The following is a 269,865-nucleotide window of genomic DNA, read 5'->3' on the forward strand; positions in this document are numbered from 1 at the left end:
CAAAAACTTTAAAGCAGGGAGCCCAGTTGGGCCTTGAAATCTACAAGGCTGCAAATTTAAGTTCTTTGAATTTAAGTTCTTTAAAAAAGTTCCTAGCCTGTCTTTTCAAAAGCGTGAAAAAAGCTTGTATAGACAACATTATTTACAGAAACGTCTTCCAGCTTCACTGTTGTCGCTAACTTCCGCAGAGGAATTGTGAAAGCGAGACCAAAATAGGGAGAAGCTTAACGTTGTTTCAACAATTTTGGTCCTTCGCGGCCTTTGTAGTCGAGGGGCGGGGGTTGCGAGTAGGATGAATGTACCGTGTTTACGTAACTTTCGATCTTGGTGTGCAATCCCGGAAGACAGAGATGGCGGCAGCGATGACGGCGTCGATCGCCAGCTGGCCCTCCGGAGACCCTAATCTCGAATGGGGTAAAGCCGTGGGAGGGAAAAGCTCGGCGGCTACTTGGTCACCGCCGGCAGTAATTGGGTGGTGGGGGGAATTGCCTCACGTAGAAGAGATTTAGTGAGAGTTGCCATGTGGGGCTGGTTTGTTCATTTCTGTTTCTAGTTGTTTCCCCTTCTTAAGTCCCCATTCCCTCGCCTCTCTTTCGGCCTGTTTCCTTATTTTGCTATTACGATCGCTGTATGAAACAGAGATTCGTTTAAGAGAGGCACTTGGCTAAGTTTATCTAGGGATCTTCCCACCACAGGTTCAGCCGCCAGCTTTCCCTTATGAGTCTCCCCCTCGTATTTCCTATGACCTATGTGTTGTTTTATTCCTATGTTGAGGGGTTGGCGTTTATTCCTGGAGAGGAAGAACCTTGTTAAAAGCCATCAAGGAAATTTGTGGCAGAGGCTCATGGATTTCCTTTGGTTTTTTTAACAAAAGGTTCTGTATAAGCACTCGGTGAAACTTCAATTAAATAAGGTTGGAACCTGATTGAGGAAGAGCAAGGACTTCTAAAAATATATATATATTTATTAACTAGATTGATGGCTTTATACACTGTTCTCCAACTTGAAAAATTTCTGGAACAGTTTGTAGAATCATTAAAAGCCTTGACAATTTCTGCCTTCAGAATTATTTTCTTTAAAAAAATGCAGTCGAGGGGAGAAAGAGAAATTGGGGGGGGGGGGAGTATACAATACCTAAATCACCAAATGCTTGTATTATGGTTATTATAATGGCCAACTCTAATGGAAATGGGCTGCTCAGGAATGCCCAAATGACATTCTTGCCTCTAAAGCTGATGGCCTTGTTACCCTTTTTTGGGGGGTGGGAAGAAGATGCTTCAGATGGGGAAATGGCATGAGAGAAAAATGTTGACTGTCCTCCAGTATTGCACTCCTGTTATAATTGTCCACAGGTAGCTTATGACTCCATTTATAGATTGTGCAAAAATCTAATAATTTTGTTTAATTACAAATAATTTTGTTTAATTTCTGTGATGGTGCACACAAAATATCTTCTGTGTGGCTCCTGTCAGTGGTGGAAGGGATAAAACATTCCATGATATTTGAACCAGATCCTTCTCTAGCTTTTCCTTCCTGAGGATGCTAAGGATTAGATATCATCAATATATTATGGTTTTTGACTTTGATGTGTTAGCAGAGAAACAAAAAAAGAATTCCTAGACTTTGAGCTTCTGTAGTTTATTTACTTAGGCCTGTGGATGTATCCAAATGAAAATAATCATGCAAGTTGCAAGTTGCACTCCTGGCTCTCTCTGTCTGTCTCTGTCTCTGTCTCTCTCCCTCACATACACATACACGTACACGTACACATACACATACACATACACACAGACACATACACAGAAACCCTTCCTGCTTTCTCTTCCTTCTCACCCTTTCTGGCCTGGCAAAACAGAGCCACATGAGAAGCCCAGCAAAGTGGGGCATGGCCGGGCATGACGGGGTTAAGCTGGGAGGGGCGGGCTAAGGCAAATGAGCTGCTGCTGCACACCACCAGCCCCTGAGTGCTTGCTGTTTCCTGCACGTGCTCCAAGGCGCCCAGCTGGGTTGCGGTGGGCCAGAGCTGGGGCAGTGGGGGGGCGGGGGGCAGTCCCTTGCCATTTCTGGGACAGCCCCGGAGGGGGCAAATCTGGGCCCTTCCCGGCTGCATTCGGCCCGCGGGCCTTGTGTTTGACATGTCTGTCCTAGACCATCTTGCCTAGTGAGCAGAGCTGCTGGGTTCAGTTGGAACTACTAAAAGCCTAGTCTTAGCAAAATGAAAAACCTCATTCTGTTTTCCATTACTTCTTTCCCTGTCCTTCAAAACACAGCTACTTCCTGGAAGATACAAAACCACTGGAGAGAACTCAGCTTCAGATCATAAACATAGCAAGACTCTCTTTTGTAGCACTGGCTCTGTGCAGGAAGCATGGCTGAACAGTCTGCTGGTTCCTCTAGTGCCAAGTGAGAGTAGTACTCAAAAAATAGATCAAGTCAATGTCCAGACCCTAATCCTATAAAAATATTATAGAAAGACTTGAAACAGCGGTCCATGCAAGGAAGCCCACCAACATCCCTGAGTTGAAACTGTTCTAGAAGGAGGAATGGGCTAAAATTCCCCCAAGCTGACGTGTGGAACTGGTCAACATTACTGAAAATGTTTAGTTGCATTTATTGCCCAAAGAGAGCTCACCAATTCCTAAAAGAAAAGTTCATGTACTTTTGCCATGCACAGATATCTAGCTTTGGATCATTTCCTCAATAAATGAACTATGCTTTTTTTTAACTAATTGGTTTAACTGGGTTCTGTTTATTTAGCTTTAGGACTTGTGGAAAACAGATCACATTTTAGGTCATATTTATGCAGAAATACTGAAAATTTTAAAAGGGTTCAGAAACTTTTAACCACTACTGAATATGAAAGAACCAGAAGAGATCATCCATTGGGATGCTGATGATATGCCTTCTAATCTGCAAACTGAGCCCAGTGAGAGATGCAGCAGATGTCCTGTCCCAGGGCCTGGAGATTTTCAGGAACTGAATGGGGAAAGGCAGGCTGGAACTTGACTCAAACAAGACAGAGTGACTCTTAATTGAAGAACATTCTGATTCCAGAATTATACCATCTTTGATTCTTGAAAGGGTTGTGCTCCTCTGAGTTCATAGTTTCATTCATAGCTCTGGGAAACCATGTAAGCAGGAGGGCCATTGCCCAGCTGGGGCTAGTATGCCACTTGTGACCTTATCTGAAACAGGATGTTCCTAATTAGATTTCTGTAATTTGATCTCCTTAATGCTGTCCTTAAAGACTACCTGGAAACTTCAGCTGGTCCAGAATGCAAGAGCAAGCATGTTTGTTGACCAGTCTTGGTACTGTAATGATACACTATTGTTGTAATTGGTTGCCAGTGTGTTTGTGAATGCAATTCAGTATAATGGTTGTTGCTACCTTTAAAGCCCTCAGTGCTTGGTATCTAAGAGATCATCTTTCTCAGGTAGCCTCTAGCTATCTACCCCAGATGGCTAGAGAGTATCTATTAAGAGTTCTCATCTATCAGGAGGGGACCTAACATTGGATGTTTTGCTGACAACTGCCTTATAGAACAGTTTGCTTCCTGAGGTAAGGATGGCCTGGACGCTTGTAAATTTGCTTTTTCCAGAAGCCTTTGGGGGGCTGGGCTATGGGTAGGGTATAGAAATGTGTGTATATTCATGCCTATATATTTTGGTATTAATTGACATTAACTGTTGCAACTTTGTTATTGAAGCTTTAAAATGTAGGTTTATTATTTTAGTAAACCACCTAAAGTCCATGATGACTGAAGAGGTCATTTACATATATAATATGTAAATAAACTTGGCAAAGAGTCCGTTTCCTGAAAAGTGTGCATTTCTATATTTTAAACACTGAATCCTGGAATGAAAATTTGAAATGACATACAATAAAATTATGTCCTGCTACTTTGTTATCGCTGCAGAATTTGCCCAGTGGAATGGTCTGTTCCTTATTTCTAGGAAATGAGGAAAGCCTGAATTATTTTGTGTGACTTATATACCCTATGTACTTATTTAAATCCTAGAGTCTCTTCTCTTCAGTGAAATTGGTGATCTCTTAGGAGAAGATGAACTTCAGCTAGATGTAGAGAATGAAACCTATGTGAGTAAAAGGAAAGCATTCTTAACCTTAATTTTTTTATACTGGTTTTTATTCTTTTCAATCCAATAAAATGCTACAAAGAACTTTATGTCAAGGGATTTAGGATTTTGTTCAACTACAGAAAAGAAAATAGAACAGAAAATGGCCATATTTAATAGGTGGAGAGAAGTGATAGAAAGATCAGCTAGTGAAGTTTATCAGCCTTGGTGCTTTTATGATCTTCCTAATCACAAGAATAGTATAAAACATATTTTTTTCTGATTAGCAGCAGTTGGAACTTGCTGTAGCTTTAACACAAGAAATCTAAAACAATCCATCTATTTAAATAACAGAATAACAGAGTCTTCTAGTTCAACTCACTGTTCAAGCAGGAGATCCTGTACCGGTGATGGCAAACCTTTTCGAGACCGAGTGCCCAAACTGCAACCCAAAACCCACTTATTTATCGCAAAGCGCCAACACGGCAATTTAACCTGAATACTAAGGTTTTAGTTTAGAAAAAAGAACTCATACATTAACATCTTTTGTCTTAAAATAAAAACACAACAACAAAGCTTTCAGTGATACAAACAACTTTTTATTGAAAGGTAAAAGTTTGTATTTGGCATGCTTTTGAAGAATTAATGTGATTTTTGCTGTTGTATGCATGCTGATAATTTAACTAACCTTGGCTCATATTTTGTAAGTTTGAGAGCAACACATGCAGCACTCAGGTCATCTGTTAGTCTATTTCTGGTGTCAGATTTGATATAATTCAAAGCTGAAAACAGCTGCTCACAAGCATAAGATGATCCAAACAAAGTAAGGAAAGCAATCCCAAGTACTTTCATTGACTTAAAATTATTTGGAAGAGAATTCCACACTTTAAGGATTTCATTTTCAGAATGAACTGTGTTGTCTTTTGTCATCCTTGTTTTCACAGGATTGCTCTCAATAAGAGCAAGGTATGCTTTGGCTCCATTTTCACCAGAAAGGGGCCTGGGAAATGGCTTTTTCCTGGTGAAAACAAGCCTCAGGGCCCTCAAGCTCCGTATACCTGGAATGGGGCACTTGAGAAACAGAGCCTTCTGCCAGATATCCGTTGGGATAAAAAAGGTTTCCGCACCTATGGAGCGCTTACAAACACAGGGACTGGCTGCATTTGGAAGTGATCTATAGGAGCTAAAAGACTTTATCCCAATGGAGATCTGGCAGAGACTGCAAGTTTTTACAGGAAAAAGCCATTTCTCAAGCCCCTTCCTAGCAAAAACAAGCCTCCAGAGCAAACACGCCTCACTCTTCTTAAGAGCAATCCTGCGAAAACAAGTCTTCGGAGCGAGCACGCTCCGGAGGCTTGTTTTGGCTAGGAAGGGACTTGAGAAATGGCTTTTTCCTGCGAAAATGTAGCCAAAAAGACCAAGCGCATGTGCTCACAAAGAGGGCTTTGAGTGCCCCCTCTGGCATGCATGCCATAGGTTCTCCACCACTGCCCTATACCATTTCAGACAAATGGCTGTCTAATCTCTTCTTATTTAGCAAGCTGCACAGAGCAAAGGACGCAGGTTATAGAAGAGCCAATTAAATGTATTTACATCAGAAAACATAGTTACTATTTCTAAAATTGGCCTATGACTACTTTCATACTTGCACTTTTAACAGTTTGCTTTCAGTTCACAATACATGCAATTTTAGTTTTTGCAATTTGAATGTTTCATTTATTATGTGTATTTATATGTACAAGTAGCCCTTGACTTAAAACTACAGTTGGGACCAGAACTTCTGTTGCTAAGCATCATGGTGTCATGGTCATTAAGTGAGTTGCACCTGATTTTGTGACATTTTTTGCCTCAGTTATTAAATGAGTCATGTGGTTGTTAAGCAAATGGTTTCCCTCACTGACGTTATTGGAAGCCTACTGGGAAGGTTACAGATGGCAATCATATGAACCTGGGATGCTACAAGTATCATAAATACATGCTGGCTGCCAAGTATCCAAATTCTGTTCACAAGACCATGTGATGGTTGCAAGTGTGAGGATCGATTGCAAGTCACTTTTTTCAGTGTTATTGAATGGTCATTAAACTAATTGTTATAAGTCAAGGACAACCTGTATTAGCTATTTAAAAAGCCTTTCACTGTCTTTTTATCCTGCATTACTAATGTATGATGTTAAGTTTGTGTTTCATTGGAGAGTGACTAGTCAGACAAAACTGATTTTGATTCCTGAAATGTTGATTGTTTTCATGTTAAAATATGGATTTGGAATTGTTTAAGGCATCTGATTATTGGGAATTGGGAGAAAGTGAAATATTAATTTGTAAAATAGTGTTATATTGCTGTCATGGCTAAGATGATTTCTTCCCTATAAAACTTAAACTTGTTCTTAAAGTTAAAAAGCTTTATGAAAGTTTAATGTTCTTAAATTTTTAATTTTAGACAAGCTACATGAAAAGCATTGATATGTGAATTATACTTGTACTAACAAATATGTAATAGACAATGAGTAAAATAATAAAACATTTCTGTAGTTTAAGCAATAAATTACTGAGTCTGTTTAAATATTTATGTACCCATGACATAATAAATACCAGTGCTGTGGATTATTAAAGCAGTGTTTTATGCAATATTGCTGGTCCAAAGTTTCCCATTTGTAATACCTTATGCTGCTGAAAAATAAAAGAGAACATACGTACTGCCATAAAAGATTACAGTGTCAAATATTATCTGGGTAAACATTCTGTAGCTATTAGGTTGTGTCCTGTAAGGCATGGCTAGTTTGTGTTTGATATATAAAGCAAATTGTTTCAGAGTTATAATGGCAAGAAACAAAGGTGAGAAGGTAGTAAAATTGATCTCCTGATAGCAGCCTAGCATTTTTATCCTTTATTTTCAACCTATCTTCAAGGAACTTATTTGATAAAGGAAAGCAATACTGTAATTCTTTTGTAGCTAGCCACTATTCTTTTGTTGCATGTCTTCCTATAACCTTGCTTACTATCATTTATAGGAAAGCAGTCTTGGTGACCTTGACTTTGATTTAGACTTGATGTCTTGGGATTCAGATACATGGGATATTATGAAGCAGACCCCATCAGGTAATTTCTGATTTAGTTGTTTATGACAGTAAGCAGTTGTAAAATTGTATAACTCTTTAAAAGATATCCTTTTCCTCAGAGAACTTAAGCCAGGAGAGAGAAATCACTTGTCTGAGATGGTATAATCAGTGATGGCAAATCTTTTAGAGATCGAGTGCCCAAACTGCAACCCAACCCCACTTATGTATCGCTGGGTGCCGGGTGGGCGTGGCTGTGGTGGTAACGGCAGACTGAGTGGGACTAAAAAGTTCAATCAATCAATTCCAACTTTTTTTTTTCTTTTTTTCTCTGTGAGAAGTTGAAATTGATTGATTGATTGAACCTTTTTTTTTTTTGCGCACGGCGGCGGAGGCCTAAAGTGAAAAGGTTTTATGAAACCAGCTGAAGGCCTAGGACTGGGGCGACGGCACGCGTGCCCACAGAGAGGGCTCTGTGTGCCATTTGTGGCACGTGTGCCATAGGTTTGTCACCATGGGTATAAGTTCTCCTGCTTGAGTGGGGGGCTGGACTAGAAGACTCCAAGGTCCCTTCCAGATTCTATTCTATTCTATTCTATTCTATTCTATTCTATTCTATTCTATTCTATTCTATTCTTATATTATATTATATTATATTATATTATATTATGTAATATTATATATACTACTTATCAAGAGCAGTTAACCTAGGAAATAAGTGCAAGCCAGACACAGCAACTGTTGCAAGTGCAATCTGCTTCCCAAGTGCCCAGGTTGAGATCATGTGACTGCATGGATGCTGCATTGGTTGTAAGTCTGAGGACTGGTCATAAATAACTTTTTTCAGCACCATCATAACTTCGAACAGTTGCTAAACAAATCATCACTTAGCAAGACCTACTGTGTTGTTTGTGAAGTTGCAGAGTTCTCTCCTGGACATTGTACTATTCATTATTTTTGTTAATACAGAATTGAGAAAATAACTAATCAAAACAATATCAACAGACTAGGAAAATGAACTTAAAATAACAGCATAGAATTTAATTGCAAAAAATTCCTTTAGAAAAAAATCAAATGCTAGTTTGTTTATAGTAGAAGAATACCTTGAAATTGTATTTTATCAAATAAAGCAGTATGATATGTCTGCAAGAAATGCAGACATAATTTTAGTTTATACTTATAGAAGTATTGTTTTCAAATCTTGGAAAGTAATAATTTTGCTCCATATTGAATTCCTCAGACCCCACCTCAAGTACTATTTCCAATTTAGGACACCCTAAGGTGTCTGTTGTGGTGGAAGGAAGAGCAAACAAGCTATAAGAATGGTTAAGGAAGGGATTGGAAACTAAATTTAGGTTGAAAGGCTGAGAGACTGGGGTATTGTGTTACGACATGAAAAAGCTATAGAGAAGCATACATTTTAAAACTGTAAGTCACTCAGAATTACTTGGTTGAGTTGGGCAGTTATAGAGAATGAATGAATGAATAAATAAATATTCCTGATTATCTATGGAAGTATAACTGTTTAATCAACTTCAGATTTAAAAGAGTTAGAAAAAATTGAAATCCTCCAAGCTGAGGAAAAATGTCAGCTTGTTCAAAAAAGCTAGTGAAAGCAAAGGCTCAGAATGAACGAAGACTTGCAACAGAAATCAAGGATAATAAAAAAAGTTTATTTCAACATATTAATAACAAGAAAAAAATCAAACTTATTTTGTAATCTTAAAGTGTAGTTTTGTCTTTTCCATATCTAGAGTTTCTTGTAATTTTTTTCCATCTGGCTTAAGTCATATTTCCTTGTATTGTTAAATTCCATCTTGAAATCTCTCTCCTCTGTCTCGTAGTCAATTGTCTGTTTTTTCTGCTCACTCTCTATTTTTATTTTCTGAGAATTTTTATGTTGTAAAGTTAAATTGGAGATGTGTTCATTTATGTTTTCCTCGTGGTTTGAGATTATTGTTGTTTGAATTAATTGCAACATAGCATAGATCTCCTTCTGGAAAGTGTTTGTTTTTTCTGCAGATCTCTGGTTTTCCATGATAGCCCAAAATTAAAGTTTTTCTTTCTCTATAGACAGCTTTAGAGTCACAGTTGAGTTAGTATTTGTAATCCAGAAAGGTCAATTCTTTTTTTTTTTTTTAGAGTTTATAATTCTCACTTTGTAGAAAGCCCAAGATGTTTTCTTTCTCTCTTTTTTTGTTTTTGGTCACAGCTGTTCTTTGTTATTAAGACTTTGAAGGTCACCAAAATCAAATTTATCTTTTCCTGGGCCTTGCCAGTCTCTGTAGCAAAGCAGCTGTTGTTGTATATTTTCATCCACCACTAGATGTCAGCACCAGTTCTTTCAGTAATAGACAATTATTTACTTCTATTTTCATCATATAAAAGGAAAATCTTAACAGATTCCACCGATTTCAAACTTATCCAAATTAAGTCTTATAGTCTTTTCATTTCAATATATTTTTATTCCACCTGAAAAGTTTAATTCACCGCTTTCGTCTGCAGGAGGGTGGGGTAAAAGTCCCCCTCCTTCTCACTTTAAGAGGCTTTTTGCTTCTTGTGGTTTTTCTCCCCCCCCCCCCAGAAATCAATTTCCAAATACGAGAGAGAAAATCACTGTTCTTACCCAGTTCCAAACACATTGTTTACAGTCAGCTTGAAGTAGTACTTTCGGATTTCGGTTGCTTGTAGCTTGGGCTAGAAGGTTGCTTGTAGCTTGGGCTAGACTTGGAAGCTAGCCTCTTCTCCTGCCGGTTTCTGAAGGACTTTTCCCAAACCGATCAGATCGACCGCCATCTCTCCGCAGTCGGTGGGACTTCCCCCCTCTACGGGGCAACTTCAGGCCCATTTAGGGTCCGCTAGCAGGCAGAAATCAGCCGTAGGGAGCGGAGCCCTTTGATCTCTCAGCTGCTGTACTACTGTGCAAAACCGAAAGTCTTCTGCTCTACTCTACTCTACTCTACTCTACTCTATAATAACAACAACAACAACATAAAAAGTTGGAAGGGACCTTGGAGATCATCTAGTCCAACCCCCTGCTCAGGGAGGAAACACTATACCCTTTCAGACAAATGGCTGTTCCAGTCTCTTAAAAACTTCCAGTGTTGGAGCATTCACAGCTTCTGGAGGTAGGTTGTTCCACTGATTAATTGTTCTGTCAGAAAATGTCTTCTTAGTTCTAGGTTGCTTCTCTCTTTGGTTAGTTTCCATCCATTGCTTCTTGTCCTGTCTTCAGGTGTTTTGGAGAATAGCTTGACTCCCTCTTCTTTGTGGCAGCCCCTGAGATATTGGAACACTGCTATCATGTCATCCCTCATCCTTCTCTTGGTTAGACTAGACATACCCAATTCCAGCAACCGTTCCTTATATGTTTTAGCCTCCAGTCTCCTGATCATCTTTGTTGCTCTTCTCTGTATTCTTTCTAGAGTCTCAACATTTTTTTTACATCGTGGTGACCAAAACTGGATGCAGTATTCCAAGTGTGGCCTTACCAAGGCATTGTAAAGTGGTATTAACATTTCATGTGATCTTGATTCTTTCCCTCTATTAATACAGCCTAGCACTGTGTTGGCTTTTTTGGCAGCTGTAGCACACTGCTGGCTCATATTTAAGTGATTGTCCACTAGGACTCCAAGATCCCTCTCACAGTTGCTACTATTGAGCAAGGTACTCCCTATACTATACCTGTACATTTGGTTTTTCTTGTCTAAATGTAGAACCTTATTTTTTTCACCATTGAATTTCATTTTGTTAGATAGCGCCCAATGTTCAAGTCTGTCAAGATCCTTCTGTATCTTAAATCTATCTTCTGGAATGTTGGCTATTCCTGCCAGCTTGGTGTTGTCTGCAAATTTGATGAGTTTCCCATCTATCCCCTCATTCAAATCATTGATGAAGATGTTGAAGAGCACTGGGCCCAGAACATTGCCCTGGGGCACCCTACTATACACTCCCTCCATGTAGATGCTGTTCCATTGAAGACCACACGCTGAGTACGGCCGGTCAGCCAGCTACGAATCCATCTGGTGGTGATGCTGTCTAACCCACATTTTTCTATGTTATCAAGTAGTAGGTTGTGGTCTACTTTATCAAATGCCTTACTGAAGTCCAAGTAAATTATATCCACAGCATTCCTCTGGTTCACTAATTTTGTCACCTGGTCAAAGAATGCAATAAGATTTGTCTGGCATGATCTGTTTTTGACAAACCCATGTTGGTTTTTGGTAATGACTTTGTTTGCCTCTAGGTGTTCGCTGATTCGTTGCTTGATTATCTTTCCAAGATCTTCCCAGGTATTGAGGTCAGGTTGATAGGTCTGTAGTTTCCTGGATCCATTTTTCCCCCCTTTTTTGAAGATGGGAACTACTTCAGCTCTTTTCCAGTCCTCTGGTAGTTCCCAGTGTTCCAGGATCTTTGAAATATATAGTTCAGTGGTTCTGAGATCACATCTGCCAGTTCCTTCAGAACCTTGGCGTGTAATCCATCTGGTCCTGGTGATTTGAACTCATCTAGGGTGAACAGGTGCTCATTTACCATTTTCTTGCCTATCTTAACTTGTGTTTCTAATCTGTTTTTTACGGTACTGTTTTTGATAGGTTGGACTGTTTTTTCCCTTTGTGTAAATACGGATGCAAATTCTATTTGTAAATATGGATTCTGTTCTACTCTACTCTACTCTACTCTACTCTACTCTCTCAAGAAAGATCAGTCCAAATGCCCATGTAAAATAAAAAAGAATTCATTACTTTCATTTTATTGTTAATTCAGTGTTTTGTACAGCAAGTGCATTCACAGTGAAATTTGCAATTAGAGTAAAAAGATTCTGTAGGAGAAATAAATTCTGTATCCCCAGTACCCTCTTTATGAGGGGAAAGCAGAATGGAAGGCTAGAGCCAAACCATTCAAGCCCTATGTTTCAGTCTCCAATGTACTGAATGTGGAATGTATCTTTGGATGCAATCCTTTTTGAGAGGAATCTGTTAATTTTCTTTTAATTCTTTCTATTAAAGATATAGAGTACAAAGCAGAACCTCTCTCACCAACTGCTTCAACAGATTCAGTTCCTTCTCCTTTACCTGTGGACTCTCCAGTACAACATATACCTGTAAGTAATTTCTTTTGGCTAGTTAGATGCAATGAGGTAATATTTAACCAGATTAATATTCAAAATAATCTTTATTATCATCAACTAATCCAGATGCAAAGAAACAACTGCATTGCTGGTTAACTTTTCCTTTATTGCTGGCATGGGTTCTTTACAAGTATCTGGGAACCAATCAGCATTCAGAAGGAGTGATGCAAAGAGTTCTGAAATCCAAGGTTAGGAGACTCGCCAGAGTCAGTGAGTGAGATCTTGCTGTCTGAAGATAAATTTGCCAAATCTGAGAACTGAGACGATCTGTTAGATCTGCACGTTTGTGGCCTCAACATCATTCCACATCTCCTTTATTCTGTGTTTCCACCCTATCAACTTCTGTGGTAGTTGGAGGATTTGCAGAGTTTGGACTGAAATGCAAATAATTTCTTGGCCTAGTTTAGAATTTTTGAGGTCCCCTGTGTTATGCAAAAGTGTTTTAAATGCATTGTAACTAAAGTATAACTGGGAAAAATAGTTCTGCCAGTGTGTATTTGTCTTTTGCTTGTTTGTTGTAACAAGAAAAATTACAATATTTGTAATTTTTTTAAACATTCCCAGGAAGGTGTGGAGTTTGGCACTAATTCTCATTTATCCATTGCATCTTTATATGACAAACGCAGCTCCAGATCATCATTACCTAAAGAGCAAACTGAGAAGTCCCCACCTAAAATTATGCGTTGTTCAGGTATGATTTTTATTTGCCCATTTTCCAATATGGGAATTATAATAGTGGTCTAAATTAGTAAGAATAACTAAGAATTTTGTCTTTCACTCAGTTAAATATCATGTAGATGTTTTCATTGGTTTGCTTAGATCTAAGTACATTTGCACATGCACAAAGTAGTTCCTGAGAATCATGCTTTGTTTTTTGATTATGTATGCTTATATAATAGGTGGTATTATTATAGAAAAGATACTTCATCATAAAGACATAATCCCTATTGCTCACATTTTTTACAAATAATTGCATTAAATGGATTTAGAAACTTGCAGCCATATAAATTGGCACTTTTAAAAACTTTTAATTAGCTGAATTAAACAGTGCTGCCATACTGTTTTGTGAATTAAAATATAATGTAGAAGTAGTGTTAGTTGAGAATAATTAGGTTTTGCCACTTTTCTTTCTATAATGTCTTCCTTGTTTGTGATTTTTAAATGGAGGTGTGCAATAATATATCAGCATTTCCACACCTAAAACATAATAAGAAACAGTTACTGTAGTTAAGGCTATTCATTTATTTTCAAGTGTATAGAACCACTAGGCTGATTAGACTATAGTGTTATGCTAAGTACACAATCAATTGAACTTAATTCGCTATTCCTCTCTGGTTAGGCTTATCTTTCCATTTAAACTAGAGACTGTGCTTGAAAGCAAACTCTGTTTAATAAATGGTGTACCACTTATTTGAAGATGGCCAGATCACCTTTTCTAATTTATATTAAGAATAAGCCAGGATTTGAGCAACTTAAAAGCCAATACAGTTATTGCATTGAAGGAAGAAAAGGGAGTGTACAAATGCCAGGCTTTACTTGGTCTGATGCCAGCTGATATGTTTGAACCAGCCCATATATTATGAATAAGTAAAGTGTGTATTCTTTAAAGGCAGGTTTAATCCCTGGTTGTGTTGTACAGTTCCCTTCATTTAATGAAGTTCCTCTTCCTGCCCTCCTTGTTGTCAGTACTATTTCTATTGAACGTCAGACAATTGCATGAGGAGGAATATAACCTTTTTAAAAAAAGAAATCTACTTCAAATGCACATTCTCTTCTACAGCAAATGGATCATCGATGACCATTAATCGAAGTAATCCAGCAGCCTCAAAACCGTTAATTCAGCCCAAGCCTCCATTGCGTGCCTTTTGTGAGACTCAGCCTAATCTCCAGGCAAAAGCCATTGTCATTCCAGCTCTTCCCACTCTCCTGACGCTGCCCAAGCAGCAGCCAGTTGTAACTATCCAGCCAGCACCTCCAAAAGGTATATGAGTTAAGATTGCAATGGGATGCCTGCCAGGTCTGTTGACAAGATTCAGCAAGTGATGTGGAATGTGTGATATGCAGCCACTGCAGTTTCCTAAGAGAGGATTGCTAAGGATTTTGAAGGTAGAATTCCTTTAAATGGGTGCAGTTTTAATAGGTCCAACTTTTAAACTTACGTTAGTTTTTTGTCAGCATCTAGTGGCAAACATATCAAGTTCTGTGTCTAAAAGGGATTTTTGGAGCAAAATTGAAGTGAAAAGAGTAATTTAATTTCCAAGTAGCAGGATTCTTGACCTCTGATTACAGGTAGTCATTTTTTTAAATAATGTTTTATTGATTTTCTAATTTTACATTTAAATATTCAAAAAGCAACGTGGCGGCTGGGCCAATTAATACAATAACATACAAATATCTTCAGTACAAATCTCAAGCTATTACATCAAATTTTTTCTCTCTTTTCCCCTCAGTATTCACTGTCTCCTGTCTAAACTAATATAATTCTTATTAAATCGATTAAATAAAAATGACATTCAATTTATCAATACTTTTTGGCTTATACATCTCATTATTATTTTAACATTCAATCTTTATAGACAATCAATATTCTAATTTTCCCAATTTTTAATTTCCCGTTAATGTTTAACTTTGACATTTAGTATTTATAATTTTCAAGTTTTAAGTAACCAAAGTTCCCATTATCACAATTCATCACAAAATCTAATATTCAGAATACACATCTTATCTATTTGAATATATTCTATTTCTCACTATCTTACATCAACTAATTGATAATACAGTATAACATTCTTGAAGTTGCAGATGTCACAGTGCCCAGTGGTTATGTGATTGTGATTTGGACGCTTGGCAATTGGCAGGTATTTATATTGATAGCAGCATCCCATGGCCACATAATCACCATTTGCAACCCTTATAGCCAGCCTGCTGTAAGCAGAGTGGAAGAAGCTGGCAGGAACTTGCAAGTTACACTTAGGTGATGCTGCGCTTTAATGATCCATATGTGGTTTACGTAACAACCACAGCTGGAACTGTCAAACTGCCATCATAAAGTGAGCATGGTCATGTGATTTTTCACTTTACGATGGCGGATCCCAGTTATGTTGAGTAAGCGAGGACTACCTGTATGAGCAAGAAATTGAGGATTTTAATTAAAACATTGGGAAAGGATTTTTTTTTTTTATTTTACTGAAACATAGGAAGATGCGAATGCAATTCTTTAAAGCTTCTTTTACTTTCACAGTGAATCTTTCTCCGGTGCGTAAATTGTCAATGAACATGCAAACAACAAAGAAATATAATCATAAGATACCAATAATAGTAATAATAGAAGATTATAGGAAAGATGAGAGGATTCATTATATCTTATTATATTCATTATATCTTTCTGTTGTAAATATATCAGAATTAACATTAGTACATTAAAAGTGGAATGGCTGGCCATTAACCACTCCTGGGTGATCTGCATGATTTTGTCTCCTTTGGAAAATGAGGAGAAACTCACCTACATGATATAAATAAGCTATGTTCAAAAGCAGTATGTCTATGATTTTCAATTTTTGTTTATTTATAGTATGTTGGTTGATAAGCACCTCTGTCTAGATATGTTGCTTATGAACAATTTGTGGATAATTTATGTAGGCAGTATGTGAGTTGTTGGTAGTGGGTGATTTGGATTGACACTATATATGTGGCCCTAATCTGCTCTTTTAACCACAATTCATATGCCACACATAGCAACCATTTTAAAATTTAATCACAGCCTCAAAAGTAACAAGTGATATATGATAGGCTTTAGGCGGAGTATGGTATTTAAATGAAGGAATCTTCAGTGTGCAAGTGCAAGCCTTTAGGACTAAAAGCAACACCTCCAAATTCTTCAAAAATTACTGGATGCCTAGGATAGAAATGTTCTAGGCCTATATATGTTTAGCTTTATAAAGTAAAGCAATACTTTCTCATCTTTGTACAACTATCATGAGGCAAAACATAGCATGCATAGAATTTAACATTTTTGGTAAGTGCTAAATCAGTATACCAAAACTTTTTGTTTCTGTTTTAGGTCAGCCACTAATGATTTCTCAGCCTGCTGTGGTTCATCTTCAGACATCTGGAATCCTTCCTGCCTCAAATCCAGCCATTGCTGTTAATGGTGGAGTAAAACCATTAACAGGTCACACCATTAGGGTATTACCACAAACTGCAGGAAAAAGTTTGACCAGTGGGAACCTAGCAGAACCTATCACTGTCCTTCACGCCACTTCCTCAAATACAAACATGGATGTAAGTTCTTTCCAGCTTCTGTTTGTAATTAGCCCTTCCACCTGGAAAGCTTGGGGTCGCAAAAATGTTTTACCCACACGCCACTAGTGACATAATTGACAACATGCAATGTCCACAGTGGAATTTCAGCTCCCAACAATTTAAACTTTTCTATAAACTAGCAATCTTCTAGATTTTCTTACTAAAGAGAAGATTGGAAAATAAGTAGTACCTGCTAAAGGCATGAAAATACAAGTGGTGACATTTCAATTGGTGCTTCTTGGCCCTTTTTATTTCTGGTGGTGGAGATAGTTCCAGGCTTAGACTCTGAGAGTGTTTGTGTGCACCCACATACTTACATGTGGCTGACTATTCAGACAGGAGAAATTATGGTATGGCTTTTGGGGTAACAGCCTTTGGAACCCAGAGCCTACACCCAATTGACTGGTTGTTGTGTGTCCCTTTACCATGCCTTTGTTTGATATTACATTAGAATAAAAGCAGATCACTCATTTAAAAAAAAAATCTGGAGTTCTGTGTACATAAAGCATTGCAGGACATTTGTTTCTGGGCCATAGTGAAGTTACTGGATTGTGGGACAGAGAAATTATTATATTTCTTCTTGAGTCTTGCTCTGTCTGAATGAGTCTTGCTCTGTCTGCTCATCTTCATCATGGGAAACAGCTCCAGAATCACAGCCTTGAGTCTCTTTCCTGCTGTTTAAGGGCAGGAGTAGTTGGCAATGTATCTCTATTAATTTTTGTGAACTATCAATTGAGTAAAAGGTAAAGGAGTCCCTGCAGATTTTATTCTGCTAATCATTGCTGACTATAGGGGATGGTCCTCATCTTCATTTCAAGGCCATTGAATCAATGCTGTCTGAAGACATTTGCATGGTCATGTGGCCAGCATGATACAGTATCACAGAGCTCTGTTACCTTCCCACAAAAGTAGTACCTATTCATCTACTTGCATTTGCATGTTTTGGAACTGCTAGATTGGCAGGAGTTAGGGCGACGACGGGAGCTTACCCCATTGCATGGCGTTTGGGTCTCCAACCTGGGCTGCTGGCTTTCTAGCTGACAAGTCCAGCGTCTTAACTGCTGAGCTATCGCACCACCCTCAATAACAGTTGAGTAATGCAGTACAAAGTCATAAAGTTAATTGGACATCTGCCCTCCCGTTTAATATTGTCAGAGTGTTTGGCAAAAATTGAAAAATAATGTGATAGAATTGTGTTCATGTTTGTTTTACTTCACACTACTGTTAATTCATTTGCATCCCCAATCCAAGTCCAACAACCGTTGTACCATCCTGACTCCCTTAGGGGAGGAAACTACATGTGAAAGCTGCCAAACAGGACTGCAATGGGCTAGAATTCTTGTCACATTGGTTTTGTGTGTTGGAAAACCTTTATTTTTGTTATTGTACAGGGAATATTAAATCATATAGTCTGAAGGAATCAGATACCAGTTTGCTACTTTAACAGAAATTAAAGTACTGATCAGCTCTCCTTTGCAGCTTGGCATTTTTTTCAGTGTCAGATGGAGTGCTAATGAAATGCCTTGTCACACCATCTGGTGAGCATTGGGTCAGTGAGGGTGAAATGAGTATAATCTCTGCTTTATCCTCCCCCAACAGCTAAATCAACACTCTGCCTAACACATTATAAATACAAGCAAAATGAATGCAAATTATTCCTGTTAAACTGGGTAAAAACTCACTTCAATACATCATCAGTGTAGAGACCAAAAAGCTTTCTCAACTAATCCATGCGTGAAGCAAACAAATTGCATTTGATCTACTATGTGGCTGGAAGGGGAGCTTTTAGCAGCTGTGTAGAAGAGGAAGAGATGATAGAATAAATAGGTTTATTAAGTGAACTCAATGAGGCAGTGAGCTACTTATCAAGCCTTATCCTTTAATCTGTCCATTTCTGGGAGATGCAGGGATTATTCTGGCATCGCTACCACCATTTCATTACTCAGAATGGGGAAATACTGAAATAATTGGAGCTGAATTTTATTAGTGTGAGGTGTTGGCTCCTTTTAGGTATTTATTAACACTGGTCCAATAATAAAAATCTAATTTCTCCTGGTGCTATTGTGCAATGTCATATGGATATGAAAAATAGTTCGAAAATAATTTTAAAGATATTTAATTACTTGACGAGACAAGATTGTAAGTTTGTAATGTAATCTTAAATCTGTAAGTATATGGAAAGAGTAAAATACTCTTTACAAGTAGTCCTCAGCTTATGACCATTCATTTACTATTTGAAGTTATGACATCACTTTAAAAAGTGATTTACAACTGGTCTTCGCACTTAAGACTGTCACAGCATCTCTATGGTCATGTGGTCAAAATTCAGGAGCTTCGCAACCAGCATGTATTTGCAATAGTTTTAGCATCCTGGTGTCACATGATTGCCATTTGCTATCTTCCCAGCTGGCTTCTGACAAGCAAAATCAATGGGAGAAGTCACTTTTTTACTTAACAGCTTGTGATTCACTTAATGATCATGGTGATTAGCTTAGCAAAAAAGGTCATACAATTGGATGCAACTCGCTTAATTATTGCTTTACTTCTCAGTGGACATTCTGGTTGCAATTGTGGTCATAAACTGAGGACACCCTGACTATAGAATATCAGATTTAGAAAAAATTATATCAATTCAAGTAACAAGAAAAATGGGATCTTCTAGAATTCTTAGGAATGCTTATTTTTGTGCAGTATAATTACATCCTTCCCCTCTCCCCCCCCCCTTTTAAAGAAAAGCCTGTAGTGTTGTCAGTTGCCCTGTGTTGGCTCTGTTCCTTTGCAAATTTTCTGAGCTTTGAACAGTTTTTTTTATCATATGTGTTATTTCCAGATGAATGTTCTAAAACGGCAGCAACGCATGATAAAAAACCGGGAATCAGCTTGTCAGTCACGGAGGAAGAAAAAGGAATATATGCAGAGTTTAGAAGCTAGACTGAAGACTGCTTTGTTAGAAAATGATCATCTTAAAAGAGAGAATGGCTCACTGAAGAGACAGCTAGATGAACTGGGAGTGGAGGTAAGCACAGTAATTATGGAAAATTGCTTTCTGTGGAACTAAGTGTTGCCAAACATTGAAAATATGATATCGTAGATTGAAAAGACCATACAAAATCAAATGGAACAAATTCCACAGACAATATATCAAACAATATATGGCCAGGTCAACCAGACATACGACCTGTCTCCCAGAAGATGGATTGTCTATTGACCTGGCCTAATTCTTGCAGAAAAACTAGGACTTTGAAGCTTTTTAGAAGACTAATAGGATGGTGGCCATCCAAATCTGGGTAGAAAAGATCATTACATAGGTGGCACCATGCTCAATAGTAGTAACTGTGAGAGGGACCTCGGATTCCTAGTAGACAATCACCTAAATATGAGCCAGCAGTGTGCTGCAGCTGCCAAAAAGGCCAACACAGTGCTAGGCTGCATTAACAGAGGGATAGAATCGAGATCACGTGAAGTATTAATACCACTCTTCAATGCCTTGGTAAGGGCACACTTGGAATACTGCATCCAGTTTTGGTCACCACGATGTGAAAAAGATGTTGAGACTCTAGAAAGAGTACAGGGAAGAGCAACAAAGATGATTAGGGGACTGGAGGCTAAAACATCTAAGGAACGGTTGCTAGAATTGGGTATGTCTAGCTTAACGAAGAGAAGGGCAAGGGGGCACATGATAGCAGTATTCCAATATCTCAGGGGCTGCCATAAAGAAGAGGGAATTAAGCTATTTTCCAAAGCACCTGAAGGAAGGACAACAAGCAATGGGTGGAATCTAATCAAGGAGAGAAGCAACCTAGAACTAAGGAGAAACTTCCTGACAGTGAGAACAATTAATCAGTGGAACAGCCTGCCTCCAGAAGCAGTAAATGCTCCAACACTGGAAGTTTTTAAGAAGAGACTGGACAGCCATTTGTCTGAAATGGTGTAGGGTTTCCTGCCTGAGCAGGAGGTTGGACTAGATGACCTCCAAGGTCCCTTCCAACTTTACTACTATTACTATTACTGCCAAGGAAAGGAATACTTCCCATCAGGTGATATTTCCTCAGGAAAGGGATTTAGAACACGCTCTTCCAACTATGGCAGAAATAGAAACAACCCCACAGATAATCTGAGCATGAGTCATGCATGGCTTTATAGATGATAATGAGTACCTTGCATTGCATTTGGAAGTCTGTTGGGAGTTACTGCAGGTTGTGCAATAATGTTATGTGGATTACCAATGTCACTGCATCCTGGACTAATTTCAGTTCCTTGATGGCCTTTAAAGGCAGCCCCATGTTGTCCTCACTGTATTTGTCCAACCAGGATGGAACTAAGGTATGAGTGAGCATAAATGAGACCTCCCAATCCAGTAAGAGATGCAGTTGGCACAAAAGACAGAATCGTGCAAAGGCCCTGCTGGCCATGACTGCTGCCTGTTCTTCAAGCAGGAGCCATGAGTCCAGGAAATGCCCAAATTGCACACTGATCCTGTGAGTACCGTCTCTTCCAGAAAAAAACAGTGGAAAATTTCTAGATTCAGGTTCTGAAGAGATCCAAAATAAATAGCCTCTTGGACTTGCTATTTATTTAGAATGGTTAGAATAGACCCATGAGATACCCCGCAGAGCAAGTGTCTAGAACTAGACCTTTCTCCCTTGGAGGAAGGAGGAATACCATCACAACACTGTCTTAACCCTTACTTGTCCAAAAGGGTACCATGATTGATGCTATGAAAGATTGGTAAGTGTTCAAGAAGGGTCAGGATGGATGCCCTTCCCTTATTCCAAGTCTGTGATCATCAACAAATGAGACTAATAGTATCTTAGTACTACTGTATATGTCAGACTGAAAATGGCCAGATAATCTGTTTCCTTCAGAACTGCAAGCCAATCACCTTCCTCAAGAAAGTTGCTCATCATGGTAAATGCTGCCAAGGCTTAGGCACACACATTCATGAGAAGTGGGAACAATCAGCAACATCTCTTTGCATCTTTCCAGAGTTTTCCTATAGCATAATTCATGAGAACTGAATTAAAAGTGGGCAAGCTAAGTTAATTAGCTCATTTAGCAACCCCTTGGTACCAGCAACTTGGTCATTAAGTGAAGCAATTGCTAAGTGAAACATCGCAATTTCATCATTGTATTTCAACTTTCCTTTGCTTTACAGACTTGCAAGGATTATAAATGCGAGGACTGGTATCACCAGCGTAACTGCAAGCAGTCACTAAATGAATCAGTTACTAAACAGGAATTACCTATAGATCTTAATATTCATGAATAAAGTAATTTGAGCAATTCTGGCTACCCTTGTCATCCAATACATATACCTGATTCAGCAATCTATAGAACATTGATCAGGACGTGTACATTTTCTATCATACTGTCCCTATAAGATCATATAGGCATATAATTTTTACTGTTCATTGCGATCACAAATGACACTTGCAATAGTGGCAAAATCATGAGAAAAATGAGCAATAATAGCTAGTATTAGGCTGCTACCCCTTTATGGCCCTTTTAATGTTGAAAGTGAAGCAAGTTGATTATTTTTTTTTCCTTTACTTTTTCCTTTCCTGTCTAGAATCAGAATCTCAAAGGCTCCCCTCCAAAAAGAAGAGCATTCTGCGTGATGGTGTTGTTTGCTTTTGTAATGCTAAATTATGATCGGCTAAGGTAAGGCTCATAGGGAAGAATATACTTGGGGATAGTTGCAAAATAAGCACAAAATATGAGCTTATAATTTAATTCTCACTTCAGTGGTAGTTTCTTGGGGTTAGCTGGTAAAATTCTATTGATTTCATTGACTGCTTACTGAACATCCACTGGAAACTGCATCTGTAGGAAAGTGAAATGATACCGATCTCAAGAGAGCCTTCTCGATAACTCAACAGAATTTTCTACTACATACTGATTATATGATATATAGAGAATATTTGTCTCATTTTTCAAGTGTGTTTTGTTCCTGATCATTACAGTTGAAAATCACTGGTTTAGATTATGATAATACTGGGAATTGCAGGGTCTGAATCCAGCAAGGTTGGAAATAAAGTCTGAGACAAGAAACGATTGTTTTCAAAACACTGTACAGATACTCAACATCCAGGACTGAGAAATTGGCAGCAAAATATCTATTACTGTATAAGGATATGAGAAAGTAACACAGGGTTTAAACACTGGAGTCAGTGTTTAAGTATGGCTCTATTTCTGGATTCTGCAATAGCTGCTCTTCATCATTAATAACAGCTTATTTTACACCTGCAGTAAAAATAACTTATCTAAGTCTCATCCTTGAGCCTTCTGTTACATGTTTTTCTATTTCCACAGAGAGATTTATTGCTATGTCCAGGCTGAACTGTGACAGGAACAAACTTTTCTTATAAATTAGAACTTAACTATTTGTGAAAGACATAACAGTGGAATTGAGCATTGCAGAAGAAACGTAACATATTCAAAGAATAGGGAGAACATTTTGGGGGCATTCAAGAAATTCATATTTCCAGTGTCACCCCAAAAATTGACTAGAGCAGTGGTTCTCAACCTGTGGGTCGGGACCCCATTTGGGGTCGAACGACCATTTCACGGGGGTCGCCAAACAAGGCTGTCCGCCATTTTTTTCCCCTTTTCTTTGGCCACACCCGTGGCACCTGGTGATGTATAAGTGGTTGGGGGTCACCACAACATGGGGAACTGTATTATGGGGTCGCGGCATTAAAAAGATTGAGAACCACTGGACTAGAGTTTCCTCAGTGAAAGTTAAGATTATATGAGCAACATCACCAACATTTATTATGCAGAGGTTTTTTTTGTACTATCCCCTCTATCTTTAGCATTCTTTCATTGTTATTCTTTATATGTATATACTTTACTGAAAATCTTACAACTTCAAAGGCAACTGTAGGTAATTGTAGCACTTCGGCTAAAATTGTGCAATAAATTTTGAAAACTTCGAAGCTTTAGAATAATAGTGAAAAAATATAATTTATTTTTATAAGCAATTCAATTGTATGTGGTATTGTCCATTTCAAGGCTTTTGTAGAAGGTTTGTCTGGAAAGGGAAAGATCTTTCTCCTGATCTTTGCCTCAACAGTTTTTCATTTATGCTGCTTAAACTTCCCAGCCCCAATTTCAGGATTGTTTTGTCCTTAGAAAACTTTTATAACTAGCATGTATTTGGGATGATATCATTATTGGCAGGAGCAAAGCAGTTACTGTACAATTTAAATGAAAAAATATCTGATTTTTTTTTATTTGAACTGACCTTGTTTTTTAGCCAGATGTAGAAATCATATCCAGTTCAGCTTGCTGGAAAGTTAGCCTTCCAATTTGTCAACATAATACGTGGCCCAGAGAAGGAAGCGTAGAACTAAGTACTGAAGGATGTTGGGCAAACTTGCAGGTTGCTGATCAGGTTCTTTGTTGTGTGTTCTTTTTTCCCTCTATCAATCCACTTTCATTCCATTTTGTGGTAAGCATGTCTCAGTGAACTGTATAACTCAAAAAGAGCCTTGAAGGTGGTCCTTGATTTGCTCTAATTTGGCTTTCAGAAAGTCATTGTTACCTCTACTATATACAGTGGACCAAAAAAGTATTTAGATGAGAGAGGCCTGCAATTGTCATCATAGGTAGACCTCAACTATGAGAGACAAAATGAGAAAACAAATCCAGACAATCACATTGTCTGATTTGGAAAGAATTTATTTGCAAATTATGGTGGAAAATAAGTATGTGGTCACCTACAAACAAGGAAGATTTCTGGCTCTCACAGACCTGTAACTTCTTCTTTAAGAGGCTCCTCTGTCCACCACTCATTACCTGTATTAGTGGCACCTGTTTGAACTTGTTATCAGTATAAAAGACACCTGTCCACAACCTCAAACAGTCACACTCTAAACTCCACTATGGTGAAGACCAAAGAGCTGTCGAAGGACACCAGAAACAAAATTGCAGACCTACACCAGGCTGGGAAGACTGAATCTGTAATAGGCAAGCAGCTTGGTGTGAAGAAATCAACTGTGGGAGCAATAATTAGAAAATGAAAGACATACAAGACTACTGATAATTTCCCTCGATCTGGGGCTCCATGGAAGATCTCACCCCGTGGGGTCAACATGATCACAAGAACGGTGAGCAAAAATCCCAGAACCACACGGGGGGACCTAGTGAATGACCTGCAGAGAGCTGGGACCAATGTAACAAAGGCAACCATCAGTAACACACTATGCCACCAGGGACTCAGATTCTGCAGTGCCAGACATGTCCCCCTGCTTAAGCCAGTACATGTCCGGGCCTGTCTGAAGTTTGCTAGAGAGCATTTGGATGATCCAGAAGAGGATTGGGAGAATGTCCTATGATCAGATGAAACCAAAGTAGAACTGTTTGGTAGAAACACAACTCGTCGTGTTTGGAGGAGAGAGAATGCTGAGTTGCATCCAAAGAACACCATACCTACTGTGAAGCATGGGGGTGGCAACATCATGCTTTGGGGCTATTTCTCTGCAAAGGGACCAGGACGAGTGATCCGTGTACAGGAAAGAATGAACGGGGCCATGTATCATGAGATTTTGAGTGCAAACCTTCTTCCATCAGCAAGGGCATTGAAGATGAAACGTGGCTGGGTCTTTCAGCCTGACAATGATCCCAAACACACCGCCCAGGCAACGAAAGAGTGGCTTCGTAAGAAGCATTTCAAGGTCCTGGCCTAGCCAGTCTCCAGATCTCAACCCCACAGAAAACCTTTGGAGGGAGTTGAAAGTCCGTGTTGCCCAGTGACAGCCCCAAAACATCACTGCTCTAGAGGAGATCTGCATGGAGGAATGCGCCAACATACCAGCAACAGTGTGTGCCAACCTTGTGAAGACTTACAGAAAAAGTTTAACCTTTGTCATTGCCAACAAAAGATATATAACAAAGTATTGAGATGAACTTTTGATATTGACCAAATACTTATTTTCCACCATAATTTGCAAATAAATTCTTTCCAAATCAGACAATGTGATTGTCTGGATTTGTTTTCTCATTTTGTCTCTCATAGTTTAGGTCTACCTATAATGACAATTACAGGCCTCTCTCATCTTTTTAAGTGGGAGAACTTGCACAATTGGTGGCTGACTAAATACTTTTTTGCCCCACTACCAATGTCAGTAGCAGTACAGTTGAACATACTTTTTTATGTGCAGTATCTGGGGAAAAATTGTCTTTGCTGCTTCTTCAGGTTTGGCTCAAAGTTAACTTCCATGTTCAGTACAATAGAAAATTTCTTGCTGAAGAAAATACAACTCTTCTCAGGAACTCTCATGTGGTGAATGAAGTCATTGGCTAGGACTCTGGAAGCCTGTATGAGGCTCACACAAATGATTTATTCCATTTCAAGAGGGACAGCTAGGTTCTTGGCCATATAAGAAATTATTTGTGAATAGTTCCAACTGCATTTTCTTTAAAGAACAAGAATATTTTTATCAATCTACTGGATTATTACAATTAAGTGCAGGGGCTAATTAAAATTGAGGATAATGCATTGTCTGCACAATAATTAAGGACATGAATATTACCCTCATAGAATACAAGAACAATCGCTTGCTCTGTTAATACTTCACATTGGATATGAATTGTTGCCATACCATACCATACCACATATAGAAAATCAGTTTTGACACCTCCTAATTGTAAAAAAAAAAACCAAGCAAAACGGTGGAGTGTCCAGGGCCAGAAGTAGCAAGCGTGTTCAAGCCATGAACTGTATATTCAGTGCATTGAGAAGGTATTCAGACCGCCTTCACTTTTCTCAATTTTGTTATGCTGCAACCTGATTCTATAGTTGTTGAAATTCATTTTTCCCATTAATCTACATCATAATGACAAAGTAAATTTTAGAATTTTAAAATATTAGAATTTAAATTTAATTAAAATTCTAAAATTTTAGAAATGTCTGTAAATTTATTAAAAAGAGAAAATGAAATCTCACATTGGCATAAATATTCAGACCATTCATTGGATACTTTGTTGAAGCACCTTTGGCAGCAATTACAGCCTCGAGTCTTTTTGGGTATGACCTAACAAGCTTTGCACACCTGGACTGGGGGATTTTCTGCCATTTTTCTTTGCAAATCCTCTCAAGCTCAATCAGGTTGGATTGCAACCGTCGATGGACAGCCATGTTCAGGTGTCTCCATAGATGTTTATAGGGTTCAAGACAAGGCTCTGGTTGGGCCACTTTAGGACATTCACAGAGTTGTTTCTAAGGCATTTGTCAGAATCTAATTATATTTCATTTCTAGCTACCTACTCTGAAAAAAACCCATTTCTGCTCTCTCTCTGGATTCTGTCATACTACAAAGGGGGAGGGGGATGAGCAGGGGGGTTTTATGGCTCTCACTTTCTTCATTAAACTACAAAAGGACTGGATGTTGATTCTCATCAAGAGGACTGACCATCGCCTTTCATCTACTCGCTCTCTGAAGTCTCCCTTTTGACCATCGCCTTTCATCTACTCGCTCTCTGAAGTCTCCCTTTTGCCAGCAGTGAGGGAAAAGGGGGGGGGAACAATGGAACACCTGGGATCTGGGAAAAGAGAGGATGAGTGATCGTCGCCTGGAAGAACTGTGGGGTGGGGACTGCTTGGGAACACTTAAAACATTGAAGGATGGGAGAGAATTCTTCAGATCCTGTCTAGCATGCCTGCAATCATTTTCTCTTAATAAAGATGTCTGTTGGAAGAGATATTCCAAGAGTTCTGTCTTCTTAAGATGTAAAGTGAGGTGGGTCCTTATATTAGACAAGATCTGCAAAAATAGTCCACCTGGAAGGGAGAACCTTGCCGGGAGACTTTGCAAAAAATACCATGTCAGACGACGGAGCAGGGAAGAGAGAAAGCCCCCGGAGAGGGAGCCGCTGCCCCAACTGAAAACCTGCCAGGTGTCAGGATCTGAGAAGTCAGATTCCTCAGGAGAAGAGGTGGTTGAAGACACGCAGCCACAAACCTTGGTGGTCAATGGGCATTGGAAAGAAAGGCGAGTGGGAAAAGAAATCAAGAAAGGTGACCCTGAGACGGGGGCCCACTCAACCAGAATGGAAGCAGGAGATGGGGAAATCCCTGTACGCAAGTGAAGAGGAAGGAAGCTAGGCACCGCACTCAAGCTGAATCCTAGAGAAAGGTATCGACTTGATGAAGAGAACCCTCAGCTCCCTAGGAGAGGAGAATTCTGAGTCCTATGGCTGCACCAACTCCTGGAGCCACAACTGGAGAGACATCGAGGGGGAAGTGGAACCTGCAGCCCTGGGGACATCCGCTGATCCAGTAGTCCCCACTCCCTGCCGAAGAGGCACCGCCGAGGAAAACAATGGAGCTGCTCACCGCCTGAGTTGACACGTGAACCAGTGAAACCATCCTACGGCCAAGAAGCAAATGGGGTGTTTCAAGTGTGGGAGAGAGGGGTATCGGGCTGTAGAATGCCGCTCAAAAGCCCCCCAGCACAACCCAGACAGATCACCAGCCAGCAAATCCAGGAAGTCTCCAGCTAAGCCAAAAGAACCTGCCATGAGAGTGATGGAGGCCGTGGAATCCTCTACCTCTGCTCATCGGGGGGAAAGAACTCCAGCCTACACTGCAGGGCCGGTGGACGCCTCAGACGACAGCTCGGAGGGCGAACCCCTGGTAACTGGACCCATCGCACCCATCCTCAAGACAGTGACTATATTAATTACCCCCATGCCCGAAGCTGTCAAGGTGAAAACCTTAATAGACTCTGGCTGCACCCGCTGCCTCATTAGCCCAATGCTAGTGGGAAACCTGGGCATTCCGTCAAGGAGACTGGAACAACCAATCTCATTCGGCCAGTTAGATGGATCCATAGCGGGGGGGGGGTGCCAGCTACCCTAGCCACTTTACCAATCCACCTCTCCCTGGGTAAATATGAAGAAGACATAACATTTGTAGTGACCCCAGGCATGGAATGCCCGATGATCCTAGGAATGGAATGGTTAAAGAAATGGAACCCCTGGGTGAATTGGAGGACAGCAGAAATCAATTTCCCAAAAGGGGATCTTATGGACTTAAAAGGGGATCTACCAAAATTAAGAATGGAAAAAGCATCTATGGGAGAGGAAAAGGGGCTACCAGAAATACCAGAGGAATACAGAGATCTTGCTGAAGTTTTCAGTGAGGAGAGGGCGGATGAGCTTCCCCCCCACCGACCCACGGGCTGTACCATAGAATTCAAGCCTGGAGCAAAACTCCCAGAGCCCAGATTATACTCCATGAGCCCAAAGGAGAAGGAGGAAATGGAAAGATTCATAAAGAAAAACTTAGAAAGGGGGTTCATTGAACTTGCCAAGCCTAAAGTGGCCGCTCTGGTCCTCTTTAGAGAGAAGAAGGATGGCTCTTTACGCTTATGCATGGATTATAGGCTCCTAAATACAATCAGTGAAAGCAACCTATACCCCCTACCCCTCATGAAGGACATGTTATCACACCTCTAGAAAGATTTTTTTTTTACTAAACTAGATCTAAGGGAAGCGTACTATCGTGTGAGAATTAAGGAAGAGGATGAATGGAAGATCGCATTTAACTGCCCAGTAGGGTGCTACCAATTCAAAGTCTTGCCATTTGGATTACAAGGGGGGCCCGCAGTATTTATGCAATTAATCAATGACGTACTAAGGGAGCACCTATTTAAAGGGGTCCTGGTTTACTTAGACGACATTCTTATCTTCACCGAATCAAAAGACAAACATGTCAACCTAGTCAGAGCAGTTTTAAAGAAACTGCGAGACGCCCACCTATATGTCAAATTATCGAAATGCGAATTCCACCAGGAAAGAATAGACTACCTAGGTTATCGCATATCCCCACAGGCATTGAAATGGACCCAGAAAAGGTCAGAGCAGTATTAGAATGGGCACCACTTCACACAAGAAAGCAACTGCAAAGTTTCCTGGGTTTCACAAACTTTTACCGCCAATTCATCCCCTCATTTGCCCAGATAGCCCTGCCCTCATGAACTTACTAAAAACGAATGGAGCATTCTCAGTAAAACCTAGCCAGCCACTAAATGTACAATGGAATGCCAAGCGGCGTTTGAGAGATTAAAGAGACTTTTTTCTGCTGAACCAGTACTGAGGCACCCAGACATGGACAAGCCCTTCATAATACAGGCGGATGCAACTGATGTGGCAGTGGGAGCTGTACTATTGCAAGAAAACGATGAAGGGGTATTGCAACCTTGTGCGTATACATCCAAGAAACTCACCGAAACAGAGCAGCACTGGCCTGTGTGGGAGAAAGAGGCATACGGGATTCGGTGGTCATTACTCACGTGGCGCCAGTTCCTTGAAGGCAATAAAATCCCTTTCCAGGTGTGGACAGAAAACAAAAATTTGGAAGCCTTGAAAACACCCAGGAAGCTCAACCCCAAGCAAGCCTGCTGGTCCCAGCATTTTCACCAATTCCACTTTACGCTCAAGCATTTGCCGGGGGGGGGGGGAAGAACTTCCCCAATATAACAGCACGCGAGCCACCGACTCTAAACCGATGATGGTGGAATCACAACTGGCAGCACCAGTAACCAGCAGAGCTCAAGCTAAATTAAAACCACAGCTGGGTAGCCAAACTGGAATAGAATTCTGGAAAAATTTGGAAACAGATGAATGGTTCCAGAAAAATAGACACATGTGCACAATGAACGGCGGGCTGCCTTGGGTGAGGGAAAAGTTATATATACCAACAACCCAAAGAGTCACATTCATGCAGCTTTGCCACGACACAAAATCAGCAGGGCATTTTGGATTTGTAAAAACATTACACTTAATTAAACGGCAATTTTGGTGGCCATCCATGAAAAAGGACATAGAAAGTTACGTGGTCAGCTGCCCAAAGTGTGCAACTACCAAGAGGTTGCAAAGGAAATCGCCCAGACTGTTACAAACAGTGGCAAATCCCTCAGCCCCCTGGAGGGAAATAGCCATGGATTTTATAGTGGAATTACCAGAAAGCAATGGGAATACTGTTGTCTGAATGGTCACGGACTTGTTTTCCAAACAGGTGCACTTTATCCCTTGCCAAAAGATTCCCACCGTAAAAGCCTTAGCGAAACTTTTCGTGCAGCTTATTTACAGATTGCATGGGGCACCCCAACACATCATATCTGATAGGGGAGTGCAATTTACGTCTGCATTTTGGAAGGAATTTTTATCCCTCTTAGGGACCAGTCAGGGACTGACATCTAGCTATCACCCTCAAGGGAATGGACAAGCGGAACATTTGAACTCAGTACTTGAGCAATATTTAAGATGCTTTCTTAATTTCCAACAGTCTGATTGGACAGACCTACTCCCCTTCGCAGAAGTGGCCTACAATAATGCAGTCCACTCCAGCACAGGTTACACTCCTTTTCAAATAGCTACCGGTCAAAGTTTCAATCCCATGCCAGAACTAACCCCAAACAAACCGGCGATCCCATCACTGAAAGAATGGATGGAACAATTACAAAACACCTGGCCAATAGTTAGAAAAGCACTAGATCAGTGGTTCTCAACCTTTTTAATGCCGCGACCCCCAACCGGTCGTAAGTCGAGGACTACTCAACCGGTTGTAAGTCGAGGACTACTCAACTGGTGCAGCACCGTTTGCAGAATGGGACTTTTGGCGGGCTCAGCAGGGCAGAGACAGCCTGAACAATTCCTATTGGCTTTTGAAAGCCAATAGAATTAGAATCTATTCAAGAGAGTCTATTCTATTGGCTTTCAAAAGCCAATAGAATAAAAGGGAGTAGCACAGCTAAGGAAAAGGGGAAAAAAATGGCAGACTGCGTTGTTTGGCGACCCCTGTGAAATGGTCATTCGACCCCAAATGGGGTCCCGACCCACAGGTTGAGAACCACTGCACTAGATGAAGCTAGGCATGCATACAAAGCACAAGCCGATAAAAAAAGGGTTGCGCCTACATCATTCATTATAGGAGAAATGGTGTACTTATCTACAAAATACCTAAAATCCCTACAACCCTGTAGAAAACTTAGACCAAAATATATAGGGCCTTTTCCAATTAAAAGAATCATAAACCCAGTAACAGTTGAATTAGAATTATCCAAAAATCTTAGGCAAATATACCCAATTTTCCACTGTAGTTTCCTGAAAAGAGAACATCCACCCCCCACCTCCAATCATGATGGAAGGCAAACAACACTTTGAGATAACGGAAATCCTAGACTCTAGGAGATACCATGGGGCAACTCAATACCTAGTAGCATGGAAACACCTCCCCGCCTCACAAAACGAGTGGGTCCATAAACGTCATGTCAGAGCCCCGAAGCTATTAAAGAAGTTTCATACAGAGTATCCTAACAAGCCAGACTAACTTTTATACCCGTTTTGTTTTCTTTACACGTGGATCTCTCTTATTTTTAAGGGGGGCAGGATGTCAGAATCCAATTATATTTCATTTCTAGCTACCTACTCTGAAAAAAACCCATTTCTGCTCTCTCTGGATTCTGTCATACTACAAAAGGGAAGGGGGATGAGCAGGGGGGGTTATGGCTCTCACTTCCTTCATTAAACTATAAAAGGACTGGATGTTGATTCTCATCAAGAGGACTGACCATAACAATATGGCCATCGCCTTCCATCTACTCGCTCTCTGAAGTCTCCCTTTTGCCGGCAGTGAGGGAAAAGGGGGGGAACAATGCAACACTTGAGATTTGGGAAAAGAGAGGATGAGTGATCGTCACCTGGAAGAACTGTGGGATGGGGGCTTCTTGGGAACACTTAAAACATTGAAGGATGGGAGAGTATTCCTCAGATCCCTTCTAGCACGGCTGCAATTATTTTCTCTTAATAAAGATGTCTGTTGGAAGAGATATTCCAAGAGTTCTGTCTTCTTAAGATGTAAAGTGAGGTGGGTCCTTATAGCATTCCTGTGTTGTCTGGGCTGTGTGTTTTATGATCGTTGTCTTGTTGGAAAATGAACCTTCAGCCCAGTCTGAGTGTCAATGCTGCTAACATCGGATGTTCTTGCTTTGACAACATATGGAAATGCAGTCATTTTCCTTCTTATGTTTTACTCTTAGAATTAGAGTTAGAATTAGATGATACTGGGGGGGGGGAGGAGGAGGAATGTGCATGGGAGTTTAGTTGGACATAACAACACTGTAACTAGGATGAGAACCAAGGTTTTTTGAAATAAGAGATGATAAGAAATGGCGGGTTGAAGAACTGGAGGGAAAGCCAGCATTTCAAACTAATTGGAGAATGTGATTTATGATTTAGAGGAGGGAATTGTGCTTTGATACTATGTGCTCAGGGGAGGGGAATTCAGATTTTGGCTTTGCCTATGTATGTGCCGATGCTATGCTACTTGAATAAAGATTGTTTAAGGTAAACAATTCCTTGAAGTTCTTTGAAGAGTTTCATCTGTCGGAACCATGACATTAAGCCAAAATCTCCAACTTTCCTAACTATCTATGGGTCCTGAGCCCCAGTCGCTGTTCCTAGAATTGAGGGACAAGCTGACAAAGATTCGGGGAAGATTTCAGCATGAATAGAAAATGCCTGAAGCAAGCACCCCAGCAGCAGCTGCTACCCCAGTGGAGGAGCGACAGCCAGCATACCGGTGGAGAAGGAGCTTTTTCAGGCCTCCCAGCTGGGAGAAAAACCCAAGCTGCAAGGATAGCTGATCTGGTCGTTGGAATGGATCCAGCCCATTGGAGACTCCAGACACCTCGAGACGGCCTTACCACCCTCAAGTGCTTCAAAGGCAGACGAGGTTGAGCTACCATGAAGGGATTCCCACATGTCACGTTCCCCAGATTGGTGGAGAAATATCAAATTGTCTGCCACTGAGGACTCGGGTGAGTGGAAATAGCTGTCCGCAGCTCATAATCAGTCAGTGGAGAAGTTGGTGGAAAAGTTCAAGGAGCTAGAGATGAAAAGAGGAGAGCAACCTTCCCATTCCCCACACTCCAATGATCAGGATGATCAACCAGGCAGACACCAACTCCTGCCAAGAGGAACCCCCAGCCTCTCCTTCGCAGCTCAGGCAGCCTTTCTGCCCCTGAAGCCCCCTACCAGGGCCTCCAGCCCCACAGAGAGAGACAGCTTCAGTCGCCGCCCCGCCAGAAGCCCTGATTGCCACTGCCGAGATGAGGGTCTGGGCAGCTGCCGGGACAGCCAATCCCCAGACCGGTGTGCATATTGATCACCCAGCCTAGGCCCCCTGCAGCACTGGGGAATAAAGCAGCCCCTGCAGGTGGGAGGTCAGCAGTCTCTGCCAAGGCAACAGCAGTTGGGGTGGTCGCAGCCCCTGAATTTGCAGCAGCTAATAGAGGCCTTACAACAATTTGGGGTGATGCAGAGGCCGGGAGACCAGCAACCAGTGGGAGGATGGCTGCAGCAAGGGGGTTGGTTGCTGCCCCCAAATGTATAACAAGTGCTGAGGGGCCCACAAACGATGGGGATCCAGCAACAACCCTCTCTGAGGCCGCAGGGGGGCCTACAGCAATTGAGGATGCCACAGCTCCCTGCAGACCAGCAACAGGGAGGAATGGCAACAGCCCCCACCCAGACAGCAACCATTGGGGGGCCTACAGCAACTGATGATGCCACAGCTGCAGGTAGTGCAGGGGGTGGCAGCCCCCGAACGTACAACCACTGGGAATGCGGCGGCTGCCTCGGTGTGGCCAGCAGCAACAGTGGGGGGCCCAGCAGCCATTGATTGCTCCACCTTTCAGAGCAACCTTTGATGGGGACCCAGAGAAGCTGATTTTTTGTCTCAATCAAGTGCGCTCTCATTTGAACCGCTGTGCCTGTCTCTACCAGCCACTATGGTTGATGTAATTGCGTCCAGCTTAGAGGGAGAGGCATCCAAATGGCTGAATAATTTATATAACAAGCAAGCCCCTGAATTGGAGGACCCCCATGTCTTCCTCCTAGGACTGAGAGCAAGGTTTGAGCACTCACCCATTACCCTCAAAGCAGAAGAACAATCCATAAGATAAAGCAAGCCGGCAGGGCTGCTCTGGAGTACGTACAAGAGTTTTGCAAGATAGCTGGTCGGATAGAGAGATGGCCTGAGCAGTCCCTAGTCCATCACTTCAAAGAAGGATTAGACGATCACCTCTCTCAGGCCTGCATCTGTCGAGCAGTACCTGATCAGCTGCAAGAATGATACCAGACAGCGGTAAGGGTAGATGTTCAGCTCACCCGCTATAAGAAGCCTCCCCCAACTGAAGCCAAGTCAAGGCCAGAGCAACCCAAATGGCAACCACTACCCTGAAAACCTCCAACTGCTGCGGCTGCTGAAAGTCCCAGGCCATCTGCAGGCCCGCTGATCAAGTGCTTCCGATGCGGACAGCAGGGACATTGAGCAGCAAATTGCCCAGTCCCCTACCCCCAACAGCAGAGTAGACCGGGACCAACAGCGAGAAAGAAACCTGCTCAGCAGCCACTGAGAGAGAAATCCAACTGGATCACACAGGAACCTGTTGCCCAAGTCACATCCCCCACACAGGAGGATGCTGGGACTCAGGATGGACCCATCCCCGCGCTATCCTCTTTCGACAGTGACGACAAAGGAGAGAATGACCCAATGGTGAGTCGACATGTCTCACTTTTCTCTCTATCTGCCAAACTCGTAATCCCTAAGACGGGGGCACAGGTAGATTTAAAAGTGCTAGTCGATTCTGGATGCTCCCAGTGCATCATTAGCCTGCCATTTGCCATGGAAATGGGCAAACGAGCAAAGCTGCTCTCCAAACCCGTGAGGTTTGAGCAAGCCAATGGCTCCCTGATGGAAGGGACTTTAGTCACACAATTAACTGAGCCTCTACGCTTAGAAATAGGTGAGCACTGGGAGTTCATTTGTTTCCTGGTAGCTCCAAAATTGACTGGGGCTGTGATCCTAGGATTAGCCTGGCTGGACAAATGAAAGCCGTTTATCTGGTGGGAGAAGGGAATGAGGACTGTGAGACTACCTATAGGGCCAGAGCCCCCCATTGAGTCAACGGAGGTTGCAGGAAATTTTAGCCCACTCAACAAGTAAGTGCACGTGGCTGCCTCACCGCCACCCTAAAGATTGTTTAAGGTAAAAAAATACCTCGAAGTTCTTTAAAGAGTTTCATCTGTCGGAACCATGACACTGAGGTCTTGAGCGCCCTGGAACACGTTTTCATTGAGGATATTCCTGTACTTTGCTCCATCAGCTTTCCTTCAGCCCTGAACCAGTCTCCCAGTCCCTGCTGCTGAAAAACACCCACTGTTGGGATGATATTGGGCAAGTGATGAGCGTTGCCTGGTTTCCTCCAGACATAACATTTAGAACTGAGGCCAAACAGTTCAATCTTGGTTTCATCAGACCAGCGAATCTTGTTCCTCACAGTCTGAGAGTCCTTTAGGTGCTTTTTTTTTGCAAATTCCAAGTAGTCTTTCATGCATTTTGCACTGAGGAGAGGCTTCTGTTTAGCCACTCTGCCATAAAACCCAGATCGAGGGCTGCAGTGATGGTTATTCTTTTGGAATGCTGTTCCATCTGCACACAGGATCTCTGGAGCTCAGTCAGAGTGACCATCGAGTTCTTGGTCACCTCTCTTACTAAGGCTCTTCTCCCCTGATTGCTCAGTTTGACCAGGCGATCAGCTCTTGGAAGAGTCCTGGTTGTGCCAGACTTCTTTCATTTGAGAATTATGGAGGCACTGTGCTTTTAGGAACCTTCAGTGCTGCAGAAATTTTATTGTAGCCTTCCCCAGATCTGTGCCTTGCAATAAACCTGTCTCTGAGCTCTTCAGATACTTCCTGTGACCTCAGGGCTTTTACTGTGTTACAGTATGCATTGTCAGCTGTGAGGCTTCTATAGAGAGGTGTGTGCCTTTCCAAACCATGTCCAATCAGTTTAATTTACCACAGGTATAGAAATATGTCAGCAATGATCAAGAGAAATGGGAGGCACCCAAGCTAAATTTCAAGTGTTGTTGCAAAGGGTCTGAATACTTATGCCAATGTGATATTTCAGTGTTTTTCTTTTTAATAAATTTACAGAAATTTCTAAACTTCTGTTTTCACTTTGTCATTATGGGGTACTGAGTGTCGATTAATGAAGTTCAATAACAGTAGAATCAGGCTGCAGCATTGACAAAAGTGGAAGGGGTCTGAATATTTTCTGAATGCACTGTAATTCCTAAGTACTTTGCTCCTTTCCTTTCCTGTTTTTTTGCTGCAGTAGCCATGCTATCCTGGCAGCAGAGCCAGCTCCCTATTGACTTGCAGATAGATGATATGTTTGCACTGCCGTAAGTAACAGTGAACAGAGCAGGAAGGGACCTTGGAGGTCTTCTAGTCCAATGCCCTGCTCAAGCAGGAGACTCTACACCATTCCAGACAAGTCGCTGTCCAGTCTCTTTTTAAAAACCTTCAGTGAAGGAGTCCACAACTTCTGAAAGCAAACCATTCCATTGGCTAATTGTTCTCACTGTCATGCAATTTCTCCTTAATTCTAGGTTGCTTCTCTCCTTGCTTAGTTTCCGTCCATTGTTTCTTATCTTGCCTTCTGGTGCTTTGGAGAATAGATTGAGCCCCTCTTTGTGGCAGACTCTGAGATATTGGAAGACTTCTATAATGTCACCCCGGTCCTTTTTTTTCACTAGACCGGATAAACTCAATTCCTGCAACCATTCTTCATTTGTTTTAGCAGCCTCCAGCTCCCTACTGTAGTATTGGATTCTTATTCCTAGAAGATATCCAGCTCCAAGATCGTACTCATGGCTATAAATGTAAAGTCATTTGCTTTTAAATTTGGTTTTCCTATGTTTATAAGAGGAAATGAAGGATATGCTTGGTTTTGTATATGACAGATTTTTAAAGTAAGGTGTTTGCTGTTGTGAAATATCCTAGAAAGTTTATGGCCAAATACCAGCTTTGTCTTCCAAAAATAAAAAGGCCTCTCTTTGTCTTAAGTAATATGAGTCTCCCAAAGCTTTTATCTAGCTTTATGCCTTATTACCCTCAACTGTCTTTTTTTAAAAAAATAAAAATCACAAAATATTACCTATTTCTGAGCTACAAGACAGCTAACTGCATTTGGGGAGAATAGCCTGGGCTCAAAACATGACCTAGGTTCAACAATAGGAGGGAAGGAGAGCTCTCCTTGGGTCTCTTTTCATTCCAGTAGAAACTTTGGAAACAATAATGTTCTCCCTGAAGGACCAGATACACAGCATGGGGCTCTTTCTCAACTCACTGCAACTCTTTGAATAGGCAGATGGAGGCTATGGTGTATCAGTTGCATCCTTCCTGGAGAATTGGGCCCTGGCAACAGTGATGTACATGCTTGTTTACCCCAGGTTATATTATTGTTTACCCCAGGTTATATACACTACATAGGTCTGCCTATGAAAACTGCTTAGTTGGTCCAAAAATGCAGCAGCCCACTTGTTAACAGACAAGTGCCACTGTTCACACGTAAGTCCAGGGCTTTGAGTGACTACCAAAAGGCTTCTGAGTGGAATTAAGAGTCTAGGCTTTGAGTTTTAAAACATTATATGATTAGTACTCAGGTATCTTAAGGACTACCCACTTGAAGTGGATCTCATCTGACCAGTACATAAATCTCACGTTTTGGTTTTTTTATGTGCACCACCATGAATTTATGCAAGATGCGGAATGAAAATGTACTGAATTTAAACTATTTTGTCTCTTTCTTTCAGTGGATTTGAATGGGGACCTGATTCTGCTGAAAAGCTTGCCAGCACTAGCTACCAAAGTCGACATCTTCTTGAATTTTCTGCAAGCAGGCCTCAGGAAACAGATGGCAAAAATGAGGAGTAAGCATAAACCGTTATACTTTAGTGTTTTCCAGTTTGCAATATTCTACATATGCAAATGTAACAAATGGCTAACGTTCTACTTAAGGGTCCATAATTGGTTTTTTGAAAGATAGGTAACTATTTTGATTTGTTAACATTCCTCTCTGTCTCTGGTGCACATATTCTGTCAGAAATGTTGAAAAAGTAGCAAGACACGATTTCCCAAGTATTCCTGAGGCTATCAGTACTATGTGTCTTATCCCAAAATCTGATCTTACAAGTTGGGGCGTATTTGGGCTGCTGTGAAATTCCTGTTCTCACCAATTAACAGAAAAGTGCTATCTTTTCCAAGCAAAATTGATATCCTGCATAAAACTGATCTTGCCATAATTCTGTATGTATTTGTCAGATCTAAAGTATGTGTTAAGAAGCTTCAGCTGCTACAGAATGCAGCAGCAAGTTTTAACAGAAACTGCTCAATACATATTTTTAAAATAAAATAAAGTTGCATATTATTTGTTATTATGTTACTGATGTTTATTTTGAATGGTTTCACTGAGCATCTGACCTTGCTGCTATCTAGAGGAAAATATAAAAGGGGAGAGTGTAGTCCTTGACTTATGACCACAATTGAGCTCAAAATTTCTGTTGTTAAGTGAGACATTTGTTAAGTGACTTTTGCCCTATTTTACAATCTTTCTTGCCACAATTGTTAAGTGAATCACTGCAGTTGATAAGTTAGTAACCTGGTTGTTAAGTGAATCTGGCTTTACCATTGACTTTGCTTTCAGAAGGTTGCAAAAGGTGATCACATGACCTTTGGACATAGCAACGGTCATAAATATGAACCAGTTGCTAAGCATCTGAATTTTGATCACAGGATCATGGGAATGCTGCAAAAGTTGTAACTGTGAAAAATGGCCATAAGTCACATTTTTCAGTGCAGTTACTAAATGAACTATTGTAAGTTGTATTTTGTCTGGGGGATGAAAGCTAGTCTATAGGTATGAAAACTAACATTCATTTAGTGTAAAGTAGGAGTTTGGATTCTGTGCTTTTCCAGTTGTTGTTGGGCTACAATCATAGAAATGGTCAGTGTAAAAGAACTTGGAATCCAGCAGTACCAGGAAGGCCTCCTGTTCCTCCCTCTAATGCTTTGCTCTGCAAACGGACAAATATATTTCAGCAAAAATCTCTTCTAGGTTTAGTTTAGGTGTGTTTCTTACAAATGTTTGTATTCCAGCATTTTGCTGTCTCCCTTAATTTTTATGCAACAACTTTGTTTTTCCCAGTCTAGCAGTATTGGAAACTTTTGAAATCTTCTGATTTGTAGGCTGTTTCCATTCCAAATAGGCCTGTTCTGAAGCATTTTGTTCAGATAACCAAATCCAAAAAAGGGGCATTTAAACTGCTGGAACCTTTGTCTGGAAAATAAACTTATTATTTTCTTTGGATATAGCAGTCATTCTATGTAGAGAACTTGGAAAAACATTGGGAGTTTTCTTTCTGCTCTGAGACAGATTTTGTATCAATTTATAGCCTGGAAAACAGCTCATCCTTAGAGCCATGATCTAAGAAGACCTCAGGACAAGTCTGGGTTTACTGGCATATAATTTTGGAATGGGAATTTATTTTACTTTTATCTTAATATGATTTTTTTCTGTTAGTAGGACTAGCACAGAGTTTAAGCTGGATATGGACCAAAAGCCAGTGGAAAATCCTGCTCTTAGTTGCCAAGGGAATAAAGCAGGGTGAATATAGAGTGATTTTATTGTTTGTTTCCCCCAGAGCTTTCCCTTTCTCTGTCTGAGCACATTGTTCTAAGCCAATGGTTCTCAACCTTCCTAATGCCGCGACCCCTTAATACAGTTCCTCGTGTTGTGGTGACCCCCAACCCCCCATCCAGCTGGCCAGGGAGTATCAAAAACTTGACCCCCCCCAAAAAGGAAAAAATGAGAATACCAATTTTTAACGACTCAATTAATTAAATATAAAGTCAAGTTTCGTTGGTTAATACCTGAGGGCATACTTTTAACTTGGCAGGAGAAAAAATACAAGATAGATACACTTGAAAAAGCACAGGACTTTTATGAGAGTTATTTTTCACAAGGAGAAGAACAAGAAAGTAGGGAAGAGCCGGAGAGTAAAAGTTATGATGAAGATCTATTAGAGGAAGTTGATCGAGAGCGAGAAATACAAAAGTTACAAGAAAGAGAAAGGTTAGAAAGAGAAGCAAAAGGAAGACTTATAGAGACAAGAAGTATAAAACAGAATAAAAACAAAAAAATAGATCAAGTTAAAAATGGGAGACGTAATTAAGCTCTTTTCTATAAATATTAATGGATTAAATATATCAAGAAAAAGAGTTTAGACATTTAACAATTTAAGGAAATTGGATGTAGATGTGATGTATCTTTAGGAAGTTTACATAAAATAAGATTATAGAAAATTACTAGAGAAAGTAAAATTTAGAAACATTATACACAATATTAGCATAAAATAAGAAAGGAGGAATTATTATATATGTCAAAGAAAAATAAAATTAAATAAATATACTTGGATGAAAAGGGGTGAATTTTAATGCTGGAAATAGTATTAGAGTAAAAACAGTATATGCACTAAATAATATGAGAATATTTGTATGATCACCATGCTTAGATGGAATTCCAGTCGAGTCTTATAAAAAATATGAGTGTTACTATAATGAATAATGTTGGATTCCTAGTAAGTAGTAGAATATGAAAGAAGGGAAATGTAAAGAATAGAAGAGTACTGTTCTAAACTGCTGCTAACAAAAAAGGATATATTACGTGTGTATGTGTGTAATGTTTGTTGTGTTTTGTTTTGTTTTGTTGGTCTAAAATAATAATAATAATAAAAAAATACAGTTCCTCATGTTGTGGTGACCCCCAACCCCTCATCCAGCTGGCCAGGGAGTATCAAAAACTTGACCAAAAAAAAAAAAAAAAGCAAAAAATGGGGAAGTATAGGTAGTCCTCGACTTACAACAATTCGCTTAATGACTGTTTGAAGTTACAACAGCACTGAAAAAGCAAATTATGATCATTTTTCATTTGCAGCATCCCCAGGGTCATGTGATTTACATTTGGATGCTTGACAACTGATTCATACTTATGACGTTCACAGTTTCCCAGGGTCACGTCATCAATGACCAGGGAGCTTGGCCAGCTGATCACTCAGGTTGCAGAGTGCCTGTAGGGAGGAATCTGTGGGTCTCTGGGATGGGACTGAGGTGGGTGCCTGCCTTCCTTCCCTCCCTTCTCTCCCCTTGTCCTTTCCTTCCTTCTTTTCTTCCTTTCCTTCACTTCCCTCTTAGTCTCTTCCTCCTTCCCTCCCTCTCCCATTGTCCCTTCCTTCCTTCTTTTCTTCTTTCCTTCATCTCCCTTAGTCTCTTCTGCCTTCCCTCCCTCTTTCCCATTGTCCCTTCCTTCTTCCTTTCCTTCACCTCCTTCTTAGTCTCTTCCTCTCTCCCATTGTCCCTTCCTTCCTTCTTTCCTTCCTTTCCTTCACCTCCCTTAGTCTCTTCCTCCCTCCCTCCCTCTTTCCCATTGTCCCTTCCTTCTTTCCTTCCTTTCCTTCACTTCCTTCTTAGTCTCTTCCTCCTTCCCTCCCTCTTTTCCATTGTCCCTTCCTTCTTTCCTTCACCTCCTTCTTAGTCTCTTCCTCCTTCCCTCCCTCTCTCCCATTGTCCCTTCCTTCCTTCTTTCCTTCCTTTCCTTCACCTCCCTTAGTCTCTTCCTCCCTCCCTCCCTCTTTCCCATTATCCCTTCCTTCTTTCCTTCCTTTCCTTCACCTCCTTCTTAGTCTCTTCCTCCTTCCCTCCCTCTCTCCCATTGTCCCTTCCTTCTTTCCTTCCTTTCCTTCACCTCCCTTAGTCTCTTCCTCCTTCCCTCCCTCTTTCCCATTGTCCCTTCCTTCTTTCCTTCCTTTCCTTCACCTCCCTTAGTCTCTTCCTCCTTCCCTTCCTCTTTCCCATTGTCCCTTCTTTCCTTCCTTTCCTTCACCTCCTTCTTAGTCTCTTCCTCCTTCCTCCTCCTTCCTTCCTTCCTTCCTTCCTTTTCCTTCCCTTCTCCTTAGTCCCTTCCTTCCTTCCCTCCCTTCTATTGTTCCTTCCTTCCTTCCCTCTCTCATTGTCCCTTACTTCCCTCCCTCTTTGTCCCTTCCTTCCTCCCCCCCTCCGTGCCCAGGAAGGGACAAGGGGAGGGGGACAGGCTGCCAGAGGCAGAGGAGAGCTCCGCCCAGCTCACTTGCTCAGCTTCGCCAGAAAACATGCTTGCTAAGTTAGCAGAAGCCCCAGGATCAGTACCAGGCTACAGCTGATTTGCACTTCTGCTAAATTAGCAAGTGGCGTGTTTTCTAGCAAAGCTTGAGCAAGTTTGCTGGGCAGGAGCCAAGGAGAGCTGCTACAGCTGACCTGCTTCTTGGCTGCTCTGCAAAAGCGCAGATCAGCTGTAGAGGTTCACCCCGATCCTGGACAAGAGGGAAGGAAGGAAGGACGGAAGGGACAAGGGGAAAGAGGAAAGGAAGGAAGGAAGGGGAAGGGGGAGAGAGGGAGGGAAGGAGGGACAAAGAGGGAGGTGAAGGAAAGGAAGGAAGGAAGGAATGGGAGAGGGGAGGGAAGGAGGAAGAGACCAAGAGGGAGGGAAGGAAAGGAAGTTCCAGCCAGGAGAGGCTTGCCAGCCCGGCTGCCGAGAAACAGAAGAGCGCAAAGCCAAGGAGAAGAAGGTGGCAGTTTCCTCCCAAAGGGGGCTCCTTTTCTCCACCCCTTCCCTGGGTTTGTGGGGAATTTCTCATCACCAACACTGACAGGTGCTCCTTCGAGCCCGCCGCTGTAAAGATCCTAAGAAAAAGACTCAGGCATATCTTGAGTAGAGATTTGAAGCTGCTGCAGAACTGTTTCTCACAGCTTGAGACAGCTTGAGGGTCTCTGTGTGTTTATTGGTTTTTATATACTTTTTACATACATAGGGTTTTACATTAAATGCTGACATTTTACATTCATAAATTTAACCTTTAGATGCTGACATAAAGTTTCTTCATTGGAAAATTCCTTCGTATAAGCAACTATTTTCTAGTAACATATTACCTGTTCAGAGACCAGGTAAAAACAAATACAGGGAGATGAAAAGCAAAAGGAACTAACAAAGACAGGAAGAGATAAGAGGGAACTTAAGCATATTATTTATTTAGGTAGGTGAGATATTAAGTCAAAAGGGGATGACTTTCTGGCTGCTTCATTGGGACAAAGGGTATCAAAAGGTTATGAGGTTTATGGGGGGGGAAGCATGGCAGTTTGCTGCGCGTCCTTTTTCCCCCCACACGCCGCGATCTTTCTTGCCCCCTTTGCTTCTCCCCCCTGCTTTCATGAGGATTGTGGCGCCCTTGGGAAACCGATTGTGCTTTGAAGCTTATGAGAGGAGGAAGAGTCCCTTCCTCCTTCCCTCCCTCTTGCGTCAGCTGGCGCTAGTTCAGGGGTTGTCAGCTGACGGGTGCAGGAGTTGGGTGCTGCGGTGGCCTCCCCTTCGCTGACCTGCTTGCATGAGAAGAAGTCAGTCCAGTAGCTGCACAATGAGTCTCTTCATGCGCCCCCTGCAGGGCACATTTGGTAGAGTTTGCGCAGACTGCCGCCAGGCAGCATATTTTCCACAAACAAGTGAGGTGGAGCGGAGCGGGGGAGGGAGAGAAGGCGGTTGACAAGCTCTGCCTAAGACCATCGGAAATATGTGTTTTCCGATGGTCTTAGGTGACCCTGTGAAAGGCTCTTGAGACCCCGAAAAGGGTCGCGACCCACAGGTTGAGAACTGCTGTTCTAAGCAGTTCAGAAGACAAGGCCCCAGGCTGGGAGGACGATGAATTTTCTGTAACATTCTGCGGTAGAGAGAAACAGTATCATTTAGTTGTTTTAATTAAGTGACGAAAGAAATTCTCCTCTTGGAAAGTGAATCTGTGCTAAATTGCTAAGGAATGTTCATGGTTTGAAACAGAGGATTTTCTCTTCCTATAATATTACTTCACAGAGAGTAATAATCCAGTAGCATTAATGCTACAGAGGATCAACACTGTGCATAACAGTGGAGAAAACAAGATACAGTATATTCATAAGAATTTACATTTTATATGAATATGTGAAATGTTGGCTTCATATTTGCAACAATAAAGGAACCCAGCAAAACCTCTTGCAGGAGGAGCGCTCAGCTATTTGTAGGGTGAAAAGCTATATTTGAACTTTTAGTGACAATTTGGAAGCATACCTCAAAACATAGTCGGGCCAAGATGAAAACTAAATCATGTTTAATTTTAAGCAATATTTCAATAAAATTAAATTAATTAGTATATGTATGAAATCATTTTAATTTTATTATGTTGAAACATTTGAAAGTACTTTTTGGAAGGAAGTTGGTAGATTGGAAATTATGTATTATTTTATTATAGTATGGATAAAACAAATACAAAGGAAATGTGTCACATAAATACAAGGAGTATTTATCAGAGAAGGAATATATAAGGAAGTAGTAACATCACCTCATACTCTTTTGGAAAATGAAGAAGTGATTGAGGGGAAAGGAAAAACAATGAAAAAGCATGCAAAAATCTGTTTGAATGTTCCAAAAGGCTATCATCAAATATTTAATGTTGGTTAAGATCTAAATCCAACACTTTTTAAACTTTACATTTCCCTTCTGATGCCTCTCAGTGTTATGGAGAGAACACATATAGTTCAGGTTCTTGCCATTCTTTTAAGCTGGATTGTTTTGCAGATGTTTCATTATCTGTCAGTTCTTGTGATGATGATGTTACCTAGCCTGGTTATGGAATGACTGCAAGAAAGCAACCAAGCTCGGAGAGCATCAGGAACACAACAGCTTTGTTTGCTTCAGGCAATCCAGGTAGTCCTTGACTTACAACCATTCATTTAGTGAACATCTGAAGTTACAACAGCACTGAAAAAGGTGATTTATCATTTTTCACACTTATGCCTGTTGCAGTATCCCCATAGTTACATGATCAAAATTTGGACCCTTGGCAACTGGGTCATTTATGAATGTTGCAGTGTCCTATGGGTCATGTGATCACCTTTTGTGACCTTCTGATAAGCAAAGTCAATGAGGAAGCCAGATTCACTTAATAATCATGTTGCTAACTTAACAACTGTGGCAAGAAAGGTCGTAAAATAGGGCAAAACTCACTTAATAACTGTCTTGCTTAACAACAGGCATTTTGGGATCAATGGTTGTAAGTCGATGACTCCTGTATTACCCCAGACATGTCAGTGTGACATAAGAGTGCAAACTCCACTTGTGGCTCAGAAAATCCCTTCCTATGGGTGGCTATGTGAACATTTCTAGAAGAATAACTCTTCTGATCCTGACAATTTTTAGTGCGCCTGTGGTTGCTGTCTGGTCCCTCAATTCCCTACAATGATTTCCATCGATCATTTGCAAATGTTCTTGTTGGCTTCTTGCAGAAGTTTACTTTAGGTATTAAGTAAATATTCACTTAATCATCTTCTGATTGAAATTTGGCTTTTTCATCTAACAGGTGATTTAGACCTAACAGGGTTATTCATTTCCAAGATAGCCACAGATGTGCCAAAAGCATAAATAGCTGAAAATGTTTTGAAAACAGGCAGCAAGATGAGACTATTTGTAATGTCTTTACAATTAAAATTCTGTATCATAAACTGCACAGGCATGAGTCTTGAAAGAAAGCCAATATTGTTTATGTTTGAACTTGCTGAAACAGAAGCCTTTTGGGGTAGAAGGGCTTGGGGAATTTCTCATTCTATTTTCCTCAGACGTGTAATATTAGCATACTTCATTGCTGAATTTGTAATATTTTGGTTGAATTGATTTGACTATCTATACCTTGGCCTACATTTTAGATTCCAGGTGCTGGTGGAGATAAGAGTTAGTACTTCACCAACAGCTTCTCTTCTGTTTAGCATACCCAACACACTCTTCTGCTAGCTAGTGCATCTGTTTTGCATCTTTTTCTTCTTTTTTCTGTGCTTGATTCTGAGAGTTCATATTGCCATGCTGTGATGTATTTCTTTTATACCCACTGTCTCATTCTTTTCTTGACTATGTTCCACCTAATCCCAGCTCTGATTTCCCCATGTTCCATTTGACTGAGCCTGCCCTTCCTAAGATTCCAAGAATTCTTGTGTGGCCATACACGTGGCTGCTTCTTACTCCAAATTTGTAGCCAGGCATTGTCCATTTTTCTTCTTGCTCTCCCTTTTGAGTTTTTGTATCCCTCCAACTGCTTCTTGTTAATTCTCGGTTATTTCACACTTGTATACTGACTTCTCGTAAACTGTAGGAATTGCCCTTGCCTTGCTGTAACTCACACTTCTTTCTTCCAAACTTCTCGCTTTTCAGGTATCAGTGAAAAACATTTCCAAATCTATTTTTGGGGGGAGGGATTTGCCAGTTTTAAGTGCCAGAAAGGAGAGTAATAACTCTTCTGTAGGATTTTCAGCTGCAAGGGTTTGTGCAGTAAACATAGGCACATGCTTTGCATAATCATAGTGTTCGAAATGGGCTCAGATGTCATCTTCCCCCAAAATGTAGAATCCATTAGAACATCTCTGATAGACAGTCATTAAAGGTTCTGTTTGAAGATGTTCGGTGAAGAACTCTGCACTTTGTACAGCATTCTGTTCCACTGGATGATACCTCACATATTCACAAAGTTGTAACCTGAACCTACTTCCTTCGAGGTTTTTTAACCAATTGGTTCTGGGCGGTACCTCCTGCAGAAATAAAGAATAAGCCCACCCCTTCTGTGTGACTGTCCTTCAGGTATTTGAAGACTGCCATTCTATTTCCCTCTAATTTTCTATTCTATATAGGCTGAACATTCCCAGATGTTTTAAAGGTTCCTCACAGGGCCTGGTTTGAAATCCTCACTATCTTAGTAGCCTTCCTCTGAACTTGTCATGATCCTTTTCAAGTGATGGTGCCTCAAACTAGATACAGTGCCCTTAGTGGGGTTGACCAGGGCATGCTGGAACAATTGCTTCTTGTGTTCTGGATTTTGTGCTCCCGTTAATGTATCCCAAGATACCATTTACTTTTTTAACAGCTGTAATACATGGCTGCTTCATATTTAACTGGTGAGTACTCTCACAGAGTCTTTTCACATGTATGTACTGTTGCCAAGATAGACTTTCCCCATCCTTTACTATCTAGATGCAGAAGTATATCCTCCTCCTTGTTGAAATCCATCCTATTTTTTTTCAGGCTAATTCTTTATTTTATTTTTCTAAACTTTTGTCTTACGTCAACAGTGTTACTCCCATCCCAGTTTGTGTCATTTCCAAACTTGATACAAAATCTTTTAAGTCATTGGTAAAAATCCTAAACTCACTTAGTATTTCCAGCCAAGAGGGGCCATTAATGAACATTCTTTTCTTGTGGTAATTCAGTCAACTGTGAATCTATTTAACTGTGATATCAACTGCTTCATATCTTATCATTTTATGAAGGAAAATATTACAAGGCACTCAGTCATATGTTTTTACTGAATGAACAAAATACTGTATTTTGTTTCTTACTTGATGTTAATCTATTTTACCTTTACCTTTATCTCATTTGTCAAATCCTTTTATTAGTTTCATAGATACAAGTTTTTTTTTTTAATTTAGTGTTTGTCTGTATAATGCATTTATTTTAACATAGATGTACAATGTTAAATATTTTTAAAAATTATTTCCTAGATATAAGCCCTCGGTTTCGGATAACAAAGCACTTATGGTAGTTACTGAGGAACCAATAATATATGTTCCTCCCCCACCTTGCCAACCATTTATCAACCGGACAGAATCACTCAGGTAAGCTGCTTGCTTATAAATAGTAGAGATGTTAGTGCCAGATAGGCATTAGAAATGTTTGACTTCCTCAGTATACAGTTCCCCATACCTATCTGTCAACAGATGTCATATTGGATGTACAAATGAAACTGGTTGGTATCTTAACGATTAAAAGGGATATATAATTAACAAGCCAAAAGAGCAACCTGATAGTTTTCCTATATTGGATTTATTAAAACAGACTTGTTAAAGTTTTGAACAATTTTGTGACAAGAGACAAAGAAAAAAATGAAAAGAAATCTAATTCTAGGGCATTATTTAAAATATCAAGATAGTTAAAAGTAAAAGGAAAGAATATTAAGTTGGTTTATTGATCAAGGATTTAAAGCAGACATGTTATCTCTGATCATCCTTAATGGACTTTTGCTGATGAGGACTGAACAACAAGATCTTAAGGATTAAAAAGAAAAGGGATGAGATGTGGGAAGAAGAGATTAGTGTTGTATTTTAAGAGGAGAAGATAAGTTTCTAAAATTGTTTATACTGTACTGTGATGAACGGGGAAGTCATTTCTTTATTTCTTTTTCTTCAGTATATTCTTATTGTTTCTTTTCTATTTCTATTTCTTATTTTCTTTAGCATATTCTTATTGCTTCTTTTCTATTTTTACTTCTATTTTCTGAACTTTCTATTTTTTCTCTATTGTATCTTTCTTAGTTTTCATTTTTATCTTTTTAATTTTAATATTGAATAAAATTACTATATAAAAAGAGTGTCCTCTCATGCACATTATACATTTCAAATAAATTCTGTAACATTGAAAGAATATTAGTCAATACAGTGAGTTAGGATAACTATTTAATGGATTATTTGTTGATGAGTTTGCAACTCCCTGTCCATTTCAGTGCCATAGTTCAAAACAAAAGTGTTTTATAGACATCTGTACTGGAGTCATGTAATACATTCCCAATATCATTTAGGAATAAGCAAATCTACTTTTTTTATATCTTACCAATCTTCACTTTCTAAGCAGGCACAAACTGTTCAGGAGATCCAAATTCAAATATTGAAATCTGATGTAGATACACTGAGACATTATTTCCGAGATTCTTACTTAAGGGTATAAACAAGAGACTAAGCTGAATATGAGTTCAAAATCAATGCTTTTAAGTTCTTATGGAGAAGGTTGTCCTTGAATATATTTTTTTTTCATTCCTCTCATCATTCTGTCTAATTTCCATGTTATATGTACAGGTTAAGTCATGAACTAAGAGGTTGGGTACATAGACATGAAGCAGAAAGAACAAGATCAAGAAGGATGCCAAATAATCAGCAGCAAAAAGAGCAAACTGTCCAGGTAGGTTTGTGGAAGCATTTATATTTTGTGACAGCAGGGGGAAGAGAAGGAGGAAAAATAAGGTCCTCAGGGCCAGAAGATCAAAAGAGAGAATGCGTATACTGGGGAATGGACAAAATTCTGATACTGTATTGCAGGGTCCCTATCTCTGTTCCTTTGTTATTTAGGTAAGTCTAGAATATGAAAGTACTCTTTCTAAAAAAAAATCTGCATTTGTGGATATATATAATTAATATTAATATATATATATATATATATATATATATATATATACACACACACATACATACACGCACATACATACACTCACACACACACACACACACACACACACACACACACACATATATATATATATATATATATATATATACCTTGAATGAACACCCTGTCAGCCTAAATATGGGAGAAAGAAATCTTCTTTTTTTTCTTTTGCCTGTATCAGCTCAATCTAGAGCCATCCACAAGCAGCAGTCGCCAACTGCGACATCATTTTACATTTTTAGGTTGCTAACAAAGAATAAAGAGAGAATAGTATAGCTATTTCGAGTTCCTTTAACTCTCTTCAGCCAAACTTACTCTTCTGAGATTCAAACCTGGGCTATCTGCATGTTAGGCAGTTGTTATAACCTCTAAGCCACAGGCTCTCCTCACTTTGTCAGCTGTATCTGGAGAGAGACAGGGGGAGGAGATTTTTACCTTGAATGAACACCCTGTCAGCCCAAATATGGGAGAAAGAAATCTTCTTTCTTTTCGTTTCTCCTTCCCCTGTCTCTCTCCTGATAGTTCTCTTGCTTGATGTTTCTTATCGGTGAGCATCTGATAGACTGGCAACAACTCAATATGCCAATTAATGGAATACTGGTTGGATAGCCATGCCTTTTTTAATAACCAGCTGCTCTTAGTTGCATCATGAGCAATGACTCTGGCCTCTGTGAAATTAAAGGTGTGATTGTACTCCATGATATGAACCCATACCTGGGATCGTTTTTCTTGTCGTTTGATGGCCAGTTCATGTTCATGAAGCCTAGTTCGAAGGCATTTTGTGGTCTCACCCACATAATTGCATGCACAATTATTACAGTTAATTTGATAAATGACTGATGACATCTCGCTCATGGGTAAGGGTTCTTTGGGGTGCATTATTTGTGTGTGGAGGATTTGATTGGGTCTATGTGCCACCCTGGTATTGTATGCTGATAATATTCATGCCACTGTCTCTGACACACTGTGAATGTAGGGGAGTGTGGCCCAAGTGGTGGTAGTTGTTGTTCTATCATCTGCAGCACGTAGCAATCATTGCTGATGATGACGTTGAACGAAATCAATGGAGTATCCATTCTGTATGCATACTTGATACAGGTATGCATGCTCCTTAGCTTTTTCAGTTGCTGTGCTGCAGTGCATATTTATTTTATTGAACAGGGTACGTATACAACCAATTTTGTGGGCGGTGGGGTGATTACTGTCACTGTGAAGTATTCTATCCATGTGGGTGGATGTGCGATAAATGTTGGTGACTAGCATGCCGTTACACATGCAACGTATTAGTATGTCTAGGAAGGGTAGGATGTTATTCACTTCTTCCTCTGCCACAAATTGGATGTCGGAAAAGATGGCATTGAGCTTTTCCATAAAAGAAGCATTGCTGCGGTGCTTGATGACCACAAAAGTGTAATCCACATACCTGCCCCAAAATTTGGGTTTGTAATCCTTCATCACTGTTGAGTCTAGCTTCTGCAGCACAGCCTCGGTGATGATTCCCAAAATGGGAGACCCCAGGGGCGTGCCCTTGATTTGTTCGTATATAGAACCGTTGAATGTAAGTATGTTTTTAGGCAGAAGTTGAGGAGCTGTATATAATCTTTGGGATTCAGTGAACCAGATGTTTGTGGTTCCTTGTCCTGCAGTAATTCGTTCAATGCAGACCTGGCCAGATCCTGGGGAATGGATGTGAACAAGGATATGACGTCAAACGACACCATGATCTCGTCCTCCTCTATTGTCAGAGTCTTCAACTTTTGTAAAAAGCCCTTAGCCGATCTTACAGAGGTAGAAGTGTTTTCGACCAGGTGTTGAAATGTGTACTAAGCCACTTGGCCAGCCCAAATGTTGGGGTGCCTCTGAGTGATACAATCGGACGCAATGGGATATCTGTCTTGTGTATTTTAGGCAGCCCATAAATGCGTGCTATGGCTGAACTCTGGGATAAATGAATAAAACAGTTTGTTTTATTCATTTATCCTGGAGTTCAGTGATTCTGTTATAGTTTTGATATAAATAAACCTGGGATTCGAGTTTTTAAGAAAATTAGGAACACACACACACACACACACACATATATTGAGGAAAATAGTCAAACACCAGGATAAATATAAAAACAACTGTTTAATAAACTAACAACTGTTTGATAAACTTAGCTTTCGTCAGCTAACTGCCAACGTCATCAGAGTGGAATGCCGGAGGTTTGAAAGCCTGCTTATAAGAGCGGCAGTTTGTGCGCACTGTTCATAGAATGCATTACCGGTCTATCCGCCCTAGTTGACCGTATTGCTTCTAATAGACTCGCATCCGTTTGTATACTTGTAAGCTCAGGGATCATCGCCTCTCTTGTTGTCGCTCTCTTTGCCCACTTTGGATGTATCTGGGTACACGTTGCTTTAGGATGGTCCTAACAATGCTGTTGTTCCCACTTTCTTAGTGCCTGATAAGCAGGCAGTAACTCTATGTGGCGATTAATTGAGTGTTCATCCAACAGCCAAGCCTCCTTCAGTAACTGGCTGCCCTTGGTGACATCCTGGGCAATGGCCTCCGCCCCGGCAAGATCAAACGTGTGATTGTTGCTGGCCATATGGACCCGTATCTGTGAGTGTTGCACATGTTGTCTAATGGCCAGCTCGTGTTTCATGGATCCTAGTTCCAAGCCATTTGGTCGTCTCCCCAATGTAATTGCTGTGACAATCCAGATATATATGTATGTATGTATGAATGATGTGTGTGTGTGTGTGTCAGGAGAATATAGGTATAAAAATATACTTTACTCAAAACCACCGAACTTTTGTTGGGAGGCTCCCAACGAAAGCTTGGCGGTTTTTAGTAAAGTATATTTTTATACCTATATTCTCCTGGTGGTCGCATTTTATTTGTATTATAAATATGCCTAGGAGTCGTATTTTTATGGATATTATTCAACATATATATGTATGTTTGTATGTATGTATGTAAAACCAATAAAAATGTGAGCACTAGGAATATAATAAACTGAAAAAGTTTAATATCATCACCAATCACCAAGCTTTCGTCAGAGACTTCTGACATCGTCAGGGTTAATGCTGGTCTATGGGAGAGTACCTTTATAGGTGAGCCATCCTTTGCACACGGCTCCTAGCTCTTGTCATAGGTCCTAATTGATTTGGCTGCATTCTAATTATGGCTTCCATATTGATGTCTCCTCTTTTCTTGCTTCTACTGCTTGTGAGTGTGCCATTACTCACTTCTACCTCCCCCGGTCTTGGATTAGGAAGGTTCCCTCCCCCCTTTTTTGGTTGGTTAGATCGTCCGTATCTCTAAATTGCTCCCTTTTCTCGTACTCACATCTCCCACCTTCCTCCTTCTTCTGCCCCTTACTTACTCCCCCGTTGCCATCCCTTATCCTATATATAGGTTAGGAGCTTGGCTGTACTCTGATTGACACACCTCCATCCAATCAGAACACAGCCAAGTTCTCATCCAATCAGTTCATATCCCCACTGGCAGTTAAAAGGAAGAAACAGCTATGATCACACATTGCTCCTAGAAGCACGAAGCCGAAAACACCAGCCTGAAGAGTATGAATGAGACTTCGTCGAAACGTCGCCAAGACACTTCCAATTTGACGCGGGAGAAAACCCGAATAACCAAAGACCTACATACAAACACCCGCAAAAACCTCAGAATATATATGCTGGCAGAGAATATATATATATATATATTCTGAGGTTTTTGCGGGTGTTTGTATGTAGGTCTTTGGTTATTCGGGTTTTCTCCCGCGTCAAATTGGAAGTGTCTTGGCGACGGTCCTCTGCCAGCATCATCAGAGTAAGCATTGGAAGGTCTGCCTATATATATGTATGTATGTATGTATGTATGTATGTATGTATGTATGTATGTATTTTTAGAATACTTTTCTATCCCACATATACTCTTAATTATAGTTTTTCCTGCATATTTGTATATCTTCTATAGAACCTCAGTAATGCTAAATCACAGTTGTCTATAAGTGATAGTTTTTATATTTAATTTGGTGCTAAGTTATTTCCTTGTTCATTTTTTCCTATCCCCAGAGTGCTTCAGGAAAAAAATCTGAACTCATGACTCTTCCCTATACAGACAACAGTGTTGGGTAAGTCAAAATAGAATCTTCTCATCAGTATAATATTATATCAGTATAATATTATATTATATAAAATGTTACCTTTGTAGGAAATATTTAATTATTTTACTGAAAAGAGCCAGATATATTTATTGGCAAACTCATTAACCCAGTTTTCATTCAAGATCTTAAGGATTCATCTAGTCAAGCATTCCATTTCCTACAATGGCCAAATACATTTTTTTCTAGAAAATTCACAAATGTACACAAGAACATCAATATTTCCCTTTCATTAGTTCTGGTACACAGGATACAGAAAATGTTGAATATGTCTTAATACATGGGGCCTATCCTGTCAAGCATGCACATTTTTTCCCTACTTTTTCTACTCTGAAACAGTTATAAATACCATGTGGCAAACAATTTTCTTGTTGCCACCCCCATATAAATTTGTTGCTGCCTATCAGAACTAAACCTCATTCGTATTGTCATTACTTCAATATTATTCCTGCAATTCCACAGTTTGCAATCAGCAGAAAATAGCTTCTCCCACACTTCAAAGTAATTTCTTTCTGCATTTTCTCCTTATCTGTGCACTAACTATATTTTTAGATTCTTTTCTATAACACTAGTAGTGTGTATGTACTTTCATTAAAAGTAAAAGGTAAATATTATGATACTGTGTATTGATTTCTGGCTTTGTACAGTGATATCACAAATGCATTAAAGCATGCTGTTCCTGATAATTTGGAGGCCAAATGATGCTATTAGATGCTTGGTTTATTTTATGATACATTCAGATATTTTATGTGTGCTAGTTCCAATAGTATCTTCTCATGTATTTCAGTAGGAATTCAGGAAGTGAGCTACAGGTTTATTACGCTTCGCCACGAAATTATCAAGATTTTTTTGATGCAATTCACAGAAAGGGAGATACATTTTATGTGGTGTCCTTCCGTAGGGTAAGTATTTTGCAATGTTCAGCAATTACAAACATGGAAAGATTGTCCATTTTTATAACATTCTGTCCAAGAATTTTTGGGAATTGTTATTTTTGGATAAAAATAAGTATTTTCAACATACAATTCTTGAGCTTTCTTGAGAAAGAAATTATAAAATGTTGATTGTGAAATTATATTATAATCTGTTATAAAACTGTTCCAGTTTCCCTGTGAGGAAGCAAAAAAAAAAAAAAAATCCCCATGAATTTGATCAGAATTTATTGTTCCCCTAAGGAAAATGAGAATGAATATTGGGCATAAATGAAATTTATACCTGAAAAAATCAGTACATATCCAGAAAATGAAATCATACAGTTTTCTCTTGTGCAAATGGATCTGTTTTGGTCAGGTATTTTTTTTCATTGATGCTAAATAAATAAATTTATTCGCATCACATCTTCCAAATATTTGCAGGGGTTTTGCTTCAGGAATCTGGGATAGCAATTCTTTTTGCACAAAATACCATAATAGAATAGGGAGTGAAAATATAATCAAGATCTTGACACTTTATAGAAACCAATTTCTATGTGAGAGGACAGCCATGGGAAACATCTATTTTTATATAGTATCTTCCATCCCAATAATAATACTTCCCAGAATGGACAGAGAATTAGTTGTTTTTTAAGACTGGAATGTATGCATATCCATGCAGGTACTTACTTAGGAGTTTACTTAGTCTACATATACTTGGAATTTTAAAAGTAAGTATGTTTTGAGCACACTCAAAATGACTGATGAGGAGAGAACATACTCATTCAGAAAGCTTTGCCATGGCAGACATGTCCAGCTACAAAACATAACATTTATTAAAATATAAAATAAGGATTTTTTTGCCTGCTGTTTCTTCTCATTCCTCCAAGAATTTTCCTACCATATTCAATTTTAAGTTGGATAAAATCTCTTTCATCTTGAGCTTGATTTCTGATGATTTGAAAGATATATTTATGCGTCAAATCTTTATTAGGATCAAAGATTAGCATAAGGAGAATGGGTATATAGACAATTAAAAAGGATAAAAAATATATCAGAGTCTAAAAAAATTATAAAAAGCTAAAACTTATAAAACAAATAAATATGAAAAACAGAAGTCTAAAAGGAATCTAAAAAGGGGGGTAGGAATATTAGATGGCTGTAGGGAGAGCCTAAAGGTTAGTATATATGGCAGACTAAATCTATCACAATATTGCACACTCTAGAATGACAAACTAGATGCTCATTAAGAATAGCTTATGGAACAGGTCATCATCTGATGGATTTTAAGTGCCGTTGTGCAGAAACTGGCAACATGATAGGTTGTATCACAGCTAGGATCTGAAATCAGTAGGGACTGTAAAATTGTCCTGTGCGCCCTGGATATTTATTCGGTAATGATGAGATGAAGCTAGTTTTTATCCTACAGACACTGATGGAGTACATGCTCTGTTGTTTCTTATGACGGTGTCCAGAAGCATAGTCTCTCCCGGTAGGAAATCTTCCTGTATTGAAGGACAGCTGAGGGAGGGCATGGCATCAGAATAGAGGTCTACCAGAAGTATTACAAGATTAGTTAAGTATACCATAGAGGAGGCAGAGTATCTCTTGGATCCACTAACAATAAATGTTGGGGACCTGGCTAGGTCCAGTTGGTGCTATTGTATTTGCTATGCACTGTTGAATGAGTGTTTTTGGCCTAATCATATTCCATGCTGAGTAAAAGACCTGGCGAGAAGCCCAAGGGTGAGATTTTACTTGACATTGCCTTTTCCCATGTGAACTGAAAATCATCCTTCATAGTTATATTGTATTTATGCTATTTTATTGAAAACACTTAAGTGATTTACTATTGCCAGAAAAAAAGAGGGGGAGTGAGAAACTTTCCAATCTCCAGTCCTTTTGAGGATAAAAGGAGGACTTACATATGTTGCCTTTAATTCCCTGAAAGAATGGAATAATATTTCCTTATTGATCACATTTTATTGTGATCATTATATTTCAGTTTTGTTGTAAAAATCAAAGGAAGCGTATCAGGTTTTTTTGGGGGGGGGGAATTTATTTTTTCATTTATACTCTGCCTTTATTTTATTTTTATAAATAACTTAAGGCAGCAAGCTTATGTAATACTCCTTTCTCCTTCTATTTTCCCAACAACAACAATAACCCCTTGAGGTGGGTTGGGCTGAGAGAGAGTGTCTGGCCCAAAGTCACCCAGTTGTTTTTCATGCCTCAGGTAGGACTAGAACTCACAGTCTCCTGGTGTCTAGGCCAAAACCTTCATCACTGCAATTAAGGAAAGATCAGAATAGGTACTGCAAGGTTCATTTTTGCAATTCTGAATGGCTACCTGGAATCTACTTGGAATTAAAGAGCCCAAATATGTTACTTCAAAGAGTCCATCTTCTCTCTCTATCCAGTAAGAAGGGAAAAGACTTTTGCTTCTACTGTCTCTCATTGAGCCTTAATTTTGGTTTAAATAGAGTTGATAAAACTGGAATATGTGTTAATAATAATAAATAAAAAAGTTAATTCCTTTTCCAGATCTTAGTTCCAAAACTATGCCCTCATTATGAAATGGAGGTTGTTTAGTAGTTGCAGAACAGGAAGTTTATGCAGAAGGACAGAACATTTATGAAGAGTTACGCTGTTTTTCCGACAATGTAAGATTATTCTTTTCCTCCCAATCAGAAGCAAATCAGTCTCTTGAACTGACTTTCTGCCTTGAATGTATAAATCCACAATTGTACTTTGGGCCATTTCCAGCTGCATTTTATTTCTGTCCAAAGTGCGCAATTACAGTTACTGATTTTATTGTATTGGTGTTAAATGCCTTAATGCCAGGCAAGTTCCATTGATGCACTAGACTTCTCTTTCATATAACTGTTTTTTTCAGAGGTAATTCCATACAGATGAAGCCTTTTTCTCTCTTGGCTCTATGTGTTTAGCCAAGTTTGCAATTATGCAACATACAATGTCTAATGTGTTCTAAAGTCCAGGTGCAATAACAGTGAAATATTAGATGCCAATAGATCATAACACCACCTGTTAGTTAAGAATCATAATAGCTCTGCTGATATTTAGCTTTCCTGTATTGTAATTAGTTAGAAGGTTTTTCTTCTGTTATTTATGCAGAGGCCATAAAGCATATTCAGATTTATAAGAATATTTCTTGACTGGAAAGAAGATTGACTGCATGAGGAATAAAGTACCTTTGTACTTTGTGTCTTTGTAGTGAATTGTACCTAATTCTAAACATGTAAAGTAATAAGGATGGCATAAAATTCTTATAAGGATAAACAAAAGAATATACTCTTAGCATGTAAAATAGCAGTAGTAATTGTTCCCCTTGCTTTGCATGTGACAGATAGTAACTGCAAATAATAAAATATTACCTTTTCAGATTAAATATTCTGTGCTATTTTAAATGAATGTGAGCAGAAATCTCTTTTCTACCCAGAGGATTACTTTCTGGATAGTAATCCTCTGGCTTTCATATCCATGTTAGGGATTCTCCTTGATGGAAACACTATTATTCTTGACGGATTACTGAGCAGCATAGTCAATGCAATTTATTATTAGGTGCTTTAAAATTCTATGGCTACATATTTAAACATTTGCATACAGTGATCCCACATGTTTATTTTCTGTCCCTCTTTCTCTGGATATAGATACAGCGGGGCAAAAAAGTATTTAGTCAGCCACCAATTGTGCATGTTCTCCCACTTAAAAAGATGAGAGAGGCCTGCAATTGTCATCATAGGTAGACCTCAACTATGAGAGACAAAATGAGAAAACAAATCCAGACAATCACATTGTTTGATTTGGAAAGAATTTATTTGCAAATTATGGTGGAAAATAAGTATGTGGTCACCTACAAACAAGCAAGATTTCTGGCTCTCACAGACCTGTAACTTCTTCTTTAAGAGGCTCCTCTGTCGTCCACTCATTACCTGCATTAATGGCACCTGTTTGAACTTGTTATCAGTATAAAAGACACCTGTCCACAACCTCAAACAGTCACACTCTAAACTCCACTATGGTGAAGACCAAAGAGCTGTCAAAGGACACCAGAAACAAAATTGTAGACCTGCACCAGGCTGGGAAGACTGAATCTGCAATAGGCAAGCAGCTTGGTGTGAAGAAATCAACTGTAGGAGCAATAATTAGAAAATGGAAGACATACAAGACTACTGATAATCTCCCTCGATCTGGGGCTCCGCGCAAGATCTCATCCCGTGGGGCCAACATGATCACAAGAACGGTGAGCAAAAATCCCAGAACCATACAGGGGGACCTAGTGAATGACCTGCAGAGAGCTGGGACCAATGTAACAAAGGCAACCATCAGTAACACACTATGCCGCCAGGGACTCAGATCCTGCAGTGCCAGACGTGTCCCCCTGCTTAAGCCAGTACATGTCTGGGCCCGTCTGAAGTTTGCTAGAGAGCATTTGGATGATCCAGAAGAGGATTGGGAGAATGTCCTATGGTCAGATGAAACCAAAGTAGAACTGTTTGGTAGAAACACAACTCGTCGTGTTTGGAGGAGAGAGAATGCTGAGTTGCATCCAAAGAACACCATACCTACTGTGAAGCATGGGGGTGGCAACATCATGCTTTGGGGCTGTTTCTCTGAAAAGGGACCAGGAGGAGTGATCCGTGTACAGGAAAGAATGAATGGGGCCATGTATCGTGCAAACCTGCTTCCATCAGCAAGGGCATTGAAGATGAAACGTGGCTGGGTCTTTCAGCATGACAATGATCCCAAACACACTGCCCAGGCAATGAAGGAGTGGTTTCGTAAGAAGCATTTCAAGGTCCTGGAGTGGCCTAGCCAGTCTCCAGATCTCAACCCCATAGAAAACCTTTGGAGGGAGTTGAAAGTCCATATTGCCCAGTGACAGCCCCAAAACATCACTGCTCTAGAAGAGATCTGCATGGAGGAATGGGCCAACATACCAGCAACAGTGTGTGCCAACCTTGTGAAGATTTACCGAAAACTCTTGACCTTTGTCATTGCCAACAAAGGATATATAACAAAGTATTGAGATGAACTTTTGATATTGACCACATACTTATTTTCCACCATAATTTGCAAATAAATTCTTTCCAAATCAGACAACATGATTGTCTGGATTTGTTTTCTCATTTTGTCTCTCATAGTTGAGGTCTACCTATGATGACAATTACAGGCCTCTCCCATCTTTTTAAGTGGGAGAACTTGCACAATTGGTGGCTGACTAAATACCGTACTTTTTTGCCCCACTCTACATGCAAATTCTCATATCAGTGATAGCGAACATTTTGGGCTCAATATATCAGAAATCCAGAAGATGTTTTCCTTGATTCTGCTGTCACACCCCACCCCAGGCAAAAGAGACTTCTCCAGACTCTCCTTTCCTCCCGACTCTCCTCTCCAAACCCTCCAGAAGTTGCATGAGAGGGCCTTATTCTTGCATTTTCTGGAGCCTCAGAAAATTGCATGAGAATGCTCATGTGATGGGGGGGGAGCAGAGACTATACAAGAGCAAGACCTTTCTGTGCAACTTCCAGAATTTCTGGAAGGCTTGGCATATCACCAAAAATGACATGGTGTGTGCCTGTGACACACATGTCATAGGTTCACCATCACTGCTTTAGACATTTGGATATTTTCTTACCATATTCCAAGTAGAAAGTTGGTTTCATGACTTCAGGACTGTTATTTTCTTTATATTTTCCTTTTCCTGTGTCCTGTGTCTTTTATTTTTACAGAAAAATTAAAATGAGTGAGATGCCAGAATTGAAAATAAAGTGGTACTTTGATGTTGTAACTTTTTCCTCTTTTGCTACTTCCTGATCCATCCAAATTCCTGTTTCGGACTTTCAATTTGAAAGAAAAGTCACTTGCCACATGCTATGCTGCGCTTCAGTTTAAACTTGGGATCTGAATTCTGTATTGTAAATTCTTATCATAAGCCATAGTCAGAGTGAGCTCTCAAGAAATGTACAAAACAAATAGGAAAAAGGTTCACATAGTTTTGTCTAGGATTGTTAGAAAGAAGCAATCTAAAATATTACAGTGTAATTATGGACTGGGGCAATGTCTGCTACAATGCTTAAATAAGAAGGCTGTGTTTCTATTTCTTCATTGTTATAGAAACAAAGAGTAGAAAAACAGTGTAGATAGTTTACCTATGGAACTGGAACATTAGTACTGTAGAAATTAACACTTACAAAAAATTAAATGAACTTTCACCTGGGAAAATGTGAAACTTTTAATAGAAACTACATGTACTGTTCCAAATTCTGTAAGCAGTAAATTACCACATTGAGAACCTATTTTAAGAGTTTTTTTTAAAAAAGCATAAAAATGCTGAGACTTTGACTCTGTTTTGACTGATTATGTTATCAGAAAAATACAAATTAGATGCTTTAGACCAGTGGTTCTCAACCTATGGGTCGGGACCCCATTTGAGGTCGAATGACCATTTCACGGGGGTTGCCAAACAACGCAGTGCGCCATTTTTTCCCCTTTTCCTTAGCTGTGCTACTCCCTTTTATTCTATTGGCTTTTGAAAGCCAATAGAATAGACTCTCTTGAATAGAGTCTAATTCTGTTGGCTTTCAAAAGCCAATAGGAATTGTCCAGGCTATCTCTGCCCTGCTGAGCCCGCCAAAAGTCCCATTCTGCAAACGGTGCTGCACCAGTTGAGTAGTCCTCGACTTACGACCGGTTGAGTAGTCCTCGACTTACGACCGGTTGGGGGTCACGGCATTAAAAACGTTGAGAACCACTGCTTTAGACCAAGTAGAATGGATATGAGATTTCCCATGCCATGATTCTTGCTCTCTATTGACTTTTTATTTGCAAAAAAAAACCTGTAAAAAAATTTGGAGCCTATGACTATGAATAGATGTGCCAGGAAATTGCATGGATTGTCTATTCTGAAATTCTTTAGTTTAGGTTAATTTAGGTTCTATGTCAGAAGGTAGGTCATCAAAATCTCTTGTTTGGCATAAGTATTACCTAAGAGGTGAGCAGTTGTAGCTCCTTTGTGTGTTGGTGAAACTGCTATATGTAGGCTGTGGTTGAAATTCCCTACTTTACTGCTGTGGCAGATACAGTGGGGCAAAAAAAAGGATTTAGTCAGCCACCAATTATGCAAGTTCTCCCACTTAAAAAGATGAGAGAGGCCTGTAATTGTCATCATAGGTAGACCTCAACTATGAGAGATAAAATGAGAAAACCCGCTGGATTCAGGGTTTTCCCTTGATTGGGGACACGTGGCCTGATCCTGGCTGCAATGCAAATCCTTCTCTTAGCAGGGATTGGGAGGCTGAAGGCCTCTATTTTTGTGTTAAATGAAAATAAAATAGATTTCTCCTGTTTTGTTGCAAGAAATTCTTTGCTGTTTTCTGATTTGTTGTCACATAAGGGAGGCTGCAAATATAAAATGATGTAGATTAATTATGTATTTAGCTAGCCCCTTGGAAGCAGCTTGAATCACTCTGGAAATATAAACAGCCCTAGAATATATCATCATGAAAGCCTGGTCTCCTGGCTAGCCATAGATGCATTTTCAGAACATATGGAGCCTTCCAATTCTGACCTTGGGGTTGGGAGGTGATGTATATTTATTTGCTTTATATCTCACAAAGCTACTAGGAAATCAAAATAAAAAAATAGGGTATAAAGGGTGAAAAATATAAATTGAAATTAATAGTGATATTGTACACTAAAGTCACATAACAGTTAAAAGTTTGCTAAAAGAGATTATTTTATAAATTCTTTATAGATTTTCTATATGCCAATTGAGTGAAGGATGTTCTGTAGTGTGGGAGAAGGAAGTTACAGTATGTAAGCTTCTCCTGCATTTTGGATTGTGATCCAGGGCTGGGAAGAGAATTTCTGTCAAAATGATAATTGACCAGTGAGATTGTCGTAGGGATGGCTTTTCTCATTGTTGACATGTGGGAGTTGAATTTGTTTTGCTTTTGACTGGGTTAGTAAAATGATTGGTATCATTTGGAAAAAACAGGAAACAAAAAGTATCCTGGTTTAAGAAATAGAAGCCATACATTTATGCAAGCAGAAATGCTTAAAATGATTAAAGTCTTTATGAATCCCTCAATGTATGTGCTATGTTTATCCTTGATTGATGATCAATTATGTGCCATCAAGTCAATGTTGACTCTTAGTGACCACATAGTTTTTCTCCATGACAATCTGTCCCTAACCTGGTCTTTCAGATCTTCCAATGGTGCCCCTATTGACACTGTAACTGAGTACATTCCCTTTGTTGCTGATCATCCTTTGCTCTTTTTTCCCCCCTTTGCCATCGTTAAAGCCTTCTCCAGGGAGATAGATCTTCACATAATGTGTCTGAAGTAAGATAATTTGAGTGTCAGTTTGGTGTAGTGATTAAGGTGCTGGCCTAGAAGTCAGAAGACTGTTAGTCCTAGGCTTTCCTTCAGTACAAAAGCCAACTGGGTGACTTTGGGCCAGTCAGTCTCTTTCAGCCCTCCTCACAGGGTTGTTGTTGTAAGGGAAAATAAGAGGTAGGAATAGTAAGCATGTTCCCTGCCTTGAGTGGTCATTTTGTGCCTCAATTGAGAACTCTGGATTAATTTGTTTGATGATTAATTTTGATGATTAATTTGTTTGGTTTCTTTGCTGTCCAATGGTATTATAGCCATTCTAAATCTGGCATCCATCAGACAGGTTAAGAATATATTTCTCATAAATCGTATGAAACATTCAGTCCTGCTGATTGAGATTATGGGAGTTGATAGCTTCTATATATTTTAAAAAACTAAATTAGGGGATTAAAGTATCCCTACCCAAAATACAGAGCCTGGGAGGATTGTTTTTTAGTGAGGAGAAAATATTTGGATTAGAAGTACTTACCTCCAAAATTTTCAGATTCATTTAAAAAGTGAATAGACTTATATGGATTTTTTTTTTTTTACAAAAAATGAAAAAGTATTTGTGAATCTGCATTTAAATGATAACTGAGGAACAAAATAGTTAGCACAATAGGACTGTGCTAGGAATAATGGAGAGGCACAATACATGGAAACTGAATAATATGAAATATTGTTGAGCAATCTATGTAATGCAAAGAAAGTTGATTTCTTAAGTACTGGCACAGAAAGCTTTCACTTGGCTTCCTCATAATCTGCAAGAGAAAACATCTAACCTCTAGAGTGGGTAAATTCCTTGCTAATGAAGTCAAACTTCCTAACTAACTCCCTTTGTGCCCTCTTTTCATGCACAATTCTTCAAAACATATTTTTCACAAGACCTCATAGACAAGATGTAGATAACTTTGAAACTAAGCTGGAAATCTGAAATTCTGGGATTTTTTTTTTTTTTTTTTTTGTCTTCTCTGTCCATCTACACAAATGTGAAATGTGTTAATGCGACACAGTATTAATTTCCAACTTCAGTAAATAACAGGAAGTGGCCAGTAGAAGATTTGGAAAAGCTGCACTTAAACAGTTTGGCATTTTTCTCATACGTGCAGTTTTTACTGTGCCACTTCCTAATGCTAAAGGGAAATTATCGAGGGAAGCATCTGTCTTCCTAAATATTAAAGAGATGATTATGTGCCATCAAGTCATTTTCAACTTGACCCACATAGATAGATTTTTTTCCATGATGATTTACTTGGGAGAAAGTCGCTAAATACTTCGTGTGTCTTTATGGTTATTTTTACTAAGTGATTTTGAAAAAGTTGTATCAAGCAAGTTAAGAGTAGAGCAGGGGTGTCAAACTCGCAATGTCACGTGATGTGTCACGACATATCACAACTTTTTTTCCATTGCCGGCAATGGTTTCGCCATGACGCATCTGGCCCATGGGCCGGCAGTTTGACACCCCTAGAGTAGAGAAAGAAAGGATGTCATATCGCAGCTGTATTAATTTATACATAAACAGAGTCTTTATCTGTCAGGTTAAAGCAACAAACTCATTTAAGTAACTGAATTTGTCAAAATAAAATACATTACTGTCCCCATAATTTTGTGCATTTTGATGTGGCACATTTGATAATTAATGTGGCCTAATACATATGGGTGAATTTAATTATCTGTAAAAAAAATTGAATCCTTCCTTCATCCGTGGTTTTGAATTATAAGAAAAAAAGCTCATATTTCATTGAGCTTCTCAGTTACTGCCAAAATACTTTGAGAAAGAAAGCAAATCATTATTAATTGGCAGTTTAGTATTTGAGATACAAAATACCTACATTTATTGTTAATAATAGTAAGATATATATATATATTGTAAAAATTGAAATATGATCCTTAAAAATCTACCATTTGCTCTTTTCATGTGAAGTGTCATCTAAAGACAGAATAAATCAAAGTAAGTTAGACTCCAGAGCAGATGACTTTGTAGCTCTGAGCCAACACTTTTACTGTGATGGAATGACAATCCAAGAGAAATCCTAAAATTCAATACCTGGCATAATGGCTGGAAAACTATCTGACTGGAAATATGATGTTGCCAGATTAGACTGCTCCAGTTTTTGTCATGGCTATCCTCTGGTTCAGTAATCTTCTGAGCCCGATGCTCTATACATTCTAAACTCAGTCCAAGGCAGTATGTTTCTTTAATCAAGCTGAAATATAGATTTTGTTAGCTGCTGAAGAACAATAGCAAAGGCTACGTATTGTAGACCTATTTCTACAGCAGCATCTAAGCAAGGAAGAGCAACAGACAGTTCCTATTAAGCAAGGCTCTGTTAAACTTCATGCCACATTTGTTTTCAAGAGTGGCATTCCTTCCTTTGATCATTTAGCTTCAAAGATTCTTGAGGCTAAATAATCACTATTTTAAATAATCACTATTTTGTAGCGTGATTTCTTTGATTAGCTACATTTTTAGTTAAAATAACTCTTATATGCCATCTGGAAAACTTAAGATGGCTATTAATATAAATTAAATTATATTTATACAATTTATAGATTGATGCAAGTTGTAAGTTAAAATTAATGATTTAGAACATTATAATGTAACAGGGTGGCATGGTGGCTCAGCTGTTAAGATGCTGGGCTTGTTGGCTGGAAAGCCAGCAACCCAGGTTTAAGACTCAACTGCCATGCGATGGGATAAGTTCCCATCCTGCCCAGCTCCTGCCAGCCTAATAGTTTGAAAACATGCAAATGCAAGTAGGTAAATAGGTATCACTTCATTGGGAAGGTAACAGCACTCCATGATGTCATATTGGCCACATGACTGCGGAAATATCTTTGGACAGCACCGGCTCAATGGCCTTGAAATGGAGATGAGCACCACCCTCTGTAGTCAGCAACAACTAGCGGAATAAAATCCACAGGGACTCCTTTACTTTACCTTTTTATAATGTAAAAGTAAAAGAAGCAGGGAATAAAGAATATTGAATAAACTACAATTAATTTAAAAGTGAGAGGTAGTTAAAAATTAAATACTAAATTCTCACATCAACATGGAAGCCAGAAACAACTGGGCTATTGTTTCAATTAAAAACAAATAGAATTGTGAATTAATAGTAATGAGGGGTGAAGATCTGGTACATAAAAAGTAGACATTCAGAGTGTGAACTATTTGTGGTAAGAGTTTTGTTTTGTGATCCAAATAGGAATATGATACTCTTAATATTAGGGTTGGTTTAAAAAATACAAGAATATTTCACTAATACTATAATTCAAAAATATAATCCAAAGGAGGCAGAAATAAGCTAGTTCAATCTTTCCTGATGGCTATATTCAGCTATCATATTTTTATGGAAGCAGTTTGAATTCTTATTTCAAATGTAATTTACATGCTGAATTGGTGTGGAATTTATTCTTAATGTTAGATCTTGGAATCTATAAGGAGATACAGTAGTGTGTCAAAGGATAACAATAACAATAAGAAGTTGGAAGGGATCTTGGAGGTCATCAAGCGCAACCCCCTGCTCAGGCAGGAAACCCTATACCATTTCAGACAAATGGCTGTCTAGTCTCTTCTTAAAAACTTCTAATACTTGAGCATTCACAGCTTCTGGAGGCAGGTTGTTCCACTGATTAATTGTTCTAGCTGTCAGGAAATTTCTCCTTAGTTTTAGGTTGCTTCTCTCATTGGTTAATTTCCATCCATTGCTTTTTGTCCTGCCTTCAGGCTCTTTGGAAAATAGCTTGACTCCCTCTTGTTTGTGGCAGCCCCTGAGATATTGGAACACTGTTATCATGTCACCCCTCATCCTTCTCTTCATTAAACTAGACATACCCAATTTCAGCAATCGTTCCTTATATGTTTTAGCCTCCAGTCCCCTAATCATCTTTGTTGCTCTTCTCTGTACTCTTTCTAGAGTCTCAACATATTTTTTACATTGTGGTGACCAAAACTGAATGCAGTATTCCAAGTGTGGCCTTACCAAGGCATTGTAAAGTGATATTAACACTTCACGTAATCTTGATTCTATCCCTCTGTTAATGCAGCCTAGCACTGTGTTGGCTTTTTCGGCAGCTGCACCACACTGCTGGCTCATATTTAAGTGAGATCCCTCTCACAGTTACTACTACTGAGCAAGGTATCAGCTATACTGTACCTGTGCATTTGATTTTTCTTGTCTAAATGTAGAACCTTACTTTTTTCACTATTATATTTCATTTTGTTAGATAGTGCCCAATGTTCAAGTCTGTCAAGATCCCTCTGTATCTTAAGCCTGACTTCTGAAGTGTTGGCTATTCCTGCCAGCTTGGTGTTGTCTGCAAATTTGATGAGTTCTCCATCTATCCCCTCATCCATCTTTAGATAAGGAATTGTATTACTTTTAATTTTTCATTTTTTTCTACATAATTTTTCACAGTTTAAAAGTCACCAGTACAACCTAATATCTGTAATATATTTTTTTAGGATCACCTGTTGTTACCTGCCACCACGCATAATAAGACCAGGCGACCAAAGATGTCAATAGTGTTACCTGCAATAAACATTAGCGGTGAGTATGAAAGTTAACCTATTGTCAAAAAAGCTGCTGTTTTGTTACAGTCAAATTGTATGAATATTTCATGGACATTTTTAAAATTATATCTGTACAAGTTCAGATTCTTCTGGTGAGCTGTGGTTCAAATAGAAACATGGCAGTAATTTTGCATTTTATTTATTTTGTTTATACATCACCTAAATCATATGATTTGTGCCAGTTTACATTCATAAAGAATATTAAAACAAAAACAGTAAAAGCCAGTGCTGCTGATTATAGCAGAAATAGAAGGAAAGAAATAATCATCGTAACACATACCAGTAGCATCAGTCTAGCAATGGACAATGTGAGTTTTCAAAGACTCTGCAGAATGACTCCATTCTGGTAGCTTTCCCTCCCCCCAAAAAATCAGGGTTTCTGCTAATTTGACTTCTGATGGAAGACTGCTATACAGAGGAGAGGCCACCACAGGAAAGCACCATGTTGGAGCCTTCATGAGTTCTATAAGAACCTAGGAGCCAACACATTTTTGGCTATAAAAATAAAAAACATGCACTTTAAATTTTATACAGAAACATATTGGAAGCTAGCGTAGTGCCCCCACTATACTATAGGCCCCGTAGCAGTAGTTGCTCCCACTTACCACTGTGCAGGCAGCTGTGTTGGGCAACAATTGCAGATTCTGGGTAATCTTGAAATCGCAGTCCTATATATAATACATTGCAGTAATCTAATTGTGATCTTTCTATGAGTCACTATTGTAGGACCTTCCACTTCAGATAGAGCCACCTTTGTTGCACCAGCCAAAGCTAGGCGAAGTCTTCTTAACCACTCATGCAGCAGTAGCATGTGTCAATAAAGTCACTCTAGTCATAGACCAGATATTTCTGGGAGAATGGCATCCCATGTAGAGTAACATCTGGACAAACACAGCTTCATCTGGTTTGAGTTCAATTTAGTTTCTCTCTCCAGACCCTCAAACCCATGACAAATCCGGTTCAGTCCAAAGGTGACAATGAGCATATTGATGGTGCCTCACCCCAAACTGATTGATGCCTTTTTCAGTGGTCTCATATAGATACAGAGGAGAAGAGGATTTAACCCTTTAGGACCCCAAAAGGGGACCTCCTGGCAGCTGATTTCTTCTTCCCCACTTAATGGGTAGGAAAGAGCTGAGCAAATAATCTAAATTTGCTCTTTTGTTTTGCTCTAAATCAAACACAGAACGATACTGTGGTTGATAGTATCAAGAGCAACCAAGAGTTTGGGAGGACCGCGATATGTGCTCTTCCACATCCAGATCCTGGCAGAGGTTAGCTACCACAGTGAGTGATCATTCCTGTTTTAGGTGTCATACTTTGACCTCAAACCTAACTGAAAAAAGACTCAGTTCATTTTTTGCTAAAGCAACACCAACTTCTCAGCAGTAGGTAGGAACTATGCAATAGGTTGCCAGGTATAGCTGAGCCCTGGTGGCAGAGTGGTTTAAATGCAGCATTACAGGCAAGCTCTACCCATAGCTTGGAGTTTGATCCTGACGGGGCTTGAGGTTGAATCAGCCTAACGTCCTTCCAGGATTGGTAACGTCCTTCCATATTGGGGCAATATGCTGACATTGTAAACTGCTCAGAGAATGCTATAAAGCAGCAATCTCCAACCTTTCCAGCTCTGTGGACCAGCACCAGTGGGAGCAGAGGGGAGAGGGGATGGGTTTGCGCGCATGCACGCCACTTGCACAAATGCAACTTTGCATACTCGCCCATTCCCAATGGGTCACAGCCCGGCACAGGTCCGGTGGTTGGGGACCCCTGCTGTAAAGCACTATGGGGTGATATATAAATCTAAATGCTATTGCTATTGCTATAGTTGGGTCCAGGGAAAGTCCCTTCAAGAATGAAAATCACTTTATGCATTTATTTAAATCAATTCTTTTTCTAGATTAATTAACTTCAAGATACTGGTATGAGGAATCATATTATGGAATGCTTATAAAAACAAGCAAAGGAGGAGAAAATTTGGGAAAATCAATACTTTCTATTTTATTGAGAGGCTCATAAATGCATGCATGCACAAACTCAACAGTAGGGAAAATTTGGGTGCATTTAAAGTATTTTTAAATATCGGTATAGCATTGATTTCTTAGAATTTTTACTGATATTGCTCTTAATTTCTATTTTGATATGATTTAATTTGTTCTTGTATACTGTGTTAATTTTTTTATTCAGTAAAGCAGATGAAAAGTATTTTCTGATTAAAGATCTTGCGCAAAGAAAAAGACTAAAACTACAGTTTAACCATTTTAACTGTTGTATTTTTGTAAACAGCATGGAAAAATGGGTATAATATTAGCAGAAAGAGAAATGCCTAAGTAAACTGTCAGTTTAGAAGTCTTTATATTGATATTTAACAACATCCTGTATTTATAGATACCTTTTCCTTTATTATTCAAGGGTTTACTCTGTTAAATAAATCATAATTTGATTTTGGCATTTGTTTGCAAAATATGTGCAGTAGAAGCAATTTCTAAGCAGACATGGGCTTTCACACCTGTAGGCAAGTAACTTATCACTTGCTGTCTGTACATCTGTTCCTGAGACATGTAATGCTATGGAAGCTCTTACGTTTTCATTAGAAATGTGTTTTCTCTCCCTTTTATTCAAAAACAGTTTACCAGAAAGAAACAAATGAGGCTTTTGTTCCATATAAAATGCCTAAGAAGAAGGGAACCTGGTGAGCGTTCCCACAAGGCCTTATGATGGATCAAAAAGGGGTGTAAATTTGCTTTCTTTGCTAAAGTAAACAAGTATATTTATTGAAAAAATTAAATAAAATATGTTTTGCAAACTAAAGAGAAACCTTACAAGGACATAGGTGATTGTGGTTTTATTTGCTGAAATTTGATGGCTCACTAGTTCTCTACTTATTTTCATTTTTGAAATCCAGAGGCAGATTATATATCTTACGGTGTCACATATCCGGCTTCATGTTCTTTCATTCTTTATAAGTATCCACACATGTACCGTAACTCTTTACTCTAGTCAGTAGTTTGCAGTCTGGGGAATTATCTGTTCAAAGATAGCCTACCCAGCATAAGTCTGAAGTATTTGGAATGTTCCTGCACATGGAAACATTTATCTTATAAGGGGAAAAAAATATTTAATCTGCAAGAGAAGTTTAATAGATCTCTACACTAACTGAGATTGGGCATGAAAAGATACATGTGGTCCAACATAGGTCAGCTAGCATGAGCAATATCTGTAAATCTTTCTCTAATGTTGTTTAGGGTGTGGTATTATAGTTCTAAATAAGATTGTTTAAATCAGGAATGAGTGAACATCTCCTGAATCACCACTTCTAAATGCTATTTGATCTGAAAAACCTATTTGGATGGTTTCCAGAATTTTCAAAAGCAACTCTGGAAGCCTTTTCAGTATTATCTCTAAGTACTTGAAGTCTTTCTATAATTGTCATATGAATTAACTATTGTTTTCTCTATTCCTTTTGATAGTCTCTGTAGAATGGCATTGAAAACTTTGAAATATTTTTTTCTGTTGAATGTTGAAGTAGTTACTGAAGAACAGGGGGGTTTTTTTGCCACAAGTTTATCTTGCTTTATGCTATTACCAAGATATGGTTCCAGAAAGACTAATACTGATGCCATAAAAATACAGTATATGTTTCAGTAGTGTGGTATTAATGTGATCTTGATAATTGAAAGCATTGTTCTAAGATACCAATAAATTGAATCGCTGTCATTTTTAGTGGGAAACCTGATGTTCTGAGCTGTCTTGAGTTAATTCAGATCATTAATACAGACAGTCCCGGGGTTAAGAATGAGTTCTGTTCCTCTATCTGTCTAACTCAGATTTGTATGTAAGAATCAGAAGTTACAAATAGACTCTTTTTTCTGCATCAGTAGTTCATGAAAACACTGTGCACTGTGCAGCTTCCGCAGTTTGTTAGCTCAAGGAAATCTGCCATGTTTAGTAACAGGCAACCCATTCGTAAATATGAGTTGTCTAAAAGTCAGAAGTTCTTAATCCAAGGACTGCCTCTACTTAAGATTTGTGTGAGTCATTAATAATGATTTAGAAGTAATATGAAAGTACATTAATGAAATCACATTATCTGTTTGCTACAGTGATGCGTTAGCAATCATATATGGCAGAGGCGGTGAAATGTTCCTACGTTTCTCAGAAATCATGCTAATTGGTAAATATAACTTCTTGGCTCCTATTGTCAGAATATCTTTGTATTAAAAATATAAAATACAGATTGTCTCAACTTTTGGGACCAGAATTTCCATTGGAAGGTGGTTGTTAAGTGAATGAAATTCGATTTTATTATTATTATTATTATGGATCATCGCACAGTCAGCCAGATGTTCAGACTGGATTTGGCATTTTGTCTACCTATCGAGTCCTTACCCAGGACCTGGGATAGGCAGATGTGGATGTTTGATGGTATTACAGATATCGTCGCAGGATGGAAGCAGTTCCTAATAAGGCCGCCTTTTGCAATTGACTAATAGCGAATTTGTCAATGCCAATGGTGTTCAAGTGGTGCTCCAGTTGTTTTGGGATTGCACCCAAGGAGCCTATTACTATTGGTACTACCCTTGCTTGCTTTTGCCACAGTCTTTCTATTTCTATTTGTAGGTCTTTGTATTTTGTTATCTTCTCCAGTTCTTTCTCTTCTATTCTGCTATCTCCAGGCACTGCCACGTCCACTATCCAGACTTTTTTGTCTTTCTTATCGACAATTGTTAAGTCTGGGGTGTTATGTTGCAGGTGCTTGTCTGTTTGAATTCTGAAGTCCCAGAGCAGTTTAATTTTATCATTTTCTATGACTTTCTCTATTTTATGATCCCACCAGTTTTTGCTTACAGGCAAATGATATTTTTTGCAGATCTTCCAATGCACCATTGTTGCTACTTTGTCATGCCGCTGCTTGTAATCAGTCTGTGCAATCTTCTTGCAACAGCTTACCAAGTGGTCCACTGTTTCTTCAGCTTCTTTGCATAGGCGGCACTTACTGTCTGTTGCTGTCTTCTCAATTTTGACTTTGTATGCATTTGTCCTTAAGGCTTGGTCTTGTGCAGCCAGAATTAGTCCCTCGGTCTCTTTCTTCAATTTTCCTGCTCTTAGCCATTGCCAGGTTTTATTATTATCTGCTTTCCCAGCTATTTTTTTCATGTATTGGCCATGTAGTGCTTTGTCTTCCCATGCCTCTATTCTGTTCTTCATTTGGTCTTTCTTGTAGGCCAGTTTGGTCTCTCCAGTAGTTAGTAAGCCTTCCTGATATACTAATTTCAGTGCATCTTCATCATTGTTCTTCAGATATTCTTCCAAAGCCATTTTTTCTTCTTCAACCATCTGATGTACTTGTAGCATTCCACGCCCACCTATTTGCCTTGGTAGATAAAGTCTATCAATGTCACTGCGTGGATGAAGGGCATGATTCATTGTCATTATTTTTCTGGTCTGCCTATCCATTGCTTTTAGTTCTGCTTGAGTCCAGTCCACTATTCCAGCTGTGTACCTAATGACTGGGATTGCCCAGGTGTTGATTGCCTTTATGGTATTTCCTCCATTGAGTTTGGACTTTAAGATCTTCTTCACTCTCTTGATGTATTCACCTCTAATCTTTTTCTTGACTTCAGTGTGCTTGATGTTGTCAGCTTGAAGGATACCCAAGTATTTGTAGTACTCTTCCTCATCCAGACTCTTAATGTTATTTTCGTGGGGCATCTTGATTCCTTCAGTTTTCACTATTTTTCCTTGTTTGATAGTAAGTGTGGCACATTTGTCCAAGCCAAACTCCATTACAATATCTTGGCTATATATACGAACAGTGTTGAGCAGCGATTCTATTTCAGATGATGTTTTTCCATACAGCTTCAGATCATCCATGTAAAGGAGGTGGGATAGTCTGGCAGATGTTTTTGATGTTTGATAGCCATGTCCTGAGTTATTCAGTATTGTTGACAGAGGAAACAGTGCAATAACAAATAGTAATGGTGATAATGAATCTCCTTGAAATATTCCTCTCTTGATATTAACCTCTCCCAGCTTCTCACCATTGATCTGCAACTGTGTCTTCCATTGTGCCATCGATCTTTGCACAAATTTTCTGATGTTTCTACTGACTCCTGTTATTTCTAGGCACTTGATTATCCAATCATGTGGCAGAGAGTCAAATGCCTTTTTGTAGTCAATCCATGCCACATTCAGGTTGGTCTTCCTTCTCTTGCAGTTTTCCAAGATCATTTTGTCTATTAGGAGTTGATCTTTTGTTCCTCTGCTATTGGGGCGGTTTCCTTTCTGCTCAGGTGGAAAGAGATTGTTTTCAACTAGATGCTGTTGTACTGCATCAGCTACCACACCAGTTAGTAATTTGAAAGTTGTTGGTAAGCAGGTAATTGGCCTGTAGTTGCCTGGTGTTGCCCCTTTTGCTGGATTTTTCATTATTAGGTAGGTTTTCCCAGTTGTTAGCCACTTTTCAATTTCTCCTCCTTGTAGTATATTGTTGAACTGCTTGGCAATGAGTGGGTGTATAACAGTTAGATGTTTCAACCAAAACCCATGCAGTTCATCTTCACCTGGTGCTGACCAATTTTTGATTTTCTTTGCTCTTTTTTCTACCATTTTTGTTGTTATTACTAGTTCTTTCATTTCAACTTCTGTTTTATTTGCATCCACCTCTTTTAACCAAGCCGCATCCTTGTTGTATTTCTTTGGGTTATCCCATATCTGCTTCCAGAACTGCACTGTTTCTTCCTTGTCAGGTACTGACTGATTCCTTGCAGTTTCTCCATTGATGGATTGGTAGAAACGTTTCTGATTGGATTGAAATTGGAGGTTCTGCCTATAGTTTGCAATTCGAGCTTCATATCTACTGATTTTCCTGGCTATAGCTGTTATTTGTTGCTTTATTATTTCCAGTGCTTCCTTGATCTTCCTTGTTTCTAAGTGGTATTTCTTGATTAGGTATTCTTTGGTCTTCTTGTTCTTCAGCTTCTTTTCTTTCATCTGTTCTAGCTTGCTTGCATGTGATCTTAACTTGCTGATCTTATTTTCTAGTCTAACCTTCCATTTTTCTGGTGCACTGTTTGTTTGTTTTTCTTCTTTGTTGATTTTGCATCCCAGGTATTCTGTTATAACTGCAGCTGTGCTGTACATTAGTTGGTTTGTTTCTTGCAGTGAATTGGTGCTTATACTTGATATTGCAGTATTTGCATCTTTTAATGCTTGTGCTAGCTGTTTCTTTGGAACAAGCTTCAATGCAGGTAGCCTTATTCTGTTGTTTTTGTGCTGTTCTAGATGCTCAGTTATTCTTTGTTTCAATTCTTTTATTTCTTTAGTTAGAGGGTTTTGTTCTTCCTGAGGAAGAGGTGCCTGGTTTCCAAATGAGAACAGTTGTATATCTCTGCTGGATTCCTTCACTGCCAACTCCCCCTGGTTTGCCTCTACATTCTGAATTACTTCTGGTAAGGCTTTGATTTCTTTGCCCTGGGTAAACCTTTGCAGTTCGTCCAATTCTGTTTCTGTGAATATTTTATTTCATGTTATAAATCGGCGTTGATCTGCTAGTCTCTGTTCTGTTATTTCTGATTCTGGATGTTGTTCTTTCCAGAACTGGTGCATTCGTTTTAGATATCCTCTTCTTGTTGGACTTGATCTGTAGTAACAGATCATTATTTCTTTGTTTTCCATCACTGTGTATCTGCGACGGGTAAACACCTTTTCTTCCAGTAGTTCTGCAGCTGCTGGCCCTGGTTGCTCAGCCAACAGTCCTGAGTCCTGTAACCCATTTTTCACCAGATATCCAGGAACTCCAATATCTAGTGCGGACCTTGTTAACCCGGGCGACGTCCGAGCCGGTATGGCATTCTGCAATTTACGTCTCACCATATTTTTTATGGGAGAGACACTCTTTGTCTGACTCCTCTGATGAGACCTGTCCAGTATGGTTGAACCTCTGGCATAGCTCTCACCTTCCTCAGAGTACACAAGCCCCACAACCACATCAAGTTAGTGCCTCACTGGGGGTTATTATTATTATTATTATTATTATTATTATTATTATTATTATTATTGCAATGGTTGCTAAATGAATCACTGTGGTTGTTAAGTGAATCTGGCTTCCCATGTTGACTTTGCTGGTTAGAAGCCATCTGGGAAGGTCACAGATGGCGATCTTATGACCCCAGAACACTGCAGCCGTCATAAATATCTGTGCCTGAATTGGATCATGTGACCAATAAGACTACCTATAACTCATGTTACTTATATTGTGGAATATCATATTGAACCTGATCTCCAAAATCTAATCTCAAACATAAATGATTTCAGTCATAAAGATGTTCTTTAAAATGTCTGCTGAAATGTCCCCATTGGTCAAAAGGTATCAGTTACATACATCAGTCTGGCTGTTATTCATTTTTCATGGTTCCTGGACACAAACTCTTTCTTTTCTTTCATTGCCCGTAGCTTCTTGTTAACATAAGGATTCTTGCCTCCAAATCTCAATATCTGGAAAAGTATTCACAGAGAGCATCATGTTTGATTTGGAGAGTATTCATATTTTTACCTATATTTGGAGCAGTTGCACTGATTCAGATAACATATTTGAAAAGCAAAAATAAAAGAAAATGAAATTTAACTTTTAAATAAATCATTTTATAAATATCACTTTTATATTACTTTTATCATAAATAACATATTTACTCTCTTTAAAACTGTCTTATAAAATGAATTAATTGTTCTGACGTGTTTACAAATTAAGTTGCCATTAATGCACATTAATTTGATATGAGTTTCCCATAGGCAATTAATCTTCCTGTCTGCCACATTTTCCAGATTAACTTAAACATCTGCTGTCATCATTTCTTGCTCTGTAAAAAGTTTTATGATTTTAAAACCTTGCTTGTGGTGTAGTGACTGATATCTGCAGTTTAACATTTTTTGCAAATCGAATCAAACTAAAACCTGCGGCTCTTAAACTATTCAAGACAAAATACAGGTAGCCTTCAACCACAGTTGGGACTGGAAACTTCCATTGGTTAGCGAAGCAGTCCAATTAAGTGAGTTGTGCCCAATTTTACAACCTTTTCTGATGGGGGATATTAAGCAAATCACCCTGGTCACCACCCTGAAGCAAATGATGCAGTCGTTAAGCGGTTTGGCTCTTCCCATAGTCTTTGCTTGTCAGAAGTTTGCAAGTGGCTATCATGTGATCCCAGGACCTGCAACCATTGTAAATGCCTGCTGATTGCCAAGCACCTGATTTGCGATCATATGATTGTGGGGACAGTAGGATGATCATAAGTAAGGACTGGGCATAAGTAATTTTTTTCGGTGCTGTTGTAACTTTGAATGGTTGCTAAATGAATGGTTGTAAATTGAGGATTACTTGTAGTAGCCCTTCTAAGCTCTTAGAAATCTGTGAACGTATAGAAATGGCCTTTCTTTTATCAAATTGCAACTCCAATAACTTTTATATCTATCTATCTATCTATCTATCTATCTATCTATCTATCTATCTATCTATCTATCTATATCTAGAATGCTGTATGTTACACCCTGTTGACCCAAATATGGGAGAGAGAAATCTTTTGCCTTGTATCAGCTCAAACTAGAGCCATCCACAGGCAGCAGTTACAACTGTGACATCATATACATATTTGATCCATATTTGGGTCAACAGGGTGTAACATACAGCATTCTAGATAACTCCTCCCCTGTTTCTTCCCTCCCTAACACAGCTGGCAAAAGTGAGAAAGAGCCTGTGGCCTAGAAGTTTAATACAGCTGCCTAACATGCAGACAGTCCAGGTTCGAATCTCAGAAGGGTATGTCTGGTTGAAAAGAACTAAAGAGTTTGAAATAGCTATTCCAGTTCTCCCTTAATTCTTTGCTAGCAATCCAAATTTTAGAAATTTATATGATGTCACAGATGTGACTGCTGCCTGTGGATGGCTCTAGTTTGAGCTGATACAAAGCAAAAGATTTCTCTCTCCCATATTTGGGTCAACAGGGTGTAACATACAGCATTCTAGATAACTCCTCCCCTGTTTCTTCCCTCCCTAACACAGCTGGCAAAAGTGAGAAAGAGCCTGTGGCCTAGAGGTTTAATACATGCAGACAGCCCAGGTTCGAATCTCAGAAGGGTATGTCTGGTTGAAAAGAACTAAAGAGTTCGAAATAGCTATTCCAGTTCTCCCTTAATTCTTTGCTAGCAATCCAAATTTTAGAAATATATATACATATATATGTGTGTGTGTGTGTGTGTGTGTGTGTGTGTATGTGTCTTGTTTACAGGCAAATTCTTATAAAAAATAAATAGCTTTGAAAAGTTATTTCTGTTGCTCATATAAAATGTATTTAATATGCACTTTAGTGGCAAAATATTTTCAACAACAGTACTGCGTAGTGATTCCATTATACAGGTAAAGTGACAAAGGCACTTTACTTCCAATGAACAAATCATGACTAAATAAGAATGGCAGACAGACAGAGGGTGGGGGAGAGGGAGAGGGAGAAGGAGAGAGTTGTTCTAGAGTTGTTCTAAGGAATTAACAAAATGCCTAGAGAAATAAATGCAGATACCCAATACAACCCCCCCCCCTTTTTAAGTATTTTCTTAATGGTTGTATTTAATCAACTGTGGATCCATCTTAGAGGAATAGTCATGCCCACAAGTTAATATACATCAACAAAGCTATTGCAGAGATTTGTGGCAGAGTTTATCCTCATGGATTCTATTTTGGGTTCTTACTAAAACATTGAGGTCTACCAACTACTCCAGACAGAAAATGGTTGAATCTAAAGTCATAATCTGTGATATTGCATGAGCCATATCCTCAAGCAAATATATGTATGAATTATAAGGAAATAAGAATTCTTAGCAGATTAAACAAAGACATGTTTTATAGAGGAAAAACAATTAGAATGAGACACAATGAAAATTATGATATCCTCATTAAAAAAAACTACAAGACATATTCTAGACCAGAGGTGTCAAACTGCCAGCCTGCAAGCCGGACGCGTCATCCGGAAGCTGCACCCATCCCATTGCCGGCAATAGCAAAACTGTCCCAATATGTTGCACGACATCACGTGATTTCGCGGGTTTGACATGTCTGTTCTAGACATATAGGGCAAACCATTTAGAGACCTGTCAACTGATTCCAGTCTATTTTCAGTTCACAATATCATAGGAGACTTGGTACATGATGAAATCAAAGTATACTATAGAGAGAGCATTTGAACAATTTTTTAATGTTTGAGATACGGTTGGCTCAAAATGACTGATTCATAATGAAAGTATTGGTAATTCTTAATAGTATTTTTATAAATATTCAAAAACAGTTTAATCATCAATTCTAGGTGTTTTTTTTACAAAAATCTAGGATAGTGGTGGCGAACCTATGGCATGCGTGCCAGAGGCAGCACTCAGAGCCCTCTCTGTGGGCACTTCTCTGAACTGCTAGTGGCGGGCTGTGGAGCCCCAGAGTGCGCATTGGCTGCTGACAGACACTGTTGGCCCCCATGTGCGGGGGCTGATGGTGTCAGGCAGCAGCTGCCCAAGGCCCCTGCCTTGCCTTGCCCTGAGATAATGACACCCCCACCCTGCCTCGGCTCACCCCATAGTACGAACCTCCTACCCACCATCCCACCTGCCAGAGACCCCCTGGATCTCACCCAAACCTGCCCGGCACCCTCAGGCGTCCCTCCCCATGAACAGCATCGAGGTGACCATGCCCATCTTAGCCACACCACCCAGTCTGCCATGACCACCACAGCCATGCCCACCCAGTGGACCACGCCCACCTGGCACCCGGCAATAAATAAGTGGGTTTTGGGTCTCTAAAAGATTCGCCATCACTGATCTAGGACAATGCTTGCCAACATTCAGTTTCCTAGAATCTCACTTGTCAGACTCTTGAGCAGTTTACTCAAATTAAAAGTAATACTTTTTGCCAGACACAAATGTCACAGAGTTGTCTTTATAAGATTTATTAAAGCAAAAGGAATAGACTTTTAAGAATGTCAGCAGCTGAAATATTCTCTATAAGAACCTATTTAATTTCGAAGACATTAGGCAAAGCCTTTTTTCATTTCTTTCCAACAGCTTTAGTGAGAATTGGTGAGGAAATGGGATTTTTTAATTGTAAGAGGATAAGCTTGCAGTTGTCTGTTTACTCAATGATCTCCTGAATCCTTATCAATCTGATGGACCTTTACACTTGATTTCCAAGAATTTTCAAAATAGATCTTTTATTTTTTCATGCTTTTCTAAATCTTAAATTCTATCAATTTTATTCCAGGAATTTTAGAAGCTCATTTGTAATATTTTTATGTTAACCAGCAGCAGTCCTTTTACTACTGTAGTAAACTTGTCTGGCCAGAATTGGCTCACTTTGTCCCTGTATCTAACAAACATAGCCTTGTGATGGTGGTGAATATCGGATGTAGAATGAGAGTGGAGGTCTGTTCCCCAAGCTTGTGAATTGATTTCCAAATATTTCTTACCAGGCTAGGTAACATCTTCAGAGGAGTTTAGGGGATGTCAGTGTCAATGTTCTTCTGTTTATAAGGGCTTTGTGTGGTCTGTAGGTCTTGTGTTGGGGAGGTCACATCAGATGAGGGTCTTGTGATGGGTCAGGTGTGGGTTGCATCAAGTGACAGTCTTGTGATGGGTCAAGTGTGGGTCATGTCAGGGGAGGGTCTTGTGTTAGGTCTTGTGATCGGGAGATCATGTCTGGTGAGGGTCATTGGGAGGTGAAATGCTGGATGGGGGGGATTGCATGAGTTGATTGAGGGTTGGTGCCAACCTTACGAGAACGAAATCATGGAAAGCTTCTAGGTGACAAAGCTTGCCTGTTTTAAATAGTTACAACCATGCAAAGATTCCCCACCCCCAAAACAAGCTTGGAATAAAAAAGGAAAGCAAGACTCTTGTAGTCTTCAAAAGACTCAGAAGAAATAGGATACCTTCCCCCCCACACCCACCACATCCCTTAAACACAACAAGAAGTGAGACACCACAGTCTAAAACTAGGAAGGAAATAATACTAGTTGATTATATAAAACAATAAAAAATTACAGCATATTCATAACATGGAGCCTTCCTAATCTCTAGCTTTCTGTGTTTTTCTTTAGAATGTATACATTTTTAAATAAGCATTTCATTGTTGTTACATTAAATATATACTTCTTTACATTTTCAGCAACCCTATGCCATATGTTCATCCTGCATTCATGAGGATCAAAATTAGGCAGGGGTAAAGACCCAGTCTTCTTGGGCATGTAGGTATCCATTTTCTTTTTTAACAGTAATGTCTTGAGGGAGTTAGAAACCTGCTTCTTCCAAATCTCTCTTTGATTGGAAACCCTCTTTTTGAGGCTCTTGATGATGAGGAAGTTTTGGGTGCATATTTAGTCGAACACTCTTAACAAAACTATAGACTTGTATATTTACTTTGCATTTTTAATGACTTTTAACTTTTTTTACAGGTAGCCCTCAACTTACGACCCCAATTAAGCCCCAAACTTTTTTTTATTGAAATTTTTATAAACATTTTACAATAAAATCCCTCCCCACCTCTCTCCCTCCCCCCTCCCACTAACCCCCCCTTCCCAGAGCTGAATACAGAGCTAAAAACAACAAAAAACATAAAAAATTAAATAAACAATTGTACATAAATCCTAAAAAGTTTTTAAACCCCTTTAACTCCAGTACAATAAAATCAACAAATCTAAACATAACAACTTTATACAATAAGTTATTCAAAAGCTAAATAATACTTTCTAATCCCATATTTGTTCTGAACAAAATTTACCCATCTTTTCCATACAGAAGTGTATCTCTCTTGTGAATGGTCTTTCAGATAAGCCGATATTTTTGCCATTTCTGATAAATAAGAAACTTTAAGAAACCATTCCTCTAAGGTAGGCAAGGAGTCTTTTCTCCAATATTGCCCAATCAATAACCTTGCTGCCATAATAAAATTCAAGATTAAAATAATCTCTTTACCATCACAATCTTCAATAATACCTAACAAAAATAATTGTGGTGTGAATTTTATCTTTCTATTAAAAATTTTTTGAATATTCCACCAAATCTTGATCCAAAAAGCCTTTATATTTCTACAAGACCACCAAATATGATAATAAGTTGCATCCATACAACCACATCTCCAACATTTGGGCTGTAAATTAGAATACATACGAGACATCTTTTGTGGATCAAGGTGCCATCTATAAAACATTTTATAAAAATTTTCTCATAAATTTTGAGCTTGGGTAAACTTAACATTCCTAACCCAAATTATCTCCCATGTATCTAATAGAATCGGCTCTTCAAAATTTTGAGCCCACTTAACCATACAATCCTTAACTAATTCTGTTTCTGAATCCAATTCCACCAAAGCATTATAAACTCTTTTTATATGGGCTCGATTTTGATCTCTGATTTGTTTCACCAAATTGGCATCTTCCACAATAAAATCCATTTTTTGATCTATACTGCATCTTTCTAATAACTGCCTATACTGAAACCAAGAATAAATAATGTTTTCTTGCAATAAATCCTCCATCGATTTTAATTGCCACTTATTCCCTTCCCACTTAATCAATTGCTTATAAGAAATCCTATCCATTTTCCCGCCTTTCCTTATCCCTTCTATAGCGTGTCCAGGAATTCCCCACAATGGTATTCTAGAATTTACCCTATAATATTTCTTCCAGACACGCAATAGAGCAATTCTTAAAACATGGGACTTAAAGGTCCTATCCACCTTTTTATTATAAATTAAATACGCATGCCATCCAAATAATAAATCCCATCCTTCCAAAGAGAGTATATCTAAATTTGTTAAGTTAACCCAGTCACAAGTCAAAACCACCGCATCATAATACAATTTTAAATTCGGCACCTTGAGTCCACCTCTCTCTCGAACATCTTGAATAATTTTGAGTTTAACTCTTGGTTTTTTCCCAGCCCAAATGAATCTATTAATCCCCCTCTGCCACTCTTCTAAATTTACCTCTTTCTTTAAAATAGGTATCATTTGAAACAAAAAAAAGAAATTTAGGCAGAAGATTCATTTTCACTGCAGCAATTCTCCCTAATAAAGATAATTGCAATTTCTTCCAATCATTCAAATTCTTCTGCATTTTAAGCCATAATACTTCATAATTATTTTTATAAAGTTTTGCATTAGAAGCAGTTATATAAACCCCCAAGTATTTTACCTTTTTTACAATTTCAAAACCTGTCAAATTAACTAATATTTCCTTATCCAAATCAGACATATTTTTTGTTAAAATTTTAGTCTTATTGTTATTGACTTTAAAACCAGAAACTCGCCCATACTGGTTTATAATCTGCAACAATTCTACTACTGAGTCAACTGGTTGAGACAAAGTTACAACCAGATCATCTGCAAAAGCTTTTAATTTGTATTCTTCCTTATTAATCGTTATTCCCTTTATTTTAGATGATTCACAAATTTTAATCAGCAAAATCTCTAATGTTAAAACAAACAACAATGGAGACAGAGGACACCCCTGTCTTGTGCCCTTCTCAATTTGAAAAACCTCAGATAAGCCTCCATTAATTATAAGTTGGCTGATTGTTTTTGATAAATACTTCTAAAGGCTTGCAAAATTTTTCCCCCAAAATTCATTTCTTCAACCAATCTCAACATAAATTGCCAATTCAACTGATCAAAAGCTTTTTCCGCATCTAAAAAAATCAAACCCGTAGGGATCTGGTTGTTTTTGTCCAAATATTCAATTAAGTTAATAATTTGTCTAACATTATTCTTCATGTACCTCCCAGTTATAAAACCAGCCTGGTCTGTGTGTATAATTTGACTCAATACAACCATGAATCTATTCACCAAAATCTTTGAAAAAATTTTATAATCTGTATTCAAAGAGATATAGGTCTATAATTCTTAGTAAGATCTTGATCCTCTTTTGGAATCAAAGATATAAAAGCCCTTCTCCAAGATGGAGGTACCTCCGAACCTGATAAGATACTATTAAAAAGTTCCTTTAAGGGCTCAATCATCTCCTCATTTAAAGTTTTATAATAAATTGATGTCAATCCATCCATGCCAGGAGCTTTACCAACTTTTAATTGTTTAATTGCCTTAACAATTTCCTGTGAAGTGATTAGCCCATTAATCTCTTCTCTTTGATCATTTGTTAATCTAGGAAAATGAACGTCTTGTAAATATTTATCTATATCCAAACTCTGGACCTTCTGGCCCATATATAATTTTCTATAAAAATCTAAAAAAGATTTTTTTATCAGTTCTTTCTGAAAAACCACTTTACCATTATAATTTATTTTATCTATAATTCTCGACCTCTGTTTTTTCCTTAATTGATAAACTAACCATCTACCCAGTTTATTTGCATTACAAAATGTATTATGTTTCATAAAACTTAAGTCAGTTGCAACCTGGTCAGCCATTAACATATTAAATTGTGATTTAAGCAAATTTATAGATGCCTTAACATTCTTATCCAAAGGATTCATAATTAATATTTTTTCTTTTATTTTAATCTCCTCCTCTAATTCTTTACGTTTTTGCATTTGTTTTCGCCTATAAGAATTATTCATTTGAATCAAAAACCCCCGCATATAGGCCTTACTTGCATCCCAATCCATTGCCATTGAGGTTCCCTTAGACCAGGGGTAGGCAACCCAAAACACTCAAAGAGCCACTTGGACCGGTTTCCCACCAAAAACAAAACACCGGGAGCCGCAAAACCCTTTTGATATCTAAAATGAAGATAACACTGCATATATCCTTTTTTACCTTTATTATAGGTGTGTGTTTGTGTGTGTGTGTGTGTGTGTGTGTGTGTGTATGTATATATACACATTAAAAATAAAAGTAAAAATATGACTCTTGGGAATATCAATACTATTAAAACAATGATCACCAAGAGAATGCTTTAAGAGAATAAAATTACATACACACACAGGTAAAAAAAGGATATATGCAGTGTTATCTTCATTTTAGATGTCAAAAGGGTCTCTCTCTCCCTCCCTCTCTATCTGCCCTTGGTCTGCCACTCCTCTTCCCCCACTCTCTTTCTTTCTCTCTCTCTTTCCTCTCTCTCTCTCTCTCTCTCTCTCTTCTCCCCCCCCCATCTGCTGCTCACCTGGCAAGCTTCAAACTGTTGTCCAACAAGCTCAGGGGTAGGCAACCTCGTCTCTTTTATGACTCATGGACTTCAACTCCCAGAATTCCTGAGTCAGCCTAGCTGGGCTAGCTAGCTCTCTCCTGCCCTTCCTGCTTCCTGCAGAGACGCAGCAAAGGGAGGAGCTCCGCCCAGTAAGCTTTTCAGCTCCTCGGAGAACACTGTGAGTGCACTCTCTTTTACACATACACACACACACACACACAAACACACACACAGAGAGAGAGAGAGAGAGAGAGAGAGAAGCAGGGAAGCGCAATTGCCTCTCTCTGTCTCTGTCTCTCTCTGCAAAGGCAGAGGAGGCTGGGAGCCACAGGGGGAGGCTCAAAGAGCCGCATGCGGCTCTGGAGCCGCAGGTTGCCGACCTGTGCCTTAGACATATTTAAAATAAAAAATTCCTTTAAATATTCTCTAAGTTTCAGTACATTCACTTTATATCTAAATAGATTTTCATTCAATCTCCATGATCTCCTTTCCTCCTTTTCAGGAGTTAGTTCCAACCATACAGGGCTGTGGTCAGTAAGTGTCCTTGGAAATTTTTTTACATTTTTAACACTCAAATATAAATCCGTGGTAATCAAAAAAAATCAATTCTTGAAAACGATTGGTGTCTATCAGAAAAGAAAGTAAAGTCCCTATCATCTATGTTACGCTCCCGCCAAATATCTATCAATTCCAAATCTTCTTTCAGTTCAAAAAAAGACTTTAGTAATTTAGCTTGCTTGAGGAAAGTGGAAGATCCTTTCTTATCTTTATATGTATCCAAAACACCATTCCAATCTCCTATCAAAATCACAGATTTATAATCCAATAAAATCAATTTTTGATATAAAAACTTATAAAACTGTTCTTGTTGATGATTGGGGGCGTACAAACCCACTACAAGCAATTTCTTTCCATATAACATTACTTCAATCATAACATATCTTCCTTGAGAATCTGAATCTATTAATTTAGCTGACACGTTGTTCTTAACATACATAACAACACTCCCTTTTTTCTCTGGAGCAGAAGATGCAAAATGAGAGCCTAATCGGGCATTTATCAAATATTTTTGATCCTTCAAAGTAATATGAGTTTCCTGTAAACAAACAATGTCATTATTATGTTGCTTCAAATAATGAAATATTTTCTTCCTTTTCTGAGGAGAATTTAAGCCATTAACATTCCAGGTCAGGAGCTTTGCCATCTCCTCCAGCTGCAAGCCTGGAGAAGACTGCTTGAAGATCTAACATCGAGGATCGAATTGAAGATCTCTTAGGTCTTGCTCCTCCCACAGACTCAGAAACCAATTCTTTTGTATCCATCTCATGTTGCTCTTTTTCTCTTCGTCTGTGAGCTGCTCGGGTCATTCTCTGCTCTTTCACCTCAACAGACTGCTGCACAGCCTGTAATTTTCCAGCTTTCATTAAAGCAGCATTTTCAACCAGTTGTTCTCCCTCTTTCACTTCATGAACTTTGAAACGTAAGGATGGTGGTGAGCGTGCTCCCAGGACCGACATATAAAACTCTTTAGCCTTTGCAACTGTGTTAAGTCTATAACGTGTCCCCGCTTGGCTCACCACAATTCCAATTGGAATATCCCATCTGAATGGAATCTGCCGCTTTTTAAGCTCCTCTGATAAAAAGGCAAAGTCTTTCCTTCTTAAAATTTTAGATGGAATCTCCTTTAAAATGATCACATCCTGAGCAGCAATCTGAAATCTCTGATTATAAAATGCTTGTATCACTTCATTACGTAGAGATCTTTTTTCAAAATAAACTACCACATCTCTTGGTAAGTTTCTCTGCTTTGCAATCCAAGAATTGACTCTAAATATTTTCTCTATTTCCCTCAATATCTCCTCTGGTTCCCTCTCAAGTATCACAGCAATATCATTTGCCACCACCTCCCTCAAGTTCTCTTGCATGTTTTCCCTCAAGCCTCTGATTCTCAAAGCGAACTCCATCTCTCTATACTGAGACATAAGAATTTCATCCTGTGAAATCTCCACTGTTTTTTCGACATTTTCAACACGATCTTCTCATAAATCCACTTTATCAACAACATCCTCAATACGGTTATCCAGCTTTTCAACAACAGAGGCGAGTCCTTTCAAAGCCATTATTATGTCCTCCCTCATAACTCTATTTCTCTCTTCCAAAAGTTCCTTCATTTCTTGTCTAATTTGACAAACAACATTCCCCATAACATCTTGAATGTCTTTTACCGTAAGTGTTGGTATCGGCGGGGAGGGTGCAGGTGATTTAACTTTAGGTTGTTGCACTGTAAGTATTGCCGGAGAGGAAGCCACCTTAGGCAATGCAGAAGTTGCTTGACGCTTTGAAGCCATTTTAGAAAAAACTTTTCTCCCCAAAAAAAATAAAAAATCCAAAAGACCAGAAAAAAAAAGCAAAAAGAGAGGACAAAAAACCTCTTATAGTTAAATATATATAAAAAAGGAAGAAATAATATAATTACCCTTCTCATGTAGCCACTAAAAATCCAAGAGTTCAATCAAAAAGAGTTACATGAGAAGAAAAAGCAACTCATCGCCATTTTATTTCCCCCTTATAACAAGAACAAAAGAAAAACTCTTCTTCCAGGAGTTAAAGCTCAAATTAAGCTGTAAATCCGTTCCCCTGATCAGCTCTGTCCGCATTCAGGATTAACTCACCAATTAACATAAGTAGTGGAGGTGGGGGCTGCGTCTTGCTTCGTCCCCAAAGAAAAAAAGGGAACAAAGACATCTGAGTCGCGGAGTTTGCCTAGGACTCCGTGGGAGCTCACTCTTTGATCCCGAAAAAAACCCTCGGGATCTTACTGGCTCCACCACTATCCACAAGGCAAAAAAACCTCACTTCTCTCCCTTTGCCCGGGAGAGAAGCTTGAAGCAATGGAACAGCTGATGTTCGCTATCACGGCGGCTTTAACACGATCTCAGGCGGACGGCTACAATGTAGCCGCCATTGGCACAGGACGACACCACCAGAAGTCTGCCCCAAACTTTTGTTACTAAGCAAGGCAGTTGTTAATTGAATTTTGCCCCATTTTACAACCTTTTATGCCACAGTGAAGCGAATTGCTGCAGTTGTTAAATGAATCATGCAGTTATTCAGTGAATCTTGGCTTCCCCTGTTGATTTTGCTTATTGGAAGCTGCCTGGAAATGTTATAAATGGTGATCACATGAATCCAGGACAGCATAGCTGTCATAAATACATGCCAATTGCCAAGTGCCTGAATTTTGATCACATGACCAAAGGGATGCTGCAATATGTGTGAAAACTAGTCATAAGTCATTTTTTCAGTTCTATGGTAACTTCAAACAGCCACTAAACAAATGATTGATTATAAGTCGAGGACTATCTGCAATGCTAACCCTTTAAAAACTGGTACTGGGATAAAGTGCAGCAGTATATACATTCATTCCTTCCCTTGCTGGAGCATTTGTAGCATTTTGCTGGTGATTGTTCAAGCATTTGTTCCCAGTGTCTTGCGAATACGAACTGAGTGTTATTTCACTTGGTATATCAACTTCAAGACATTTTTCAGAATATTGAAAGCTCTGGTGTCTTGCCATCCACTATTGGCTGTTGGTCAACTGGGTTTGGAGACTGAAAGACAGATTTGAGAACGTTTCCTGGAAAGCTGGGCTTGGGCAGATTGGAAAATGCTGTGGAGGAAAGTACAGCTGGGCTTTTGGACTCTGAAGAAAGCTCTGGGAAAAGAGGGCTGAAAAATCAGGAAATGGAGAGGATGGTGCCGTTGGATGAAGAGTGCTGGATTTCAGCGCTAACCATCCCTTTTAAAAAAAATGTGCCTAAATTTCAGTGTGTTACATATGTGAACCAAGCAGTATTTCACCTCTATGAGTAAGAGGGCAACTTGTAAAACAGACCAAAAAATGATTAAGAGTATTTTTGTGCATAAAGGTTATTAAATCTGTGCAACTTGAAAATTCATAAGTGTTTAGTCACTTGGACAGGAAACAGCAGAGAAATGAAATAATAAACCAAACTCTGCTGGGAATTTTCATCTTGTCTTGTTTTTCTAACTTGCTGCCTTATGCATTAAAGCAGCAGAAAAAGCAATTTGAGAGGTAATAGAAGCAGCCTGACATGTCTCTAACATATATTGAAAGAACTGGTAATGAGTCTCTGTTTTGGAATTGGGCAGGGTCTCTTTTTCCTTTCCCCCATGCAAAACATTGTAATAGCATTAATCCAAACACATTCGGTATCCTAAGATGGAAAGATTGAACCATAAATTAATCTTCCTGTCCAGTTAGGTTTGCAGATTCATGCAGTTGGCCTACCTAAGAACTTCACATAAACATTTGTTGCAAGCTCTGTATAAAGCTATACATGCCATTTTCTTGCCAAAAAAGGGGATGAAAACTAACTTGAGAACAGAATTAAAATTGAGGAGGTTTATAAACAATTTTCTTGGTAGGGTATGTTCTTTGATTTTTTTCTATTGTGATGTCCTTGTCATTCAGATTAGCTATCTACCCTTCTGACAAGATGTTGATAAAAATTTAGTTTGAAGCTCATAGTATAGCTGTGAGAATGCCTGGTAGCCACATGTTAGGCTTTTTGTTAACATAACCAAATAATGTATATGTGCATCTGTTTCTTTCTAGGGAGCATCATCTGTATTTTAATTCAGGCTTGTATCCATCCTTTTTTTGTTTGATTCTTTTTCAGTAGGTACAACATATACTGTATTTGAATCAATCATAATCTATTTGAAACGATCCGAATCAAGAAGGGAAGGGAAGAGAAGGAAAGAAAAGGGAAGGAGGAATTACAGTACAGATAAAAACGATAGTAAAACACACCCTAAGACAATACTATTTTTAAGAATATCATTTTACTATTACAACATAGCACTTTGTTGCCAAAAAAAAAAAACAAAAAAATCCCCACAACCTCCTTGTGATCTAACATCAGAGCAATGTAATCCTTCCTGGCATTTTAGAAGAGGAATGACTGTACCTGGCTCTGCCAAGATTGGGTAAAAGGGATACCATAGTTTGTTCTCTGTGTTTACTGGTGTCTCAGTTTCTCCAGCTTCTTCAGGTTTGGGGATGTTACTATTCAAAAACACAAGGTTTTTGAGCTAGTCAGCTGGGCAATTAATATATTTATGTTCTAGTAGTGGATTTTTTTTTTAAAGCAAGATAACGTGTGTTCAGGCAGGATTGTTTTATAACTGGAAAAACAGATTTAAGAACTGGAAGGGTTGTTACATGCCTGGATTTGCTTTGCTTTGGAATTTTGCGCATAGATTGTTCAGTTTTCCACTCTTTCTGCATTAAATTGGAAGAACTCTGCTCCAAAAGACATACCTTGAGTTTTAGTTTTATCTTTACAATGGAAGTGAAAATATATTTCATCACCCAATCCATCGTATAGTCCAGGGGTGTCAGACTGCCGGCCCATGGGTCGGATGCGTCATGTCGAAACCACACCCATCCCATTGCCGGCAATGGAAAAAAAGTCCGATACGTGACGACACGTCATGTGACGTTGCGAGTTTGACACCCCTGGTATAGTCTATCATTTCTTCCTCTTGTGCTGCTGCAAAACAAAAGTACCATTTTAAGGAGACCAGGAAGGGATCACATTTAGGGTATCTAGTTCACATACTGTGGACAGCTGTGTTGCTTTCAATCTATTTTCAACACAGTTGTAACATGTAAATAAATTACATAATTTTAAAATCAAAATTAAACAGGTTAGAAATATGTGAAATCCTTTGATGCTGGTCTATGCATTAACTTTTTTTCTGAAAAGAGTTAGTTTTTGCCCCTTCTTTGTCTCTGCAGGCACTGCTGAAAATCTGCAGGTGAAGGAGCATGGCAGACATTGCATGACAGTGGCCTGCCAGTAAAGGTGCTTCTATTACCACCCAGTACACTGAGCCACATCCCTTACTCAGCTGGGGTTTAGGCTCAACAATCTGTTACCTGTACATTCTTAGCTCATGGGTTGTACAAAACCCATGGGCTATCCATTGCGAATTGGTTCAGTGACTCTTCAGTGATAAAGAACGCATAGTGGGGCTGATAGTAGGAACTGATTGTTTTGTTGTGGTTTTTAATGTTACTTTATTTGGTGGAACTTTTCTTCCAAGATCCATCTGTGATAATTATACTGTTGACAGAGTAGTCTCTCTGGCTTATTTTTTTTTTAACATTATTTACATAAGAAAAGATAAGGATGTGTGATATGACTGAATATTATTTCATCTCTGAATTTAATTATTGGCATTATTTTTGCATTCCTATGATGGAATCAAAATTTAATGTTCATTTTGAGTTACAGTGGAAAAAGTAATATGAAATTTTAATGCAGTATGAGTTATTTATTGGAAACAGCAAATATATACCCAAGTGCTTATTATATTCATAGTATATATCAATGTACATATACACACCTGTATTTGAAATTTATTTATTTTATGTGGTTGTCCATTTCCCATGCAGCTCATAAGTTTGCCCCATGCCAGTCTCACTCTATCCCAGCATTTGTTAGAAACGCCAAGCCTTAAGCATTTTTTTTAAGGTCAAATGGTAGAAATCTGCAGGACCTCAGAGGCATGGCTGTGACAGAAAAGGCATGCTTCCTAGCTCCCTTTAAGCTCCCTTAAATGACACAATACTTACCTGTTCCTGTGCCATGTAGGACTTTAAAGATAATAACCAGCAACTTGAAGTGCACATGGAAGGAAATTGGGAGTTAGTCCAACTCATACATCAGGGATCTAATGTGTGCACCCAGCACTGGACATGCCACCACATTCTGGACCAGTTGTACATTCTGGGTGATCTTCAACAGCAGCCCCGTATAGAGCTTGTTGCGGTAATCCAAGGGAAAGGAGCAAGGCCTCCTGGTCTAGGAATGGGGCACAAGATGAATCTTTGCAAAGACACCCCTCTCCCTGCCACAGCTACCACATGCTCTTTGAGCAGGAGCTGTGAGTTTAGGAGGATCCCCAAAATTATATTGATAATAATTCAGTAAACTGCTGTTTCATCTCTTCCCCATTTGTGATTACTCATGGGTGCAAGGATATAATAAATAATCTTGACAGCCTTGATGGCTTTGTCCAAGGGGTTGTTCTGCTAAGGCTTAAAAGAGAAAATAAATTCAAAGTCATACCTGTCCACGAGTTCCCTGAAAAGCACAAGTAAACAGGGCCCAACTTTAAGTCATTGATAGCTAATGTATCAGCATTATTTCAAAAGTTTGCAAGCAGAAGGAGGACAAGTTGTAAAAAGATCTACTGAAAGTAATACCCTATTTAGACCTTTTTCTTAAATGCTAGTCCCAAAACAACCAGATTCTAGATTTGCACAGTAAAAGGAGTTCCTATACTCTGTAACTGTTTCATCTTTGCTAGATTATTGAATAAGATAGCAAAGACAGTTAAGGCTTAATATATCTTGAGAATGCCTAGATTAGCTTCAAGGTCTCACACTCTTTTCCACAAATATACTTCTAATTTGGCATATTGGTAAAATTGCACTCTTATTTATACATTAGTACACATACTACAAGGTTTAAAATTTACATGATCTTTATGTCCATATTTGTTAACTCACGTGACTCTATAAAACATTTTTGCTTGGATTTTTTTCTGTTAAATAAAGATAAACTTTGGGCAGCCTGTAATAGGTACAAAAAATAAGCACACAGCAGCATTACTTATTACATGTTTTGTTAGTCGTATTGAGCAGAGATTATAACAAAGCACTGAATTATGAAACACTGACTTTCAGCTGGTTACCTAGAATAGAATAGAACTGGAAGGGACCTTGGAGGTCTTCTAGTCTAGCCCCCTGCTAAAGCATTGCCATTTCAGACAAGTGACTGTCTAGTCTTTTCTTAAAAACCTCCAATGTTGAGGATCAAGACCTTACCCAGCCTAAGAATTATAGACCTATATCGCTTTTGAATACAGATTATAAGATTTTCTCAAAAATATTGGCAAATAGATTAATGAAAGTATTGAAGCAAATGATTCATAGTGATCAGTCTGGATTTATAATTGGAAGATATATGAAATATAATGTAAGACAAATTGTTAATTTAATTGAGTATTTGGCTAAGAACAACCAAGTCCCTGCGGCATTGATATTTTTGGATGCTGAAAAAGCTTTTGATCAGTTGAATTGGCAATTTTTATGGAAAGTTGTTGATAAAATAAATTTTGGGGATAAATTTTTATATTCTCTTAGGGCTATATATCAACAACAATCAGCACAAATCATAATAAATGGGAGATTAACAGGGGCGTTTAAAATTGAAAAGGGTACAAGACAGGGATGTCCACTATTGCCATTGTTGTTTGTTTTAACATTGGAGATTTTACTGATTAAAATTCGTGAATCAACTATAATAAAGGGAATAAAAATAAAACAGAATGATTATAGATTGAGAGCTTTTGTGGATGACCTGGTTGTGACATTATCTCAACTGATTCAATCGGTTTTAGACTTGATGGAAGTTACAACTCATTATGGGAAAGTTTCTGGTTTTAAAGTAAATAATAATAAGACTAAAATATTATCTAAAAATATGACTATGAAGGAAAAGGAAATGTTAGTTCAATTGACAGGTTTCAAAATAGTGAAAAAGGTTAAATATTTGGGAGTATATATTACAGCTTCTAATGTAAAATTGTATAAAAATAATTATGAGGTATTATGGTTTAAAGTGTTTAAAAGGACTTAAACAATTGGAAAAAATTACGATTATCCTTGTTGGGGAAAATTGCAGCTGTTAAAATGAATGTTCTACCAAAGTTTCTCTTCTTGTTTCAAATGATACCTATTTTTTTTTCTTTTTTTTTTTTTTTTTAATTAATAATTTTTTATTTTTCTAAACTCTCCCCCATACATATACCGTAATACTTATCAGATATTCCCTCCACACTCACATACAGATACTTTTTTTTTTTTTTTAATTAAAAGTTTTATAAATTTTACAAGAAAAACAAGAACAATACAAAACAAAAAACAACATATACAGAAGAAAAAGAAAATTAAACAATACATATAAAAAAAAAAACCCCCACCCCACACCCCTCCCAAAAACCCTCCCTTCCCCCCCCCTGAGCTTCCCAGAGCAGAATATAGGCTTAAGCAATAAAAAAAAATAAAAATTAAATTAAAAACTTTATATTTATATATACAAAAAAGATATCTATAATATATATAAAAATAAAACTTATGAAAAAGCTATATGATATTTTTGTATACCCAATCTAAATTGTATAAATTTTATCCATTTGTCCCAGATAGCAAAAAACTTCTCTTGCGTTTGTTGCTTTAAGAAAGCCGAAATCTTTGCCATTTCCGCCAGATAAGCTACTTTAAAAAACCATTCCTGCAATGTAGGCAAAGATTCCTTCTTCCAATATTGTCCAACTAACAGCCTCGCGGCTGTGATCAAATTTAACATCAATACAACCTCCTTTGTATCACAATCTGTAACAATACCTAACAAAAATAATTGCGGAGTAAATTTTACCCTCCTTCTAAAAATTCTCTGGATATTCCACCATATTTTGATCCAAAATGCTTTTATCTCTCTGCATGACCACCAAATATGATAATAGGAAGCCTCCTTATAACCACATCTCCAGCATTTAGGTTGCACGTCAGGGTACATGTAAGACATTTTTTGTGGATCAAGGTGCCATCTATAAAACATTTTATAAAAATTCTCCCTTAAGTTCTGTGCTTGAGTAAATTTGACATTTCTCACCCAAATAATTTCCCAGGTGTCCAATGAAACTGGCTCACCAAAGTTCTGCGCCCATCTAATCATACAATCTTTAATTAGTTCCGTTTCTGAGTCCAATTCAACTAAAACCCCATAAATTCTCTTAATGTGGGTTTGTCTTTGATCCTTCAGTTGCTTAATAAGATTTTCATCTTCTCTAAGGAAACCCACCTTACAATCCATCTTCCATCTATCTAGTAGTTGCCTATATTGAAACCAAGAATAAGTAAAATTTTCTTGTGCTAATTCTTCCCGTGATTTTAATTGCCAGTTTTGTCCATCCCATTTAAGTAACTGTCTGTAAGACACCATATCCATTTTAACCCCTCTTTTTATTCCTTCTATCGCATGCCAAGGTATAGCCCATAATGGTACTTTAAAATCACTTTTATAATATTTTCTCCAAATCCTAAGTAAAGAAATTCTTAAAATATGAGATTTAAAAGCCCAATCTATTTTTTTATTAAATATTAAATAGGCATGCCACCCATAAAGTAAATCCCATCCCTCTAGATAAAGTATCTCAGAGTTTGTCAAATTTACCCAGTCACTAATTAATGTTAAAACCACCGCATCATAATATAATTTCAAATTTGGTACCTTGAGTCCACCCCTCTCACGGAAGTCTTGCATAATTTTGAACTTAACCCTTGGTTTTTTCCCTGCCCAAATAAATTTATTGAGACCCTTCTGCCACTCATTTAAATTAATCTCATTTTTCAAAATTGGTAACATTTGAAACAAAAAAAGAAACTTGGGTAGAATATTCATTTTTATCACTGCAATTCTTCCCATGAGGGATAATTGCAGCTTTTCCCAATTCTTCAAGTCTTTCTGTACCCCGACCCACAACCTTTCATAATTATTTTTAAATAGTTTTGCATTAGAAACAGACAGCATCACCCCCAAATATTTTACCTTATTAACAATCTCAAAACCCGTCGAGTTAACCAAAATCTGCTTCTCCTGACTCGACAAATTTTTAGGTAAAATTTTAGTCTTATTTACATTAATCTTAAAACCCGAGACCAAACCATAATGGTGAATCAACTGTAATAAGTTTACTACAGAATAATCAGGTTGCGACAAAGTAACAACCAAGTCATCCGCAAAAGCTCTCAACTTATATTCTTTTTTATTAACATATATTCCTTTAATTTCCTGAGACTCTCGAATTTTAATCAATAATATTTCCAATGTTAAAACAAACAACAATGGCGATAAAGGACACCCCTGTCTAGTACCTTTCTCTATTGTGAAAACCTCCGACAAACCTCCATTAACAATAAGTTGTGCTGTTTGTTTTTGATATATTACCTTAAGGGCTTGTAATATGTTTTCACCAAAATTCATTTCTTCCATTACTCTTAGCATAAAATGCCAATTCAGTTGGTCAAATGCTTTTTCAGCATCTAAAAATATGAGCCCTGCAGGAACTTGGTTGTTCTTATCTAAGTATTCTAATAAGTTAATAATTTGTCTAACATTGTTTTTCATATACCTTCCTGTTATAAACCCTGATTGATCTTTATGCACAAGATGATGCACCACCCTCATAAGCCTATTTACCAAAATTTTTACAAATATCTTATAATCCACGTTTAAAAGAGATATAGGCCTATAGTTTTTTGGTAAAGTAAGATCTTGATCCTCCTTTGGAATCAATGATATAAAAGCACTACGCCATGAAGGAGGAATCTCTAAACCCTGTAAGATACCATTAAAAAGATCATTTAATGGTTGAATCATCTCCTCCATTAAAGCTTTATAATAAACAGCTGTTAACCCATCCGTACCCGGTGCTTTCCCTAATTTCAATTGTTGAATTGCTGAGGCAATTTCCTCCTTAGTAATTAAACCATTAATTTCATATTTCTGATCCTCAGTCAGTTTAGGAAAACTTGCCTCAGCTAAATATTTATTTATATCTAACAGTTGTACATTAGTAGATTTGTATAGGTTTTGATAATAATCCAAAAAAGATTTTTTAATTAATTCCTTCTGAGAAACTAGTTTACCCTTATAATTTATTTTCTCTATTATTCTCAGTCTCTGTTTCTTTCTTAATTGATAAGCCAACCATCTCCCCGGCTTATTAGCATTACAAAATGTATTTTGTTTCATAAATAATAAATTGGTTGCAGCTTGATCTGCTATCAACATATTAAATTGTGACCTTAATAACTTTACAGATTCTTTAGTACTTTCATCAGAAGGATTTAGAATCAAAGCCCTTTCTTTTAGTTTAATTTCATCTTCAAGTTCTCTACGTTTCTGAGTCTGATTTCGCTTATAAAAATTATTCATTTTTATCAAAACACCGCGCATAAATGCTTTACCTGCATCCCATACCATTGACATTGAAGTCCCCTTATACATATTCAAAGCAAAATAGTCCTTTAAACACTCCTTTAGTTTTTGAACATTCTTCTCTTGTCTAAACAAATTTTCATTAACTCTCCAGGATCTTCTTTCCTCTTTCTCTTGAATCAACTCCATCCAAACTGGACTATGATCCGTCAGTGATCTAGGAAAAATCTTTACATTCTTTACTTTATTATACAAATCCGTGGTAATCAAGAAAAAGTCAATTCTTGAAAAAGATTGGTGTCTGTCAGAAAAAAAAGTAAAGTCTCTCTCCTCTTGATTACGTTCCCGCCAATAGTCCCTTAATTCCCAGTCTTCTTTCATATCAAAAAAGGCTTTAGGTAGCCTTGCTTGTTTAAGAAAAGGAGAGGAACCTTTCTTATCCCTTTGTGTATCTAAGACACCATTCCAATCACCCATTAATACCACCGATCTATAATCAAGCAAAGTTATTTTTTGGTGTAACTGTTTATAAAATTGTTCCTGTTGTTGATTTGGAGCATAAAGTCCAACTATAAGTACTTTCTTACCATAAATACCAAGTTCAATCATCACATATCTCCCCTGGGGATCTGATTCTACCAGACAAGCTGGCAGGTTTTGTTTGACATATATAACAACTCCCCCTTTCTTCCCAGGTGCAGGAGATATAAAATGAGATCCCAAACGAGCATTAACTAAATATTTCTGATCTTTAAGTAGAATATGAGTTTCCTGTAAACAAATAACATCATTGGTATGTTGTTTCAAATAATAAAAGATTTTTTTCCGTTTCTGAGGAGAATTCAATCCATTAACATTCCAGGTCAAAAACTTTGCCATCTCCCTTGGCACGCAGCCTGGAGAAGACACCATCAAACTCTGACAGAGCTGCGTGTGTTGCATAACTCTTGGGTCTTGCTCCTCCCACCGGCGGTGATGCACTTCCAGGAGAATTCTCTTTGGGCTCTTTTTTACGTTGCTCTTTCTCTTTACGCTTATAAGCTGCACGAGTCATCCTCTGCTCTTTAGCCTCCGTTTGGCGTTGCTTTGCCACTTCTATCATCCCTGCGGAAACCAAATCTAGTGCCTCAGATTGCTGCTCAGGTTCCTTAGCACTCAAAGATTTCCGACCAGATGAAGTTGAGCCTGCACTCAGGACCGAAGTATAGAAATCTCTAGCTTTGTCAACTGTGTTCAATCTGTAACGTGTCCCAGCATGGCTCAAAACGATACCCATCGGAATTTCCCATCTGAATGGCATCGATCTAGCTTTAAGCTCATTGGTTAAAAAAGCAAAGTCTTTCCTACTTCTTAAAATTTTAGATGGGATTTCCTTTAGAATGATGACATCTTGGGCGGCAATCTGAAATCTTTTGTTGTAAAAAGCTTGTATAATCTCATTCCGCAGGGACTTCTTTGTAAAGTAAATCACCACATCTCTGGGCAAATTCTTCTGCTTAGCAATCCAGGAGTTGAGTCTATAAATTTTTTCTACTTCTCTCTGTAATTCTCCTTTATCCATATCCAAAGCCAGCGCCAGATCACTAAGAACCACCTCCATCAAATCTTGATTCATATCTTCCTTGAGGCCTCTAATCCTCAGAGCATACTCCATTTGTCTGTATTGAAACATCAAAATATCTTCTTGTGAGGAGTCCACCTTCCTTTCCACGTCTTGAATTTTGTCATCTAAAGAGTCAACTTTGTCTTCCACTTCCTCAAGCCTTGCATCGAGCTTAACCACCACAGTAGCCAAACCTGAAACAGCTGCCAGTATATCTTGTCGTAATTCATTATTATTTTCTTGCAATTTAGACTTTATCCCCGTTATCTCTTCTTTGAGATCAGATTTAATTTCTGATTTAATCTGTGAAACAAATTGAGTCATTTCCTCTCTCATTTGAACTACAATCTCTCCCATTATGCCTCTAACCTCTTGCACTGAAAGTCCAGGTAGAGGAGGGGAGGGTGGTGGCTGAGCCGGTGGTGCATGTTTAGATTGTTGTTGTAGCTGTGCAGTGGAAGTTATAGGAGAAGAAATAACCTTAGGTACTGAGGAAGGCTGCTGCCTCTTTGAAGCCATTTTAAAAAGCACAATTGTCACTTCCCTTTCCCCTCCAGCCAAAAAGGGAGGAGGAAAAAAAGAAAAAAAGAATTTTTAAAAAGAGACAAACTATAATCATTAAAAGTCCAGAATAAATCCCAAGAATAAGTAATAAAAGAGCAAACAATTCAAAAAAAAAATTTTCTAAGCCAAAAGCAAAAGCAAAAGCAAAAAACAATCCTTAAAAAGGGAAAGTAAAACAAAAGAGAAAGGAAAAAAAAACTCCGACACTTTCAAAACGCCATCTTAAGTCCTTTCACTAGTATAACAAAGAAAAGGAGGAAAAATAGTAAAAATCAAAAGATAAAAAAATAAACACCTAAAATATAAGAAAAAGTCCTTTAAACTGCTCCGTCCGTTTAAAAATTACTCACCAAAATGCTGTAAACACGGAGATAGAAGCGGCGGTTTCTTTTGCTTCCAAGGAAGCAAAAACAGCTGGGAGGCGGAGATCAGCAAGAGCTCCGAGGGAACACTCCTTTCACCCCCTCTAGAAATAAATCCAGAGGGGGTTCAGGGGTTCTACCTCTACTCTTGCGTTCTCTATCCCTTCCCTTTGCCCGGGAAGGGATTTCCGAGCCGCGGGCCAGCTGATGCGCGCTGCGCTCCGCGGCTCTAACACTTCCCCAGCTGGACGGCTAAAAGCTAGCCGCCATCGCCGTCGCCTCCCACCGGAAGCTCAAATGATACCTATTTTTAAAAAAGACACCAATTTGGATGAATGGCAGAAGGGTATTAATAAATTTATTTGGGCGGGGAAAAAAACCAAGAATTAAATTTAAGATCTTACAAGATGCACAGGAAAGAGGAGGACTTAAGGCACCTAATTTGAAATTATACTATGATGCGGTGGTTTTAACATTGGCTAGTGATTGGCTTAATTTAACAAATAAAAATATACTTCCATCTTGAGGGATGGGATTTATTATATGGGTGGCACGCATACCTAATTTATAATAAAAAAGTTGACAAGGTTTTTAAATCTCATATTTTAAGAATTGCTTCATTGCGTGTCTGGATAAAGTATTATTATAAGTTAAATTATAAAATACCAATCTGGGGGATTCCTGGACACGTAATAGAGGGGGTATCTATGGGTGTGAATTTGGATAGGATTTCTTATAAGGAATTACTTAGATTGGTAGGGAATGATTGGCATTTAAAATTGTTAGCTGAGTTAAAGCAAGAAAATATTGTACAGTCTTGGTTTCAGTATACTCAATTGTTGGTTAGGTGGAAATTAGATCAAAAGGTTGGTATTACATTAATGGAGGAGAATTTGGTAAAACAGATTAAAGATCCAAATTGGGCGCATATAAAGAGAATTTATAATGCTTTAATAGAATTGGATTCGGAAATGGAATTAGTTAAAGATTGTATGGTAAAGTGGGCCCAAAATATTCAAGAATCAATTTCACTGGATATATGGGAGGTAATTTGGGTTAGAAATGTAAAATTTACTCAGGCCTAAAATTTAAGAGAAAATTTTTACAAAATGTTCTATAGATGGCATCTGGATCCTAAAAAGTTGTCTTGTATGTATCCTAATTTACAGCCCAAATGTTGGAGATGTGGTAGTTTGGATGCTACTTATTTTCATATCTGGTGGACTTGTAAAAATATAAAAGCTTTTTGGATTAAGATTTGGTGGACCATTCAAAAGATTTTTAAGAGAAAGATAAAGTTTACTCCACAATTATTTTTACTGGGTGTTATTACAGATTGTAATACTAAGAAACTAATTTGATGTTGAATTTGATAACAGCAGCAAGGTTATTGGTAGGGCAATATTGGAAGAAGGATTGCTTGCCTACTATAGAAGAATGGACGCTTAAAGTGTCAAACTTAGCAGAAATGGCTAAGATTTCTGCTTATTTGAAGGATCATTCACAAGAAAGATACATTTTGGTTTGGAGAAGATGGATAGATTATATTCAGAATAAATATGTGACTAAAAAGTTCCACTTAGTTTATGAGTAAATCTTAAGAGTATTATTAATAGTTTATTATAGTGGAATATTATTATTATTTTTAGTATTAGTATTGTTTAACAATTTGGATATTGTATTGTTTAATAATTAGGCTAATAATTAGGATATAACGTTTATGTTTTTATTATTATGTTTACTTTTAATTTGTTTATATTTATGCTAAAGGGGCGTTAAAGCACATTATGGACTTGGTTATTGATATAGTTGGTTAATGTTAGTTAGATTATGATTATTATAATTGTAACCCTGTATTCAGCTCTGGGAAGTGGGGGAGGGAGAGGGGGGGTTTAAGGTGGGTTGGTTTTGGGGTTTATATTGTAACTTTTATAAAACTCTTCAATAATTAAAAAAAAAACTCCAATGTTGGAGCATCCACAATTTCTGAAGGCAAGCTGTTCCACTGGTTAATTGTCCTCACTGTTAGGAAGTTTCTCCTTAATTCCAGGTTGCATCTCTCTTTGGTCAGTTTCCAACCATTGTTTCTTGTCTTGCCCTCTAGTGCTTTGACCCCCTTTTCTTTGTGGCAGCCCCTCAAGTATTGGAACACTGCTATCATGTCACCCCTATTTCCTCTTTTCTTTAGACTAGCCAAACCCAAGTCCTGCAGCCGTTCTTCGTATGTTTTAGTCTCCAGGCCTTGGATCATTTTTTATCTTTTTTGTAGTATGGTGACCAAAATTGGCTGCAGCATTCCAGGTGTGATTTCACTAGGGTTTTATAAATTGGTACTAATACTTCGCATGATCTTGATTCTGTGCCTCTGTTTATATACAACCCAGAATTGTATTAGCTTTTTTGGCTGCTGCTGCACACTGCTGGCTCATAATCAAGTGATGATCCACTAGGACTCCAAGATCCCTCTCACAGTTACTGTTTTTGAGCCAGGACTTGCCTAATCTGTACTTGTACCTTTGATTTTTCCTGCCTAAATATAAAACATTGTTTTTCTCAACATTAAAATTCATTTTGTTGGATAGGGCCCATTCTTCAAGTTTGTCAAGATCTCTTTGAATCCTGAGCTTGTCTTCTGGGGTGTTGGTTATTCCTGCCAGCTTACTGTCATCTGCAAATCTGATGAGTTCCCCTGGTGTGCTGACATATTGCTAAATAAGAGATAGAAATTAGAAAAATGAGTCACCAAGTACCTCCTTGAACCAAAAGTACATTGCTGTTCTGAAAATACCGAAGACCGCTGGTTAAAAACATTTTGAAAGCAAACAAAAGCCATTATAGTTTCACTTACTGAGATCATCTCTCTGTTTTCTCTTGATGGTATTTCTTGTGGTTGCTGCTGTTGTTTTTTAATCCCATGAGTAGCAGTTTGTTTAATTTGCTGGGATAATGAGATTTTTGGTCAAGATTTTATTCCCTTAATATCCCTTTAATTTTCTTGACTTGAACCTCATGTCTAGCATTTTCTGGGAACTGAGTTTTCTCCTCTTGTCCCATCACATTCCATTTTCCGGAGCGTGGGAATCTAACTGGGCACTACAAATGAATCAGGATTGTCTTAGTTTTAAAAATAAGTTCCATTCCTTTGGAACTCTCTAGTCTCTTTTATAACTGTTACATATTTTAAATTTCTTTCTCCATTATACATTGATTTCTTTTCACAACAAGGAAGTCATAACTGTTGTAACATCTTTTCTGAAAGATCTTTTCTATTTGTATAGATTTCTTGACCAAAGTTGTTTCTCCTTTTATATCTCAAGCATCTGATATACTCAGCTGGTACTTAGGCCCAGGTATTATGAGCTATTAAAAGAAATCTGCAGGAAGAAGTTAAACTTCATCATCTATGTAACCTAATTGTATTTTCCAATTACTTGGTCCACAAAACAGTATGAAATAAATGTGTAATGAAAATTTACAATAAAATCAAACATGTGGAAAAAAGTTCTGCAATAAAGTTGAGAGCAATTTATACAGAACAAAACAATTTTTAATCCACTAAAACAACATTAAGTATGGACCATTCTAATTTCCATGGCTAAAAGAAGCGGCTGAAAATGACCTGCTTTTATGAACTCACCAACCAGATCTCTCCACCTTGCAAAATATAACGCTTGTTTCTCCAGTGTTGATGATAAACTTTAAATATATAGAAGTTGCCTTTACGTAGCCTGGGCTTGTAGGTCAAAATGAATGGTTTGAATTTATATGTTATGATATGTGGTTACAGTAAATTTATTTACTTACTTAAGTGGTTTAAATTGAACCTGGAAACAAAATGGAAATAATTGAAGTGGAAATCCAAATTTATTTTATTTGTAGTTCTCAAATAGCTTCAAGGAAATCCTCACAACGATCAAGATTCTTTGTTTTGCACCTGATATTGGTAGATTTTGGGTGAAGTAAGATTTTACTGCAGAGTTATACTCAGAGTACTCTATAAAAGTTATGAGAATTTTACCTAATTAAAATGAACAATGTGCTGTAGGATGAGTTATAGTTACAGTGTTGATCCAGAATGGCTTTAAGCAGGTTCTTGCATTGAAATAAAACCCCTGAATTCATAAAAATGCTTTTTCTTTACGTTAATAAATATAGTACCAAGAGAAGATCTCCCAAAATCTAATGGCATGTGCTTGGAGTAGAGTGTATTTTTAGCAGCTTTTTGCTGTAATAGTAATTGATGTTTATAGAGTATTTGGTAACGCTTAGCAACTCTTTTGATGGAAATATTGTCCAGACAGAGGTGGAGCAGCTCAGTTTAGTCTGAGTCACAGCATTTGCAAGAAGTGAGCTATGGGATAAGTTACAGCTGTGCCACTCATGTGCAAAATAATCTAGCGTAAACCCTCTTGGATTGCTTTGGAATTCCCCCATTCCTGGGCAGTCTTCATAGAAAAACTAAAATTGTGTTTTAGATTTTACTACTATAATGTTTAGCTGAATAAGCATTTCCATTCATCTTCTGGCTTATCTGTCCTTGAGTAAACAAGAAAGACAGAACTTTCTTTTAATTCATGTTTTATTTGTTACTTTTTTAAAGGAAGAAAAAGAGAACAAGGTATATAAAGTTTCTGTAAGTAGACAAAAGAAATTACCAGGGTTCTATAGTTAGAGCTCAGATATCATCGATGGAAAATTTACCATAAAAAAGAATACTTTAAATTATTTCATAGTTAGAAAAACAATTGTAGAGAACTTTTTGAATCTTTGTGCTGAGTATGTAAGTCTCCAATGTTTTTGTTATTTAATTATAGAAAACATATATAAAACAGGTAGAAAGAAGAAAAACCTCTAAATACCTTATAGATAAATATTTTCTAAATTCTTTGTTATAGTGCAGCTAATATACATTATTTATAAACATTTAAAATGCTTATATATTTCTGATTTCATTTCTTTTGTCAAATTAATTTTCCCCTTAGAAACCATACCCTGGATGCTTAAATTTGTCTGCATAATATATATGATATAGAAGCCATTCTCACTTAAGTAAAAAAGTGAAAACGTGATAGGGATAAAAACATAAACACAGACTTTTGAGTAGTTTTTAAAATTATATTTTAATTATCAGGATATACCTTTAATATTCTGATTTGGGACCTTCTAAATTGCAGCTTGATGTCTTACTTCATTCCTTCAGTTTATGTCTGTTATTTATGTGTGTTTGTGTGCCCATGATGAAGAATTGATTATAGTGTTACTTACGCAGAAGTGTCTGAAACATCTAAGATGATAAGGATGGACATGCCACGTCCATCCAAACTGTGCCATAGGATATCCCTTTAGAGCTACCAATGTGGTTTCTTTTCCATGACCAAGTCTGAACCCAGACAGCTAAGGATTCAGTAATCTATATCCTTCAGTGTCCTTTGCAATTGCAGCCACATCACCCCCTCAATAATCTCTCCCCTCCCCAAGAAGTTTAGTGATAAAACCACAGTTAGTTCAGTTTTGTTAGATCTCTGAAAAGTTTCTTAGTAGGGAGTTCCTTTTTAAGAACTTCTGGCATCCCCCCCTTCTTTTTAAAGAGATATTAAACTCCCCATCTCTTCCTTGTCTGCTTGAACTAGCCAAGTGAGGCATGGGTCCAAACCGCAAGTGGCAGAGCTAAAGTTATAGTGGACTCTGCTGATTTCCTCAGAATTAACAGGTCAAAAACCTCCTAGATGACACCAACTTACCCCACTTCTGTCAATTCAGATTCTGTTTGTACAGGTCCCAACTTGGAGCAAATGTGAGTTATTCTGTTCACAAAATGGTTGGCCAGGGGATCACAATTTATACTGGCTAGTTTTTCTAATCCAGGGGTGTCAAACTGCTGGCCTGCAGACCGGTTGCGTCATATGGAGGCCATGCCCACTCCAGCTTCGGCAATGCAAAAAAAGTAATGATATGTCGTGACACATCATGTGATGCGGCGAGTTTGACACTCGTGTTCTAGCCTATTCTTCCCCCAAAGGATCATGGCCATTTTAAATGTAGCAGCTGGCCAGCATTTCACAGGTGCAATAAGGGTAGGGAAGTATTATACTTTGCCACCTTTAGCATCAAGTAGGCTTGTGCCTGAACTTTTACTCATATTTGCTTCTTGTTTTCCACCAGTATTGGTCCTGGCATCTCTTTATCTGTTTCATTTCTCAGATCTCCTCAGTAAACCAAGGAGATGCATGAGATAAGCAGACTACTCATAAATGATCCTGTCAAGCACTTTGATTGCCTCTAGCAAATCACTTCAAAAAATGTTGCCAAGACTGCAGGGACTTGATCAAGCAATCACAAAAAGACAAGACTGGTGTGAAGGCCACTTTTGTCTAAAACTATGAATGAATGCCTTTCATTTTGTTAATTAATTTATGTTCTTCATAGTATATTCCCTTTATATTGGTTGTCACTAGGTGAGTGTATGAATAATGACTTCAGTCAAGAATGATGACTTGGTTAATTGCTTAATCTACATACCATCAACTGGGAGGTATCTGCATTATATTTCCATGTTCAGAATGCATAAACAACTACTGGCATATTTATAAATCAGGACATCTAGATAAAAGAATGAGGGAAGTAATGTCCTTAATTTACGTAGGTAATTCTGCAAAACAATCACAGCATAAGTAACCCACAGCACTAAAATATTTTTTAAAAAATGTGTGCTCTTGACCGGCTTTTTACTGAACATCATGTAATTGAACAGCTGTCATGTGCACCTGGGTAATGCTACACAAATATCCTGCAGATAGAGTGAAGTTTCACTCCAGCTGGTTTCAAAGTTAATTAAGTAATTAAGAGGAAAGAAAGTGCTAATACTGTTAAATCGCCCTTCTCCAATCTGGAACTCTTGGTGATACACAGGATTCTTAACCAGAATGATCAATAACCATCCTGGCTGGGAACCCTGAAAGCTGCACTCCTGATCCATTGGAAGGATTCCAGATTAACCCAATCTGGGCAATGTCCAGATTGGGTTAAATAAATAATAAATGTATCAGGAATCTTTAACATTTTTAAAAATTTGATCAACACATTTGAGAGCAAACTGTGGGTACTCAAGAGAATCTTTGCTATGGCAGATGAGGATGTGTGTGCCTATTCACAAAACTCCAGCTTAACAGAAAGGCTCATTATCAATTCTTAGTTTGCTTTTTGTCTTGCCCTTTATATTTACAAATAAATCTTGTCCTGAAACTTCCTTTTTTTTCCTTCATTCTAAAAACTCTATAATAAGCCCTATGAAATTCTTGGAAATAAAATGGATTCTGGAGATTGATATTGTGTGAGCTTCCTTTTAAATTTTTGTTAAAAAGGCACTTTGGTATCCACATAATGAGGATGTCCACAATAGAGATACATGAACTAGATAATCAAGTAAAGTTGTAAAGTTTTTCTTTCTAACTCTAACAGGCATTTCTAGATATGTGTTGAGGAAAACAGAGTCTCCCACTATCGTATTTGCCCATTCAGGCAAATATTTTTTCAGGGGTGGTTCTGGAACTGGAAGAAAGCAGGGCTGTGGATAAAAGTGTGAAAAGTAGCTAAACCCTGTGTGACTTGGCAGGAGACCCTTTAGTTGTTTTTTCTTAGGAGGGTTAGAAATTACATCTTCTGTGTCTCTTTATTTCTGAATGCAGTGAATTCATTCTGAATTTTTAAAAAATGTGTTCTTGCCCGCTCTGTACAATAAAGGGCTGTACAAATATGACTGGTCTTTTCTTTTTGTGGGGATGCTTCCTATGGACTGCAACTCTGACTGGGGGGCTGGGGCGCTGTGTTGCCCCTAGAGCACCCTTACTTTGAGTTGTAAATATTCATTAACATTTTGCTATCACTCTTTTACCAGCATTTAGGGCCAAAATAAAGTCCAAGGCATCAATTTTTCTTTTCCCAGACCTCTCTCTCCATCTGGCTGAAAAACTACCCAGTTATTAATCCTTCCACTTTTAGCACTAATATATTTCTTAGATTTAAAAAGCAAAGTGAAGCAGCAGCCTTGGAATACATTTTAGATTCCAAGCGTCTCAGGACAAGGAAATCACACCATCTTAATTATGCAGATATGTTTTCTAATCATTAGCATTAGTTTTCGTTCATTTGTGTTTTGCTCAAAAGATTGACCTATAATTTGATCTCTTGGAATATTTATGGGATTTGATCAAAAAGCCACTTTATTTTAAATACTGCAGCAATGTGCCTTTATTAGTTTACTTTAAAAAAGGGAGTGATAATAACCAGCAGACCAAAATATCAAATAAAATATCTAGAATGAAACCAAGTGCAGTGTAAGCAGTTTATGCATTGCCTTCCCTTTAACGTCTCATATAATTAAGCCATGCTCTGATGCTACCAAAAGAGAGAAGGAAAAGTAATCTGTACTGCAAAAAAGATCTTAACCATTATCTCTTCTTATTTATCATATGGTAGCAGAACTCAAATGGTGCTGTCACTAGAGATCTCAAAAGTTGGCAGTTTTGTTTCCTATCCTGTTTGCTCTGTCAAGCATCTTTCAGTCTTTTTGAGGAGTTGTATAACAAGTTGTTTTCTACTGTCTTCCATGACCTCTAATGATCTGTACAAGTGGTTTAAGCTATGGCTGGTGAAGAGTCTAATTTGGAATCCAAATCTATCCTGGAACAGAACAATAAATAAAGTACCAGTGGAAGAGAATACTGTATGTGTAGCTCAGGGTTGAGTCCTTGGTACTCTCTGAGCTTGGTTATTTGCAAACATTTCGTTATCTAGTAAAAAAAATCCCCCAATCAACTACAATTCAAACAAACAATCAATTAGTAAGCAACAGCCTAATCAGGGAACTACTAGGGAGAAAATAATAACCTCACCAATATTGACAGGTCAAGCTACTATATATAAATAGAAAGCAAGTCCCAATGCCTTATAGCACTGAAGATGTTACCTAGTCAGGTAATAAAAGATGTGTAAATAAATAATCTTGGAGAACACTAAGAACTTCACAGTGGATTAAGTTTCACGTATATCCCATATTTTATCATTAATGTTTTCATTTGTCCAAAGACTAACATAACATTTTGCCCAGATTATGGCTACTATGTCTCCGGGCTGAAAGAAGATATTTGGATGCTGCCAGTGGCATCTAATCTGCTTTGTCTCCATAAGCACCTTGGAAGATCTCAAATGAAGCCCTTACCAAAGCTCTCCCTCACTCTCCCCCTCAGGGCCTGTTTTGTCTGAAAGCCAGTATTTCAAAGTACTTTAAAATGAGTGGACTTCCTATCCCCACAATTGATGTCATTAGGTTCCTATAAAGAGGCCCGGGGAAGACTATAGTTCTTGGTCAGATCTTTCCCTATTTCTGTAATACATTATTACACATCTGCTTTGGGTTTCATGTGAGACAAATTAAATCTTATATTTTAACATCTATGTTATTATGATTATTAAATTAGGGGCTTCATGATTGGGAGATAATTAATCATGGAGTTGAAATTTAGGGCCAAACTGAACTCATTTTCTATTTATGTAGGGGAGAAGTCACATTTTGTAGTTGAGTTCATTCTTTGAAAGTAGAAAGCAATGTTCGAAAAGGCTGAGAAAGATTGGATTGAGAAGTAGAGGTCCTATAAAAGAGAATTAGTAAATGAGATTGACCAATACCTGGCTTAGTATAGGGCAAAGCCCCCAATTTTTTGGATCAGTGAACAAATGTGGAACAATGACAACATTGAAATGGAATTTTGTCACACCCTGAGGCTCCCTCTTCCATAGGACATTCTCTTCTATCCCTCATATTTTTGCTCTTTTTTTTTTTTTGAAAGATGGACACCCTTTCAAAAGCAATGCTGAATTTTAACTGCATATCTGTTTTATTTTCTTTGAAAGCTTTTGGGTCCCAAAAGAACACTTGGAAGTAAAGAAGAATGCCAAAGATACACACTTTGCAATGCAGCATATTAACTTTTCATTTTTTAAAATAATAATAATAATAATAAAATTGGAAGGGACCTTGGAGGTCATTGAGTCCAACTCCCTGCTCAGGCAGGAAACCCTACACCATTTCGGACAAATGGCTGTCCAGTCTCTTCTTAAAAACTTCCAGTGTTGGAGCATTCACCACTTTTGGAGGCAGGTTGTTTCACTGGTTAATTGTTCTAACTGTCAGGAAGTTTGTCCTTAGTTCTAAGTTGCTTCTCTCCTTGATCAGTTTCCATCTGTTGCTTCTTGTCTTCCCTTCAGGCGCCTTGGAGAATAGCTTGACTCCCTCTTCTTTGTGACAGCCCCTGAGATATTGGAACACGGCTATCCTGTCCCCCCTCGTCCTTCTCTTCATTAGACTAGACATACCCAATTCCAGCAACCGTTCCTTATATGTTTTAGCCTCCAGTCCCCTAATCATCTCTGTTGCTCTTCTCTGTACTCTTTCTAGAGTCTCAACATCTTTTTTACATTGTGGTGACCAAAACTGAATGCAGTATTCCAAGTGTGGCCTTACCAAGGCATTGTAAAGTGGTATTAACACTTCACATGATCTTGATTCTATCCCTCTGTTAATGCAGCCTAGCACTGTGTTGACTTTTTTGGCAGCTGCAGCACACTGCTAGCTCATATTTAAGTGATTGTCCACTAGGACTCCGAGATCCCTCTCACAGTTACTACTATCGAGCAAGGTTACCCCCTATACTATACCTGTACATTTGGTTTTTCTTGCCTAAATGTAGAACCTTACATTTTTGACCACTGAATTTCATTTTGTACCATTTATTGTATATCTCTATACCCTTCTATATTTGACCTTATTCAATTATTTATACTTTTTACTGTGTGGTCTTCCTACATTTCAAGTTGTAGTCTTCCACATATGCCTTAGGATACAAAGTATTCTTTGAATCTGTGTTTTTCAATCTTAGCAACTTTAAGATTGTGGTTTTCAATTACCAGAATTCTTTGATACTTGTTTATAGCAGGAGTGGGGGTATAGTAAAGTTTCAGACTAGGCATGATCAGGGTGGCATTTCCTTCTCTAGGGGTATATTTTCTGTTTTACTACATCCTTGCTCATGAGGCTATTAAATTCTCACTAAAGAGAATCAAACTTTTCTAGATACCAGTGAAGAGTACTGCTTCACTACAGACGTTTAACTTATTCAGAAAACAAACAACAAGAACAAAAATAACCAGGGGCAGTTCGGTCTGCATAATTCTTTGGAGTGAACCTCTCAGGAGTGTAGGAAACTGGCCACCTACTGAGAGGTATTGGGATGGTGCAAGTTTGAAGGCCAGCTGGCATGTATGCAAAAGGGGGAAGGGGGAAGAAGAGAGGTTGATTGCATATGTTATGGGAATAGCTTCAGACAAGCATCATTATTCTTAATAAAGAATAAGATTATTCAGGGGAATCCTACATAATCTTATACCTTAATTAAATAAGGTGGTTTTAATTATAGCTTCCAAACCAAGAAAGGGGGTAGGAGTTGAAATAGTTCCTATTGCAATTTTGCCCATTTTTCTTCCAGAAATGGTGTTCAAAATGACTAACAGCAGTTAAATATGCATCGGAAAAGATAAATTTAATTCACAACAAACTATAAATGTGTTAGTTAAAGACTAAATAGCACCCAACCAGTAAAAGCTTATTTCATAAATAAACCAATTTAAATGCCAAAGTTAAAGAAAACTGTCTTTGTCTGCAAGAAAAAAGTTGCCATAGAGAATACTCATCTGGCCTTCATTAGCACAAAGATACAGAGATAATGTATCCCCAAAAACCTCTTATTTTTTCATATTCCCTGTGATTATGGATGATAAAAAGGGGGGTCTCGCTCAAGGCCAAGTTCATTTGGGGGAATGTGAGCCTTCTGGTTGCAAATTATTTAGGACTTTGTATATAACTTCACTTGCATTGTGCTCAGAAATGCACCAAAAACATCAAAGCTCCTCAGATTAAGAAATCAGCTGTTCCCTGGAAAGGAATTTGTTCTGTTGTCTGGCCTCAACTGAATTATCTTAGGTTTCCAAATGCTTGTGAAGGCAGCCCTATGTAAATGTGTTACATTAGTCAAATGGAATACAGTCAAGGCATACATCATCATGTCCAATATGAGATACTTCCCAAAAGGGCAGACCATTTTTGACTGTGCCACCAATCGTGTATGGAAACCAACCAAAGAGAGAAACAACCTAGAACTAAGGAGAAATTTCCTGACAGTTAGAACAATTAATCAGTGGAACAATCTGCCTCCAGAAGCGGTGAATGCTCCAACACTGGAAGTTTTTAAGAAGAGACTGGACAGACATTTGTCTGAAATGGTATAGGGTTTCCTGCCTGAGCAGGGAGTTGAAATAGATGACCTCCAAGGTCCCTTCCAACTTTATTGTTGTTATTATTGTTGTTGTTATTATTGTTGTTTCATCAAGTAATTGGCTGAACTTGAGCCATAAATACCCACTCAAGATTATGTAAAGTACAAGACAGCTGGTGTCTGAAGGCCCTTCCAGCTTAAGGAGAAACTTCCTGACAGTGAGGACAATTAACCAGTGGAATAGCTTGCCTCCAGAAATCGTGAACGCTTCATCATGAGATTTTTAAGAAGAGGCTGGACAGTCACTTGTCTGGGATGGTATAGGTCCTCCTGCTTGAGCAGGGGGCTGGACTAGAAGACCTCCAAGGTCCCTTCCAGCTCTATTCTATTCTAAACTTCCTCCATTTGTGCCATACTTTCACAAAAGGGAAAGAAAAGCAAAAAGAGCAGGTAACATTTTAGCTATTAATGTTCTGTATGATGTGACAAAATGTGGCAAATATTAAGAAGTGCCTTGAATAAAGTTCTGCAGTCTTCATGTTGTCCTAAGAGGCCAGATTACTTTCATTGACTAGTAATTCATCTCTGGTTTGGCTAAATCAGAGGAGGACAGTGTTTAAGAGGTCTTGAGCTACTGTGACCTTGAAGAGATGTACTTCTAAATCTATTTCACCCAAATAAATATGCCCCCAAATAAAGACTATCCTGTATGATAAAGTTTTTTTTCCTCAAAAGTATATTGTTGCCTTTTTTACTCAAACTTATCTTTTTTGCATATATTAGCTGTTGTAATCATTCCAGAATGCAACAGAGAAAAGAATGAGGAAACAAGGTTATTTGGGGGGGGGGATTCCAGATTGCATGGTTGCATTTTGGTATAGAGTGTAGGGAAGACCTTCCAGCTGTTTAATAGTAGTTGGTCACTAAACAGGGATAAAATTGAGAATTACAAAACCAGTCTTAGCTTTCATTTCTAAACCCTTATGGGGAAATCATTAAGCTAGGATACAGTTTAAATGTGGTCTCTTTAATTGAAAATGGATGCCAGCTGAGTTTAGATAAGCAAGTATCATCAGAAATAGGACCCTCATTAATGCTGCCAAAAAAGCCAGTGCAGTCCTAGGCTACATCAGCAGAGGGATCAAAGTCCCTCTTTATTAACCTGAAGTGTTAATATTATTTTAACTGCTTTGATAAGATCACACTTGGAATACTGCATCCAGTTCTGGTCACCATAATACAAAAAAGATGTTGAGACTCTAAAAAGAGTGCAGAAAAGAGCAACAAAGATGATCAGGGGAGTGGAGGCTAAAATATACAATGAACAGTTGCAGGAATTGGATATGTCTAATCTAACAAAGAGAAGGACTAGGGGGTAACATGACAACAGTCTTGCAATATTTGATGGGCTGTGGTAGTAAAGAGGGAGTCGACAAGAAGTAACAGATTGAAATTTATTGAGATCCAATCTAGCATTAAGGAAAAATTTTCTGACAGAACAATTAGCCCTATTCTGTTATTCTATATTATGTTGAATTTTTTTTGTCTCCATTGCCTTTTATATTGTTCTGTGTCCACTGATGATAATTTTGATTATCCAAACAGAAGGTGGGGGGGTCACTTTTGCACCACAGAAATGATTTGGAATAATGAAGGAAAATTCAGCTTCTTTTAAATATGCATTAGATCTTTAATGATGACATCAATATGGAATTTTGATTGGATAAGTGCATAGCACTGACAATAAAAAATAGGGAAAAAATTGAATGTCCAAATGGAATGATGCTAAAATCAAAGTATTGATAATTGAAGAAAGTTTAAAATATTTGGGCAATTAGAGGCAAATAATACCTTGCAAACTCAAATGAAAAAGAAAAACATAATATATCAAATAAATTAGAAAAGTTTTAAATTGAAGCAGAATGGTGCTGTCAGAACCCATTTCTTTGGTGGGGGGGACTTTTACTAGTTGGTTCTTTTTCTTTCCCTTCTGTGGTTTCTGCCATACTCCTGGGGGAGGGGGAGACCTTTGGGGAATTGTTGTGTATCTTTTCCTTTCACTTAGTTGCTACAATGTATCCTCTCCACTTCCTCTATCTGCTTGCCTTTGAACTTTTCTCCCCTTGATGCCAACTTGGGGTGAGAAAGGAATGTGCCTCTAGCCACCTGGCTTATCTCTCGCTGCGGAAGAGAAGATGCAAAGACCCAACAATGTTTTCACAGCCTTGGGAATGGAGTCTTATCAGCCTTGTTTCCACAGCAGACTTAACACCTGGGGATTGACCCGTTTGAACTGACCGGATGAACTGTTGAGGTGGGGTTTGCTTTTTGCTCCTTTAACCTATTGATTTGAGCAGGAAACCCTCAGATCCTGCCTTCTATGCCTGCTGTCAACTTCTCCTAATAAAAGTTCCTTTGTGGATGATTCCATTCCAAGAGTTCTGCTTTCTTGGGAAGAGGTTTTGAAGCGCATCCTTACATTAGGCAGGATCTGCAGAAGTTGGTCAGCCCAGAAGAAAGACCCTTACCGTGGAACCGCACAAACCATGTCTGAATTAGATCCGGAGAAGGAGGAAGCCACCATGGGGGGGGGGGAGATTTCTCTCCAGGCTGGCCCAAGCAGATGCAGCTCGTATTCCTCCAGCTCCTCCGATGAAGTCGTCACCAAGTACCGACATAAATTGAGGTGGTCGATAGACATTGGGAAGAAAGAGGACTGAGAGCGGAAGGCGAGGAAGGTGACCCTGAAACACGGCAGTCACCAACCAGGCTGGAAATTGGAGATGGAGGGATTGCTCCGTCTCAGTGAGGACAAGGATGAAAGACCAGCCTACCCCAGCCAGTTCCTAGAGCAAGCCATCTCCAGCCAGTTCCTAGAGCAAGCCATCGATATGCTGAGAGTTGCCTTCGACTCCACGGAAGAGAAAGCTAATCCGTGTCATGGCATAGCAAACCCAGGTCCAACTGAGGAAGCAGGTGGTATCGGAATCTAGGCAGCAAACCCAGGTCCTTCCACCAGTGCATCAGCGACTGCAGCCGCCACCACAGCAGCAGTCACCCCCGCCTAAGCCGCACCAGCTGATGGGGATGGACACCAACCCAGGAGAAGGAGCGGTCAGTATGCCAGTGAGAAGTTCCAGCAACTGGGGGCAAAATACAGTGGAGAACCACAAAAAATGGGGTTCTTCTTAGCTCAGGTCCTGAGTTACATGGAGGAATGTGACATCCCCAGTGACCATGGGCGGGTGAGGATTGTGACCTTGGAACTAGATGGGACGGCGGCCAAGTGGATGGTGAACCTCCATGAAAGAGACGCTCCAGAATTGCAGAATTTTCATGGCAGCCCTCAGGAGATGATTCGAGGATCCCTTAGCTGATCAGAAGACCAGAGACCTCATAAAAACTGTCAGGCAGGGCCAGCACTCCATGACAGAATACATGGAGGAATTCCGAGTTCTTGCCAGCAAACTTATTGGCTGGAAGAAGTTCTGGTGGGACATTTCAAAGATTGTCTTAACGACGACCTGTATTATGTCTGCATTCCCTGGGGCGATCCTGACTTGCTCCAAGATTGGTACATCCTGGCTGAGGAGGCTGAGATCAATCGAGCCAGAAGGCAATGGCGTCTGGGAGATCCTGGGGAAGATCTCCAGCAGAGGAATTCCGGGAACCGGCGAAACAGACTCCTACTACTCCCAGACCGACAGGCTGTTTCAAATGTGGGAAGGATGGTCACCACGCCACCGAATACCACATGAAGACTCCAGTTCGAAAGCCCGGTGGGGCTTTCCCAGGGGGAAACCTGGGAAAGCCCCACCGAAGCCAAAGGAAACGGCCATGAAATCATGGAGGTTGTCAAGTTCCTAACCCCATCAAAATGGAGGAGGAACTCCAACCCAGACCGGAGAACTCTTGGAATCCTTGGAGGACAGCTCAGAGGGTGGACCCATTGCACCCCTCACCAGAACTGGAGAACTGTTTAGCCCAGGGATGCCAGGGAAAAGCCCTGATAGACTCCGGCTGCACTAACTGCCTCATAAGCCCAACCCTGGTGGGGAACTTAGGAATCGCGGTGAGGAGGCTGAAGAAGCCAATTTCATTCAGCCAATTAGATGGATCCATTGCAGGGGGGATCCCGGCCACTCTCGCCATGCAATCCGTTCAGCTTACTATAGGGAACCACATAGAGACTAACGTTTGTGGTGACCCCTGGAATGGAATGCCCACTCATATTAGGCATGGCGTGGCTAACGAAATGGAGTGGATTGGAGAACTGGAGAGCTGAGATTCCCAAAGAGGAAAATCAATGCCAAGGGAGCAGCCCAGACCAAAGGGGGAGGGGTGAAAACCTCAGAAAGTGCAGCGGCGGCAGGCGAGGGGGAGTTGGAAGGCATACCAGAGGAATATCGGGATCTAGCTAAAGTATTCAGCAAAGAGAGGTCTGACGAATTAACCCCTCACCAACCCATGGACTGTGCTATTGAAATGCTCCTGGGGGCAAAGTTACCTAAACCAAAATTATACTCCATGACCCCGTGAGAATTACAAAAATTTATAGAGAAAAATCTAATAAGGGGTTTTATCCAACTGGCAAAACCAAAAACAGCAGCTCCTATGCTATTTTGCGAAAAGAAGGATGGTTCTCTTTGCTTCTGTGTGGATTATAGATCTCTCAACGTAGTGAGTGAAAGTAACCTTTACCCTGTCCCTCTGATGAAGACATGCTGGCACATTTATCTAAGGGAAAGATTTTTTCAAAGTTGGAGTTGAGGGAGGCATATTATAGAGTCAGAATTAAAGAATGGGACTAATGGAAAACCCTTAGGTTATTTACAATTCAAGGTCCTGCCATTCGGGCTTCAGGGAGCACGCGCATTATTCATGCAACTGATAAATGAGGTGCTCCAGGAACACCTCTATAAGGAGGTTCTTGTCTACCTGGATGATATCCTGATATTCATTGAGACTAAGGAGGAACATGTAAAATTGGTCAGAGTGGTGCTGAGCAAGTTGCGGGCAGTCGCTTGTACGCCAAAGTATCTAAGTGTGAATTTCACAAAGACAGAATTGATTACCTTGGATATCGCATCTCATCAAAAGGCATAGAGATGGACCTTGGAAATGTCCGGGCTGTGCTAGAATGGGCTCCGCCCCACAGCAGGAAACAACTGCAAAGCTTCCTCAGGTTTGCAAACTTTTATTGCATCCCCTCTTTTGTGCAAATTGCATTGCCCATCACAAATCTATTAAAGATTAAAGGGGAGGGGAAACTGAAGCCTAGTCGACTTTTAAAATAGACTGTAGAATGCCAAGCCGCTTTTGAGAAATTAAAGAGGTTATTCTCAGTGGAACTAGTCTTAAAACATGCGGATACTGAGAAACCTTTCATAATTCAGGCTGATGCTAGTGACATAGCGATGGAGGCAGTACTGCTTCAGGAAAATAATGAAGGGATATTACAACCTTGTGCATACACATTGAGGAAACTCACAGAGACGGAACAAAGGTGGGCAGTTTGGGAAAAGGAAGCTTATGCCATCCGGTGGGCTCTCTTAACCTGGCAACATTTCTTGGAGGGAAATAAAATCCCCTTCCAGGTATGGACTGACCATAAGAATCTGGAATCCCTAAAAATGCCCAGGAAACTGTCTCCCAAGCAGGAGAGATGGTCCCAGCATTTCCACCAATTTAATTTTACCATAAAACATTTACTAGGGGAAAACATTTCCTAACAGAAGCACTGTACAGTTACTGCAATACAACAGCACCAAAACAGAGATAACAGATCCACTCATGCCATCAAAGCAGTTAGCAGCACCAGTCACCACTCGAGCGCAAGCCAAAATCCCAAAGACTCTAATAAGTCAAGCTGGAGTGGAATTCAGGAAAGCGCTAGAAAAAGACCAATGGTTTCTAAGCCACAAAAACTTATGCACAATGAACTATGGACTGCCATGGGTGGGAGGGAAACTCTACATTCCAAAAAGCCAAAGACTGACCTTCACGCAGCTTTGCCATGACTCCAAATCTGCCGGCCATTTTGGGTTTGTGAAAACCCTCCATTTAGTAAAACAGCAATTTTGGTGTTCATAGATTTAAAAAAGGACATTGAAAGCTATGTAGCTAGCTGCCCAATATGTGTAGCAGTCAAAAGGAGACGGGAAGACCCCAGGACTGTTACAAACAGTAGCCACTTCGTCAGCACTCTGGAGGGAGATTTCTATGGACTTTATTGTGGAATTACCAGAAAGTGGGGGATATTTGTTGATTTGGATTGTAATGGACTTATTCTCTAAACAAGTACATTTTATCCCATGCCAGAAAATCCCTACCGCCAAAACTTTAGCAAGGTTATTCGTACAGCTCATTGACTACATGGAGCCCCACAACGGATTATATCCGATGGGGAGATGCTATTCACTTCACAGTTTTGGAAGACCCAACAATGTTTCCACAGCTGAAACAGGATTGGCCTGTTTGAACTGACCGGATGAACTATTGGGGTGGGGTTTGCATTTTGCTCCTTTAACCTATTGATTTGAGCGGGAAACCCTCAGATCCTGCCTTCTATGCCTGCTGTCAACTTCTTCTAATAAAAGTTCCTTTTGGGATGATTCCGTTCCAAGAGTTCTGCTTTCTTGGAATGAAGTTTTGAAGCAGGTCCTTACAGGTGCTAATATATTCAAAGTGAGTAACATATGCTGTTACTGTAATATGCTGCCCAGCAGCAAGACTGAATACAAGCCAAACTAAATGTTTGGGATTGCAAGACCTGAAAACTTAACAACAGTACAGTGTGTGCTACCTACAAAGAGTGTAGCATTTGTACCAAAGAAAATTGGTTTGTTGTGGTTGTTGTAGAAACAAGCAATGGAGGATGACATCAAACATTGAAATGATTACCTAAAATTAGGCAAAGAGGAAATGATAATTGATGTGTTCAAGGAAAATTTTTTGATCATGACAGCATCAAGCATCAAGCATGCAAAAATCAAAACAATTAAAACAGTGAATGAAAAATTGGAAAGATAAAAGGTTTGCACGGTCAAATAAAAAGCAGTGGCTTCATACTGCATCCACCAGAAATAGAACAGTAAGACTAATAATTTGCAGCTCAAGAATAGACACTAGCAAAAAATAACATAAAAACAAAAATTTGAAAAACTGGAAGCAACTTCAAATGTAGCTTATGCAAAGAAAATATAAAGCTGTTAAACCACTCAGTAAGTAGATGTAGCAAAGTTGTGGCAGAAATAATATACTGGAATGTATCTAAAAGATACGAATTTGATGGTATGTGAAAGTATAGGTATGCTGACAACATTGATAAAATGACTCAGAATGATCATGCAAAAATGTTATGAGACTTCCAAATTCAATTATACTGCAATACATCAGACATTACAGTAGCTGAAAAAAGATGCTGCTTATAGATTGATAATACCAAGTGGCAGTAGGGTATCTCAAAAGGAACTGAAAAGATTGAAAAATATTGGGGCTTAACCATAGAATAAACTGGCAAAAGTTTTTCCATAGTTACTGAAGTATTGGAAGTTACAACAATAAAATTATCAAAACAACTGAAAAAAGTAGAAGTATTCAATCTTGCAAATTCAGCTTTCAAAAATACTTTGCTTGAAACCATATTACAATAATACTTGTGTCATTCTCAGACTTTTAGATACTGCTTGAATTGATCCTAAACCATCAGCATTTGCTGAGCATTCTTCAAAAGAAGATAAATAATAATATAACTAAATCTGAAACTGTGAAGCCTTTATTATATACAGGATGTTTTAAAATATTTTGACTCTTCTTTTAGAAGTAGGCTTATTATTTGTCCTAAATCACTTTCTTGCTTTTGTTTCTCTGCCATTTTTCTAAATAAATAACGGGTACCATTGCTTCTGTGAAGTCATTGGTTCATATATATCTCTATCCTATAGTTGACCATGGGTTGTTTTTTCCTCTTATACCCCCAATATATTTATTTCTGATTAATTCTTCCTTCTTCTGTCCTTTTGTAGAGAAAATCATTAACGGGCAAGACTATGAAGTTATGATGCAGATAGACACTGAAGTAATGGACACCAGGATCCTGCATATCAAAAGCTCATCCATCCCACCTTACCTTCGAGAACAGCAGAGGAACCACACAACTTCCTTTTATCATTCTCCTCCAACCGTTCCAGAGGCAGCTCCTGCTGTCAGAACAATCACTGAATCACCCCAGTAGGCTCTCAGAATGAGGCTTTCATACTTGCTCAGAGATAGGTGACCCATGTGGGTTTGCCATGGCAGTATCAGGGGCAGTATCCTGTCTTAGACAAAAGCTTGAGGTTTCTGGATTTCAGGATTCTGTCTGCTTTTAGACCTAGCCAAAATTAATTTCTCGCCCACTCTATCTAGATTATCTGCCATCTTTGTAAGGCAATATTTATGGGCCTAAGAACTTCACTTTGTTAAAAGAAATGCTAAAATTGCAATGGGTAAAATAATGTTATTGATGGAAGTTTGGTTTCTGTGGGTTTAATTAATTCCTGGGATTGGGAATGGGCACTAAATGTCTTTACTTTCCCTTACCTTCTTAGAAATAAATATCAATTTCTTAGCAGTTTCTGAAGAAGAAATGTAGGGGCTACATATGGAATACAGGTTGTCTGTCACTAATTATTTATATTTGTTTTATTTTTAATTTCACTTTGTCTGTAGAGTTTATAATTTGCATTCTTTACTCAATCTTATTCTGGGTTTTCATTCCTGCTTCATTTTACCAGGAGGAGGAAAATAAGGAACTACAGGTTCTTGTTCAGCAAATTAGAGCTTAAGCCATTCTTTGCTGCACTCTGTATTTTTAGTACTTTTTTATTATTTTATTCAGTCTCTAGACTAAGTACTATATCCTACACTTTTCCTGGTACTTTATTATACAACAAATGCCCAGTCCAGCTGTTTTGCATTTGTTACATAAGATACAGATGTTTTGTTGATACCACCCTTTAATTATGTGCAAATTTGTAAAGTATTGTTACTGGGAAAATCTTTCTAGTGCTATTATAGAAATTAAAATTCTGTCAGAGTGTATCTGAACCAGTTTCAAGGGCACCTATTGAATGAGACTTGCAAAATTACTAATGAAGAGCTTTGTTTTGACCACTACACTCCTATTACTTTGGGCTAAATATTAAGTGAATGTACTGGAATTGGGGCAAGTGGTGCTTATTTATTAGCCAAAGGCCAGATATTCCAGAGAGAAGCTATGTTCATGTGTGCACATCTTCATGCGCTTCCTGCATGAATTTACTCATTAGAATAATTTATGTCCTCTGGTTTGGCAACAGGGAAGGATCAAAAAGAGTGTGTTCAAGTGGAAAGGCCCCAATTCATATTGAGAGCGCTAGATCAGTGAGAACAAGTTCTCTGCCTTTTCCACTCCTTCCATTGACATAGTTTATGCCCACATTGGGCATATAGGATACCCACATTGGGATGTACTTTGAGATTTTTACTTGGAATAAGGGAGGATGTGTTATCTGACGCATAGATATTTGCAGGGGGTGTAGATTCCATAGTAAAGGTAAGACTAGTGAGGAGGAAGGAGCACTTGGCTAAGTATTTGTGAAGTGGAAAAAAAAAGCTCTGAATGTAAAAGGCTTCTTCAAATAAGTGAAGAACGTATGAGTCACGGGCAAAACTTTGTGTCCTTTCAGCAAAGAAAATCTCCATTGGCTAACTCCCATTGCATAGGCATCATCTGCTTTTCTTCCCTTCTGCATGTGTGTGACCTTGTTTGATTTTCAAAATTCCACTTTCAGATCTTGCAATCCTACTTTATTAAAGATTATCACAACTTCCACAAAAAACCACTTCAGGCATTGAATGGGTATTTATGCAAATGTATAAGCAGTGTACACATATGAGCAATATAATGACGGATGAAAGTGCAAGAGATAAACAACGATAGAGTCTTCCCTGAAAAGGAATGGGCAAAATTCTGTGTTGTGGGTTCGTTCATTGATATGTTAACTTCTCTGGATAACAGATTGGGTAGGAGTTGTAATATTACTTGTGTATACTTTAAGTTGAAAATCTATCAGCTTTATTTATTTTCTGTGCTGTTATTTACACACATCAACTGCTGGATATAAGTAAGGTAAAGTCAATGATATGTAAATTTGAATATATATATTTTTGAAGTCTTTCTTCAAAAGCATCAAGAGTGACTGGACAAAACCTAACAAAATTAAAGATAACAATCCACTATAAACCAGTAGCAAAATAATTGAACAGCATAAAACTAAAATCCCTACAGAACAAGAAAAGAAACTGGCAGCACAATTAGGTCCAAGTCAACTTCACCCCATATTTTCCACCTGCTGGGCCACATTACTTGTTTGTGTTGCGTACAGTAGGCTTCTCACATGGCAAGAATCCTTTTTATTAGTTATTCTGTAGAATGCTATGAACATTGATATACAAAATATCGGAAGCACAATGCATAAAGAGAATAGCATGAAATTACTTGTTAAAATTTAATTTCTGTCACAAGAAGTTGCAGTGTACATGGAGCTAAGGATCTCAGAATTGTTTTGTCTTCAGGGACAAAATAATTCTATTTTTTTTAGAGAAAATTTGTCTGGCTCTTACTGGAAATTGAGTAATGTTTTGTAAACATTATTTGATTAAAGAAGGCGTTGTTCACTTGGATGCTGATGTTCCTTTGTGCCACAATCAGGAGAAAGCTTTTCCCTGTTAAATGTTCCCTATAGACATCCATATTATGTGCAATTTGATGCTGTAGAAATAAACAAAAAGATGTTTGAGTGTGCACTTTTTAAAAAACAGTAGGGAACAGATCAGCAAGCAGTCTACTAGAAGTTTTCTTTGGTATCTTGAAGATAAATCTTGGTAGTTATCCTGGTTTTCAGATTAATCTGACCCAAGATCATTAAAAATTTGTCAGATGAGAAGCATTTTTAGTTCAGCTAATTTTTTTCTGCATCTTATATGTTAGTGTTATAATAAAAAGCAGTCAAATTATGTTATAGATCCATGAAGCTAATTGCCAACCAAAATCTAGCAGTGGTCTTGAATATCAAAGTATCCCAGATCTAATTTTGCTAAATATATAATCTTGACTACAGTCCTTGTAAGTATCTGCTGGTGGGAAAATGTACCTTACGAAAGGAAGAATCACTAGGGTGGGGGAAAGAGAATTCAAGACTTTGAGTCAGTCAGAACTATGCTTGTCTTTATTTTTTTCTCTGCCTTAAGCATCCTTTCTTGTTTGAAAAACTCTTCCCTTTCTTGAGGGCCCTTGTTCATCTCTAGTCTGGCCAACTGTGGAAATCAGTTTTGAGCTGTTCTCCTGCCAGCCTCAGCATTTCTTCAATATTGCCTGTCCAAAATTGGCCGACTGCCTTTGGCTGAATAAATGTCCAGTGTTGCTTTTTCATTGCTGTGCTGGAAATACAATTCTTTGCAGACACTTTATTAAAAACAAACAGCCTTCCTCTTCTGAGAAAGTATATGGACAACACTTTCACAAAAGCCTAAGATATCTTGGGTGTTTTCTTTAAAGACTGTAACATCTTTAAGCAATGTTAAAATAATATCTTGCACATTAGGTTGGATCTGTGCTTTGAGTAATGATGTAAAGTAGGTTTAGTTAATTTAAGAGACACTGAATTCAATGGCCTACGCTTAACAATTTTTTAAAGTTTGTACTTAATGTGCTGTTTTGGTTTATTTGTTTGTTTTGGTAATTAAATTATTTCCTTGTTTCAGTATTGTGCTTATTTCTTTGAAACATCTGAATAAGAAATCATTTTTGTTATCTGTAATTACTGTTGGAAGAGCAATTGCATTGTCTTTTGTTTTTGGTCTTTAAACAAGACACCTGGAATCGAAATTATCCTACTACTGGGACATCACAATCAAGAAGTACTACTCTATGTTTAGATTCTCTTCCAAAAAATAAATAAAATATACATAAAGAGCTGTGGTATTTGTTTTTATATCTGCATACCATTGAATTCACCTGTTACAGGATACTATATTACTGCCTAGAGCAGTAAGGAAGGCAGTTTAATGGAACATTGGCAGGATTACGAGTAAACAACATAACTAAGAAATAAATGGGAGTTAGTGTGCTCAGATAACTTTGTGAAAGCGTTAAAAATATAAAACTGGGGACTGAGGATCATTCCCTATTACAAACTGGGAAATCATTTCAACTTCACTCTGGCAGGCCCCTAATAAGAAGTATGTATTATAGACTGCCCCAATCTCTCAAAGTCCCCCTCATCTCTTGGCTAAAGATTTCTTAGTCCATCTACCAACTATCCCTCCTTGTTCCTCCTTTTTTCCTTTCCTGTCCTCCAAGCACTATAGTTTTGCAGAATATAGAAGATAATGATTGAAGGCACCCCTCTTTGGGGAGATTACTGCTTTTCTCAACTGAGCAAAGAGCTCCAACACTGATGCTTTAGGATTACTCAGCAAATCAGAAATTGCCTTCCTAACAACCCTGGGGTAGAATGTTCAAAGCACAAACATATTTTTCACCTGCACCAGCAGCCAAAAAAACTAATACAATCCTGGCTTATATAAATAGAAGCATTGAATCAAGATCACGAGAAGTATTAGTACTGCTTTATAAAACCCTAGTAAGACCACTCCTGGAATACTGCAACCAATTTTGGTCACCATATCACAAAAAAGATGTTGAGAGTTTGGAAAAAAAATCAGAGAAGAGCAACTAAGATGATCAAAGGTCTGGAGATTAAAACATATGAAGAACGGCTGCAGGACTTGGGTTTGGCTAGACTAAAGAAAAGAAGAAATAGGGGAGATATGATAGCAGTATTCCAGACTTGAGGGGCTGCCACAAAGAAGAGGGGGGTCACGTTATTCACCAAAGCATCAGAGGGCAGGAGAAGAAACAATGGTTGGAAACTAATCAGAGTGAGAGAGGCAACCTGGAATTAAGGAGAAACTTTCTGACAGGACAATTAACCAGTGGAATAGCTTGCCTTCAGAAATCGTGGGCACTCCATCACTGGAGATTTTTAAAAAGAGGCTAAGTAGTCACTTGTCTGAGATGGTATAGGTCCTGCTTGAGCAGGGGGCTGGACTAGAAGACCTCCAAGGTCCCTTCCAGTTCTATTCTATTTGATTGTGTGGATGTTGCATTTTGTAGTCTATTATTCGTGCCTTTCAATAGATACTAGAGTGCCATCCCAAAATATGAAATAAAATCACTCTGAAACCCAAACAGAGCATTGGTTACGGGTAGGGTGATTGCTCTGCTTGATCCCATTGCAGCTGAAGGAGACCATAGCTGGGGCTCATACAGATTTACATCCCACAATAGAATTTCTCCTCGTCTCAATGGCTTCATCAGCATTGGAGGGAATGTGCTGCCAGCTCAGAGGAAGGTGCAATTCTTTCACTTAGACTAGAGGACAGCCACCCTTCATTGCCAAGTGCTAAAACAATAACCAGGCAGAAGAAGGAATCAAAAGAGATGTTGCATGACAGACCAGGAAACCAAGGCAGACAGAGCTTATTGCATTCTTTGACCAAGTGACAAAATTAGTGGATCAGAGGAATGCTGTGGATATAATTTACTTGGACTTCAGTAAGGCATTTGATAAAGTAGATCACAACCTACTACTTGATAAGATAGAAAAATGTAGGTTAGACAGCATCACCACCAGATGGATCTGTAGCTGGCTGACCGGCCGTACTCAGTGTGTGGTCCTCAATGGAACCACATCTACATGGAGGGAAGTATGTAGTGGAGTGCCCCAGGGCTTTCTTCTGGGCCCAGTGCTCTTCAACATCTTCATCAACGATTTGGACGAGGGGATAGATGGGAAAATCATCAAATTTGCAGACGACACCAAGCTGGCAGGAATAGCCAACACTCCAGAGGACAGGCTTAGGATACATGAGGATCTGGACAGACTTGAACACTGGGCGCTATCTAACAAAATGAAATTCAATGGTGAAAAAAGTAAAGTTCTACATTTAGGCAAGAAAAAACAAATGTACAGGTATAGTATAGGGGGTACCTTGCCCAATAGTAGTAACTGTGAGAGGGACCTCGGAGTCCCTTAAATATGAGCCAGCAGTGTGCTGCAGCTGCCAAAAAGGCCAACACAGTGCTAGGCTGCATTAACAGAAGGATAGAATCAAGATCACATGATGTATAAATACCACTTTACAATGCCTTGGTAAGGCCACACTTGGAATACTGCATCCAGTTTTGGTCACCACGATGTAAAAAAGATATTGAGACTCTAGAAAGAGTACAGAGAAGAGCAACAAAGATGATTAGAGGACTGGAGACTAAAGCATATAAGGAAAGGCTGCTGGAATTGGTTATGTCTACTTTAATGAAGAGAAGGACGAGGAGGGACATGATAGCAGTGTTCCAATATCTCAGGGGCTGTCACAAAGAAGAGGAAGTCAAGCTATTTTCCAAGGCGCCTGAAGGCAGGACAAGAAGCAACGGATGGAAACTAATCAAGGAGAGAAGCAACCTAGAACTAAGGAGAAACTTCCTGACAGTTAGAACAATTAACCAATGGAACAACCTGCCTCCAGAAGTGGTGAATGCTCCAACACTGGAAGTTTTTAAGAAGAGATTGGACAGCCATTTGTCTGAAATGGTATAAGGTTTCCTGCCTGAGCAGGGGGTTGGACTAGATGACCTCCAAAGTCCCTTCCAACTTTACTACTACTACTACTACTACTACTACTACTACTACTACTACTATTATTATCATCATCATCATTATTAAATAGCTGAAATTGTCAGTAATTCATTCACTAGATCACTTGTGTATGTGTATCCAAACTTACAGTCACACTCTCCTATCACTACTATCTATAGGTTTATTTAATATAATAAAAGCACATTTCAGAGGCATGTCATGATTTGCAACTCCCCCTTTGTGTCTGAATTTATTCAGGGAAAGACACTGTTCTCGCCAAATGTAAAGATACCTTTAAATGTATGCTTCCCCCAAGCAAATTCTCTGGATACATTTGCTGTTTTCCGGGATGCTTGTGGTATTCTTTCAATAATGTAAAAGCCATGTATTAGCAAAGGTGAGCAGGAAACAATTTCAACAAATGATATATTTTTAATGACAAAAGCTGTAATCGTGGAAGTACTTACGTAGACATAAGTTCAGTTGAGCAAGAGATGATTGAGGTTATGCTTGGTGAAAGCACCTTACCAAGAATGGATTGTATCTTGAAAATGTCATCATTAGGAAGGAATTTTACAGGAAGACTTCATCAATTCCCATTTGTCCACTCTTCCATACTCACTGGGCACTGGTTAAGGTTTTGGGAGAAGATGCCACATGTAGCAGATGAACAATCCTTTAATTGATTGATTAATTGAGTGATTGATTTCATACTTGGATAAACAGCATTTGCTTCATTCCCAATCTTTAATACCCCCACCCAAGCCTCTAAAATACTCTTTTACACATTCCCTCATTTTAGTTTCATCCTAGACAATTTCGTCACTTTTATTTTTAATACCATTCACTCTGTTGGCAATGGTTTGTTTAATCCATTTCATCCATTTCCAAACCAATTCCTTTGTTTCTATCAAAATCACTCTACGTTGTTGTTGATTCTTTTAATTTAATCATTTTTAACTTTCATCTGTCTTCTGCAGCTTTTTCTTTCTATACATATTTCAAATAGCTTTTTCTCATCCTCATTTTTTGCAGCAACCATGCTGTGAAATGTGCTTTTCCTCATCCAGAGCATTTTTGTCTGCGTTTTTTTTATCCAATGACTCATTGGAAATAAATTATGCAAAGAGCATCAGGATTCTGTCCATTTGCCTTATCTGTCAACAGGATAACACTCCGAAAATGGAACTGACCCATACCGAGCTAAGTATGACACTAAGTAAACACTCATTCAGTTGTTTATGCTTGCTTTTCTCCCATATGCATTTTCCTCCAAGATCCATTCTTGATGCTACCAAATGTTGCCTGTTTAACATTAAACAACTCTTACCATTATGTCCTTGCTTTGCTCAATTAATTTTTCATCACAAGCAATTGACTCATCTCTGTGTTAAACAATTAGAAGCAGAAGATTTCATGCTGGTTCAGTTTTGCCAACTCCTGGGTGTTGAATCCAGCCACTACACCAGCAGTGAGGCAAGGCAGTGCGGGGGCTAAAGGATCTGCATCTATCATCTAGGACAGGCTTCTATGGATTAAGCTGCCTGCCATGGCAGATGGGGGTTAGCACTATCCAGCTATGGATAGTTTTTCCTGTATTCCAGGTAAACAACCTTCAGAAAGAGGATTAATTTTGCAGATTCAAATCTTTCTCCCCCCCCCTTTGCAATTATCATCTGCAGATCAGAGCACCCTGAGTAGTGGAGTCATAGTTATGAACCCTTCTGTCCTCAGCCAAAGGAACAACACATCTTTCTCTCTGCCTGCAAATGATGAAGGTTATAGTATTACAGCTCCTGGAGCCTCCCAAATACCATAGAATTGCAGTCTGAACTATAAAGTGAATGTAAAAAAACCACAGCAGTTTAGGCAGGAACCCTATAAAGTCATATAGGAGCTGATAAGCAGAAAAGAGAAGCATGCAGTAACAGCAGAAATGTGAACACTGGTTTATTGAGTTTCAACACTGATATTTTATTATAAAATGTTAACTTTGGAGGGGTTTCTTATCCAAACCAAATTTTCTATTACAATAATAAAGGCAAAAGACCTGTGGATTTCCCCTTTGGGGTGTCTGCACTTGGCAGAGTTAATGAAGACAGAGGTCCCATTGTCTCAGGGTAGGCAATATATTCAATATAAAAAAGTTATACCCCAAATAAAAGGGTTGATTTGGTATATGGACTGTTCTACAGTCCAATTTTATTTTTAAAAAACTTAAAACTTTAAAACCCACACATTTACTCTGATTTATAGAATTAAAAACAAACATGTTTATATAAAAAAGGTGCTGTGGCCCATTAAAATCACTCCCTTGTGTCCTTAATAAGCAAAAATGACATTGTAAGTAACCTGGTGACCATTGTCCCAAGCATAAAGGAGCCGATCCTTGGGATTGTAGTCTATCTGAGTGGTGTAGGAATACTCATTTTCAAAGAGCAGGCGGGGGATGATCTGGGTATTGGTATGTGTGTCGAATGCATATGAAATATTAGCATTTCTCTTGTTGTAGCTGTCAACAGCATAGAGGACACCACAGATGACAAAGGAGTTGCCATAGAAGTTCTTGCGCAGACCCGTCTGCCAAGTGGTCTCCTTACGGGTGCTCAGATCCATGGCATTGAGTTTGCTGAGGACAATCACCTCTTGGTTGAAGCTATCATAATTAATGGCAGGATAAATGATCCATAGGCCATTTTCATCCACAGCAAAATCTACATCTGAATGGCCACGCCAACGCCAAGGGGTCTCCTCCTCATAGGCTACATCATGCAACATGGCCCAGGCAGCCACATAGCGCTGCTTTAGGTCATACTTAATGAGGTTGCGGGTGAAGGCTCGGTTGTAGTAGAGAGAACCATTAAAGACAGCATGGCCTGTTCCCATCCAACTGTAGGGCAACTTGTACGAGTTACTCCATCGGCCTAGGAAACAGATGGTATAATAATTTTAAAAGCACACTTGATCCTAACCTACTTGCAAGTAAGGGACTGCATCCTCTGGAACTTTCCCACCTGCCTACCTTACCTCTCCCCCATCTTAGCCCTTTTGGCTGCCCACCTAGCCAATGCTATTAGCTGCCCTAGCCCTTTTCATGCACCAACCAGGTCTGCCATCTCTGCATTAGCTAGGGTCTTTTTTTTTTTGCAAAAGAAGGCTCCAGCTGTGCCAGCACAAAAAAAGCACCAACTGAGGAGGCCCCAGCTGGTGTACAAACTGAGAACCACCTGTAATGTAGTTTTTATTTCACAGATTTCTAAGACTTTTGATCCCAAACTCACTTTAACTGTCCTTTTCTCCAATCCCTTCCCCAAAGCCAAATGCTTGTGCTTGGAAGAATTCAATTTGCCATTTAAATTTTTCCTCAGATGCATCCAATCTCTCCTGACTTCCCAACCCAGAATTCTTTTCTTCTGTCAATTATCTTCTCTAGCAATTCACCCCATTGTACAGAGCAAACATAAAACCTTGTCTGAAGCTGTCCAGATTCCGGAATTCCACTAAGGTGTTGCCATAATAATAGTTGGTGACATAGATTCGCTCATCTTTGGCAACAGGATCCTTCATCCAAGCACCTTCATTCCGCCCATAGGTATTCTGAATTACTGGCCCAGTAATAGTGGACAAAGTGTCCTTGCATTGACCTGAAACAACAACAGAACGTTTAGAACTTCCTATGTATGTGTATAAAGCTTTAAGGTGCTTTAGCTTCTCTCTTTCTTTCTACACAAAGGGAGGGAGTGGAGGGACTGTAGAGACTGCTCAACTCTAAACAACTCTGGGTGGCTGACACTTTAAAGGGAACAATAACAAAGATAAAGATCATATGTGCTCAGAAATAAACCATTCAAACACGAGCATCCTGTAGGGGCTTAACGACTGCTTTACTCCAAGATCTCTGATGCTATCCTTTCAAGAGGTAGGTGCTGCTTCCTAAGACTCAACTTGTGATATTATTTAATCAAGGGGACCTGGAGCTATCTTGTATGCCTGGTTTTCCTGTGTTTCCTCAAATAACCAGGATATGCCATGTGGAACTTAATAGGTGATAACCGGAACCTTGAATTGCATCCAGAAGCAACTGGTGCCACATGAGAACACCCATGGCATGTCCATTACTGTCTGTACTGCTACTAGTGTAGCTTCCGAGTGGTCTTAATGGCAGCCTCACATAGTATACATTGCAATAATCCATTCATGAGATAACTAGGGTCTCGCCTAATGACTAGTAGCTTGTTAATCCAGGAATGGGTATAAGTAATGCACTAGTTTGCTCTTTGCAGAGCCTCTCTAGGCCACAGCTGCCATCTGCTCTTTGAGCAAGGACTTATAAGTTCAAGACCAGTTTGTGCATCAGACTTGGAAATGCTATCCACCCAGTTTAAAAGATGGAAAGTCCCCAAGATTAGAGGGCCCAAATATACACAGCTACTCAGGATTGAGCCTATTCTCATGCAGATCTGTACAGCCTCTAGATACTGGGACAAGATATATAATTGGGTGTCGTGAGCATACTGATGACCCTATGAATCAACCAATGATCCCACTCAGTGGTTTCATGTAGATGTTTATTTATTTATTTATTGAACTTTTATGGATTACTATCATGCACAATAAGCCTAGGCATATCATAAAAAAACCAATAAAAAGCAATAAAACAATTGTATCACTTACAAAGGAGCACCATACTTCCCACTACGGTGCCAGCACATCCCATCAACCCTAAATATGCTGGAACAATCACAGAAAAATTAGGAGAATCACTGCAATGTGGCGTCACTCTATTCTCAATCCCCACAGCCTGTTCGGAAAGATACTCTGATCAATAGTATCAAAAGCACTGAGGATCAAGGAGCACAAGGAAGAACCTATCACTCCCATCCCAGCTCTGCCAAAGATCATAAAAAAAGCATGATACTGTCTCTGTCTGTACCCCAGAAATGAAACCTGACTGAAACGGTCAGATAATCTGATTCTTCCAGGATCCTCTGTGGCTGTTGCTTGACCACATCGACCACTTTTCCAAAAGAGGGAAGATTTGAGATTGGACAAAATTGTCCAGGACTATTGGATTCAGCAATAACTTCTTGAGGAGGAACACACAGCCACCTCCTTCATGGTTAAAGGAATAATTCTGTCTCTCAAAGAAACTCACCACTGTATGAACTATATAGACCCAATCTCAGGTCATTTCCCCCTCCGGTGGCAGCCTTAACAATTTAGGTGAGAGCCTGGATGACAAGTAATCAAGTTCACAGTTTGAAAGATCCTATCCATTTCATCACAGGCTCCATTTCCCTCAACACAAAACTGTGCCCCAAGCATCTCTGCCACACTTGCCCGAATCTGAGTGGATTTGAGAAATTTTATCTGCCAGAGAACTAAAATATACCTTACAATGCTATACAAAATTTCCAGTATTTTGTCCTTCCCCAGCAAGGAATTTCCCCCCCTTAACAGGCCACCAGATAGCTATCAGTGGATTCAATAAAACAGCAAAAAAAAAAAAAAGACATTTCACTTCTTTCTACCATTCCGTAATCTGCCCCCAACTAAATGTTGCTTGGTGACCAACTGAAATCCCTAAGAATTAACAATCTCATGATCTCTTGCTGTGAAGTCAAATAGATTAGGTGTTATGCACCAGGGAATACAGTACATCAGCAGCAGTTCCAGCTATTCCTTACAACCTGATTTCAATCCAGGATGTGACATTTAGTTATCTGCAGCACAGACTCTAGCAGATAGTACTAGTATCCCGGATGATAGCAACCCGGAGAACTGGGTGTACACATTTCAGAATAACAGAGTTGGAAGGGACCTTGAAGGTCTTCTAGTCCAACCCCCCTGCTCAAGCAGGAGACCCTGGACCATTCCAGACATTTCTTTTTAAAAGCCTCCAATGATGGAACACCCACTGATTGAAGGCCATTGATTTATTTTTATTTAGATTATTTGGTTTATTCTATTTATTTTTTTATGTAGTTTATTTGATTTACAAAAAATATTTACTCTCTATACATTTAACTAGGCCTTGGCTATACGTGCCATTTGGCAACTTCATTATGATTAAATTGTAATTTAGAACAAATACAAACACAAAAAAATGCAGCAGCTGGAGCCCAGGGTTACCAAGGGTCCAGAAAGTAGATATAGAGAATAAATAGTGAGGGCTGGATGATGAGACTGCTCTCAAACAACAACCTCAGCTACTCAATAGTAATGTAGCTGAGAAATGGTAGTTTGTTATTGCTAAATAAACTGAGAAGTTAATAAGGAGTGGCATGGTTGGTACAGGAGAAATGGTGAGCAGAGACACACTATCTGCCTACCATCTTTCCTTTGCAGTCCCAACCTATAACTATTTCTCCCCATAAATATGCATACCAAAGATATGGGAACTGATTAGTACTATTTTTTGTGATTAGTGCTTAAGCAAGAACATATTAATAAACAGAACGATGATGGCCCAAAAGATAGCCAAGGACTATCTTTTAAAGTAGAGGCATCACAAGTTACTTGTACCAAATTCTAGGACCAGGACTTTTTTTGTCATAGAATGCACCGGAACAGAGTTCCAACACCTTTTTTTGATGGATTTCCAGAATTGCATTCTTTTCCTATTGTTGCCATTCCTATCCTCGTTTGCTTTTGAAAATGCCCCGGTACTGTGCGAGCGGGGTCCCCTCCATGGCTGTCTGCCTCCTCTAGGAGGAGCCATGAGGCACCAGAGCACCACAGCCAGAGCATGGCTTGATTGTCTGGGTCGGACCGTGGGGTGTGGAAGCCGATGGTGACACATAAACATGGAGGCCATCTTTCACGAGAGGGTGAATGAGCCTTTTGCCTTCCCTTACAGAAGGTGGGGTGTGAGGTTAAAAAGAGGCGAAGCAAGAAGAAAGAAAGGCGGCTGACGTGGAAGCTTGCCCGACAGCGAAACTTTGCTGTTTCGGTTCCTTGGGTAGTTCAAAGGCTGGGATGTCTACGAAAATCTCTTTTTAGTCTTTTATACTTTATATTCAAACTGCAGAGGGGAAGAATAAGAATAAAGCCAATGTCTTGTGATTTGGAGGTATTATTATTGATAATAATATATATTAATTATGTTTTGGTCAGATGTAAAGGTAGACCTGAGGTAGATCTGAAGTTTAATCAGATTTATTTATTAAATTGGGTTTAACTTAAAGGTAAATTAAAAGTAATCTGTTCACTGACAAAGTTTCAACTTAATTTGTTTCAAGTCAATACCCATATTAAACTCCAAATGTAAATTTTTCCACCTTGACAACTTCTTAAAAATAATTCAATCTTTTACAAGCAACCAAATTTTGTTTTATTGGGCCAATTTCATTCCACATAGAAAGCTGACATTTCCACTCATTAAACTAAATGGGTATGCCAGTGGTAAATGTCCCAAAAGATTAATAAAATCTTCTAATTTAAAGCCACACAGTGCATGATAACATTAATAGTATTAACTTACCTTGAACAAAATCCTAGTCTTTTGTTCAAGGTAAGTTGAACTTGAAGGGTTTTTTTTTCAACTACAAAGGTAAACCTTTGCAAGGTAGATTGTATGACGTGTATGAGTTCCGGCACCTTTTTTTTTTTAACAAAAAAAGCATTGTCTGGGACTGAGTAATAGATCAACAGGGTAGTAAGCAACAGGGGTCTTGAACCAGACATTTTGTCTTTTGGAATTTATATGTTTATTTTGATTCTGGTTTCACCACACAGTAAGGGAAATTCTTAAAATAAGTAGGGCCACCCAATTCTCAAAACAAGAACTACAGTACGATGCAAAGATAATCTCTAGCCCTGCTTGCTGAAGGCCTGTGGCAGTCAGCCAGGCACACTGATTTGATGAATAGAAATAAAAGGCCAGAAAAAACAGATAATTCCAGATTACATCAACCTCTGCCCAATTCATTCATCCATTCCTCTAGAAAACAAATGTTATCTCGCAAAGATAAAACAGAAACAAAAATCCAGTATAAGTCTGCATTTCATAGACTAGAATAAAATAAAGCACAAAAATGTGATTTAAGACCAGCAGAGACCCAAATATAATAGAGAGCAACAATTTAGTTTTCATGGAAATAATACTGTATTAAGGAGAAAAGCCTTTGACCTTCGGGGCAGCACTTGTGTTCTTGTAACATGACAGGGCCGTTCTTTAACCCTTTCCCTGGGACACCAAATCCCTTTCAGATTCTTCCTCTGATCTATCAGGCTCTGATCTAATATGCTGTCTCTACCCATCATGATTTTTAACTTCTCTGCAGTCCTTGACACCATGCATTCATTGTTTTACTTATAATGTATTTAATCACCTTCTGTTGATTTGGCCCAAAGTAAGAGCTTTCTTTATTCCATTCTAATGCTATCCAAGTCACTAGAAATGAAATAAGATAAATGGGGAGGGAAAAGAAAACTCACCAATGGTGTTTCTTATATCTTCCTCATCGAGGGTATATTTTGGTGTGACAGTAAGGCTAGGATTCACAGAGGCTGGAGAGGTCACAGCTTTGATCATGGTACTCGATGTAGGCTCAGGCGTCACCTGTATATGAAAATCTGTTGTGGACATGCTAATTATGGGTCCCCCCATAGTAGCTGTGTTCTGTTTTGCTGTAGTTGTGATTGTGGGAGCCTGAGTGGCAATCTGAGGCAGTGTTTTCAAGGTCCATGTGGTATTTTTATCTGCTGCCTCAGTTACTGGAAATTCAGCTGTTGCTGTGGTCTCCAAGACTTGGGTATTACTGGCAGAGACAACTGATGAGGTAGTGACTGGGGTTGACTCTAGAGGAAGCAACCTGCCTGTGGAAGATAGTGGTGATTCTGTTGTTGTGGTAATGCTCGCAGACGTTTCTTTTCCATTGGGTGCAGTGCTTGTAACATGCACCTTCAGGAGTTGAATATCATCATGTAAAAGCAGATCTTCCATAGGTGGTGGTTTCCTTGAAGGAACGTTTGACAGGTAGTTGTGTTGCAAAAGCTGGTCCTCAATCAGCAAATCTATAGTATCACCACTAAAAGACTCTTCTTCTGCTAAAACACAGATTTTTTTAGTATTACATTTTTATCAATTATACAGTTATAACTGATAATAAAATATGAAGTATAAAATATGTTTAAAACTCCGTATTTTACATTAAAATCATTTCTTGTCTGGAAAAAACATGACTTTAAAGATTTTTAATAGTAAGTTCTCCCACTGCAACAATGAGCACATTCTACAAATCAGGGTTGGCTACACAAGAGGTTCCGTTCTGAAACTCCTCCACACGTTTTCGTGGCATCTGAAGGTAAAACTTCCCAGAGTATCTCAATACACAAAATATTCCTATAAGAAGAAGATATTTTCTGTAACCCAGGCACAAGCAGGGAATAATCAGAATTTTATACTGTGAACCAAAATAAATTGGCTTTCAGTAAACTTATGATGTTGTCTTTAAGTCTTTCCAGGCACTGGCCTGGTTGTTACATTAAGCATTAATTAAGCTTCTGGACTAGATACATAGGTTGTCATACATAGAGCACATTGAAGTACTCAAGTCTGTATGTTTATTGCTATTTTAAATTAATTTTTCCTCAAGGTAGAGTGCAACTGGTGTATCAATCAAAATAAAAACTTCTCCTGATCACCACTTCAATCTAGAAACCAGAGAGAGATCCAGATCCAGATGTAACCTAGCTTTTGAATCTGCTCATTTTAGGAGAATATAACTCCATCCAGAAAGAGAAGATATATTTATTCTCTGGAATTAAAACACTCTGTTATGAGATGTCCATCTTACTGAATTTGGTTTGATTTATTAGTCCTAATTTACCAGCTACAATTAGACATTCAGAGTCAGGAACTTTATTATCTGGAAATATTACAGAGAAATAGATCTCTATTTCTGTTACATTAAAATCCAAATCACCTTATAATTTTCCTCAGTAGTTTGATGCAGTTATAGAAAATACTGTCCTCCTCAAATCCATTCATAATTCAAAAGGGCAAGACACCCTGTCACCAGGTTAGAAAAAAAATTAATTAAACTGATGATTTAACTGCATTTAAACTCTCTGAGGGATAGGAATAGATGTATTGCAAAATGATTTTTCCCAACGTTTCCTGGTGAGCCAGCCTCCAAGCAAAAGTCATCCATCAGTTTGATCTGTAGCTCTCTCTGAAACCAATTTCAAATGGAAAGAGATAATTGTTTTCTCCAGGACTTCTGGAGAAGCCACCAACATCACAATCAAACATGATAGGTTAAAAATTGGTCTGTAATGGCCCATCTTTGAAACATCCGATACAAATGTCGTAAGACAGGTGTTGTAACTGTCACCTTTAAACAGAGAGGCATTGTAACCGTTCCCTCGGAGAGGCGTTTGTAATACTAATTAAATCAAGAATGGGAGAATGAACATATGTAAGCTAGTAAAAGCAAATGTCATCTTTCGGATCATTTGCTTGGCAGAGAAGAGGAAGCAAAGAAGCAGGATCCAACTTTCCTTCTTCAACAGCTGACTGGCAGCCTTCCAGCTTTGTTTAGTAGACAAACATATGTCCACTAAACAGCTGGGGAATTATAGCATAGATAATTGATTGCAAATCTCCTTCGAGATATATTTTAAAACCTGCAACTGAGTTGGGTCATGTATGAGTATGTGCTTAATTCTCTGAATTATGAACTGCATTTAAACTATAGAGCCACAAGTAGGTAAAACCAAAATAGGATTTGGAATAAAATGTGGAAGCCACATAATCCAACTCCCAGTTATGAAGCAGGAACACCTGCTTGCTCCAAGCTGCATGCAGTCTAGTCCACAGAGTGACAGTGACAGAGAGCAGATGCTCTGAAAAAAGGACTTTGCAGAGTAGAGAGCACCATATGTTCAACAGCAAATGAGTCATGTCAGGGAAGGAAGACAAACACTCATGCACACCATACATTCTCATCCTCTAACAGGGATAATTGACCAAAGGGAAAGGTTAATCTCTTAATCCCAGGCTCTAAATTGTCTCATGTGATGGAAGTCCTAGAAACACAATTCATACCATATAATATAATCTATACAACAACAGTTGAATAAGTCTGAGATCACAACCTAGGAAGTGAAGATAGTGAAATTCTTCTTGATTTCAAAAGCCCACATTGAGACATTTACATGTATTCATTTGTTCAGTAAAACTGTTTCTAAGAATATACTTTTCAAGCCATATGGTATTTTCAGGCCCATCCCTTGGCTCTTATACAAAAACTTTTCTTATCAGCCTTGAACACTTTTGTCCTATCAAAAATGTTTTTAACTATTATATTTTTAAAAAAAATATATCAGTGATATCAAGTTAAAATAATTTAAGTATTAGGAAAAAGTGTCTAACAAAATTTTATCAAAAGTACAGCATCAAAATTATGAATGTTTTAAAAAACATTAACTCACGATCTTCAAGGTCATTTTCTGTTTCAGCATCTTTGGCCTTATAGTAAGTGATTTCTCGGATGGGAGGCCTGCTCCTCACGTGAAGTTTTCTTGGTGAAACTGCCTTTGGATTCATTGCCCCTGTAGCTGGGAGTGCATATTGCAACGACTCAGCAGAGCTTATATCCCGAGAAGCATTTTCATCATGTACGAAAACTTCTTCATATTTTTCCTTTAAGAAACCAAAATCATTAAACTTGACCTTCTTAAACTTAGCTCATGGGACACATCCATGAATTGGAAAACCTCCCATAGCCATTCCCATATATTATCCTCTTTCAGTGGCAACCCAAATTCCCTAAAAGCCATCAGGGATAGGTTTAATCTAACTTCTCTTTGGAAGGAACATGAAGACAACCTGTTTGGCATTTCCATCAAGCAAATTTTCTAATGGTTTGACATACCGGGATTTCTGAAGCACCTGTGACACATTAAGAAGGATGCTTTTAAATATCTGTCAATGCCAATTAGTCCTAGAAATACAGTAAGGTAAGTGGTATTACACCAAAGTAAAAAGTCTAGTATTATTCACCAACTGCAGTTTCTCCAAACTTGTAACAACACTGTATTGTAGTAATCCAGTTGAACTATTCTTGAGGCTAGATTTTCTTGTACTTTCCTCTGTATGCATTTAATGGGAAAAGGTACTTTGATAACATTTTAGATCACTGTGTATCATTCATGTCAACTCATGGGTAGCCCAGGGAAATCAGAGCTGTACCAATGGATTAATATGGATGATATCTCCATCACCAAAAGAGAATCAGAGACTAGCAATATTTTCAGATTTATTTCTCTTTTCTCTAGAAATCAGTAATGATTTAGACATTGATTAGATAAAGCTAAATAAAATGAAATCCAGGACTTTCGGTCTTGCGCCATAGCGCCCAGTTTTGGGATCATGGACCTCCGGACCCTGCAGCTAGTTTTGCCCTGCCAGGGGACCCTAAATGGGTCTAAGTTGCCCTGAAGAGATGGCGAAGAAAGAAGGGTGCCCCGACAATTCTGGAATGATGGCGGTTGTTTCATTCAGTTCAAGGAAAGCCTTCTAACTCAACAGGAGAAAGGCTGCCACACCTCACTGACCAGCCCAAGCTAATTGCAGCCGAAGTCCAAAGGCACTAACCAGGACAACATTGAACAGCGTGCTTGAAACTGGGTGAGGAATTTGATCTTCTCTCTCCTATTTTATACCTAAGATCCCTAAGAAGCAAAAAGCCTCCCAAAGTGAGAAGGGGGGATTGCCTCACCCTTCTATAGACAGAAGCAGCAAATTAAATCCTTATTGGGAATAAACATTACCCACAGTTTGGATAAATTTGAAAGCTAAGAAAATTGTTAAAACTCTATACCTGAAAAAGCATTGATGAAATTGTATGTATATAAAAAAAGAACAAAAAATAACTCTTTATTTTAAAAAGTTGAAAAATGAACAATGACATCTAGTGGGGGATTAGAGAAAAAACTATAGGAGCACTGACCTAGAATTTGGCAAGATGCCTAGAACCAGCAAAAATCAGCTGGGAACAAAGCATTGAATTATCTACTACTGAGTGAAACTACATTTGTTTAGAAACTGCTGTCTTTCTGGGATTATAGATACACTGAACTGCATTCTTAAATCTTAACCTAAGAACTGTTTGCAAAGAAAGAAAACATTTGGCCTTTGGTTAATCTTCTAAAGGAGAAATTACTGGAAAACAGTTAGATAGTCAAATACTTCGAACTGAATCCTGACTGGCTGATAATTATAAGACTCCTGAAAAGAAACCTGCCACAAAATATTGTTTTCAGCGGTGCCCTGACAATTGGAAACGTACTGGATTATAAAACTATTATATAAAGACAAGAACTATGTAAGATTTGGCTGTTTGGATTTTAAGATGGATTGGCTTGATAAAACTAATTAAAAAGATTATGACACCAATGGAAAATTATTTAGAGGGGAGAGATAAAATGGATATTATAAACCTATCTAAAAGTAGTATAAAACCATACCTAACACCTCTTCCTGAAGAACCCAGTTTGGAGCTTCAAAGATCTGCAGGAACAATGACTCAAGGCAATACAAATACATTCCAGGAGAAAATATACACAATGCTGCGATGGATTCAAATGATAATTGTTTCAAACCATGATGAGATTAGAAATCAGTTTGACAATATAAACATATCTCTAACTTAAACCTACAACTAAATGATACTCAAAAATGACAACAAAGAATGAACAAACAAATCAGATAACAGAATATAAATTAAATGAAAGTGACTTAAATAGAAAAGCTATAAATGAAGAAAGCTACAATTTAATACAAACAAACAAAATCTGCAAAACCTTACTATAATAAAGAAGTCAGAAAAGATGCCTTATCCTCCAGGACTTCAAAACAAATTTGGGGATAAAAAAGAAGAAAAAACGAAATGGATTAAAGGACTGTCAGATGAATCATCAAAACGTGGGAGACAAAAATCTGATACCTTACTTGCTTTGTCTTTTTTGTCCCCAATAATACTTACAAAAATACAACTTGGCAAGCTAAACTTACTGATCTGGAAAGCAATTTGGCAAAAGAAGAAGATCAATTTATTAAATGGAATATTATATGACTAAGCATTTGTTTGAATAAGTTTGGATATAAAGAGGCCCTAGAGAAAGATTATTAGATGGTGTATTATATGATTAAATATTGTTGGAATATAGCCAAAGGAATAGATAAAGCTTGTAAAGGGGCCCTATAGTAAGAGAAATAAGATATATAAGTAATATAATACTTTTAGAATATATGAAATGTTAAAACATTGAGAGGGTCTATTTAAATGAAAAGTTTGGATATTTAAAGGTAATGAATTTTGAGAAAACTATGACTGATTAGCGTGTTCTGAATACTGAAGGGAAACTAAGCTTCAATAAGAATCTTGAAAGCAGGACATAATAATGATTTAATAAGATGACTTTTATAAATACAGTGGAAATAAGCTCATTAAAAACATGTTATATGTTGGTGTTATTATATGCATAAATACTAAAAAAATATTTATATTCAGCTTGGTTTGTACTGAAAATATTAAGAATTATATTTGTTTAATGTAGACAAAAGGAGAATATTACAGAAGAAGAGAGGATCAAGAAATATATTACTAACATATTAATTGTAGAAATTAATTATCATTGTTTTAAATATATGAATTCAGACAACACACTGTTCACGAAGCACTAAAGATTGTTATTGTAAAAAATTAATAAAATATGTTTAAAAAATAAAATAAAATGAAATGAAATCCAAATCTAAAGCAAGGGTACAATTTGTTGCTGATCCTTCTGACTTGCCAGTTGCAGGTTGCTTTAAGAACCACATGGCATCAGTATTAGAAATTATTTTTACCAGTTTAAGATGGTACACAAATTCTATTCTCCTCCTGGGCAAAAGCAGCTTGTCAATATCATACATGCCCTAAAAATATTAAGGTTTGTTGGTGCCCTCTTTTCATTATTAATTTTTAGGTTTGTTTTTTATGTATTTTAAATTTTCTATTTGTGTTTCACAGGTCTGGAATCACAAATAAATAAATCAAAGGGCTTGGGGACTAAATGGCTGTGGTCTAATTTTTTGATAAACTGACGGCATCTGTGACCAAAATTTTCAAAAGCTAAGTGAACTGCTCGGTATTAGAATTTTGCTGTTTGATCTTTCATCCAAACTACTCTCTAATTGGATTATTCCATGGAAATCAGAGAAAAGTTATTCTTGACTGATTCTTTACCTAGGTCAGTGGTGGCGAACCTATGGCACGGGTGCCAGAGGCAGCATTTGGAGCCCTCTCTGTGGACACACATGTCGTTGCCCCAGCCTTGCCTCTGCCCATGACCCCCTCCTCACCAGCAGCCCCCCTGGAGGAGAGTCGCCCCTGAGCGTGGCCCACGCAGAGCAGTGCAGCCAAGGACATGGCAGCCAGGCAGCGTAGACAAGACTCTGCTCTCATGCCTCAACACGCAGTTGATGCTGCAGGGCGTGGGCAGAGGGCATTGCCATGGTGCTGCTGGGCTGCCTGGGCGATCTGCGGCGGGCCCTGGAGGCAGTGAGTGGCCCTGCGGGCAGGCAGGGTGGGGTAGAGCGGGGCAGGGCAAGGGGTGGAGCAGGGACGGGGCCAGTTTTGGGGCACTCAGTCTCTAAAAGGTTCACCATCACTGATCTAGATGATTTTTCAAATTCCCTTTTGTGAAGAAATTTGAAAGGAAACTTATTCTTGATTAGACTGATTTTGAGACAGACTATAGCTACGTGTTTCTCTGGGAGAGGCTGCTGCAAATTCTCTTTGTTGGTGGTTAATTAAAGGTTGTTTGATATTGATACAGTGTGAAATGACAATCCAGGCTTCAATTGTCTTCCTACTTGCTAAAGTTGTTAGAATATTTGTGAATCACAATGGCTTCTCTATGTAATCATATACAACATTGTGATTACTAGTACCTGTGTATGACTTTAAACTGGATTTTATGTCTTTATGTAGCAGTGCATAGTCTGATATGTCAAGCTATTCTAATCAACAATGTCTTTTGTATTATTTTAATTGGATATTAATACCATGTTTTGCAGATCCAAGATAAACCTGGCAAAAATTGCAGGGGATAAAATAAACTCCTAATGACGAGAGTAGACCTCTACTTTCCTGAAGTGACTAAAATAATTTTTGGACTTTTTGTTGGTTTATAAATGGTTATTTTAAAAGTTATGCTTTTCAATGATTTACTAGTTGGATCTGTAACTTTCTCAGAATAAGGAAGAAGGACATTTCCCAGTGGGAGTGGGTTGTCCTTAGATGTATATTCAATGTTATTTTTATTGCTTGAGCACTTGGTTTGCCTTATTCCCCTGGAAGAATGTTCTGTAAGCATTAGCAAGATGGCTCAACTCATCTAATAATCTGCCAGCTCACAGATATGTCTGGCAGAGGCACTAAAATTTCTGATTATGCTTGTCTTTTGGCGGGGCTGATGGTTGGAGTTTTTAGGTAGCTAGAAATGTGTGTTCATTGGCCTTCAATATAATGTATGCCCTACTTTACCTTGACTGGTCAGAACATTCAAAAATCAAGTTGGCTATATTGTCCACCTCCATAGTAAACTGAATATTAGAGAGGATATTATTTAGATCAGGGGTGTCAAACTGCCGGCCCACGGGCCAACACATCACGATAAAACTGCACCCACTCCATTGCCGGCAATGGGAAAAAAGTTCCGATATATCGCGCGACGTCACATGACATCACGAGTTTGTCTGATTTAGATGGTCTAGAAATTCATTGTGTTCTTTCTCACACTGACTCTAAATCACAAAAGTATCATCTACTTATAGAAACCTAAAGGGGGGGTGTTCAAAAGCACAGAATCCAATTACCCATTGCTCAAATTTCTCCCTTTAAAAAAAATTGCCTATAATTGGATTTAGTGGGCTCCGCACAGAACTGTAAATTTTAAAATAAGAGCAACAGAATTCTGATTTTATTTGTAAGAGATATTTCTAATGTTCAGAGTGGGTGGAATAGAAATCTGATTCAGTTGTGTGCCTTACCTCTGTGAGTGTGTAAGCTGCTGCAGCATCCCTCTGCAATGAACTCTGGCTGTCAGCATGTTTGTTGGGAGAAATAATTGTCCTATCAATATCCACCTCCTGAAAACTTTCTTCTGCGTTCTGTCTCTTCTGTTTATTGTCTTTGGTAATGTTTCTAGACATTTTCTGGAATATGTTTGAAAAGTAAGAAAGTAAACATCATTTATACCTGGAATACATTCAATACTATAATTCATGTTGGGCAGGGAGGCAATGTAATATCAAAGATCCTCTTATTTCTGGGTTTTCCTTCTGCCTTCCATGGTTAGTTGCCTTGAATTTCCAGAATCAGGGGGAAAGAGCCCAATCCAGTCAATAGCCAGAAAAAAGAGGCATATGATCACTTTCCCTTTACTGTTTTAAAAATACACAAATATGCTAAATTTAGGGAAGCCAGTATCACTGAAATGAAGCAGGCTAGACTAGTTCAGTTCCACTCAACATGTGCTAATATATTATCTTCCTTCTGCTCAAATTGTAACAGCAGCAGCCCAATACAATATATGCTTAGACCTGCCCTAGTGTGGCAGTAAATGGGAGATAATCATCTGTAATTATAATTGCAATACAAACAATAGCAGTTTGAAGTCAATAACTGTCAAAACAGTATACTGTACATCACCCAGAAAGCTAACCTTTATCATGCTTCCTGCAAGTTCAAGCTCACGTCAGTAACCACAGCCTATTATTTCCAAGAGGACTCAAGCTCTATTTCTAAAAGGACACCAGATCTACCAACAGTTCCTTTAATTGTTTCCATGGGTCAAACAATGCAACGCCAGAATGTGATATAGCATTCCTGACAACTGAAGCATCCCTCCATGCTGTTGCTTCCTAAATTCAGTGTGCAATAACTCCTAAATCCTTTCAACACTAGTCATGGGGACTAGGAAGCCAAGCTAATTAACTATTGGCGCATCTCCTGCTACAAAGGAAATGCAGCACAAACAACTTTGCGGCACTTCCCCTGGGACTGTAGGGTTAGTGGTAATTTCCTATTGGCAGGATCTCTTGCTTAACCCCTTCTGGGATTTCCTATTGCCCATCTCTAGTGGCCAACTGGAGTTCTTACATTTGGGGGCTGGGGATGATTTTCATTTTTGCCCCCTCCCCTTGGCCAGTTGGCTGGCAATGGGGGATGGTGGAATTCAGCCATGAGTACATTTACCCAACATTAAATAAAGTCCTATTAAGTTTGCTACTAAAAGGCGTAAACCCAATGACTATGTGAAATTACCTGAAGGTTCAAACACACCTCATTATATTATATATAACTAAACATCTACATACTTTAACTGCAAAAACTTGATTGTGGCCTTAAAACAATCAAGGACCCTTGTGGCATTTTAAAGACCAACAGTGATGCTTTATCATGAAAGACAGCATGTGTGTTTTCTATTTTGTTGTGTGGAGATGGGTATTTTATGGTTGATGGGATGAAATGGCTTCTTTTATAGGCTGCAGTTTCAATTCTAATGGAAGGCAGCAGCACAATTACTTTTAGATGTGAGAAAAATGGAGATAATCCACATCAGCCATCCTACAATCAAAAATTAACTCTTAAGAGAACTGGGGGACAAAAAAGCCACCTGAGAAACCATCAGCGATTCTCTCCTTGAAATCTGGCCTGTTCTTTAAACAAGCTCTTCAGGGAACTCTATATCTCTTCAGCCCCAGCTGCAGTGTAAGACAAGAATACTGTACTGGTCCTCCTCATTGTAACAACTGAGCTATGAAACAATCTATATTATGTTTTTGCTTTGTTTTTTTTAAAATAAACATGCTGATATACAAGCCACTTTTCGTTTGAAGAGGAAAACAGTGCCCCAAAAGACTCACCTTAAATTCTGCTCCCAACCCAGACAGTACTCCAAAAAATTGTTTTCTATTGGAAGTCACCCTGTCTCTGGCTCCTCTTAGCCCAAAAAGTACAACTTGCAGTTAGCGTCACTTTTCAGGAAAAACATTTCACACTTACAATAATATTTAATTTACATTTTACATTTTAATTTACATTAAAATAAATTTACATTTATTTTACTATTAACAATTTACAGAATCATAGGGTTTGGAGGTCTTCGAGACCAAACTCCTGCCCATGGCAGGAGACCTTATTGTGTTCTGGACAAAGGGCTGTTCAATCTTTTCTTGAAGGCTTCCAGTGATGGACACCCGCTACTCTGGGTATGATGCTTCAGTTCAGCATACGGCAACTTCCTATGATAAAGCTCCAGGTTACAATTCAATTTTATTAGACTACGAGTTTACAAAAGCTGCCCATAAAGTTGAAACTTAATTTTACAGATTCAGACCATGGGTCTACCTAATTCATCTCCTACCCTTGTCATCATCTTTTCCCAAGAGTCTTGTCTATAGCTAGCAGCAAGAGTAAATACAAATATGACAGTTAAAACAATAAAATATCAAAGTTCAAATCAAAAATCAACAAACATCATTGACAGGAAAATTAGCAAAATATTTTTAAGCAGTGAAAGGAAGCATAAAACTGAATAGTTAAAAAGCTGGACTTAAGCAAGATGTTGTTCACATAGGGCTCAAAAGCCATCCACATGGAGACCAAATAAACATACTTGGGGAGAAAATTCCACAGTGAGAGGTCAGCTATTCTGCGGACTTTATTCAGCACAGAAATTAGCTAAAAAGCCTTCCTAGAAGGTCATAATAACTAGGTAGGTTCATATGGAAGCCAGCAATTTTCCACAGTGGTTTTGGGCTTTAATGGCATAAATAACACTTTGAATTAAACTGAGAAATGGAATGTATGTCAGTGTAGTTATTTTAATAATGGAGTAACATAATCCTCAAAGTCATTTCCAGTTAACAATCTGGCTGCTACATTCTGCACCCATTATAAATGTTCAGATACTTTTCAGAGCAAATTGTGCACAGTGCAGTACACATTACAATAACCCAACCCAAGTGTACAATAAGGTGAGAGTCACTGTGATTAGATCAGACATCTCTGGGAAAAAGAGTGTTGGCTTACCTGAATGCATGTTCTCAGCATGATGATGAAGAATCCACCAGTGGGTTATTTCAGTCCTCCTGCCCAATCAGATTAAGTTGTTAAGTTGTCACGTCCCTCATTGACCGGGACTTCCCAGTTTCATCAACGGCGTAGCCAATGACAAGAGTTTGATGTGATGACTCTCAAGCAGGTATCCAGAAAAAAACAAAAAGAGGAACAGGCCCCCAATCCATACCTAACTAACCACTAGAAGGGAGGGCATGGATTTTTCATCATCATGCTGAGAACAAGCGTTCAGGTAAGCCAACGCTCTTTCTCCAGCATGATGACTGAAGAATCTACCAATGGGACGTACCAAAGCTCCTGGAGTTCCTATAGGTGGGAATCAGTTGGGGCCTGTGAACATGATGGTGTCACTACCTGCTGTAAAATATGTCTACCGAAGGTGGCCTCAGCCGATGCAAACGTGTCCAAGCGATAATGTCTAATAAAGGGGGAAGGCGAGGACCATGTCGCCGTCCTGCAAATGTCCTCAATAGACGCTTGAGTTGCCCACGCTGCAGTTGTGGCAGCGCTGAGGGTGGAGTGAGCCGTCACATGACTAGGAACGGGTAGGGCAAGAGACACGTAGGCGGCTGCAATACAAGCCCTGATCCACCTACCTATAGTGGAAGCTGATACCTTTTGGCCCATTAAGGAAGGCTGAAAGGATATAAACAGGGCTTCTGACTTACGGAAAGGGGCCGTGCATATGATATAACAGTGCAAGGCTCTCCTCACGTCTAGTGAATGCCATTGCCATTCCAAGTCATGCGACGGGTGAGGACAGAAGTCCGGGAGAATAATGCCCTATGGAACACTGTGTTTATTTTTGGAATAAACAAAGGATCTACTCTAAGAACCACCCTGTCCTCGTGAAACATGCACAGGTCCTTCCTGATCGATAAGGCAGTCAATTCCGATATAGGTCTGGCAGAAGTAATAGCTATCAGGAATGAGACCTTAAGCGACAGGTACCACGAGGAACATGTTCTAAGTGGTTCAAAGGGAGAAGAGATTAGTGCTTGTAAAACCCAGGGTAGATCCCAAGAGGGATACCTATGAATCACAGGGGGTTTACTATTAGTAACTCCCTTTAGGAAAGATCTGATGGTAGGGTGTCTAGACAAAGACTCTGAAGAGTCCTAAGAAAGTATCGTGGAAAGAGCCGCTAGCTGTCTATGGATAGTGTTGGGTGACAACCCCTTGTTAACACCCTCCAGTAAGTATTCTAACACCTTGGGAATGGTTACCTGTGACAGACTCACGTGATTCCTGTCGTACCAACGACAGAAGTTCTTCCATGTATGGTTGTAAATATGGTTAGTCGCCGGTCTCCTGGCAGCCTGAATCATATCGATCACCCCTGACGAATAAGACTCCCGAGTCAGGATGCAGCGGTCAAGTGCCAGGTGGTCAACTGAAGCCATTGGGGATATGGATGCTGAAGATCCCCCTGTGTCAACCGAATGCGGTTGTCTGGAATCCTCCACGGAGCGGAGATGGAGAGACTCACCAGGTCTGCAAACCATGGTCTTCTGGGCCAGTGAGGAGCAATAAATATTATCTCCGCCTGCTCCTCCAGGATCTTCCTGATAACTGCTGGCAACAGAGGCAGTGGGGGAAAAGCATACAAGAGGCCTTGTGGCCATTGGCTGCGTAGGGCATCCGCCCCCTCCGCTCCCAGCGAGGGGAACTGAGAGAAAAATCTGGGCAGCTGGGTGTTCTCCAGTGAGGTGAACAGGTCCACTATCGGGCAACCAAATCTGTCCGTGATCTCTCTAAAGACATCCGGATGTAATTTCCACTCCGAATGGTCCACTATTGACCTGCTGAGGAAGTCTGCCTGCCGATTCGCCTCCCCCGAAATGTGCTCTGCTCTGATGGAGAGCAGGTGTTTCTCTGCCCAGAAGCTCAATGCTCAAGCCTCTGTCATGAGGGACTTTGACCGGGTACCCCCTGCCGATTTACGTGGGCTTTTGCCGCCACGTTGTCCGTCAGGACCAGCACATGTGGCCCCCTGACTACTGAGTGGAAATGTTTGAGAGCTAGGTGGATCCCTCTGAGCTCCAACCAATTTATGCTGTGCCTGAGGTCTGCCTGTGACCACTGACCCTGAGCCATCCGGATTTGGAGGTGAGCACCCTAACCGAAGAGACTTGTGTCCGTGGTCACACTGATGTGACTGGGCACTTTGAATAGGGTCCCCTTGTGAATGGCTGAGGAAGCCCACCAGCTGAGAGAGAGACACACCTGATGAGGGACGCGCACCAACTGGTTGGAGGTACTGGTGTGTTGTCTTTGACACGGAAGCAGAAACCACTGTAGGGCCCGAGCATGTAGTCGGGCCCACGGCACTATCGCTATGCTGGGAAAGGAGAGCCAATGATATTGTCCTGTTCCTGCATACCTTGAGTGCCAGGTCTCTGATGCTCCTGCGCCTCTCCTCCGACAGGTACACGTGACAATTGTCCATGTCTATTACCACGCCCAGATGTAACAGATGGGTCGATGGTGTTGTCTGGCTCTTTTTGAAATTTATTAAGAACCGGACTTCCGGTGGATAGCGTCGATGATGGCGGCTACATTGTAGCCGTCCTCCTGGGACGGTGTGAGAACCGCGGAACACAGCAGAGATCAGCTGTCCCACGGCTCAAAATCCCCCTCCCGGGTGAAGGGAGGGGGTAGAGAATCACCCGAATAGAGGTAGAGCCTCTTAAACCCCCCAGGATTTTTTTTCTGGGGGGTAGAAAGAGAGCCCCCTCGGGGTTCGGGTTGCCTCCGCCTCCCAGCTGTCTCTGTTCCTTCGGTAACAAAGCGAAACGCCGCTACCATCTCCGCACGCTTAAAAGGACCGGGTGAGTGATTTTTAAAAGCGGACAGAGCTGGATAAAGGATTGGACTTATTGATTTTTTATTTACTTTTTAGTTTAGGCTGATTTTCTTTTCTTTTTCTTTGTTTTTTGCTTGTGTGGAGAGTGAAACTAAAATGGCGATTTGAAAGTGCTTTTTTTTTCTCGGAAGAAAGCGAGTTAAACGGAATGTTATGGACTATTTAGTTTTTTCTATTTAAATTTTTTAAACTTTTTTTTTTAGAAGGTGGTTTCATGTTTTTGAAATAGCTTTTAAACTCTCCTTTGCTTTTTATTTTTTTTAGAGGATTTTTTATTGTATTTTTTTTTAAGAAGGAAGAAGAGGAAATAAGATTTTTCCTTTTTTAAAAAAATGGCTTCAAAGAGGCAAGCAGCTTCTACAGTTCTTAAGGTGGCTTCTTCCCCTGCGATCTTACCAGTACAACAACCTAAAGCTACACCGGTACAACAACCTAAAGTTACACCACCATCTTCTCCTCCTCTGCCAGTATTATCTGTACAAGACATGAAAGATATAATGGGAAATGCTGTATCTCAAATCAGAGAGGAAATGAAGGACCTTTTAGATCAGAACAAAACTGAAATCAGAGGGGAAATGAAGGAGCTTTTAGATCAGAATAAAACTCAAATCAGAGGAGAAATGAAGAACCTGTTAGAGCAGAATAACACTATTCTGAGGCAAGATATAGTTATGGCTCTATCAGGACTGGCTTCTGTGGTTGAGAAGCTTGATTCAAGGGTTGAAGAGGTTGCAGAAAAGGTTGATACCCTGGAAGATAAATTTGAAGGCATGGAAAAAAAGATGGAAATTTCACAAGATGACATTGTTATGTCTCAGTATAGGGAAATGGAATATGCTTTAAGAATCAGGGGTCTGAAAGAGGATATGCAACAAGATCTGGCAGAAATTGTGGTAAATGACTTTGCTGTTATTCTGAATAGGGAGAAAGATGGAATACTTAGAGAAGTGGAAAAAGTTTACAGAGTTAATTCCTGGGTCGCAAAACAGAAGAATTTACCAAGAGATGTGGTGATTTATTTTGCAAAGAGATCTCTGCGTAATGAAATTATACAAGCTTTCTATAATAAGAGGTTTCAGATTGCTGCTCAAGATGTCATTATCTTAAAGGAGATCCCATCTAAAATTTTAAGAAAGAGAAAAGATTTTGCTTTTCTAGCTAATGAACTTAAAACAAGAATGATGCCATTCAGATGGGAGATTCCGACGGGTATTGTTGTGAGCCATGGAACAACAGCCTGAAGGACAAGGTGTGATGGTTGCTGGAAAGCCACAGATGGAGTGGTCGCGACAAACAGAGATCAAAGAGCAAAGAATGACCCGTGCAGCACATAGACGCAAGGAAAAGGAACAACAGAAAAAAGAAGTTAAAGAATCTCTTCAAGAAATTGTTTCATTGCCGGTGGGAGGAGCAAGACCCAAGAGTTCTGCAGCACATTCTTCTATGGCAGATCTTCAAGCAGTCTTCTCCAGGCTCTTGGTTAAGGGAGATGGTAAAGCTCCTGACCTGGAATGCTAATGGCCTTAATTCCCCCCAAAAGAGAAAGAAAATCTTTCATTACTTAAAGCAACATAATAATGATATTATTTGTTTGCAGGAAACACATATTTTATCTAAAGACCAAAAACATTTAGCCAATGCTCGTTTGGGATCTCATTTTGTATCTTCTGCTCCTGGGAAAAAAGGGGGAGTAGTCATTTATGTTAAGCAAAACTTATCAGCCTGTTTGGTAGAATCTGATCTTCAAGGGAGATATGTTATGATTGAGGTTGGTTTATATGGGAAGAAAATACTTATAGTGGGGTTGTATGCACCAAACCAACAACAGGAACAATTTTACAGATTGTTACATCAGAAATTAACTTTGTTGGATTATAGATCTGTGATATTAATGGGTGATTGGAATGGTGTGTTAGATATACAAAGAGACAAAAAAGGATCTTCTACTTTTTTAAAACAGGCTAAACTACCTAAAGCCTTTTTTGATTTGAAAGAGGACTGGGAGCTGAGAGACTACTGGCCGGAACACAATCAGGAGGAGAGAGACTTTACTTTTTTTTCAGACAGACACCAATCCTTTTCAAGAATTGATTTTTTCTTGATTACAACTGATTTATACTTTAGGGTAAAGAATGTTAAGATTTTTCCTAGGACATTGACGGACCATAGTCCAGTTTGGATGGAGCTGGCTGATGAAAAAGAGGAGAGGAGATCGTGGAGGATCAATGAGAACTTATTTAGACAAGAAAAGAATGTTCAGAAATTAAAGGAGCATTTAAAGGATTATTTTGTTTTAAATATGCATAAGGGAACATCAATGTCAATGGTATGGGATGCAGGTAAAGCCTTCATGCGTGGGATCTTGATACAAATGAATAATACTCACAGACAAAAGCAGATTCAGAAACGTAAGGATTTGGAAGATGAGATTAAATTAAAAGAAAAAATCTTGATTTCAAATCCTACAGATGAAAAGTTTAAAGAATCTATAAAATTGCTTAAATCACAATTTAATATGTTGATGGCTGATCAAACTGTAACTAACTTACTGTATATGAGACAAAATACATTTTGTAATGCTAATAAACCAGGGAGATGGTTGGCTTACCAACTCAGAAAGCAACAGAGACAGAGAATTATAGATAAAATAAATCATAATGGTAAATTGGTATATCAGAAGGAGTTGATTAAGAAATCTTTTCTAGATTATTATCAAAAATTATATAAGAGTACTAAAATACAGGTCTCAGATATAGATAATTACTTAAATGAAGCCAACTTCCCCAAATTAACAGAAGATCAGAAACAAGAAATTAATAGTCCAATTACTAGTGAGGAAATTGAGACAGTGATTAAAGAACTAAAATTAGGTAAAGCACCGGGTACGGATGGTTTGACATCTATTTATTATAAAACTTTGGTACAAGAGATGATTCAACCTTTAAGACAGCTTTTTAATAATATATTACAGGGTTTAGAGATCCCCCCGTCATGGGGCAGAGCCTTTATATCTTTAATTCCAAAAGAAGATCAAGATCTTACTCTACCAAAGAATTATAGACCTATATCTCTTTTAAATGTAGATTATAAGATTTTTGCAAAAATATTAGCTAATAGGCTTATGAGGGTTTTGTGTCAGATTATACATAAGGATCAAACGGGTTTCATAACTGGAAGGTATATGAAGAATAATGTCAGACAAATTATTAACTTATTAGAATATCTAGATAAAAATAATCAAGTCTCTGCAGGATTGATATTTCTAGATGCTGAGAAAGCTTTTGACCAATTGAATTGGCAATTTATGTTAAGACTAATCAATAAAATGAACTTTGGAGAAAAAATTTCACAAGCTCTTGGTGCTATTTATCAAAAACAAACGGCACAACTTATAGTTAATGAGGGCTTGTCAGAGGTTTTTATAATAGAAAAGGGGACTAGACAGGGATGTCCATTGTCACCTTTGCTGTTTGTTTTAACTTTGGAAATATTGTTGATTAAAATTCGAGAATCACAGCAAATAAAAGGAATAGAAGTTAACAAAAAAGAATACAAACTAAGAGCTTTTGCAGATGATTTGGTGGTTACCCTGTCCCAACCTACTCACTCCGTAATAGAGTTATTACAATTGATATATCAATATGGACGGGTTTCGGGTTTTAAAATTAATAACAATAAGACTAAAATATTACCCAAAAATATGACTAATATGGATAAGCAGACTTTGGTTAATCTGACAGATTTTGAGGTTGTTGATAAGGTAAAATATCTGGGGGTTACTTTATCTGCCTCTAATGTAAAATTGTATAAAAATAATTATGAAAGGTTGTGGGTCAGGATACAAAGAGACTTGAAAAATTGGGAGAAGTTGCAATTATCTCTTTTGGGAAGAATTGCGGCGATTAAATGAATGTCCTGCCTAAATTCCTTTTCTTATTTCAAATGATACCTATCTTAAAGAATGAGGTCAATTTAAATGAATGGCAGAAAGATATCAATAAATTTATCTGGGCGGGGAAAAAACCAAGAGTAAAGCTTAAAATTATACAAGATATTCGTGAGAGAGGTGGACTCAAGGTACCGAATTTGAAATTGTATTATGATGCTGTGGCCTTAACATTAATTAGTGATTGGGTTAATTTAACAAATGTAGAAATACTCCTTTTGGAGGGTTGGGATTTACTTTTTGGATGGCATGCCTATTTAATTTTTAATAAAAAAGTTGACTGGGTTTTTAAATCCCATATTATAAGGATTTCTCTACTTCAGGTTTAGAGGAAATATTACAGAAGTGATTCTAAAATACCATTATGGGCTATACCTTGGCATGCGATAGAGGGGATAAGGAGAGGAGTTAAGATGGATAGTGTTTCTTATGCACAATTGCTTAGATGGAATGGTAAAATTTGGCAGTTAAAAATCTTTGGAAGATTTAGCACAAGAAAATATTATATATTCATGGTTTCAGTACAGACAAATAGCGGACAGATGGAAGATAGATCGTAATGTGGGCTTGCTTAGAGAAGATGAAAATTTTGTTAAACAAGTAAAAGATCAAAGACGAACTCATATTAAGAGAATTTATGGGTTGCTAGTAGAATTGGACTCAGAACCAGAATTAATTAAAGAATGTATGATTAAATGGGCACAAAATTTTGGTGAACCAGTTCTACTAGATACCTGGGAAATCATCTGGGTGAGAAATGTTAAATTTACACAAGCCCAGAACTTAAGGGAGAATTTTTATAAAATGTTTTATAGATGGCACCTTGATCCACAAAAAATGTCTCGTATGTATCCCAACTTACAGCCCAAATGTTGGAGATGTGGTTGTTTGGATGCTACTTATTACCATATTTGGTGGTCGTGTAAAAATATAAAAGCCTTTTGGATTAAGATATGGTGGAATATTCAAAGAATTTTTAGAAGGAGGGTAAAATTTACCCCACAATTGTTTTTGCTAGGTATTGTTACCGATTGTGATACTAAGGAGGTTATATTGATGTTAAATTTAATTACAGCCGCAAGGTTGTTAGTAGGGCAATACTGGAAGAAGGAATCTTTGCCTACTTTGCAAGAGTGGTTTTTTAAAGTATCCTATCTGGCGGAAATGGCAAAGATTTCGGCTTTTTTAAAGGATCAATCGCAAGAGAAGTTTTTTGTGGTATGGGAAAAATGGATAGATTTTATACAACATAAGTTGGATATAAAAAAATATTACTTAGTTTATCAATAATTTATACACAAATTTTAATATATTATAGATTGTATTATTTTTTTTCTTTATATGTTTTATTATTATTTTACTTTCTTATATTTCTTTTCTTCTTTCTTTCTCTTTATTCTTCTTTTTTTAAGTATTTTTTCTTTAATATTTATGTCTTTTATATATATATATATATTATTGTTAATTATTCTATTAGTAGTTTAAGTAACATATTTAGACTTATCTATGGTTTATATTTTTTTTTCTTTAAGAATTCAAGAAAATTTAATTAAGCCTATATTCAGCTCTGGGAAAGTTGAGGGAGGGAGTGGGAGGGTTGGGGGGGTTGGAGAGGGTTGTTTTTTCTTATTTTGTAAAATTTTAAAAATTTTCAATAAAAAAAATAAATAAAGAACCCATGGGTCTGTAGGGTCCTGATCGTGAGCTCCAAATCTGACTGGGCGGATGTTGCTGACAGCAATTGGATCAGAATGTCGTCCAGATAACACTGAATGCACACTGGAACCAACCTCAAGTGGGCTTCCAGAACTGCCAGTATCTTGGTAAAGACCCTGGGGGTGGAGGAGAGGCCGAATGGGAGAGTCCTGTACTGAAAGTGACAGTTGAGATAGCAAAACCGTAGATACTTGCAATGTGCCGGATGGATAGGGATGTGTAAATATGCCTCTTTGAGATCTATTCATGTTAGAAGTTTTCCCCTCCTGATACTGCTTAGGATGGAGTGCAACGTCTGCATCTTGAACCTCCTGTATTGTAGGTGGAGGTTCAGCCCCTTGAGGACGAGGATTGCCCTCCATCCTCCTGAGGATTTTGGAATCACAAATAGGATGGAGTAATACCCCAATCCCTGCTGAGGCCTCTATGGCTTTGATGCCCAGAAGATGTTGGATGGCATCTTCCATGAGACCTCTTTTTATTGGATTTCTCATGGCTGGGCAAGAGACAAAATGATCTATTTGAGTGGACCTAAACTCCAGGGACAGGCCTTCCCTTATGGTGCTCAGAACCCAGGAGTCCGTGGTCGTGCTTTCCCATTGGCGGATAAAAAGAGTAAGTCTGCCGCCAATGGGAAGGGTCCCCTCCGAGTCACTTGGAGCGGCAGAAGGGGTGACCCCCTCTGCCACGGAAGGGAGGTTTGTTCTGGGATTGGTACTGGGATCTGTCCCTATAACCCGCTCTATCAAAGGGGCACTCTGCCTTCGGAGCAGGGGGCCTGTAGGATTGTCCCTGTTCTGACGTAGATCCAGTCCGAAAGGACTAACGGCGGCTGTAAGGGAGGAAACGTCTGTTAGTTCTCCTAGCTAAGTGAGAAATGACCTTTTGCTTTTGTTTATTCTCAATGAGGTATGGGGTCAATGCCTCCCCAAACAGTCAGCTGCCCATGAAGGGGGCAATGGCCGCACGCCACTTATGCTTGCTTTCAGCCCTCCAGTTCTTAAGCCAAAGTAGCCTCCTGGTGACTATGCCGGAAGCCATTGCCTGGGCTGAGTGTTTGGCCGAGTACATGGAAACATCTGCCATATATTCAGATGTGGTTATAAGTTTGGTAAGATCCTGATGGATCCTGGCCTCTTCTAGAGGGATCCTGTCCTGTAATTATCTAAGCCAGGTAATGGAAATCCTGGCAAAAAAGGAGATGGAAGTTGCAGCCTTTGCTGTCCATGCGGATGCCAGATGAACTTTGCGTAAGGCAAGTTCAGACATTTTATCTTCCGCCTTAAGGGCATCTGAAACATCCGCCAGAAGGCTGGCTGCAGAGAACAGTGGGGCTAGGGATTCATCCACCTTAGGTACCTCCAAAAGGTCAGTCAAATTCTTTGCCATGTCCACAATCTTGCGCTCAGACGTTCCCTGAGAAGGTTGAGCTGCCGGAGATTTCCATTGTCCCCGAATGTTCTTCAGGAATATGGGGGGACATGGGATATGGAGGTGCTTGTCTACTGGTTCGGCAAATAGAGGATTAGAGTCCTGATCAATGGAAAGCTGAGGGGTCGGAGATCTAACGGAGGAGAGTTTGCTTGCTGCACAGGCCCTATACAGCAAGGAAGGAAAGAGCGACGCATTGAACAGCTCTGCCATGGGCTGAGACTCATGTGTAGGTTCCTCGCACTCAGACCAGCGGTCCCCACCTTTGTCATAATCCAAGACATTAGAAGACTCGGATTCAGGAGAGTGGGATGGGGAAACCATACCTGAACGATCCAATGGAGGTCGAGAAGAGGAAGTTGGTGCAGAAGAAGGCCCAGGAACTGGCGACGCCTGATGGATACCCGATGATGCCACGGCCCAGATCACCGCTTGCAATATCCACGATTGGAGCTGGTCTGAAAAAGATGGCTCTAGTGGAGGCCGTAGCCCCACAGCCGTTGGAGTGAATGTAACAGTGGGTGCAGATGACGGGCTGAGCATATCAAGATCTTCCCCAAACAGGGGTGGACCCACCTGACCAAAGGTCTGAGTGGAGACCTGCTGAATTGCGCTCACAGGCGACCAGGCCCTCGATGTGGACGGCAAATGAGCTCCCGTCTCAGGTGGTATGGAACCAGAAGGTGTATGACCCTGTTCTGCTGACAAGCGTTGGGCCCGGGAGAATTACTTCTCCAGAGCTCTATGTGTTCGGTCGGCCTGCTTATCGCTTGTCTTGCCAGCCTTTCTGCCGTATTTAGATTTTGCTTTGGCCTTACCTGTAGGCACCTCAGAAACCGGCTCAGCTTGGACAGTGGTGTTGTCTGTGTCCAAAGGCTGTGGCTCAGTGGGTTCTGCCATGTCGGTCGAAATGCACCCCAGACGAGACTCTGATACTGACTCGCTCCGCAAGAGACATCAGGAGCCCTCCCGAAGAGGGGCTGTCTGCACGTGGATAAGCATGAGCCAGCCCACTGGCAAACCTGGGCCCACGCTGGGCACTCTGGGGCGCTCGTCACCAAGGCACAGGGCAACTGTATACCAGGCCTAAGGTCAGAATGGTGACAAAATCACACGTGTCTCACAATAGTGGCAATGGTGAGGATCGTGGAGGCAACCACTAGATGCGGAGTGGCAGAACTCAGAGAAGATATGGCGAGCAGGGCCTGCTGGACCTCAGCTTAGAAGTAATTCCACCAAAATTGCTGATCTGATGATTGCAAGTGGATAGTAAATCCTGAAAGTAAATCTTAATTGTAAATTAGCGTGAAATATATAAAGGCAAGAAATATCAGTGATAGCTGTGAAGAAACTGTATGCAATCAATCCCAAAATGGCGTCCCTGCCTGCCCTGGGCGTTTCTCAATGGGAATATTAGGTGACAAAATGGCGGACGCCCTAAATACAGAGGGAGGAATACTACCTCCGCGGGGGGGGGGGGAGGAGAGGAAACGAAGACCTGAAACAATCTGATATTCCAAGTCCAGAAGGGGCAAAAAGGTAAAAGGTTCGATTTCTTCAATCCACTAAGAGTAATCGCGCTTAACAGCTGTTAGGCATGATCCGCTGTTCGCCGCGGAATGAGGCTTCGTTCCCTTTAGCGGCAGCCGAAGGAAAGGAACTTCAAGTAACAGGCTTTCTTTCTAAATTACACTGTGCAGCAAGCAAAACTGCTAATAGCCTGAATTGCTTCAAATAAGAAGTAGTTCAGCGAACCCAAAATGGCGGCCATTTGTGGAAAGCTCTGACCGGGCCCGGTCAGAGAAGAATCCACGTGGCCTCAAAATGGCGGCCGCTAGAAAGAATGCATCCGCTGTTCTAAGGGGATTGACTAACTCAGACCTCTTATTCTCTTAAACAAAAGGATCACCTCCCACTTTTAGTCTTCTGTTAAGAAAGTGAATTAATTCAGCAAACTGCTAAATTAGGGGAAAAGGAAGCCACCACCACCCCCAGCAAGGAAAGAAATACAACTATGCTCCCAAGGAAAGGGAAAAGGAAAAGGAAGGAAACAAATGGCTAAACCTCCCAGAGAAGGACTAACCAAACTATAATTTTCCTATTCTCCAGGAAGAATCCACCAATGCTTTAACAATATCTAGTCTGACCTGCTATTCCAATGAAGAGAGTCAAGTTATCACATCCTCATGGGCGAAAGACTAAGATGAAACTGGGAAGTCCCGGTCAATGAGGGGCGTGACAACTTGACAACTTAGTCTGATTGGGCAGGAGGACTGAAATAACCCATTGGTGGATTCTTCAGTCATCATGCTGGAGAACACACGTGCTCCCACTTAACTGGGCACAAGCATTTCCAACTGTAGCCAACATCTCTGAATACTGCAGCAATTGCCAATCTGGTGCCATCCAGATAAATGGACCATTACGTCTGACTGTGAATTGTCAGAATTGGTCCAACATATCTGGTAGATGCTAGACTGGGGAAGGCTAGCAAAAAAGTTCAAGGCCAATTTCCACCATAACAGATTGGATTGAGATTCCATTATGCTCACATCTTAATTTATATCCCATATACTCTTTACAGCCAATTGCCGCTCAATGTATCCAGAATTCAATTTAACCAGATGATTCAAATCATCAAAAGATGCCAAATATCAAAAGGCTACCTAGTTCTCATAGTACGTCCAAATAAAACTATAAAGACAAAATAAATTAAAAGGCAGGTGTGCACATACCCAGCATGGAAAAATTCATGCATTTTATTATGTCCTGCTATCATCCATGATTGCACCACTTAAAAGTAGCAGTCAATCATTTTCCATCAATTTTCATCATGAAAGAAGACTACGGTAAAGCTCACATAACTTATACGAGGGCAATTCGGAAATAAACCTCCATTTGGTTATCAGTGATAGACACTCACAGATACAGAACTTTTATTTTACACATTAGAAAACTACAACATAATATTACATTACTTTTCAACATAATCGCCATTCAAATTGAGGCACTTGTCATAATGTCTTACAAGTTTTGAAATACCTTAGTAGTAGTCACTCGGCGCCAAATCTGGGCTATAGGGAAGGTGATCAAAACCTTCCCAACAGAACTGCTCCAAAAGTTCTTGGGTGCATCTAGCGATGTGCTGGTGAGCATTATTGTGAACCAACACCACACCGGAAGTGCTGCTATAGAAAATCCTGCCAAATGTGAAGATGCCAAAGGAGTACTGCTAGTGAAGTTCATGGAACATGGTTTGACCATCAATTCAGAAGTCTACTTATGAAAACTCAGACGAGCCATCCATAACAAGCGTCGGGGCATGGTGACTTCCAGTGTGGTGTTGGTTCACAATAATGCTCGTCCACACACCACTAGATGCACCCAAGAACTTTTGAAGCAGTTCCGTTGGGATGTTTTTGATCACCCCCCCCCATAGCCCAGATTTGGTGCCGAGCGACTACTACTAAGGAATTTCAAACCTTGTAAGAAGTTATGACAAGTGCTTCAGTTTGAAAAGTGATGTCAAAAAGTAATGTAATGTTGTAATTTTCTAATGTGTATAATAAAAGTTCTATATCTGCGAGTGTCTGTCATTGATAACCAAAAGGAGGTTTATTTCCAAATTACCATCATATATGTTTGATCATCTTTTTTGTAAAAGGTAAATCCTCTCAAAGAGGAAAAATAACCCCAAAATGCACTCTTTAAAATGCACTGTCTAGTCACCATCCAACTGCTCTCCAGACCTCTAGTGCTTTCTTTTTTTAGATCCTCACTCCAAGGTATGAGAGGATGTAAAATTAGAATTTGTTGTCAGATCTGAAGTGCTTTCCCATTATTAAATGCAGGTGATTGTAGTAGCCTATAATTAACAGTATGGTTTTTACTTGGTGAAAAAACAGTTATTTCATATTTATAGAGTTATCAAATATGTTTTTAATAACCATGAGGTCAGCAAAACATCACCTGCTGAATTATTTCCAGATGCTCTGGCATTTAAAAACCCAAACAGTAAACAGAGATAGTCACCTGTTTCAATTTTCACACTGAAGGAGAAGAACTTTTAAGTGGTCAGCCTTGACTTGATCACATTCCATATTGTGACTATGAAATATAGCGACTTTGTTTTGCACACTAGCTTTCAGAAGTTTCTATTACTAATTGCTCTGATTCTCAACATGTTAACCTACATAATTCTCCAACTCAGCATAATCTTACATACAGTATATCATTTCTTCAGTCCACAATGTAGATAATAATTCAGAGGACCGTTTTTTCAGTAATGAGGCTATAAGCTTGTTTGATTTTTGCATCTCAGCCATAAAGAGAGAGTTCAGATAACCCCTAAAAGAGATGGAATTCATCTTACCTCTTCCAGTTTCTCCACACGACCCACAAGTTTCGTTGTAACAGAATGCAGTTTTAGCAAATCTAAACCATAGAAAGCATTTTCTAGCATCTCAATGACAGCTGCAAGCTGCAAAACAGATAGTAATGCTGTGATTTTGTAATAATTATATACTTTAGATTTGCTTTCCATTAATTAGCACACTTTGTAGTTTTAATGAAAGCAGTAAATGTAATAGCTCAACTGTGACAGTCTAACCCAGGGGTCCCCAACTCCCAGTCCGTGGACCAGTACCGGGCCGTGGCATGCCAGCAACCAGTCCCCTCCGGTCCACAGAAAAACCTCTCTCCACCTAACCGGTCCCTGGTGCCCAAAAGATTGGGGACTTCTGGTCTAACCTGTAGTAGATCTGAGGATCTAAGCAACTGGTACATTAAACATCAATAAAGAAACAATATCATTTATTTCAATGTCTTTAACAGTTATATGATCCGTAACATAAAAAAAATCACATTTCTTGCTTTTCACATAGAATACTTGTATCCATTATCTACCATAGCACCACTCTGCTGCTACTGCTTCAGTGTTACCGCACTGCTAGTGTCAGTCACGGTCACATGATCATCCTTTCCAAAGTTCCCTGTCAGTTTTCCATAAGCAAAGTCTTTGCTTGTGGAAGATGATAGGGAGCATCAGCAATGGGGAAGGGTCACAAGTTCCTTAGATAAATCTTCTTCACCCATGCAACTTTCCCAGCCCCTCCTCACTTGCACTGTACCAGCTACTCATGCTTTCCAGAGCGCCCTGCCTGATCTGTGCTGAACCTCTTGCATACTCCTGCATACTTCCTGACCACATTGCAATCCTGAATGCTGTCTCTAACCCACACAGCACCCTTTGCATATCCCTACACACCCTTCCTGACCCACACTTGCAACCCCTGTGCCTTCCCTGACCTGTGTGGGACCCCTCACACATTTCCACATGCCCTCCCTGACCTGCACAGCATCCCTTGCACATTCCCACATAATCTTTCCAACCTGCATTGCACCTCTACAAACCCTTCCTAACCCACATGGCACCTCCACACACATGATTTTATACACTTATAAAAATAGTGATTTTGTTTTTTTTAATACATACTTGATCTACTTGATAACCCTATGAGAGAGACCAGATCAAGAAACTGACTCCATAGGAAGACTAGAACTATAAATAATTGACATATGCTATAGTAGCAGAATCCTGAAAGTCTGACTTTCGTCCCTTTTATAACTTTCTGAGTCAAAGAGGATCCAGTCTGAGCTCCTTCCTAGTATTAATTTCTCTGCCAGGGTTCAACAAATGGTTCTGCCCTTGTTGTTTCTATAATGGTTTCTGAATAACCCCTTCAGGATCATTTCCATAGCTCTCTACTTCCATCTCACATTTCTGATCTGACAGAGTATATCTACATCTTGTTTTCCAGATATTTAATTCATTTTGATTAATCCAATTTATTCTAAAATTCTTGCGTTATGTATGATAATTCATACATTAATCTTCTAGTCTTATAACTGGTTATTTTTTTTAATCCAGCTATGACAATATAAATTTTCAAAACCTTGCACAGTAACTTTTTTTTGCCTTCCAACAATATTTGGAGTACAATAAGAGGCTCTTTTATGCACATGCAGTTTACACAACAGCTGGAGAACATTATATTAAAAGAAGAAAAAAACTCCACCAATTCCTTCTTTAGGCTAGACAAATAAATAATAATAAAGATATTAAATGACAAGTGTCGATGATAAATTGCTTTGAATTGGGTTTGGCAGAAGCACATCCTGAGTGGCCTAGTTCTGAGAGTCCTCAGTTTGAGTTCTAGAGCCAAGGATGTTTGCATAACCCTCTTTAAGGAGTCTTTTGAATTGGCCAATTGAAAATTGAAAGAGGCAATCTGAAAATTACAGCTGAACAAAAACATTGCCAGCTATTGTAGCCTATGTAATATTGCACCTGGAACAGCTGCTTTGGTTGCCTTTTTTTTCTAGCCATGATTGAATGTGCTGGATTCAAAGCTCTAAACAACTTGGGATCCGAGATTTGAAGGGAGATACCTGCCCACACTGGTAGACTAGAGAAACCCTTGTCATCATTCCACCATCAGAGGAAGTATATGTTGTGAATGATGCTGTGTGAAAAAAATTACCTTATTCTTAACAATACACAAAGCTCACCTTTCAATGACTTAGATTGCTCACTACTAGAAAAGCAGGAAGCAGTGGGACCAGTACAATCAGTAAAAGGACAAAGGCAGGGAGAAGTGAAGTGGTATTTTAAGGAGCACAAAGTAGTTCAGGAAAAGCTCACAGCAACCTGGCAGAGTACTTGCTCCATATGCAAAGCCTCCAGATTCAGTCATTGTTGAATCCTGACCTGTAAAGGCCTCTCCCTGGGACTTGAAAAAATTGGTTACAAACAGAACAGTGGATAAAGTTGGTAGGATCAGGAAAAGGTAGGTTAAAAAAGAGAAATGCAGAGCCTATGAGAAGGAAAGTTCTGAAGAAAGATAAAAAAAATTCTGAAAGAAAAGTCACTGTGAACTTTTTTGGTCTACCTCCTAATTCTGAATGCAAAACACATGTTCTGTGCACAGAATGATAATACTACTTCCACACACAAAAACTATTTTTCATGCTTTATTTTATTACCAGGGGAAGACAGACCACTATTATTAGTGGAAGATTCAAATCAAGAATAACCTTATTCATAGTTCAGGATAATCACTATGCCATATATCAGGGGTCTTCAACCCCCAGTCCATGGACTGGCACTGGGCTGCGACATGCCAGAAATCGGGCCATGTAAACAAGCAAAGACCCATCCACAGGATGCAGGCAGCACAGAAAAACAGACCCCCTCCGGTCCATGGAAAAACTTCTCTCCATGGAACCGGTCCCTGATGCAAAAAAGGTTGGAGACCTCTGCCATATGTGGTACCATAAAACCAAAGCATCTCCACTGTCACATTGAAATGGTTTTGGACCAAGTGGCAATTTAATTATATAATTTCAAATAACACATGCTGATTTCACAAGTAACTGTAGGGTGTAACAAGCCGCTACCCCAGCACAGATTCTCCAGTGTGCTGTTGTTTTGATGTGTAAAGACTATATTCAGTTGTGACCCTCTCAATCATCCATAACATGAAAGTATAATAGTCATACATTATAAATGTATTGCTTTGAACAACAATACTGCTGCTGCTTTTTGTTCAATCCACACAGCCTAAAATCAAATTGCATAATATATTGACAGACAGGAAAACTACCATGCTTTAAAATCCCGATTTACTATGGCAACAACAACTTAGTGCAATTATTTTGCTTGCACAAAATGCCTTTTGTTTCACATAGTTCTAGGATTAGGAGAAAACTGGTCAGCAACACTAAACTAGTGTTTGAAACAACAGGTACACTTATTCATTTGAAATTTCCAGAATAAAAGGAAGAAACAGGTACTCTTCAACACTCCAAACTCCAATGTTCTTACACTCAGTTTCTTGTAATTAAGTACTGATAGAAGTAAAAGAAAGGTCTTCAAAATTTAATATTGAAAGAGAAATTTAAAATTGAATTTGCTGCAGTGGAAATTTTCTGAGTAGAGAAACTGGGAAAGAGGAAAGGTTAACATAAAGAAAGGATGTAAAGGAAATATGTAGGCAAAAATAGCCGGGTCTTAAGAGTGGGAAAAGGAAGAAGAAAACATCTGTAATAGAAGATAACTAGCAAAACAGGAAAGAACCTATTTTTCTAAGAAGTCATAAAAAAGGGGGCCAGAACTCAGGCAACTGAGCATGCGCAATTAATTGATTAATATTAACTGACACACCTTGCATAAATTATCTCCTAATTTTAATGTACATGTGATGTATGATTTAGTATGTAGCCGGAAATATGTATGAGGCAGTCAGAAAGAGTGTCACCTCATAGTACCTCAGCCAATGGGGAAAGAGGAGGAATGTGGCGGCCGGGACAAGGGATGTATAAAGAAGGAAATATTTTGGGTTAAAACTTTGGAGAGAACCAAGCTTTGATAGCTTCTCTCCCCGCTTATTGCAGTAAACGAAACAAAAGGCCTTCACTGTGTCTTGGCTGGTTATTGGTCAGGCGAGCTTGCTTCTAGCCAGGAGCACATAACAGCCTTGGGGGCTCCTCTTGGATTTGCATCCATTCCATCTTTGGCAGCCGGGGATATTCGAAGGGGGAGTGCGCACCTGGGTAAGTTTTTCCCAGCCCTAAAGGTCGGATTGCCCCTGCTCAAACAAGGAGGAATCGGAAATTCCGAGACAAAAAGCCAGGACCCAGTGAAAACCTAAGGGAAAGTCGGCCGACCTAAGGAAGGACTTCAACTCAGCTCGACAGGAAGGCTTGGTGGCACAAACAACTCCTTTGGAATTTCCAGTCCATAAGATCCAGCCGGGACAGTGGGTGCTGATTCATAAATGGAAGGAGGAACTTCTACAACCAAAGAAGGGAAGTTCCTTATGTTAAATCTGCTGTCCGGAGGGCTGAGAAGGGTTGAACTCACTACACACGAGCAAAGGTGGTGACTGGACCTGAAAGAGATTGGACGGTTATTCCAGGACAAGGACTGAAAGCCACGTTTAAAAGGACTTGAATGGGTAGTGGATCAGAACCCCTACCTATTTTGAATATCTCTATTAGAATTTCAGGTGACCCCAGATGAAGAACAAAAATGTTGGTGGTGACTCATCAGAGAAATAAAAGTGGTTTGTTACAGATAAAATGAATAACTAAGACAGAAGTCATACCATTAGAAACTGAAAACGTAGAATTGTACATTGTAAGAATTAGGTGGTAAATGTATATCTTTTGTAATTGTCACTGTGATTGCTGTAGCTGTTATTATTGTTGAAATTGTGGATCAATTTGTGGATGTGAAATACTGTGTAATAATCATGAGGGGTGGATTCTACTTTTAATATTACTAAAGACAACACACCAGAGCAGACTGGGAAATAAAGATAAAAATTTGTTTGTGGGATTTAAAGGTAGATGACAATCATGAAGCAGAATGGATATTCAGAAGGAATCAGGAAAGTGGCTAAAGCTCCTGAACAAAAGTATGAAAATATGTGGAGCGATTGGGATTGGTTAACAAATTGGTTTCCCAACACCGAATGTTAAGAGAAATGTTTCTTGGCCTAAATTTTTTAGTGGCTGTAGGACTTATGTGTTGTGCATGTCGCAATGTATTCCTTTATGTGTATCTATTTTAACCAAAGCTGTAGGAAAAGCTTTTAGGAAAATCTTAGAAAAGAAGACGTTATACAGTTAATAGTTATAAGATTTTCTAAACATGATAATGAAGATCTTGCAGTGTAATAAAAATCAAAAGGGGGGATTTGATAGAAGTAAAAGAAAGGTCTTCAAAATTTAATATTGAAAGAGAAATTTAAAATTGAATTTGCTGCAGTGGAAATTTTCTGAGTAGAGAAGCTATGGTGGGAAAGAGGAAAGGTTAACATAAAGGATGTAAAGGAAATATGTAGGCAAAATTAGCTGGGTCTTAAGAGTGGAAAAAGGAAGAAGAAAACATCTGTAATAGAAGATAACTAGCAAAACAGGAAAGAACCTATTTTTCTAAGAAGTCATAAAAAAGGGGGCCAGAACTCAGGTAACTGAGCATGCGCAATTAATTGATTAATATTAACTGACGCATCTTGCATAAATTATCTCTTAATTTTAATGTACATGTGATGTATGATTTAGTATGTAGCAGGAAATATGTAGGAGGCGGTCGGAAAGAGTGTCACCTCATAGTACCTCAGCCAATGGGGAAAGAAGAGGGATGTGGCGGCCGGGACAAGGGATGTATAAAGAAGGAAATATTTTGGGTTAAAACTTTGGAGAGAACCAAGCTTTGATAGCTTCTCTCCCCGCTTATTGCAATAAACGAAACAAAAGGCCTTCACTGTGTCTTGACTGGTTATTGGTCAGGCGAGCTTTTCTCTGGTCATGAAGGAAAGTAGCCAGGAGCACATAACAGTACCTTGGATGTCACTGCAACCTACCAAATTTTAAAAGGGGGGGGGCTCAATGGTGCATTCCAGTTTTAAACGTGTTATGTAAGCAAGGAGCCAAAATTTTTGACAGATGCTTTTCATTTGAATGAAACAGTTTTCCAAGTAATGTATTAAAACTAACTGGACTTCTACAAACACAAGAAAGAAAGAATGTGTTGCTGAGTGAAGCTGATTATAATGCATCTAACAGCAAGCATCCACAACTGGCTTTCTAAAGAAGAGATTTCCAAATTCTATTCCAGCTTCCCAAAAGCCAAAGTATTGGACTGGCATCCTGAAAGGCAGCTACTATTGCCCATCTTCCTTTGAATGGATCTAAATATTCCAGAGTTTTCTTTCTTTTCATACAAGTAATTATGAGGTCCACCTCTGGTGTGCTATAGAATATGGTAATTCCCATTTTCTTTTGAGAAGTCTTTTCTCTGTGGAGAATTTATTGTTTTGCCATAACAATGATATAGGCTCTGAAGCCAGGATAGGGCAGGACCACCAGTTCTGAAATTAGAAACTGACTTAGAAATGAAGTTTCTATAGCAGATAAGCAAGGGTTTCTGAATTGAAACACGGTTAACTTCTCCCAAGCTCAGAAGTCCAACCCACCATCCATAGACGGAGAAAACAAAACCTACATCTGCCATTGCCTCTCCTATCTGGTGTGGAGGACTTGCCCATTAAGAAGGTTCTAAGACACAGAGTATAATTCTGCTTTTTTTTTTTTTGCTGCCAAGAGACATTTATTCTATTGGAAAATGGGGAGAATAGCATCTAAGGTCAATGGGAGACTTTTTCCCAAACTCAGGGTCCAGTAAGTGCCAACTGCTGATGCTGGCCTCAGTCCATATAATACACAGGGGACAGCTTAGCATTGCTTTAATCAAGAGAAAACCATCCTTCCAAATGTTTATATTTTTACTTCTAAAGTGACTTTTTCTGAGGAATATACAACTGAAAAATGAGGAAAAAACATTTTAAAATAGGTGGAATAAGTATGAGATAAATTATTTTGCATTAACAGATCATTGTTACAGGGAAAGGCATAACAGTACATTTATACCCTAAAGAAACTACAAATAATTAAAGATTCATCAAAAACTTGGGGAATTTATATCATTAGCCAACAGAATGGTAAAATAAGGAAAGAAAATTGGAGTACGTTTTCATAATGTTCTTCTAGTGGCTCTTTCAGATATGGAATATTGTCCCATGTCACCTGGCTACTCTGTTGAAACAGATATTAGCAGGACACATTGTTAAATGGATTGCAGTTTATTTTTGAGGCTGCTCGCATTTGGAAGGGCTGATGGCTCAGGTTTCGTCATGCCCTTCAAGAACAATGTTGCTCAAGAAACTGTAACAATGATCTCCAGTTACGTTTTTGGACAGCTAAACAGTTGTAAGCAGAAAATAAAGCAATACAACTGTTGCCAGAACAAGTACGTGAAGCTGGTTGCTGCCTACATTTTTGGCACAACATTGTAGAACAGGCTTTCTTTTCCCTAACAGGATAATCCAAGTAAATTTAAGCAGTCACCTGGAGGATCTGGTCCCAAAGTGATAGCAACCAGACTGCAAACAAACTGAAGCAGAACCTCTGTTATCAATTTGTACTAGATGTGGAGAATAACAGCTCAAAGGACTGCCACCGCTCTTATGCTGTGCTTTAGTTTTCTCTAAATGTGGCTGTTGCCTCCTAATGGTCATGGAAAAAGGATATATAATCATGACCTATCTTTGGATAGCACTTCAATTCAAGATCTAATGAGAAGCCAATGTACTGGAATCTTTGCAATGTTGAACTGCAAGCGGAGAGATCCAGTTTAAATTCTACTGGGTCTCGAAGTTTGTTGGTGCAAATAAATTAGGGAAAGATAACTATATATACCATCCTGATCTCTTTTAGAAAAAAGCAGGATAAATGTCATAAACCAGGAATTCTGAGATTCATATCTCAGTTTAATATACCATCTTCCCTGATCTGCCATGTTCAGGATGTTTTGGACTACAGGTGTCCTCAGCCAGCATGTTCTCAGGCCATGTTGGCCAAGAATTCTGCTCCCCAGCATGAATTCAGATTGGGAAAGGGGATAATAACTTATAGCAGTTCTTAGAATGTAGTCCCTTACTCATTTATTTGCAGTATATCCATAACTCTCTTGTTTTTCCCTCAGAAAAACAAGTTGTGCAGTTTGAAAATAATTCTCTTTTGTTTACCTTTGGAGGGCCATGTATAAAAATGGCAGTACTTAATTGTGACACTGAAGCTGTCACGATCACTCAGATGATCTTTGTAAGCAGAAATTACAGGGAGTAACACTCTCCTAATTCTACTGGATTTCTCAGTAGCTTATACTGCTATTGACCATGGTATCCTTCTGGACCATCTGGTCTTGGCTGTGGATTGGAGGCACTGTGCTCAAATTAGCCTGCTAGAGGGCTAATTCCAGAAAGAAGTGCTGCTAGACTGACTTTTGAGCTGGAGGGCTTTCAAGGATTTTGAGTTTTCATTTATTTTTTCTCTCTGGTAATATGCAATTTTATCAATAAGCTGATGATACCCAGCTCCATTTCTCCTGATTCAGTCAAGGCTTGGTGTTGGAAGAGATAATATTAATGTTTGTGACCAATAATGAGGATTAAGAAATAAGCTCAATCCAAGTAAATGGGCAGACTCTGAGTGTTGGTTCTGATCTATCTGCTCCTTTTATTTATGGATAGATTTGTATCTTGACTCTCAAACTAATGTTTCACCAAGGCATAAAATAATTGCATCCAGTTTGAAATGGTACCAATTATCTTTAAAGCTTCTGCTTGCAAAGATCATTTGCTAAAGAATGTCTTCTAATGGCCTGATATTTTGGAGTTTGCATCTCCAGAAATGTTTGAAATTCTGGTATTCCCCCTTTTTAATGCTAATTTGAACTTTTAGTTTGTACCTGAAGGAGAGAGTACGAACTCCACATTCCCATCTGGTTTTGTATTTATATTCCATTTTATGCCTGTCAATTTGCACTAAGTTTACTGAACTGCTTAAGCCAAGGACACTGGTTTAACCAGAGGTTTCTGAATCTGCAGCCTTAGGACTAATATCAAAAACTCTCTGCAAACCATACTTTAAGCCATCACTGGCAAGAATGACCTGGAGGAGCAAGGGAAAAAAACAAGCAACAATGGTAGAAAAGGAGCAGAGGGAGAAACAGGTGACCACATCTATTTCTGCCATCCAGTCAACAGATACTTTCAGGGAATGACACCCTTATTCCCTCTTCTTTAGATCAATGTTTAATCCTTTCAGTCTACCACATTTCCATTTAAACTAATTGCTAAACATCCAATAATGCACATTTTCATAACAAATAAGATTGTTCCATAATGGAACCTTTCCTTGCATAGTCAGCAAGGGTAAAACATTCATGAATGGTGTCTCTTTGTGCCATTATGTAAGCATATATTTGTTAGGTCTCCATCCTACTGCATGTTGGAGAATTAGGAGCTACATATTTATTAAGACTGTTGCTCTTTCCTGTTCCCAGCAGGCAGAGAACTGGGAAGGCCAAGGGTCTGTTCACTTCCTGCTAGGTAAGAACAGAACTTCACCATGCCATCTCCACAGCAATACATTTTGGAGTGTGTTTAAAGAACCGCATACAGAAGAATTTGTTAAGCCCACTACCACAGTTTGGTCTCTTGATGCTAAGGGATGAACTGGCTGTGATTATGAAGTTTGCAGTCCAACAGCTCAAAGAACAGGTTGGAGAAAGCTGCTCCAGGAGCAAATGAATTTCTCCCCTGCTGGACAACCAAGCCAAGATGAAGTACTGCAGCTGCCATTTTAGCTAACCTGATCTTACTGTTTCTAGCTTCTAACGTCCAGATATTCCCTGTCCTGCTAAGATTGCATGAAGAAACAGACTGGGGCTCCCATCCCTCACCAATCATTTATGTGATTTGTTTGGTCTCGACAGGTACTCTCCAAACTGAACCACCCTTCATTTTTATACCATGGCAATTTAGTTAACAAGCCACATTTTTGAACCATGGCTTAGCATACAAGCCAGATCACAACTTAGCATTTGGACCGTGAATAGGGGAAGCACCTCCAGTTTGCAACTTGCTGGGACAAAATTGGGGAGAGATTGTTTCCTTGCCATGCTGCAAAGTTTGGGGTGGATTGGTGGATGACTGCTGCTGCTGCTGCTGCTGCTGTATACAGAACAGGTAGTCCTCAACTTACAACAGTTCATTTAGTGACTATTCAAAGTTATAACAGCACTGAAAAAAATGACTTATGACCTTTTTTCACACTGACCATTGCAACATTCCCATGATCACGTGATCAAGATTCAGACACTTGGCAACTGATTCATATTTATGATGGTCGCAGTGTCCCAGGGTCATGTAACCACCTTTGCAACCTTCCAACAAGCAAAGTCAATGGGGAAGCCAGATTCACTTAGTAACTGTGTTATTAACCTGATAACTGCAGTGATTCACTTAACAACTGTGGCAAGAAAGGTTGTAAAATGGGGCAATTCACTTAACTGTCTCACTTAACAACAGAAATTTTGGGCTTAATTGTGGTCGTAAGTTGAGGATACCTGTCCCGATATCTCAGCCTTGTACATCTGCAAGTAGTGCAAAGGAACACCAAATCTTCAGATGAATCTCCTGTTAAAACCTGCCTTAATTTCCCATTACTTGGGAGAGGAAAAACCTCATGACTGCCCTTTGGGTAGAAAGGTGTGACATCAACTGAAATAATAAAAATACATTTTAACTACAGTAAAAACTCAGAAAAGGCAAATACCTTGAAGTCCTTGTTGTCTGCTTCCTGCAATTTCTTCAGCCTGAAATCACCTTCACAGGGATTGAGAGCAGATGGTGGAGCCACACAGGAGCACTTGCATTCTGGTCCAGAAGTGATTGTTTCCACCATATAAAAATCCTCAGCTTTATAAGAGCCCTCGTTGATCCTCTGACATGATCCTCTGCCAAGGGGTCTCACCACACACTTGCAGTGGCAGTTTGAGCCTTGGGATACCGCCTTCACCTTGTCATAGTCACCTAGCAACTAATCAAGGAGGGGAGGGGGAGGGGGAGGGGAAGGGGAGGGAAAGGAAGCCAATCAATTTGTCCTGGAAATCTCAATGGGCTTGCTTTGGAGGAATGTCTGGGAGAAATTCTGACATCCTGAAACCTTGAAAAAATGGCTGTCTGGCTTAAAATGTTGCTGACACTTCATGTTCGCTGCTCCTTGGTATAGGAGAAAGTAATTTTCTTCTACCACCTAAAAGAATCCAAAAACCAAACCCCAAACTAGTCAACTTGCCCCTAAACAACTTTGGTTTCTCTCTGGTTTGGGGAAATTAAAAGGCTGCGGTGCTCAACCCAGACATTCTCCAGAATGATCTCATTTAAATATAATGGGAACAATCTGTTGGGAAATTCTCCTGTACAAATTTCATTGAAGTGAACAGAAGAGCTCCACATGAGGTCTTTGCATCTCTCCTTTATTTTCATGCATCCTGTAGAATATCAGGATGTCAAACTACGGGCCCATGGGCTGGTGCATCATACGGAGGCCGTGCCAATCTCAGCTCCAACAATGCAAAAAAAGTCATGATACATCATGACACATCTTGTGACGCGGTGAGTTTGACACCCATGTTGTAGATGAAATCATGCTGGGAAGATAGGCTGCCCTAATTTAGGTATATTTAATAAGAGTTGCCCTCAGAAAAAAGTAGATGATGTATTTTAAAAAAAACCAAAGGATATATTTGATAGGAAGCTAGAATCTCCAATGTGCAATGTTAGTGCTACATAAATAGGACATTTTTCTGGTTGGATTCAAGAACAAGACAAAAGTTGTAAATGGACTGGCACATCCTGCCTAGCCAACACAAAGTTTCAACAAACATTAAATGCAATTCAAAGAATTTCCTTTAAGGGACTATGCCTGGATCAGATACAACTTTAGAAAATAAAAGTAATCAAACGTATGCTTTTCTGATTGCACAGTTCAAGCAATATTTCAGGGGATATTGGCCTCCATCATCCAGAGAGATATTTTGCCAAAGCTGTTTTAAGCCTTTTTGCTCAGCATCAACCCCAACACAATTTCAATTTATATTGCACAATTACTTCAATATAAATGCATGCAACTGATTTTGCTCCTGACAAATAGGCCCAGCCACCACAGACTATACAGATGTTGCCATTTGCAGCACTTTTCTCTTTTAGCTGGCTTCAGCTACAAAGGAAAGCCAAGAGGAGCTGAGTGAAAACTCCTGCAGGCTCTATGCACCAGAGAAATTGACAGACAGCATTACTCTCCCAGCACAATTCTATATGTATATACGCAGAAGAGAGCTCTATAGTATTCAGTTAACTGACTTGGAAATAAGTAATAGGCTGCAGGCAGAGGGGGAAGAGGGCTTGTTCCTTTTAGAAAGGAGCAACAAAGCAATAATACTAAACCTGGTCTACTAAATGGAGAGACTGGAGATCTACTTCATAAGGCCTTTTGTCCCAGATATCTGGAAAAGACAAATGCATAAGAATGCTGCTTCTGCATATTTCATAGTTCACAAAGAACAGAGATTTTAGCAGATGCACCTTTTCCGTTTGCTTGCTTCTCCATGCATTAAAACTACAGCTGCGTGTCCTTTTACTGCATTGATCACCACCACCTGGGTCTAACAGGTAACAGGTGAGGACAAAACAAATTCTGCGCAGGTGGAGTATAACACTATAATGCAAAGCTTGTCGATTCTACACAACAGAAACTCTTGTACTTTGTTACTGAGTCAAGGATCCAGCTTTCCTGAAATGAACTTAAGTTTTGATTTAATGCTTATAATTTTAGGCATAGCCATTCAGGTGTAAACCTTCAGAAAGTCCTACTAAATTCAAATAAAGCTGTCTTTATTTGGAAACCTATCTGTAGATTCCTTGCTCTGTTCTTCACTGCTTCTAAAATCATCCCATAAAATCAAACTTATGTTGAAGATTTAACTGGGATCCCTAGCTGTAGCACACTCTCTACTGTGTCAAGTCTACGGCATAAACCTCCCCTGACATCTTTTACTCCATGCAATCCAAGCTTATTGCTATTCTTTTTCCGACATAAGACCATTCCAGATAGATTTCCCTCCCCCCCCCTTGCAGATGTACACAAAGTTAATTAGTTGTGAAGGGCTTTTTGCACATGTTCAGAGGCGTTTCTAGCGGTTTTCTGTGCCAGGGTGAGGGATGAATCTGTGCACTTCAAGAGTGGACTCCTGCAGTCCACTCCCCATCGTTCCTGATGCGCCGCCGGGACATCATCTCGAGGGTCCGACTCCCTCTTCCAAGGCGCCGAGGGCTTGCTGTTCCGGCCGGCGACGGCTTACCTGCGAGAGAATGTTCTCCTGGTTCTCCGCCTCGTCCTCCAGCGGGGCGCCAGTGGGAGGCGAGCTCAGACTGGCGTTGGCGCTGCCCCACCACGCTGCCAGCAGCGCCGCGGCGCAGCAGCAGAGCAGCACCCCGGGCCGCGCCATGGACGGCTAGCGGGCGCCGCCGGAGGGTGAGCCGGGCATGGGCGGGCGCGGCGGCGGCGCACCGAGCGGTCTAAGCTTCTCCTCTGCCCGGTTGAAAAGCAAACTGGACGAGGCACGCCGTGAGAGGCTGGGGAGGAAGAAGGTGGGCTGAATCATGCAGCGTTGTTACCCGGCTGAGGCAAAGCGAGGCGGGCCAGAAGGAGGAGTCTCCCTCTTGCCCCTGCTTTTCTTTCTCTGCGGCTATTGTGTCCTCCCGTCTGTCCGCCGGAGGAACTGCTGTGGAGGAAAAAGAGAGCGAAACAGCAGGCTCCTCGTCCTCGGGGGCCGCAGTCCCAACGCCCCAACCCGAAGGCGGTTCTCAAAAAAGTTGCAGCGAAACCACGAAAGAATCAGATGATTGGGTCGCAAGCCGAGGACAGGTTGAAGGGGCTAGAAAGTTAAAATGTTCTATATCCATATGCAGGGAATATGTGGATATGTGCACAGACAATTCTCTAGTCTAGGGGCACTCTAGAGCCAAAAGTAAGGCTTCCGGGTGTCCTTAGAATTGGTGCCTTTCTGCATCATCAATGGCATCATCATTGGAACCAAGTGGAAGAACCAGCCACTCACCTTTGAGTTCACAAAAATTCCCTGGTTGAAACTTTGTTTTCATGATGGCCAAAATAAAGGAAATCACCACCTGCTTTCAAGGGCCTCGTTAAGGGGGAGGGGGGAGGCTGTGAGATGGAAACTGTTTTGTGGAACAGGCTTGGAGGCAACAATGGTTTGGATAAGGCCAATTAACTACTATTGAATCTCCTATCCAAAGGAAGTGCTGGGAATAAGGACCTATCTGGAAACTGGGTAAATGCCTTGTTCTGGATAGGTTGCACCCCAATGTAATTTGGGGGTCTTTCTTGATTCAGAATTTTTATTGGAGGCACAGGTGGTTTCAAGGATGAGAAAAAGCACACAACCAGTTCACTGGCCCCTGTGGGAACAATCCAGAGAAAAGAAATATTTTGGGGAATATTAAAAAGGCTGAATATATTTCCCCAAAGGAATAATGGAGAAGATCTTTAAAAAGGCAGAAACTTCTCCACACATACCCCAGCCAGACAACGCAGCAGAAACTGGCTTTTAGAAATGCAAATGTAATAATCCATTCAGGAAGGTTGGAGCCCTCCAGCTAGAAGCTGAAGAGATCAGGAAGACAAAGACCCTTAAAATCTATATACCCCACCCAAACTCTAAGACAGGACATAATAGGATTAACCCACCTCCATCAGAATACCAGAAAGGCACACTCAAAGTCAGGTCAAAGTTTATGACACAGGAACAACTCCAAACAAAAGCCCAAGAAGGTATAAAAACCCACTCCCTACTACATGTGCTCTCTCTTTTCTTCCAGAGCCATTTTTCTGTCTGGCTCTCCTCTTTAATAAACTACAACCTTCTTTCTAAAGCAGTCGCCATGTTGTTTATTCCTGGCATGGACTGGACCCTGATGAAGACTTTTCCTTCAACACCCCAATTATTCCTGGAAGTTTAGCTTGTATTACACATGCCTCAATAACTTAATCAAACATGGACTGGGATTCCCTCCTTGGAGAAGCACACTTATTTTTTCTGTTTTTAATATGTAAATCTGGCACTTTGAGAAGATGAATTTTATCAAACCTATACACACAGATACATACACACTTTTTTTTTTTTATACCTTCAAGTCAGTACACATTGACTCCTGGCAACTGCTTGGACAAATCCCTGCAATTTTCTTGGCAAGGATTTCCAAAAGTAATTTGCCTTTGTCCTAGGGCTGAGAAAGAAAGACTGCCCCAAGGTCATCCAGCTGGCTTCGTGCATAAGGAGGACTTGAATTCACTGTCTCCCACTTTCTAGTCTGATATCTTAATCACTGCACCAAACTGGTTCATGATCCATCCATTTAGTCAAGAAAAAATTTAAATGATATATTTTTAAGTACCCAGATTGCCAATCCCTGTCTTGGCTACATTGCATTTCTTCTAACTCACATGCAAATGATGGTGATCTGATTAGACATCCATCAGCTATGTGAAGGAAAATGTCTGATTGACTGCTTCAGCTTTGGAATCTTTGCTAAATGTCACCAATTGGTGGGAAAATATCCAACTATCATGGCAGTAATCTTGGAATGGGGCAGAATCTGATTGTGAATATTCGCATCCTTTCTCTTGATAAATAAAAACTAAGCACTGGGAAGTAAATGGAATCATGAAGAGATTTGAGTCACATACAGACATAATATTGTGCCCAAACAAACACATGAGATCATGATAAAATAAAAGGAGAAAGCAGGTCAAGTACTGTACTCATGTGCACTTTCACAATTAGGCAAATCCATGTTTCCTCTTCCCAGTGTGTCAGCGCCTCAGAAATCTCTATAGAGGTGCAATGCTCTGCTCTGGTCCTTTCAATACCTACTGTGTGCAAGAACACACAGAAGTCCATTCCACTTTGCACTTACACACCACTGTGTCTGGAATATAATATACCAGGCTGAGCTTTATTCTTTCAGAGAGACATAGAGAATGGTGGTAAAGAAGCAGGTGATCTGGGAATCAGAAAGGCAGAAACATACCTGTATTGGCCTGAAGTGGCCAAGTAAATGATCTCCCTCCAGGTCATCTAATTTCACTACTGATGGAAAGGGAAGGGACAGGCATCGGATTTTACAAGCCTTGTGTCATGGTTTTGGTAGATGAGACCAACTTAAGCAGAACTCCGAGGCGTGAGTTTTCCTCTAAGAACATGTTTATTGGCTATAAAGTATTGGCACAGTCAAAAGTGAAACCAAGACTAAAATGCCCTCCAGAAAATTACATTATTACAAAGTTAAACTTCCCACCCCAGTACTATGCAATCAACTATGTTTCCCAATAGAACGGTTTGTCAGGCTTTCTAACATAATGCTCAGCCCCCTAGTCCAGGGATCAGCAACCTTAAACATTCAAAGAGCCACTTGGACCTGTTTTTCACAGAAAAAAAAAACCATCAGGAGCCACAAAACCCTTTTGACATCTAAAATGAAGATAACACTGCATATTTCCTTTTTTTACCTTTATGCTATGTATAAAAAAAGTATAGTGTGTTGCATTTATGAAATCAATGAACTACTACAAAGAAAACAAATTTTTATGCCGGAGAAAGAGTGGGAAAAAAACCTTTCTCCTTCATCCCAACAGGTGAAAACAATTTTAGTAGCTTATCTACCATCTTTAAATACAGCATAATTATCCCCATACCTCATCTCTTAATTAAAAAAATCAAAACATTTCATTAAACGTTCTTTACTAAAAGTCCAGTAAGGACAACATATATTCATATTTTCTTTTTTTTCTCTCTGTCTCTTTCCTCTCCCCCCTCTCTTTCTCTCTCTCTCTCTCTTTCCTCTCCCTCCCTCTCTCTCTCTCTTTTCTCTCCCTTCTCTCTCTCTCTCTCTCTTTCTCTCTCTCTCTCTTTCCTCTCCCTCTCTCTCTCTTTCTCCCTCCCCTCCCTCCCTCTCTCTCTCCTTCTCTCTAATCTTCTGCTCGCCTGGCCAGCTGGTCTCACACTGTTCTCTGACAAGCTGACACACATTCTTATTTGGCTGGCTCTCTCCTGCCCTTGATCTGCCAGTCCTCTTCCCCCACTAACTAAGTAAAGTGTGTTTATGTGTGTGTGTGTGTGAGAGAGAGAGAGAGAGAGAGAGAGAGAGAGAGAGAGCTGCTGCTCTGCTGCTTCCTGAGGAGATGCAACAAGAGCAGGGAGCCCGCCCAATAAGCTTGTCAGCTTGTCGAAGAACAGTGTGATGCCAGCTGGCCAGATGAGCAGGAGAGAGAGAGAGAGAGAGAGAGAGAGAGAGAGAGAGAGAGAGAAGGGAAGCAAAAAAATGCCTCTCTCTGTCTCTCTCTCTCTCTCTCTGCAAATGGTGGAGGAGGTCTGGGAGCCGCAGTAGAAGGCTGAAAGAGCCACATGCAGCTCTAGAGCCTCAAGTTGCCGACCTGTGCCCTAGTCTAATGAACAGAAATGACCTTGGTTCCCATGGACAGAGAATTGTTCAGACTAGTATAAAAACTCCATAACCCTCCTCCCATTCTTGTGGCAACCAAAAATGAGCAAGATAGCTTCAGCCAGGTTTATTGCAAAGTTGACACCTTGTACTGGTGTTGGATGCTATTGACAGAAGGGGGAAACTAACCCCTACAAACCAGGATGATGTCAGCATGTCTTATCCACTGACTGGGAACAAGATGAAGACAATGTCAGGAGACAAAGCAAACAAAAAAAAGATATTGCCAAAGCATTTTGTGCCGTGGTTAGGTGCCAGCTGGGAAAGTATATCTACTGTGTTGTTTTTTTCTTTAATTTTTTTCTGGCTTTTTAATTATGATGCAACTCTCAATGCTGCAAATACTGTATATTCTTGCTTTGACAATATGCAAAATTGTCTGGCATTTATTGGGTTAATACTTAGCTTAGACTGGGCGGTGGGAAAAAAGCCCGGGAAAGAAAGAGGAAGTAAACGTTTGACCTTCTCACTAATTGGATAATGTGACCTGTGACTGCATGAGAAGGGAGGGGTTGAGCAAGGAAAGCTTGATGCCAGCGACCGGAAGTTCAGATTCTGGCATCAATTAGTCCAATGGTGACCGGCATAATTTGTAGCTCTGCAAATAAAGACTTTAGGAAACATGCCTGAAAGTTCTTTGAAGTGCTTCATTAGTCGGAACATGTGACATCATGCCAGAATCCGCACTTTTTTCAAACGATCTACGTCCCGATCTATCAACAGCTGCTTCTATGCCTGAAAGGAGCTGGCAAAGTTTCGGGGGAGATCTCATCATGGAGAAAGAAAGATTGCCTGAAACCAGCCCCGTAGCTGCAGCAGTTTCCCCGGGGGGGGGGGAAGCGACAGCCAGCAAGCCGGGGGAGGGAGAAATTTGGCAGATTTCCCAGCTGAGAGCGAAGACTTCAAAAGCAGCATGGACAGATAACACAGTTATGGGTGAGTCATTGGAAAGATTTCAAAACTTAGAAATGAGAAATAGAAAACAGTCCCTACAAAGTGAAACCTTCATCCCTAAGAGAGAGAATCCCAGTTTGAATCCTCTGCAACAAAGGGGAAATTGGGTTCCCCAGCAAGTGGCTGATCCATGTCCTCTGAACTTACCACAGCCAATAGAGGCCTTGCAATGCCTTGGGGTGGTACAGAAGCCAGGAAATCAGCAGCTGGGGAGAGAACAACCACAGCAAGGAGGTTGGCCACAGCCCCCAAACGTGCAACCCTGGGGCATAAATCTGCAGCCAGGTTGGGGCCTACAGCAACTGGGGTGGCCACAAGAGCGATGGGGAGCCCAGCAGGAAGCCTGTCAGACCCTGCCTTTGCCAGCCAGAGACCCCAACCCTGAAGAGAGGGTGAGTTCCAGTCTGAGGCATCTGCAGCAATGGGTAGATGGGTTTCCCCAGCAGATGAATGATCAGCAGCAGCAGAGGGCACCACCACCCCCTGCAGTCCAACAACAGACAAGACCACTACAACCCCCCCTTGCTCAGCCACCATTGGGAGGCCTACAGCAGCAGGGGGTACCATCCAACCCCGCTGGCCAGCAGCCATGGAACCAGCCCCAGTGGGGGCCACAGCAGCCTGTGTTTGCACCACCCTTCAATGCAACATTCGATGGGGACCCAGAGAAGCTGATTTTTTTCCTCAACCAAGTGCGTTCTCATTTAAACCGCTGGGCCTATCTCTATCCGGAACCAGGGGCCATGGTTGACGTCATTGGGGCCAACCTGGAGGGAGAAGCATCTGAATGGCTGAACAATCTATATAGCGAGCAAGCCCTCGAATTGGAGGATCCCCATCTCTTTCTCTTAGGACTGAGAGAACGATTTGAAGACCCATCCATCGGCCTCAAAGCAGCAGGACAAATTCACAAAATAAAACAAGCAGGGAGGCCTGCCCTGGAGTACGTGCGAGAGTTCCGCAAGATGGCAGGTCGAATAGAGGGGTGGCCTGAGCAGTCCCTCATCCATCACTTCATCGAGGGATTAGATGATCACCTCTCCCAGGCTTGCATCTATCGAGAAGTACCTGATCGGCTGCAGGAGTGGTACCAGACGGCCGTGAAGCTGGATGTTAAGCTCTCTCGCTATAAAAAGCCTCCCCCACAGGAACCCGAACAGCAACCAGAGCTACCTGAACAGCAATCACCCCCACGAAAGCCTTCAACCACTGCGAGGGCTGAGAGAACCAGGCCACCAGCACGCCCTTCCTTCGGGTGTTTCCGGTGTGGACAAGGAGGACACCGAGCGGCCACCTGTCCAGTCCCCTACCCTCGACTGCAGAGCAAGCCAGGACCGGCGAGGCAAAAGAAACCTGCTCAGCGGCCAACAAGAGAAAAATCCAATCGACTCACGCAAGAACCAGTTGCCCAGGTTACACCCCACACACAGGAGGATGCCAAGACTCCAGGTGGACCTGCCCCTGCTCTTCCCTTCTTTGATAACGACGATGAAGGAGAAAATGACCCAATGGTGAGTCAACAAATCCCGCCTTTTTCACTGCCCGCCAAACTTGTAATCCCTACGTCTGGAGCACAAATAGACTTAAATGTACTAATTGATTCGGGATGTACCCGCTGCATTATTAGTCTGGCGTTTGCCATGAAAATGGGCATAAGGGCAAAACAGCTTTCCAAACCGATGAGATTTGAGCAAGCCGATGGCTCCCTGATGGGAGGGACTCTTATTACACAATTAATGGAGCCCTTACGCCTAGAAATAGGTGCACACTGGGAGTTTATTCGTTTCCTGGTGGCTCCAAAGATGACCGAGGCAGTGATCCTGGGACTAGCCTGGTTGGACAAATGGAAGCCATTTATCTGGTGGGAGAAAGGAATGAGAATTGTGAGACTACCTATAGGGCCTGATCCCCCCATTGATTCAACAGATGTTACCGGGCATCTTAGACCACCCAATGAGCGAGCGCACATGGCCATCTCACTGACCCCAGGTGAACCAGTCATCCCCAAAGAGTACCTGGACCTGGCGGAGGTGTTCAGTGAAAAAGAATGTGATGCCCTACCCCCTCACAGACCCAATGACTGCTCCATCGAACTGGTGCCCGGAGCCAAACTCCCACGTCCAAGGATGTATGCTATGTCCCCCCTCGAAATGGAGGAGATGCAGCGATATGTGAACAAGAACCTAGCGAGGGGGTTTATTGAACGGGCCAAATCTTCCGTGGGAGCCCCTGTGTTGTTCAAAGAGAAAAAAGATGGGTCTCTTCGTCTCTGCGTAGACTACAAGGGACTCAATGCTGTAAGTGTGGAAAATAAATACCCCCTCCCCCTCCTAAAGGATTTATTGACCCACCTGGCTAAGGGGAGTGTCTTCACTAAGTTAGACCTAAGAGAGGCATACTACCGGGTGAGAATAAAAGAGGGAGACAAGTGGAAAACTGCCTTCAACTGCCCTATGGGGAGCTATCAGTTCAAAGTCATGCCGTTTGGACTACAGGGGGCCCCAGCTGTATTTATGCAGTTGATTAATGAGGTTCTACATGATCACTTGTACAAAGGGGTTTTGGTGTATCTTGATGATATCCTGATATACAGCACAAACATGAATGATCACATAAAACTAGTGAGAGAAGTGTTAAAGAAACTATTGAATGCCAAGCTTTATGTCAAATTGTCAAAATGTGAATTTCACCGAACCCAATTAGACTATCTTGGCTACCGAATTTCCAATGAGGGTATTGAAATGGATCCGGCCAAGGTAAAAACTATAATCGAATGGCAACCCCCAAGGACTCGCAAACAGCTCCAAAGCTTTCTGGGTTTTGCCAACTTTTATCGTCAATTCATCCCTTCTTTTGCCGAGATTGCCCTTCCTCTTACAGAACTACTCAAAACAGGCAAAGGAGGAGGGAAGCCACGACCGGGCCAACCACTAGCATGGACAATGAGCTGTCAAACAGCTTTTGAGAATTTAAAGAGACTATTTGCCGCTGAACCGGTTCTAAAGCACCCCTGCCCAGGGGAACCCTTTGTGATTCAAGCCGACGCCAGCGATGTGGCGGTTGGAGCAGTGTTACTTCAAAAGAACAAAAATGGGATCCTGCAACCCTGTGCCTACACCTCTAAGAAATTCACTGAGAGCGAGCGAAGATGGGCAATCTGGGAGAAAGAGGCCTTCGCAATTAGGTGGGCGCTATTGAACTGGCGACACTATCTAGAAGGGAGCAAGGTGCCATTTGAGGTATGGACGGATCACAAGAACCTAGAGGCACTGAAAACTCCTCGCAAATTATCACCAAAGCAAGTACGGTGGGCACAGTATTTTAACCGCTTCAACTTCACTCTAAAGTACTTACCAGGAGGAAAGAACTTTCTAGCTGATGCGCTATCCCGGTTACCCCAGTACAAAAGTGAACGAGAGCAGGTTAACGAGGCAATTATTCCCAATCCACAAACTGTTACTCAACTTACACCTCGCAGGGTCCCCAATCCGGATGACCCTGGAGTGAAGAAAATAAAACGAGAGCTCCTCACTGACCAATGGTTCAAAGATAATCAAGCGTCCCTAACATGCAGGGATGGCTTGGCTTACAAAGGGGGGAAGTTATATTTGCCAGAAGCGCTCCGTCTTAACGCTCTCAAACACAGCCACAATGTAGAGCAGGCTGGACACTTTGGATATTTGAAAACCCTATACCTCACCCGCCGGCAATTTTGGTGGCCGGGGCTGAAAAAGGACGTGGAAAACTTTGTAAAAAGTTGTACAGTATGTGCTACAATGAAAAGAATCCCGGGGAAAACTCCTGGGTTACTGCAACCCGTGGCAGACCCTTCTCAACCCTGGGAAGAAACAGCTATGGACCTTATAGTGGACCTACCTGAAAGTAGGGGAAATTACAGTACTTGGTACAATGGAAGGGATACCCATTGTCTGAAGCCACCTGGGTGAAATCTAGTGAAGTGAACGCTGACAGATTGATCAAAAGGTTTCATGTGAAACACCCCAACAAACCGAAAGATAACCCTTAACATATGCTTTTGTTTACTTTACAGGTTCTGTCCTTCTTGTAAGGGGGGCCGGATGTCAATGCTGCAAATACTGTATATTCTTGCTTTGACAATATGCAAAACTGTCTGGCATTTATTGGGTTAATACTTAGCTTAGACTGGGCGGGGGAAAAAAGCCCGGGAAAGAAAGAGGAAGTAAACGTTTGACCTTCTCACTAATTGGATAATGTGACCTGTGACTGCATGAGAAGGGAGGGGTTGAGCAAGGAAAGCTTGATGCCAGCGACCGGAAGTTCAGATTCTGGCATCAATTAGTCCAATGGTGACCGGCATAATTTGTAGCTCTGCAAATAAAGACTTTAGGAAACATGCCTGAAAGTTCTTTGAAGTGCTTCATTAGTCGGAACATGTGACAGCAACTATCTTCTGTTTTAATTACACTGTACAGCCTTATAGGCAGGTCTGAGAGAAACAGCAGGTTGTGCAGTCTCGAGAAAAGATGCAGCTATTTTAAAGAGTTACAGGCAGGTACACCACAACCTGCTTTCTATCCCAAACACTGCAGAGCATATTAGTGTTGGAAAGAGAAGGAGACAGATTGTGTTTGGGATAATTTCTTTGACCATTGAGTTCATTCAATCTAGGAAGGCACATTTCTAATCCTTGCACCTCAAGAAGTGAAGTGGGCAAAACTCAGAGGTAGCCAGGAGAATAGCTTAACCATCAAATTCCCAGGGGCTTCCACATCTTAGACTTTACAAACGTATGTCTGGCCACACCTTTGGGCTTAAACAGTTTTGCTCATCCATATTTTGGTGTTAACGTTTAGCAAAAATGTTGTTTTGCTTAAATTTTAAGAAATATGTTGTTGTTGTTATTATTATTATTATTATTATTATTATTATTATTATGGATCATCGCACAGTCAGCCAGATGTTCAGACTGGATTTGGCATTTTGTCTACCTATCGAGTCCTTACCCAGGACCTGGGATAGGCAGATGTGGATGTTTGATGGTATTACAGATATCGTCGCAGGATGGAAGCAGTTCCTAGTAAGGCCGCCTTTTGCAATTGACTAATAGCGAATTTGTCAATGCCAATGGTGTTCAAGTGGTGCTCCAGTTGTTTTGGGATTGCACCCAAGGAGCCTATTACTATTGGTACTACCCTTGCTTGCTTTTGCCATATCTTTCTATTTCTATTTGTAGTCTTTGTATTTTGTTATGTTCTCCAGTTCTTTCTCTTCTATTCTGCTGTCTCCAGGCACTGCCACTTCCACTATCCAGACTTTTCTGATTATTATTATTATTATTATTATTATTATTATTATTATTATTATTATTAATCATTGCACAGTCAGCCAGATGTTCAGACTGGATTTGGCATTTTGTCTATCTATCGAGTCCTTACCCAGGACCTGGGATAGGCAGATGTGGATGTTTGATGGTATTACAGATATCGTCACAGGATGGAAGCAGTTCCTAGTAAGGCCACCTTTTGCAATTGACTAATAGCGAATTTGTCAATGCCGATGGTGTTCAAGTGGTGCTCCAGTTGTTTTGGGATTGCACCCAAGGAGCCTATGACTATTGGTACTACCCTTGCTTGCTTTTGCCACAGTCTTTCTATTTCTATTTGTAGGTCTTTGTATTTGGTTATCTTCTCCAGTTCTTTCTCTTCTATTCTGCTATCTCCAGGCACTGCCACGTCCACTATCCAGATTTTTTTGTCTTTCTTATCGACAATTGTTAAGTCTGGGGTGTTATGTTGCAGGTGCTTATCTGTTTGAATTCTGAAGTCCCAGAGCAGTTTAATTTTATCATTTTCTATGACTTTCTCTATTTTCTGATCCCACCAGTTTTTGCTTACAGGCAAATGATATTTTTTGCAGATCTTCCAATGCACCATTGTTGCTACTTTGTCATGCCGCTGCTTGTAATCAGTCTGTGCAATCTTCTTGAAACAGCTTACCAGGTGGTCCACTGTTTCTTCAGCTTCTTTGCATAGGCGGCACTTACTGTCTGTTGCTGTCTTCTCAATTTTGACTTTGTATGCATTTGTCCTTAAGGCTTGGTCTTTGCAGCCAGAATTAGTCCCTCGGTCTCTTTCTTCAATTTTCCTGCTCTTAGCCATTGCCAGGTTTTATTATTATCTGCTTTCCCAGCTATTTTTTTAATGTATTGGCATGTAGTGCTTTGTCTTCCCATGCCTCTATTCTGTTCTTCATTTGGTCTTTCTTGTAGGCCAGTTTGGTCTCTCCAGTAGTTAGTAAGCCTTCCTGATATACTAATTTCAGTGCATCTTCATCATTGTTCTTCAGATATTCTTCCAAAGCCATTTTTTTCTTCTTCAACCATCTGAGGTACTTGTAGCATTCCACGCCCACCTATTTGCCTTGGTAGATAAAGTCTATCAATGTCACTGCGTGGATGAAGGGCGTGATTCATTGTCATTATTTTTCTGGTCTGCCTATCCATTGCTTTTAGTTCTGCTTGAGTCAAGTCCACTATTCCAGCTGTGTACCTAATGACTGGGATTGCCCAGGTGTTGATTGCCTTTATGGTATTTCCTCCATTGAGTTTGGACTTTAAGATCTTCTTCACTCTCTTGATGTATTAACCTCTAATCTTTTTCTTGACTTCAGTGTGCTTGATGTTGTCAGCTTGAAGGATACCCAAGTATTTGTAGTAATCTTCCTCATCCAATCTCTTAATGTTATTTTCGTGGATGATGATGATGATGATGATTATATTGCCTGTCTTTTTTTATTGAAAAGTTTTACAAAAAATTACAAAATACACCCCAAACCCCCCCATCCCCCCACCCCCCTACCCCCCTACCCCACTTGCCAGAGCTGAATACAGGGTAATAAATATAATAATCATAATCTAACTAACATTAACCAACTATATAGATCAGTGGTTCTCAACCTATGGGTCGCGACCCCATTTGGGGTCGATTGACCATTTTTCGGGGGTCACCAAAGAAGGCGATCCGCCATTTTCTCCCCTCAGGGGGCGCCGCCGCGCATGCGCGCCGCGCATGGGGTTGGCGTTGCACATGCGCGGCACCGCCCCCATGCGCACGGCACCACACATGCGCAGAACGTTTGTGTGACGGGGGTCGCCATCACACAAACGTTGAGAACCACTGATATAGATGAACAAATATAATGCACTTTAACTCTCTTTTAACACAAAGTAAACAATTTAAGAATGAACTTAATCATATAAACAAATTAAAATCCTAATATCTAAACAACACAATATCATAAAATTTCCACTATACTAAACTATTAATGATAATAATAATAATAATAACAGTAATAATACTCTAAAATTTATTCATAAAATAAATGGAACTTTTTAGTCCCGTATTTATTATGAATCTAATCTATCCATTTTCTCCAAACCGAAATGTATCTTTCTTGTGAATAATCCTTCAAATAAGCGGAAATCTTAGCCATTTCTGCTAAGTTTGACATTTTAAGCGTCCATTCTTCTATAGTAGGCAAACAATCCTTCCAATATTGCCCTACCAGCAGCCTTGCTGCTGTTATTAAATTCAACATCAAATTAATTTCTTTAGCATCAACATCTACTATAATACCCAACAAAAATAGTTGAGGAGTAAACTTTATCTTTCTTTTAAAAATATTCTGAATGTTCCACCAAATTTGAATCCAAAAAGCTTTTACATTTCTACAGGTCCACCAAATATGAAAATAAGTTGCATCCAAACTACCACATCTCCAACATTTGGGCTGCAAGTTAGGATACATACAAGACAACTTTTGGGGATCCAAATGCCACCTATAAAACATTTTATAAATTTTTTTTCTCAAACTTTGAGCTTGAGTAAATTTTACATTTCTAACCCAAATTATCTCCCATGTGTCCAATAGAATTGGCTCTTGAATAATTTGTGCCCATTTTACCATACAATCTTTAACTAATTCCGTTTCAGAATCCGATTCTATTAAGACATTATAAATTCTCTTTATATGAGCTCGAGTTTGATCTTTAATCTGTTTTATCAAATTTGCATCCTCTAAAGTAATACCGATCTTTTGATCTAAACTCCACCTAACTAACAATTGATTATATTGAAACCAAGAGTGTACAATATTTTCTTGCTTCAACTCGGCTAGAGATTTTAGTTGCCAGTCCTTCCCTTCCAGACTAAGTAATTCCTTATAAGAAATCCTGTCCAAATTCACTCCTCTAGATACCCCCTCTATCACGTGTCCGGGAATACCCCAAATTGGAATTTTATAATTTAACCTATAATAATACTTCTTCCAGACCCGTAATAAAGCATTTCTTAAAATATGAGATTTAAAAACCTGATCTACTTTTTTATTATAAATTAAATATGCATGCCATCCATATAATAAATCCCATCCCTCAAGAAGAAATATATTTTTATTTGTTAATTTAAGCCAATCACTAATCAGCTTTAAAGCCACCGCATCATAATACAATTTTAAATTAGACGCCTTAAGTCCTCCTCTTTCCCTTGCATCTTGTATAATCTTAAACTTAACTCTTGGTTTTTTCCCTGCCCAAATAAACTTATTAATACCCTTCTGCCATTCCTCCAAGTTGGCATCTTTTTTCAAAATAGGTATCATTTGGAACAAAAAAAGAAACTTTGGAAGAACATTCATTTTAACCACTGAAATTCTCCCCAACAAAGATAATTGTAATTTTTTCCAATCATTTAAATCCTTTTGCATTTTTACCCACAATGTCTCATAATTATTTTTGTATAATTCGATATTAGAAGCTGTAATATATACTCCCACGTATTTAACCTTTTTCACTATTTCAAAACCTGTTAATTTAGCTAGCATATCCTTTTCCTTCATAGACATATTTTTCGGTAATATTTTAGTCTTATTGTTATTAACCTTAAAACCTGAAACTTTCCCATACTAGGTTATAATTTCCATCAAATCCCTTATCGAATCTGTCGGTTGAGATAATGTCACAACCAAATCATCAGCAAAAGCTGTCAACCTATAATCATTCTGTTTTATTTTTATTCCCTTTATTGCAGTTGATTCACGAATTTTAATTAATAAAATCTCCATTGTTAAAACAAATAACAATGGGGATAATGGACATCCTTGTCTTGTATCCTTTTCAATTTTAAATGCTTCTGTTAATCCTCCATTAATTATAATTTGTGCCGATTGTTGTTGGTATATAGCCTTAAAAGCATACAAAAATTTATCCCCAAAATTCATTTTCTCTACAACTTTCAATAAGAATTGCCAATTTAACTGATCAAAAGCTTTTTCAGCATCCAAAAATATCAAAGCCGCAGGAATTTGATTACTCTTATCCAAATACTCAGTTAGGTTAACAATTAGTCTTACATTATATTTCATATATCTTCCAGTTATAAATCCAGATTGATCACTATGAATCAATTGCTTCAAAACTTGCATTAATCTATTTGCCAATATTTTTGAAAAAATCTTATAATCTGTATTCGAAAGAGATATACATCTATAATTCTTAGGCTGGGTCAAATCTTGATCCTCCTTTGGGATCAACGATATGAAAGCCCTTCTCCAAGATGGAGGTACCTCTGCCCCCAGCAAAATACTGTTAAAAAGTTCCTTCAATGGTTCTATCATTTCTTCAGATAACATTTTGTAATAAATTGCTGTTAATCCAACTGTACCAGGAGCCTTACCAGCCTTTAATTGTTTGATTGCCCAAATAATTTCCTCAGAAGTAATTAAACAATTCATCTCATCTCGTTGATCGTTAGAAAGTCTAGGAAAATGTGCTACCTGTAAATACTTTTCTATATCTAAAACTTGTATACTTTCACTAGCATATAACTTTGAATAAAAATCTAAAAAACTCCTTTTAATCAAGTTCTGTTGATATACCTCTTTATCTTTATAATCTATTTTCTCTATAATCCTTGACTTCTGTTTCTTTCGTAATTGGTAGGCCAACCATCTACCAGGTTTATTTGCATTACAAAATATATTATGTTTCATATACCGCAAATTAATTGCAATTTGATCAGCCATTAACATATTAAATTGCTCCCTAAGGATAGTTATAGAAACCCTTAAGCTATTATCCGATGGATTTAAAATCAGAGCCTTCTCTTTAAGTTTAATCTCTTCTTCCAACTCTATACGTTTTTGCTTCTGTTTACGCCTGTTTGCATTATTCATTTGAATCAAAACACCTCTCATATACGCTTTACTACCATCCCAAACTATTGGCATCAAAGTACCCTTATACATATTCAAAAGAAAAAATTCCTTCAAATATTCTCTACATTTCTGTATATTCACCTCATATCTAAATAAATTTTCATGCAATCTCCAAGTCCTTCTATTCACATCTTCAAAGATAACTCCAACCATACAGGATTATGGTCAGACAACATTCTAGGAAAAATCTTGACATTCTTGACCTAGAAAAAAAATCATTAGTAATTTTAAAAAAATCAATTCTGGAATATGATTGATGCCTGTCTGAGAAAAAGGTAAAGTCTCTTTCTTCAATATTCCGTTCTTGCCAAATGTCTCTAAATTCCAAATCGTCCTTCAAGTCGAAAAAAGCTTTGGGTAGCTTAGCATGATTAGAAAGTTTAAAAGAACCCTTCTTATCTTTACTTGAATCTAAAACACCATTCCAGTCACCCATCATAATAACAGATTTATAATCCAATTGAATTAATTTCTGATGTATCAACTTATAAAACTGTTTCTGTTGTTGATTAGGGGCATATAATCCAATAATCAGACATCTCTTACCATTCAATAATAAATCAATAATAACATATCTTCCTTGTGAATCAGAGTCAATTAATTTTGGTGACAAATCTTTTCTCACATAGATAACTACTCCTCCTTTTTTCTGTGGAGCAGAGGCTATAAAATATAATCCCAGCTGGGAATTAATCAGATACTTTTGGTCCTTTGAAGTAATATAAGTCTCTTGCAAACATACAACATCATTCTTATATTGTTTCAAATAATGAAATACTTTCTTTCTTTTCTGTGGTGAATTCAAACCATTAACATTCCATGTCAGAAATTTTGCCATCTTTAGTGGCATGAAGCCTCCAGAACACTGCTTGTAAATCTGCCGTCGAAGATCTCTTCAGTCTTGTTCCTCCCACTGGCTCTGAGGTAGTTGATTGCATTGTAGATCCAGCATCCACTTTCTGTTGTTCTTTTTCTTTACGTCTATGAGCTGCGCGAGTCATCCTCTGCTCCTTTGGATCATCTTTTATCTCGAGACACTGTTGCAAAGATTCAACCTGCAAATCTCCTGAAACTGATGACATTGCTCCTTCAGCCAGCTTTTCTTTAAGCTTTTCTTCAATTTCCTTAGATGGTGGAGATGGTGGTGTACCTGCCTTCAAAATGGAAGCATAAAAATCTCTTGCTTTAAAAATTGTGTTAAGTCTATAGGTCACCACAATTCCAACAGGTAAATCCCATCTGAACAGAACCTGTCTATTTTTAAGCTCCTCCGCCAAAAAAGCAAAGTCCTTTCTTCTAAGAATTTTTGGAAGTATTTCTTTTAAAATTATAACATCTTGAGCTGCAATTTGAAATCTCTGCTTATAAAAAGCCTGTATAATTTCATTACAAAGTAATCTTCTAGAAAAGTAAATCACCACATCTCTTGGTAGATTTCTCTGCCTCGCAATCCACGAATTAACCCTAAAAAATTTTTCTATTTCTCTCAAAATTTCTTCAGGATCACATCCCAAAATAGGAGCCAAATCTGCTGCAATTTCTTCTTTCAAATTCTCTTGCAAATTCTCTTTCAACCCTCTTATTCACAAAGCATATTCCATATCCCTATATTGTGACATAATAATTTCATTCTGTGCAGTATCAACATTATTTTCTACTTTTTCCACTCTATCTTCTAACCTTTCAATATTTCCCACCATTTCATCCACATGGCCATCCAGCCGTTCTACATGAGCTGCTAGCCCTTGGAGAGCCAAAACTATATCTTCTCTCATCTCCCTATTTTTCTCCTCAAAAAGCTCTGCTGTCTCTGTTTTAATTTGTCGTGCTGTTTTCTCCAAAGCATCCTGTAGATCTTTGAGTGTGAGTGCCGGTGGTGGGGGAGAGGGTGGTGGAGACTTAGGCTTGGATTGCTGTACAGAGTTACAGGAGAGGAAATTGAGCTTTTAGAAATGGCAGAAATTCTAGGACATTTAGAAGCCATTTTCAAACCACTTAAAACCACTTCTCTTATAAATCCAACAATTACAAAAGATTAAAAAAAGAGAGACAGTAAAAAGAAGAAAAAAAGAGCTTCTTTAAATGAATACAAGAATCCGCTACTTTGTTAAAACTTTGCCAAATGAAAGTGAAAGTCTTTCCTTTCAAAAAAAGAAACGGCATTCCTCCGCCATTTTTTTCCACTTTCTCCCTTTGTTAGAATAATAGATGTGAAAGATACTTCAATTATTTCCTGAGTTAAAGTCCCAACTTATCACAATTCTAATCCTCCTGGTCAGCTCCGTCTGCTTTTTGTTTTACTCACAAATCTTCTTTAAGCAGCAGATGTGGAAGCAGCATCTGGCTTTGTTCCTAAGAACAAAGGCATCCCAGGATGTGGAGAAGAACCCAGACTCTGAGGGAGTTCTCCCCCTTCGCCCTCCAAAAAATAAATTTATGGAGGACCTGGGGAACTCAACCTCTATCTGAGTAAGATCACCTTCTCCCCTTCTCCCAGGGAGAAAGGCTCGAAACCGCGAAACAGCTGTTGATCACTGTCTCTGCCGGCTTTAACGCGATCCCAGGGCGGACGGCTGAAAAAGAGCCACCATTGGCACGGCGATTGCCACCGGAAGTGATATATTGCCTGTCTTAACCCTCTATTCCTAGAGCTACCAAGATAAATAATTATAACAATGGCAAGTTATGTGTCAATGCTGTGACAATGGATGTCAATGCTGTGACAACTGAGAATCAGCAGCCATGTTACCTTTGCTTTTAGAGTGCCTTTTACTGTTTTGAAGTTTAGATGTAGAAGGGGGGATGGAGTAAATGCTTGAGGGTTTAGTTAGACATAACAACTACAGCTGTGTGGGAACTCAACGACATTGCTTGATAAAGTTTTGGAGGACTGAGGAGCTGGGAAGGAAAGCCTGCAATTTGCGTTAATAGGAGAATGTGATTTTTGACAGCTTCTTTGGGGTGGGAATTGCAACTTGTTACTCTGTATCTGGGGGGATGGAATTTCAGTCTTGGGTTCAACTATGTAAGTGCTGATACTTTGTTTCCTGAATAAAATGTTCTTTAAAGAAGAAACATTATGTTGAATATTAATGGAGTACAAGTACAAAGAAGAGAAAAGCATTCAGAAGCGTCAACTGGTGCAAACAGTGGTAGTGCAGACAATTGCACATGCTCCTAGAACAACACATATTACACCTCTGTTCCACAAGCTGTATCCGTTGCCTGTTGCCTTCCGGGTTCAATTCATGGTGCTGGTTTTGACCTTCAAATCCCTAAATGGCACAGGATCAAGTTATTTGAAGGACTATCTCTTCCCAGTTACATTTACACATCCCATCAGATCTGGCCAGAGGGGCTTGTTATGGGTCCCATCTGCTAAAGAACTTCATCAGGTGAGACATAGGAGGCAGGCCTTTTCTGCATGGCACCCACCCTTTGGAACATGATCCCCCAAGGTGAGATTAGACCTGATCCCTCTGGCATTTATGAAATCCCTGAATTTTTTTTTCAGTAGGTTTGGGGATCCCAGAGCAATGGAGAGCCTGCAAGATGATTATTTTGGATGTTGATCTGTTCTCCTATGGTTTTATTTTTATTCTATATTTATTTGTGATTGTATTTAATAGTTTTTAATCATTGTTTTAAACTGTGTTTTAACTGACTGTTATTGTAAGTTGCCCAGAGTCACATTTGTGAGATGGGCGGCTTTATAAATCTGGTAAACAAACAAACAAACAGGGATGCAGGCAACACTATGATGATTTTAATTGGTTAAAATCTTTGAATTCAGGCAAAATTCAACCAGAACTGACCCTTCCAAGGAGGGAATTAAGCTATTTTCCAAAGCACCTGAAGGCAGGACAAAAAGCAACGGGTGGAAACTAATCAAGGAGAGAAGTAACCTAGAACTAAGGAGAAACTTCCTGACAGTGAGAACAATTAATCAGTGGAACAGCCTGCCTCCCGAAGCAGTAAATGCTCCAACACTGGAAGTTTTTAAGAAGAGACTGGACAGCCATTTGTCCGAAATGGTGTAGGGTTTCCTGCCCGAGCAGGGGGTTGGACTAGATGACCTCCAAGGTCCCTTCCAACTTTACTACTACTATTATTATTATTATTATGACATAGTTCTCTATTTCTGCCAAATATACAAACAGCAAAGAATGGGATGAAGCATAGGCTGTAAAAATATGGGGAAATAAGAAAAAAGTCACCCTTCTATTACTTATTTCCCTTTCTAGCAATAGGCCATTCCTATTGCTAGAATAGCCAAGACAAACTAATAAAAGCAATCCCTGGATTAAGAATGAGTTCCATTTGTCTCTTTTATCTTTGTATATATCTGCCGTTTTTAGTAATAGGCATGAGTTGTATGTAAATCAGATGTCTTTAACTCAGCGGCTGCCTGTATCCAAGGCATAAGCAAAATGAACTGTTTTGGCATTAGATTTCTATGCTAATTAAAAACAAATATCTCGAAGGCAGCTTGGAAACTGAAAAAAAAGGAAACATTAAGAGATTACATGCAAATGTACCCAGCTAAAAACTATGCATCAAATAATATGAGAAAATATTAGACATTAAAGAAATCACAGTTTTTGGAGAATTATTAGAAAACATTACCACTTCCCCACATGGCATCAAGAATTTATTTCAAATATTTGTCAGCTTCTGCTTAAAAAATCTGAAAATTCCTTAGAAAGATTAAAAATTACATGGGAAAAAGATTTAAATGTAAAACTTAAAAGAGACCATTAAGTACCAGGACAGTGAAATGGCAATTAGCAATCTAGTTCAGTTTTAGATATTAACACTGTTTCAGAATAATCCATACTAAAGTTTAAGATTATAAATATACGATATGCCACAATAATTATGTATCACAAGTAACCTTTAATCACTAGAAGGGCTACTGGTGGCCAAGTGCTAAGGCAGGATTTCCCTCAGGCCCTCCCTCCTTCTCATTCCAATCTCCATCCCTCCTCTCTTCCTTCCTGTTTCCCTGCCTTCTTCCTTCTCGTTCCGATCTCCTTCCTTCTGAAGGAAGAATTCGACCCCCCCCCATATTTGCCCTTTTCCATATAGTTATCAAACAAGGAAAAGCCTCCAGAAAAGAGAAGGACCACAAAGTTATTATACTGTTGATTGTGATGATGAAAAATGTTCTAGTATGGAAGCAGAAAGATAAAATATCTTTATCTTAATAGAGAAAGAAAATGGAAAAATATTCAACATTTTACGTATTAAACAATCACCATTACCAGAATAGTTTACATATGTGTGGAAAAGCATATAAAATAAACAGATTTGCAAATTGACAAATAGCAAATTAACATAATTATTTCTGAGGTAATTCTCATACCTGTGAAGTCTCTGTATAGGGACAAAAAAGGAATGTATTTATAATAATATTTGAAAGTTAACTTTTCTCTCTCTGTCTTGAACAAACATACTGAAACCTGCAGAGCAGATGTTATAAACAAAGAAAAACACAGAACAGTTAAAGTAGCCAAGGATCAGAATCTAGCCCATGTAATGTATATTAGTCCACTACTACTACTGTAATTTGCTCAACATAGGGCTAGCCAAGAGCATTCGGAAGCTACCGCTGGTGCAGAGTGCAGCAGTGTGAGTAGTTTTGGGGCTCCCAAGAATCGCCCCTGTAACACCAGTACTCCCTCAAGCTACATTGATTACCAGTCTGGTTCAGGTGCAATTCATGTTGTTGGTGATCATCTTTAAAGCCCTTCATGGCAAGGGTCCAGTTTTTTGGAGGGACTGTCTCACCCCACTGGGATTGGCTGTACCACTTGTGCTGGCAGAGGAGGCCTGCTGAGGGTCCTGTCACCCGATTATTCCAGCTGGTGGGATCCAGGAAGAGGGCCTTCTCTGCTGTTGCTCCTACTCTCTGTTACATCCCCCCCCCCATGTGAGGTTGGCCCCAACCCTCCTAGTCTTTCGTAAGGGATTAAAGACCTGGCTCTGCCAATCAGCCTAGGGCCCCAATGGGGGATCAGCGCAATGGAGGTGGTTGTTTGACTAATCAACTGATCCCATCTCCCCCTCCCCTTCTGCCCCGCCCTCCCCGTGTGTCTTTGGTTTTAATATTGGTTTTAAACTTTTTATGTTTTAGCTTAGATACAACTGTAAGCCACCCAGAATTGCCCTATGGTAAGATGGGCGGCCAATAAATTTTATAAATTAAATAAATAAATTCAAGGAAAGAGATAAGCATTTGAGTCTTTCCAGTATAAAGTTAGAACTTGGTGATTGCTGTATCCCATTAGTTTGTTAACTTTGCTTGTGGAACACATGACGTGTCAACATTCTTTTATTTTAAATCATTTTTTTTTCTGAAGAGGCTGTTCAACCAAAATGCACCGTGTGTTTCAGAGTATAGTAATGTCAGTTTTTATGTATGGCTTCTGTCTATTGGTAAGTTCATGCAACTTAGCAAAAAAAAGAAAAAATCACCCCAGGAAACTTTCCATTTTTATTGATAAAATTGTTAATTTATCCTTATTAAAAATGATTATATTGGGTTCCTAGTGTATGAAATTGACTAGCAACTGGGCAAAAGGCAAAGGGGATTATTAAAGGAGGGGCTTTTATTTCTCTCATTCCCAAATGGATTGCTAGCAATATGAATCCATCCCATCCCCTTCCTTTCACCATTTATAGGCAAAATCTAACTAACTATATAAACAGACAATCTTAACAGCAACTTATACCTTCAGGTGCAACGGTGTAAATCTCACAAAACATGTGGCACCTTTTCCTTCACTCAACCATAATTACCCAATGTGTACCTAGTGCTCATATTCTCAGCACAGCAAATATCCGCTATGTAATTTATCATATGCTTACTAAGCAGAAACTATTTTGGAAAACCACATCACTGCTGTGTTTCACACCCAAAAGAGGCTCCAGTTTAGATCATGCTGAGATATCGCTGACACATTATCACATTCACAACTGCAAAGGACATCAGGCCTGGAGAAGGAAAAAAAACATTTTTTTCATACAATCAATACCATATTTTGAATCCTGGGGAAACCCAATGTCCCCTATAAAAATGTCTCTTCAACTTAATAATTTCTAGATATCTTCTGCAAACAATTAACAATTGCTCTTTTCCTGGGAAAATATATTGCCTGAAAGTGCCTAACTAATTCCAGCATGGGATTTTACAACGATATTTACATATCTGCATCGGATGCATTAAAGCTGTGTGAAAACTGGAACAAACACCACCACCCACCGTTAAATCTAAGCTGAGTACTTTCTATATTAAGAGACCCCAAACAGCTTTTTGTGCCTCACTTCAGAATTCATTAAAATCCTATTGAACTGAATGGGTGGATAATTTTTGATGGAAATAGAAAAGGGCTCCTCCACATCTGGAACAATTGATAGTTACATTTGATTAAGAGCCTGCCTACAATTTCAATGGAGTGAAGATCAAAACATTTGAAAACCTCATCATATGTTAGATCAGTGGTTCTCAACCTGTGGGTCGGGACCCCATTTGGGGTCGAACGACCATTTCACAGGGGTCGCCAAACAAGGCTGTCCGCCATTTTTCCCCCTTTTCTTTGGCCACGCCCCTGGCACCTGGTGATGTATAAGTGGTTGGGGGTCACCACAACATGGGGAACTGTATTATGGGGTCACGGCATTAGAAAGGTTGAGAACCACTGTGTTAGATTAAAATGAACAAGGTGAGCCGTGGTGATAACCTTGATTCAGATCACCATCAATTTAGATGATTCTGAGAGAAAAAAGTGTAGAGGTGGGGGCCAGGCTGAGGTCGTGTGCAGAACACTGCCCCTCCAAAGCCTGTGTGCCCCTCCTCTCTGCATCTATCTCATTCCTTCACATTACTATGGCAATGTGAAAGTGCGCAGCTTGTGCAATGACCTTGCCTGCTTGATAGCAGCTACTCACACCAACAAGATGTTATTGCCAAATTGCTCCCTGTTTTGGGCCTCTGGCTTGGCTAGGAGTTTAACCAATGAAATGCTATTGTCATGTAGAAACTTTTGCTGCTTTTAAACTCTATATAAACAATAAACTGCTACGTGCCAGTGGCCATTATTTGCACCCTGCAATGACTGAGCACTTATTACTACAGCTGGTGCCCTTAGCAGGGACTTTTGGGAACCCCCCGGGGATGAAGCGACAGCCAACATACTTACCATCGTCTGGAATAGACCTCTAAGTGCACTTTCATCTTATGAGACCCCTCAGTGGTAAGTATGGGTCGTAAATTATCTCAGCACCAGCAAAGACAAAAATCAGGCATAGAGCCTGAAGCAGATGTAAGGAAGCTGGCGGCTGAGGTAGGGAAACATTGCCCTTGGAATCCTGAGCACCGGACACTTAGGCTAAAAGATAGGGCATACTTTACATCTTGAACCTTGGGCTCCAGTACAAACATTGATAGTATTCAGTGCCATCAAGCAGGGGGAAAATGTGGCTCAGATGCTTCAGAAGGGCAGCAATTAACTACCAGCCCTCCTTCTGATTATAACCAAGTAAAATTTATTCCTCATAAAACATCTTTAATTGGATTTCTAGCTCCTTCTGAAGAGGCTAATTCTTTTGCTTCTTCTCAGCCATCATACACCACCACAAGGAAAATATTAGCGGAACTATCTTGAAGTAGGAAAAAGATAATAAGGGGAATCGTCAGAGTAATTTAAAGACATAAATTAACTAAAAATGTACTCCCTCTGTAAAGTGTTTTGAACAATTGGAATGTTTTTAAACTTCATATGGCTGTTAAGTTTAACTCTGTCAGACAATGTCTGGTGGTGCTTTGTGTTATGTGTGTGTGTGTGTGTGTGTGTGTGTGTGGCCACCCAGAACATTATGCTTGGGCTTGGAATGGTGAGAAAAATGGGAGATGATTAGGGCCCTCAAAACCACTTTTGGTTGGAATCACCTCATCATTTTTCTCGCTTCTTGCAGGACAAGTCATATGTCTAAATAAATGTTGTTGTAACAGTATTTGTGTATATACGTTTGTCTGTGTTGTTCTGTGTTATTTCCAAGACTTGGAAGAGGGTCAAAACCCTCTCTGATAACAACAATACAAAAAGGTCTTATTAAGAATACATGGTTTGCCTGGAGAAAGTATGAAATGAAATATTTATATGTGGAATTGTTTTATGCAAACAGTTAGCATGGAACTGAATGAGTTAATTTGTTGAAGTGTGTGTTAGCCCTCAAACCCCACCCATTCTCTCCCAGGCTGTGAAAGTAATAGTAAGTGTTTGCATGAGAAGAGTTTCATGGAGGATGTGTGAGAGAATTTATGGAAGGTGCATATGAAGGAGAGAAAACTATTTTTTTGTGGTGAGATTTTTTCCCCCGTCTCTTTCGACTGGCTGTGTTGCTTTAAGAGCGAGAGACAGAAAGAAGAAGGGGGAGCTGTTCGTTTTAAAACTTTTTTCCCCCTCTGCTTAGAATTGCGATCTCAGAAGGGTAGAGTGAATCTGAAATTTGATACCCACTCTTGCAGTTTTGGCTTACAAATTTTTTACTCAAAAGAGAAAACAATAATTGTTGGACAATATTTTTTGAGGGAAAAATTGTTGAGTTTAAATTGTTTAGTTAGACCTATATATCCAACAATCAAAAGAACTGACTCTGAATTGTTTTGTTTAGATTTATAAATGTTTAACCTATTTATAAAATTCGTTTCCATCTGAATGGACTTTGATTAAATTGAAGCACCAAAGATACAATCTAATTGGCTTTCAGAAATACAAAATGATTTAGGATTGCAATATGCCCCAGAAAAAATACAGTTGCACAAATTGATGACATCATGAGTACTCAATTTGTGGACAGAATTCCATATAAAAATTGTCAGTTAACACTTTTGATTTTTCCTACTAGTAAATTACTTAAGGAGCATTAACTGTAATAGAAGTACAAAAAGTATATTGTATTGAATGATATTTACTTACCCCAACCCCATCCCAAAATGTTTTATTTTTTATCCAGGTGGTTGCTAAAATGATAACCTTAGGATGCACACGAACTTGCTGTCAAAATGGAACTGATTTAATTAATACTGTTTTTCCTATCTTAAAATCTGATTTTCAGTTTGTTTTCAAGAATAACTTATCTCTTTAGTGTGTTTTAACTGACAATATAGGCTGTATTTCATATCATTTGCCTAAAGATTTTTGACTTGCTTGTTTAATGACTTTTTTCCTTTCCGGTCCGCCCACTGCTGTCTCCTTCTCCCTTGCCACAAGCTCCTACTGTTTTTTCTGATGGAGGGTGAATGAGAGGAGCAATTGCTTACAAGGATTCTCATGATGATACCTTGAAAGTCTCCTACACTGCAATGCAATCCTCACCACAATGCTCAGAATTATCTGCTGTTATTTTAGCTTTCCACACCTTTTCTCAACAGCCTTTTAACTTAATCTCTGACTCTCATTATATGTGCCAACTTATTTTTACTCTTTCAGGTGCTTACATCACGCCCAGGATTGACCCCAATCTTATGACTTTGTTTTTCCCTTTATAGCAGCTGCTACAAGACTGAAAGCATTTATAATTTTATTTCTCATATATGCAGTCACTCCTCTCTTCCTGGGACTAATTTTTTTACATGTCTTTTTTATGTCTTTTATGTGGTTTTGCATCTAATCAGTTATGACAAATGGATGTTATCCATGTTCTCTCTTTTTGGCTTCCTGGAAATATATTCATTTATCCATTGATACCTATTTAGGAACAATTTCCCCCACCTCTACGAGGGGAAACAGCTTCACATGTTATTTTTCATCTTTTTTCGGCTGTTACAGCCCTGGGTAAGCCCTCTTCCCTAAAAACGGACAATGGGCCAGCCTATTCTTCAGTGGCCTTATTACAATTTTGTACAATCTGAAATATTGTTTTTACTCATGGTCTTCTCTATAATTCCACGGGTCAAGCTATCGTGGAATGTGCTAATCAGTCCTTTAAGAACTGCCTTCACAAACAAATAAAAAAGGACGGATCATCTAGGGTACCCAATTTGTCGTGGGTAATACAACAGGTTCAAAAAGTATTATTTACATTACACCAATTGAATATTTCCATTTAAAATTTGACTGCTTATCAGAGAGACTTTCAACAGAAAACAAGCTTGCCTCCACCTCTGGTATATTATCAGGCATTACCAGACAAAGCATGGTTGGGACCAGTCCCTCTGATCACTTGGGGGCAGGGCTACGCTGCTGTACTTGCTCCTACAGGACCTTTGTGGATTCCAGCACATTATGTTCACCCAGCCAGGGATGTCGTGGCACCAGTCCCTGGACCCAGTCCCAGAAATGGCAAGGGTGACACTACAGATGGCACAGCAACCAATCCGATCCTGACATGCCAGGCAGCCAGTGACGTGGGGAGATGTAAAGAACTTGACCTCTGAGAACCTGTGCGCTGCCATTTTTGTGGTTTTTAACTGCAAATTCCTTATCCATCATTTGTTTGTGTCTGATTGTTAACATCTGCCCTTTGACAACAGCAACTGTCATCCCAACCAAACAATCATTCGAGCAACGAATGAAGCAAAATCTAACATCATACAATATGGAAAATTTGCTTTCTACATGTTTAGTCTTTGTTTGCACCCCTTCTGCAGTAATTCAAAACTTCACTGACTATAACAGAATTTTATTCAATGGGAACTTTAACATTGGCTATATCTCTAGTGGGCGTGCCAGGACTTGCTGTTTGTGCTCACCTCAACATTAATGCTATTTCTTCAGCTATTTCAGCAATCAACCATGAACTGCAAGATTTGAGAAAAGCTATTTTACAAAATCGTGCCGCAATTGATTATTTGCTTCTGTACCAGCATTTGGGTTGTGAAAGTTTTAAGGGAATGTATTGTTTCAATATTTCTGATAATTCACAAACCATCCAGCACCAGATTAATATTTTACACAATTTGGCCTCTGATTCGAAAATTGATACTTTAGGATCTTGGTGGGTGCTGTTTTATGCAATGTATTCCTTTCTTTTTGCAATATATGTATCAGAGCTTTTTAACCCCAGATCCTCTCTCACATTGCCTAGGGGTCAAGTTTTGGCCCTATATAAACAACTGCCAGAATGCTCCTCTCCTGATTATAATCCTTTTATTAACCCCTCTTACGACGATATTTCATCTAACAAAACAAAAAAGAGTGAGATGTAGAGGTGGGGGCCAGGCTGAGGTTGTGTGCAGAACACTGCCCCTCCAAAGCTTGTGTGCCCCTCCTCTCTGCATCTATCTCATTCCTTCACATCACCATGGTGATGTGAAAGTGCGCAGCTTGTACAATGACCTTGCCTGCTTGATAGCAGCTAGCTCACATCAACAAGATGTTATTGCCAAATTGCTTCCTGTTTTGGGGCTCTGGCTTCTAAAGAATATAGGAGTTTAACCAATGAAATGCTATTGTCATGTAGAAACTTTTCCTGCTTGTAAACTCTATATAAACAATAAACTGCTGCGTGCCAGTGGCCATTATTTGCACCCTGCAATGACTGAGCACTGATTACTACAAAAAAGGTCACACTGAGGGATCATGAGACTATTAATCTTGATTTGCTATTTCTGCCACCATGAGGGGCATGTCTTAAATATAAGCTGTCAAGAAGCAGCAGTGAAAGAAAACTGTTGCTGTGACCACATGCAATTTCTCCTGTACTGATGTGTGAGAACCCTCATTGTCATACAGAGCAGATGGAGCGGTTGGGCCTGGGCTTTTGAGACTGCAGGTGGTACTTCCCATGAAATGATATTTCACTTACCCTAATCATACCTAATCTCATTTTGTATAGAAATGTAATCTAGTAGTGGGATTCAAATAACTTAACAACTGGTTCTCTGTCCTAATGACCATTTTAAGTATAAAAAAACAATATACCGAAAGATAGTTTATTATTTCATGCATTTAATACTTAAATAAGAACAATAAAAGAGGTACACACAAAACTAGATTATGTTACAAGAAAGAGTATCAGTATTTAGAAATACCGATACTCTTTCTTTCATGCACCAATCCCCCCTTTCCCGTATGCCCCAATCGGGAAACTAGAGAGATGAAGTGTCTATTCCTGAAATTACTTCTGAGAAGTTTTTGCCCAAGTGATGTGATCGAAGGCATTGCATCTCCCTTTAGTTTCCTTCGCTCCTCTCTTGGACTTTGGGGGAGGGTTTATTTTTTCCTGCCTGGAAGGAAGTTGAACGAAAACCAGACACATTCCAGAAACACAGATTTATCATAACCGGTTTGCTGAACTCAACAAAACATTAGGTATCGATTCTGTTGAACCAGCGCAAACCGGCTGAATCCCACCACTGCTTTAATCCCAGGAATCATCTGGCAGATAGCCAGCTTGGTGTAGTGGTTAAGGCAACAGGCTATAAACCAGGAGATCGAAAGTTCTAGTCCTGTCTTAGGTACAACATCAATCACTTTCTCAATCCTAGGAAGGAGGCAAGAGCAAACCACTTCAGAAAAACCTTGCCAAGAAAACTGGAAAGACTTCTCTCTGAAAATGAGAGATGATTGAATAGAAGGAAAAAATCATCTACCTAAGAAGATGACTAATTAGTGACAGAATGGCTCTTAGTTGGCTGTTGGAAGATGTAAAAATAGCAGGAAAATGATTGCGGCTTGATTGATAGCCGTTTAAAAACAGAAGGTTAATAATAATTCTGTTTGTAGAATATAACAAATTGAAGGTAAGCAGAAAGAAACTCAGGTAGGGATAGGATGGGGATATTATATAAATGCAAGGTTTACTATAGCTCTTTCATGTCATGTCATGTCATATCATGTCTTTCATGTCACTGAGGTTTAGCAGATATCTGTCCAATAGAATGGTTTCTGCCTAAGATACTGGAGTTTTAGGACCTTTTGTCCTAGAGACTTGCTAAACTGCAAATGATTGTGTTGAATATATGATCACTACCATTTCATAGCATATTCCAGATGACATTATTTCCTTTGGACTTTCAAAAGACTTATAAGAAAATCAGAAAATCTCTCCCCATAGGTCCATGTGCAAGATTAGCATCATAGCATAATGCCCAGTTGTTGTTGGTTGGATGGCACATTAAAAATACTTTTTATATAATTTGGTACCTGGACAACTTATTACAGTGACACGGTGTGACTACTTTTCTTCTACTGAATATGATTCATCAGGAAAGACTTGGGGCTTCCAGTTCTGGGTTGCGGCGGTGCGGTTGAGCAAAGGGAGTCGTCCCTTTGTCAGCCGAGTTTCCTCTGTCGGTAGACCCCTGAGAAGGTCAAAAAGTTGCTCTGGAGGAGCAACCACCATTGAGGAGGCTTCTATGATGGCTGCAGAGGGGCGGTAGTGCCCTCTGTAGTCCGAGTATCTCCTTTGGGCTGACGGAATAAAGATCGGTCAGTAAAATGGCTGATCATTTAACTGCACCAACCGTAAACCATAGGATCATCTAAGCAAACAGACCCACCATGGAAGATTTGGTGAGACCTTTTTTACCTTTATTTTCTTTTTTTCCTGTGAAAAGCTTTTTTGGGGACTCATTTCTCTTTTTGTTGAAGTGGCGTTTTAAATGGGGGAAGAAAAGCCTAAGAAAAAGACTAAATCTATTTTTGTTTTAATGGCTGATTTTATTTTTGGCTATTTGGGAGCCCCAAGGAAATTTCTTATTGAGATTCAACACGCTATGTATTCGGAGAATATTGTTTGTTTTTATTTTTTATGGTATCCGAAAAGACTGAATATTTAATTAACTTTGATGACTCTTTGGGGGACATTTTCTGCTGAAACTACGTATTGCTTTCGCTATTTTCTTCTCTTGGAATTTGTACAAAAGAAAGAGGAACTTGGGAAGACATGGATATTGATTGATTGCTGGTAAATATAGTCTCCCCCAAAAAGATAATGTCTTCAAATATAATAAAAATGGAGGAAACTTGTTCAGATTCTATTTATAAGTATATTTTGGACAAAATTTTGGAAAACACGGAGATGATAATTGCCTGCAGTAAGGAGACTCTTCATTGACAAAGCAAAGCACAAGGTTTAAGTGAAATAGCAGTTCATATTCAAGACACTTGTTCTCAGTCCACTGAGATGGAAGAAGCAAATGTACAGTTGGATTACCAATTGATATTGGAAAAAAGTTTTGATATTAATGGACAAATGACCTATAATAAGGAAATGAAGGAGGACTTACTTCAGAAGGACAAGCTGATTTGCAGACACCATTTGACTTTCCAATAGAGCAGTGATGGCGAACCTTTTAGAGACCGAGTGCCCAAACTGCAACCCAAAACCTACTTGTGCATCGTTGGATGCCGGGTGGGTGTGGCCCATTGGCTGGGTGTGGTTATTTGGGTGGGCGTGGCTGTGGTGGTAATGGCAGACTGGGTGGGACAAAAAGTTCAATCAATCAATTCCAACTTTGTGAGATCTTTTTTTTCCTCGCGAGAAGTTCAAATTGACTGATTGATTGGACCTTTTTTGGGGGGGACATGGCGGCGGAGGCCTAAAGCGAAAAGGTTTTATAAAACCCAGCTGAAGGCCTAGGACTGGGGCAACGGCACGCATGCTCACAGAGATGGCTCTGAGTGCCGCCTCTGGCATCCATGCCATAGGTTCGCCACCACTGCGATAGAGGAAAAACTATTGGAAGAAGAGCAAAATTTGATTAAAGAGGACTATATTAAAAAAATGATTTCAGCTAAAGCAGTGGTTCTCAACCTTTTTAATGCCACAACCCCCAACCAGTCGTAAGTCGAGGACTACTCAACCGGTCGTAAGTCAAGGACTACTCAACTGGTGCAGCACCGTTTGCAGAATGGGACTTTTGGCAGGCTCAGCAGGGCAGAGACAGCCTGGACAATTCCTATTGGCTTTTGAAATAGACTCTCTATTCAAGAGAGTCTATTCTATTGGCTTTCAAAAGCCAATAGAATAAAAGGGAGTAGCACAGCTAAAGAAAAGGGGAAAAAATGGCGGACTGCATTGTTTGGTGACCCCCGTGAAATGGTCGTTCGACCCCAAATGGGGTCCTGACCCACAGGTTGAGAACCACTGAGCTAAAGTTTATACAACTTTTAAAAAGATGGGAAATGATGTTCTGACACGAGTTATTCAGAATAGCTGTAACTTTTATATCAGCCCGATAAAACGGACAATAGGAGACCTCTTGTTGCTGTGTACAGTATGGCAGGAAAGAATGGGAGAGCTATCTGCGGAACTAGAGACTCGACTATGGAAACCTATTTGGAATAGGAAGAAACCCAGAATAAGATATAAATATTAAATTTGAGATGATAATTATGGATGGTAAAGGTTTTATAGCGACTTGGATTGTTTTGGATTTGGATTTTGTTAAAAGGGAGGCTATTATAAAATAATTTAGAATTTAATACTGAAATGTAGCAAGAATATGCTTCTTTTCTCTCTCTTTTTTTCCTCTTTGCTCTTTTTTTGGGGGGGGGATAAGATGGAATTAATAATTGGAGAATTATTGAAAAAGAATAGATTTAAATAAGAGAAACTTGGGCTACCTGAATAGTAAATATATAGGTTAGTTTAAATGCTAACATTTGAAAAATTAATAAAGTGTAAAACAGGATTTTTGGGATAGATAATGAGCTCTTCTAAACATTTATTGATTAATGAAATTCATATGTAGCAATATAAATGAAAATTTGTTTTAGAAATGTATTAATGAGATTATAATATATCTTAAATAAATGAAGAGTTTCAGTTTAAGTTTAAATAGGTGAGAAAGTATAGGTTTGTATAGAATAGACACTGAGCGGTTGAAAGTTTTGATTAAGAGAATTTATATTTAGATATATTAATGAAAGATTTTATCTGAATCAATTTGATTATAATATTATATGTAGATAGAGAGGGAAATTTTAAGAAATATTGTGTGAATTGTATATTTATAATGCTATTGTTTTCTTTTTGTAATTGATCACCATATCTCCACGTTGGTTCTTAACCTTCCGTTGGTGCAAAATGGAAAACTAATAAAAATTATTTGTTTGTTTTTTTTTTTTAAAAAAAGGAAAGACTTGGTTCTCCTGAATATAATCCTGTGGCCCTGGAGCTATAGTGAAGTTTATAGATTAATTTGCCAATAAAGCACCATTTATCAGGGATGTTTGTTGGAAGGCTTCTGTGTCTGTTTTACACAGACAGAATTCTAGTGCACGTATCAGGGGCAGCTGGATATTTCATTTCAGCCCTCCTTTGGCTCCATGATTTGTCTAAACACCAAACTGGGACTGACACTTCTTTGGTAACTATATTTATTTTCTCAGAGATTAGCCCTAGATTATTTGCTGAAAGAGTGGAAATTCCATCATGTATTTTGCCCACCGGCTAAATACAGCTTTTTCAGTTGAGTACAGTAGTAAATTACAGGTTTCCTTCCCATCAGCTCTAAAATAGTAAATTCCTTCTCAGCAGCTTCTTAGATATCATTAATCATCCCACTCCTTCACCATAGATGAGGGTCTTAATTTAGATCTCAAATAAAACCTTTTCCTCCCAAAAACTTTATTTAGAGCAATTTTTTACTCCACAGGAATGGTGTTTCCACCGCTCCCAACATCATATTCCCTTGCCTTTTGCAAAACAATAAAAAACTATTAGAAAACCAGTACATAAAAATAAACAAAGAAGGATAAAAATCAAGGTAGAGGAAGAAATGAGGAGCAAGTATTAAAAACTCACCTGTGTGATGTTCAAGATACTTAATGGTGGCATTCTCCTGTCATTAGAGATCAACACCAAGGTATTCCTCAGATTTGTTTGCAGATGTTTCATTCCATATCCCAGTGAGGCTTCCCGAATGAACAGAATGAGTGTATTTTCATTTCTGAACAAAAGAAAAATTAACCATGTATAAAGTATTTAAAGAATTTGAAATAAATGGCAAAAAGCAAAATAAGATTTTGACCCAAGTAAGTTATAAATGAATTAAGGATTCAGGAAAATTTAGGCTATTGAAATTTTACTATAAGGTTTTGCAATTAACTATATAAAATAGCCACCCACAGTCACCTGATTGAGTTGGGTGGTCATAGAAATTGAACAAATAAATAAAATAAAAATAAGAGGTCTGGTTTGTTGTAGTGGTTAAGGCATCAAGCGAGAAACTGGGAGAATGTGAGCTTTAGTTCCACTTTAGGAAAAAAGCCAGCTTGCAGACCTTGGAGTAGTCACTTTCTCTTAGCCGTAGGAAAGAAGCAAAGGCAAACCATTTCTGAATATATATTACAGGGACTCTTTCTGGCACTATAAATGCAAGTTGTAGAAGATCTTCCCAAAAAGTAAACAACTAAACGAGAAGTGAGGTTTTTGATTATAGATCAAACTCCAGATTCCACGCTTCAGTTAGAATAGCCTTCATATTGAGATAATATCCATCAAGGAGGAAATGATTGATATTAAAAACCTGAATCGCAAGGGAATAGAAAATGCCTTGGGTTTCTGGCAGAGGGCCAATAATAATAGCATTCCAAAAATCTCATGAAATTTGAGAACTTTCTATAGGTACTTTGAACCTTACAGGTGCTAAACCTACTGCCATAACCATCAGATTTTCTTTGATTGTATCCTTGCAAATGTGGTCTAAGATCCTGATCTGCAACAGGGGTCTCAGCCACACCAGAGGTCATCTGCATCACTGAATCTGAAACTAAGATGGGGACTGTTTTTCTGGAAAGTGTATTTCTGATTGATCTGATTGCAGTGCTAATGAGGCAGGAATTTTCAGCCATACCTAGTACTCCCTTAAGGAAATGCACTGCAAACATTCTGCTCCTGTCTCCCTTGCTTGGAGGCAAGTTCACTCACTGCAGAACTGGTACCTGAGCTTAGGAACCAACAGAGGTTAAGAGAGGATGGGATCTGAGAGAGGCTAATAGAATGCATTAGAAAGCTGCTGGCCTGGATCACGGCACCTCTAGTCGTACGAAGAGATCCTTCTCTTTGTCGGCTAGCTTCCCTCTGCCAGTAGACCCTTATGTGGGTCGAAAGTCACCCTGGAGGGCACGACTACCGTTGAGGAGGCTTTGCTCGGTTGCGGAGGAGCAGCTGCTCCTCCAGCTGTCCGAGCTAACTCTGAGGGCTGATGGAGAAGAAGATCAGCCAGTAAAATGGCTGATCACCTAGCCGCACCAACCGCAAGTCAAAAGACCACCTAAGCATGAAGAACCACCATAGTGAATCCGGGTGAGACCTTTCTCTTCTCTTGCTTTCCTGATTACTTTCCTGTAAAGAATTGTTGACTATTTCCCTTTTCTAAGAAAGCAGCGGCTGCCTATATGAGAAAAAGAGCTAAAAGAAATTAATATTTTTTTGTTTTTCTGCTTGTTTTTTTATTATTGGGCTTTTTGGGGGGGGATATTTAGGGGAAAAGAAGAAAAAGGGGACATTGTTACCTTCAGTTTTTATAATGCTGGAGACACCTCTCTTGTTAACTTTTTAAAGAAAGAGAATTTTTTTTCTTTAACTTCATTAACTTGGAAAAAGGACTTTACAGTCCACTGAGGACATCTGATGGCAAAAAGTGACATTGCAACTGTACTTCTCTTTGTTATTTGAAGAGGGATTGGACTTTCATATGATAATAGAAGAGAAAAGATAACTTGACAGCTGGGTGGTGGAGCTGGCTATTAGACCTTTGGAGGCGGACATTTATGGATCTTTTTCAAATACAATCTCTAATAAAGGAATAGGCTAGTCTACCACCAAAATGGAAGAAAGTTACCCACACCTTGACTATGATTTAATACTGGAAAAAAAATTAGAATTCACAGAAGACTTCAAAACCTATTTGAAACCTTGGAGAAAACTTAAAGATGCTACTTTGGAACCTCAAATTGACCCTCCAATAATGAATCAAGTTATAGAACAAGAAACAATAGAGGAAGAGCAGAGTAATCCTGAACAGGCCTCTATACATCAAGATATACAATTTAAAGAGACAGAGGAATTATGCTTACAACCCAATTGTGAACTTACACTGGGAGAAAATGCAGAAACCACTGAGCCAACTAATTTTACACTAATTACCTACAATTGATGGATAACTTCAATGACCAAGGAATCACCGTAATTGATTCAGTTCAACTACCAAAAATGACAGAGATTGACATCCAGATACAATTCTCCGAAAATTACAACAAAGCGGATAACTTACTGTTAATTATAACATGGAATAAAAGTGAATATAACATTCAGATGATATTGGCAGAAAGGGAAGAAAACTTTGTTCAGTTTGAATTGGTCATAAATTTTTGTAACCAAATTTTGAAGCTTGATAACCGAAAAGCTTTAATATGGGAACCAACTTGGCATAGAAAGAAAGCTAGAGTTAGGTTTAAACGTGATATAAAATGTTACTTGATGGGTTAAAAAGGCTTTAGAGATTTTCTCTGATTTAATAACGAAGGAAGGATATGAATTTATTGTTATCATAGTGGAAGGAGTAAACTTTATTAGGAGTAAACTTTATTAGGGGTTAAAAAGATTTTATAGATGTAGATTGATGAAATGATAGAACATATTTTTAAAAATAGAAATGTATTTCTGGGACTTACATTATTATTTTAAACATGATAATTATGCTGTAATAGAGAGAGAGATTTTGTCTGATTTAATAATGAATGAGGGATGGGAATTTCTGATATTATAGCTGATAAGTATTTGAAGGTCTAAACTTTATTAAAGGGGTTAAAAAGACTTTTTACAGATGTAGATTGATGAAATGATAGAATATATTCTTAAAAATAGAATTGTATTTGTTGGAGTTATATTATTATTTTAAATATGATAACCATGTTGTAATAGAGAGAGAGGGAGAGCTATTTGTGATAGGAAAAAAATTAGTCTCAATGAATGATTTATCATTAAGGATACCTGAAATCCCAACTATATGTTCATTAAAATGTAATTGGAGTATGAGAAGTGTAATTAGTAAAGCTTAAAAATAGGATATAGATTATTATAATCACAATGTGATTGATAATTTTCGCTTGATTGAATTTTACCTAAAACTCTATTAACTTTAATAAGCAACATTATATTTAGGAAATAGAGAGGAAATTTTTGATAATTAATCTGAGCTATACTTATATGATTTTGTTTTCAAATGATTTGTCACCCTGACCACCACATTGTGCCCTAAGCTTTTGTAAAAATGGAAAAAAACCAATAAAACTTTTTTACAAAAAAAAGAAAGCTGCTGGCCACCAAATAAGAATGATAAATTTGATCTTTGGGTTACAGTTATGGCATACTGACCAAAATGTGCCCAATTTGACTGCTATCAAGTCATGATTATTAACAGAAAATGCTAGCATATAGTTGGATGCAGCCACAGTTCCTTTTTTATGATCTCAAATAGCACAATGGGATGGCCTTTTCCTTTACTTCTGATATTGCAACTAGGAAGCAAGTTGGATAATAATAAGAAAAGCAGAACAAAAGAAAGGAGCAGCATTCCTGGATGGGCAATAGAATATACAGTGACATGGTAAACAATAGACCATCTTGCTGACTGCTGTAGCTGAAGGATAAAGAAGTCTGTTTTTCTTTGGAAATGTCCCCTCTAAATTCATTAAATTAAATGAAGAAGTTAAAGAAGTAACCCAAGCCTTATTGTGCCAAAATAATACTACAGGTAGCCCTTGTATTACAACAGCAATTGATATCAGGATTGCCATCGCTAAGCAATGCGTGTGTAAAGCGTCACTTACCAGTGACAATCATGGCAGTCCTGGTTGCCCCTGTAACCCCAAGACATGCAGGTTATTAAGTGAGAGGCGACCTCCATGTGCCCGCCACAGCAGAGGGCATACCTAATGCAATAAAAAGATGTCCCAATGAGAGCTACACGGGTGAAATAAATAGTCCTGAAGTTATTCAGCAAATTCTCAAACACTTTTTTCAAAAGAAAAGAAAAGAAACATGCATGTTATAGATGCAAACTGTGTGTTGCCTGGATACAATTATTCCCTCACTCTCTTTTACTCCCTTTCTCCCTACTACATATTAAGAAGAAAGGTGTTTTTAATCACCATCACTATTGAAGCAGAAGTTAATAACTACAAGACAATCTTTGATAATGATGGCATTGGAAAAATTGCAACTTGGAATAAAGAAAGAGTAAACTGTAGAGCTCATGCATTAATGAATGAAATGAAAGAGAAAAACATGGATCTGTTGTTCGTTTGTGAAATGAAAAGAAAGGGAATAGAACTGAATGAACTTGTGAAATTATTGACACAATTTTGATGAAAATATGAGAGGTGACAATCTGGCGGGCAAATAGCATAAATTTTTCCTCTTCAGCAGGCTCAGTTGCTGGTAGAACAGTGATGGGTAGCACTGTGGTCTTTTGCCAGGGATAAATCTTTGCAACAGGACACTTAAGAATTAATTAGTGTTGAATGAATGTGAATCAAATGCAAAAGCCAGTGGTCAGCATGGAAGAAATATATTGAGATGGCTTGGTCATCTATCGAGAATTAATGAAGATAATTTTTAAAAAAATCAATATATGATTGAGCTGAAAAGAACAACTAAAAAAGTCTTGCTTCAATGGAGTTGATAAAATCCTCAAAAAATGAGAGTGAAGAGCAACATAAGAATGTGATGGAAACCAGGATGGTTTGCATAGATAGAAAAGTGCAGCGGCATCCAGTGAGTGATATTGCTCTAACTAGATATATCTACAGATAGTCCTTGTTTGGTGATAGTTCGAAGTTATAATGGTGATGAAAAAATAACTTTGTGACAATCCTTGCATTTACAACCTTTCTAAGTCTGTAAAGCAAAGGAAAACTGAAATAAGATTATAAACACAATTGGGGTTTTATTTAGTGACCACTCACCTAAGAACAACCAAGTTGCTGGTCTCAATTGTGGTCACTAAATGAGGATTATCTGTATTTCTTTTTCTTTAATTTTCTTCCTTAAATTCTTTTGCTTACTGCATTTTTTTTTCTTCTTCTTGATGTGAATAGTATTGCTTAAGCTGAAAGAGTATGGATTTTGTAAGTATATTTCCACAAGTTTCATCAACTATACCAGGGCTTTTCAACCTTTTCATTCACTGTATCACTTTTAGGATATGGCAACATCTGAGTACCACCAGTAACCTAGCAAGGTGTCAAAAACTTGATGACCAAAAAAAAAAAAAAAAGGAAAAAAGTGATAAAGTGCAGGTAGTCCTCAACTTACAACAGTTTGCTTAGTGACTGTTTGAAGTTACAATGGCACCGAAAAAAGTGCCTCCCAAGCCACAGCCAAGCAAGACACCTGCCTGCCCACCTGGCGGCGCTCTTCCTTCTGTCCGAGGTTTTCATTGTTGTGAGCATTTCTGTTGAAGATTGGCAGCGGGGGTGGGGTGAGGGGGTGTTTGGTTTTTATTCCCCCCATCTGCTGGGTGGTTGCAGCAGGTTTTGGTCACTTCACATAACCCTGGGACACTGTGACCGTCATAAATATGAATCAGTTGTCAAGCATCTGAATGTAAATCACAAGACCCTGGAGATACTGCAACATTCCAGCTGATCGGCTCTTTTTCTGGGCTCAGCAGAAGCACCAGGATCAGTGCTGCTTTCCAACTGACTGGTGCTTTTTCTGGGCTCAGCAGAAGCACCAGGATCAGCACTGAGCTCCAGCTGGAGCTGGCGCTGATCCTGGCACTTCCACTGAGCCCTGACAGCCCTGCAGCTCCAGCCATCTCTCACTCAGGCTTGTGTGGTGCTGCCACCGGTTCAGCTCATTCCCCGCCCCCACTACCACTTTTCTAGGATGGTCGCATACCACCTGCCAGGTGCCAATGTACCACAGGTGGTATCCGTACCACTGGCTGAAAAGCCCTGGACTATACGCTCGGGGCGTTTGCAGGCGGTCCCGGGCAGGTGCAAAGCTGCCCGGGACCAGACAGGCTGTCGCCAGCGCCATGCGCATGCGCGGGTGCTGGCGCGGGAAAAGTATCGCATTGACCCGGGAAATGTCTATATAAGAAGCTGGGAGGTTTTGGGAGCTGCTGAAGCCATCTACTTGTAAGCTGAACGCAGAATAAAGAAAACTGAGAACTACAACTGCTTCTCGTGTCTTACATTTCCGCGAAGGACTCAACACTGGCGACGAAGGTGGGATGCCTTATATCGCCTGGAAAGGAAGAAGTGTAAGCTTACCCAAGTGAGTCCTGAGCGGCGGAACGGTGTCGACTCAGTAGCTACTCGCCAATCCAGTGCGCATTTGGGGGTAGGCTGGCTGATAGACCCGTCTCCTGAAGATGGCAAAGGTTGGAAGGCTTTCGGAGTTCGACGTCTCACATCCAGAGCGGTGGGAGTCCTACGTAGCCAGGGTGGAGAACTACTTCAAGGCAAACCAAGTGAGGGAAGAGAGCTTGAAGGCTGCCACCCTGCTTTGTGTTTGCGGTCAAGACGCCTTCGAAATTGCAGAAAACCTTGCAGCACCTGTTCCAGTAGAGTCTGTCAGCTACGCAGATCTGAAGAAGCTACTGAAGGAGCACTTCCAGCCCAAGATGTCCGTCATCGCATGGTGCCACACCTTCGAGCAGAGGGATCAACGATCCGGTGAGTCGGCCAAAGAATACATCGCCGCATTAAGGAAGGCCGCCAAGCACTGCGAGTTCAAGGACCTCGAAGAACGACTGAGGGACCGATTCGTGTGCGGGTTAAGACATCGAGATCTACAACAGAGACTTTTCGCTAAAGAAGAATTGTCCTTCCAAGATGCCTTAAGAGAAGTCACCGCAGAAGAAGCAGCAGGCGACGCCGTCAAGAACATGCGGCCGATCAGAAACAGTCCAGAGGTTGCATCCGTGCACCAGGAAGACGTCCAGGGGAACTCCGAGGAGGATCCGGACGAGGAAGTCGACCATCTCCACCCCACGAAGGAAGGAAATCAGAAGGGAAGCTCTTCAGCTCCACTCAAGTGCATCGGCTGTGGAGGTCGCCACAGGAGAACCGACTGCAAGTTCCGCTCCGCTACCTGCCGGGCATGCGGCAAACAAGGACACATTGCAGCTGTGTGCCTGGGCCGACGAAAGGTACAACCTCAGGAAGAATTGCGCCTGAAAGGTACCAGGGTCCCCAGCCAGAATAGGGTAGGGTTTTGCGCTTCACGAAGAAGCATCCTTAGGACAGGCACACACAAGCCCATTAAGAAAAAGCTGTCACTCAAGGTGAAGCTACAAGGGGTTCCATTAACTATGGAACTAGACACAGGTTCTGCCCTTTCAATCATCTCCTTGCATACATTTAGGAAGATTTGTTCCGGTAGTGGAACTCAGGCCAAGTTAAGGCCTTCTGACATTGTGTTAACAGATTTTCAAAATTCAAGAGTGTGTGTTAAGGGGGAGGCCACCCTTAACGTGCAATACAAGAATTTTGAAGGTCCACTAGACTTATTAGTAGTAGGGGGTGAACGAACGAGTCTCATAGGACTCGATTGGTTTGAGGCCCTGGGGATACACGTCACAGGACTCAACAGTTTACAAACACTCGACCTACAGGAAGTCTGCAAAGAATTTGCAGATGTTTTCAGCCCCCAGCTGGGCACATTCAAAGGACCCCCTGTGTCCTTAAAGCTAGACCCCACTGTCACTCCCATTAGAATTAAAGCAAGAAGGGTCCCTTTTGCTTTAAAGAGTAAAATTGACACTGAGTTAGACAAACTGATCCAACAGGGAATCCTAGAACCTGTTGATTCCAGCCCTTGGGAGACCCCCATTGTCACGCCTCTAAAGGCAAATGGGGACATTCGCATTTGTGCTGACTACAAATGCACTCTTAATAAGGCATTGCAGCAACATGCCTATCCTGTTCCTGTGGTCAGTCATATTCTGGCCTCCCTCAAGGGGGGGGTGCGTTTTTGCAAAGCTTGACCTAGCTCAAGCGTATCAACAGCTGCCTGTTGATGATGCTGCTGCTATAGCTCAGACTATTGTGACCCACAGGGGAGCCTTTAAGGTAAAAAGGCTACAGTTTGGAGTGAATGTCGCTCCTGGGATTTTCCAAAGCGTAATGGAAAACACACTACGGGGCATACTGGGGGTTTGTCCCTACTTTGATGATGTCTTAATTGCAGGAGACTCCACACACATTCTAGCTGAAAGGCTAAGGGCTGTTCTGTTAAGATTCAGGAAAACAGGCCTCAAGCTCAAAAAAGACAAATGCAAGATTGGGGTGCCTTCTACTGAATTTCTGGGGTTCAAAATTGATGCTGCTGGGATTCACCCTGCTGAATCCAAACTAACTGCTATTTTAGAAGCACCTAGGCCAAAGTCTAAGGCCGAACTTCAGGCCTTCCTGGGCCTCCTGAATTTCTACAATTCCTTCCTTCCACATAAAGCCAGTGTGGCTGCGCCTCTTCACAGGCTACTAGACAAGCAAGCAGTGTGGCACTGGTCACAAACACATGAGGCTTGTTTTAACAAAGTCAAGGCCTTGCTCACTTCTAACAGTGTACTTGCACATTTCAACGAGTCCCTTCCTGTGTGCATCGCTTGTGATGCGTCCCCTTACGGGGTTGGAGCTGTCCTGAGCCACCTCAGGTCTGATGGAACTCAGGTTCCTGTTGCATATTACTCCAGAACATTGTCTTCTGCTGAGCGCAACTACGCTCAGATAGACAGGGAGGCTCTGGCTGTTGTTGCTGGAATTAAAAAATTCCATGATTTTCTATATGGCAGGCATTTCACGGTCTTCACTGACCATAAGCCTCTGCTGGGACTGTTTACCACACGTAAGCAGACTCCCCAAATCATTTCCCCTAGAATGCTTAGGTGGTCTATTTTTTTGTCTGCATATGATTTTTCTTTACTCCACAAGCCTGGGAAAGAAATGGGCCATGCTGATGGCCTCAGTAGATTGCCTCTGCCAGTAGTAGAAGCTGACCCTGCGCCAGCTGTCAACATTCTATCAATCCAAGCCTTGCCCGAGCTCCCTCTTAGTGCCAGGGATGTTGCCGCTGAAACAGGTACAGATCACACACTTTCACGTGTCCGTTCCTGGGTTTTGTCTGGTTGGCCTGAGCACTGCCCTAGTCCTGAGTTTCAGAGTTTCTGGTCCAAAAGGAACGAGCTGTCCCTTTCTCAGGGTTGTCTGCTTTGGGGAAACAGAGTTGTCATTCCCACCTCAATGAGGACTAGGGTCTTAGAATCCCTCCACGAGGGTCATCCTGGCATTGTTCGTATGAAGGCTCTTGCGCGCAGCCACTTGTGGTAGCCTGGTTTAGATAAAGATATTGAGGCTAAGGTGCATGCATGCCACCTGTGCCAACGATCTCGCCCAGAGATGCCCCAAGCTCCCGTGCATAGATGGGAGGAAACACAGTCCCCATGGTCTAGGGTGCACATTGACTACGCTGGGCCCTTTCAGGGCCAGTTCTTCTTGGTCCTTGTTGACAGCCATTCAAAATGGCTTGAGGTTGTACCTGTCTCATCCACCACCACTGCAAAGACTATTCAGGTACTGAGGGGGATTTTTGCTGCACACGGGCTTCCAGATGTCATTGTGTCTGACAACGGCCCTCAATTCACTTCCTCCGAATTCCAAGCTTTCTTACAGGCTAACATGATTCGTCATGCCACGTCTGCACCCTTCCACCTGTCCACCAACGGTATGGCTGAACGTATGGTGCGCATCACGAAGGACGCATTGAAAAGACTCACCTACGGGGACTGGCATCACAGGTTGGCTGACTTTCTCCTTTCTTATCGCACCACACCGTCTACTTCTACAGGGAGAAGCCCAGCTGAACTTCGTTGGGGGCGTCAACTTACTACTAAACTTGACCGGTTGCATCCGGACAGACTGCCTTCATCTACCTCACATCCTAGGGCACCTAGACAACTACTTGTGGGTGCCCCGGTTTGGGCTTGCAATTACGGGCCTGGTCATACATGGGTCCCCGCTTCTATTTCCAAGGTCACAGGTCCTCTCTCCTACGAGGTAGCCCTGGACAACGGTCGTGTCCTGCGTCGCCACATCGACCAACTTCGCCCTAGGCGGGACCTTTCAGATGAGACTCCTGGGTCTTTTCCGGGGGGGGAGGGGGACCCTTTGGAGCAAAGGGAAGGGCACGAGTTGCTGCCCATCTCCACTGATGGAGCCACTGACGGCCCATTTCAAGCTTCCGCAAGTGCTCCGAAAAGGAATTCATGGAGCTTACCCACACAACAGGCACTCACGCCTACTCCAGCCAGGGAGTCACCCCGGGGGCATACTCACTTTCCACACACATCACACAACACTCCAGTCACGGAGGATACCCGGGAGCATCCCAACAAATCATTCCCCGCAAGAGAGCTGGCACACAATCCCCAGAGTTGGCCTGACCTTACCCCTAATCCTACAGGGGGTCAAACTTACAGGGAGGTGGTCGAGGAACCAAGTCCCGACCGCAACACCTCTAGCCCAAATCAGGGAGTAACTGAGTTTTGGGAAGGTACAGAGACCCACACGAGCCCGGACACAGAACGGGGCTTAGGGATTGGACAGCCTCCTGACAGGTCTTGGACGGACCTAGGAGGTTCTATAGAGACGCCCAGCAGTGGCTATCACTTCAAGGGGCCCGAGGGCCTACAGCTAGGCAGGTCAACCAGGTCACAAAGTGACAGAAGCCCTGGCCTGACGAGCCCGGTGGGCGAGCAAGCAGGCCAGGCATTGGGGCAAAGTCCTTGGAAGGCACCAAGGCATGATAAGGGGAACAGGCTCTTGTCACCCCTCAGTCAGGGAACACCTGTCAGAAACCCAGAGATGAGAAGGTCACAGAGAGCAAGGAAGTCTCCTAAATACTTAGAGGATTACATAACATTGCTGGCTAAACAAAAGCCAGGTAACGGTAGGAGCACTGAGAAGCAGAACACTGTATAAAATAATGATTATATGTTGGTAGTAGTTTTAGCCCGGGGGAAAGGGGTGTTATGTCCCGAGCCTTGCAAACGGCTCGGGGCGTTTGCAGGCGGTCCCGGGCAGGTGCAAAGCTGCCCGGGACCAGACAGGCTGTCGCCAGCGCCGTGCGCATGCGCGGGTGCTGGCGCGGGAAAAGTATCGCATTGACCCGGGAAATGTCTATATAAGAAGCTGAGAGGTTTTGGGAGCCGCTGAAGCCCTCTACTTGTAAGCTGAATGCAGAATAAAGAAAACTGAGAACTACAACTGCTTCTCGTGTCTTACATTTCCGCGAAGGACTCAACATATACTATACACAACCCGTACTTGTTGGAGAATCATGATGATATAAATTTGGATTTTTACATAATTGCTCTATTCCCCTGAAACTCTTTAGTCTCAAGGCTTCTTCCTCCCCTCAGTAAAATAAAAAATATTTGGAAAATGCAACTACTATTAGAAAGTCATATTCTGTGATTTGTATCAATAAAAGCTGGTGGGGAGTTGGTACTTTCAAGTCACTCTTCTCCTGATGACTGCCTGGACAGGTTCCTGTAGTTTTCTTGGTAAGATTTTAGGAAGTGGTTTACTCTGGCTTTCTTCTTCCTAGAGCTGAAACTGAGACACACAGAGTTGCCTCTATGTCAGTAGGTATCCTGAAAATTTCCATTCAGATTCAGAGTTTATTCAAAGGTTGATGGAGAATGTTAAACTTCTCTTTCTTCCCTCCAACCAAGGACAGGTTTTGGTTTTCTTCCTCCGATGGAGAATTGTGTACCGTTTCTGAAAGAATAAATAGTTTTGCCACCTGGAAAATCCTGCTTGAGTTGGGAAAATGGCATTCACAATTTGGTTAGGATCACAACATTAATTGCCAGGTGTTCTCTGACTTACCTGCCTGTCCCTCATGGAATTTCAGTGCACAAATGCAGCAAAGTATATATGGAAGGCAAGTAATAATTATCAATTAAGACTGATAATTGTTGTGAAAATCTCCCTTTCCTGTCTTAGCCCATGTCTGACTTTCACCTGTTTCTGTTTTTCCCCTTTAAAAATGCACTGGATCTTATGTCACATTTAATTTATCTTTTAGTTTAAAAATATTTATTCAATGTTACCTAAAATCATGTATGATTTTTTTTCAGAAATTATTTTCAATACGGACTAATTTTTATTTTTCCTTTTAATTGTTTTCATTAGCTTTCTGGGTTGGTATTCTTTTTCATGTCATCCATGGTATTCTATAACATAATTTAAAAACAAATAATATACAGCAAAAAAGACCAAAAACAAAAAATTAGGAAGTCAAAAAGAAAGAGGGGGAGGTAGAAGGAAAAGAAAAAGTAAGGATATCTAATTTGAGAACTAATGGAAAGGCACAAGTTTCAATTTATTCCTGAATATGGTCATGGATCAACATGACAAATGTCAGTACAGGTTTTATTTAACTCAGTTATTATTATTTTTCAGACATATTTGTTACCAGTAACACTTGCTGAACATATAAAAGCATATTTAAAAAAATCTGAAACATTGGTGCCATCTTGTAAGTAAATGCTTAACACAGGGGACCGGCACCAATCCGCAACATGCCAGAAACAGGGCCGTGCAAACAAGCAAACCCCCTTCCCACAGGATGCAGGCAGCACATAAAACCACGCCCTCTCTGGTCCATGAAAAAACCTCTCTCCATGGACCCAGTCCCTGGTGTCCAAAAAGTTGGGGACCTCTGGCTTAACAAGCACGTAACTTTCCTACACTAACATTTTCTAACATATTTGACACGGTTATTTTGTATGAGAAGTGCAGAGAAATCTATGCTCACAGCCACAAAGGAAAATTACAATTCTGTTCTTAGTATTTAAAGATGCCCCAATCCAGGGCACAAGGTATTCAGATTTCCAATGTGGATTGTCCAAGATAAGTCGGAGGCATCTCTGAGAAGTTCTTTTCCTGACTGGCTCCCTGCCTTAGCTCCTTAAAATTTAGGTGGGAATATAGTGACACCTTGTGGTAGATATACAGCAACTTCTTATTCCTATCAGGGTTGCTCTGTAGAGCGAGAAAAAGATTAACAGTCGTAATCTTTCATTACTCCTCCTGGAATTGGCCTTCTAACAGATGCATTCCTTTTTATCCTGGTTGTCTTACTTAATGTTGAAAATAGAATAGAGCTGGAAGGGACCTTCGAGGTCTTCTAGTCCAGCCCCCTGCTCAAGCAGGAGGACTATACCATCTCAGACAAGTGACTGTCTAGCCTCTTCTTAAAAATCTCCAGTGATGGAGTGCCCGCGATTTCTGGAGGCAAACTGTTCCACTGGTTAAATGTCCTTACTGTCAGGAAATTTCTCCTTAAATCCAAATTGCTTCTCTCTTTGATCAGTTTCCAATCATTGTTTCTTGTTCTGCCCTTTGATGCTTTGGTGAATAACGTGACCCCTTTTCTGGGTGCCAGCCCCTAAAATACTGGAACACTGCTATTATGTCTCCCCTATTTCTTCTTTTCTTTAGACTAGCCAAACCCAAGTCCTGCAGACGTTCTTCATATGTTTTAGTCTCCAGGTCTTTAATCATCTTAGTTGTTCTTCTCTGAATTTTTTCCAAACTCTCAACGTATTTTTTGTGATATGTTGACCAAAATTGGCTGCAGTATTCCAGGTGTGGTCTTACTAGGATTTTATAAATACTTCATGTGATCTTGATTCTATGCCTCTGTTTATACAACCCAGAATTGTATTAGCTTTTTTGGCAGTGGCTGCACACTGCTGGTTCATAGTCAAGTGATTGTACACTAGCACTCCAAGGTCCCTCTCACAGTTACTGTTTTTAAGACAGGTCTCACCCAGTCTGTACTTGTACCTTTAATTTTTCCTGCCTAAATGTAAAACTTTGCTTTTCTCCACATTGAAACTCGTTTTGTTGGATAGGGCCCATTGTTCAAGTTTGTCAAAAAAAAATTGGATCTGGAGTTTGTCTTCTGGGATGTTGGATACTCCTGCCAGTTTAGTGTCATCTGCAGATTTGATGAGTTCCCTTTCAATTCCTTCATCTAAGTCATTTATGAAGATATTAAAGAGTACTGAGCCTAAGACAGAACCTTGTGGTACCACTAACTTCTCTCCATATGGATGTAGTGCCATTGAGGAATACTCGTTGAGTACAGTTTGCCAGCCAGCTACAGATCCATCTGGTGGTGATGTTGTCTTTTCCATCTTTTTCTAGTTTTCCAAGGAATAAGTTATGGTCTACTTTATCAAATGCCTTACTGAAATCTAAGTATACTATGTCCACAGCATTTCGGTGATCTACTAGTTTAGTCACTTTATCAAAGAATGAAATAATATTGGTTTGGCATGATCTATTTTTAACAAACACGTGCTGGCTATTAGTTTTAATTTTGTTTGCTTCTAGTTGTTGCAGATCTGTTTTTTTGATTATCTTTTCTGGGATCTTCCCAGGTATTGATGTTAAACTGATTGGTCTGTAGTTTCCTAGGTCCGTTTTTTCCCCCTTTCTTGAAGATGGGAATCACATCAGCCCTTTTCCAATCCTCAGGTACTTCCCTGGTGCTCCAGGATTTATGAAAAATGTGGTGCAATGGTTCTGAGATAACATCTGCCAGCTCCTTCAGAACTCTGGGATATAATCTGTCGTGTCCCAGTGATTTATATTCGTCAAGGTTGAATAGGTGTTCTCTTACTATTTTCTTGCTTATTTTAATTTTTGTTTCTAGTTTGTCTTTTGCTGTAGGTTTTTTTGGTATGTTGGACTATAATTTTTTTTGTGTGTGAAGATTGATGCAAAGTATGTGTTAAGCAGCTCTGCTTTCTCCCTGTTGCCTGTTATTTCCTTGCCATCTTCTCTCTTTAGTGGACCTACAGTTTCCTTGACTTTTTTCTTGTTATTAATATGTTGGAAGAAACTTTTTTTTTATTATCCTTGATTTCTGTTGCAAGTCTTTGTTCGTTTTGAGCCTTTGCTTTTCTGACTTCATCTTTGCATGTTCTGGCTCTCTGCTAATAATCGGCCTTAGTTATGTGCCCCTCATTCCATTTTTTGTATTTGTCCTTTTTGTCTTTCAGTTTGTCAGAGAGATCTTTGTGCAGCCATAATGGTTTCTTCTTGAATTTCTTGTTTTTCTTTTTCATGGTAGTGTGCTGGTCTGGGCTTTTATGATCGCATTTTTCAGAGTTTCCCACGCTTCTTGGGTTGTTTTCTCCTCTAGGATTTTCATCCATGGGATCTTTCCTAGGTTCTCTCTGAGTTTGTTAAAGTCAGCTCTTTTGAAGTTTAAGAAACTGGTTGTGTTGTTTTCTATTGCTAGTGTTTGCATTATATTAAATTCCAGTATGACATGGTCACTTTCACCCAAGGTTCCAGCAACTTCAATTCCCTCTATCACTTCTTCTCTGTTAATAAGAATTAAGTACAGTATAGTTTTATGTCTAGTTCCCTCCTCCACCTTTTGAGTGACAAAGTAGGTTGATTAGGAATCTGTTTGCTCTCCTGCTTGCTGCAGTTTGTCTCCCAGTTGATATCTGGATAATAATAATAATAATAATAATAATTATTATTATTATTATTATTATTATTATTATTATTATTATTATTATTATTATTATTATTATTATTATTATTTGTAGTACTCTTCCATAACATTAAGAGTCTGGATGAGGAAGAGTACTACAAATACTTGGGTATCCTTCAAGCTGACAATATCAAGCACACTGAAGTCAAGAAAAAGATTAGAGGTGAATACATCAAGAGAGTGAAGAAGATCTTAAAGTCCAAACTCAATGGAGGAAATACCATAAAGGCAATCAACACCTGGGCAATCCCAGTCATTAGGTACACAGCTGGAATAGTGGACTGGACTCAAGCAGAACTAAAAGCAATGGATAGGCAGACCAGAAAAATAATGACAATGAATCATGCCCTTCATCCACGCAGTGACATTGATAGACTTTATCTACCAAGGCAAATAGGTGGGCGTGGAATGCTACAAGTACATCAGATGGTTGAAGAAGAAAAAATGGCTTTGGAAGAATATCTGAAGAACAATGATGAAGATGCACTGAAATTAGTATATCAGGAAGGCTTACTAACTACTGGAGAGACCAAACTGGCCTACAAGAAAGACCAAATGAAGAACAGAATAGAGGCATGGGAAGACAAAGCACTACATGGCCAATACATGAAAAAAATAGCTGGGAAAGCAGATAATAACAAAACCTGGCAATGGCTAAGAGCAGGAAAATTGAAGAAAGAGACCGAGGGACTAATTCTGGCTGCACAAAACCAAGCCTTAAGGACAAATGCATACAAAGTCAAAATTGAGAAGACAGCAAAAGACAGTAAGTGCCGCCTATGCAAAGAAGCTGAAGAAACAGTGGACCACTTGGTAAGCTGTTGCAAGAAGATTGCACAGACTGATTACAAGCAGCGGCATGACAAAGTAGCAACAATGGTGCATTGGAAGATCTGCAAAAAATATCATTTGCCTGTAAGCAAAAACTGGTGGGATCATAAAATAGAGAAAGTCATAGAAAATGATAAAATTAAACTGCTCTGGGACTTCAGAATTCAAACAGACAAGCACCTGCAACATAACACCCCAGACTTAACAATTGTCGATAAGAAAGACAAAAAAGTCTGGATAGTGGACGTGGCAGTGCCTGGAGACAGCAGAATAGAAGAGAAAGAACTGGAGAAGATAACAAAATACAAAGACCTACAAATAGAAATAGAAAGACTGTGGCAAAAGCAAGCAAGGGTAGTACCAATAGTAATAGGCTCCTTGGGTGCAATCCCAAAACAACTGGAGCACCACTTGAACACCATTGGCATTGACAAATTCGCTATTAGTCAATTGCAAAAGGCGGCCTTATTAGGAACTGCTTCCATCCTGCGACGATATCTGTAATACCATCAAACATCCACATCTGCCTATCCCAGGTCCTGGGTAAGGACTCGATAGGTAGACAAAATGCCAAATCCAGTCTGAACATCTGGCTGACTGTGCGATGATCGATAAGAAGAAGAAGAAGAAGAAGAAGAAGAAGAAGAAGAAGAAGAAGAAGAAGAAGAAGAAGAAGAAGAAGAAGAAGAAGAAGAAGAAGAAGAAGAAGAAGAAGAAGAAGAAGAAGAAGAAGAACAGAGAGGCATGGGAAGACAAAGCACTACATGGCCAATACATGAAAAAAATAGCTGGAAAAGCAGATATTAACAAGACCTGGCAATGGCTAAGAGCAGGAAAATTGAAGAAAGAGACTGAGGGACTAATTCTGGCTGCACAAGACCAAGCCTTAAGGACAAATGCATATAAAGTCAAAATTGAGAAGACAGCAACAGACAATAAGTGCCACCTATGCAAAGAAGCTGAAGAAACAGTGGACCACCTGGTAAGCTGTTGCAAGAAGATTGCACAGACTGACTACAAGCAGCGACATGACAAAGTAGCAACAATGGTGCATTGGAAGATGTGCAAAAAATATCATTTGCCTGTAAGCAAAAACTGGTGGGATCATAAAATAGAGAAAGTCATAGAAAATGATAAAATTAAACTGCTCTGGGACTTCAGAATTCAAACAGACAAGCACCTGCAACATAACACCCCAGACTTAACAATTGTCGATAAGAAAGACAAAAAAGTCTGGATAGTGGACGTGGCAGTGCCTGGAGATAGCAGAATAGAAGAGAAAGAACTGGAGAAGATAACAAAATACAAAGACCTACAAATAGAAATAGAAAGACTGTGGCAAAAGCAAGCAAGGGTAGTACCAATAGTAATGGGCTCCTTGGGTGCAATCCCAAAACAACTGGAGCACCACTTGAACACCATTGTCATTGACAAATTCGCTATTAGTCAATTGCAAAAGGTGGCCTTACTAGGAATTGCTTCCATCCTGTGACGATACCTGTAATACCATCAAACATCCACATCTGCCTATCCCAGGCCCTGGGTAAGGACTCGATATTTGACAAAACGCCAAATCCAGTCTGAACATCTGGCTGACTGTGTAATGATCCATAATAATAATAATAATAGTAAAGTTGGAAGGGACCTTGGAGGTCATCTAGTCCACCCCCCTGCTCAGGCAGGAAACCCTATACCATTTCGGACAAATGGCTGTCCAGTCTCTTCTTAAAAACTTCCAGTGTTGGAGCATTCACCGCTTCTGGAGGCAGGTTGTTCCACTGGTTAATTTTTCTCAATGTCAGGATAGTTGAAGTCTCCCATTACTACTGTGGTATGCTTCCCAGATACATTTGTTAACTGGTTGACAAAGAGTTCATCTATTTCTTCTGATTGGTTGGGTGGCCTGTAATATACACCTATGGCAATGTTTCTCTTTTATATTGACCCATTCTGGAGAGATTTTATCTTTGATCATGTGCATTTCTGTAGATACATAGTGTTCTCTTACATATAGTGCAACTCCCCCTCCTTTTTTTGTAGACCTATTTCTTTTGAACAATTTGTATCCATCCATTCAATAGAACATCACCAGGGCAGAAATGTAAGAACTTCAACTTTCTTGCTATTTGGAGAATTTTACGTCTGACAACCATGAAAAATCTTTTGAAAATGTACTTGCAGAAGTGTCAGCGTGTCTCTTGCTTCCATGGGGGACAATGGACAAGTAATACCCTTAGCTAATGTGGCCTCCCATGGTTCTAGGGAAGGCAACCTATAGTCCCAAGATCACAGACCGCTACTGCCTCTCCTTTTTTAGCCTTTAAGAGCCTCTTGTGATTATGATTGCTGAAACTGTTGGAGACTGCCTGCTATTTAGAACATGGAATAATAGGGTTGGAAGGGACCTTGGAGGTCTTCTAGTCCAACTCCCTGCTCAAGCAAGAGACCCATATACCATTTCAGAGAATTGGTTGTCCACTCTCTTTTTGAAAGCCTCTAGTGATGGAGCAGTGTTTATTTATTTTAAAATAAATAGATGAAAAGTGTGACCTAAAACTTCATAGTAGGCATATAAAGTTCATCTACCTATTTTTATTCTCAAGCTATTGCTTTCCTGCAATGTACATAACCATATGTGTTGTGTCCTGAGCCTGCAAAGGCAGGCTCGGGACGTTGCAATAGTCCCAGGCAGTTGCAAGCTGCCCAGGACCAGACTGGCTGGCGCCAGCACTTGTGCGCATGCGCGAGGCGCACAGTGCGCCTAAATGTTGCTTTTTGGCCCAGGGATCGTCTTTAAGAGAGGCTGAGAGGTTTGTTCTGCTCAGAGTTGTAACGGGGCTACTGAAGACAATAAAGAGTTTCTGAAACCACAGAATGTCTCACGCCATCATTGCCATTAACCGAAGACTCAATACTGGCGACGAAGGTGGGATTGCCTTACAATTGCACAAAAGATTGTAAGCTTACCCTGGAGTCCTGAGACAGCGAGGAAACGGCGTTAAATTCAGCAACTGCCTGCCAATACAGCTTCGTTGGAGGTAAGTTGGCTGATAGACCCTTCCTGCTTTACTGAAGATGGCAAAGATAGGGAAACTTTCTGAGTTTGATGTTACACATCCAGAAAGATGGGAATCTTATGTGGCCTGAGCAGAGAATTATTTCAGAGTAAATCAAGTGAGAGAAGAGGGCTTAAAGGCCACCATCCTGCTGTGTGTTTGTGGTCAAGATGCATTTGAAATTGCTGAAAACTTAGTAGCCCCTGCACCTCTTGAATCTGTTACCTACACAGATTTAAAGAAATTATTAAAAGAGCATTTTCAGCCCAAGTTATCTGTTATTGCATGGAGACATACTTTTGAACAGAGGGATCAACGGGCTGGTGAGTCAGCTAAAGAGTACATTGTTGCATTAAGAAGAGCAGCTAAACATTGTGAGTTTAAAGACTTAGAGGAAAGACTGAGAGACAGATTTGTATGTGGGCTGAGAAACAGAGATGTGCAGCAAAGACTTTTTGCTAAAGAGGATATATCGTTCCAAGATGCCTTGAGAGAGGTTACTGCAGAAGAGGCAGCAAGAGAGGCAATCAAGAATATGAGGCCTATCAGAAGTACTCCAGAAGCTGTTTTCGTGCACCACGAGGGAGTCCAAGGAAGCTCAGAAGAGGAACCTGATGAAGAAGTAGATCATCTCTACCCAACCAAAGAAAGGAAGCAGAGGGAAGGCAAAGAAAAGGTTTCACCTGTACCCAAGTGCTTCGGATGTGGAGGTCGCCACAAGAGGACCGACTGCAAGTTCTGTTCTGCAATCTGTAGAGCATGTGGGAAGCAAGGCCACATAGCAGCTGTGTGTCTGGGCCGTCAGAAGGTACAACCCCGAGAAGAATTGCGCCTGAAAGGTACCAGGGTCCCCAGCCAAAACAGGGTGGGTTTCTGTGCTTCACGAAGAAGCATTTATAGGACAGGCACACACAAGCCACTCAAAAAGAAACTGTCACTTAAGGTGAAGTTGCAAGGAGTTCCATTGGTCATGGAACTAGACACTGGGTCTGCACTTTCAATCATCTCCATTCACACATTCAGAAAGATTTGTTCTGGTAGTGGTTTTCAGGCCAAGCTTAGGCCCTCTAATATAGTGCTAACAGACTTTCAAAACTCCAAAGTGTGTGTTAAGGGGGAGGCCACCCTTAATGTACAGTATAAGGATTTTGAAGGTCCATTAGATGTATTGATAGTGGGGGGTGAGCGCACGAGTCTCATAGGACTCGATTGGTTTGAGGCCTTGGGAATACAAGTTACAGGGCTCAATAGCATGCAAACAGTAGATTTACAGGAAGTCTGCAAAGAATTTGCAGATGTTTTCAGCCCACAGCTGGGCACATACAAAGGGCCCCCAGTCTCTTTGAAGTTAGACCCCACTGTCACTCCTATCAGAGTAAAGGCAAGAAGGGTACCTTTTGCTTTAAAAGGGAAAATTGATGCTGAATTGGACAAATTAATTCAGCAAGGAATCTTAGAACCTGTTGACTCCAGTCCTTGGGAAACTCCCATAGTCACGCCTCTTAAGGCTAATGGGGACATTCGCATCTGTGCAGATTACAAATGCACTCTCAATAAGGCATTGCAACAACATGCCTATCCTGTACCTGTAGTCAGCCATATTCTGGCCTCCCTCAAGGGGGGGACGTGTTTTTGCAAAGCTTGACTTAGCACAGGCTTATCAACAGCTGCCTGTTGATGAAGCTGCTGCTGTAGCACAAACCATTGTAACTCATAGGGGGGCATTCAAAGTCAAGAGACTACAATTTGGAGTAAACGTGGCTCCTGGAATTTTCCAAAGGGTAATGGAAAATACTTTGAGGGGTATACCAGGGGTTTGCCCCTATTTTGATGATGTCTTAATTGCTGGAGACTCCACCCAAAATCTAGCTGAGAGATTGAGGGCTGTCCTGCTGCGGTTCCGGGAAACAGGACTCAAGCTTAAAAAGGACAAATGTAAAATTGGGGTGCCTTCTACAGATTTCCTGGGATTCAAAATTGATGCCAATGGGATTCATCCTGCTGAGTCCAAATTAAAAGCTATCATGCAAGCTCCTAGACCTAAGTCTAAAGCTGAACTGCAAGCTTTTCTGGGACTCTTGAATTTTTATAACTCATTCATTCCTAACAAGGCTAATGTAGCTGAATCACTTCATAGACTTCTGGACAAACAGGCAGTGTGGCAGTGGTCACAGGCACATGAAGCAAGCTTCAATGAAGTTAAAGCCTTACTAACGTCCAACAATGTGCTTGCACACTTCAATGAAACTCTTCCTGTGTGCATCGCTTGTGATGCTTCTCCTTATGGAGTAGGAACAGTACTCAGTCACCTCAGACCAGATGGAACTCAGGTTCCTGTTGCATATTACTCCAGAACCTTGTCTTCTGCTGAAAGGAATTATGCCCAGATAGACAGGGAGGCCTTAGCTGTTGTTGCTGGAATTAAAAAATTCCATGATTTTTTATATGGCAGACATTTCACGGTCTATACTGATCATAAGCCTTTGTTGGGGTTGTTTACCACTAACAAACAGACCCCCCCCCCACATCATCTCCCCCAGGATGCTCAGATGGTCAATATTCCTGTCAGCCTATGACTTTTCTCTAATTCACAAACCTGGCAAAGAAATGGGCCATGTGATGGCCTCAGTAGATTACCCTTACAAGTAGTAGAGGCTGATCCAGCCCTGGCAATCAACATCCTTTCAATTCAGGCACTGCCTGAATCACCTCTAAACGCCAGGGATGTGGCTGCTGAATCAGCCACAGATCTCACACTCTCTCGTGTCTTATCCTGGGTTTTGTCTGGATGGCCAGAGAGTTGTCCAGGCACTGAGTTTCAGAGTTTCTGGCTGAAAAGGAACGAGTTATCCACCTTCCAGGGTTGTCTGCTGTGGGGCAGCAGAGTTGTCATTCCTACCTCAATGAAGTCTAGGGTCTTAGGTTCCCTTCACGAGGGTCATCCTGGCATTGTACGAATGAAGGCGCTTGCGCGCAGCCATTTGTGGTGGCCTGGGTTAGACAAGGAAATTGAGGTTAAGGTGCACGCTTGCCACCTTTGTCAGCGCTCATGCCCAGAAATGCCTCAGGCTCCTGTGCATAGATGGGAAGAAACACAGTCTCCATGGTCTAGGGTGCACATCAATTATGCTGGGCCCTTTCAGGGTCAATTCTTCTTGGTCCTGGTTGATAGCTATTCAAAACGGCTTGAGGTTGTACCTGTCTCTTCCACCACCACTGCAAAGACTATCCAAGTACTGAGGGGGATTTTTGCTGCACATGGGCTTCCGGATGTTTTGGTGTCTGACAATGGCCCTCAATTCACTTCTTCCGAATTCCAAGCTTTCTTACAGGCCAACATGATTCGTCACGCCACCTCTGCGCCCTTCCACCCTTCCACCAACAGGATAGCTGAATGGATGGGCCGCATCACCAAGGATGCTTTAAAGAAACTGACCTATGGGGACTGGCATCACAGGTTGGCTGACTTCCTCCTTGCTTACCGCACTACACCTTCCACTTCTACGGGGAGAAGCCCAGCTGAACTTCGCTGGGGGCGCAAACTGACTACTAAACTTGACCGGTTGCACCCAGACAGATTGCCTCCTAGGAGTACACAACCCAGGGCACCGAGGCAATTACAAGTGGGTGCCCCAGTATGGACCCGTAACTATGGGCCAGGTCACTTGTGGGTTCCTGCTCTAGTTTGCAAGGTTACAGGTTCTTTGCCCTACGAGGTCTCCTTGGATGATGGTCATATCCTGCGACGGCATATCGACCAGCTGCGTACAAGACTGGACTTACCTTCAGAGACTCCTGGTTCCTTTCCAGGGAGGGAGAGGGACCCCTACGGGCAAAGGGAGGGGTATTGGCAGCAACCAGGCCCCAACAGAGAGGCCACAGATGGCCTATCACAAGATTCTGTGAGTGTTCCGAACAAGAATTCAGGGGAACCAGCTAGCACACAGGCTACAGTGCATACTCCAGCCAGGGAGTCACCCCAGGGGCATAATCATTACACACTTACACCTTTCAGCACTCCAGTCAGGGAGAATAACCGGGAGCATCCTAATAACTCAAACATTGCAAGAGAGCTGGCACACAATCAACGCAATTGGCCCAACATTGCCACCGTCCCCAGAAAAGGACACTTCCACAGGGAAGTGATAGAAGGGCCAAATCCAGATCCTGAACCCTCTGGTTCAACGGAGGGGGCAACTGAGTTTTGGGACAGTACTGAAATTACAGACAGTCCTACTATGGAACTGGGGAATGGAGGAAGGCAGCCTCATGCTAGGTCCAGTGTGGGCTCGGGAGGCTCTTCAGAGTTGCCCAACAGTGGCAGCCTTCTAGAGGGGCCAGAACGCCTGCAACTAGGCAGGTCAACCAGGTTAGAGAGAGAGCAAAGTCCTGGTCTGACGAGCCCGGTGGGCAAGCAAGCAGGCCAGGCAGCGGGGCATGGTCCACGGGGGCCACCAGGGTCTGAGAAAGGGGGTGAACCTATAGCCTCCTCTGGACAAGGTGTATCTGGGAATTATCAGGGCCTACGGAGATCACAGAGAGATAAGAGGTCTCCCAAATATCTCGAAGATTTTATAACTCTGCTGGCAAAGCAGAAACAGTAAGATGGAGTTTCTGTGGAAGCCAGAAAAGGGGACAATGGGAATTAATCCCCAGAACAATAGCATGGTACCAAGGGTGGGCACACCACGCTCATGTTGAGGTCGCGTGTAATTATTCATATAGTCTTAGCCGGGGGGGAAGGGGTGTTGTGTCCTGAGCCTGCAAAGGCAGGCTCGGGACGTTGCAATAGTCCCAGGCAGTTGCAAGCTGCCCGGGACCAGACTGGCTGGCGCCAGCGCTCATGCGCATGCGCGAGGCATGCAGCACGCCTAAATGTTGCTTTTTGGCCCGGGGATCGTCTTTAAGAGAGGCTGAGAGGTTTGTTCTGCTCAGAGTTGTAATGGGGCTACTGAAGACAATAAAGAGTTTCTGAAACCACAGAATGTCTCGCGCCGTCATTGCCATTAACTGAGGACTCAACAATATGCATTTTATGCTTTTATAAAATGTTGACTGTGGCTCTTGGCCACACAAGGGTTGCCCAATACTGCCATAAGAAGAAACAACTTAACCTAATCTATTCTGACTTATTTATCCTGGGAATTCAGACTCTGGAACCAGAGCTGGAGAGGAATCAAGACCTAACCTGGAAAGTCAGTGCAGAAGATATATTAGTGCTGGTATTCTTCTTCAGATTCCTAGTTTATAGGAGGAAATAAATATCAATTGTCTAATAGTGCAGAAGAAACTTCTGCCATTAGACAGCAATGGACACCAGATGTTCTCTCTTAAAAAATAACAAGCAGAGAGAATTTATTTATTTATGTAGCAAATTTAGCAAAAAAGAATTCCTGCTTTTTCTAATACAACTCAGGTGTTGTATATGGAAATATTGATTGCCTTGTTTAATTGTTTGTACCTTGTGAAGAAAAAATTTATGAGTTTGTATGAAAAGGGGATGCATTTTTAAATTGTTAAAAGATATTAAGCCTAATTACTGCATTTTTAAAAAATCAAACATTACACTTCTGTAATTTGATAGTTAATTCTCAAGTGTTAGTAGTGCAGCGGTGGTGGTGGTAGCTGGGATTGTTTTGGAGTACACAAACATGTTGCATGTTCATGTGATTATTTCTTCTCAACATTTCCACTATTGTTAGCACTCCCTGTTAGAAGCTAGGAAGGTAAGAATTGAGGCTGTAGAAAGTCAAATCCTTACTATTTCTACAATAATTATCTGTTCCTCTTCAGGATTTCAGTTGAACCTGTAATAGGATTTTCTACAGGCTGAGGGGGTATATAAGAGAGCTAGCGTCCTTCCATACTTCTAAAGTACTCAAAATGTTAACAATATTCATTCAGAAATGTTTAGTCTTCTTCCTAAACATGTTGCTGTCTGAACCCTTGGTGACAGCCAACACTGGGGGAAAAAGCATGCTGCACTATTCAGAATATCTTGTGTTCTTCCCTGACAAATTATGCCATCCAAAACCCAATATTTCATTCTGTTGTATGGCTGAGGGGTTTGGGACGCTCTTCTAGGAGCTCTCAGAGGTTTATCACATATGCCCAGGGGGAACCACAGACAAACAGCCTAAGAGCCAACAAATCTCTGGGTTTCTTGTTGCTAGGATTTCGACACAATAGCAGCCTTTGTGGTACTGTTCATATTTGTCTTTTGCTTGCTTATACATACCAGGTAAACTCACAAAGAATGAAAAGAGGTTGTCCAGTGCCTCTTTAAGTTCTCTTCTTGGAGTTTTTGCATGCAGAAATTAGAGAAAGATTATGAAGAAAAATTACCTAATACAAAGCTGCCCCTGAAAGCCTTAGATGAGTTCTCCAAGGTATTGTTACTACATTACTAGAATATAACATAGTTAAATATAGGATTGCTTGGAAAGCAATTACATGAACTAATTTAAATATCAATCAAATGAAATCACATACATGGCCCTCCCCACAAATTTTTGGAATGTGCCTCTGGCCAGACATTAAAACACAAGTGCAGCTCTCAGCCTGAAACAAATTTCCCAACCCTGAAACTTAGCTGAGGGCATAGAGTCTTAAGGTTTAAGAAAAGGTCTCCACTTTTTTTGCCATTTGTTTTTATGTGTATTGATTTTTAACAGGCTAAGGTTTTGCTACTGTATCATAAGAGAGTTTATTTGGTGTTTGTCAAGTTTTTCCGGAGAAACTGGCACGCACAATAAGTTTATTCTCAGTATGACAGCATTTGACAAGCTGCTCTGGAAACCTTATATAACAGTTTCTGGAAGAAATGAGGATGATTCTAATGGGAAGAAGGAAAGGAGGGAGGGAGGGGAAAAGGAAGGGGAAGGAAGGAAACCGACTTTTGATAATTATTTCTCAACAAATGTCTATATTTCAACTGGATTGCATGGAGAAAATGTTTCAACAGGATGGACTTGTGTATGTGTGTGAGAGAAGGTGGGGGAGAAAACAGTAGAATTGGCACATTTTCTAATTGTGTTCTGACTAAAGACTTCTTTCTTCTGGGCTGCTCATCTGAGTCAAGCAGCTGCTGAAGTTCCATAGTCTCCGCCTTCCAGGCAACAAGCAACAATAGCTACAAAAGGGATGTTCATGAAAGGCTGAGAATGCACTTATTTCACTTGCTCTGCGGGCAGCCGGAGCTGCGGAAAGATTTTGCTCTTGCTTTCCCAGCTGCTGGCAAATGGCAGCCTTTCTTGAATCATGCTGGGGTGATAATTTCCTCACCTAGCTTCACATTCATCTTGTGCAACAGAGCATTCTTCACTTCAGCAAGAACTCCACAACTGTAAGTGCCATTTGCTGTTTATCAGTATTCTTCTTATGTGCGTTGGAAACTGTGATGTATTGGAGTCTGCTAGTCAGTGGTATTTACTGATCAAAAATACCTAATGTGACTGGGTGGCAAAGAAACCCAGGACACCTATATCTTTAATATCCAGAGGTGATTTGGGACCTGTCAATTGCCTTTATGAGGTTTTCCCCACATGTTTATACCTGGAGAATGAGCAAGCTCTGCTGGTCTATCTTATTCTTCTTTTCTGTATTTGGAATAATTTTTGCAGTCATAGATATTGGTTATTCGGATTGGGGTTTTTTTTTGTAGGTTTTCTTCTTTCTACACCTCCCAGAGTCATTGCCATGAAACAGGCAGCTGTGTAAGTCATTGAAATAAATACATTATGTAACATATTTGCCAGTATTCTCCTTGGTTTCACACAGGGAGGGCTACTGCATCTGGACTGCATATATCTGGATGACCATTTGAGGACAACAAACAGAAATGTTAACTCTTTGCCTCCATCTAGTGGTCATTGGGAGTTCTGCAGCCCAGATCTGCATGTAGGCATTAAAGAAAGAGGTGAAGATTATAGTCATTTGCACACGCTGATGTAAATGGTTTCATTCAAAGACATGCAGAGTTAATTTATGCTGGAATAATATTTTTATCTTCTTTTTCAATACTGCAAATTGAGATGATCAAAAGAATATTCATTTTTATGCATACTTTGAGAAGTCTGACCTAAATCATTACTTAAAGAAAGGTGAGAGACAGCTGTGAACGTCTTACAATTCTGATAATTCTCAGTGAGATCAAAGATAATGGTAGGCAAACCTAACCATTATCAATATTTCTTAGCAGTGCATACTACTATGCAGGTATGGCTCTGTTACATGATCCCAGAAGATGGGATTTTCCAGTAGACATTACAGAGCTCTGGGTAAACTGAGAACATGACCTTCATTCTGCCATTGTGAGATGCACAGAAGATGGCAGATGTACATAATCCTTGAGCTAATGAGACTTAATTGAAGTACTCAAATGGTATGTCTGCCCAGCTCAACAGTGTGGTTCTGGGTGGTGTCCAACAAAAAAAAAAACAAGCAATAAACAAAAAAGCATTTAATGTTAAAGCATACATCATAACTCAGTATGAATATGAAGTACAGAATATAAAATGGTGACCAAGTATCATAATTAAAACAACCAGAAGGAGATTCCACTCAACTGGCCCTAAATCCCTGAGGAAAAACTACTCTAGAGAAATTTGTTTATTTTAAAAAAATATTTCTTATTGAAGATTTTCCAGAAATAGAACGTAAACATGAAATGATACAAAGTAAGATCAAGGAAAGGAAAAAAATGTATGAAAAATAGTACATATACAACAATCAAGATATATAAAGAAGCTTTACAGCAGTTACAAACAAACCTTATTTGTATCTCTCTTCCATCTTTTAAAGTACATATTTCCTTTCTTCCCATATTCAACCCTATTAATCAGCAAATCTATAAATCACCAGTTCATCTTTTTTTATTTCAGCAAAAAGTCCATTAAAAATTTCCAGTCTAAATAACTTGTCTTATTCCTGATCAGAAGGTCAATTTTGCTCTAGCTGCAAATTCCATCATTTTCACAATCTATTCCTTCACTGTGGATATTTGAATATTTTCCCATTTTTGTGCAGTAGTCTCACTGCAGTTATTGTGTATAAAACCAATATTTCATGGGATTTTTCTACTTGGTTACTCATAAATCTTAGTAAAGAAAATTCTGCGTCTATCTGAATAGTAGTCCTTAAATTTTTTTCTATCATTATTATGCATGGATATCCCTTTTTTTTCTTTTTCTGAAGTCCACCATAAATGAGTCTTTCCCATATTTTCAACACTGTACCTTACATCTTGGATAATTTCTCTGGCATCATACATCATTTTGTAAAAGTTCTTTCTTAAATTGTAATAATGTGAATTTTAGTCCTTTAACCACATTCTCTCCTATTGGTCCATCTGAACATTATAACCAAATTCTTAGCCTATTTTATCATTCACTCTTTAACTTGTTCTTCCTCCATTTTAAATCTCAGCAAAAGTTTATACATTTTAGCAATCACAAATTAAACTTCAAATTCTGTTTTATGTTTTTCAATTCCAATTACTTTTTTATTTATCTTTTATTTATCTTTCTCTTAATTGTACATATTTAAGTTCCCCATGTTCTTCTACTACCAAATCTTGAAGTGTTAACCATTTTACTTTGCCTACGGTTTCTTTTTCATATTGTAAAATGCTTTTGCTGAAATCGATAAAGTCATTTTTGGGCATAGCTGGGGTCTATACCTATTCCATATTCATAGTATGGCACTTCTAACATAATGATTTTAAAATCTATGTTAACCTTAACTTTATCATGCCATAAAAAAAACCATATATCATCCAAACCTCAGATTGTGTCCTTCTAATTCTAACATAGACAAACGAGTTCTGACTTACTGGCCTGAAACACTCTGATCATGTCATTGATATCTTTGCTACTTGTTCTAGAATCCCACAGTTCTCTGCATTCCACCCTATTCCTTCTTTGTTTTGCTCTTTTAACAAATATGGTACATCTGGGGGGAAAACTGCAGGACAAACCATAAAATTACCAAACTTGCATAGTTTGGAAAGCATCCTCCAACTTCCTTGTTGCTGCTCTCATAAGCTGGAGAAAGGACATAGAAATAAATAATTTAAGACAGTTAGCACAATAGTCATAATAGGTTCATTTGAACTTTAAAGGGGGCAGGTCAACACAAATGTTTATCTTTGAACATTACATAACTGAATTAACAAAATGTGTTATGTGTTGAACAACAGCTCTTTGCATAGCAACTCAGTTCCATGAACATAACAGAAACCTGTCCTCTATTCTGAGTTCAACCATCCCAAGGCTATTTCCTTGTTTCTCTTCAAATCTTTGGTTAAAGTCAATTTCACTACATGCCCAAGGGATTGTGCTTAAATGAGGTTCATAGTATCATGACTAGGACAGTCATCACAGAAATTTATTTTGGTTTTAATGTATGTATATTAGAAGCATCTTAGCTTTTCTTTGATGCAGTAGAGTGAGTGCATTCTGGGCCATGAGGTCTCCCAAAAAGTTGACAACTTTTTTTTTGTAAAAGTTTTTATTGTTTTTTTCCCATACATTCAGTAATAATTTTTCAACAAACGTGCTGTCTGAGTTTACATTCGTTAATACATATTTAATTCCTAATCCTTTATTCTTTCCTCTAGCCATCAATAAAATAAGTCCCAAGTTTGATAATATTCCGTTTCTTCTTTTTCTTTCAGTCTTATAATCAATCTATCATCTCTGCGCATTCTAGTATTTTTTTTAATTATTTCTTCATCTGATGGTATTCCTTCATTTTTCCAGTATTGCGGAAATATTATTCTTGCCGTTGTTGTGACATGCAAATTCAAATATATGCTTTGTTTGTTAGTCTTTTCTGGCATTATACCTAATAAAAAAAAGTTCAGGTTTAAAATCTATATGTTCTCCCAACATCTTTTCTACCCAGGCATGTATCTTTTTCCAATAACTCTTTACTTTGTCACATGTCCACCAAAAAAGAAAATACATGCCTGACTTATGTTTACATTTCCAACATCTATCTGACATATTTTTAAACATTTTTGCTAATCTTGCTGGTGACAGATGCCATCTATAAAACATTTTATATAAATTTTTCTTATAAGAAGTTGACATTGTCAATTTATAATTTCTTTCCCATAAATTTTGCCATTTTTCTAATTCTATATTATATCCAAAAAATTTTGCCCATCTTATCATTGTTTCTTTAACTTGTTTGCTTTCCATTTTCAAAGTTAATAGAAAATTATACATTTTCTTAATTAGTTTCTCATCAGAAGTTAACAATGTCTTATCAAACACAGTTTATTCCTTATAAAATCCATACAGTTTAACATCTTTATCATATGTAACATGCATTTGTAAATGTGCCCACCATGATAAATTGATACCCTGATTTTCCATTTCTTGTTTAGATTTTAAATTCCCTTCAGAGTTTAGAATATCTTTATATGTCCAGATTTTTTCAAAGTTCACTAAATTTGGCTATACAAATGCTTCCATAGTTGACAACCACCCTGGAATTTTCAAATATATTTTACATTTTATTTTTTCCCATGTTGTTAATAATGCATTTCTTATATAGTGATTTTGGAAATATTTATGAACTTTATTTTTCCTGTACCATAAAAAAGCATGCCACCCCAATTGTAAATCATGCCCCTCCAAATATAACAGCCTTTTATTTCTAAGGCTGTTAATGCAGCCATTACCCACGTTAATGCAGATGCTTGATAATATAAAACCCACTCTGGTAAACCAAGTCCTCTATTTTCCTTGGCATCTTGTAACATTTTCATCTTAATTCTAGCTTTCTTTCCTTGCCAAATAAATTTCAAGATCAATAAATTTAAGTACTTCTGATCTAGCGTTCGACGAAACGGGTGGAAGAAGCCAGGACTCCAGCTTCTTAGCCCGATTTTGTTCTGCCCGGCGACCACAAGGGATCAGAAAGTTGCCCTGGAGGGGCAATGAAGAAGGAGGGATGCCTCAGGAGTCCAGACCAAATGGCGGTCAGTCCAAATGGACTGAAGAAACCCTCCAAAAGGATGGAGGAAAGGCTGCCTGGTAAGCCCAGACAGCCCAAGTCATTGCCAGACGGAAGAAAAGTGAGGAGCCGTGGTGCTCTGCTAAACAGCTGATTGTCAATGGTGTGCTAAAACTGGGTGAGCCTGCTCTTTCATTCCTTTTGGACCTAGAAATGTTGATCCCCTGATTGGAAAGAGCTATGAAGTAAAGACCCCAGAAGGACTGGGGGAGGAGAGAGTTAAAAGTGGCAATCAGCTACAGGAAGGGGAAGGATTTTAAGGAAGATAAAAGAACTTTTAAAAATTTAATTTAGACTGACTCAAAGAAAGACTATCCTACAGGATGTGAAAAAAATTTTTTTTAGATATAATTCCTAGGGTAAATAACCTATAAAGAACTTTAAAAGAAAAACTTTGTAATAATCTTTTAAAACCAGACATTGACAAAACAGTGTACGAGGACATCTAGTGGTGAAAGGAGATACTACAGTAATACTAAATAATAAAAGAACCTGAAAGTGTTTGACCTTGAAACAATACCTGGTGTAAACAAAGTGCCTTTGTGTGAGTTATAAGTGAAAAGACTTTCTACAGTTATATCTGTTGACTCTGGATATAACTAAAACAGGAATTACTTGGAGACAGTGGGCTTTTTACATCTGTGACTCGACTGGAGGTTTTGGATTTCACCTAAAGTAGTTGGCTGGTTCTTTTTGGCTGGATTTTAGCCTAAGATAGTTGGCTTTTTTTTCTTTTTTCTTTTTTTACTTTGTTTTTTCTCCTTGAGATACTGGATTTAGCCTAAAGTAGTTTGCTCCTTTTACGGTTTGGATTTTAGCCTAAGATAGTTGGCTGGAAAAATGAGTACATCAAATCTCACCAGACTTATGAAAAAGACTTCCTCTGCACTCTCTGTTGGAACATCTAGCCCAAAAAGCTAGGGATCTATTGAAACAATGTTGCAGCATGAGAAAATAAGCACTGATCAAAACGAGATGCAAACTACATTAAAATTAATTCAAAAATCAATACAAAAAAACCATGAAGAGACAAAAAGTAATTTTGAAAAATTAAACGAACAAATCTCGGACATAAGGACACAATTTGAAGTCCACCACCAAATGATTGTTAAAAATGAACAAAGAATTCAGAAAATGGAAAATAAATCAGATGATATTGACAAAAATGGAAGTACTAATACAAGAAAATGAAAAATTAGAACAAGCAAATCAAAATCTAGAAGGAGCGGTAGCGATTTTAGAAATTGAGAAAGCGGAACACTACTTAAGATTTCAAAATATTTCTGAAGACAGAGAAAAAAATATAGCAGTTGTGATTATTGATCTCCTGGCAGAGGCTTTGAAAGCAGACAGAGCAGAGATGCAAATGGAAATAGATGAAATATTTTGAATGAATTCAAGTTACGCAAGGAAATATAAATTACCCAGAGAAGTGCATGTAAGATTTATAAAGAAAACAACAAGAGATGAAATACTGAGAAAAGTTAGAGATGAGCCATTACAATACAAGAACAAAGAAACTGTGGTGTTAAAGCAGATATCCAAGAGAGTAAGAGATACTCGAAGACAATATCATTTCCTAACTACAAAGCTGATTGCAAAAGGCATAAATTTCAGATGGTTAATGCCAGAAGGGATTTTAATCAACTGGAATAATACAAGATACCAATTGGATTCAGTTTGGAAAGCAGAAGATTTTGATGAAAGAAATCGAGCATTCTTAGATGAAGGAGTGCAACATCGACAAGAGGAGAGAAAAGATCAGAAACAAATAGAAGAAGCAACTGAAGAAGTAATTATACAAAGAGGAGAACAGAAAGAGAAATTGGATCAAGATAGTGAAGGAACTGCCAGAGAACAGAGGATTACAAGATCGACTAGACCTAAATATAAATAATTGAAATGGAGAAAGAAAAGTGAACTTTTTCAGTGAATATAAATGGACTAAACTCCCATCAAAAAGAAACAAAATTTTTAGAAAACTACAGAAATTAAATATAGATATAATTTGTTTGCAAGAGACACATATAAAAATATTATAAGCTGTTGAATACCCCAAAACTGGGAAACTTTACCATGCATCAAAACAACAGAAAAAAAGAGGTGTTGCTGTATATATTAAAGAGACAATAGATTCTAAAATGATTTATTCAGATGAAGAAGGAAGAATTGTGATGGTAGAAATATACTTACATCAAAAACAAACATTGTTGGTAGTAATCTATGCACCAAATAATAACCAGGAAGAATTCTATCGAAATCTCCATAGAAAAATAATAGAAATGGAGCACCAAAATATTTGTTTAATAGGAGACTTTAATGCGATAGTGGATGGGACATTAGACTTTAAAAGTAGTAAAACAGGAAAAACTGGAAGAAAAAAATTACCTAAGACCTTTTTTAATATGATAGAAGAAATTGGAGTACAAGATATTTGGTGGGAAATCAATCCAGGAAAATTACAATAAACATTTTATTCAAACAGTCAAAAATCCTGGTCCAAAATCGACATGATCTGGATGACATCTGAACTGAGGACAAATATGCAGGAAACTGAGATAGAACCAGGTACACGGGCAGATCACAACCCTTTAATTAAATCTGTTGGATTCAGAAAAATTGGCACAGCAAATAAAAAGAGCAAAACAAAACTTTTTTGAAAATGCAAATAAACCAGGAAGATGGTTAGCTTATAAACTTAAAAACCAGAAGAAGAAAATGATAAATAATTTAGTAGATGAAAAAGGTTGCCTACAATTTAAAAATGAAGAAATAAAAAAGATAATTAAAGAATATTACAAGAAACTGTATGACACAGAAGAAATTCCAAGAGAGAGAATGATCCAATATCTGGAAGAAAATAATCTTCCAAAAATTTCAGAAACCTGTAAGATTATGTTAGAGGAAAAAATAACAATGATGGAAAAAACAGAGGCCATAAGAAGACAAAAAAAAAAAACCCTGAGAAAACACCAGGGCCAGATGGACTATCGGTAGAGTTATATAAAGCTTTACAAGATATACTAAGTGAACCGCTGAAAGACGTTTGCAATGAACTTTTGTTGGAGGCTAAACCCCCAAATACATGGATAGAAGCAAATACCTTAATACCAAAAGAAGACTCAGATTTGACACAGATAAAAAATTATAGACCGATATTGTTACTAAATGTGGATTATAAATTTTTTACTTCAATAATGGCAGAGAGCCTGAAAAGATTTCTAACTGAATTTATACATTAAGAACAAAATGGCTTTTTGCCAAAGAGACAAATTAAAAATAATTTAAGAGTAATAATGGATGAATTGGAATATTATGAATTATATCCAGGGAAACAACTGGCACTAATATTCCTAGATGCTCAAAAGGCATTTGATAATGTTTCCTGGCAATTTATGATTCAGCAATTAAAAATAATGGACTCTGGACAGAACTTTATAAACATGATAGAAAGAATATACAATAAACAAACAGTGAAAATGATTGTGAATGGAGACTATACTAAGAACTTTGAGATAAGAAAAGGCACAAGGCAAGGATGTCCATTATCTCCATTGTTATTTATTTTCACTTTGGAAGTTCTAAATAGAAATATTAGACAAGATATAGAAATTAAAGAACTAGAAATAAAAGGTGAAACATATAAATTACAAGCAATTTGCTGATGATTTGGTATTTATTTTAGAAGAACCTTTGGAGATGATTCCTAAACTATTGGGAAAGATAGAACAATACAGTGAAATGGCAGGACTGAAAATAAACAGAGAAAAAACTAAAATAATAATTAAAAACCTTACAGGTAAGCAAAAAAACAAAAGTCGGAAAAAACAGAATTGCAAAGAGTTAAAAAGGTCAACTTTCTGGGAATATATTTAACAGCAAGATGTTCAATGATAAAAGAAGATAATTATACGAAACTATTGAATCAAATAAGACTAGATTTGGAAAAATGGAAAAACCTGCAATTGTCAATATTAGGAAGAATTGTTACCTTGAAAATGAACATATTACCGAAAATCTTATTCTTATTCCAAACAATACCTATAAAACTTGAGAAAAAATTCTTTGACAACAAAGTTGACAACTTTAAGACTTGTGGACTTCAACTCCCAGAATTCTCCAGCTAGACATGCTGGCTGAAGAATTCTAGGAGTTGAAATCCACAAGTCTTAAAATTGCCAAGTTTGGAGACCCTGTCCTAGACTCTAAACTTACTTCATTTAAAATGTTTTAATTGTTTTAATTTAAATTAAAAATTAATATTTAATAAAGTTTTTTTAAAGGCTCTAGCCCTCAGATTCAAATTTTGCTTATATTGGGGGAAACTATGAAGCTGCAGTTTTTGCATCCTGTATCCTATGACATTTGGAAAGGCATATATCTTGTAGAGTAGCGTTTCTTAATTTTTTTTCTCTCAGGACCCCTTCCCATTTTTAAAAATTATAGAGGACCCGAAAAGAGGGTTTTTTTGTATGAGTTATATTTATCCGTATTTACCATAATTGAAAATTAAAATTGATGCATTGATTTACCATAGCTGGTAAATTATGGTTTACCATCATTGGTAAATTATTATACCAAATTATTTACCATAATTAAAAAAATAAAATTGATGCATTAACTATTGCTACACTTCCCATAATTTGATGTTTGATAGGATTTTAATATTTTATTTTTCAAGGTAAGTTGGCAGATGATTTTGATTTATGGACCCCTGAGAGGGTCTTGAGGAACTGCTGTTCTGGAGAGAAGGCAAAAGGAAGACAGGGGTTCCTGCTTTTTTCACAGAGTGAATCTGAATGAGCTATAGAAGAAGCTTCCCATTCATGCAGACAAAACTATGAGCAACAGACATGGGGGATGGCAGAGTCTGGTGATTGCTTTCCTGTGGAAAATTAGCCAACTAGCAATGCCAGCGCACGGATGACACTGACATGGAGTCTTAGTTCTGAAAGATTTGAAAGTTGATAGACAGAAATGCTCTAGGGCCACAGGTCAGTAAAATGTTTTGGAATAGTGTTAAATAATACATTTTTCTGGTTCAGGATAACATTATCCCAAGGTAAAGAGGGACTGGAAGTGAACTCCCCAGGATGGCCAAAACCAGGAGTTTCTTCTTTCTTTCTTTCTTTCTTTCTTTCTTTCTTTCTTTCTTTCTTTCTTTCTTTCTTTCTTTCTTTCTTTCTTTCTAGGATAACCATCGATAGGCTTTTCTGTAGCCTTTTCAAATAAGCATGGCAGAGGGAGGAACTTCAAGACACTGGGAGGCAAAGAGACGTGATGTCAAGAGGGCAGAGGCCAGGCTCACCCTGGGGCTGCGCAGCTTAGAGGAAGCCCGACTCTACTATCTGAACACCATGACCAAGGAACAGCAGCGACTCCAGCAGGAACTCCTAAGGTTGCAGAAAAGTGAGGGTGCCTTTGCCTCTCTTTTCATCCAACATTTTGTTCTAGTTGTTTAGAAAGGACAAGAGTAGATTTGATTTATAGGAGTTGAGAAATAGCCCTAATCAAAATACAATTAAGGTTTACTTGTTGTACATAATTTGAATGGCAATTTAAACAAAAGTATTTCAGTCTGCCAATTTTTCTAGTAGCCAGTTTGGTGCCATGGTTAAGGCATCAGGCTAAAAACTAGGAGAATGTGAGTTCTAGTCCCACTTTAGTATAAAAGCTAGCTGGGTGACTTTGGAACAATCAGTTTTCTTCAGCATTAGTTAAAAGGCAATGAAAAACCATTTCCAAACAATCTTGCCAAGAAATCTGCAGGGACTAGTTCAGGTGATCTCCAGGAATAAAACTTTGACTTGAAGGCACAACCCCCCCTCCAAATCCCTAGAGAGTGTTTTCCTTCAAAGTAATACATTAACAATGTCGCAGAAATGAAATTTCATATTTTTAAGTTTTCAAAACTCTTTTGTCAGGGGCCTTCACAAGAATATCTCTGAAAATTCAAGTCCTATGATAAAAGAAGATACCTTATTATGGAACAACAATTAGTGAAAAAGCAATTAACTACGGGCTTTCCAACGGAAGCTTTACCCTGCCAAAATGCAATCAGCCATGACCTTGTTCCCACAGAACAATTCATTGTTTTGACTAAACTAAAAATACCCATCCCCCCTCCCAATTCTGTGGTAACCGAAAATGAAGGGAAAATGGCTTCAATCAAATTCGTTTGTAGAGTTGACACACTGGTTTTAATTCAAATTATCTGAAAGTACCTGGTAAAATACACAGTAAGATATTCTAAGTCCATAAAAGATATAACTTAAATATTATTTTCAATTGGAGCAAAAAGTATATGAAAATGTCAAATGTAATAAAGCAAATGTTATATGTGCATAACTAATATATAATGGGAAACTAGAAGAATAAAAACACAGTGTAAGGTGAGTTTTAAAGGTGATTTAAAAGAGGATTAGACAAGTCTTCATTGTAATTATATATTTCTTCCATTATGTTTTTTTTCCAACTGATAACTGGTGGCTATGTTTTACTTGTGGGCTTTCCTATATACACCTGCTTGGACACTGCAAGGGCACAGTTATAGATGGGGGAGGTTCTGATCCACTATAGTGATTATTTATTTCTTGTGATACCACTCATTACTACATAAGAACAATGAATGAGAACAATAAGGTGCTAAGATCAAAAATAGAAAGATCAACAGTTAAAAGCCTGCTTTAACTTGAGTCTTTTTAGAATCTTTAAAAAACTGATCAAGCACTCAGCAAATTTACCTGGAGCAGGTAAAGAAAAGTTACAACCTCAGGTTGCTCCAAGACATCCTGCAGGAACTTGGGGGCAAATCTCTTTGGATTATCTTAATAAATAGGGAGGATCATTTGCATTGTTAAATTCTGATAGTTAAAATCTTAGCATTCTCCAGCCAGTGTACCCTTTCAGCTGGTCTAGGCTACAATGAATATGTTTGTAGGCGCTTGTGGTTAATTAGTAGATACAGCTGATGACAAGTTTTTATCATGATACAGAAAGAAGAGCATATGCTACACAACACTCCATCTCTTTCTGTCCTTTTTTTGCCACATCTTCTTTAGACTTCAGATACAAAGAGAGAAGGGGTATTTCAGTTATCTCAGTGGTTCTCAACCTTTTTAATGCTGCGACCCCCAACCGGTCATAAGTCGAGGACTACTCAACCAGTCGTAAGTCGAGGACTACTCAATTGGTGCAGCACCGTTTGCAGAATGAGACTATTGGCGGGCTCAGCAGGGCAGAGACAGCCTGGATAATTCCTATTGGCTTTTGAAAGCCAATAGAATTAGACTCTATTCAAGAGAGTCTATTCTATTGGCTTTCAAAAGCCAATAGAATAAAAGGGAGTAGCACAGCTAAGGAAAAGGGGAAAAAAATGGCGGACTGCGTTGTTTGGCGACCCCCGTGAAATGGTCGTTCGACCCCAAATGGGGTCCCGACCCACAGGTTGAGAACCACTGAGCTATCTAGCCGGCTCCAGAGCCCAATTCAGCAGGTCACTTCATGCCTGCTCTCCCTTACCCGATACCTGCTCATGGAAAATCAAGCTTTTCTTTTGAGGATTGTGTTAATTTTCTGCTCATCACACAGTTCAAGGAATATATCAATTTAAAATAATGCTCTTACCTGGAAAAAAAGTGCACCTTAAAAGCCATTATATGGTTTTTTGGGCTCAAATTCACTTCAACAAATGCATGAAGCACTGTCCAAGCTGAGGAAAAGAGAAAAAAAGTTCTCCTTTGGGGGTAATAAAAGACGGTTGAACAGTAAACATAAACGTGGACAGATTTAAGCAGGCCCTTTCTTTATTCTCAAATTGACACTTCTTGATTGCTTTTCCCTGGAAATAACAGAGGGGAAAAAATCATCATTCTCAGACAGTTCATGTATTCTCTTATTATTGTCTAGTTTGACTTTAGAGATGAAACTGGATAGCAATTATTTCTTTTTCACTTCTTTAGGCTGCTCTAAGCAGAAATTCTCATTGGGCCCTGGACATATTCGCTTTAAAGCAACTTTGCCTCTACCTTCTTCTCTGGTGGTGCAGAATTCTGCTGGCTTCCATTATACAGGATTGCGGTAAAAACTGACCTCATTTAAAGTTGTTCAGTTATGTCAGAGCCTTGGCTGTCTACAGCTGCAAGTTCCACCTTATTAGTTGGCTACAGTGGGGCTTGTAGCTTTAAAATGAAGAGCAAAACATGAGATCCCTGAGGGATGGTATCCTGTCAGTACAACAGTAAGAAACTAAGATGCAAATGGTCCAGGTTACACCCTCAGAAGGACCAGTCCTTACTGAATTTAGTGAGCCCCTGGCATTCAATAGCTATTGTGTGGCTCTTCAGTCTTTCCCTCTTTAGTGGAATTTTACTAAGAGAAGAGAAAATATGGAAGAAGCCATCAGAAAACATGGGGGAGGGGGAGGTTACACAGAGAAAAGCCTCTTAACAATAGTCATGAATGAGCTAACCTAATTGTGCAACTGCATTGCTTTACAATGAAAATTCCACTACCAATTGTAATTATGATTGTAAGTCACCCAGAACACCCTATGGTAAGATGGGTGGTGAATAAATTTTACAAATACCAAGGACTACCTGTAGGGAAAAGACATTGGAGGTGAGAAGCAGTGGGCCACATTCATTTAGTCTCCAGTGATATTAACAGGAATTATTTTAAGGACTTGCAGAGGAGAAAAGGATTTGTTTTCTATCAATTTTCTTTTCTCTCCTGAAGAGAGGTACTACCAGGCAAGATAATGATCCCCAGTAGGATGGATTAGATATGTGGGTTTTCCATGCCTCTATTAGAGACTACAATCCAGTCAGCAGTAGTTTCTGATAACTTGTGAAGAGAATACTAATGAAAGAAAAGTAGCATTTCTCTCTTCCTTTTCTAGATCGCGAAGAAAAACATTGCCGAAGACTGGGGAAGTTGCATGGACAAAGCAGTCTTTCAGCCATCCATGGAAGCTCAGTGGAGATGTCTCTGGTTATGAAGGAAAGAGAAAAAAGCACTTGCCACCCTTGGAGGCCAAAGACCCAAATATTGTTGATGACAGAGACATGAGCAGTCTTAAAGACTCCATGGCTAAACAGCTAAATATTTCAGCAGAGTCTGTGGGCAGGGAGGACACTGATATCATAGAAGAGCAAGGAAAAGACTCAGTGAAAGAAGAGCCAAGGGATCCTCGAGCCAAAGATACCATTATTGTCACCAAGCCCATGAATCTCCCTGACAATCGAAGACCTTCTCTCGATCGTGAGAGGCTGGTCATGGATCCTGAGGCCTATGCTGCTGATGGACGCCTCAGGACTATGTACAACAGACCTGATTTCCTCAAATCTTATGGTGAAGTTAGGAAAGCCCGCTATATCCGGCACAAGGGTATTCCAGCCTGGGAAAAGGAACTCAGCCTTCAAGATATATTTGGGCCCAAAAAAACCATGGGGCATTCCTCTTAGGAAATGGTTGCTACCAAAGCCAAGCCCTAAGCAGGCAGAATAGGCAGATGTAGCAAAGTAAAGCACCAAGAGGCGTCTGTTGAAAAGACTGCAGAGACAAGACCATTTAGCTACTTCTACCGGGCAAGCTAAATGCAGTCTGGTCTCAAGCAGGCAGCAAAAACAGGTCTTTTATTGAGCATCTGGTGGGCTGCTGTGCACAAGGACAAAGTGGGTAAGGAGGTGAGGGAAATGGGGAGATAAAGGCTCAAAGTTTCATTGGGAACATACAATTTAAGATCAATGAATATGTACATAATAATTCTACTCGGTGACTTAGTTTTATCAGACGTAGTAATCAGCTCAAAGTCCAGACCACACTAATATGAAGGACGTTTGGGGAAAAGATAAAAATGATGAATGGACTTTGAAGGTTCTTATTCCAGTTTTTTTAAAGCCAGGTCTTTCAAGTCTTGGTTAACATCTTTTGACATCCATTATTTGAGCTGATAAGCATTGTAGCATTTCCATATGTCACCCCCCCCCGCCCCCAGATTGCCTTTTAGTTTTTAATGGGGAAGGGGGAGAAAATAGCTATAGAGTCTTCAGTTTGGCTCCTGGCATCTATCTAGATGAGTCCTTGCAATTTTCTTTGCAAGTTTTTAGGAAGGATTTGGCACTCCCTTCTTCCAGCTACATTTATGTAATACCTTTATTAAGGCCAGCCAAAATGGCAGAAAAACATGTGTAAATTTCCTTTAGAGCAATGTATCAGGCTAAAAATGTTTCTAGAAAGTGAAGAATTGAAAAAAAAAAAGTAAGAAAGTCCAAACACTAGGGCAGATATGGTGCCTATGAGTTCTGTCCTTTAAACTAAATCTGAATATGTTAAGATGTGGATTGTGGCTATCAAATTAAAGATCTGACACTAATATGCTGGTATCAAATTAAATTTAACATTCTAGGATAAAGAAATGATGAGTTCCTCTTTTTTGTAAACATCATGGTGGTCTAAAAATTAGCCTCTTTCCCTGACAAGTTTGCTTTCTGGTTACAGATGATTGACTGTCCAGTTCTTCATAGCAGCCAATGTGTTCTCAGAATTCAAAATACATCTTAAAAACATGTCTCAAAAAGATTAAAGGCACTTATTGCATTGCTTCATTATAAAAAAACCCAAACAATAATACCGATATGCTTTTATCAGCTAAAATGTCATTAGTAAGCTTTCAAGTTCTGAAGACACCAGAAGATGGTTCACGTTTGGAGCTTCAAGCCAGGGGACACAGTAAAGCTCTACAGGAAGTTTTCCAGAATTATCCACTGGTGCTAGGGACTGCTCAGCCGGCAGGATTCTGATGTGCTCTAATTGCAGTCCTTTCTAGTTTCCTGCATGTCTGAAATAGCCCGTGTCATTGCAGGACTACCTAGGATAGTGATGACGAACCTTTTAGAGACTGAGTGCCCAAACTGCAACCCAAAACCCACTTATGCATCGTCCAGTGCTGGGTGGGTGTGGCCCATTGGCTGGGTGTTGCCAATTGGGTGGGCATGGCCAATTGGGTGGGCATGGCTGCGGTGGTAATGGCAGACTGGGTGGGACTAAAAAGTTCAATCAATCAATTCCAACTTTGCAAGATTTTTTTTTTCTGCGAGAAGTTGAAATTGACTGATTGAACCTTTTTTTTTTTTTTTTTTTTTGCACATGGCAGCAGAGGCCTAAAGCAAAAAGATTTTATAAAACCCAGCTGAAGGCCTAGGACTGGGGCGACGGCACGCGTGCCCAAAGAGAGGGCTCTGAGTGCCGCCTCTGGCACCCGTGCCATAGATTCGCCACCACTGACCTAGAAGGCAAGATACCATTATCGCAGCAGCAGGGAAAGTTCCAGTGACTGGAAATACAGAGTCCTGTGGATGATGGTTATAACTATTTGGTATTAGTACCATGACCTTAATCAAGTAGTACAATCTGCATCTTCCCCAAACTTGTTTAGAATTTTTTGCTAGTTTCTAAAACTATTTTTTCGGTCTGAATGATAGCTATATATGTATTTGGATTCATATTGTTGATGAGTGTTGGTATATAATTCTTTAAGAAGGAAAAATAACACTCCACCTAAACCTCCACTGATATTGCAATACTGATAAGCCCAGCCAGCATAATCTTATCTCCAAGAAATTAAGACTTCCATTCCCCTTACTTAATGTTTGGTTAGGGAAATCAGTTCATTTAGTGCAAATTCATACTAGGAATGATAAAATTGGAGATAAACAAATTAGGATACTTCAATTAAATTTGGTTACAGATTAACATTTCAATTTAATGTAACACAATTACTTTTCATCAGCATTTGGAAACTCATGTATGTGTGGGCTTTCAAATATTAATAGTCTAGGAAATACAAATTTAGCATTTATTATTAAAGAATGTTCTGGAAAATGGATAGTTCTGATTTAAGTGATTCATTTAGTACGCTGTACTTTATTGAATATACCTACATATGTGATTATGGATTTGAGCAATGTGATACATACTCTTCTCCGACTGAAGCTAAGATCTGGACCTGGTCAAAGACTGGGTGGGGGAACCACTTGGAAATACTCAAATACCACATCTGATTTGCAAACACTATTTAAATAAATATACCAAAAAGATACTTCCGACTCCCCAGGATCTTTTGTGCTTTCATTTTTCAGTAATTTAAAAAAGAGGTCTTTTTGGCCTTCGCAAACCCTGGCAAGATTATTTATCTCCATTGATGCATTGCAGTTAATATACATTTGGTATACTGTTTTGGCAGGGGGCATTTTTAAAGCAGGTCTGATCATCTGGTACTCTTTACAGTGCATTGATTTAATTCTCTTGTCACTGGCTTTCTTGACTAGAGTTGATGAGGATTGGTATCTAGGATCCCTAGAAAGTACTAGGCTGCCCGGATCTTCCTCAATAAATCCTTAATATTTATCAGAGAATTTCACTCAAGCTACAGTGACTTCTGTATAAACATAAATAAAATTGTACTGCAACTTGCCTGCAATCATTAGAAGAATTTATTTCAAATAAAAACAATGATGGAAAAAATTAGGATGTCAGACTTTAAGAAGACCATCTTGCTGTTGAGATACAACTTATTCAAAAAGTTTATTTACAATGTCAGCTGCATACACCGTTATTCAGAGGTACTGTAAATTCCTTTTGTAAAATTGGGGCATACTCAGTGGTTGAAAGGTTTGTCAACAAAAAGACAAAAATAAAAACTGAAGCTGGTGTTCCCTTAGACCTTGAGGTATATGGAGAGAGACCTGGCTTGGCAGAATGACTTGTTCAAATAAACACTATCTTGTTAGAAAAAAAGAATAGTTTTAAAATAAAATTAATAACATGAGCATCTTTAGCTACAGAAATGCTCAACACTATTACCTTGATTATACAGTCTTTTGAAAAAAGGAATCAAATCAGTTTATTACAACCATATGGCCATAAACAGTAAAAAATCCAATTGTAGGCTATTCACATACATACATATATAAAAATGCACTGAGCATAATCTAATGATGTTGTAATTGTTTGCACAATTCTTTATCGCATAATGAGGAAGTGGAGCTAAGATGGTGGACAGGCAGCAAAGACTGTAAAGAGTGCCTCCAAAAGTAAAGATTTTTTTAACGTTGTATTTTTAGCCCAGTTTTAACCCATTTTAACTCTTGTATGACTTTTTATAAAAGCATATATATTGGAGAGGCTACCATTGTGTTTTACCTACATTTTAACAAGCTAGGATTTTTAAGAATGGGGAAAAAGAGAAAGAGACAGTGTGCACTTTCCAAGCCATTGAAGCAGCAGAAAATGGAAGATTATACTGCATGTAGACAGTCTACTGCAGTAAGTAACTCATCTGCAGTCTCCTTGCCAGATAGATCTAATTTATGTGACTCATTGGAATGGGACTTATAAACTGAATTTGAAAGCAAACAGCATATAGAACTTCCTGCTTCTCTCACAGAAAATATCTCCCCTCCTTAGAACTCAGCAGTTTGCTCAGCAGCCGCTTTCCTTGCCCAGGATGGGAATGTAACAAATTTAAAAAGGGAGAATGCAACAGGCTTCCTTTCCAGACAATGTTTGCTTACAGCTCAAACTGTAAACTCAATCTATGAACTTTTATCAAATGTCATAAATAAGGTTGACTGCTTGAAAGAATATTTTGCAAAGTTTATTAAAAGTCACCCAAATATTGCAGAAGGACCCAGGAGGACATCTACTGATGGACATCGGGTGGCTAATTCAGAAACTGAAACCAGAGCAGGCCTTTCTCTCCCTCCCAAAAACATGAGAGGAAAGAATACCTATAAAGAAAACAACACTCGATCGGATAGTCCAAGAGATGACCAATAACTTCTGTTTGCAGACCAACCAGGTTACCTTGCAAATTTACAACAACAGAACAACTAGAGTGATAGAAAAGCTGTTAGGCCATCTCTGAACTAGCTGCTCCGCTGCGAATACACTGATAGATTTACTACATGCAGAATGGTTATCAGGAAGAAGGCAATGTATGGAAATTTTGTTATCCCACTATGCTTTTTAGAATGAAGCCCTTCTTGAGCATTTTTTCAATATTCCCAATATGTGTCTTCTGCTCAGAGAAAGTATGCCCATTCCTAGAGCAGTCTCTCCCAGATGGAATTATTGCTTTAAATCCAAGCTGCAAGAGACCTCATACTAATAAACTTGAAGCTGTCGCAGCTGAATCGACCTTGAGAAAGCAGAGGAGTGATCTACAAACTGTTACTGGCAGCTACAGAATCTGCTGAGGATGTGCCTCCTTGGGCTTTGTCAGTCCAGATTGGTTTGTCAGTCCCCCTCCCCCCCACCAGTTTTGGGGTCCCAAGAAGGATGCTTGGATTTCTTTCATACAATCCAATGCCAGGACAGTGTTTGAGGCCACAGTCAAAGTACTTGGAGCCCCAAGGCAGGGCTATTTGAGGCCCCAGGTGGGGGTGGCATACATTGAATGAAAAAGCATCACCATTAGGATATTGGCCCCAAAAAATATTATAAAAATACCTTTGTGAGGAGAAATAAGGTCAATCAATCAGAATATAGTTGGGAGTGACCTTGGAGGACCTAGTCCAACCTCCTGCTTAAGCAGGAGACCCTATACCATTTCAGACAAGCAACTGTCCAGTTTCTTTCACACTCTAGTCACACAATCATCTACAGCAGTCCACTAGGAAAATCTGATTTGCAAAGGCAAACAATAATAACAAAGAGTGTTCCAAGTGGAAGAAACATTTTCCTATGAACCGCTGTCTTGCTATTTTTTATCTGGGTGATTGTTGCTCACTAAAACTTGTTTTTCTAATTCCAACAACTTCTTGTACAGTTTCTCTGCTGTGTCTTCATTAATATCCATCTGGAAGTCAAAGAAACCAGCAATAATTAACTATGCATATGCATTTAATAAATAAAATAAAATAAATTAATTTTAATTAATTAATTAAACTGATGGGGGAGATTTCAAGTGCTAACTCAGCTTCTGTCTTCTGTGACATTTTTCTCCCCATGAAGTTGCCCAATTAAAAACCACTGAAGCTGAATGTCATGGTTCCAATAGATGAAACCAAAAGAAGTAAGAACTGTGAGGCATTTGTTTTCCTCAAAGAACAATTTTAATTGCTACATAATATCAGCATGAACAAAGGTGAAACCAAGACTGGAAGTTCCCCCCCCAAAAGGTTACAAAGTAAAAGTTATATTCCCCACCCACTAAATATGTACCCACCAAACACTTGAACGGATTTGACCTTGGTTCCCATAAGAAAGTTATTGTTTTGTCTGGAACAGAAGAATGCATTTTGTCTCCCTACAAAGTTGTGGCAAGCCAAAAAATGAAGAGGAAAGATGGCTGTGACCAAAAGTAGTTTTGTAGGTTTGACACTGAAAGTATTTGCAATGCAAATCCAATGTCAGAAAAGCTGGAGGGCAACAAGATTAAATGAGACCCCTGCATGTTACAGCAGTTGAATCTCTCCCTAAGAGCTGTGAATAGAAAAATCCCAGGGAACTAGACTGGAGGGAGGAGAGACAAGCTCAAAATGCTGGGTTTGTGTATTTCTCAAGATCCAGTTTGGGATATGCCTAAAGAACCTTATTTCCACATGTGTCTGCAACATCTGGACAGAGTGGTTATCAGTAAAATCAACTCACATATAGTATTTAGAATGATAAAATGTGTACACGTAGTCCTTGAGTTACAACCGTAATTGCACATTAAGGTAGGAAGATAGGAGGATATTAAGTAATTCATGTTAAGTAAACGAGCCTCCACCTCAGCTCTCCTCAATGTATTTGTTAAACAAATGCATGGGTTGTTAAGTGAGTGAGGGGTAAATCAAGGGTGGAGAAGACAATGGGGGGGAGCTAGTGCAGGAACAAGACCCACCTTCCTCTGGCCTCCCTATGCCTTCCCCCACCCTTCACTTGGGCCTCCTCTGTACCCAGCCCCTGCATCCACCACTGATCAATCGCTCACTTACCTTTCAAAGATCTCCAGTGCTCAGGATGTCCGGGTGGGAAAGGAGGACAGGCTGCTCCATTAACTGGACCACATGGCAGAAAAGCAGCTTTTTCTGAGATGCTGGCAAAGCTCTGAGTTTTCAGCAAAACTTTTTTCTTGCTACATGCTGCCTCTCTCTTCCAGCAAATGCATGTGGCCACATGCTGCCTCTTTCTCCCAGAGAAACAGCAGCAAACTCCTTTCCTTGCTATCACTCTCCCTCTTTTTGCAGGCAAATGTTATGTGCTCTTAGGGAATGGATGTGTGTGTGTGTGTGTGTGTGTGTGTGTGTGTGTGTGTGTGTGTAAACTATTCCTTGCTGCATATGTGTGTTTGCTTGGAAAAAGAGGCGGTGTGGTTTGTGTGTCTTTGCAGAGAGAAAAGGGAGAATGATACCAAGAGAAGAAGTTGCATTCACTGGGAGAAAGAGGCAATATGTGGTCGTGTGCATTTGCTGGAAGGGAGAGGTAGCATGGGAAGAGTTTTATTGGTAACACAGAGCTTTGCCAGCATCTCAGAAAGACTCTTCTTTTGCACCACGTGGCTGCATAATGGAGTGGTCTGTCCTCTTTTTCTACCTTGACATCCTGAGCTCTGGAAAGGTAAGTAAGCGATCAGTGATGGCAGGCGGGCAGGAGTGTATATAACCTGCAGGCTCAGTGCCTATGGCAAACTGGAGCAGGATAGGGGGGAAATAGGTGGTGGGACGAGATATGTTGTAGCGTCTCTGCGGTCAGTCCTGGTCCGGTTGTAAGGGCAAACAACCACAAACATGCTGCAACATACATAACTTTGAGACTGGGTCATAAGTACTTTTTGGGTATCTATTGTGACTTTGAACTGTTGTTAAATGACCTATCACAACTCGAGGACTACCTGTATGTGACTAGGGTCTAACATAAGAAAATTAGGGGATAAAATTTTTGGATAAATGGGGATTATTGCAATGAGTAAGGCTTACACAGAAATATCTCTCCAATTTCTAAAATTCCAGATTCATTAACATTTCCTACGTGGTTGTTTATAAGATGTGCTGGAAAGGTCTTTCTGATAATCCTCAGTGGGATCCCTAATTTACACTGCCTGATTGTAGAATTGTCCAGAAATGTATTGCACAGCACCCTACAACCCTACAAAAAGAGTGCTTATTGTATCACTTCCTCAACAGAATTTACTTACCTTGCGGCTCTCAGTATAATTCCTCCCCAAAATGGTAGTACAACTGTGATATTTCACCAGGGAATCCAGCAACTCTGGCTTCTGCTTAAACAACCAAATCTAGAAGGGAACCCAAACATTTCTTATTCCATGGACTCTCCATTCAAGACACTCCATGACAGTGCTGAGAACCTTCATATCTTAGCACTGGGAGCCTCGTCACAGAAAACAAGGAACAGGGTGATCTATCTAAGGAATGGTAGAGAAACTCCTAAAGAAGATAATAAGCAGGTCAGTCTAGAGCACAAGCAATACCAATATGTTAAAAGAAATGGAAGCATTGCTCAGGTTATAAGAGAACCTTGCTGATTTCAGGGTGCATGCAAACTCATCTCTCCTGGTCACTGCTGGAGTTCTATTTCTGTTTCTAACTCTACAAGATTAGTCTGCAGTCCACAGCTGTGAGGGAAAGAAATCTTTTATGTATGTCATACACTGTTTTTATAGATTATTTGCTTAGTTTTACTGCCTATTTTTTCATTAAAAGAAATGTGCTAAGTTCACATGGAAGACCAAGCCCACAATATCTGCAAGAGTTTTGCTTTATACCACAATAAAATTGCTATCAGCTTTGAGCCATGGATCTATATAGGACATGACAGAACCAAATGGATGTGAAGGTGCCCTAAGCCATGGATATATCTAATAGTATTTTACCTGTGCTTCTGCTCCATTGTATGGTGTCAGAGTATATGTAGGGGTGCACAGGCGTAACTGGTAGAGCAAAACAAGCAAGAAGTTAGCATTTTCTTCCCCCTTGAAAACACACTAAACTAAAAAAAATCTGTTTCAAAGGAATCAGTTTCACTATTTCACTGAATATTAGCCATTCTAATATTCCAGTAAGAAAATTCTCAAATAGGATTTGCACTGTGGGTACTACTATATACGATGGATGGGCAACCTTTCTGAGCTAAGAAACTAGTTGGAATTTAACATCATATAGTGCAGGGGTCCCCAACCTATGGGCTGCGGCTCTTGGCCAGCGGGCCATGGAAATGGCTGGTTCATGTGTGCACATGTGGGTGCGCATTCCCCACTTGCGCTAGTGCCCATGGGCCCATTGGTGCATGTGCGCGGGTGCGAATGGGGCCACTAGCTCCAAGTGGGTGTGTGCTGCCCATTTGCGCATGCATGAACGGGGCTGCTAACACCGGGCGAGTGTGCGTGGCCCATTTGCACATGCGTGAATGGGGTCACTAGCACAGGGTGGGTTGTGCGGCCTGTTTGCACATGTGCACGGCACCAGAGCATGCTGCATGTATGAATGGGGCTGCTAATGCTGCATGGCCCTGTTCGTGTGCGTGTGCATGCGTGACCAATTTGGAAACTACTTTCCTTCCCTCCAGGCCGCAAGTCCAGAAAGGTTGGAGACCTCTGATATACTGGATGTAATCACAAAATGGCCACCATAGGAACCTTGCCACAATGAATACAGCCATAACAAAGCATCCATTTATTGGAAGATAAGCCAGAACCATCACTTCAATGGAAACTTTTGCAAAGAAAGGTAGACTTCTTAATAAATATGTTTCTAAAGACAAGTGCCTCCCTTGGCAATATGCCAGCTTCTATTTGCAAAGAATTCCTTTACAAAGTCAATAGGGCAGAGAATCTGTTGGGCATCGGTGTTTAGGAACATACTCACACCTGCAGGTACGAAATAGTTTATCCCTGTATAACAAAGTAAGAGATAGTTACAGCACAATTTTTGTATTTTTTACATTACGCTGAATCCTGGGTGTGCAAATTCAGTTTTTCTTATGATTCTTTGTGAAATTGAATCAATCCTTATTTCCTTCAACTTTACCTCTGTGGTGCAATAATACTTCAAAAGGCACTTACCAGCCAGAAGAAAGGAAAAAACAGCTTCCATAAAAGAGGGGACATCATTTCATAAGTTAGATTGGTCATTACAATACCTGGACACATGACACTTGAAAATAAACCCTAGTTGAGGAAAAAGGGGAGAGGGGAAGAGATGGGAGGTGGAGAGAAGTTCATCATATAAAATATAATGACACTACGCATAGTCATGCTCACCTATGCCTGTTGGCTAATACACCCCCAAAGAAGGAAATAAATATTTTTCTAAGCTTCCTTTTCCAAAATGGTCTCTTCTGCTTTTCATGGATATAAACAGCAGAGGAGTAAAAGGGAGGTATTTGGCCTTGAGGCCAATACAGAATGAATGAATGGAATGAAATTGCTCTCCAGGCTTATCTGAAATATGCACATTTGTTTACAACACCTTACTTGATTCTATTAGTTGCTATGGAGGCCGATGTTATAAGGTATTGAAATCTATAAAGCTGCCCCTTCTCTGTTTCTGAAGATTTAGAAATCTCAATTATGCATTATTTACAAACTTTGATTCTTATCTTTCTAGCCACATGGACAGCATACTTGTTCTTTGATGTTTCTGCTGTGGTCCGCTATTGGAAGAGCTGGGCCTCACCTGCTTGTTGAAATGGTTGTTTAAAGCCACACTTATAAGATCAGTGCAGTATTTAGAGGAGCTGTAGGCCTCTTTGCCCTGCTTGTGTTGGATGTCATCAAAATTAAAGTTAGACTTATGAGCATTGACTGAAGAAGTCCAGATGAGCTGGGAAGGTTTTTCAAGGCAGCACAGCAGAGGCTCCAGCTGCCGGATCTGAAAGTAAACAAACCAAGCCTATAGAGCAGACATGTCAAACATCAAAGCCAGAATGCATTCAGCCTTAGATCCACGGGGCAGCCCCATCCTGTCCCCTGGGCACGTGCGCAAGCGGAGTCCGGCGTCCCTGTTGGCTGTCTTGCCCCGCAGGCTGACTTCCCGCCCACCCACAGCGCTGGCAATCTCTCCCCCTCCCATCACCCCTTCCTGAGCGTGGAGGAAGGAAAGGAGGGTGGGAGGGAGAGAGGGAAAAAAGTGAGGGAGGAAGGGAGGGAGGAACAGAGGGTGGGAGGAAGGAATAGAGGAAGGGAAGAACGGAGGAACGGGGGGGGGGTGGGAGGGAAGGAAAAAAGGAAGGAAAGAAGGAGAGGCAGCTTGGTTGAAGATGCCCCAGTTCACACAGTTCTGCTTCAATCCTGGATCCATTGAGACTTGGGCTCAAAGGAGAAAGCAATTTTGTGTTCTCTTTTGTCACAGACAGGACTTTATTGGCAATCCAAGTTAACACTGGTATTCTTGAATTGTGAACCCTTAGGAAAGTATCCCTTCCTTGTGTGTTGCAAATAGCCATTTCCAGTGGGAAAACAGGAGAAAGCAGAGTAGGGGAAAATATTTTCCTTTCCAGTCTGAATTAGACCATGGCAGAGTCCCTTCAGGAGAGCTCTTTTAAGGATTATGTATTAATAGAAAAGCAACTAACTTACCTCTGTTCCTAAATGTTAAAGCTGTTGCCCATAAAAAACAGAGAAGCTCTGATCAACTATCACAGCCACCATTTTGGCAGTTCTGTTGTACTGTTGTCTATGGATGCCCCCACTAAATGCAAGCATGGGATAAACTGAGCCTGGTTTGTTCTCTGTTTTGAAGTGGCCACAGACTACTAGCAAAAGGCATTTGATCACAAGGCAAGGAGACATTGAGAAATGTTCCGCCTTTTGCATTTGAGCATCCAACAAGGGACAGGAAAGAAGAAAGGGAAAGAGGAAAGACAAACAAAAAGAAGGAAAGAGGAGAAGGAAGAAGAAGGAAAGGAGAATGAAGAGAGAAGGAAAAAGAAGAAAGGGGGAAAGGAAGGAAGGTAGATTATAATGAGAGAGAGGAAGGGCCTGAGGGAACTCCTGCCTTAGCACTTGGCCCCGAGCAACCCTGCTGCCCTTTCGCCATCCCCTTGTCCCCTCCTCCTGACCTCTCCTGGTGGTCTCCCATCCTATCGCTGAGGATGCTTTGGTTACAAAGCTGGGTCTTCTTGCATGGAGAGGGAGTGGGCTTCCCTCTGATCCACACATTTTACCCTCCCGCAACACCACGAGCAACTTGGCCAAGGAGAGCAAGCACAGCAGCAGCAGCCTTGAGGAGGCAGCTGGGCGCCCCCTTGGGGAAGTGGGGCTAGGCTAGGCTAGGCTGTGGGGTCCTTGAACTCAAGGGCTGGGTGCTTGACCTCTGCTGCCCAAGGCTCTGGGCAGCCTGTGCCATTTTCTGGGGCCCCCCAGCATGGCCTGAAAGGGATGGTGAGGCTTCTCCAGTGGACCATGTCCCAGCGCTCACCCTGGTCCCACCCTCCTTCACCGGAGACCTTTGGATTCGCCCCAGGCCTGCACACACATCCAATGTGAGCAATGTCAAGCTGGACACACCTACCCCAGCCATGCCCATGCTAGCCACACCCAACCGCTCACCCGAGGGCAATCACAATGCTGATGCGGTCCTCAATGAAATTGAGTTTGACATCCCTCTATAGAAGATCTCAAGCCTATAGAACTGGGAAACAGCAACTTTACAAAATCAATGCTATGATGACATGCCTAGTTTCAGGAGTTGAAACTACAAGACATACAAGCACTTGCTTCAAACTTCCCTACCAATACAAAATGTCCAAAGAAGTTGGTTGCAAAGACTTCCTGCAGGCCTTCTGGAGTGACCCTGTCCTGCTGGGTCATCAGCCCCTCTGCAGTGGAGAGCATTCGAAATACTCTGCTGAAAAGAAGATAAGACATTACATTTAATTTTACCAATGAAATGACTCGAACCTTTAATCATTACCAAAAATATCATTTCCTTGCATGTGTGTAGCGGTCTGATTTTTCGTTGTTATTGTGAGAATTGGTAGACTCCTTAACTCCTGTCTAGATTTTTTAAACTTGACCATTAGCAATCTCTGGTAAAGTTTTATTTATTTATTTTTATAAATATTTTATTAATTTTCTAGTTTTACAATCAAATACTTAATAAACAACTTGTTGTTTGGGTCCATTAGTAATTAACTTCTTCAGTCTATATCCAATATTACACCATCAAATGTTTCCTCTCTTCTTCCGATAGTACCTGTTTTCCCACACTAGGCAAATACAGTTCTTGTTATTAGTAAATACACAATTAAATATCAACATCTTTGTTACATTTTTCTAATAATATCAATGTCAGTTTAAAATATCTTTTCTAACCAAAACATATCCTAATTGCATTTGCACTTAACATCCATATGTTCAATCAGTATCCTGTTTTCACTTTTTTTTTAATTTTAATTTTCCATTAGTGTTCAAAATGTCTCTATTATTTATCATTCCAAAGTAAGTTATATTTGGGTAACCAAAAACTTCCCTTATTCAAACTATTTAGCATTTTCCTTTTTCCATTCTCACACCAAAATTTAATATTCTAATTACAAATCTTATCTTTCTAATTATAATAATACTTGTATTTCTAGCAATTATCTATTCTCCATCATATTCAAACATCTAATTAATAGTATAATGTCCCAACTAATGAGTCAAAACCTCTATTTTCTACAGTCTTACTCTAGCTTTCTTCCTTTGCCAACTAACTTTCCTAGTCAATGCATTTGAATCATCAAGTAATTCTTCCTCTGTTTTTGTGTATATAGTTTAGAATAAAAAAGACTATTTGTTTAAAGTATTTCTGGAAGAACTCTCAGCCAATATTAACATTCATTAAACAGCCTCCCTCCTTCTCCAATTCCCCAGAGTTCTCCTAACAGCTCTATCTTCCATTCAATCAGTTCTTCTTCTTTTTCCTCAAATGTGTTCTGAAATCTTGATTGGTAAGATGGCTACGTCTTCTAGTTCTTCAGTTGTCTGAGTCTGTCTGTTAGTTCCTTCCTTTAGGTCCTCCATCTTTGGATCTGCTTCCTCTAGTTTTCCTTCTATTTCTGGGTTGCTAGTTCCTTCTTTGTAGTCATTTTCTGGGTTTGTTTAGGTTAGAAAATTATTCTTTTATCTTGTGTTATTTTTAGTCTCATCACGAGCTAAAGCAATAATCTCTTGTATTGATTTCAACATGGAGAGAATTTCTTTCTGATTTTCATCCATATTTTCTTGGTGGTATATCAAATTGGGGACAGATGTTAGGGATGTTTTTTTACCATTTAAAACTGAGTATGGGACATCCATTTTATTTTTTGTAGGTGGTCTTTACAGTAAAAATTGTTCAATATCAAAGATTTATAATCGAAAATATTCCATCATCTCAAGCAACGATGTGTAGCAATTTTTGGTAAAGCTTTAGATGCTCCCCAAGACTTCAGTGAAAATAACACTTGTATTTTTCTGTAACATACAATTGGCTAGTGTCCTCTATCGAAATTGCTGTTGGCAATATAAATGGTTGATCCCTATAGGAAGGAGGGAAGGAAGGAAGGAATTTTTCAGAGTCATGTAGAAAAAGAACAATTAACCCAGCTTATATAATATACCTGGAGAAGAGGCCACGTAAAAATGCCCAGAAACTGATATGTGGCTTGACCATGACCCCAGCATTCAAGAAGAGATAATCCAATCGGTGAAATCTATACAATGAAGGGAAAACCTGGTTATTGCAAGAAGAATCAGGCAGTCTCCAAAATGCCTTGCCAAAAACAAAAACCCTCTTTAACTTCAAAGGCTTAAATACATAACTAATCTAGAAATGCAATACGCCAATATGTAATACCTAATAACACCATATCTTCCTCAAAGAGGAATTTCTGGACTAAGTGTTCATATTTATACTTAACTGAACTGTTTAGAGAGAAAGCAGAAGGCTGATCTTAGAATGACCTCTCACTGAGCAGGAAGACAAAACAAAACCAAACCAAAAAACCTTTGTTTTGCATTCACATTTAGGAAAATTAGTTTTCTTTTCTTAACAGAGTATTTAAACATAAATGCCTGAAGACAAAGAGTCCAGGAAAAGTATTACTACTTGATTCTGTCAACTGTACAAGGACATGTTTAGACATTAAGCAGTGGGATTATGGTTCTTACAATACACCATTAGACGTTCTTCTTGGCACTGATGGGGACGAACTTCCAATATTTATAAAGGATACCCAAACCATCTATTTACTCACATTCTACATAAGCACAATTATCTTTGTTATTGGTCCAATATAGTTAAGAAAAGCTTGGATTAACAATTCTCCAGTTTTCTTATGGCAGCAATTTTTACATATTCCATAATTCATACTCCATAAGAAAAGCATCCTAGGTCAGTGAAGAGGGGGAAAAAAATCAGCACCAGCCATTGTATATTAAAACAACTACTGCTTAAAGCCTAAAAGTAAAATTAGAATTAGTTGCAGTTACAGAGACCAGCAAAAAGCATGTTTTGTAGCTATGCCCTTTCCTTTCTTCCATTGTTCTATTGCTTTTTTGCTAGTCAAGGTTCTCAGTTGTTTGCAGAAGAAATAGTGCAAGGACTCCATTGCCTCCTCTCACTGTCATTCTGTGGCTGGTCCTGACTTGTTTCTGCTACTGAATGTTTCAGTCTGCTTTGAAAAATGGCTGGTATCCTTAATATAGCCACTACTTGAGAAATTATTCAAGATTATCTTATTGTAGAAATATGCAATACAAGTATGACTTAGAAATCTACCCTGGAGAACTGATTGAGCAGGATTTCCTGAGCTACATACTGTATAGGAACAATCCCCCCCCCCCCCGCCATATATTGCTTCTAACTAGCTACTCATCTAATTGCCCTTCTCCTCCCTATACCTTATCTTGATTTCTTGAGCTGCATGTAGGACAGATTCCAGCCTGCCAACATCTATTTTAACAATGCTGATGTGTGCACGGGGGAAGGAAGATAATAGGTTGTCACGAGTGGCATTGGCTTTTTCCATATTTCTACAGGCTAAACAAAGATGGATGTTTTCATCTTCCTGGAGCAGACGTTCACACAGCGCAGAACCAATCCCACTGCAAGAGTAACAACATATAGTTAAGGCCTGTCATAGAGTATCACTATCAACCCTCTATGAAATTCATTATGCAACAGTTGAGAAAGTATATTTCCTGGTATCTCTCTCTAAATGTATGCATTCTATTGATACCAAAGTGATTTTCCTGGAGGTGTTAAAAGAGGTTTTATAAATTAATAGTTCTGAGAAACAATAGGGTAGGAACAGTAATCCAGCAGACCCCAAAACATGTCTTCACTGATGGCTTTGCTTAGTCCTCAATGACTTCATTTAGCATGCAGAAGAGGATCTTGGAAAGGGATCCAGCTTATAGTGCATCCCTGTTCTCCTTTCATGTGACAAATACTCTCACTGTTGTTGTGTAGATATGATAAATGTAAATGTTGGGAAGGTAGAACATTGTTATAATGAAGAAAAAAACCTCATTTATAAGGGATTACCCAATTCTCTGAGTACAGATCCAACAGACTTGCACAAAAGATTTATCTGCCATTACTATATTTGATAGAAGGTTGTTGGCTCATTAACCAAAGAACTGGATATCATTAGAAAACTGCAACTATCGGATCCCTTCTTTTAAGATCCAGTTATTTATTGAGTCTCTAACCCTTTCACTTATGGAAAGACAAGTTAACATGAATATCGTGTTCTAGCTATCAGTCAGTAAAAAGTCAAGCTGTTCTGCCTTTATCCTGCTTTTCGTTAAGGGATGCAAAGACATTAAGCTAGGTGACAAGAACGAAAAATAGCAAGACATTCTTTAATTTATTATACTAATATATGCAATTTAATTCTGTTTCACCGCATTTATCCCTGTCCCACAGAGCCCGTTCACTTTACCGAGCTTTGAAGAGGACGGTTAGCACAAAGCAGGTTGTTCTTAAAAGTCAGTCAACAAAAATTAAAATATTAAAAGAATGTAAAAAAATGTAGCCGGGGCATAATTCAATAGAGTAAAATATTTTCAAGTTCCTACCGATCCTACCCTTTTACCCATTTGGTTCATCATCCCACTGGATGTAAGCGTGCTACTCCTGCCGGATCGTCTTCTATGGGACCGGCACATCCTTTCAAATTAACTACATAAACAGATTAAATCCTCCCCCCCCCCTTTCCAATCTTTATCTCAGCGATCCGCTCTCACCTGGTGGAGCCGGTGACTATAGCTACTCTTTGCATGGCTGCAACGCCAAAACGTTAGTGGATCGATCGAAAATGAAGGAGAAACGCCGAGACCGGCTATACAAATCAGGGTATGCGCCACCTCCAAGAATCGGCGAGGCTTCCTTCTGGGCGGTCCCAGCAAGCAAGACCCCACCCCTCACCAACTCTTCGCGGGCCCAGCTTGGCGGCCGCCTCCCTATCTCCAGTCCGGAGGAAGAACTGAAGCAAAGGGGAAAACGGGGCGATGGCGTGACAGTAGCCTGACGATGAAAAGGCGGGATCTGGCGAAACTCAGCCACTCAGTTTAGTCACAGGCCTTGGGACGGCGGAAGAACCCTCCCGTCGTTCTGAGCTTATCATTGGTTGGATGCAATGAAAAGGAGTATGTAAATAGCTATGGCGCTACTCTAAGAAGGTAGGAAGGGCAATTAAAGTGAAGAATGAAGCTGATGAGTATCAACTGTTAATGAGCACAACAAATCGAAACTTAACTGCTGATTGCTACACTTGGGCTTTTCCCAGAGCCATTGAAAGAGATTATGCGATCCTGACAACCAATACCGTACTTTAAAAGGCTTCAAATACAGACCTCCTGTATATATCTATTCAGAAATTAATACCATTTAATTTAATGAAATTCACGGAATTGAACATTAGACGATAAATTTAAAAGGGGTTTAAAATGAATTCACGGATTGAGGCTATTTGGCAGACTACTCAGCTAAAGATAGCCTCCCAGTTTGGAAGGAATGGGTCTCCAAATACCATTTACAAGATGCGCAAATAAAAATAAAGGCAGAGGCTTTCCAGAGACAGCTGCTATAAAGCTAATAGCAAAGATGGTAGGATTGCATGAATCCTCCTATCTTATTGTGGACTCATCCCTAATTAAACATTTCTTCCAATACAAGGCTTGATATGAAGAAATTACTTCATTCACAGTCAGTGATTCAAAGAGTTGACAGTTTTAAGATGTGTGGCTCTCCACACTCAGAATTCCCCAGTTCACCCAAGTAGAAGTAGTCAAGTAAGGTGACCAACTGCCCTCCTTTAGGGAGGACAGTCCTCCTTTTGTAAGTTTTTTTCGATATTTGAAGACTAATCTGCAGGGGGTTTTTTTCCCCTCATAGAACGCTCAGAACAGCATTCCGGCACCTTTTTTTTTATGGGTTTTTTTCAACTTTTGCATGAGCTGTGCTACTCCCCCTATTGGCTTTCGAAAGCCAATAGGAATTGCTGCTGAGTGTGCCAAAACACCTGGCCGGCAAACTTTGCACATGCAAGTTGTCTGCAGCAAAGGCAAATTGGCAGGAACTTTGCACCCCTTCCTGCTACCCATCTCCTAGTTAGTCCCGAAGATACCTGGAGGAGACTAACTTCCATTTAGGGATGGAAAAATCAAAAAAGAGGAAATGCCATTTCAATGATAAATTGAATAAGGAATTTCCATTCATCACATCAAAGAAAGATAACATTGTTTTCTGCAATATTTGCAGCGGAGAATTTTGTATTGCAGTTGGGGGCAGAGCAGCTATTACGAAACACTTGACCACCAAGAAACATAAGCAATCATCAGATGCATCTGCTTCCAGTTGTAAAGTAACAAGTTTTTTTAAAACTTCAAAGTATTCTGAAGATGAAAAACAGTTAACTGCAATGGAGGGAACATCTGCATTCCATACCATACCATAATTCACAATCAAAGTTTTCCTAGTATTGGATTGTACAACTAAATTATTGAAAAAGTTTCATGATGCTAAATTTTCATGTGCCAGGACAAAATGCAAGGCTATTATTAAATCAGTATTTAAAAATTACTGTGACAAAATACTTACAGAAGACTTGAAAACTGTAGCATTTGTAACAGTTTTATCTGATGCATTGAATCATAATGAAACTAAATTGTATCCAATACTAGTAAGATATTTTAATATTACCAAGGGCATTCAAGTAAAAATTTTAAATTTAGAATCCATTGAGGCCAAAACTGCTGAAATTTTGTCAAACCATCTATACAGAGTAATAAATGAAAACAATTTGAAATCCAAAATTGTTGCACTAACAGCTGATAATACAAACACAAATTTTGGTCGGCGAAGATGCAAAGGGGTGAATAATGTGTATGTAAAATTACAAGATTTACTCCAAAAGAAAATGCTAGGAATAGGTTGTAATGCACATATTTTGTCAAATGCAATCAACACGGCGTTAGGTGCCATGCCAATTGATGTAGAAGTAATAATAACTACAATTTATTTGTATTTTAGTCGTTTTACCGTTCGTATGGCTACTTTAAAACAATTTTGTGAAGAAGCGAATGTTCAATACAAAAAACTTTTAGGATATTCAAAAGTTAGATGGCTTGCTCTAACACATGCTATAGAGCATATTCTACAATTATTTGAGCCTCTCCGTTCATATTTTTTAAGTTTAGACAAATGTCCTAAAATCCTGGAATCGTTTTTCAATAATGAAATATCTGAGATATTAATGTATTTTGTACATAATCAAGCATCTATTTTTCACAAAACGATTCAAAAGATTGAAGGTGAACACATTTCAGCTACAGAAGTTAGTCTTATTTTGAATGACTTTATCCTTCAATATAAAATTCGATTTGAAGAAAAATTTCTTCCTTTAGTTATAAAAAGAAAATTGTCAGACTTAGAAGAATCAAATCTGGGCATAATGGAAAAGTTTATCAAAGAAGTGCAGAATTTTTACCAAACATGTTTTCAATATATCGAAGAATGGTCTGAAACAAACATCACAGGAAATAACAATTTTCAATGGTGTTTTTTTGACTTCATCGCAAGTATATTGGACAGATATTGAATCTTGTGTTGAGTTTTTATCTAAAGAAATGCCAGATATTAAAATAGACAACAATTGTCTCTTTGAAGAAATTAGAAGACTGAATGTATTTTTAAATAATGAAAACTTAATACAATGGGAAAATAAACATGTTGAAATTGATAAAAGATGGGTGGAAATATTCAGCCATTTCAAAAATGAACATATTCCATGTGAAAATTTATTTATTCTTGTTCAATTTACATTGTGCTGCCCTGGAACTAATGCAGCAGTTGAAAGGGTTTTTTCAATTGCTAATGATTTTTGGAAAAGTGAGAAATTGAGATTGAAAGTTGATACTCTAGCTGCAGTACTTGCCGTAAAATTCAATATGAAGGATATTTCTTGTTCAGATATTTCCAATATATTGTTAGAAGATGATACATTGACAAAAAATATTCATTCAATGGAAAAGTACTCATTTAAATAATAATTAATAGGCATGTAAGCATAATTACAATATAAAATGTTATTGTTACAAATGTTTTTATTATGCATTTATCATATTATAGTGTATTCTGCATTATTGTTGCAATGAATAAAATGTTTCTTTTATTTACGATATTTTTTTCTTCAATTTATTTGTGTCCTCCTTTTCATTGTAAAAAAGTTGGTCCCCTTATATATACTTTTATAATTTTTTACTGAAAATTATCAGCACTTTTGATCAGTGATGTCATCAAAATAAACAAATCCACGTGCTGATTACGTCACCAGGTCATGTCCCTAAGCAGAAGTGACGTGTTGGCCTAATCCCATCAAGATAAGCATTAGTAGCCATAGCAGCCCTATTTTCAGATAAGGCCTGTTGAACCTAACCCCATCAAGAAAGATGTGGCAGTCAATCCTCTGGGTACATGATTAGCTTAACCCTAAACTAATTCTATGCACATTCAAAAACCAAAAAAGTTAAGTAAAGTGAATAATTAATAGAGGCCTGTGTTTTTGGGAAACAAACCCTTCTTTGGGGAGCTGTGAAATAAAAAATGCTTTTTATTTCTAATCATTCTAGCCTAATGATGCTTTTAATTTTTGTGGAGTTTTAAAAATCAGTGCCTCAAAAGCTGGGGAAAAAGGAGCCCCTAAAAGGCAGCCAGGGCCTGCATTTAACCCCCCCTTTTTTCTAAAAGGTATTTATTTCTAGGTGGCTTTAAAATCATTTCCTCGAATGCAGGGGAAAAACAAACAAACAAACCACAGCCCTTTTAAAACCCTGCAGCTGGTTTTTACCTTTGTAAAAATCTAAAGACCTATATTTTGCCAATTGCACTCT

At 39.4% G+C, this 269,865-nt stretch overlaps 4 protein-coding genes across 14 annotated transcripts; 2 read left to right on the plus strand and 2 right to left on the minus strand.

Moving 5' to 3' along the window:
- Window positions 1–263: 263 nt before the first annotated feature.
- Window positions 264–123,945, plus strand: ATF6 (activating transcription factor 6). Of its 2 annotated transcripts, none has more exons than XM_039348974.1 (16): window positions 264–414; window positions 4,020–4,096; window positions 7,083–7,170; window positions 12,137–12,231; window positions 12,823–12,949; window positions 14,039–14,239; window positions 16,319–16,539; window positions 19,391–19,576; window positions 22,130–22,221; window positions 38,232–38,348; window positions 48,073–48,186; window positions 49,420–49,522; window positions 53,845–53,903; window positions 54,721–54,835; window positions 67,712–67,796; window positions 119,977–123,945. In XM_039348974.1, exons 1-16 carry the CDS (start codon window positions 297–299, stop codon window positions 120,183–120,185), a joined length of 2,007 nt encoding a protein of 668 aa, XP_039204908.1. In that variant the 5' UTR covers window positions 264–296; the 3' UTR covers window positions 120,186–123,945. The 2 variants fall into 2 exon arrangements, with proteins under 2 accessions (XP_039204908.1, XP_039204909.1); XM_039348975.1 differs by having other exon boundaries at window positions 54,724–54,835.
- Window positions 123,946–128,621: 4,676 nt separating this feature from the next.
- OLFML2B (olfactomedin like 2B) lies at window positions 128,622–175,170 on the minus strand. Of its 3 annotated transcripts, none has more exons than XM_039348977.1 (8): window positions 174,606–175,170; window positions 172,019–172,282; window positions 161,145–161,252; window positions 143,720–143,884; window positions 138,112–138,322; window positions 135,112–135,720; window positions 130,140–130,316; window positions 128,622–129,596 (listed from the first exon to the last, which is right to left on the minus strand). In XM_039348977.1, the coding sequence occupies exons 1-8, from the start codon at window positions 174,750–174,752 to the stop codon at window positions 128,995–128,997; spliced, it is 2,283 nt and encodes a 760-aa protein (XP_039204911.1). In that variant the 5' UTR covers window positions 174,753–175,170; the 3' UTR covers window positions 128,622–128,994. The 3 variants fall into 3 exon arrangements, with proteins under 3 accessions (XP_039204911.1, XP_039204910.1, XP_039204913.1); XM_039348976.1 differs by having other exon boundaries at window positions 135,112–135,723; window positions 174,606–175,169; XM_039348979.1 differs by lacking the exon at window positions 161,145–161,252 and having other exon boundaries at window positions 135,112–135,723.
- Window positions 175,171–234,054: 58,884 nt separating this feature from the next.
- Window positions 234,055–249,919, plus strand: LOC120310516 (coiled-coil domain-containing protein 190-like). Of its 5 annotated transcripts, none has more exons than XM_039348997.1 (4): window positions 234,055–234,822; window positions 244,183–244,910; window positions 247,463–247,580; window positions 248,401–249,919. In XM_039348997.1, exons 2-4 carry the CDS (start codon window positions 244,736–244,738, stop codon window positions 248,963–248,965), a joined length of 858 nt encoding a protein of 285 aa, XP_039204931.1. In that variant the 5' UTR covers window positions 234,055–234,822; window positions 244,183–244,735; the 3' UTR covers window positions 248,966–249,919. The 5 variants fall into 5 exon arrangements, with proteins under 5 accessions (XP_039204931.1, XP_039204932.1, XP_039204934.1 ...); XM_039348998.1 differs by having other exon boundaries at window positions 244,290–244,910; XM_039349000.1 differs by having other exon boundaries at window positions 244,694–244,910.
- Window positions 246,862–266,016, minus strand: HSD17B7 (hydroxysteroid 17-beta dehydrogenase 7). 4 transcript variants are annotated; one of them, XM_039348993.1, is made up of 9 exons: window positions 265,720–266,016; window positions 264,370–264,573; window positions 263,088–263,180; window positions 261,238–261,349; window positions 259,181–259,375; window positions 258,568–258,672; window positions 257,380–257,436; window positions 256,684–256,782; window positions 246,862–247,341 (listed from the first exon to the last, which is right to left on the minus strand). In XM_039348993.1, exons 1-9 carry the CDS (start codon window positions 265,752–265,754, stop codon window positions 247,180–247,182), a joined length of 1,062 nt encoding a protein of 353 aa, XP_039204927.1. In that variant the 5' UTR covers window positions 265,755–266,016; the 3' UTR covers window positions 246,862–247,179. The 4 variants fall into 4 exon arrangements, with proteins under 4 accessions (XP_039204927.1, XP_039204926.1, XP_039204929.1 ...); XM_039348992.1 differs by having other exon boundaries at window positions 246,864–247,341; window positions 261,238–261,352; window positions 265,720–266,009; XM_039348995.1 differs by having other exon boundaries at window positions 246,866–247,212; window positions 261,238–261,352; window positions 265,720–266,003.
- Window positions 266,017–269,865: the final 3,849 nt, after the last annotated feature.

Source organism: Crotalus tigris, unplaced genomic scaffold, assembly GCF_016545835.1.
Source record: "Crotalus tigris isolate CLP2741 ecotype Arizona unplaced genomic scaffold, ASM1654583v1 scf7180000018217.1405312, whole genome shotgun sequence".
In the NCBI taxonomy this organism is placed as follows: domain Eukaryota; kingdom Metazoa; phylum Chordata; class Lepidosauria; order Squamata; family Viperidae; genus Crotalus; species Crotalus tigris.

Excerpts from the sequence above, each read along its gene's own strand:
- HSD17B7 (XM_039348992.1), bottom strand. The coding sequence starts at position 265,754 with ATGCAAAGAGTAGCTATAGTCACCGGCTCCACCAG. Across the intron at positions 259,376-261,237 it reads TCTTTGGACATTTTGTATTG|ATCCGGCAGCTGGAGCCTCT; the intron begins GTAGGGAAGTTT and ends GTTTACTTTCAG. Across the intron at positions 256,783-257,379 it reads ACAATGGAGCAGAAGCACAG|ATTTGGTTGTTTAAGCAGAA; the intron begins GTAAAATACTAT and ends GTTCCCTTCTAG.
- ATF6 (XM_039348974.1), top strand. The coding sequence starts at position 297 with ATGTACCGTGTTTACGTAACTTTCGATCTTGGTGTGCAATCCCGGAAG. Across the intron at positions 4,097-7,082 it reads ATGTAGAGAATGAAACCTAT|GAAAGCAGTCTTGGTGACCT; the intron begins GTGAGTAAAAGG and ends TATCATTTATAG. Across the intron at positions 38,349-48,072 it reads ACAGATGGCAAAAATGAGGA|ATATAAGCCCTCGGTTTCGG; the intron begins GTAAGCATAAAC and ends ATTATTTCCTAG.
- OLFML2B (XM_039348976.1), bottom strand. The coding sequence starts at position 174,752 with ATGGCGCGGCCCGGGGTGCTGCTCTGCTGCTGCGCCGCGGCGCTGCTG. Across the intron at positions 138,323-143,719 it reads CAGCTTACACACTCACAGAG|GAAAAATATGAAGAAGTTTT; the intron begins GTAAGGCACACA and ends GGTTTCTTAAAG. Across the intron at positions 135,724-138,111 it reads AGAAAATGACCTTGAAGATC|CAGAAGAAGAGTCTTTTAGT; the intron begins GTGAGTTAATGT and ends TCTGTGTTTTAG.
- LOC120310516 (XM_039348997.1), top strand. The coding sequence starts at position 244,736 with ATGGCAGAGGGAGGAACTTCAAGACACTGGGAGGCAAAGAGACGTGAT. Across the intron at positions 244,911-247,462 it reads ACTCCTAAGGTTGCAGAAAA|GCTGCTCTAAGCAGAAATTC; the intron begins GTGAGGGTGCCT and ends TCACTTCTTTAG. Across the intron at positions 247,581-248,400 it reads TTCCATTATACAGGATTGCG|ATCGCGAAGAAAAACATTGC; the intron begins GTAAAAACTGAC and ends TTCCTTTTCTAG.